At 46.2% G+C, this 288,358-nt stretch overlaps 1 protein-coding gene and 1 long non-coding RNA gene across 3 annotated transcripts; both read right to left on the reverse strand.

Annotated features, from left to right (window-relative positions):
- Positions 1 to 68,092: 68,092 nt before the first annotated feature.
- On the reverse strand, positions 68,093 to 68,491 carry LOC146049809 (uncharacterized). The gene is made up of 2 exons (XR_014466209.1): positions 68,440 to 68,491; positions 68,093 to 68,297 (listed from the first exon to the last, which is right to left on the reverse strand). It is a non-coding gene; the product is annotated as an uncharacterized LOC146049809 (long non-coding RNA).
- Positions 68,492 to 109,283: 40,792 nt separating this feature from the next.
- Positions 109,284 to 215,062, reverse strand: PRKD1 (protein kinase D1). Of its 2 annotated transcripts, XM_083166892.1 has the most exons (18): positions 214,633 to 215,062; positions 156,331 to 156,469; positions 138,732 to 138,863; positions 136,795 to 136,955; positions 136,361 to 136,384; positions 128,158 to 128,443; positions 127,865 to 128,066; positions 126,505 to 126,628; positions 126,333 to 126,410; positions 124,836 to 125,112; positions 123,493 to 123,545; positions 121,795 to 121,867; positions 121,559 to 121,665; positions 115,642 to 115,803; positions 115,467 to 115,565; positions 114,327 to 114,594; positions 112,154 to 112,239; positions 109,284 to 110,572 (listed from the first exon to the last, which is right to left on the reverse strand). In XM_083166892.1, exons 1-18 carry the CDS (start codon positions 214,792 to 214,794, stop codon positions 110,369 to 110,371), a joined length of 2,637 nt encoding a protein of 878 aa, XP_083023018.1. In that variant the 5' UTR covers positions 214,795 to 215,062; the 3' UTR covers positions 109,284 to 110,368. The 2 variants fall into 2 exon arrangements, with proteins under 2 accessions (XP_083023018.1, XP_083023019.1); XM_083166893.1 differs by lacking the exon at positions 136,361 to 136,384 and having other exon boundaries at positions 214,633 to 215,060.
- Positions 215,063 to 288,358: the final 73,296 nt, after the last annotated feature.

The following is a 288,358-nucleotide window of genomic DNA, read 5'->3' on the forward strand; positions in this document are numbered from 1 at the left end:
CTGCTCTCAAGGGGGCACCTCTCCACCACTGCCAGTTTAAATCCATTAATTGAAAGCCATCAAAATCGCTTCTGTGGCTGAGTTCTAAAAATATATGTGTTCTCTCTTTCTTTCTTTCTCTCTCTACCTGTATATATATATATATATATATATATATATATATATATATATATATATACAGTATATAATATATATTTCATAAAAGAATATATATATTTTGAATAACGTTGTGTGTGTGTGTGTGTGTGTGTGTGGGGCGCACCAATTTTCATCTTGCCTCCGGGCAACTGGGATGAACTTACGCCACTGAATATGGCACAGACACATTATAGAGTTTTCTTCCCAATTTAATATATTTCTAGCCCAGGGGTTACAAATCTGTGTGCCGTGGCATTCTGTGTTGCCTCGGGACACTTACAGAGGTGCCCTGGGTTGGTGGTCCAAGGTCAAGTCAAATTATTTATGGTCAAAGCCGGTGCTTGTGGCTGCCAATAATAAAATACTGTATGTAGCGTCTCCAGTACCTCACCAAATAACTGGGCCTTAGGATGACATATAAACACAGTTTAATTAATTAAATATTTTTTTATATATTTTCTGAACAATAAACATTTGGCTGGTTTTAGCTGTAAAAATGTACTTTGCAGAAAGAGGAAAGGTGGTTTGTCTGGAGTCAACACACCAGCCAATAGCCCCAATTTACCAGGGAAAGGGACATAAGTTTGGCTTGAAAGGGTTTGGCTGTGTGGCCTATAATATCCCAAATTTCTATCCAAGAAGGCTGACAGGTATCGTTAGCAGAAATCAAGGTAAATGGCCAATGTCCTTCATATCCCTGTGCCCAGCTCCTCACCAACCTTCACATGAACAGATGATTAATTACAAGGAAAGCAGAAGGTACAAGTCACAGTGTACTAGCAGACATGATGTCCTATTAATTATAGCAAATAGCTACTTCCTGGGCCAGATGTACTAAGCCTTGAAAAGTGATACAATGGAGAGTGATAAACCTCCAACCAATCAGCTCCTACCTGCCATTTTTCAAACCCAGCCTGTAACATGGCAGGTAGGGGCTGATTGGCTGGTGGTTTATCACACTCCATTTTATCACTTTTCAAGCTTAGTACATCTGGCCCCCTCTATGTAGCTCCTCCCACCAGGGGCAGATCCTGGTGAGCTGGGGCAATCACATTACATTACATTCTTGACTTCTCCCACAGACTGGGAGTTAGGTCTGCCCACCAGCCAATCATGAGCGGGCATCGGGAATTCTCCGCTCATTATTGGCTGGTGGGTGGGCCCAGTGTTGGTTCTGAAAATATGGGTGACCTCTCGTCATTTTGTCCCCCCCGTATTTTGGGAACGAGGAACAGCCCTACAGCCTGGTGCTAGTTGTAACAATTCAACAATCCCCTACTTGTTTGCCCCAATCATTTTTACAACCGGCGGCTGAGACCGGGGCTGGTTATGCCAATTAAAAAAAAAATTCTAGTATGCACAGATCTGGATATTTTTGCAGCAATTACCGGCCGTATATTACAAACGTCCGGTTAGTAAATTAAGAATCACCATTTGATTGAATGGTGATTTCTACTACTATAGGTACAGATGGAGCGCCTGTCATTCAGGCAGGGCCTGGCGGTGGATTCGCCAGCCAACCCGCCCCTGCCATCCGCTGGCGACCCATCTGTATAGGCGTATTTCGGGCATAGTAAATGCCCAAAATACATACATGTAGGCAGTCATATTTCTATACGACTGCCTACGAATACAAGTATTTCAGGCATATTCGCCTTAGTAAATTTCCCCAAATGTGTTTTGTTTTTCTGCGTCAGATGTGTTTGGGGCAATGTTTTTCTTTCCTGTTAGAGGTCAATGTGTTTTTTCCTGTGGGGTCAGCGAGTTTTATAATTTCCTATTGAGGCCCCTCTTAAGGCCCCCATACACTATGTCGGCCCCGACTTCCCCTGAGCTCCCCCGGCAGCTCCTGATATGATTTGCCACTTGATGTGCCATTTTTACATGTGATAAATCGGATCGATTTATCACATGTAAATCCGGGGGAGCTGTGGGAGAGCAGGGTCTGGGGGAGCTTGCAGGCGGGGGGGGGGCGTCAGGGTCCGTCTGGGGGAGCGGGGACCAGAGACCGGAGAGCAGGGTCCGGTCCATGTGTGATGAGAGAGGGTAGTCACCTAGCGGCAGGAGAGGTGGCGGGGAGCGGGGTCCAGTTCAGCTGCAGGAGGGGAGCACGTCCAGCTGAGACTAGGTAGCGGCAGCTGCAGGCGGGGAGCACGGAGCGCACGGCGCATAACAGAGTCTGGGTAGCAGCGAGCAGGAGAATAGGAAACATCCTGTTGAAAAAACCTGGGCGGGCAGGGCGGACGCTGATTGGCTGAGCTCTCGGCCAATCTGCATCCACCCAGTCTTTTGAATAGGATGTTTCCTATTCTCCCGCTTGCCGCTACCCGGACTCTGTTATTATGCGCCGTGCGCTCCGTGCTCCCCGCCTGCAGCTTCCGCTACCTAGTCTCCAGTCCACACACTAGCTCACTACCCCTCCTGCAGCTGGACCGGACCCCGCTCCCCGCCACCTCTCCTGCCGCTAGGTGACCACCCTCTCTCATCACACATGGACCGGACCCTGCTCCCGGTCCCCACGCCCACAGACCAGCTCAATGCCGGCTGCACATAAGATTTATCTTATGTGCAGACCGTCCGACATCCAGATCTGATGCCAATCAGATCAGATTGGATGTCATACCCTACACGATTTGGGCAATTTCACCCGATTTCTCAGCCCGATCCTCCAGAATTGGGTGAAATCGGGCCCAAATCGTGTAGTGTATGGGGGCCTTTAGTGGGAGCATTGAGCGCAGCGCACATGAAACCCTGGAACCAGGGGGGCCAATAACATACATTATTTACCCATATAATGTAATCACCTCTCTGGAGTCCAGCACTGATGCTGTAGACACCATTATCCCGGAGATTTGTGCTTGCGCATTAGGGAAATCCCTGGAAACGTGACATAGGCTACAGACAATTTTTACAGCAGCGGTTTTCGTGTCACCATACCACTTCCTGCTTCCTCTCATTATTGAGGCGATCCCCCTTTAGCACACAGTGCATGAGCTTAGTGCTGACGCGCTGCGTCTCCCTTCCTGGCTCTTCTGTGCATGCACAAGATCTCACTACTCACGTGAGAATTCCTGCCCAGCCTCAGAGCTGGCTTCTGCCACAAACAGAACATGGGAACATCCCTTATTTTGGGGACGTTCCCGCATCCCGCCCGGGGCCGGCAGTGTCCCGAGTGGGGGGGGGGGGGGGGGCAGTTGGGAGATTCCCCTGTCACCCGGTGAATAGACGCTATTCTCACAAGCTTACAGAGCTGCTAACCATGTCCCCACAGCAGCAAATACGGGGGCACGGCATCGCGGAATGACGCAATTTTGTAGACCGCACACCTTGACGATGGGCCACGCCCTCTCATTTTTGTTGGCGCGCGCTGATGCCCCTCCTGGCACTGCAGGTGGCGTTTGGTCGACCTGCAGTGCTGCATTGCGTGTGGACCAGATTAAGGTTCATAAATTGGTATAACACATATAAGACTTATAGATCGAGAAGTTCGACTATCAATCCGCTGGTTTTAAATGGTGAGGAGGTGGAGAGGGTTACTAATACAACATTTTTGGGCATTACGTTCTCGGGAAGATCTGCCCTGGTCCTCACATACCGCAATGGCAGTTGGAAAGGCTCAGCAACGCCTTTTTTTTTCTGCGAAGATGACGGGCAGCCAGTCTATCTAGGACTATGCTTAGGAACTTTTACTGCTGCGTAATCGAGAGTCTATTGACTTATGCCATTGCGGTATGGTATGGGAATTCTAAGTGCTCTGATCGGAGATCCCTAGACAGGATAGTTAGGGCTGCTGAAATGGTCATTAGCCAACCCCTGCCTAGGATGGCAGATATTTTTTGAGGAGGGGAAAAGCGAAGGCTAAAAAAATCATTCTAGACCCTAGTCATCCCTGCTATTCTCTTTTCTCCCTGTTGCCATCTGGAAAACGTTACAGGTGCTTGAGTTGCCGCACTAGCCGATTGCGGAACAGTTTTTTCCCCTCTGTTATTTTGTGTTTGAATTGTGGGATATTTCTTTCTTCTCTTCTTTTTTTTAATCCTTGTGAATTTCACTGTACATTTTTTTATGTTGTAGTGACAATAAATTATTATTATTATTATTATTATTATTATTATTATTATTATGGACACATAATCTGATCACATTATATATATTTTAAAAATCATACTCACCTACCCAGGGTCCAGTGATTGCTGCCGGTCGTTGGGACTACCTGCTGCACTGTGACCCCGATGCAGTAAAATGATGCTGCAAAGTGGTAGCTAACTTTACAAAACCGGGGGTCACAGAAGGAGGAAGCCCTGAAGACCAGCAGCGCTGCATGAGCTGATCCCCGGGTGGTCATTAAGATCAGCGGTAGTGGTGAGGTCACGGGGTCACAGTGCAGAAGGTAGAGAGGGGGTGCCAGCAGCGGCGGTGGAAACGGCAGCAATGTTGATGGCGGCACATGTTTAGTACAGGATCAGGCAAATTATTCCCAAAAATATCCCAATAGTGCTACAAAGACCCATCGCATGGACAGCTTTATCGCAAGCTCTGTTCCTGCATCCGATAATTTATACATCTGCAATCAGTTATCGCATTGCCAGTTGGGCTGATATTACCACAGCACATCCTCAAATGTGGATGGGGATAAATCGGCACCTTAATGAGGTTAGCGGTCACTGGGGAAGGTGACCTGAAGAGCACCAGATTTGCAAAGACAACAAGATTTGCAAAAAACAAGAATTTGCTCAACATAATTTATTGCCCATGATTTACCTTTAGAAGATAGTGGATATTACGGTTACTTAAAATGGATATGGGCAGGGCCGCCGAAAGTGCCGACGGGCCCCGGTAAAAGGGCGTGGTCAATGGGGGGTGTGGTCAATGGGAGGGGCATGGTCATTCCCCTGTAAAAAAATACAATTTAGCAGGGTATGCGGGTTGTGTACAGGTGGCCGACCAGGTAGAGAGAGAGGACAAGCTGCTGCCTCTCTCCCCCGCTCAGCACACAGTACTGAACAGTGTGTCCTGAGCTGGTGAGAGAGGTTCTGCTGTCCTCTCTACTCCACACTTCCTGGCTCCTGGCCAAGGGGAGGGGGAGTGGGACCCGGGATCCTCTGACAGACCCGGGCCTGGGTAAAGAGTACCTGCCCCCCCCCCCTCTTCTGGACTGCACTGGACATCGGTATAGGGATACACTTTATGAAACTTCCCTTGTCCCCCTCCCCAATTCCTACCCCATTCTTCCTCTCCGGGTTATGAGTGTAATTTGTTGCAATATCTGGGGACAGACATATGCGTTCTAGGTGAATTAAAATTTTAAAAAATATACTTCCTTGGTGAAACCTATAGATAGCCAACTGGCGCCTTTACTAAGCTGCAGAAACAGGACAGAGTCTACATTTGTTGTGTGTCAATTTTCACAAACGAACCTCAAGGGGAAAAGGAAGGATAATCCATAAAACTGCTGTATTTCTAATCCAGTTTCAGAGCACTTTATCCATGATTAACAAACCCTAACACCCAGTGGTATTCTGGGGAAGCCAAATCCGTGCTGGGTAACTGTCCGCTAGTTGTGTCACACAGATCTCTGGTATCTGCCTGCTCTACGCCAGACCTGATAGTGACCTGCAGTTCACATCCCAGTCTGAAAAAGAGAGAAAATGTGTTTGTAATTTATAAGGTCAGCTGAGCAGGTGGTTCATGTCCAACGCAATCCGGACCTATTAGCACAGACATGCTTTCACCAAGCAGCCATTTGTAACACGGGATCTTTCATGATCGTCTTTGCAAACAGATCCTTCTTCACTTCCGCAAATCAGATAAGAAATAAGGTGAAGTTTAAGTGGACACATAGAGACATCCCGAAGACTTAGTGTTTTGTAAATGGTCTTTAAAATGTCATACAAAATCAAAACCTGTAGATCTTAAATCCAGAAACGTAAGTAAAATACACAGATATCAAGAAGGGAAATTCAGGTTGGATCGCATAAGGGATCCGCCCCACATTATGCCAATGGAAACGTTCTGCGAATGTGCTTCTGCTTGAGTGACAGACAGAGGCATTCGCCGAAGAGGCTGGGGTTCCTAGAAATGAGGGTGTGGTATTACCGGTTACAGGAATGGCCAAGGAGGTGCAGTTTCCTTGGCCTCGCAAGCCGGACTGTGACAGGAGTTACAGTCACAGAGGGACACAACAATTGGTCACAATGGGCCTGATTCTGTTTCACTCGCAAAAGCAAATTCTCTCTCTAATGGACAAAACCATGTGCACTGCAGGTGGGGCAGATGTAACATGTGCAGAGAGAATTAGATTTGGGTGGGGGTTTGTAATTCAAACTAATATCTATATTGCAGTGTGAAAATAATGCAGCCAGGATTTACCCTGCACAGAAACAAAATAACTCACACAAATCTAACTCTCTCTGCACCTGTTACATCTGCCCCCTGCAGTGCACATGGTTTTGTCCATTGTCCATCCGAGAGAGAATTTGCTTTTGCAAGTGAACCAGAATTAGGCCCAATCTTCCTCTTTTACTGTGATCGTAAGTGCAGGCAGAGGGTGCTATGTACATCTACCAGCATTTCCATTACATAGGGATTGCATACGATAAGCTGCTACGAGAAGCTTGGTTAGCACGTATGTGTGTGTATTTGTGTGTGTGTGTATAGAGAGGCGAATGAGCAATCTATTAATATTTGCAAGATGCCCCAATATGGACTGGCATCCAATTTAGAATCATGCCAAGAATGGATCATTGCTGACTTAGTGCTTTATTGCCATATTTGTGTGGATTCCTGATCCTGGGGTTCGAATCCTCAGTGAATCTCTAGACAATTGCTAAGAATTCCCAATTTGTCCATTGGTCAGAGCTCATGTCGATGAGTGATATTATTTATGTCCGGAAGCTGCATTGGAGATGGGGCTGAATGAGGTGCGGGTACTAGGAATCTATACAAGGAACACATCCTACCTCTCCACGTTGGTTTTGTGGCTTTGTGCGACCACCCTCAGGGTTTTAGTTCTGCTCTGTAGATCATGGGAGATAAAATAAAAGATGAGGACGGGGAATAGTCCCAAACATGAGACCCCCTCATTCACTGCTCTAGGAACTTGTATTCTCCAATTGTGACCTCCAGCAGGAAGACAGCCTGGGAATAGAGGATGGAGTAACACCTGCATCGGCATTCAAAGTCATGACATGTCAGACGCGCCTGTGGAGGGGGGGGGGGGGGTGACATCACATATTGCCCAAACACAGAGTATAAATAAGCCTCTTACCTCCATGCATTCCACAAGGCAGCCCGTTAACCCTCTCACTACCAACATAGGCGGTAGTGTTCTCCAATGCCATATCATCGATAAAGACTTATAACGTTACCTTTTATGCAATAGGAATAATTGCCTTTTATTATAGTATTTCCCCCCGTTTTTTGTTGTTGTTGTTGTTGTTTTTTTGCCTTCATTATACTTTACTTATGGGTGCATGCTAAAACAAATTATGTACATGAGCGGGAAACAGATAGAGGAGATGCCCCTGCCAGTGTTCCCTCTAAGCTGTGCGCACGTGCACGCGCACACACCTCGACGAGCGTGCGCACAGACATTACAACAGAGCGCACAAAGCAGCAGTGGTCCCTTTTTGCAGTTGTGGACTCTATTAATGTGTGTTTCACCAGTTAACTACATTGTGTACTGTATTTTGAATGTTAAATGTTTAATATCATTTTGAAGTAAAGTTAACACAAATGCTGAACGTCATTTTCCAGTTATATATAAGTGACGCACAAAAATGTAAATTTCATTCCAAAGTTGCACAGGCAAAATCTTTAGCCGCACACAGCCTTCATAAAATTAGAGGGAACATTGGCCCCTGCCCATATGAGCTTGCAATCTAAAAGTTGTGGGGTACACTTGATATACTACAGGAGGTTATTATTAGCGGATTGCTAATGCATTTGCAGCGAATTCCCCATTCCAGCACATTTTCACAAGCCGCGCTAAGCAATTCGCATTTCATTCTGGCGCGGTGGCGCATACCTGATGGCAGGGACTAACAGATTAGCAGCTGTGCGGTCAGATCTGAATCAGGCCTTATGTTACTTGCTACGGTATATCAGGATATAGAGCAATGCTACATTGCTCATACTGACTACTGAAGCTAAATGAATAAAAACATTCTGCGCGTATTTTACAAGCATTAAGTAACTCATTTTGCCAGCTCCTGTCAAACAGAGGAGAAAATTGTTGCTAAATTCATTCACTTCATTGCGCAAAGAGGTGTCCCCTTTTGTTAACCTCCGATGACACATTTAAGTTGGTGCATACATTGTGTGAAAGTCAAGTGTATGATCTGCAGATGAAGATGGCTGCTCACTGGGAGCATTCTATGCAACTGTCACAGACACACAAATACCGAGCACTACAATAGCTGGAAGATCTCGCTGGAAACGAGGAACATTTTAGCTGTCTATATGAGCAGTGTTACTGGCACATCAGCCACCTGTCCCTGGATAACCTATGCGGCATACTGTCTCATATAAAGGACTGGATCTATCATTTCATTTATTATTATTTTTTATTGATTTTTGAGCATAATAATAATAGTCAACTCAGCAGGTTTACATCTACTAAGCAGCGGTTTTGCAAAGATGCCAGCAGCCATTTTGGTGGGACATTAGCATCAGATTCCATACGGGTGGCGGGATCCAATTTGGAGTCCATGCCTCCACTGCAGATCCGGCTGCCCCAAGCCACCGCTAGGGCTGCAGTGCCATTGTTAGGCTACTGGCTGGCAGTCAGCTGTTCTAGCTGTGGAATTTAAAATCCCCTACGGAAGACCGACAAACCTTGGCATCTATTGTAATTGGGGGCAGGACTTGGATACCCCCAGGGGCGCCGGCAGGTCGACCGGGCTCTGGTAAATTTGAGGAGGCGTAGCCAATGGGTGGGGCAGAGCCTCTGGGAGGGAACATGGCCACGTGAAAGAAAAAAAAACAAGAGGAGGAGAGAGAGGACAGGCTGGGTGGGACCTAGACTCGGCAGACTCGGGCCCGGGTAAAACTAGGGCCGGCGCCACCACTAGGCAGCTCTAGGCATTTCAGGAAAAAGGAGGGGGTTATGGCAGCAGTTTTTCTTTTTTTTTTACATTGAACTAACAGCTCATAACCAGCGCTCCTAAATCAACCTAGGTTGATTTTTTTAGCTCTAGGCATTTGTCTAGGGCGCCAGCCACTGGAGGACAGCAGTTTGCAGCCGATCCCCTCCCCCCCCCGGATGGAGGTGAGTTGAACCGGCAGCGGCAGCAACTCCCCCCCCCCACTCCTGAGCGACTAGGCGTCACCCGACCCCCCCCCCCCCCCCCCCGTGGAATGACGTGGCAACCTGCCGCCTCAGTTACCGGCACACCACACACCCCCCCCCCCCCGCCGGATCGGAGCTCCCACTCCCCTCCGGCCGGATCGGAGCTCCCCCCCCCGGCTGGGGCGCTCCGGTGCCTTGTACAAAACGTACCCGCCCCCATCTTATTGCCACTGGATACCCCAAAGACTATCCAACACTGAAAATTCTGTTACAGCACGCATGCCTACTCCGGGAGAAGCTGGGAACGGAGACTCTCAGCTGCATTTCAAGGGGCAGAGCTTGACGTTACCAAGTTCTGCCCCCATTACAGTAAATGCCACAATTTGTCGGTCTACCATAGGGGGCGTGGCTATAATGGCACGATTTGAGTCATTGTCGCCCTCCCTTCATGTGGAAGGTGGAACCAATTTTTTCGACAGCCTACTGGACACACTTTTTTGATAACTCGGGTGATTCTATAGGATTGGGATCCCGTCTATGGCAGAAGCATTATAAGCTGTTTATTGGCTAACATTCCTGCATCCAGACCTATACAATCATTATCCCGATGTCAGGTGATCAGTACATAGACTGTGTATCCAGCTTCAGGTTGGGTACACACATTTGTAAAAAAAAGTCCAGACCAGAACATAAAGAGGTTCTTTATTTTGACTACTATTTGAAAAAAAAATCAATTTTAATTTTTGGTCTTGTAGAAGCAATGGGCCATTCAATTGACCAAGCAGCAATAATACTTCTCACTGCAGATCCTCTGAACACGCCTACTTATTACTGTACGCGCATGGGAGGGTGTTTTGTTGCAGATTCGTTCTAATGTGCTCCCACTGCTGAGAAATTACTATTACACGTCATTTCCACTAAGGAATTTTTTTTTTTTTTGTAAAATTTTAATTTCTAGTAAATGTTTCAGGAGGTTTTCCTTTACAGGGGTTGGTATACACACCTCACCATCTATGAACTGTAACTAATATATATATATGTATAGTGGGAACACTTCTATGGGCGGTATTCAATGAGCCTGATTCGCCATGTTTTTATGGCGAATTTGTGCTGTTTGGCGAATTTCTGACTAAAACGGTGAATCACCCTATTCAATGAGCAGATGGCGAATACATTTGAAGGTTTTTTTCACCATGATTCACCGAGTAGCAATCGCTATCTTTTTATGGTGAAGTGGAATGTGAACTTTTCAAATAAAGTGTTTTGTTTTTTACATTTGGTGTAAAAAAATCAGGAATTTTCTTCTGAGGAGGGGCATGCTATTTTTATTCATGTGCTGTAAGCACATGAATATATATTTAATTTTTAAAAAAATATATATATATTTTTTTTTTAACACAGCAGCCAGCAGGGGGCGCCGGAGCCGAGCCGCTCATTACATATTCATATATTCACTGCACACGATCGTTACGTGCCTGTGCTGCCTGGCACCCGGGGAGCTCACCTAACCCCCACAAACGTTCTGGGCTAGGCAGAGAGACTTCCATCTCTCTGCCTGGCACCGTCCTCAGGCTCCCTGCGGCAATCGCCGCAGGAGCTCATATTCGCCAGTCAGGGGCAGCGAGCCCCTGACACGTTGAATACCGGAGCCCGCCGGCTCCGGAACGTGGCGAATGTGCGGCGAATGTGCAGCGAATCCTAAAAAGGATTCGCTGCACCTCGCAGGTATTCTCATTGAATACCGCCCTATTACTTGGACACATAGCCTTGGGCTGGAAAGCATTAGAGTTGTAACCGGAACTTCAGCACAGGACTCAATGCTATTTAATATACGGATGCAGTGGCAGAACTTGTGGGCGATGATCACAGGTGCAAAAATATTATTTGGGCCCCCCTCCTCCACTTCTACCCAACACAAATTCACAATATGCACCACGGCAGTGGGTGCCAGGAGAGGCAGAGGGTGACAGGGAGAGCCAGAGGGAGGCAGAGTGTGGCAAGGAAAAACAGTGGATAACAGGAAGTGGGTGACAGGGGCAGCAGTGGGCCCCTCAGGGGCCCCGGTGTACTGCACCTGCTGCATCAATAGTAGTTCCGCCTCTGTATGGATATAATTGGAAGGGGGCGTGACTGTTATTGTATATAGAATGTACCATCCCACGAAGAGCCTCTGCAGTACTGGATAGGAGGTGAGGGGAAGGTAGTCAGAATGGAATTTCGGTTGGTGAGTGGGTAATAACATATTGCTGGGCGGGGGTTGGGTTTAATTATTTAATGGAATGCAGTAATATTGATGGTTCTGTTTATATGATGGAGGGGCTGTTTCATGGTAATGTGATGCCTATTCATTTTGAAATGGGTTGATGAGATTTATTTTAACGCCTGGGTGGTTTGGGGAGGAGGAGAGTAATTTTCTTAATTGGAATGCAAATTTTAAACTAGATATATGTATGCAATATGAATAAACAACCAGCCAATCAGCTCCTGCCCTGTCACAGGCTGGGTTTGAAAAAGGACAGTAAGAAGCTGATTGGCTGGTTGTTTATCACTCTCCACTTGACCACTTTTTGTAGCTTGTGTCCCAAAGAAACATAATCACTCCCATATTGCCAACGTAACATCAGCACCTCTATATAGACCTGAATTTCAGCGTCTATGACAGTGGTATATCTGTAGTGGGTGCAGTGCAAACGGGCTCCTGGGTTACACCATGGACCCTGGACCTGGCCTTGTTCCTGGCATTTCATGCTCGTGCAGCAAGAAGATCACACCAGACACCGTGCCAATTGTTCGGAGACCTGCGCATGGTGACCCCAGTGCCCAGAGTCTGTTGCTCAGCCAGCTAGAGGGGAGGGGGTCACGCAGAATATGCTCACGGACTCCTTTCATTTGGTGCTCTGGCCATGGAACCTGTAATCCTTGTATGTCCACACATAAATGTATGCCTGGGCTTTGTAGTGCCACTAGCCAAGAGCCACAGAACCAGGCCCTTAGCTATAGAGGTTCCCTGGTCTCCTAATGTACTAATAAAGTGAAATATTTATTTCATGTGTCAGTTTCCGTTAAGGCGCCTATTGAATTATCATGATTGACATTTACCTTAACTTAACTCTAAATTACCCCTAGAAATAAACCACACGGACACCTTATTCTAAAATAATTACACGGACAACAACTGCATAAGTTAAAAGGACATGGATATTTATTAATGGTATGACCCTATTGAAAGGGATGGCCAGGAAAGCGCTTGGAGACCAGCTCAGGTCAAAAAATGTTAGTAATGGCGGCGACTGCAACGCACCAACTTATAACCAGGGCGATGAACCGCCCCCATCAGATTTAAGGCACAGCCCGCACTGTGACGGTCTTACCCCCCCTCCTATGGCATGGCGAGGACACTACAAGGAAGTGGCCAACGCCCCCCCCCCCCCCCTCTAAGGCAGGACTCACCAGCCACCCTGGCAGAGGGGGGCAATACCGCACAGTGACCACCTGTACCTCAAAATTGACCGCTAGTCGAGAGCGCCTTCCCGCCAATTATTAATTAATTTTTGTAAAGCCAAATTAGGTGAAGGCCGAAAGGCCAGGTAGCAACCGAAAAGAGCAAGGGAGGGAGGGTGGGAATCCAGACTCAAATAGGAAGCAGCATCCTCTGACCCCCCTTTATATACCCCTGCATAAGCTACCACCCCTTCTCTACCTAATTGGCTGAACTAACTATCAATCACCTGAACTTCTATGGGTAATGTACTTATTCAATCAACTTTATTAGGACAATCACAAAATTCACAGGCTCTTAAATGCCCTCGTGCCTGTACAGCCCTCGCTTAATCTTATTTTATTTCAGTGGCTTGTGCAAATGTGTAAGATGCACCGAGGTGGAGTAGAACACTTTCCATCATGAGAAATGGCCGATGCATAACCCCCTCTGTGTCAGAGACATGTAAGGGTAGTAAATAAGCCTCTGCTGGGGCCATGAGCACCTGCCTAGTATTCCGATACGTTAACATGGCCCTGCCCCAGTGGCGTAACTATAGCACCGCAGCCCCCGCCACCGCGGGGGGGGGGGGCGCTGTGCATGTGGGGGCGCCGGGGGCTGCGGTGCTATAGTTAACCCCCCCTCAATCCCCCCGCAGACTTACCTATCGCGCTGGTCCCGGCGGCTCCGTTCTTCTGCTGAGGACCACCACAAAATGGCCGCCCCCATATAGCACACAGTTCTCTGAAACTGTCTGCTGTATGGGGGCGGCCATTTTCTGGTAATCCTCAGCAGAAGAACGGAGCCGCCGGGACCAGCGCGATAGGTAAGGCTGTGGGGGATTGAGGGGGGGTTTGCATGGGCGGCGGGGCAGCGGGGTAGGGGTGCTTGGCGGGGCGGCGACGGGGGGCGCCCCCCCCTAACGGTGGGGGGGGGGGCGCCCAAAACGTAGCTACGCCACTGCCCTGCCCCCATCTCCACCCTGTCAACAGTACATAGAGGTAGGTCCCAAGGGGGCCCATACAAATATCCTTGCCATCCAAGCTTTGAGACCTGTGCACAGTGACAGCCGCCCACGGGGTATGCTGGGCGGGCATGCAGCGCTGCAGAGAGAAGCCCATAGACTTCTACAGGGATCCCCTCCGCAGCGCCGACTCGGCGTGCGTGCTTTACAGAATGCGGAAACGCAGGAAAAATCCCGATAACGGAGTTTTTACCACATTTTGGCTTTAGAGCATCTCCGCATTGACCTTCTATCTATGCCATCCGTCCCCGCGTACTGCAGGACCAGGCCAGCAGAATAAGCAGTTAATCTCAGCGTTCTGTTAACATCCGGAGCGTAGAGCTCTGTGTGTGGGTGAAAATGTGTTAAAAATCTCCAGCCTGTATTAATTTGCTGCTACTAGAATAACAGCTAAAAATAACCGGTTTATAATGACTGCATTAGAAGAAGGCGCGGAGACGCAGCAGTGTTTACCTATATGGCTTTAGCCGCTGATTGGAACAAGAAATAAAATGTCTAGAACTTGGATTAGATAAGTTGGAGGTACTTATATAAATCCTGGCATCCTCAGGAGACAGAACAGAGAGGCAGCATGCACTAGGACTGGAGGGACATGCCTAGAGAAGTATGGTGTCTTTCCAGGGAGAATGGATACGCAGTGATCGGTCCTGCGCTGAGATCACGAATATATCTCACGACAAACAATAAAAGTTACATTCCACATTAATCATCAAAAACTAATGCAACTCATCTGTACTATGTATAAGTAATGTATTGCTAAGGGAGTCACAGATAATACAGAGATGGGTCATTGATGATTGAGTATGATAAATGCAGTAAATGAAAATGACAGCTCTCGGAAACACAGGATATCTATATAATATGCTGCGCGAAGCCTCTCCTACACAATTCTGCTGAGATTCCGCTCCCAATAATACAGCAGAGCCCTGGATAATGCAGTCAGCAGGGATGTTCTGTAACACTGCTGCCCCCAGGTGGCATGTGTATGTAATTACTACAACAGAATTCAATGACTATTGCAAGAAGTAATATTTAACATTAAAAAGCGCTGGCAGATCATGTGCATGCAAGTAGTTTAGTTAACAATGAAAATACCCTTCGCTATAATTGTATGTATATAGTATTATTGCATACGTATGGTTGTTAATAATAGTATGTAATAGGTATATATATATTCTGACTTTAGGGGCTATTCAGAGACCTGATTGTCGCTGTGCGATATTGCAGAGCCCCAGGGACAGTTGGGAGGTATGTTTGTCCAGTGTGTGCAGTCTGTGAGTAACCCTGACCCTTCCACAACTCTGCGACAGACAGGATGATCGAGGCGGGATCGTCATCACAGGACCTCCCTGAAAACCTCTGCGGACATCTGATTTTGCCCTAACACTCCCAGAGAATGGCCGGATACCACCTCCAAACACCGACCTCCTATCAACCAGCAGCCGACTTGCGATGAAAGGAAATGGCAGAGTTTTGTCGCTGTTCGGCGTCACGCATGCTTTCTTTGATCCGTATGCATGTGCGGTAATTTGAAAATTGGTCGCCATGCGAATTCGCACAACAGCGATCTGGTCTGAGTTACCCCGTTTTGTCTTATCGTTACAGAATGACTATTGTTATTTAAAACAATATTTTATGGTAAAAGTGATATCTATGATGCTACCTGTCAATCAAAATGAATGGGATATTCCTAAAGTATCCTAAATATCCAAAATACAAATTGTCCGTTGAGTTTATAAATTATTCTACATCAGTTAAGATTCTGACTTGTATTTTTATGTTACTTTAATCTGATCTGAGGCTCCGCGTCCGTTTTTTTAAGGGGGCTTTATTTGATGCATAATAATAACAATTCCACCACAGAAGGGTCACATTAACTGGAACGTCTGTTAAAGTTTCTTTAAAAGTTCCCTTAAAACGTCTGCACTTAGAGGGGCCTGAGGTATCAAGCTTCAAATAGTGATAAAACGGAGAGTGATAAACAGCCAGTTAATCAGCTCCCAACTGTCATGTTACAGGCTGGGTTAGAAAAACGACAGGGGTACTTGTGAGTTATCCGAGCTGCCGATTTTGTCCTTAAGTTTAGTTAACTTAAGGACACCCAACCGACGCGATGCCCGCGATTTAGCCCGAAATCGGGGGCATCGCGTCGGTCGTGGCCGTTATAAGGAACCGCGACGCGATGCCCGCGATTTCCCATAGACAGTAATGTTAAAAGACGCGATGGACCCGATTTCCCATAGACAGCAATGTTAAAATAAAATGACAATGTGAAATTGGCCAATATGGCCATTTCACATTGGATATGTTTAAAAAAAAAAAGTTTCATGGCCCCCCACCAGCGTTAACGCCACCCCGCTATTGAGGCCAACCCGAAGCGTGGCGAGCGCAGCGAGCCCGCGAGGGGCGGCGGTACGCGTCCTCCGACCTTTTCATACCCCTACTATCCACTAGGGCGTGGAGTGAGAATAGAATAGTGTGGCGAGCGCAGCGAGCCACCGAGGGCCGAAGCGTGGCGAGCGCAGCGAGCCCCGCGAGGGGACGCGGATACCTTCACAGGTATCCGCATCCCCTTGCGGGCTTCACAGGTGTCCGCGTCCCCTCGCGGGGCTCGCTGCGCTCCACGCCCTAGTGGATAGTAGGGGTATGAAAAGGTCGGAGGACGCGTACCTCCGCCCCTCGCGGGCTCGCTGCGCTCGCCACGCTTCGGGTTGGCGTCAATAGCGGGGTGGCGTTAACGGTGGTGGGGGGCCATGAAACCTTTTTTTTTAAAACATATCCAATGTGAAATGGCCATATTGGCCAATTTCACATTGTCATTTTATTTTAACATTGCTGTCTATGGGAAATCGGGTCCATCGCGTCTTTTAACATTATTGTCTATGGGAAATCGCGGGCATCGCGTCGCGGCCCCTTATAACGGCCACGACCGACGCGATGCCCACGATTTCGGGCGCGATGAAAAAATCGGCAGCCCGGATAACTCACAAGTACCACGACAGGTAGGAGCTGATTGGCTGGCTGTTTATCACTCTCCACATTATTTCTTTTTGACGCTTGATACATCTGGCCCTCGATGAGTTAAAAATCCTAAAACAGTTTTTGAGGGTCTTTGTGAGTGTCCAGTGGTGGCAAATGTGTCACCTGCTTGTTCGCCAAGATTCAGGGTGAGATGTACTAAGCCTTGAAAAGTGATAAAATGGAGAGTGATAAACCATCAGCCGATTCGTTCCTAACTGTTATAGTTCAAACACTGCTGCTGGTGGGGAGGAGCTGATTTCTTCTGCTGCCGCTGACTGCCTGGCACTGCTGCCGCTGGGCTGGTGGGGAGACATTGGTCCCTGCTGCTGACGCTGACTGCTTAGTGCCTCTGCAGCGGAGCAGTGGTTCCCGCTACCGCAGCTTGTTGAGGAGTGGTCAGCGCTAAGCAGTCAGCGGCAGCATCAGGGCCAGTGTCTCCCCACCAGCGGAATCTGTACATCTGTCAGAATGAACTTAGGTCTACAGTCATTAGGTCGACCCCATTAGGTCGACTGGCAGGAAGGTCGACCTGATTTAAGGTCGACATGGGCCAAGGTCGACATGACTTAAGGTCGAATTTGCATAAAGGTCGACATGAGGAAGGTCGACTAGTCATAAGGTCGACATGGGTTTTTCACTGTTTTTTGATCCGAATGTCGACACAGTTGGCAATAGGAATCGGACCCTCGCATTGCTCGCTTCGCTCGCAATGCATCGGGCACGGTGGTTTGCTTCGCTCGCCACAGCTTTAATAACCTCCTCCACGCCCTAGTGGATGGTAGGGCATGAAATACCGCCTGTCGGCACATGTCGGCTCAAAAAACAGTGAAAAACCGCATGTCGACCTTATGACCAGTCGACCTTCCTCATGTCGACCTTTATGCAAATTCGACCTTAAGTCATGTCGACCTTGGCCCATGTCGACCTTAAGTCAGGTCGACCTTCCTGCCAGTCGACCTAGTGGGGTCGACCTAATGACTGTAGACCTAAGTTCATTCTAATAGATGACCGCTTCCCCCACCAGCGGGAGCAGCTGGGACCATTTATTTTAAAGAATAATGCTGAGACAAAAGAGGCAGCCCCCACCAATAAACGTAATTTAAATGTTGGGCGGAAGAGGTGCCCCCAGCGGACGGCACCATAGGCAGCAGCCTAAAACTGCCCAATGGTAGCTCCGGCCCTGTATGTATGTAATATATGTGCTGGATAGATACCCCAGGCATCACCAACGCTGTGTAGTTCAGAGTGGCGGGCTTCACAGTGCAAAATGGCTTATGGTCATTCCCTCCTGCAGCGCCCAATGCTCTTAGCGCTGGCTATCCCTGGGGTATCGATCCAGCACATATATTACATACATCATGATAACATGTATGTATATATGTGCCTAGCGATCTCCCCCTCTACTGCTTGGTGCTGCTCCCATTACCCAGTAAAGTGAAATCCCCACTTCCCCTTATGTAAGCCATGTTCCCCTCTTGCCCTGTGTAAGTGATATCATGACTCCTGTCAACATCCCCCCCCCCCCTTTGTTGGGGTACCTTTTATTTTGCAGGATCAATACGGTAGCCACCGCTGCACCCGCTGCACTCCCTCCTCCACATGCAGTGACAGCGCCATGGCGTCACCCCCCTGTCTGTACACTCAGTGTTTCTCACACGGCAGCTCCAGGCTCCTCAGTCAGGCACACTACAGCCTGCAGAGCGCCGAGCCTAGGATACAGAGGGGGAGCTGATCTGCGCTCACCCTCTGTGTTCTAGGCTCGGCGCTCTGCAGGCTGCACTGTGCAGTCACGGTTTGCCTGACTGAGGAGCCGCCGAGTGAGAAATAGCGATGTGCAGGCAGAACGAGGGTGGCGCTGTCACTGCATGCGGTGGACTCTTGGCGGATAATGAAGAAGCCAGGTGCCCCCTACAGCTATGGCACTTGGCAGCAGCAGTAGTTCAGGTGGAGGGGGGGAAGCGCCTCTCAAAGCCGGCGCCTACCTGCTTTGCAGGCTGTGCTGAGCGGGTAGTGCCGGCCCTGGGTGCACTCATTACTCACTGACACATTGTAAAATATCCACAGGTGCACTCATTACTCACTGACACAATATCCACAGGTGGAGCTAATTATTATTATTTACTTGTTTCTGTGTTGAGACATAAAACATGCACTGTGTGGGGTCCCGAGGACCGAGTTGAGAACCTGTGCTCTATGACATCAGGGTATATGTCCCCATGTCCATCATGTACGATCTTGACAATATATCTACTAAGGTGAACATGTTGACAAGACACCAACTTCAATATTAACCCCTTCAGTGAGCTTCCCGGAAAAATTTCCGCCCATGCCACAAACCTACAGGTGTGCGCCAGTGGTGCCTGCAGGTGTGCACCACTGGCGCATCACCTCACCAGCGACCCCCACCAGACAGCTCCCTTCCAACCTCCACTGTTGTAAAACACCCCCTGGGGGGTTCACAGGAGGGGAGGGGCTGGGGTTCACAGGAGGGGAGGGGTGGGACTCATCTACCCCATCAGTGGACGAGAAAAACCCACCACTGAAGGGGTTAACCCTAAATCTAAGCTACAGTAACTCTAAGTATTGCTGACAATATGACAGTGTAGACAGGTCAAAGGTTAACACTGTGCCCACATGGTGCAGGTGTCTACAGGGTAAAATTCAGTTTGGTTACAATCTTATGACTCTCTGTATAGTCCCTGATGACTTGGTGACTGCATCATTTTGTTAATATCATTATTCCTTGATTTTGTCCAGCCAATCGGAAGTCTAGGCAACAGCCCTGCTGACTTTACTCATACAGTGCACATAAATACAGTGTGTAAGTGCTGGATGCCGGAGCCAGGGCCGGACTAACTGTCTGGCAGTTTGGCATATGACAGACGGGCCGGCCTGGCCTCAAGATTTGGCCAAGAAGCTCTACTTGGAAGCACAGCCCATGTGCTTGTGCAATGCACACATGGATACGGAGATCCCACTGAAGAGGATCCTGAAGGCCGCCGTGGACATCGGGGGATGAGGTAAGGAGGTAAGTATGAAAAAGGGGTGGGGGTGGGGAAAAACACGGATAATGGAGACCCGATATGTACACACTATACAGAGAGCCTGGGCCGATAATATCTGCACAGCTACTTGCTGTAAAATAACACATTCAAGTACCATAAGTGGTATAGGGGCGTGGCCTGGTCTGGTTCAGGGCACTCAAACAGCCCTGGAATTGTCTTTCTGTTTCTATATTGAAAATCAACAGATTCTCTGCAGATCCATCCAACTAACAATCAGATTCTCTGCAGACCCATCCAACTAACAATCAGATTCTCTGCAGACCCATCCAACTAACAATCACACTCTCTGCAGATCCATCCAACTAACAATCAGATTCTCTGCAGACCCATCCAACTAACAATCAGACTCTCTGCAGACCCATCCAACTAACAATCAGATTCTCTGCAGACCCATCCAACTAACAATCAGACTCTCTGCAGATCCATCCAACTAACAATCAGATTCTCTGCAGATCCATCCAACTAACAATCAGACTCTCTGCAGATCCATCCAACTAACAATCAGATTCTCTGCAGATTCATCCAACTAACAATCAGACTCTCTGCAGACCCATCCAACTAACAATCAGACTCTCTGCAGATCCATCAAACTAACAATCAGACTCTCTGCAGATCCATCCAACTAACAATCAGACTCTCTGCAGATCCATCCAACTAACCATAAGATTCTCTGCAGATCCATCCAACTAACAATCAGATTCCCTGCAGATCCATCCAACTAACAATCAGATTCCCTGCAGATCCATCCAACTAACAATCAGACTCTCTGCAGATCCATCCAACTAACAATCAGATTCTCTGCAGATCCATCCAACTAACAATCAGACTCTCTGCAGACCCATCCAACTAATAATCAGATTCTCTGCAGACCCATCCAACTAACAATCAGATTCTCTGCAGACCCATCCAACTAACAATCACACTCTCTGCAGATCCATCCAACTAACAATCAATCAGATTCTCTGCAGACCCATCCAACTAACAATCAGACTCTCTGCAGACCCATCCAACTAACAATCAGATTCTCTGCAGACCCATCCAACTAACAATCAGACTCTCTGCAGATCCATCCAACTAACAATCAGATTCTCTGCAGATCCATCCAACTAACAATCAGACTCTCTGCAGATCCATCCAACTAACAATCAGATTCTCTGCAGATCCATCCAACTAACAATCAGACTCTCTGCAGACCCATCCAACTAACAATCAGACTCTCTGCAGATCCATCCAACTAACAATCAGACTCTCTGCAGATCCATCCAACTAACAATCAGATTCTCTGCAGATCCATCCAACTAACAATCAGATTCCCTGCAGATCCATCCAACTAACAATCAGACTCTCTGCAGATCCATCCAACTAACAATCAGATTCTCTGCAGATCCATCCAACTAACAATCAGACTCTCTGCAGACCCATCCAACTAACAATCAGATTCTCTGCAGACCCATCCAACTAACAATCAGATTCTCTGCAGATCCATCCAACTAACAATCAGACTCTCTGCAGATCCATCCAACTAACAATCAGATTCTCTGCAGATCCATCCAACTAACAATCAGTCTCTCTTCAGATCCATCCAACTAACAATCAGACTCTCTGCAGATCCATCCAACTAACAATCAGACTCTCTGCAGACCCATCCAACTAACAATCAGATTCTCTGCAGATCCATCCAACTAACAATCAGCCTCTCTTCAGATCCATCCAACTAACAATCAGACTCTCTGCAGATCCATCCAACTAACAATCATACTCTCTGCAGACCCATCCAACTAACAATCAGATTCTCTGCAGATCCATCAAACTAACAATCAGACTCTCTGCAGATCATCCAACTAACAATCAGACTCTCTGCAGATCCATCCAACTAACAATCAGATTCTCAGCATGTTTCCGCCATGTCTTTACAGCATCAGGGCAACTTGCTTATGCAGTCATTAGTCGGGGATGTTCAGGCACAAGTTTGCCTTCATTAGTAAAAACAAAAATTGCCAAACTGCATACTATACTGGGCCAACCTGTGGTCTACACTACTGGGCCCAATACAGGGCATTTCTAAGTGATCTAACGTGCTGGTACTTGTTTTCTAGCAGGGTGCCCAGTACGCATTTAGCGTACTGGACTATTCACCGTATTGAAATGACATCGCATGGTATGCCGCGTTATTGTAGCATGCGATGCGATGTCCATATAAAGTGCACAGGAGTGCTTATACAATGAAATATCGAATCCTATCTCTGTGCACCAAAAGCGATGTGATATTTCATTGTACAAGCACCAATGCCACGATATGTGATGGGTGCTTACAATGAGATGTGATGGGTGCTTACAATGAGATGTGATGCTATGTGATGTGATGGGTGCTTACAATGAGATGTGATGGTATGAGATGTGATGTGTGCATAGTATGAGATGTGATGGGTGCTTACAATTGTAAGCACCTGCACATATGCCATTGTTTAGCATCAACCCCAGTATAAACGCAACCCCGAAGCTTTGCGAGCGCAGCGAGCCCTGTGAGGGGCGGCGGAACGCGTCCTCCGACCTTTTCATACCTCCACTATCCACGTCAGCGTGGAGTTGATTTAACATAGCGTGGCGAGCGCATCAAGTGCAGCGAGGGGATGCGGAATACATGTAAAGTAATCCGCTGCGCTCGCCACGCTTCCGGCTCGGTGGCTCTCTAACAATATATAGAATCAACTCCACACCGACGTGGATTGTGGGGGTATGAAAAGGTCGGAGGACGCGTTCCGCTGCGTTCTCCACAATTCGGGGTGGCATGGATAGTGCTGCTGTTTTAGGAACACATTCATTCCTGCAAATTCATGCAGCTGACACAGTAATGACGACATGTGTTAACTAATAACTAATTTACTGAAATAATTTGATTAATGAGCATAAATAATTAAGAACAATTAAAAAAAGATAACAAGTTTAAAATCAGAAACAGAAATGATTAAAGAACAATAAAAATAACAAGAATAATAAATTTAAAACATGATTAATAGTCCTTTGGGTGGAGCTTCAGGGCCTCAATTAACAGGAGGAAAGGGTCCTCAGCTCCCAAAATTTTGCACCACATGAACTCTGTAAGATATGACTGCAATTCATGGCGCGCAGTGACTCTTTGGCGCTTATTCCGCCACTTGCATGCACCCCAAAGTCGTTCCACGTTTTGGGTGTGGACCCCTGTAGCCGGATCAATAAAACTGAACCGGTGGTTAACGGTAAAATGACGATATCCAGCCAGTTCAAGTTGGGCGGTAGAATATGCCCCCAGCAGTCTGTATACATCGTCGTGCCCGGCTCTATATTCTGCTGGATGGAGTCCATTAACGTTGTGGCATCTCTCCTGGGCACCATTTGTAGAAAGCACTGGCCTGTCTCCCGGTAGATCCCTCCGAATATCCAGGAAGAATGCGGCCAGCATTGTTCTTCCTTTTAACAAAAAGGGTATCACCCACTTCGACGATGTGGCCAGGGCCCCCAATCTTCCACTGGGGCTGCGCCATTATGTCCAGAGCACATGCCTAACGCATCCAGCGATTATTCAGCCGACACACCTTCACATGGCAGCGCCACATCGACTCCTTCAAAGAAAGGCGCATGGCGTGTCCATTTCTGCAATTCTGCGCCCCCGAAAGCAGATCGTGCACCTGGAAAAAGGCGACAGCCTCCTCCATCCGCGGCAGCGAGAACACGTTAATAACTCCAACCATCTCGATCAATAACAATGATACAGCAAATAATCACCACAAATCACCACCAGCTCTGAGATACACTTCTTGTCCCGACAGAATATCACCTCAGAGTGATTTCTGAGAGGGAACGGGAAAATCGCATCACATCCCATGCTACTACTATACGTCATGCGATGCGATGCGATTTCACTACGTCTGCGTACGTAATAAATCTGGGCGCCCTGCTAGGAAACAAGTACCAACATGCTTAGAAAATGTTCCTACATCGCTCCGTGTGTAGGGGTAATACAGGCCCTGCATGATGCTGTCGTCTGGTGATTAATACCCAGCATGCTGGATGAATCCAGTTAATCACCAATCAGGACCAGAGACTGACACAACGCTCACAATGCTCAGCAGATCTCCCCGTGTGTAGGCCCCTTAAATAGATAAAAAAATGCAAGAAGTAATCGGGACTGGCAAAAACTGTAGATTCGTAACACTATGATTAAATCTGCAAAGCTACACTTCATTTCTTAGATATCTCACAAGTTAACGGATATTTACTGTGTGAATTTCACAGTTAATTGTGCTATCCATACTTGCTTGAGGGGACTACACCTGTTCTGGGGGAAACAGAATGTAATACAAAAGTTATAGTGTAATATGTACAGGTTGAGTATCCCTTATCCAAATATCCCTTATCCAAATATCCCGTATCCAAATATCCCTTATCCATTGTTTCCAGAATGCAATATTTTTTTGGTAAAATAACTACTGTGGAAATCTATAACTGGCAATACTGGGTACATATGTAACTGGCACTACTGGGGACATGATATGTAACTGGCACTACTAGGGACATGATATGTAACTGGCACTACTGGGGACATAATATGTAACTGGCACTACTGGGGACATGATATATAACTGGCACTACTTTGGACATCTGTAACTGGCACTACTGGGGAAATCTGTAACTGGCACTACTGGGGACATATGTAACTGGCACTACTGGGGACGTGATATGTAACTGGCACTACTGGGAACATCTGTAACTGGCACTACTGGGGAAATCTGTAACTGGCACTACTGGGGACATGATATGTAACTGGCACTACTGAGGACATGATATGTAACTGGCACTACTGGGGAAATCTGTAACAGGCACTACTGGGGACATGATATGTAACTGGCACTACTGGGGACATGATATGTAACGGGCACTACTGGGAAAATCTGTAACTGGCACTACTGGGGACATCTGTAACTGGCACTACTGGGGACATCTGTAACTGGCACAACTGGGGAAATCTGTAACAGGCACTACTGGGGACATATGTAACTGGCACTACTGAGAACATCTGTAACTGGCACTCCTGGGGACATGATATGTAACTGGCACTACTGGGGACGTGATATGTAACTGGCACTACTGGGAACATCTGTAACTGGCACTACTGGGGACATGATATGTAACTGGCACTACTGAGGACATGATATGTAACTGATACTACTGGGGACATGATATGTAACTGGCACTATTGGGAACATCTGTAACTGGCACTACTGGGGACATGATATGTAACTGGCACTACTGGGGACATGATATGTAACTGGCACTATTGGGAACATCTGTAACTGGCACTACTGGGGACATCTGTAACTGGCACTACTGGGGACATCTGTAACTGGCACTACTGGGGACATCGGTAACAGGCACTACTGGGGATATATGTAACTGGCACTACTGAGAACATCTGAGAACATCTGTAGCTGGCACTACTGGGGACATCTGTAACTGGCACTACTGGGTAAATCGGTAACAGGCACTACTGGGGACATATGTAACTGGCACTACTGAGAACATCTGTAACTGGCACTACTGGGGACATGATATGTAACTGGCACTACTGGGGACATGATATGTAACTGACACTACTGGGGACATGATATGTAACTGTCACTACTGAGGACATCTGTAACTGGCACTCCTGGGGACATGATATGTAACTGGCAATACTGAGGACATCTGTAACAGCACTACTGGGGACATGGTAAGTAATGCTGCTTTCAGACCGCATAACTGGCTTTGACCCTGTATTTGGAAACGTTTCCAAAAACGGGTCTGCCAGATAAAACCCCTTTCACACCGCAGCACTTAAACGGTATATTACCGTTTAAGTGCCGATTTTTTGACACTGGCAGACCCGTTTTTGGAAACTTTCCAAATACAGGGTCAAAGCCAGTGCAGCCTTCAGCCCTCCCCTCCGTGCAGCTTCCCCCCCCCCTCGCGTGTCGACCGAGAGCATGTCGACGCCCCCCCGCGCATGTCGACGCCCCCCGCGCATGTCGACGCCCCCCGCGCGTGTCGACGCCCCCCCCACCCCACCCCGCGTGTCGGCGCCCCCCCCCCCGTGTCGACTTACCCCGTGCCGGTACCTCCGTTGTGGACTGCAGCTCAGTATGCTCGGAAAGCACTTATGAAAAAAGTGTCTTCCAGAAAATGGCTGCCCCATAGGAAACCCTGTTTAAAAAAACTGTCTTCCGTATGGGGGGCAGCCATTTTCTGAAAGACACTTTTTTCATAAGTGCTTTCCGAGCATACTGAGCTGCAGTGCCGGGAACCACAACGGAGATACCGGCACGGGGTAAGTCGACACGGGGGGGCGCCGACACGCGCGGGGGGGGTCGACACGCGGGGGGCGGCGACACGCGCGGGGGGCGTCGACACGCGCGGGGGGGCGTCGACACGCGCGCGGGGGGGCTCCAGTGCTGTGAATACTTAATGAGCGCTCATTAAGTATTCACTGTGCTGAATTTAGGACCCAGCTCATTGGCTGGGTCCTAAATACCGTTTCTGAGCCGATTTTTGCGCTAAAATACCGGTTCAGAAACGGGTAGGACCCTGCATTTTAACCGGTTAGAAAAAACGGCATTTTCTAACCGGTTAAGTGGGACTGGACCTTTCAGACCGCACACATTACCGTTTTAAAACGGTAAAAAAACGGCAATTTACCGTTTTAAAAGTGCGGTCTGAAAGGGGCATAACTGGCACTAAATATGTGCAAGAAAATGATTGTTTGGCATTCACTGTCAGTGCCTGAGATTGGACACAAACTTTGTTTCATGTTTTGAAACCTTGTTTCAGGCACAAATAAAATATATTTTGTGTCTATTTCATGTGGTTTATGTGTTTGCCCTACCATCCTCTAGGGGTTGGTGGGAGAATAAAGTAATGTACCGAACGTAAGGACGACATTCGGGATAAAAAAAGTGAAAAACTGCACGTCGACATTTGTTGACCTTGCGCAAGTCGACCTAATGCATGTGTCAACCTAATGACCCTGTCGACCTAACCGACGTTGATGCATATCAACCTTCAGTGGTCGACTCAATGCATGTCAACCTTCCTCTGGTCGACCCTATGACCATACCCGCCCGATCTGACAGATTCTACCTGCAGAACTTGCAATCTAGTTGCTCCGATCCAGTGCACACTGGACCGTGCATCAGATCGGCGTGGATCTAAATCACATGCGATTTGTCTAATTTCGCCTGATTTCTCAGCTCAATCATCAGAATCGGGTGAAATTGGGCCAAATCGCACTAGCATATGGCCACCTTTACACCAAACCTTTTTCAAGGATGTATATTGACTGGGGATCTATCTAGACTAGAGGAATGGGCAAGAGCGTCCGGCACCCGGCAAGAGCGTCCGGCACCCGGCAAGAGCGTTCGGCACCCGGCAAGAGCGTCCGGCACCCAGCAAGAGCGTCCGGCACCCAGCAAGAGCGTCCGGCACCCAGCAAGAACATCCGGCACCCGGCAAGAGAGTGTCCGGCACCCGGCAAGAGCATCCGGCACCCGGCAAGAACATCCGGCACCCGGCAAGAGCGTCCGGCACCCGGAAAGAACATGGCAACTACAGTTTAATGTAAAAAAATGCAAAATCATAAACTTTGAACTCAAATACCTAAATTCTAAAAATAGTAACAATGGCCCCATAATGTCTTGCAGATAAGAGCATAGTACTGTGTAATATCTTTTTGTAAAAGTGGACATGATAATTAACAACACTTATTAACCCGACTCAAGTCCAGCCCATTCACACTACACCTGGGTCACCCATTATACAGAGCGACCTGGGCTTAACCCTTTTTATAATCTGGGTTGAATTGCTGGGTGTTTCGATTTGACTGTCTAAACATTGTCGAACTAATGACCTGCCGAACTAACAACCTGTCGAACTAATGACCTTTCGACCTAGAACCATGTCGACCTTGTCCCGTGTCGACCTAGACCCACGTCGACATTTTCCCATGTCGACCTAATGATGTTGACCTAATGACTGTCGACCATCAGGCTGTAGACCAAATGATCCCAACCCGAATGTGAGCGGACTACATGAAAATAAACTCCACTTATATATTGGCACTATATTGCACAAATAATTTGTCATTTGATTCATTGTTTGTTTTAATCCCGCGAGTGGGAACCATTGGCAAACATAAGGGGGGTTCCAGTTACCCGGAAACACCCATCCTCTTGGCAAGTGGCATAAAATAGGACAACAATAATAATGGTATATAATACAGGTTGAGTATCCCTTATCCGTAATGCTCGGAAACACAGATGTTGGAATTTTTTTTTCATACTTACCTGGTCCCCTAGTGGTGCCCCGATGGTCCACGGCAGCCTTCGGAATCCTCTCCACGGCATCTCCGGTCTCAGGGGTGCATTGTGCGGGCACACCGATGACGTCACTCGCATCACTGTTGCGCAGAGTGGGAGGTTGAGGACTGCATTTGGAAACCCCCTACTACAAATCCTGCATTTGTCACTGGGCGCACATCTTATATCTTGTAAACAGAGGAGGGAATCTCCTATAGAAGTTTTAGGCTTCAATCTGCAGCATTGGTTAAGGGATCTGATACAGATCCCTCCCAGCATGCCCTGCAGCCGCCGCTGTCGCTCTGCGTATGCACACGTCCATTGATGGGGGACACGTCGTAAAGGACAGCTCTTATAAGAAGAACTGTCCATTGCCTTAATAATCACATACAGTATGTTAGTGCATATGCCATTATTAATAATGCGAAACCACGCAATGTGCGGCGGGAGGCACCAGAACATTCCACCATCACCTGATATCTTCCCTGATCTCTCCTGGTTCACCGTTATATGATTATTCAAGTTCAGTATGAGATCATAGGGACTTACCTTCAGACGGGCCAAGCTGCCATCTATGATGTCATCTATGATCTGGGTCATTTTAGCTGCTGTACATTATATAAATATCTGTCCCACTTTGATGTCACCATCCAGATCATCTGTGCAGGAGATAGAGCTTTGGCTTCTTTGGGTTGAGGAATAAAATCTACATACAAAGCTCCCCCATAATCCTCAGATATAGGCCTACCCCATGGGGCACATGCATGGTGAGAAGTATTTGCGTACCTTCGGTAGGCTCACACAGAGTACAGAGGGACAGATGAACTAAGCAGTTAGGAGCTAATTGGCTGGTTGTTTATCACTCTCCATGTAATCAATTTTCAATCTTAGTACATCTGGCCCTGAGAAAGAAAACAAAATATTTAATGAGTGGGTCCCTACCCCTTGCATATGTAATGAGCAGGACCCACTTATTACATATGCCAGGGTTGCCGACTTTTAAAAGCTCCTCTCCGGCAGAAGCCCGGAGAGAAGACTTTCAGCAGGAGCTTGGGGGCAGGGCTTTAATGTGACATCATTAAGCCCCGCCCCCATGAAGGAAAGTTACTTCGTTTGCCTATCTCCGTGGAGGGGGCAGGGCTAAATGACACGATTATGATGCTTTAGCCACGCCCCCTTCCCTGAGATCTGCAGACATAAGTTAATTTAAACGCCGCGGTTAGGGGGAGGGGGCCGCAATCAGAGGGGGGGAGCGGGGGTCCCCCAGAATCCGGAAGGGTTGGCCACCTTTCCGGGGGGGCCGGGAGGGTGACCCTATTTTCGGGACCCTCCCTGCCATTCCGGGAAGGTAGGCAACCCTGACATATGCAGGGGGCGGGGACCCGTTCATTAAATATTCACTGCGCTAGGTCCCACTCATTAGATGCGCACAGAGCGGGACAAGTTGCATGTAATATAAATACCAGTTTATAAGTGCGGTCTGAAAGGGTCTTGAAAGGGATTTAACCTGCTTTGACCCGTTTTAAGAAACGCTTCAAAAACCGGATCAAAGCAGGTTTTGCGGTGTGAAAGTGGCATAAGACAGGTCTCTTTAAAATAGCTTTACTCTATCCTGCATTAGAATCACAGCACCCTACAGTGTTATTAGTTTGATGGCACCCTGGTCCAAAAGTTTCTTATTGTGAAAATTGGGTTTGCATGTCTTCCTTAGGATCAGATATGTGCTGAGGAACATGATATCCTTCTGTTTGTACACATATTTTAGGATTGGAAGTTACAAATAGTAGTTTTGCCTATAACATTGGCCATAAATAATTTGAAATGGTCCTGGACTACCAACCCAATATAACCCCTGCCAATGCCAATCCAAAGAATTATATAGTGATGATATAGTGCATACACTTACAAAGTTGTCTATTCTGTTACAGCTTTAGGCCTTATGTTTCTGTTGCTGGAAGTTATGTGTGTGCAGTTATATACAGTGTGTGAGTGAGTTATATACAGTAGGCACAGACCAGCAGGTGACTTAAACTATCAGCTCAGATAATTAACCAGTTGAGTTGGTTTTTTAAAAGATATCAGGTACAGCCGTACTCACTGTTACACACGGGTTCTCATTGAGTGGAGCTTCAGAGGATTGGGGTATTGAAGAGTTCACCAGCAATGAGCGTACGCTGCAAACAGGTTGTGTTGCAGGGTGATGGAATAGCGTTTATACCAGGTCATTAACTTGGACGTCTATCTCCCACCATATCACACTACACAGTGATAGTCCTTGCACATTCTCTGTAATGTTCTCTGAAGCCATCTTGGGATAGCACATGAAGCCTTTCTGGAAAACTGGAAGACTGGAGTCTGCGCAGTAATTCCTCTTTCTTTAATAAACTTTAACAACTGGCTGAAAAGATCTTTCCTTTCAAAGTAGAGACACCAATAAACTATAATACTGAATCTATTCAATGGTCGTAAGGATTATGACAGACCTAATATTATAATATATATTGTACGGCATGCGTCTGCTTCCTAGTACACCCATTCCTTACCTCCACAAGTTTATAGGATTTGATGTGTAATGAACATGTTTTTCCATTTCTCTAGCTGTGACGTACAAGAAAGTCTGGATGTGAGTGAATCAGTAATATAACCCAGGACGATGCATTAAAGTCACTGCGGCAGGTCCAGCCTCCTGGTAATAGGCAATTTGTGCTCTCTACTGTTACGGATTATGGAAGTTTGAATATGGATCTATATGGGGACTATGTACAACATTGGATGAATAAGAAATCCCTCACACATATAAGAATACTTGTACATTTTAATTCACTGTACATTGAGGCCGATTCAGGATCGCTCAAAGGGCGGGATGTATTAACAGAATCGCCGCCACTTTGCCACGCCTCCGCCGCGATGCCAGCGCATATGTACTAACATATGCGGCTGGCATTGTGGTGCGGTGACGGAGGCCCCCCGCAATACCTGTAATGTGGTTTGCGGGGGTCTCCTTCACCTCCTGGGCTCTGCAGCGTCCCCGGCATCTCCTCCTCCCCCCTGCAGCCGGAAGGAAATCCCCAGCTGTGACATGCTGCTGGGGGAGGAGGAGCAGCACGGAGGACGGGGTGGGGGGTGCAGATGGCTGGCAGCGGGCGGCGATAGAAGCCCATAGGCTTCTTTAGGGTATACCCTGCCTGCCGAACACGGTGCGGCCGGGTTTTGGTAATTTTGAAAATGCGGTAAAATGGGGGTTTTACCGCATTTTCGTCATAGTACATCCCGCCCATAGCAATCTAAATTCTGCCACAACTTCGATGGGCGGGGTTTGTGCATATGCAAAGTTTGCAAACACCAGCACAGGACAGCTTCCGCGAGTTGCAGGGAGGGACGGGGGTGGAGCAGGGGAACGCGGGTGGGCAGATGCCTTAGACCGAAGTTATTTCGGAAGGGTAGAGAAATTATTTGATCATCTAATAATTTCTCTCGCCTTCGGCCACATGCCTGGGGGGTGGTTGCGTACATCCCTTTACATGTAACCGAGAGGATTCGGCGATGCGGGCACATTCGGTCGGGCAGTGAGTGGCATTTCAGGGCTCACTAAGCAGCGAACATCCGCTGCTTAGCCAGCCTTGCTGAATGAGGCCCAAACAGATTTTGTGGCCTATGATACTGACACGCATCAAACAGGGCTCGGTAGGGTTTACTATGCGACATCCAGCCCCGAGCAGAACAGGACCCTGAGACTCCGAAGCGGAACAAAGTGGGATTAAAATAAAAATCCTTCATTTTGTCATTGTTTAGCAACAGATACACTGTAAATATTACGCATGTGGCAACGCTCGGATGCTTGTTTACTGGCAATTTAAATGATCAGGCCGAACCCTGACAAAACGCATGAAAGCGTTACCATGACAACAGGGATAATATACGTCTTTTTATTTCACAGCAAGCCGGCGAACATATGGTTTAGTATTAATGGATGCTTGGGCTCCCCATTATCATAATAGCAATGTAAGGATACAGGCAGATAGAGAGAGAGGAAATAACATCTGATTGTACCCCAGACAGGAGGGAGCTCTAGGAATCTACAGCATCCTCCTGCTTGTAGGTCCCTGGTCCCAAATAATGCACTGGACCAGGAATCTACAACGTCCTCCTGCTTGTACTTCCCTGGTCCCAAATAATGCACAGGATCAGGAATCTACAGCGTCCTCCTGCTTGTATGTCCCTGGTCCCAAATAATGCACTGGACCAGGAATCTACAGCGTCCTCCTGCTTGTACTTCCCTGGTCCCAAATAATGCACCGGACCAGGAATCTACAGCGTCCTCCTGCTTGTACATCCCTGGTCCCAAATAATGCACTGGACCAGGAATCTACAGCGTCCTCCTGCTTGTACATCCCTGGTCCCAAATAATGCACTGGACCAGGAATCTACAGCGTCCTCCTGCTTGTACTTCCCTGGTCCCAAATAATGCACCGGATCAGGAATCTACAGCGTCTTCCTACTTGTACGTCCCTGGTCCCAAATAATGCACCGGACCAGGAATCTACAGCGTCCTCCTGCTTGTACATCCCTGGTCCCAAATAATGCACTGGATCAGGAATCTACAGTGTCCTCCTGCTTGTACTTCCCTGGTCCCAAATAATGCACCGGACCAGGAATCTACAGCGTCCTCCTACTTGTACATCCCTGGTCCCAAATAATGCACCGGACCAGGAATCTACAACGTCCTCCTGCTTGTACTTCCCTGGTCCCAAATAATGCACCGGACCAGGAATCTACAACGTCCTCCTGCTTGTACTTCCCTGGTCCCAAATAATGCACCGGACCAGGAATCTACAGCGTCCTCCTGCTTGTACTTCCCTGGTCCCAAATAATGCCCTTGATCACTGGGGTGGCTACATTTTATGCCAGAACCCAAACCCAAAATAGTCAGGGGAATAACCACTATATCTAATGTTACCGCTTATATTATCTAGACGTTTTAACGCTACAACATCCTATGTAGCCTGTACAATTTGAAAGTTTAAATGAACGGGTCGTTCCTTCGCCAGAAGCATCTAACACTTTTACAAAAACTATCTCAAAGCACTTTCACATTAAACTAATTAGGTCTAATTTATGCAGAAACCACCAGCTCATTAACATTTACTACTCTGCTGTGATTGACAATAGACCAAAGCAGTGCTATATGTGTGACTAATGCTCCCAATAAGTCATGGATTTAATTACCAACGGGTAGAAAAGTTTGAGCATGATGCACCTTACCTACAAATGAGTATACGGCGAGAGTGGAACGTACAGTACAAAGCTGGGTTATTCTAAACCAGGAATGCCAGTAGTCCTAGGGTAGGAGTGCAAATAGCTCATATGGGGCCGTAATCTGGTATGATCGGTCCCAGGCGTATTCACACTGGGGAGCGATGTTTACGCTCTGCGCGTGTGTATATTCGCATATGCGCATTTACAGGGCCGCTGTGCGGACACCTTTGATGACTTGCACAGTTGCTGAGCATATTTGCCTACCCTCCTGCATTCTGCAGGAGACTCCCTGACATAGCAGCAATCTCCCTCTCTCCCTCATTAGTCTAGCAATCTCCCTCATGTCAACTAGCACACATTACAATGTTACATCATAGTTACCTCCCCTCCTGCATTCTGCAGGAGACTCCCTGACATAGCAGCAATCTCCCTCTCTCCCTCATTAGTCTAACAATCTCCCTCATGTCACCTAGCCCACATTACACTGTTACATCATAGTTACTTCCCCTCCTGCATTCTGCAGGAGACTCTCTGACATAGCAGCAATCTCCATCTCTCCCTCATTAGTCTAGCAATCTCCCTCATGTCACCTAGACCACATTACACTGTTACATCATAGTTACCTCCCCTCCTGCATTCTGCAGGAGACTCTCTGACATAGCAGCAATCTCCCTCTCTCCCTCATTAGTCTAACAATCTCCCTCATGTCACCTAGCCCACATTACAGTGTTACATCATAGTTACCTCCCCTCCTGCATTCTGCAGGAGACTCTCTGACATAGCAGCAATCTCCCTCTCTCCCTCATTAGTCTAACAATCTCCCTCATGTCACCTAGCCCACATTACACTGTTACATCATAGTTACTTCCCCTCCTGCATTCTTCAGGAGACTCTCTGACATAGCAGCAATCTCCCTCTCTCCCTCATTAGTCTAACAATCTCCCTCATGTCACCTAGCCCACATTACACTGTTACATCATAGTTACTTCCCCTCCTGCATTCTGCAGGAGACGTCCTGACATAGCAGCAATCTCCCTCTCTCCCTCATTAGTCTAGCAATTTCCCTCATGTCACCTAGCCCACATTACAGTGTTACATCATAGTTACCTCCCCTACTGCATTCTGCAGGAGACTCCCTGACATAGCAGCAATCTCCCTCTCTCTCTCATTAGTCTAGCAATCTCCCTCATGTCAACTAGCACACATTACACTGTTATATCATTGTTACCTCCCCTCCTGCATTCTGCAGGAGACTCCCTGGCATAGCAGCAATCTCCCTCTCTCCCTCATTAGTCTAGCAATCTCCATCATGTCACCTAGCCCACATTACACTGTTACATTATAGTTACCTCCCCTCCTGCATTCTGCAGGAGACTCCCTGACATAGCAGCAATCTCCCTCTCTCCCTCATTAGTCTAGCAATCTCCCTCATGTCACCTAGCCCACATTACACTGTTACATCATAGTTACCTCCCCTCCTACATTCTGCAGGAGACGTCCTGACATAGCAGCAATCTCCCTCTCTCCCGCATTAGTCTAGCAATCTCCCTCATGTCACCTAGCCTACATTACACTGTTACATCATAGTTACCTCCCCTCCTGCATTCTGCAGGAGACGTCCTGACATAGCAGCAATCTCCCTCTCTCCCTCATTAGTCAAGAAATCTCCCTCATGTCACCTAGCCCACATTACACTGTTACATCATAGTTACCTCCCCTCCTGCATTCTGCAGGAGACTTCCTGACATAGCAGCAATCTCCCTCTCTCCCTCATTAATCTAGCAATCTCCCTCATGTCACCTAGTCCACATTACACTGTTACATTATAGTTACCTCCCCTCCTGCATTCTGCAGGAGACTCCCTGACATAGCAGCAATCTCCCTCTCTCCCTCATTAGTCTAGCAATCTCCATCATGTCACCTAGCCCACATTACACTGTTACATTATAGTTACCTCCCCTCCTGCATTCTGCAGGAGACTCCCTGACATAGCAGCAATCTCCCTCTCTTCCTCATTAGTCTAGCAATCTCCCTCATGTCACCTAGCCCACATTACACTGTTACATCATAGTTACCTCCCCTCCTACATTCTGCAGGAGACGTCCTGACATAGCAGCAATCTCCCTCTCTCCCGCATTAGTCTAGCAATCTCCCTCATGTCACCTAGCCTACATTACACTGTTACATCATAGTTACCTCCCCTCCTGCATTCTGCAGGAGACGTCCTGACATAGCAGCAATCTCCCTCTCTCCCTCATTAGTCAAGAAATCTCCCTCATGTCACCTAGCCCACATTACACTGTTACATCATCGTTACCTCCCCTCCTGCATTCTGCAGGAGACTCCCTGACATAGCAGCAATCTCCCTCTCCCCCTCATTAGCCTAGCAATCTCCCTCATGTCACCTAGCCCACATTACACTGTTACATCATAGTTACCTCCCCTCCTTCATTCTGCAGGAGACTCCCTGACATAGCAGCAATCTCCCTCTCTCCAGCATTAGTCTAGCAATCTCCCTCATGTCACCTAGCCCACATTACACTGTTACATCATAGTTACCTCCCCTCCTGCATTATGCAGGAGACTCCCTGACATAGCAGCAATCTCCCTCTCTCCCTCATTAGTCTAGCAATCTCCCTCATGTCACCTAGCCCACATTACACTGTTACATCATAGTTACCTCCCCTCCTGCATTCTGAAGGAGACTCTCTGACATAGCAGCAATCTCCCTCTCTCCCTCATTAGTCTAGCAATCTCCCTCATGTCACCTAGCCCACATTACACTTACATCATAGTTACCTCCCCTCCTGCATTCTGCAGGAGACTCCCTGACATAGCAGCGATCTCCCTCTCTCCCTCATTAGTCAAGAAATCTCCCTCATGTTACCTAGCCCACATTACACTGTTACATCATAGTTACCTCCCCTCCTGCATTCTGCAGGAGACTCCCTGACATAGCAGCAATCTCCCTCTCTCCCTCATTAGTCTAGCAATCTCCCTCATGTCATCTAGCCCACATTACACTGTTACATCATAGTTACCTCCCCTCCTGCATTCTTAAGGAGACTCTCTGACATAGCAGCAATCTCCCTCTCTCCCTCATTAGTCTAGCAATCTCCCTCATGTCACCTAGCCCACATTACACTTACATCATAGTTACCTCCCCTCCTGCATTCTGCAGGAGACTCCCTGACTTAGCAGCAATCTCCCTCTCTCCCTCATTAGTCAAGAAATCTCCCTCATGTCACCTAGCCCACATTACACTGTTACATCATAGTTACCTCCCCTCCTGCATTCTGCAGGAGACTCCCTGACATAGCAGCAATCTCCCTCTCCCCCTCATTAGTCTAGCAATCTCCCTCATGTCACCTAGCCCACATTACACTGTTACATCATAGTTACCTCCCCTCCTGCATTCTGCAGGAGACTCCCTGACATAGCAGCAATCCTTATCTCTCCCTCATTAGTCTAGCAATCTCCCTCATGTCACCTAGCCCACATTACTCTGTTACATCATAGTTACCTCCCCTCCTGCATTCTGCAGGAGACTCCCTGACATATCCGCAATCTCCCTCTCTCCCTCATTAGCCTAGCAATCTCCCTCATGTCACCTAGCTCACATTACACTGTTACATCATATTTACCTCCCCTCCTGCATTCTGCAGGAGACTCCCTGACATAGCAGCAATCTCCCTCTCTCCCTCATTAGTCAAGAAATCTCCCTCATGTCACCTAGCCCACATTACATCATAGTTACCTCCCCTCCTGCATTCTGCAGGAGACTCCCTGACATAGCAGCAATCTCCCTCTCCCCCTCATTAGTCTAGCAATCTCCCTCATGTCACCTAGCCCACATTACACTGTTACATCATAGTTACCTCCCCTCCTTACTTCCGGTGGTGGCCGGGGATGGTCGCATCACGTGGAGCTCCGATCTACCATCCACGGAGCTCCACCATCCCCGGCCACCGGAGCGGCGTGGCGGCAGCGGCGGGCAGAGAGGAGGCGGCAGCCGGTGGGAGCAGAGCAGAGGAGAGCAGAGGAGGCGGTCGGTCCTGACCTGCGGCAGGAGAGGCTCCATTACCCCCGGCCTCCGGAGCAGCGGCGGGCTGAGAAGAGGAGGCGGTCTTGGATCAGAGCGGAGGAGGCGGTCGGAGGTGACCTGCGGCGGGAGAGGGTGAGAAGGAAGCACCGCGTCCCCCGTGTCCCCTCGGCGCAGGATGCGGCGGCACCCAGCCAGAGCTGTGCTTCCGCCTGCAGCACCATCGATCGAGCAGCACTGCGGCCCCCCCCCAGCAGCACCATCGGGCAGCGCGCCCCCCCCCCCCCTCCCTCAGTACCATCTCTCCCCCCTGGCAGCAACACACCACCGGCAGCACCATCTTAACATTGTCCGGGGAACCCCCCTCCCCCCCCCAGCGGCAACATCAGGATCAAAGGAATCCCACTGCATTGGGGAATGTGGCTGAACGGGGCAGTTGGGGGCAGGGCAGGTCTCCACATCATATCAGTCTGGCAGGATCCCCCCCAGACGGGCCGCACCGGCCCCGGGTGGCTCTGCAGGACCCCCGAGCCCTCCTCCCGCCCCTTCCTGACTGACTCTCCCCCGGCCTCACTGACTCTTTCTGCCCCCTCCCCCCGCCACCACCACCCCAGGAAGATACAAGTTGGCGCCGCAAATGGCTGCCTAGGATCTGTGCACTCAGCCATATGTAACCCCGTGTCCCCTATGTGAGAACTGTACTGTCTCTGCTTTAATTGCAATGTTTGTGCTCATACTGTTACTGCTACCTTCCACAGCTACTTCAGCGACCAGTGGCGCCGCGGATGGCTGCCTAGGCGCTGTGCTGATTGGTGGGCTGCGTCCCCCACATGTAATGTCTCAATGTAATGTATGTAATGCCCCCACCCCCCTTTCATCCCTGCTGATGCTGCACTGTATATCCACAAAAAATTCCTAGTGTGCGCAAGCACACATGGCCAATAAAGTTGATTCTATTCTATTCTATTCTATTCTTCATTCTGCAGGAGACTCCCTGACATAGCAGCAATCTCCCTCTCTCCTGCATTAGTCTAGCAATCTCCCTCATGTCACCTAGCCCACATTACACTGTTACATCATAGTTACCTCCCCTCCTGCATTCTGCAGGAGACTCCCTGACATAGCAGCAATCTCCCTCTCTCCCTCATTAGTCTAGCAATCTCCCTCATGTCACCTAGCCCACATTACACTGTTACATCATAGTTACCTCCCCTCCTGCATTCTGCAGGAGACTCCCTGACATAGCAGCAATCTCCATCTCTCCCTCATTAGTCTAGCAATCTCCCTCATGTCACCTAGCCCACATTACTCTGTTACATCATAGTTACCTCCCCTCCTGCATTCTGCAGGAATCTCCCTGACATATCCGCAATCTCCCTCTCTCCCTCATTAGCCTAGCAATCTCCCTCATGTCACCTAGCTCACATTACACTGTTACATCATATTTACCTCCCCTCCTGCATTCTGCAGGAGACTCCCTGACATAGCAGCAATTTCCCTCTCTCCCTCATTAGTCTAGCAATCTCCCTCATGTCACCTAGCCCACAATACACTGTTACATCATCGTTACCTCCCCTCCTGCATTCTGCAGGAGACTCTCTGACATAGCAGCAATCTCCCTCTCTCCCTCATTAGTATAGCAATCTCCCTCATGTCACCTAGCCCACATTACACTGTTACATCATAGTTACCCCCCCCCCCCCCCTGCATTCTGCAGGAGACTCCCTGACATAGCAGCAATCTCCCTCTCTCCCTCATTAGTCTAGCAATCTCCCTCATGTCACCTAGCCCACATTACACTGTTACATCATAGTTACCTCCCCTCCTGCATTCTGAAGGAGACTCTCTGACATAGCAGCAATCTCCCTCTCTCCCTCATTAGTCTAGCAATCTCCCTCATGTCACCTAGCCCACATTACACTTACATCATAGTTACCTCCCCTCCTGCATTCTGCAGGAGACTCCCTGACATAGCAGCGATCTCCCTCTCTCCCTCATTAGTCAAGAAATCTCCCTCATGTTACCTAGCCCACATTACACTGTTACATCATAGTTACCTCCCCTCCTGCATTCTGCAGGAGACTCCCTGACATAGCAGCAATCTCCCTCTCTCCCTCATTAGTCTAGCAATCTCCCTCATGTCATCTAGCCCACATTACACTGTTACATCATAGTTACCTCCCCTCCTGCATTCTGAAGGAGACTCTCTGACATAGCAGCAATCTCCCTCTCTCCCTCATTAGTCTAGCAATCTCCCTCATGTCACCTAGCCCACATTACACTTACATCATAGTTACCTCCCCTCCTGCATTCTGCAGGAGACTCCCTGACATAGCAGCAATCTCCCTCTCTCCCTCATTAGTCAAGAAATCTCCCTCATGTCACCTAGCCCACATTACACTGTTACATCATAGTTACCTCCCCTCCTGCATTCTGCAGGAGACTCCCTGACATAGCAGCAATCTCCCTCTCCCCCTCATTAGTCTAGCAATCTCCCTCATGTCACCTAGCCCACATTACACTGTTACATCATAGTTACCTCCCCTCCTGCATTCTGCAGGAGACTCCCTGACATAGCAGCAATCTCCATCTCTCCCTCATTAGTCTAGCAATCTCCCTCATGTCACCTAGCCCACATTACTCTGTTACATCATAGTTACCTCCCCTCCTGCATTCTGCAGGAGACTCCCTGACATATCCGCAATCTCCCTCTCTCCCTCATTAGCCTAGCAATCTCCCTCATGTCACCTAGCTCACATTACACTGTTACATCATATTTACCTCCCCTCCTGCATTCTGCAGGAGACTCCCTGACATAGCAGCAATCTCCCTCTCACCCTCATTAGTCAAGAAATCTCCCTCATGTCACCTAGCCCACATTACATCATAGTTACCTCCCCTCCTGCATTCTGCAGGAGACTCCCTGACATAGCAGCAATCTCCCTCTCCCCCTAATTAGTCTAGCAATCTCCCTCATGTCACCTAGCCCACATTACACTGTTACATCATAGTTACCTCCCCTCCTTACTTCCGGTGGTGGCCGGGGATGGTCGCATCACGTGGAGCTCCGATCTACCATCCACGGAGCTCCACCATCCCCGGCCACCGGAGCGGCGTGGCGGCAGCGGCGGGCAGAGAGGAGGCGGCAGCCGGTGGGAGCAGAGCAGAGGAGAGCAGAGGAGGCGGTCGGTCCTGACCTGCGGCAGGAGAGGCTCCATTACCCCCGGCCTCCGGAGCAGCGGCGGGCTGAGAAGAGGAGGCGGTCTTGGATCAGAGCGGAGGAGGCGGTCGGAGGTGACCTGCGGCGGGAGAGGGTGAGAAGGAAGCACCGCGTCCCCCGTGTCCCCTCGGCGCAGGATGCGGCGGCACCCGGCCAGAGCTGTGCTTCCGCCTGCAGCACCATCGATCGAGCAGCACTGCGGCCCCCCCCCCCCCAGCAGCACCATCGGGCAGCGCGCCCCCCCCCCCCCCTCCCTCAGTACCATCTCTCCCCCCTGGCAGCAACACACCACCGGCAGCACCATCTTAACATTGTCCGGGGAACCCCCCTCCCCCCCCCAGCGGCAACATCAGGATCAAAGGAATCCCACTGCATTGGGGAATGTGGCTGAACGGGGCAGTTGGGGGCAGGGCAGGTCTCCACATCATATCAGTCTGGCAGGATCCCCCCCAGACGGGCCGCACCGGCCCCGGGTGGCTCTGCAGGACCCCCGAGCCCTCCTCCCGCCCCTTCCTGACTGACTCTCCCCCGGCCTCACTGACTCTTTCTGCCCCCTCCCCCCGCCACCACCACCCCAGGAAGATACAAGTTGGCGCCGCAAATGGCTGCCTAGGATCTGTGCACTCAGCCATATGTAACCCCGTGTCCCCTATGTGAGAACTGTACTGTCTCTGCTTTAATTGCAATGTTTGTGCTCATACTTTTACTGCTACCTTCCACAGCTACTTCAGCGACCAGTGGCGCCGCGGATGGCTGCCTAGGCGCTGTGCTGATTGGTGGGCTGCGTCCCCCACATGTAATGTCTCAATGTAATGTATGTAATGCCCCCACCCCCCTTTCATCCCTGCTGATGCTGCACTGTATATCCACAAAAAATTCCTAGTGTGCGCAAGCACACATGGCCAATAAAGTTGATTCTATTCTATTCTATTCTATTCTATTCTTCATTCTGCAGGAGACTCCCTGACATAGCAGCAATCTCCCTCTCTCCTGCATTAGTCTAGCAATCTCCCTCATGTCACCTAGCCCACATTACACTGTTACATCATAGTTACCTCCCCTCCTGCATTCTGCAGGAGACTCCCTGACATAGCAGCAATCTCCCTCTCTCCCTCATTAGTCTAGCAATCTCCCTCATGTCACCTAGCCCACATTACACTGTTACATCATAGTTACCTCCCCTCCTGCATTCTGCAGGAGACTCTCTGACATAGCAGCAATCTCCCTCTCTCCCTCATTAGTATAGCAATCTCCCTCATGTCACCTAGCCCACATAACACTGTTACATCATAGTTACCTCCCCTCCTGCATTCTACAGGAGACTCCCTGACATAGCAGCAATCTCCCTCTCTCCCTCATTAGTCTAGCAATCTCCCTCATGTCACCTAGCCCACATTACACTGTTACATCATAGTTACCCCCCCCCCCCCCCCCCTGCATTCTGCAGGAGACTCCCTGACATAGCAGCAATCTCCCTCTCTCCCTCATTAGTATAGCAATCTCCCTCATGTCACCTAGCCCACATTATACTGTTACATAACATCATAGTTACCTCCCCTCCTGTGCTCTGCAGGAGAGTCCCTGACATAGCAGAAATCTCCCTCTCTTCCTCATTAGTCTAGCAATCTCCCACATGTCTCCTAGCCCACATTACACTGTTACATTTTGGGGGGGAAAAGGAATGAGAGATAGATACAGTTACATTGAATCATCTGCACCATTTCCCAGCACTGGGGCTCATCTACTGCTTTGGTCTCATCTACATTTGGATATAAGTCATTTTACAAGATTACTCTTAGATGTAGCAGTAAACATCCACGCTTCTAGGTGCCACGTTCACAATCTTTGTTCACAATCTCTCCATATATATGGAACTAGACACGCCCTTTGGTTGGAGCATGACACGCCCCTTTAATGGGGCGCTGTGCAAAATTCTGCTACCAACTATAATCTCCCTGAAACTAGTTTTCAAAAGTAGGCAAGTATGTCGCTGAGGCTTTTGCACAGGATGGAGGCGGGCAGCGGGCTGTTGCAGGGGGACGCCTAGTGGTTCCCACAATAACGGTGGGTGCACCTGGGAAAATGCAGGCAGACAGCTGCCTGCCCGGGGGGGGCGGCTGAGGATAAATGTCGTCAGCCGCCCAAATCGTTCTCGGAGCCGGACCTGGGGCGGTGAATGGGACCGCATGCGAAAGTCTATTTAGCAAAACAGACAATTACTGGGAGTTACCTAGGGTGGGATTCACCATCATCCGCAGCCCCTCACTGCCGCACATCGCCCACTACCGCATAGATAATTATCGCATATGCGCTAACATATTACGCTGATTTTTGTGCGTGCCACAACCCGGACCTAGATATAGCAATAAGGACCCCCAATACACAAAGAAGCCTTGACGATGGCTTGGGGATTATTCACATATTTGTACAAATACAGTATATGTAATGGGGCCTACACAAATAGCAACTTAGGAGCATTTTCTCAGTGATCTCAATAGATCGCGGGGAAAATGCATCTACATCACTCCGTGTGTAGGGGCCATAGCAATAGCGATGTGTGTCCCCGCATGTCCCGATCGCCCGGATATTAATATCAAGCATGCTAGATATTAATTTGTCATGGCCAAGATTCTCTCCGGAGAACACTGGCCCTGACAAATCGCAAATCACTATGGGCCAGATGTACTAAGCTTCAAAAGTGATAAAATTGACAATGGTTAAAAAACCAACCAATCAGCTCCTACCTGCCATGTCACAGGCTGTGTTTAAAAAATGTCAGGCAGGAGCTGATTGGCTGGCTGTTTGTCACTCTCCATTTTATCACTTTTGAAGCTTAGTGCATCTGGCCCTGTGTGCGGAGCGATCTTGCTAAGTGTTCTGAGTGATCAGGTATCACGTAGAACCCCCAACACATCTCCTAGTGTGTGAGCCTCTTAACCAAGATCTGTGACTTCTATGACCACGTAGTGTTCTAGACAGGTTACTAATACCATTCAGTGAGCCGGGGGGACAATACGTTGTAATATTGCAGGAATAGTCCTAATTATATATTTTATAAGCAATATTGGACATTGCGCCCTGTGCGCCAGAACGCACGTGAGCTTAGTATAATCGGTGATTTACCTGAATGGTAGAAGTGATATTGTAGATCTCCGCTGTAGTACTCCTGGCATTGTGTTAGGGAATCACCGATTTAAGATCCCACTATTGTTTGCGTAAACACTTCTACATCAGAGGTCAGCAGAATGGAAGAAGCCATCACTCAGTCTTATCACCCACAGAAGCACTTCACACCTGTCCGCCTGATAGCATCAGTCTTACACAAGCCAGGTAAGAGGTTCCCATTGACGAGGCCTGCTGCTTATCTCAAGCTGAGTATTTGTTTTGCCTGAATGTCTGTACTGAAACAAAGAGGGTTTAATCACGTTAAACAAAAGGATTTAGCTGAAGCCTAGAGAGGGTGAATGGAGAATTTCTTTCCACTATGTTCCCAGTTCAAGTTTCACCTCTCCTCTTCCTTTACCTAAAGTCTGAAATCTGTGGGAGTCCCCACCTCCCCGTGTTGTGACAGGTGTGCCCTGCTGGGCTTGTTGGACTTAAGCAAGTATGAAACCCCTGCTTAGAATTGTAAGGTTTCTGCATGGGTGAACGCTTCCATTGTACCACAGCGGCAGGATAGCATGACCTGTTGGGGTTCTCAAGGACTTGAGCGCCTGGTGGCAGCAAGATTGGGGTTATCGCTGGTTAAGTTACCTAGCAACTACTCTGACTACATATATAGTATGTGTATAAGACCAGACTCAACAGTCCAATTAAAGCAGGTTGCTGGTTTGAACAGTGGTGAGTGCTGGGGAGTGATACTATGGGTCCCTCCCCCAGTACATTTTTTGCAATATGTAGCCTATAAGCTTCAATGGTTAAAACCACCTTCAGGACCAAAATACAAAAATATGTAGGGTAAAATATAATAGTCTCGGAGTTCGGCAGACATGCAGGATGACGGTCGAACTCGGAGGTCTTTTTAAAGGGGCAATCATTTTTTAAGGCAAAACCATAACCTGTAAATGACTGCCCACTTAAAAAAAAAACTTGGAGGCTTTTGGCCACTGCCGCTGGTCCTTTGCTCTTAAAACTTTCAATGCCATCAATGAAAGACTAAAGGTGCCCATACTGTACTGCGATATATGGCGGCAGTGTATGGGCCAGCAGACCCCCTTGAGCCACCTGGGACCTTGGCAAAGTTTGGAAACAGTTTAAAGTGACATAACGCTCGCAACTGAGAGATGGACATTTATAGTATGCCGACCGGTTTTCCACTCCCTTAACTATGGTAATATGCAGCTACAGACTTGGGCCCTGCTTCTGATTAGTTTGGCCCCTAGCGTGTTCGCACAGATCAGAATGAGGGCCCTTGGTCCCAATTTACATGTAAATAGAGATTGATGATGGGATGCATCAACTTAGAAAATGCGGCCAAACTTCTGAAGATGCCGTTTTAGGAGGTCTGGCTACTTACAGAATATGCGCCAAGTCCGGGTGTGATATAGAGCCTGGGGCTTGGATCCGGTCGGCCTCTTCGTAACGCCTTAAGAAAAACACCAACCACAGCAGAGAAACATTGGTTTAGCTCCACTTGTCATCTGCTGAATGAATACATTATGTCACCTGCTTCCTGCGTATGTGTTACATTGGGGGAGACACGTCACTCACCATAACAGAACCCCGCCATGTATGTATCATTTCTGGAGTGCCGCCCGAGGAGAAGGGGTGGAAGCTATAGCTAATGCAAGACAGATACACTAGATACAATAGAAATTCAATAGTTTCACTGCATGTACAAGGATTGTGAGTGCTGCCTTATACACCGCACAAATAACCCAGGTCCGTTTTGCTGGGTGGTCCCAGGTCTCTTGCAAGGATGCCTTGGATTGGTGGTCCATGCCCAATTCAAGTTATAAATGGTCAATTTCATATACAAATTCACAGATGGTGGCTGCCAATCTTGGCCCTCAACACATAACTGAATGTACGGATGACATATAAACACAATTTACTTAATTTAATATATTTTTTTCTAAATTTAGAATCAGACACTTTCGGCTTAGGGGTGCAGTAAAAAAAAATCTAATACTTTAGGATGCAGTGATTCAAAACAAATAAATCCAGGCCGGGATTTCAGCGCTGGGTGTATGTTGCTGAATACAGATGGGCGGATGTCCACATCCGGTCTTTCCGGATATTAATGGTAAGAACTGATAGCGATTTTAGGATTGATTTACTATACACAGGTGTGTTGGTTAATTTTGCCGTTTATTTGGACAAGTATTTGTTGTCTCTGAGTCTGCAGTAGTGTGTCAAGCAGCCTAGGAGGAGGGTGCAAGTGCACCAAGATGATATTCTCAACCATGACGCTAATTTACAGATATATAATATTGCCGCACTTGGAGTGTTTCTAAAATATATATATATATATATATATATATATATATATATATATATATATATATATATATAGACATATCCCCACATTATGACTGTTTTTGGATTTTTATTCACACCATTGTGCTTTGGTTCCCATACCTGTGATGTGTTAATAAATTCACACACCTGTCACGGCCCGCAACGTGTCATCAGGAACTGTGTCACCGGGGTTCCGGACGTCAGCCACGTGGGCTCTGTGCAATGTTAACAAAAGGCCGGTAGCTATTTTATTTATTCAATAAATACAAATGGTGCGTCTGAGTACTTTGATAACGCATGTAAGAAAAAATATTGTGATGCTACTATTCAAAGTGTATTATTCAAAGAAATCATAATAATTGTATTTATATAGCGCTCTTTCTCCAATAGGACTCAAGGCGCTTAACAGATAGAATGAATGTAATACAGTGCAGGAACAGTGAAGTACAGAAAAGCTTTTCATAAACAATACTTAAGGGAATTACAGAAATGCTTGAGTAAACAGGAAAGTCTTGAGTCTGTTTTTGAAGCATTCTAGATTGGGGGCCTCTAGAACTGAGTGAGTTCCATAGAGTCAGAGCTGCATTGCTAAAAGCTCGACCCCCAGATGAATTACGGAAGATCCTAGGTACTGCTAAAAGTCCTTCATCTACAGACCGCAGTAATCGGAGGGACAGTATGGAATCAGAAGCTGCTTCAGGTACCTCGGGCCTTGGTCATGTAGGGCTTTGAAACTCAGTAAGTTGATCTTGAAAATAATTTGCCATGTTATGAGTGCCAGTGAAGGGAGTAGAGAATGGGAGTTATGTGGCTTAAACAGGGCTGGTTGGGTACCAGCTGTAATCGGTGCGGTTCTTATGCTGGTAGACCGAGGTATGAGGATCAGATTGTGGCTGATACCTGATGTTTCAGTGTGAAGCCACCATCCAGCACCACGCCAAGATTCCGCACATGATCAGAGTTTTGTAATTCTGTACCCCCAAGTGTCAGTCCAGTTGGGTGGCTATGCTGCAGTCTTGTCCTTTGATGTTGAGGTCCTATCATAAGGACCTCTGTTTTATCAGGATTCAGTCTCAGCCAACTGGCACTCATCCGCTCCTGGAGCTCAGCTAGATGCCATTTAGGGATGTTATTGGGTTTTCAGTGCCCAGAGCAATGGACAAGTACAATTGTGTATGATCTGCATAGCAGACAAGGCCATGGCTCCTAATTATTTCACCCATTGGCAGCATGTACACTGCAAAAAGCATGGGGGATAATATAGAATCTTGCGGCACTGATGGTGATGATTATACTCCAGATGACTCTCTGTTACCTGCCAGCGAGAAATGATTTGAACCAGATTAAAATTCTCCACTTTTTTATCATATACAAGAGTCCAAGTGCCGCTAATATTTAAACATAACTAAATATCTATCTAATGGTAATCCACTGGAAGGGGATAAGAAAGCACTGACCATTCTCTCAAAAAATGACCAGGCTGCAAAAAAAGCGCAATTTATGTTAACATACCCAATAGTACACCATCCACCGACAGGGGCATATTTCAAAGTGCAAGTTGGTCTCAATAAATAAGTATATATATATATATATATATATATATATATATATATAGATAGATATATATATATATATAAATCTATATATATATAACCCTGGAAGTGAAAGTAGAACCAGTGGTACTGCCATCGAAATTCCTGAAAACATCCGACCAACAACATCTGTGGTTTTGGCTTTGAACAGCACCATTTACGAGGGTTATTCTATACTGTAGATAATTATGGTATATTAAAACTAATGTAGGAGTTATTTGTGGGTAATTTAGAGAGCAGTGTGCATCTTCTCCATTATAATCATTAACCATGTATTTGTAATATTCCATCCTATTCCCTGCCCATTACCATGTGGGAAATAGTATCAGACGAGGCACAGTAATATAGGTGACGATTGTTAAGGTGACCCAATGACTACTGACAAGCTACCATAGAAGGGTCCTTCTCTCTTAAAGATAATACCCTAGGGCTCCTTGCAGGTGTGCGTTCTCCTTATGCAAGAATGGGTTTAATCAGCAGGTCACTAATTACTACATCTCTCCTCTAAGTAATTGTCTTCAGTTTCCTGTGCCCAAACACCCATCCTCCCCCCTGGCTACTTATCCCAAATGCTGACTTTTTTTTTTGTTTGAGGTTAGATTCCAATTTAATCCTTAAGAATAACATCCATTTGGTTTAGTTTATTATGTCCACTTGCATAACGTACAATACATCCCTTTCCTATGTCTCTAATCATAGAAGCAGAACACAAGCCATTATAACTAAATTGCATTCAATAAATATAACCAAATCATTGACTACATTTACCTGGGTGATTAGGCGCGCGGAGCAGTGAATCACGGACGTCCGTGGACACTGGTCACTCGTGGTACTTGCAACTTAGCTAAAGAACAAACAAAACATAAGGTCACCTTTCTGTCACAGTAAAAAATCAGATGCGATGTTTCAGACACAGTACACAGAATAGTGTTATAAATCAAACATAAGATTGTCTTTGCTGGAGCCTACAGTTACACTGTAATTGACTGCTGCGGAGACAGAAATGTGTCTGATTAAGAACAAAGAAAAACAAAGACAAATTGTTTTGATTCAAGCAAATTATGCAAGCAAATTGTCGCCAAGTCTCGCTCTTCGTGCAACAATTTGAAGAGCCAACCCACATTAAACTATGGAATTTACATAATGCCTCACCAATGTTTTGTGTAGATTCTCACGATTTTTTTTGCAAAATTTATTGCAAATTTTTTATCATCAGGACAGTGGAGGATAAAGGTGCATATAGGTCTGGGGATGAAAGGTCAAGGGCCAGTAGTCATTTTCCCATTATACATATGAAGCATGTGCCTCAGAGCGTAGCTTGTTTGGGGACGGCACTTGGATACTTGTGTTGGTAGTATTGGTACTGTCAGTCTGAAATGTTCCAACAACTGCAACATTTTTCCTCTCTACTGCCCAATAGTACATCTTGAATGAAGTGTTAATGGGTAAAACATGCACATACTGCCCTTGTGAGCTGTCCTACTCAGTAAATATGTATAAATTTTAAAAGTCAAAGTAACTCTTGTTATATTGTTCTATTAAATTGGCTATATAATGAGAGCCTATGATCAATCCATAAAAAATAATAAAAACAGGGAAAGAAGGGGGGCAGCCATTACTGTTGTGGTAGGGGTGTCCTCAACCCTAAAGCTGCTCCTGTCCAGTGCCTATACTGAGCGGCTGAGGAGATGTGACCAGTGCACTGTGGGTGTGGCCAAAACCACATGTGTGTGCTCACGGTTAGATAGGACCGGTCGTTCGTCCCCAGGGGGGAGCACGGAACCTGGGAGCCCAAGTGGACCTTGTGGGAACGCATTCCTCATCACGCTTTGGGCACCGTTGGCTCGCTCTGCTTTGGTCACCATCTGGAATATAGAGGCAATAGATGGTGGCATGGTTAGTGACAGAGTGAGGCCACTGGCCTTTCTCCTCCCCCTGGGCATGAATGGTTCTTACTCCAACTAGAATTTTGCAACTACCGTGTGCTCACCCCTACATTATGCACTGCAAAGTATAGAAACATAGAAACATAGACTGTGACGGCAGATAAGAACCACTTGGCCCATCTAGGCCCTTATTCTGATCGGTGCGGCCGGATCCGAATATGCGGCCAGGACCATGCGTGCGAAACCCCGCCTTCCATGCGGATCGCCAACTCCGTCCGTACGCGGTAAGAAGCTGGCCGAACGGACCACAAGTGTATTTTACACGGAATACGCCTCCTCCATCTAAGGGAACCTCCCCCATCATTCGATGGTCGCAGACCATCGAATGCAGGACCGAGTGCTCCACCAGCTCCCGCAACCTCAGACCACACGGACATTTTTCCGTGCAAAAGCAGGGATCTGGGCGGGCAGCTGACATCCGGCGATGTCATATGTCCGCCCCCTACACGTGCGTCATGGCCGCATTACCATACGTACGCCCAGCGTTTGCATGGGAACGCTCATGAAACGCGGGGCGTATGCATATGGTAATGAGCCCAAATAGCCCTTCACGCCCCTCTCCACCCCCTGTTCGGAGTGTTCACATATCATGCGGGATTTGGCCGTACGCCCCGCTCGCACATGCGCAGAGACGCCTCTGCACATGCGCAGACACAAAACATCGGCGGCCCGAACGCACGCGGATATTTCCGCACCGACCAGAATAAGGGCCATAGTCTGCCCCTTTTTTAAATATATTACCTCAAACCATATTTGATCCTTATTTTTTTGTAAGGATATCAATATGCCTATCCCCAGCATGTTTACATTGTACTACTGTATTTGCCTCTACCACCTCTGATCGGAGGCTATTCCACTTATCTACTACCCTTTCTGTGAAGTCATTCTTCCTCACATTTCCCCTGAATCTTCCTCCCTCTAGTGTCAGTGCATGTCCTCGTGTTCTGCTGCTCCTCCTCCTGTGACTAATGTCTCCCACCTGTACCTTCCTCCCCCTAGTGTCAGTGCATGTCCTCGTGTTCTGCTGCTCCTCTTCCTGTGACTAATGTCTCCCACCTGCACCTTCCTCCCCCCCCCCCTAGTGTCAGTACATGTACTCGTGTTCTGCTGCTCCTCTTCCTGTGAAGAATGTCTCCCACCTGTACCTTCCTCCCCCTAGTGTCAGTGCATGTCCTCGTGTTCTGCTGCTCCTCTTCCTGTGACTAATGTCTCCCACCTGTACCTTCCTCCCTCTAGTGTCAGTGCATGTCCTCGTGTTCTGCTGCTCCTCTTCCTGTGACTAATGTCTCCCACCTGCACCTTCCTCCCCCTAGTGTCAGTGCATGTCCTCGTGTTCTGCTGCTCCTCTTCCTGTGACTAATGTCTCCCACCTGCACCTTCCTCCCCCTAGTGTCAGTGCATGTCCTCGTGTTCTGCTGCTCCTCTTCCTATGACTAATGTCTCCCACCTGTACCTTCCTCCCCCTAGTGTCAGTGCATGTCCTCGTGTTCTGCTGCTCCTCTTCCTGTGAGGTATGTCTCCCACCTGTACCTTCCTCCCTCTAGTCTCAGTGCATGTCCTCGTGTTCTGCTGCTCCTCTTCCTGTGACTAATGTCTCCCACCTGTACCTTCCTCCCCCTAGTGTCAGTGCATGTCCTCGTGTTCTGCTGCTCCTCTTCCTGTGAGGAATGTCTCCCACCTGTACCTTCCTCCCCTAGGCCCTTATTCTGATCGGTGCGGATATTCCCGCTTGCGTACGGGCCGCCGATGTTTATCGTCTGCGCATGTGCAGAGGTCACTCTGCGCATGTGCAGGCGATTTCGCCGCATGGATTCTTTATACGCCGCACAGGGGGCGTAGAGGGGCGTGAGGGGCTACTTAGCCTCATTACCCTATGCATACGCCCCCCGTTTCATGGGCGTTCCCATGCAAACGCGGGGCGTATGCATGGTAATGAGGCCGTGACGCGTGGGTACGGGGCGGGCATCTGACATCGCCGGATGTCAGCTGCCCGCCCCCATACTTGATTTCACACGGACAAGTGTCCGTGTGGTCTTGTGTTGCGGGACCTGGTGGAGCGTGCGGCCCTGCATTCGATGTTCGGCGACCATCGAATGCAGGGGCAGCTCCCAAGACGGAGGAGGCTTATCCCCGTCCAATTTCATGCGGATCGCCACATATCCGCGTATGGACGGCAGGTGGCGATCCGTATGGAAGGCGGGGATTCGCCTGCACGGTTGCGGCCGCATATTCTGATCGGCCCGCACCGATCAGAATAAGGGCCCTAGTGTCAGTGCATGTCCTCGTGTTCTGTTGCTCCTCTTCCTGTGAAGAATGTCTCCCACCTGTACCTTGTTATAACCTTTGATATATGTGAAAGTTTCTATCATGTCCCCCCTTTCCCTTCTCTGTTCTAAACTATACATATTAAGATATTTTAGTCTTAATATATATACTTTAGAGCAGAGTATCTCTACATAAATAAAAATAGAAAAAATGCAGAGTTCTGTGAGAAAACTAGTACAGGTTGAGTATCCCTTATCCAAATATCTGTTATCCAAATTATTCCGAAAACCATACATTCCAGAAAGTGAAATTATTCTTTTTTTTGCTAAAACCACTACTGGGGACATCTGTAACAGCACTACTGAGGACATGATATGTAACTGGCACTACTGGGGACATCTGTAACAGCATTACTGAGGACATGATATGTAACTGGCACTACTGGGGACATGATATGTAACTGGCACTACTAAGGACATGATATGTAACTGGCACTACTGGGGACTTCTGTAACATCACTACTGAGGTCATGATATGTAACTGTCACTACTGGGGACATCTGTAACAGCACTACTGAGGACATGATATGTAATTGGCACTACTGAGGCCATGATATATAACTGGCACTACTGGGGATATAATCTGTAACTGGCACTACTGGGGACATGATATGTAACTGGTACTACTGGGGACATGATATGTAACTGGCACTACTGGGGACATGATCTGTAACTGGCACTACTGAGGACATGATATTTGACTGGCACTACTGGGGACATGATATGTAACTGGCACTACTGAGGACATGATGTGTAACTTGCACTACTGGGGACATGATATGTAACTGGCCCTACTGGGGACATGATCTGTAACTGGCACTATTGGGACATCTGTAACAGCACTACTGATGACATGATATGTGACAGGCACTACTGAGGACATGATATTTGACTGGCACTACTGGGGACATCTGTAACAGCACTACTGAGGACATGATATTTGACTGGCACTACTGGGGACATCTGTAACAGCACTACTGAGGACATGATATGTAACTGGCACTACTGCGGACATGATATGTAACTGGCACTACTGGGGACATGATATGTATCTGGCACTAGTGGGGACATGATCTGTAACTGACACTACTGGGGACATGATCTGTAACTGGCACTACTGAGGACATAATATTTGACTGGCACTACTGGGGACATTATATATAACTGGCAGTACTGAGGACATGATATGTAACTGGCACTACTGGGGACATGATCTGTAACTGGCACTATTGGGGACATGATCTGTAACTAACACTACTGGGGACATGATATATAACTGGCAGTACTGGGGACATGATATGTAACTGGCACTACTGAGGACATGATGTGTAACTGGCACTACTGGGGACATGACATGGAAGTGGCACTACTGGGGACATTATCTATAACTGGCACTACTGGGGACATCCGTAACAGCACTACTGAGGACATGATCTGTAACTGGCACTACTGGGGGCATCTGTAACAGCACTACTGAGGACATGATATGTAACTGGCACTACTGGGGACATGATATGTAACTGGCACTACTGGGGACATGATCTGTAACTGGCACTACTGAGGACATGATATGTGACAGGCACTACTGAGGACATGATATTTGACTGACACTACTGGGGACATTTGTAACGGCACTACTGAGGACATGATGTGTAACTGGCACTACTGGGGACATGATATGTAACTGGCACTACTGGGCACATCATCTGTAACTGGCACTACTGGGGACATCTGTAACAGCACTACTGAGGACATGATGTGTAACTGGCACTACTGGGGACATGATATGTAACTGGCCCTACTGGGTACATGATCTGTAACTGGCACTACTGGGGACATCTGTAACAGCACTACTGATGACATGATATTTGACTGGCACTACTGGGGGCATATGTAACAGCACTACTGAGGACATGATATGTAACTGGCACTACTGGGGACATGATATGTAACTGGCACTACTGGGGACATGATATGTGACAGGCACTACTGAGGACATGATATTTGACTGGCACTACTGGGGACATCTGGCACTTAAATTCAGTACCTGAGATAGAACACAAACTTTGTTTTATGTAACCTATGTGTTATGCACACCCAATTCATGTGTTCAAGGGTGGTTTGGGATGGAAACCAGCCCAGGAAATCTTTGGAAGCAGCCCTTGGAGGTGGGGTGTTAAGGGTGTGGGGCTTGAGTTGGACACAGTTACATCCGTATTTGTCTCTTTTCATTCAGTTGTGTCTGACATTTTATACGAATTCCCTTCCCTGGTGTCATGGGCAAATTGGGAATTTAAAGTGGCCCTGAAAAAAGTCACAAAGTGTCCCCCTTACATACCCACATCTCCAGTCTGCCACCTCATACCCTCCAACATCTGAGGGGCAGAAATCGAGAAATCGGTACACAATTGGAAAGGGGGCGTGACCAAGCCACCTTTCCAATACTTTCAATGATACAGTTGCATGGTATGTTATGATGCTCACATGAAGCATATAACTGCCCGCCCCACGTCCCCTGCCCCGGCGCAGTCCCTCTCCTGCTGCCCAGTGCTTCATTGTCCCCTTCTGTCTCACCCCTGTCTGTCTAACCCTCCTCTTTAGAATGTAAGCTTCCATAAGCAGGGCCCTCTCTCCTCATGCACTTTTCTTAGAATATATATATATATATATATATATATTTCTGCCATCCTGATGATTGCTTCAGTGTCCTGTCCCCTGATGTAACTATCCTTATTTGCCATGTACTTGTCCTAAATTGTCTTGTACTGTAATTCGTTATTTGTTTTTGCTCATTTATATCTTACCTTTGTGGCACCATATAAATAAACAATGATAATAATAATAATTGTCCCTGCACAATCCCCACAGTCTGACATTCACCCCACTGCAGCCTATCCCCGCTGCGTTCCCCCGTGGGGCACCTCGGGAATTGTAGTCCTGCTTGTTGGCTCCACCTCAAGCTTTATGGGGAACAGCTGGCGATGTCGGATACTACACCTCCCAGATTCCCCGCTGCCTCCTCGGCTGAGACAGAGGGGTGAAGGCGGGAGGAGGTGCCTGTCAAGCGCTGCAGCTAAAAGGCTACAAACCAGTACAATTGGTACAGGGTTTTTTAGCCGGTACAGGTCATTAAGAAACAGTACTATACCAGCTAAATTGGTACTGTTGGTGGCTATGCCACCTTTTGTTCCAAATCATTCGATGATTGGTGTGCGAATTCCGAAAACGAGGGGGGCAGGGGTCAAATTTTGCAGCATTGCATGTGGAACAGAATAAGTTCCTATGAATCTTGCATGGTATTTTATATCTCCCCCATTATTTGTCATATCATCCAGGCATTACCCATTGTATTGTATAGATGTACAGCGTCTAAAATGGCTGCCTCGCCTGGCATGTTTAGAATGAATACGATGACACAAAATGGCTGCCACACCTTTGTTTTATGTTCTTCATGTCTACATTTCTGTATTTTCTGCAAAACCTCTGTATTATTTTCATGCGTTCTTCAAAGCGGCTTGAGCCCCATTGGAGAAAAGCAGCATATAAATAAAATTATTATTATTTTCCTAATGCTACAATTGTAACACTGTAAAATTCTATTCACTTACATTTTTCCATGTCGCCACATCTAAATTTTCACTTCAGTCGGTGGTTATTATAGAAAGTAAAAAGTAACGATTATACCACAATCTCCCTCGGCAGAGGCCTTTCCACAAGTCGGGATTGTTACTAAACATTTGCATTTTAAAATTACAGCAGCGTCTATATAATAAATAAATATGGCTTTGATAAAATGTTACAGTGAGTTTTGTTATGGAGACGCCTAGTGGAAAATAACCTTCCTAGTAATATATATTTAATGTTCTGTAATACCTTTCAATATGGTTACATTTGTATTAGTTGCAAAGTATATATATGTATAAAGGAGGCTTGTAAACTTTCTTTTGCAAAAATATCCAATATCATAATCATGGACGCAAGATGCTGCAGCTGGAGGCATCATGAAACGGTCTCATTGGAAACCCCTCACAATGAGCACGTAGTGTGGCATCATTTGTAAGTGGCATTACTGTGCAGGGCATAATATTGTGACAGGGCATAACTGTGGGGGATAATATGGTGTAAGGGACATTACTGGGTGTGGACTAATATGGTGCAAGGGTAATTACTGTGTGGGGAAAAACATGGTGCAAGTGGATCTATTGGGTGGGGCATAATAGGATGTAAGTGGCATTACAACATGAATCATAATGTGTAATGAGCATCACAGTGTTTGGCATAATGTGTAAGGAGCTTTATGATTTGTGGCATAATGTGTAATGAGCATTATGGTGTGTGGTACAATGTGTAAGGGGCATTATGGTGTGTGGCATAATATGTAATGGACATTATGGTGCTGAGCATAATGTGTATGGGCCATATATGGTGTGGTGCATAATGTATAAGGGGTATTACAGTGTGTAGTATATTGTTCAATGGCCATTATGATGTGTGGCATAATGTGTAATGGTCATTACGGTGTGGTGCACAATATGTAAGGGGCATTAAGGTAATATTCATAATGTGTAAGGGATATTATGGTGCGGTGCATAATGTGTACGGGCCATATATGGTGTGGTGCATAATGTATAAGGGATATTACAGTGTGTAGTATATTTTGCAAAGGCCATTACGATGTGTGGCATAATGTGTAATGGTCATTATGGTGTGGTGCATAATATGTAAGGGGCATTAAGGTAAGATGCATAATGTGTAACGGGCATTTTGGTGTGGTGCATATTGTGTACGGGCCATTGTAGTGTGGTGCCTAATGTGTAAGCGGCATTATAATGTGTGTGGTATATTGTGCAATGGGCAGTACTATGTGTAGCATAATGTTTAAGGGACATTACTATAAGGAAGAACATACATATAATGTAAGGGGCATGAATCAGGATTTTTTTTCCTTTGGTGACCAATGTCTGGGGTCTTTTCCTGCAAGACCACGTTCCATACAGCGAGGCCAACCCTGTTTTTGGCACATGTAAATGTTTACTTGTTACACTGTCCTTGGGGATGTGGGTGCATATTTTACTGTTTGCACTGGGAGCCAAATCATGTATGATAACCCTATGGTGGCTCTGATGGAATTCAACCAATGTTGTCAGTGAAACCGATACTGACACAATCTTAAAACGCTCACCGATGCCAGCCACCCCCTGTTCCCGCCCAGGAACACTCATCAGAATAGCATTCTGTATTTCTGATTTGCATCCACTGACAATAATCATTGACTTTGACGTATGCACAGATGTAGAAAGCGGGGCATGCTCTGGTTTAGGTATTCTGCGGGAACTGTTACTGTAAGTGGAGGGATTCAGTATTGAATCCCGGCGGTCGGGATCCCGGCGTTCAGAATCCCGACGCCGGAATCCCGACAGCCGAAATGCCGACAAGGGGGGGACGTGGATCGCCCCCCCTTGCGGGCTCGCTGCGCTCGCCACGCAGCGGGCCCGGTGCCTCGCTACGCTCGGTACGCTAATTTATTCTCCCTCCAGGGGTGTCGTGGACACCCCAGGAGGGAGAATGTGTCGGCATTTCGGCGGTCGGGATTGAGGCGTCGGGATTCTGAACGCCGGGATCCCGACCGCCGGGATTTTAACTGCATCCCAAGTGGAGATGTTATTTATTTATTACTATTACTTATTACCAGTTTCTTATATAGCGCACACATATTCCGCAGCGCTTTACAGAGTATAGGTGAACATTCACATCAGTCTCTGCTCCAGTTATTTGAATGGGCAAAGGCCCTTATTCAGATTTGATCACAGTACAAATTTGTTCTCAAAATGGACAAAATCATGTACACTTCAGGTGGGGCAGATGTAACGTGCAGAAAGAGTTAAATTTGGGTGGAGTGTGTTGAAACTGAAATCTAAATTGTGTCCTATTTCTGTCTGAGTAAGGTAGGCATCCTTACTTACACCCCATGAATGCTGACGTTAACCATTTATGTGATAAAAAAAATCAATACACCGACCAGTTACATATCTTATGTTTTCATGTATCCTCCATCAACAATATCAACGAGTACGAAAGTAGGAGGAGCCTTCACCAACACTGAAAACTACACGAATAGATAAGTATTACTTGCACTTCAAATTATTCAGCGCCATCTTTTCAAAACCCTACCCCTCTTTTCAAAAAATACTTCTGTAGAATTAATAAGGATCGATCCAAGGGGATTGAAATAAAGGTGGCAGAATTTTAGGAGCACCCCACTTTCTCAAACAAACCATAAAAAAGGAAATTAGTAGTGGTTTACTCCCATACCCCATTACTCCCATACCCCATTACTCCTATACCCCATTACTCCCATACCCCATTACATAGTTACATAGTAGGATCCCTTTAGATAGCGCCACGTTACTCTGCTCACTCCCTTTATTACATAGTAGGTGAGGCTGAATAAAGACTTGCGTCCATCTAGTTCAACCTTATTAGTAGTGGTTTACTCCCATACCCCATTACCCCATTATGCCCATACCCCATTACGCCTATACCCCATTATGCCCATACCCCATTGCTCCCATACCCCACTGCTCCCATACCCCATTACTCCCATACCCCATTGCTCCCATACCCCATTGCTCACATACCCCATTACTCCCATAACCCATTACTCCCATAACCCACACCCCACTACTACCATACCCCATTACACCTAATACCCCATTATGCCCATACCCTATACTCCCATACACCACTACTCCCATGCCCCATTACTCCCATACCCTATTACTCCCATACCCTATTACTCCCATACCCTATTGCTCCCATACCCCATTGCTCCCATACCCCATTGCTCCCATACCCCACTGCTCCCATACACCCATTACTCCCATATCCCATTGCTCCCATACCCCATTGCTCCCATACCCCATTGCTCCCATACCCCATTACTCCCATATCCCATTGCTCCCATACCCCATTGCTCCCATACCCCATTATGCAGATACCCCATTGCTCCCATACCCCATTGCTCCCATACCCCATTACTCCCATAACCCACACCCCACTACTACCAGTGTTCCCTCTAAGCTGTGCGTGTGCACATGCGCACACAACTCGACGAGTGTGCGCACAGACATTACAACAGAGCGCACAAAGCAGCAGTGGTCTCTTTTTGCAGTTGTGGACTCAATTAATGTATGTTCACCCATTAACTACATTGTGTGCTGCGTTTTGAATGTTTAAATGTTTAATATCATTTTGAACTAAAGTTAACACAAATGCTGGACGTCATTTTCCAGTTATATATAAGTGACGCACAAAAATTAAAATTTCCTCCAAAAGTTGCACAGCCAAAATCACACAGCCTTCGTGAAATTAGAGGGAACATTGACTACTACCATACCCCATTACGCCCATACCCCATTATGCCCATACTCTATACTCCCATACACCACTACAGTGGCGTAGCTTTGTTTGGGGCACCCCCCCCCCCCCCCGCCGTTAATGGGGGGGCGCCCCCCCTCTCCTCCCCCCCCCCCCCCCCCCGCGTGCCCCCCTCTCCCCCCCCCCCCACCGGCTGCCCGTGCCCCCTCCCCCCATTGCCTCAGGCTTACCTGTCCGCGCGTCCCGGCTCCCCTCCTGGCTTCAATTAATTCTATGCAGACGGACCACGATAAAATGGCCGCCCCCATACCGCAGACAGTTTCAGAGAACAGTCTGCTTTATGGGGCGGCCATTTTATCGTGGTCCGTCTCCATAGCATTGATTGAAGCCAGGAGGGGAGCCGGGACGCGCGGACAGGTAAGCCTGCGGGGGATGGGGGGTGGGGGGATTACTATAGCACCGCAGCCCCCCCCGGCGCCCCCATATGCACAGCGCCCCCCCCCCCCCCCCCCGCGACCGCGGGGGCTGCGGTGCTATAGCTACGCCACTGCACCACTACTCCCATACCACATTACTCCCATACTCTATTACTCCCATACCCCATTACTCCCATACCCCATTGCTCCCATACCCCACTACTCCCATACCCCAATACTCCCATACTCCAATACTCTTATACCCCATTACTCCCATACCCCACTACTCCCATACCCCACTACTCCCATACCCCATTACTCCCATACCCCATTACGCCCATACCCCATTACTCCCATACCTCATTACGCCCATACCCCACTACTCCCATACCCCATTACTCCCATACCCCATTACTCCCATACCCCATTTCTCCCATACCCCATTACGCCCATACCCCATTGCTCCCATACCCCATTACTCCCATACCCCATTACTCCCATACCCCATTGCTCCCATACCCCATTATGCCCATACCCCATTGCTCCCATACCCCATTGCTCCCATACCTCATTGCTCCCATACCCCATTACTCCCATAACCCACACCCCACTACTCCCATACCCCATTACGCCCATTCCCCATTCCGCCTAATACCCCATTACGCCCATACCCTATACTCCCATACCCCACTACTCCCATACCCCATTACTCCCATACCCTATTACTCCTATACCCCATTACTCCCATACCCCAATACTCCTATACCCCATTACTTCCATACCCCCTACCACTTTACCTTTGCCACAGGGCTTTGTGCGTCCTGACTAATCTCTCTCTGTGAGTGACTGGGGGAAGCTCAGCAGCGACCAGAGACCTAGGCATGCCGGTGGAGTAACGGGGAAAGTGGGCATGTGGATAGGACCCCGTGGCATGCAGCCATGCCCACATATCTACTTGCACCACTGAGTAGGGAAATCTTCCTATTTTCTGCACCCGGGCCATCCACGAGCCGCTGGGGACACAAGCCTGCTCCAAGTGTCATGGAGCTAGGCTTCACCTCTGGCTATAAGCAAGTCACGGACTATATCGCCGCTATAATTAAGTTGTTCTTCTACATAAGGAATTATTTCAGGAATGATTTCAATGTCTCCACCCACAATTATGAAGATTTATTTATTAATTTATTTATTTGATGCAATGCTAATTTATAGCAAAAATATTGGTACTTATGTATTATCTGGCCTCCCATGTTAAATGCACCCCATTTTTTCATACCCCTACTATCCAACTACGCATGGAGTTGATTTTATATAGTGTGGCGAGCGCAGCGAGCCACCGTGCCCGAGGGGACACGGTCTCATAAGAAAAAGGGGAGCCCAGATATTACATAAGTACCAAAATATTCAAACAACTTCTGATGAAGAAAGATATTACTATCATTTATTTCCAGCAAAGAGTTTTTCGGTTCCTTTTAGCCAATTTCACCCAAACTTTAATGGTTGTATACTGTATCTAATCTATTGCATAATCTATAATTGCCTTGTGAATGGCACCATCTTCTGGTAAGTGGCTGCAAGTAATTTTGGTGCCTAAAATGTTTCAATCGCACCTATTATGCACCTATTTAAGTTTTATCCCATTTAAATATAATAAAAACTTTCAATAATGAGTAAAATCCAGGAGTGAATGTATAAAATAATCTATCCTTTAATGAAACCATATATTTTATATTCTATATAGCACCAGGGCTGGAGTGCTGGTTCCTGGGGGGCCACAGCATCGAAACAATCGATTGCACTGGGATGTGAGCGCTTCCTGGTGCTGCCGGATTTGTGGCCGAGCAAGGTTTTGTGAGTTCTCCTGCAGGGACTGTGGGAGCAGCGGTGCCTGCTGGGACTGTGGGAGCAGTGGTGCCTGCTGGAATTGCTGGTGTCAGTGGCAGAACTTGTGGTTGGTTGGCTCAGGGGCAAAAATATTATTCGGCCCCTCCCTTCCACCCCAACTCAAATTCACAATATGCAACACGGCAGTGGGTGACAGGGGTAGGCAGAGGGTTACAGGGAGAAACAGTGGGTGACAGGGGCAGCAGTGGGTCCCTTAGTCCTCAGGGGTCCCGATGCACCAATGGTCATTCCGCCTCTGGCTGGTGTAACGGAGGCGCTGGAAGACGAGATCCTGTGAGAGCCACGTCTGGTTCTGCTGCCGAGGCTGTGATTTATGCCAGTGCCGCGGTTGCCAGCACTGCTAGGGCAGTAAGGGGCAATATGTATGGCGCTGAGGACCGAGCCTGTTACAGATTTTTAGCTGAATATCAGTGATATAATTGGTGGTGGGGAAGGGAAGGGAGGGGCCTTTCTGTATTAGCCTAGGGCCACTGAAACCCTTAATCAGGCCACAGCTAAAGAACAGTTTGCTAAGGAGTTTGTGGTTAAGTGCAAATAAGATAATTTCATTTAAATGATATATAATACTATATAATATACAATACATTGTCATTATGATTTGTATACGGAGAATTGCATTGTAATAAAGCACACTTTGCATCTTCCTTGGTAAATACTGTGTCAGACAAATATGGTTATTCACAAATACAAATTTACAATGTATCATGTAGTGTAATTATTTCCCCAATGCAAACGTATCCCCTGTGCAAAATATACCTAACACAGTGCACAAAAGCTCACTGTGCATCACTCCCACCCCCCCCCCACCCCCCCCCCCCCCCCCACACACACACACAAACACACTTTTCATACAGATTTCACCATGTGCAGAACAACCGCTTTGTAATACCCTCTTTATGCAGAAACTCCCTTCCCCCTCGAAGTGCATTGCAGCCCACCCCCCCCCCCTGCTGTGCAAATAAACACTCCCTAACGCAGTGACCCCCTAACCCCTCCCACTACCTGTGTATAACAGGTATTATAGTTCCAGATAGAGGCCCAGATTCTCTAAGCTTCAAAAGTGATTAAATGGAGAGTGATAAACAGCCAGCCAATCAGCTCCTACCTGCCAAGCCATAGACTGTGTTTGAAAAATGTCAGACAATAGCTGATTGGCTGGCTGTTTATCACTCTCCATTTTATCACTTTTGAAGCTTAGAGAATCTGGCCCATAATCATTTACATGGGTAGGTAGACTGATTCCTGCTCTGTGTTAGGGGTGTGTGGGGGGGGGGGGGTCCGTGCAGATTCCCGCCATGCCCTTGCAGATTGCCACTAACCTTTCCTGCTTTGCCGCTGTTGGCTCATACTGGATCCTCCCATGCAATGTGTGGGTGCACGGATGACAACATGACTTTAGCCACACATAAGGATTACCACCTTTTTGATGAGAGATTTCCGGACAGTGGGCCGCCCCTTGACCCACCCCCAGCCTTACCTCTTGTGTCAAAAGGTCAAAGGTCAAAGGTCGACACATGAAAGGGTTGACATGAGTTTTCGCGTTTTTGTGTCGGGGCTGACACCTGTCAACATGGACCCCCACTAAGAAACATTCAATCAAAGCCTTGTGCGCCTTGGGGTGTGGATTAGGTACTTGTTTAGTTTCACGGTGGCCAATATATCAAAAACGATATCGGTCGATATATCGGGCAATCCGATGCGATTTTTTTGTGTGGCGAGCGCAGTAATCCGCGTCCGCTCGCCGCGCTATATAAAATCAACTCCATGTGTAGTGGATAGTGGGGTTATGAACAGGTAAAAAATCGCATCGGATCGGCCGTGAAACTTAACAAGTACCGTGGATTATTAGATAGGTCACAGAGTTTTAAACAATTTTTGGGTCAATGTCGAAGAATGAAAACAATTGGAAAAAACATGTGTCAACCTTTTTGTGTGTCTACCTTATGCATGTCCATCTTTTGACCATATCGACCTCTTTCATACCAACCTATTACGTGTCGACGTTTTGGTGTCGACCTATTGATGGTCTATTCTAGACACTGTGGAGCAATCAACCAACCGGAATCAGAGGAAATGCTCCCCCCAACCATAAATGTTTTCCTACAAGGCTCCTTCTTATGTGTCTCCCCTGCTGCTGCCAGTGAGAGGCAATCAGGTGCAGCAGGGCTACAGCAAGACACATAGGGGGAAATGTTATAAAATGTGATGTTGCTATAGGCAACCAATCAGGAACTATTTCTTATTTATATAGCACCTTCTAGAAGAGAAGAGAAATTATCTGATTGGTTTCCCATAGCAACATCCCATCTGGAACAGAACTCCCATCTTAGTACATTTTCCCCTTTGCCTGTGGTATACAAGAAGATGGCAACTGGAAGAGCGGAGACCGGGCACCTACGGAGCCTGGTGGCCAGGGCAAAGCGGAGACTGGGGGATGATGTTAGAGAATAGAAAAAACATACTTAAAGGCAGCACAAATAACTGACTGACAGCGAAACAGCGTAAATAGCTATACATCAATAGTAATGAAATAAGCCTCAATATATAAAATGCTTTAGCCCCAATATGCTGCAGCCAGCGCCCGTTCAGCGACTGGCGGCAGCAGCTTACGTTGCAGGGCAGACGTATGGCACAGGGAACAGCAGGCATGCCATCCTTGGAGAGGGGGATCAGCTGCACTATCCAGGAGAGACGTTACCAGAGGTGAGCAGTGCACACATGGGATTAGACACTTCTGTTTGTATGTACAAAGTACCAAAAGAACAAAGCACAGTAAATACTCGCCCCATGAGCTTGCTATCTACATAGATGTCTGTTCAACATTCTGTCTGTTGTGTTCTGTGCTTTGGAGTCGGATTGCTTTGATGTTTTCCTATACTGTGATGTCCTTTATATCAGTGTTTATGTCTCAGTGTCTGTATTTCATCAGCAGTACGAGCTGTAAATGGGGGAACGCTGGAAATTGTAAAGCCGGGTACACTGTAGAACGATGTGTGCCAGCGATGGCGAGTAACAATACGTAGCCCTTCCATACACAGGGACTGACTCAGGCCTGATCCCACAGCCGCAAATTCCCCAGCGATCTGTTAAGCCACTGCCCCGCTAGAGTGAAATCCCGCCCTGCAAGTTAATGTGCACACTGGCGTATGGATGTGTAAGGCGGCTTCACATCCAATCACAGCCGCGCGAAAATGTCCGAAATCCATCGTAACAGGCTCCTTATGGAACGATGTTTACACTGGCCACAACTCATCGCAGGCGCCGCGGAACCCTGGACTTACTGATGAGGGATGTGGATTGCTCAACAATATTTAGGTCAACAGTCATTAGGTTGACCACTATTGGTTGACACATGAAAAGGTTAACATGCATTAGGTCCATGGTCAAAAGGTCAACACAAGCAATAGGTCGAGATGAAAAAAGATGACATGCATTTTTAGTTTTTTTGTGTCTGTCGACGTTGGTTGTCATGAACACAGTATAAGTGTACCGCGTCGTAATGCATGTCAACCTTTTGTATGTGTCGACCAATAGTGGTCGACCTACTGAATGAGTACGGTTGGGAGGTTTGCACATGACTGTACCCTAAAGCCCCATACACACTAGATGACACTGTGCACAATATCACTCAGAAAGGGCCTACACTCAATACCGTTACTATTGCCGGCTCCCGCGTGTCGTTAAAGACTGAACACGCAATATCGGAAGCCACGGTTAATATTGTCCACTAGATTGGCCTCGGCCCCTGACATTAAGGGCAGGTTATTCTAGTTCACTCTTTCTGACAAAATCCTTCTTAGATGGACAAAACCATGTGCACGGCAGGTGGGGCAGATGTAACTTGTGCAGAGAGAATTAGATTTGGGTCGGGTATTACTACAAAGTGAGATCTATATTGCAGTGTAAAAATAAAGCAGCCAGTATTTACCCTGCACAGAAACAAAATAACTCACCCAAATCTAATTCTCTCTGCACGTTACATCTGCCCCACCTGCAGTGCACATGGTTTTGTCCTTCTAAGAAGGATTTTGTCAGAAAGAGTGAACTAGAATAAGGCCCTAAGTGTGTATTAGGCTTAAAACAATCCATTGTAAAACAATAAATGGAGTGGAGAACTGACAGCATGAATACCGAAAACTAAAATACAAATTATGATTCATTTAGGTGTAAATTGAAAAGATTTCTCCAGCAGCCTGGGATCGAAAGGTATTTGTTTTATGATTGACATGAGTACATAGCTTTCATTTATTTATCTGTTTAATGGTTATTATAAATTAATGATAGAAGAATGGATGGGGGGAAAAAACTGTGATATACTGTAGCACACGTCTACATTACAGTACTAATGAGTGTAGATGTTAGCAGTCTATTCTCCAGACTATTGCAAGACTATGCTTATTGGACTGCTGCCTGTATTTCAAACCTACAGTATGTTGGATATATATATATAGGCCAATACTGCTCCTCGCCTCTATATGGACCATTGGAGTGTTGTGCACACTGGCAGCCACTAGATGGCACTTAACAGAGACAAAGTATTAGTCCATTTGACCACGCACAGCTGCCAGAGCTGTCATATATATATATATATATATATATATATATATATATATATATATTTTACCTGCAGTTTGGTTTGTAACCTTTACCTGTTGAGAAGTTTCTGAGGATTGTGTTCGATTTCCCTCAGAATTGGTGATTTTAAATAAGGACACCTATGGAAATTGATGCAGGTTTGCATCCCCTTACCAGGATCTTCAAAGGATCCATCTTTTGAGTCATCACACTTCATCTATACTTGTGTTCCATATGCCTTTGGAATGTTACCCCTGAGGAAGTCGTTTACGACGAAACGCGTTGGGTCTTTTCCTTGCATTTGTTGAACTGAATTTTTCGAATACTTACAGATGAAAAAGTGTTTTTATATTGTTTTTTTATGAAAAATTGTATTAAAACTGTTGAACAGTGATTTAAACATTGTAAATTCGGTTCTTCATACTGGATTTGGTGGTGGAAGTCAATCTAGGGGCGCACTTAGTTTCTTGCTATATATATATATCTCAGCAGGGGGATACAGTACTCCAGGGTGCTTCTTAAGAATAAATATACTTTAACCACAGACTGTTTCAATGCCCTTTTTATTGCAGCATTTAGGTATAAGATGAATCATGTCATTGCTATATGTAGTACTAGTAGTTTGTTTATTTATAAGGCGCCACAAAGTGTCCGCAGCGCCGTACATAGCAAACAAAAAACAAATTACAAGGTAACGTAGAGGGTGTGTTGATAAAATACAGCATAAATAGGGGTATAGCTGGTAGAACTAAAATCAGCATCAGTTCTGAAGTAGGTGTCGAGGAGACTGAAGATGAATATTATACACTCTACTAGGCGGATCATTCATGATGTATATGTGCGTTTTTCCATTATTGACTATTGCTACTTGCTCCCACTGTGTTTATCCTTGTATCTATGGTGACGGGTGCACTATGATCTCTTCTTGTGATGTCATTTCTCTGCGTCTGCAGTCCGGGCAGCGTCTTCCGCCCCCGTGCTCTGGTGCTTATAAGGTAAGATTTCTGTACATGCTACTTATACCTGATGAAAATGCTGCAATAAAAATGGGCATTGAAACGTTGTACCACAGTCTGTGGTTAAAGTGTATTTATTCTTAAGAAGCCGTCTGGAGTATTGTATCCCCAGCTGAGCTATACTATTATGCTTTACGGGCACCTGGCGCAGAAGCACCGCTATATGGAGAGCCGGATCCCACCTGTGTTTTATATATATATATATATATATATATATATATATATATATATATATATATATAACAGGGTTGGATATTCCAATAAGGGCACTCACCAGTAAATCATGAAAGGTTTATTCAGGGTACATTACCAATCAGGCATAGTAGTCGATTAGTAGTAGTAGTTGATTGGTAATGTACCCTGAATAAACCTTTCATGATTTACTGGTGAGTGCCCTTATTGGAATATCCAACCCTGTTATACATTGGGACACATTGTGTCACCTTAAAGGAGCACCGCAATTTGTTACATTGTTGGCTGGGAGTGCGGAACTACAGAATTTATTTATATATATATATATATATAGAGAGAGAAAAAGGGTTTTCAGGGTGCGCTAGGACCTTTCAATTATTTAAGACAGTATGGTTTAAAATAGGAAAAATTTAATAAACATTTGCTCACAGAGCATAGCAGTATAAACAAAGGTCGAATTGATACACTTTACAATGTATAAAATGACATAAACACAATTCAGGTCAACAGTCGAAATGCGCCCAATAGGCCCAACGCGTTTCGTCGTGAACACGACTTCCTCAGGGGCACAATACAACAGTAGGCAACGATGGTCACACTGTGAATTACAGTAAATACAAATAAATACAATGTCCATAAATTGGATAAAAAACAAATAATAAGAAGAGGGTAATAGGTTGAGCAGGTGTAAGAAAAGGGAGAAGGAAAACGATTAAATATTGGTCCTTTGGATCACATACCAGTCAATGGTTTAGGGTTTGGACACCAACCAAATATAGAAATTTCACAAAGAAGAGATGTCCTTAGGTGATTATAACATAATGTCCTAGAATTAAAGTTCAATAAAAATCCTCAGTATAACATTTCGCTTAATTCAAAACAGATTATTTTCCTTTTGAAGTATGATGAAAAAAGTACATACCACCAGCTTGTTTACAGATGGATAAACAAATAGAGAAACCATTCAAAGTTATACGGCTATAATGACCACTTTCAATTGTAGATAGATAAGGGGAATCTGGTGAAGTGAATAAGATTGACACTCTATTATAATCAATTCAGCAACCTCTGCAAGTAGGGCAGAGATTGACAGAAAAATACATAGAATTAAATAAAGTATATATCAATACATACTATTTCCGACTAAAGAAATGTACATAAAAAAAAAAAAATAATATTTTTCATAATTTTTTAACGGATTACATTCTTGAAAAAAATTAATTTTAGAGGAACAACAGCGTGTTCAACTCACATATTAAACCATGACTTCAAACAGCAAAAATTTACCAATATAGGTGAGTACTTACTAGTAGCCCAATGGAAAGATGTGTACTGCTCAGCTCCAAAAGTGAGAGTGACAGACCAGTGAGTGAGCTTGGTATATATAGGGTGTAGAAAAAACGTCACTTCCTGTAGCTGTTAATGGGATGTGAACTATCAAGTGCCTATAAATGGGCATATGGAAAAAAAAAAAAAAAAAATTCTTTTTTTTTTTTCCTCCCTCCCCCTCCCCCTTTAGGTATTAATAATTTAACTGGCGCTAGCATAATAAAGAAAAAAACATACAGTGACGGTGTATATAGCTTCAGAAAAAAGAGATAGTCGAATTTAATCCGTCATGGAACGCACGGTGGGTGTAATATGCGTTCCAATGACGTCATATCCGCCTTTAGTAGCGTGGACGAGCGGGGATTGATGATGGAGCGCATCATGCGTTCCATAGGAAAAGCCACTTCCTGGTGCTTCACACCAAACATATACGCGAGGCGCCAGCTACCCGGAAGTGCGGGAGACGGCGGAGGAACGCACTGTGCGTTCCACCATAAGAAAATCTCCTTATATTATAGGGCTATCCCTGAATAGAACTCCGCTTCCATAGTAATTACGAGTGGAACGCACCCTGCGTTCCACCTAGAGGAAATGCTGCTAATTAGCGCTACTATAGGTAAAAATAGATTGGGGAAGTTAAAAAGAAATTTTTGTTGAAAAATATAATTATATGGTGCTAATATAGATACGGGCGTGATATCACTTAAGGGAATGTGAATATTGATATTAATCGATTATAACTAATATATATCAATGGTTGATTGAATTACTAAATTAGCCTCACAATGAATATAGATGGTGAGGTGATAGTGATAAATAAATGTTACAATTCATCAAAAAAAGAATGATGATGAAAGTGATAAAAAATAGCTATGAGGTCATGGTTTAATTTACAAAAAAACTGCATATAGTACAAAACAATTTAAAGAGAAGGATTCAATTGTATATTACTGAGGTCAGAAAATTGACAATAATTAATTTTAAATTGTAAAAAAGAGAGAAGTGGAAAAAATGATAAGGAGAATGAAGAAAAAGGGGGGGGGGAGGAAGCCCCAGAATTTCTCAGAGAAAGGCCACTATGTCGACCCCTTCATTTAGACCTCTAGGAGATAATGTATCTAGAGTGTAAATCCAGTAGCTTTCTTGCTGGATGAGCTTGCGGCCTCTATCTCCACCCCTTGGATTCTCCTTGACTTTTTCGAGTATGGTAAACTTGAAATTATCTTTTGTAACTGTCGAATTGTGGTGATCAAGAAAATGTCTAGGCAGACTATGAATGCGTACTTTGTTTTTAATATTTCTCATGTGTTCCTGTATCCGTATTTTTGCTTGTCGGATGGTCTTACCAATGTACTTCAGGTTACAACTGCAAGTAATCATATATATAATATGATCCGAATTACAGGTTACAGAGTCCTTGATGGTATAGATTTTTCCATTATTCAAAGTGCAACTGAATTTGGTCTTATCAATGAATTTGCAACAAATGCATTTGTTGCATGGTAGAATGCCTGCTCTTTTTTCAAGAAAGTTGTTGGTAGCCGGTACTTTATTAATTGATGATTTCAATCTACTTGGAGCCAACATAGTTTTGAGATTGGATGCTCTCCTAAATACAAGATTGGGTTTATTCGGAAGGTGAGATCCCAGTACGGGGTCCCGCAAGAGTAAATCCCAATGGCGCTCAAGTGTCCGCTTATTTTGTTGGTTTTCACAGTTGAATTGTGTTATAAATGGTCGGCATTTAAAATCAACTTTGTCTTTCTTAGATTGTACTAGTAATGAATTTCTTTCTTGGGTAAATGCTTTATCCTTCGAAGATTCGATGAATGGCCTATCGTACCCCCTTTCAAGGAAGCGATCAGACAACAGTTGTGATTGTTGTTCGAAATCAGAGGTTTTACTACAGTTACATCTTAATTGGAGGAACTGGGCGTAGGGGACGCTCTTTTTCCAAGTGGGGTGATGACAACTGTTAGCCGGGATGTAACTGTTGGCGTCTACAGCTTTAAAATGAGTTTTTGTGGTAATTTCTTTATCTGGTATACCTTCAAGTTCAAGATCTAGGTATTCGATTACCGTTGGATGGGATTTAAAAGTAAATTTCAGATTGTACTCATTGATTTGTAGATGTGTCATGAAATCCTCAATACTTGTTTGGTCACCTCGCCATATAAAAAGCAAATCATCGATATATCTGCGGTACAAGATGATGTTTTCTTCAAGAGCAGTACCATAGATGTGGTTCTCCTCCCATGCCCGCATGTACAAGTTGGCATAGGCGGGGGCAAATTTAGTGCCCATAGCCGTGCCTTGTTGTTGGAGGAAAAATTGTCCGTCAAATTCAAAAAAATTATGGACGAGAATGAAATTCATACTTTCAGTCAAAAAAGTTAATTCAGAATCTTTCATCAAGGGGTTGTTCTTAAGGGTTTTTCCCACCGACTCGAGGCCTTTGATGTGTGGTATAGAGGTGTAAAGGCTCTGTACATCAATAGTGAGCCAACAAAACTCGGAGGACCAAATTTTCCCTTCCAATAGATTTAACACCGCGGTACTATCTTTAAGATAAGAGCGTGTTTGTAGGACATAAGGCTGGAGTTTTAAGTCCAAATAATGGGACAAATTGGCCGTAAGAGAATTGACTCCAGCAATGATCGGACGACCAGGTGGATGCATTTTGTCCTTATGCACTTTAGGAATGTGGTAAAACACTGGCATGGTGGGGAATTTGACGTTCATAAAGTCAAATTCATCTCTGCAGATGACTCCCTTTTGGAGGCCTGAATGTAAGAGAGACTCAAGATCCAGTTTGAAGTCCTCCGTCGGATTACTAGACAATTTGGCTTGGTTGGTTTGGTCACCAAGGATCTTGTTGGCTTCAATTAAATAGTTGGTTTTGTCCTGCACAACGACAGCTCCTCCTTTGTCTGCTGAACGTATAATTGTATCTTCATCTTTTTTGAGGATATTCAAAGCTTTATTTTCCCTGATGTTCAAATTGTGGGAAATGTGTTTGTTAGGTTTGATTTTCCGGAAATCCTCACGGACAGCTTCATAGAAAATTTCTATATGACTGCCCCTTGATTCTACCGGGTAAAACCGCGAGGGTAGGGAAACCAAGGGGGCATCATTTATGGGTACCGATTGAATGGAGGGATTTTTCAGAAAGTGTCTTTGTACGGTCAAGTTCCTAACATATTTATTAAGATCGATAAACAGATTGAAAGGATCAATGTGGTTATTAGGAGCAAATTTAAGCCCTTTCTAGAACCGATGTCTCGGCTGCAGATAACTCCTTCGCGGAAATGTTGATGATTCCGGAACCAACTGAGTGGATGGGGCTTTTTTCTTTTTTGGGGAGTTTTTTCCCCCCTCTAGATCCTCTACTTCTCCATCGAACCTTCTTTTCTGTCCATGGGGTGAGTCTAACCGGGTGTGTAGTTCTTCTCTGGTAACCCGTGGCGGTGGATTCGAACTGTGACCTTCCTCCAAAAAATGACGTTGGTGGGTTCTATCTACTGACGGAGATCTAAATACTTCAAATCTGTTATGGTGAGGATTTTCACGATATGAGGGGAACCGACCCCTATAGTTTCTTCTGGATTGAAAATTCTCTCTCTGGTCATTATGATCATATCTATTGGATCTATAAGTATGTCCATATTGCTCGTTGTGTCTATGGGAATTTATCCCCTGTCTACCATAATCAAATTTGTTATAAGGGGTCCTTCTGTGATTATCTCTGTAGGGGTGTTCTCTGTAGGGGTGTTCTTCCCTTTGAGGTTGGAAACGTCTGATGTTATACTGAGGGTTCTTAATTTCTTTAGGCCAATTGTGAACTTGGCCATTGGCATAATCTTTCTTGTCCCGAGTAAACTTTTTTTGTTTTCTCAAAATTATTTCTTTTTCCAGTTTACTCATTTTATTTTGTAGATCGGTTGTGTCCCTTTTGAAATCCTCATTCAGATCGAATTTCGATAGTGAGGATTCGAGTTTTCCGATTTCATTATCGATTAATATAAGTTCCTTTTTACGTTCATTGACCAATAGATTGATAAGTTTGGTGGAACAATCGTCCAAAATTGAATTCCAGTTTTTCAAGAACGAAACATTGTCGCTTCCATAGGTCGGGCTTTTTTGTATTCTTAATCCTCGCGGGATACGCCCTACTTCTAGGTACTTCTCTAGCGTGATGATGTCGTACCAGCCTTTCAACTCTTTTGTTCCCAATTTTTCCAGAGTATTAAGGTATCCATAATAATCGTTATCGTTGTCTTCCATTTCCGACACCTGCTCATCTTCTGAAAATATGCTTTTGGCATTAAAAGATCTTTTAGTTCTGTCATTGAGAAAATGCATGGCTGCAACGTGTGGAATCTAACAGCAAAGATGATATCGAGAAAAAGAAGGCCACACAATGCGCTCAGTGAATTTAGTTAAGCAGCAACCCTGAGGGGGTCCCCTGTTAGATAGGACCCAGTATAGAAATAGAGAGAAAAAGGGTTTTCAGGGTGCGCTAGGACCTTTCAATTATTTAAGACAGTATGGTTTAAAATAGGAAAAATTTAATAAACATTTGCTCACAGAGCATAGCAGTATAAACAAAGGTCGAATTGATACACTTTACAATGTATAAAATGACATAAACACAATTCAGGTCAACAGTCGAAATGCGCCCAATAGGCCCAACGCGTTTTGTCGTGAACACGACTTCCTCAGGGGCACAATACAACAGTAAGCAACGATGGTCACACTGTGAATTACAGTAAATACAAATAAATACAATGTCCATAAATTGGATAAAAACAAATAATAAGAAGAGGGTAATAGGTTGAGCAGGTGTAAGAAAAGGGAGAAGGAAAACGATTAAATATTGGTCCTTTGGATCACATACCAGTCAATGGTTTAGGGTTTGGACACCAACCAAATATAGAAATTTCACAAAGAAGAGATGTCCTTAGGTGATTATAACATAATGTCCTAGAATTAAAGTTCAATAAAAATCCTCAGTATAACATTTCGCTTAATTCAAAACAGATTATTTTCCTTTTGAAGTATGATGAAAAAAGTACATACCACCAGCTTGTTTACAGATGGATAAACAAATAGAGAAACCATTCAAAGTTATACGGCTATAATGACCACTTTCAATTGTAGATAGATAAGGGGAATCTGGTGAAGTGATTAAGATTGACACTCTATTATAATCAATTCAGCAACCTCTGCAAGTAGGGCAGAGATTGACAGAAAAATACATAGAATTAAATAAAGTATATATCAATACATACTATTTCCGACTAAAGAAATGTACATAAAAAAAAAAAAAAAATATTTTTCATAATTTTTTAACGGATTACATTCTTGAAAAAAATTAATTTTAGAGGAACAACAGCGTGTTCAACTCACATATTAAACCATGACTTCAAACAGCAAAAATTTACCAATATAGGTGAGTACTTACTAGTAGCCCAATGGAAAGATGTGTACTGCTCAGCTCCAAAAGTATATATATATATGTACAACATAGGAATTATCCTGTTAAATATAGTCATGAATATATGTAATGTCCAGAATATAAAGTCTGCAATTTAATCCAGTGAGACAATATAATCAAATCCACCTGAAACAAACTACAGGTCGAGTATCCCGTATCCGAATATCCGTTATCCGAATTATTCCGAAAACCATACATTCCAGAAAGTGAAGAAATTTTTTTTTTTTATAAAAACTCACTTGGGACATTTGTAACAGCATCACTGGGGACATGATATGTAACTGGCACTATATATGTGCAAGACAATGATTGCTTGGCATTCAAATTCAGTACCGGAGATAAGACACAAATTTTGTTTCATGTTTTGAAACCTTGTTTTTTGAACAAATAAAATATATTTGTGTGTATTTTATGTGGTAATAAAATATATATGTGTGTATTTTATGTGTTTATACAGCATAAATGCAAGATACTTCAAAAAACATCATTGAAATATTAAAATATTCCGAAATACGGAATAATCCGTTATCCAAAATTCTCCTGGTCCCGAGCATTTTGGATAAGGGATACTCAACCTGTAGTAATATAATAGACTAATCTATATGGAGAGTTTAAATACTAAAATGCGAATGGCCATCTATTAAATGGGCATTCCTTAACGTTATACTGATTTTACAAACTTCTAAGCATATTGTTACCCCATTTACATATATAAATACATTTCACTTTTTCTTGAACAGATCAACATAGGTAATTTATCTCAGAAGATTACCCATAACATCCAGAATTATCCCAAACTGGTTGACTAAATCCACAATTCCTTATTGGTAAGCAGAATTGAATCTCATCTGACTTCTTATTGGCTAGCTCCCGGTTTCCTTTTATTTTTTTTATTTTATTATAGACTAATTTTTTATTATTATTGTTCTTTTTTCCTTTCTGTACCATTCCCAGTTTTACCCCTGATGAAGTCGTAGTGACGAAACGCGTGGGATATTTCGTGCAATAAAAAGATTATTCTTCTTAAAACGGACTGTGCATAATCATTGCAAATACACCCAACATTGGACACATGGAAGTGATCTCCAGAATGTATTTTAATTTAAGTTCAACTGTGAGGTACATTTTATGTATTAGGTTGCGCACTCCAATCACTCTTTCTTTATATATACATATATATATTTATATATATATAGATGAATGTATATAGGCAGTGGCGGATTTAGGGGGGGAACCCGGGCACGTGGCCCCCCCTGTCATTCCTGTTTATATCTGCTGCGTGGGTAGTGACAGCGGTGCTGCCGTCATTTGAGCCCAATCAGCGGCTGCTGCTGTGGAGTCCTTCCCTGTTCTACCGCACCTACAGGCACTTGATGGTGCCTGTCAGTGGGACCCAACGCGCGTGCTGGGGATCTAAACACCAGTAGCTTCCGGGACCGGGGAACGGCCAGGGCCTGTCTGCAGGGGGGCACAGCGGCGTGCCTGTCAGTAGGACCCGACGCGCGTGGAGGGGATCTGTACACCAGCAGCTTCTGGAGCCGGGGAACAGCCAGGGGCTGTCTGCGGGGGGACACAGTGCCAGCAGAGATCACTGCAGCTGGAGTCTGAGATGCCAGCGCAGCACAGCGGGAGGTCAGGATCTGCAGCGGTAGGACGCACCGCTACTATTGAAGAGGGACTGGGTGGGTACTGAACAAGGTACCGGGGGGAGATGATTAGGAGGCACTTTACCAAGTTATTACTGTCGCCACCCCCCTTCTCTCTCCCACTCCATGTCTGCTCAGTCACCTCTCTCCCACCTTCCTGTATACCTAGCCCCCTACTCCCCCCTCCCTTTCTCCCTAATCCCAGCATTTTCCACCCTTTTTCCCTCTCTTAACTTCCTGTCTCACCTCTCCCACTCCCTGTCTCCCAAGCCCCCTCTAGCCCCCCTCGTCACACACCCTGTCTCCATAGCCCCCTCTCCCCACTCCCTGCCTGCTCAGTGCCTGCTCAGTGCCCCCTCTTACCTTCCTGTCTCCCCCCTCTTCCATTCCTGGTTTCCCCAGACCCCCTCAACCCCCCCCCCCCTCCCTGACATTCTCTATCTCTCACTCCTGTTAGCACCCCTCTTTCTCCTCTTTTTTGTCTCATTTCCTATTTTTCCATGAAGCTCTCTCCTTGACCTCTCTATCTCGCTCCTCTCTATCTCGCTCCTCTCTATCTCGCTCCTCTCTTTTTCTCTGATACCTCCTTTGTCACTCACTCACCTTAATTTTTCTTCTTTCCCCCAAGGGGCATTATAGTGACAATGGTAGGAAGGGGCCCTTTCAATATTTTGCTATGGGGACTCAAAGTTCTAGTTACTCCCCTGCCGCAGGGCCACTCCCGGTAACTGGGTGTGGGACAGCCACCGCTGGAAAGAACTGTAAGGTCTGACAGCCGGGCAGAGAGCCAGGGGCTGCCCGGCTGTATTCAGAGTGCTACACGTTTTGAAATCTTGCGCTTCCGCCTCCCGGGTCCGGCAGCCAATCAGGAGCCACCACTGCCGCTCCTGAGATCCAGCAGGCGGCAGCGTGAGATTTCAAATAGCCGGGATGTGCAGTGCTGTGAATACAGCCGGGCAGCCCCTGGCTCTCTGCCCAGCTGTCAGTGCTCACAGTTCTTCCCGGCGGTGGCTGTCCCCTTATTACCAGGAGTATGTATTCCTCCATGGCAACGAGCATGTAATCCCACATGGCAACGAGCATAGAACACCTGGCAACAATCATGTAATCCCACATGGCAATGAGCATGTAATCCCACATGGCAACAAGCAATGTAATGCCACATTGCAACAAGCATAGAACCCCTGGCATCAAGCATGTAATCCCACATGGCAAAGAGCATGGAACCCCTGGCAAAGAACATGGAACCCATGGCAAAGAGTATGGAACCCCTGGCAAAGAGCATGGAACCCCTGGCAAAGAGCATGTAGGTAAGCAGCATTTACAGTATGCAGCATAATTTGTAATAGGCATTACAATGTTTGGCATAATACATAATGGACATTATGGTGTGTGGCTTAATGTGTAATGGGCATTACGGTGTAAATTTTTGGCGCGCAATGTCCCTGTTTATGGAGTTTATTGTGGATTTTGGCTTAATCCGTGTGGCATTATGTGAATTTTGGCTTAATCTGTGTGGCAATATGTGAATTTTGGTTAAATCCGTGTGACATTAGGTGAATTTTGGCTCAATCTGTGTGGCAATATGTGAATTTTGGCTCAATCCGTGTGGCATTATGTGAATTTTGGCTCATTTCGTTTGGCATCATGTATAATGGGGTCTACTATTTTGTTGCATAATGTGTAGAAGTGGTACATGGTGTGGTACACTGCACTCAAGGACACACTCCTTGTAAATGGCCACACCACCTCTTTCGGAGCGCGCGCGCCTTCGCCGCGTGCACAACTATTTTACTCACGTTTGACGCCAAGGTGGGCCTGTGTACTTTAAATGCCAGGGCTCTCTCTGCTCTCCTCCTCTTCGCTGGCACACACTAACATCCCCCCCATCCCCTCCCTTATCATGGTGCCCCCCTGTCATTTTCTCCTGGATCCGCCCCTGTATATAGGTAGAAAAGGCCCGGCACTCAGGACTTGGGGTGGATGCTGGCTGTGGCTGGCTCTGGTGCCATCAATTGAGGTGTTAGCCTCCAATGTAAACGACTAGAACACAGTGGCACTCAGAGACTTGCACGCGGTAAAAACAGGAGGATTATTTTTAATCCATGTGCTAGATGAGGGGTAATGTTTCGGAGCACGGTGGCTCCGTCGTCAGACCAGTAGTGTGCATTCTACTGGTCTGACGACGGAACCGCCGTGTTACCTTGAAAAAGGGGCACATGGGTCCCTGAAACGTCGTACCATGAGATATTTTTATCCACAATAAAACTTGCATTTGGATTTACAAGTTTGTTTGTGCTGCGGCAACCCCAAAAAATCCTACCGCATACTGGTCGAGGGTACCGGAGCGACCAGACCCCCTGAAAACAGAGTGCTGGACCACCCACAAAAATATATACATATATATATATATATATATACATATATATATATATATATATATATATATATACACACATATATATATATATATATATATAATGGAGAACAAACCCTTGTTTCGCGCCACTTTCTTATTGATTATTTTACCTCGCCTGCCGGACTTACAAGAACCCCTGTTGGACTGGGGAAAGGGGAATTGTGAAGTTGATTTACTTTGAGGATTTAGCTAATTAAGTTGTAATTATAATTGTTCAAAAGTGAAGTCCTTTGATTGTTTTATCATTGTTAAAAAGATGAATGTATGAATTGTCATTATGTACCTTTAAAGTTTATATTATTATGCTTGTAGCAAACCCCTGATGAAGTCCCTTGCAGGGACGAAACACATTGGGAACGTTTGCCTACTAATCTGAAATATTTGAAATACACTATTGAAGTTTTTATGGTCTGGAACCACCATCACTGCTGAGTGGAACAAGAGACTTTTTAATAAATGTTTATAAAATTTGGACTTTACTTTGATTTACTTTGAATTTAACCAAAGGCTATTGTAGAATAAATTACCAAAGGTCTAAACAAGGGTGCCAAATAACAACTGCTATCTATCTATATATATATATATTATATTCTGCAGCTATTTGGAGTGGCAGCTTGGGAGTTACAGTATATGTTCTTGAGAGGACTGACAAGAAAAACCCCTCTCCAAACCACCCATTTTTTTGCCCCATTCCATACTGAAAGGGAGACATCTTTTTAGTCGGTTCCAGTATCCCACTGAGGAACCAGCATAACCAGCTTTTTATCAAAGAACACATGCCAATGTGAGTCATATGTAATACCCCTGATGAAGTCCATAGGACGAAACGTGTCGGGTTATTGTGATTGAGAAGACTGTGACTGCATACGGAACAAATATTATTTTATAATAAATTGTACAACTATTTTACCAGAAATGTTTATGTCCATCTGAATTTTAAGGTGGTGGTGGTGAAACAATAGGAGGCGCACGCTATATCTTTTCTGTCTATGCGTTCTTTCTCCTCCACTAACAGGGGGGACTTATAGAGGTGCTGCCGATATTTACACAGTGCAGTGAAAGGGTTATCTTTCCATCGATATATATATATATATATATTAGAGATGTGCGGGCTCGGATTCCTCAGATCCGAGCCAGCACGGACGTCATCAATCCGGGCCCGGATACGAGCAGCGCTCGGCGCTTCCCGCCTTACTCGAATCCGGGCGCACAGGCAAAACGTCATCGCCCGGCGTCGGATTCTCGCGAGATCACGGAACACTTAAATTCCGCAACCTCGCGCCGCCATCTTCACTCCAATCTCGGAGAAGGGTAGGGAAGGGTGTGCTGCTGCTGTGTGTGGTCTCTGCTGGGGCCCGTGCTGCTGTGTACTGTGTCTCTGCTCAGTGATCAAGACATCACCATTGCAAGGATGACTGGTGCTGTGTTCTGTCTCTCCTTTGTGCTGGGGCCTGCCTCTGCTGAGTCTGCTCCTGTATAGTCAGTCACAGTGTGATAGTCCACTGGTGCTGCTAGTGCCACTGCCTGCCCTGCACTGCCTAGTGTCTGCTGCAGTCTGCTCTCTGCTGTTGCCACTGGCTAGTGCCTACCAGTACCTATTGCAGTATATAATTCCAGTGTGCTGTTGCCCCTGGCTATCAGTACCTATCACAGTATATAATTCCAGTCTGCTGTTGCCGCTGGCTACCAGTATTATTTATCACAGTATATAAATCCAGTCTGCTGTTTCCACTGGCTATTAGTATTTATCGCAGTATATAATTCCAGTCTGCTGTTGCCGCTGGCTACCAGTATTATTTATCACAGTATATAAAAATCCAGTCTGCTGTTTCCACTGGCTACCAGTATTTATCGCAGTATATAATTCCTGTCTGCTGTTGCCGCTGGCTACCAGTATTATTTATCACAGTATATAAAAATCCAGTCTGCTGTTTCCACTGGCTACCAGTATTTATCGCAATATATAATTCCAGTCTGTTGCCACTGGCTACCAGTATTTATTGCAGTATATAATTCCAATCTGCTGTTTCCACTGGCTACCAGTACTATCAGTCCAGGGGTGCCCACATGTGTGCTGTATCCATCCAGGGGTGCCTACATGTGTGCTGTATTTGTCCAGGGGTGCCCCCATGTGTCCTGTATCAGTCCTGGGGTGCCCGCATGTGTGCCGTATAATTCCAGGGGTGCCCCATGTGTCCCATATCAGACCAGGGGAGCTGCCCTTTTTTTTAATGAAAATAAAATTAAGGTGTTTTTTGTTTTTTTACTGCAAGGGCTGTTAAATGCGCTGTAGTCCAGGGGTGAGCCAAGAGTGCTGTATAATTCATGGGGTGTTGCTAAGTAAGGTGTGCTGCTCTTTTTTATAATTAAAAGAATACACATTTTTATTTTTACTGCAGGAATTTGTCTGCCGTATAATTCCATGCCTGCCGCCATGTGTGCCGTAACAGTCCAGGGGTGCCGCCATCTGTGCCGTATAATTCCATGTGTGCTGTATCAGGTCAGGGGTGCCATCATCTGTGCCGTATAATTCCTGGGGTAAGCTAAGTCTGCCGTATAATTCATGGGGTGCTGCCAAGTGTGCTGTATTAGTCCAGGGGTGATGCTAAGCGTGCCATATCAGTCCAGGGGTGATGATAGGTGTGCCGTATCAGACGAGGGGGGATGCTAAGTGTGCCATATCAGTCCAGGGGTGATGCTAAATGTGCGTATCAGTCCAGGAGTGATGCTACCTGTGCCATATCAGTCCAGGGGTGATGCTAGGTGTGCCGTATCAGACTAGGGGGGATGCTAAGTGTGCCATATCAGTCCAGGGGTGATGCTAAATGTGCCGTATCAGTCCAGGCGTGATGCTACCTGTGCCATATCAGTCCAGGGGTAATTCTAGATGTGCAGTATCAGCCTAGAGGGTATGCTAAGTGTGCCATATCAGTCTAGTGTTTGTGCCGCACACTTGTGTGGCTTATCATAGTTATCCAGCTACCTCGGTGCAACCTTTTGCCCTAAAAACAATATTGTAAGGTGTGAGCTGTTCAGAATAGACTGTAAATGAGTGTAAATGAATGTTATTGAGGTTAATATAGCGTAGGAGCAAAAAAAAATAAAAAATTCTGCGATTTTAGCAGTTTTTATGCTTTTTTAACAAAAAAATCAGAACCCAAAACCCAAGAAATCCAAACACAAAACACTTAGGAGGTGTTTTGGCAAAACCCATTAGAACCCAATACCTCAAGGTAATCAGAACCCAAAACCCAAAACCCAAAACCCGAAAAGTGGCCGGTGCACATCTCTAATATATATATATATAGATAGATAGATAGATATAGATATTGGACGTTGCTGATCCCCACATTGCTACTATATTGCAGATCCCGATTCTGAAGAGCCACCTTTTAGTGTATTCACAGAAGCTGTTTTCAAGTGTGAACACAGTTCTACTTTCATCATCTAATCATCCTGCCTCATTATTATTGTTATCATCTGGAAGATATTGAGGTATTCGTTTGACCCCTAGGGGCGTTTATACAGACCGCCCTGAAGTATCATAATTTTTTCACACCCTTGTCATACGGCAATTGCCGACCTACATCTTATGCAAGACTCTTTATACCTAGAAGGGGCCGAATTTGGGACTAATAATTGTTTCATCCTGTATGGATCAGTAACCTCCAAACTCATATTTACTACTAATTAAAGATTGTGATTTCTTCCAAAAAATCGACATTTACCATTTGGTTAGAAAATTCCATCTCTCTTCATTTATTCTTTTTGTGTTTATCTTAAAAAACCCCTACCCCTGATGAAGTCTTTCTAAAGACGAAACGCGTTGGGTTGTCATCATCTTCAAAGAAATGAATTAAGATACCACACTATTTTACAACTTTTTAATAAAAATTGTTACATTTCAGAAACGTCTATATGCTGTTTTATACTTGAACAATCTGTTCATTACACATAAGGTGGTGGAAACCTTTGGCGCTCTCTATCTATCTTTGTTACCCATACTTTTTTGTCTCCCACTAACAGGGGGGTCCTTTTAGAGTAGCAGCCTCCTTTGTGGCGCGACTAGAGTCATTCTTGGTTGTATATATATATATATATATATATATATATATATATCCTGGTACACGGCGTTAACAGGTCAATGTTTTGGAATTTGCTTCATTTTCCCAAAAAAAGTGGTGCTGTAAAAACTTTATACCCAGTGGCAAACGCAGGATTTTTAGAGGGGGGGTTTCCATATGTAATCAAAATCTCCCACTCTGCAGCACATTGGAGTAAGTACAGGAGTCTGGGGGAGCGGTAACAGCCCTGATAATTGGTCTTTTATGCACTGGATACTGTATGGAATAGAGTAATAATATATATATATATATATATATATATATATATAACAGTACAGATGGTCTATATAATATTGGCTGTTTCAAACAATTAAATAAGATAAGTGGTCAGGAAAAGGTTAAACATGTCATAAATAAATACACAAACATAATGGAACCAGTACTGCACTTTTTAAGATCAAAGGTTCTAGGTTTTTTTTTTATGAATTGTTAACAGAAATATGACTAGATAAGGAATATAGAAAATAGCAAATATTACTTAATACATTTATTTATTTATTTAACAGTTTCTTATATAGCGCAGCATATTCCGTTGCGCTTTACAAAGGAGACAGTGATACAACAAACAGGGTATTTAAGACAGTCAAAGGTAGGAGGGCCCTGCTCGCAAGCTTACAATCTAGATAAATACTGCAGCTGGTGCTTGGCTGAAACACTTGTAGAAAATAAGATCAGAAAGTCAGATGTGAGTAGTGCATTGGATACGGTTGGCAGTGAATACAGTTTGTTGTTTATAGACAAGGAGGGCCTACTATTATCACAGTCAGAGGAATCCAGAAAATGTAATTCTGCGATTCACCACAAGGTGTCACACAATGCAGGCAAGTAGAGGCTGCAGCCTTATGCAAATCTCTGGCTTTGTCATGGAACGTTGCACATATTTCTAATTCCCACGCTAATTGCAGCATTTCCTTTAACCCTGTTGATGCCGGTAACGTAGTCAAACATGTTCTTTGATAACAGGAGTGTAGTAAAAAAACACTCTTTTGGCAACACTAACATAGAAATGTACACCTTTTTTTATTTGAAATGATTAATTACTAAAACAATGCTACAGTCTGCTTTTGTTTAATGGCTCAATAAAACCAAAAATCACAACCGAGGTTCCCATGAAAGTTACACCACTGTTAAACACCATAAGGCTAGTACTATAGGTGGAATGTAATGCCGCCCGGCTTTGGCAGCTGGCCAAATGCAAACATTATTTTTTAGCATGCCTTGTAAGTGGTTGCCCAATTAATAAACACCCGGGTTCAGCTGGCATGCCGCCAAACTCGGGCAGCATTACATATCTCCCCTATACCCCACTTTCGTGTGACTCGCTTAACCAGATTGTTTGTTTGTTTTTTTCATTTGCCCTGCAGGTATCCGTTTCCGGATAACTTGGTTACAACTGAAGCATTTTCAAGGAGACTGTGAGAGGGGCAGCTATAAGTGCGGACATCTGAGGAGTGTCCTAAATATGACCTACAACCAGATGTAAGAGCCCCAACCGTCCTGGAATGGCCAGTAGGCTCCTGATTTGGATGAATCGTGACATTGTGGCCCCGCCTACTTCTCTACAATGCCGGTTATCTCTGCATTGCGTAGAGGGGGAGGGTCCACAATGAAGCGGTTTGCGGACATGCCACCTGCTCCACCCCCTACCCAGGATTACTCCACCAGAATGCCTTGTTAATAAAAGGGGTGGTTATAATTGCGGCTGATGACTGGATACTGATGGAATTGTTACAGTTTGCAAATACGGATCTTCCACAACGCAACCTAGGCACCTGCCTAGGGTCCAGCAGGTCCCAAGGAGCCCCAAAAAGATATGATGGATGTCCAAAACTTTCCCAAGGGAGCATTATGCAACTACCGCATGACATTATGACATCATGACATCACATGGACCTGGCCACACCCCCAAAGTCCGGTTGATGTTCTTTGCTAGGATAAACAAATGTTTGGACACAGAAAATGGTGTCATCCATGTATGCAGGCTGTTTACGTTACACGTGACACAGGCACTAAGCCTACTTCCAAAAGGGGGTTAATTTACTAAGATGGAAGTTCGATTGAAGATGAGATGTTGCTATGGGCAACCAATCAAATAATATCTATTATCTTCTATATAAAGAAAGAAGTGGATTCTGATTGGTTGCTTTGAGGACATCCCATTTTCAATAGAACTTGCATCTTAGTAAAAAAAAAAAAAAAGAGCCTGATTAAGATTTTACGTAATGCCGTCACTCACACAGCTGAATGCATCAGGGTACGCTATAGATCCCACCTGGGCAGACCTTTAATGACCCACATTTTGGCCCCCGTATTTTGGGAACCAGGGCCGGCTCAAGAGCCTGGTACTGGTCCCTAAAATACGGGGGGACGCCTACCCACTTTGTCCCCCATATTTTGGGAACCAAGACCAGCCCAAAAGCCCAGTGCTGGTTTCTTCAATATACAGATGGAGCGCCTCTCACTATTGCTTCGCCAGCGGCCAGATTCTGGCGGAGAGGCGCCCCATCTGACTGAGACGCGCGGAGAGTTTTAGAGAATCTCCCCCTCTGTGTGTAGGGCCCTTTAGAGAGGTCATAACAGAAATTGAAAGCAATTTTTGTAGAGAGACTGATCTGTCTCAAACTTGCTGTATATGGAGTGAGGGAGCTGTGAAGACAGAGATTGGAGGTAGGAGCAGATAGGGACTCGGGGTGGGATGGGGAGTGTCTGTGTGTAACAGAAACACTGCCACCTGCTGGCAGTAGGTGAAATTTCATTTCTTTCACACATACAGAAACAGAGGCAATAGCAAGGTAGCAGACCAGTTTCAAAGCATTAGCTTTGAGTGTGCTTAGCTAGTGTATGTGTGTGTCTAGATACAGTATATATATATTTTTTTCTACCTTTTGACTGTCTGTAAATACCCTGTTTGTTGTATCACTGTCTCCTTTTGTAAAGCGCAACGGAATATGCTGCGCTATATAAGAAACAGTTAATAAATATATACATATACATACATAAATATATATACAATAAATATATATATATATATATATAGGTGGCGTTGCTGAGGAAAATTGGTATTGCTATAGTGTACTATGATTTTTCAAACCACGCCATACCAAATTTCAGATGAATTCATAGGTTCGTTTTTTTCCACCACGACAATGCGCCAGCTCCCTCATCTGGATTGTTGCCACCAAATTGCGCTATGAATTGGTGCCGCATCCACCGTACTCGCCCGACTTGGCTCCCTGCGACTTCATTCTGTTCCCGAACCTGAAAACATGGCTCGCGGGGGAAAAATTCAGCTCAAACGAGGAGGTCAGCGCAGAGACAGAAGTCTGCGTGAGTCTGACCAATTGCATTTTTTTAGAAGGTTTAAATAAATGGCAGGGACGTTGGGAAAGGGTATTGTCGTGAAAGGAGATTATGCTGAAAAAATACACAGGTACTTATTTATCCACCCTTGTGTATATTACATATATATATATATATATCATATCATCTGTTACACCAGTATTGTAGTATCTGCTTGCAAACTGCTATATTTAGGTAACTCATATCATCTGTTACACCAGTATTGTAGTATCTGCTTGCAAACTGCTATATTTAGGTAACTCATATCATCTGTTACACCAGTATTGTAGTATCTGCTTGCAAACTGCTATATTTAGGTAACTCATATCATCTGTTACACCAGTATTGTAGTATCTGCTTGCAAACTGCTATATTTAGGTAATTGTGCAAATATTTTTATAAGATTTGAAAGTGAGTGAGAATTTATTAGTGGCTGGGATGGTATGTAACCTCTTACCATTTGTTATCTTAGTTTTATTGCTAGTGGAAGAGGGGCTCTGGCTGGGTGGGGTCTCAATCAATTAACTTAGAAACAGCTTTTAGTATATATTGTGAGCACAAGGCTGACCACAGCCTGGCTGACCATTGCAAGCTGACTATTGTTAGTTTGGCATATTTTAAAGTAGGAATATTTTTAAGTAGGGCGAAAACAGTTACATAGATTAAAGCTTGGACTTATTCTGGACTTAAACTGGACAGAAACTGCCAACCAACTTAACATCTTCGTATCAAAGTGAATCAGAAAGACACCAGCAACCCAGAAAACCAAGACTGCTTTGAGTGAGCTCACTTCATTCTCACATCACACTACTCCTGGCTGCTTAATCTGCCTATTCAGCTGTGATATCACCATTTCTCCATCTGCTAAAACTTTTTGAATATCACTCTTTATGCTTGTACTTGCACTGTCCATTTTGAAAATGCCCAGTTGTACCTCTTATGACTTTACCTCTCTTGCTGTTCCATTGAGAGTAGGTGTCCCTGATTATTTTATTCTTGGCCCTCTTCTCTATCTCTACATGTCCTCTCTGGGTGAACTTATTTGTTCACTTGACTTCCATTATGCCGAAAATACTAAAATCTACCCCTCGTTTCCTGATCGCTCTCCTTCCATCCTAACTCATATCTCCAACTGTCTCTCTGCTGTCTACTCTTGGATGACCCATCGCTTTTTTAGACTTAAAATATCAAACACTAAGCTGACCTCTTCCGACCCTCCTGCATAAAACCTTACCATCTCTCATCCTAACCTGTTTATGCCCACCTCTCCCCCTTCTGTGTCACCTCAGTCTGTCTAACCCTCCCCTTTAGAATGTAAGCTCTCACGGGCAGGGCCCTCTCTCCTCATGTGCCTTTCTTAGAATATATAAACCACTGCCACCCTGATAATTGCTTCAGTGTCCTGTCCCCTGATGTAACTATCTGTATTAACCATGTACTTGTCCTAAACTGTCTTGTAATGTAATTTTGTTTTGTGTTTGCTCATAACTATGCTTTGTACAGCGCTGCGGAATTTGTATGCGCTATATAAGAAACTGTTAATAAATAAATAAATAAATATATATATATATATATATATATATATATATATATATATATATATATATATATATGCTAATACATAATGCATCCCTTTAAGACTTCATCAGATATCTCTGCGATGTTACTGACACATAGGTCCTGATTCAGTGATGCACTCAGCTGATGTTAATGACGTTGAGCAATTTCTTTTGCTTTGCATGACCTGTCTTATAGGTGTCTCATAGGTGTGTTATAGGTGTGTCCCAGGTGTGTTATAGGTGTGTCACAGGAGTGTCCCAGGTGTGTTATAGGTGTGTCACAGGTGTGTTATAGGTGTGTCCCAGGTGTGTTATAGGTGTGTCACAGGTGTGTTATAGGAGTGTCCCAGGTGTGTTATAGGTGTGTCCCAGGTGTGTTATAGGAGTGTCCCAGGTGTGTCCCAGGTGTGTTATAGGAGTGTCCCAGGTGTGTTATAGGTGTGTCACAGGAGTGTCCCAGGTGTGTTATAGGAGTGTCCCAGGTGTGTTATAGGAGTGTCCCAGGTGTGTTATAGGTGTGTCCCAGGTGTGTTATAGGAGTGTTATAGGAGTGTCCCAGGTGTGTTATAGGTGTGTCACAGGAGTGTCCCAGGTGTGTTATAGGTGTGTCACAGGTGTGTTATAGAAGTGTCCCAGGTGTGTTATAGGCGTGTCCCAGGTGTGTTATAGGCGTGTCCCAGGTGTGTTATAGGAGTGTCCCAGGTGTGTTATAGGAGTGTCCCAGGTGTGTCCCAGGTGTGTTATAGGAGTGTCCCAGGTGTGTTATAGGTGTGTCCCAGGTGTGTTATAGGAGTGTCCCAGGTGTGTTATAGGAGTGTCCCAGGTGTGTTATAGGAGTGTCCCAGGTGTGTTATAGGAGTGTCACAGGTGTGTTTCAGGAGTGTCACAGGTGTGTTTCAGGAGTGTCACAGGTGTGTTTCAGGAGTGGGTACTCTTTACCTAGCACGGCGCCCACGATCTTGATCGTGGGCATCGTGAGGTAAAAAATCGTGTCGGTCGCGTCGTATGCGGGCTAAACATGCCCGCACGCGACGCGATGCTCACGATTTCCCATTGAAACCCATGTTAAACATGGACATCGTGTCGGTCGCGTATCGGCCGGCTATAAATGTGCACACGATGGCCGCGACGCGATGCCCACGATTTGCCATAGGAATTAATGTTAAAAGACCCGATGGACACGATTTTAATGTTAAATGGCTCAATGGACCCGATTTTAGCATAGGAAACAATGTTAAATGGGCCTTAGAGCCCAAATAATTACCCTGAACTCTGAAATGGCCCCCCCCCCAATTTTGTACGCCACCCCACGATCAACGTGAACCCGAAGCGTGGCGAGCGCAGCGAGCCCGCGAGGGGCGGCGGTACGCGTCCTCCGACCTTTTCATACCCCCACTATCCACGTCGGCGTGGAGTTGAGAATAGAATAGTGTGGCGAGCGCAGCGAGCCACCGAGCCCGAAGCGTGGCGAGCGCACGCAGATACCTTCACAGGTAAACGCGTCCCCTCGCGGGCTTCACAGGTGTCCGCGTCGCCACGGACACCTGTGAAGCCCGCGAGGGGACGCGTCTAGCTGTGAAGGTATCCGCGTCCCCTCGCGGGGCTCGCTGCGCTCGCCACGCTTCGGGCTCGGTGGCTCGCTACGCTCGCCACACTATTCTATTCTCAACTCCACGCCGACGTGGATAGTGGGGGTATGAAAAGGTCGGAGGACGCGTACCGCCGCCCCTCGCAGGCTCGCTGCGCTCGCCACGCTTCGGGTTCACGTTGATCGTGGGGTGGCGTCAAAAATTGGGGGGGCCATTTCTGAGTTCAGGGTAAGTGTTTGGGCTCTAAGGCCCATTTAACATTGTTTCCTATGCTAAAATCGGGTCCATTGAGCCATTTAACATTAAAATCGTGTCCATCGGGTGTTTTAACATTAATTCCTTTGGCAAATCGTGGGCATCGCGTCGCGGCCATCGTGTGCACATTTATGTCCGGCCGCGACGCGACCGACGCGATTTCCATGTTTAACATGGGTTTCAATGGGAAATCGTGAGCATCGCGTCGGTCGCGTCGCGGGCACACATAAATGTACCCGCGATGCCCGCGATGGGCGCCGTGCTAGGTAAAGAGTACCCAGGAGTGTCCCAGGTGTGTTATAGGAGTGTCCCAGGTGTGAATACGCAGACACTCAGTCGTTCTCTCCCGGAGGCCATACTCAGATGGGAAACCTGCATCTGCCATAGAGCACGACCAGCTGGAAGAAGCATCAGGCTGTACCACATTATCTATAGAGCAGGCATGTCCAAACTATGACCCTCCAGCTGTTTTGAAACTACACATCCCAGCATGCCTTGCCATAGTTTTAGCATTCCCTAATAGCAAAACTGTGGCAAGGCATGCTGGGACTTGTAGTTTCACAACAGCTGGAGGGCCATCGTTTGGACATGCCTGGCCTAATGTGTTATTTCTAGTCTCAGTCATGTCCGCACAGCAAGCTCTATGGTGCACAGAACCTTCTCTGAGTAAGTATATGGATAATAATGGATATAATGCACCAATGCTCCTCTCCCTATCACCGGGGACATTATATTTCCTGCACTACGCCTGCTTCCAAGCGTTGGTAATGAGAAATGACGGCGTGCCCTGGCTCTGGTCTGGGTAATCCTCTATTTACCTTTCCAGAACAAAATAAATCACGGCCGGGTTGTTTGTTCTTCTAAGGATCTTATTAAGGACACGTTCCATCCAAGCAGACTGGGGCAGGATACATAAATGATGTCACTGAGCAGAACCAGTGGAACAGACCTGAGGTGCCAAAACTAATAAAGGCGCAGTCCAGGAGAGCGGTTACCGCCACCTCCTGCTGCGCTCAGTGTCAGCGGACAGTGGGGGGGACTTACTAACACTCGATAAGAGAGAGATAAAGTACCAGCCAATCAGTTCTTAGCGTGCCGTGTTACAGGCTGGGCTTAATGACAGGAGCTTACGGCTTGGCTCTTTGTCAGACCCGCTCACTGAGCAGAGAATTTGGCCTCGTCTCCGATGGTGGGGTACTGCGCATATCTCTAACCTCATCTCCGTTCATACACCCTCCCGCCCTCTACGGTCAGCTGACGACTGTCGTCTCTCCTCCACCCTGATCACTGCTTCCCATGCTAGAGTACAGGACTTTGCCCGTGCTGCACCCCTTCAGTGGAACGCACTCCCTCGCTCCATTAGACTCTCCCCGACCTTGCAAAGCTTCAAACGTGCACTGAAAACTCACCTATTCATCAAAGCGTACCCTTCCACTGCATAAACCAGCTGGTTCTCCGACCCCTTGCCTGTTTCCTGTTTACATCCTGCTATCTAACCACCACCCCCTCGCTTGCACCTCTTGTAATCTGTCTGTCTCCCCTTCCTACTAGATTGTAAGCTCCTCCGAGCAGGGCCCTCTTCCCTCCTGTTGTCAAAGCCCTCTTCTCTTCACATGTCACTCACAGCTCTCCTTTAATCCAACACTCAGTGACCATCTTCATACTCATCTCCATCATTGGCCTCAAGCCTCTAGTTGTATGTTGATTGGGTCCTCACTACTTACATTTAAGCTGTAATGTGTATTGAACTGTGGTGCTGTTTATTTGTACTGTATTTTTGCTATTTATTCAATGTTATGCCAAGTTTTGTCTCCCTGTACTGTTCCTTTGTACGGCGCTGCGAAACACTTGTGGCGCCTTATAAATAAAAATTATAATAATAATACACAAACCCCTGGAGGAAACGCCTTCGGCAACGTTTACACTCACCCTGGCGGTCACAAAATGACAAGCAGTGGTGGTCGCTGGGGGTCCACCCGGCGTTTCATGGAAATGGCCGACACCTGCAAACCTTGGCTGCTTGGGGCGGGTGGATGATGTCACATGATGCCAGCGCCAGCCCCGATTTCGCACAGGATAAAAGAAAGTCCAGGCTTACTTTTATCTATGAAGAGCGGAGAAATCATTCGATTGTGAGTTACCATCGAATGATTCGCCTCTGTACGGACGTAAGCGGATGTGTAAGCTCACACACCCGCTCGCATTGTGTCACGGTGATTCGGTTTTGGACGTGTGTTCAGCAAAGCAGCGTTTACCTTCTCGCTAGGCAGCCTAGCAAGCAGGCCTGAATTACCCCATTTATCTCGCTCTCCAAGGCTTAGTACATCTTTCCCAACGTATCTATTTCCTTTATACAGAACCTTTATCAGACAATATTCTGGCTATCAGACACTTAAACTGGAATATACTTCAATCCGTTATTCAGTAAGAAGCCAATTGGTGCTGGTGGCACCGGTGGTTATACGTCAGTCTGTTATTCAGTAAGAAGCCTATTGGTGCCGGTGGTTATACGTCAGTCCGTTATTCAGAAAGAAGCCTATTGGTGCCGGTGGTTATACGTCAGTCTGTTATTCAGTAAGAGGCCTATTGGTGCTGGTGGCGCCGGTGGTTATACGTCAGTCCGTTATTCAGTAAGAAGCCAATTGGTGCTGGTGGCGCCGGTGGTTATACGTCAGTCCATTATTCAGTAAGAAGCCTATTGGTGCCGGTGGTTATACGTCAGTCCGTTATTCAGTAAAAAGCCTATTGGTGCCGGTGGTTATACGTCAGTCTGTTATTCAGTAAGAGGCCTATTGGTGCTGGTGGCGCCGGTGGTTATACGTCAGTCCGTTATTCAGTAAGAAGCCAATTGGTGCTGGTGGCGCCGGTGGTTATACGTCAGTCCATTATTCAGTAAGAAGCCTATTGGTGCCGGTGGTTATACGTCAGTCCGTTATTCAGTAAAAAGCCTATTGGTGCCGGTGGTTATACGTCAGTCCGTTATTCAGTAAGAAGCCAATTGGTGCTGGTGGCGCCGGTGGTTATACATCAGTCCGTTATTCAGTAAGAAGCCTATTGGTGCCGGTGGTTATACGTCAGTCCGTTATTCAGTAAGAAGCCTATTGGTGCCGGTGGTTATACGTCAGTCCGTTATTCAGTAAGAAGCCTATTGGTGCTGGTGGCGCCGTTGGTTATACGTCAGTCCGTTATTCAGTAAGAGGCCTATTGGTGCTGGTAGCGCCGTTGGTTATACATCAGACCGTTATTCAGTAAGAAGCCAATTGGTGCTGGTGGCGCCGGTGGTTATACGTCAGTCCGTTATTCAGTAAGTAGCCAATTGGTGCCGGTGGTTATACGTCAGTCTGTTATTCAGTAAGAAGCATATTGGTGCTGGTGGCGCTGGTGGTTATAAGTCAGTCCGTTATTCAGTAAGAAGCCTATTGGTGCCGGTGGTTATACGTCAGTCTGTTATTCAGTAAGAGGCCTATTGGTGCTGGTGGCGCCGGTGGTTATACGTCAGTCCGTTATTCAGTAAGAAGCCAATTGGTGCCGGTTGTTATATGTCAGTCCGTTATTCAGTAAGAAGCCTATTGGTGCTGGTGGTGCCGGTGGTTATACGTCAGTCCGTTATTCAGTAAGAAGCCAATTGGTGCTGGTGGCGCCGGTGGTTATACGTCAGTCCGTCATTCAGTAAGAAGCCTATTGGTGCCGGTGGTTATACGTCAGTCCGTTATTCAGTAAGAAGCCTATTGCTGCCGGTGGTTATACGTCAGTCCGTTATTCAGTAAGAGGCCTATTGGTGCTGGTGGCGCCGTTGGTTATATGTCAGACCGTTATTCAGTAAGAAGCCAATTGATGCTGGTAGCGCCGGTGGTTATACGTCAGTCCGTTATTCAGTAAGAGGCCTATTGGTGCTGGTGGCGCCGTTGGTTATACGTCAGTCCGTTATTCAGTAAGAAGCCTATTGGTGCCGGTGGTTATACGTCAGTCCGTTATTCAGTAAGAAGCCTATTGGTGCTGGTGGCGCCGGTGGTTATACGTCAGTCCGTTATTCAGTAAGAAGCCTATTGGTGCTGGTAGCGACGGTGGTTATACGTCAGTCCGTTATTCAGTAAGAAGCCTATTGGTGCTGGTGGCGCTGGTGGTTATATGTCAGCCCACCCAGTTCTACATAATACATCCATTTCTCAATGTATTTATGGTTCAGCCCCATCCCATTGGTGTATTCCCTGACTATTCCCTTAAGACGGGAGTTCTATTTAACATGGGCTGTGGCTATGGGAAACCAATCAGAATCTACCGCTTATTTATTTAGCACCTTCTAGGAAATAATAGTTTGTCCATAGCAACATCACATGTGAAATCGAACTCCCATCTTAGTATATTTCCCCATAGAAGTGAATTAGGTGTCACACTGTATATCTGATAGAGATGCCATAGAGTATTTATTCATTGAGGGACATTATCAGGTTAATATTTGCTTATACATTTTTTATACATTAGATTTGGTAAGAATAATGACTCCTGGTGCAGTAGTATTAATAGGATTATTAGGTCCACCACTGTATCCTGCTGTGACTGAAGACACCAATATAAGGCTCCACTGGAACGTCACCAGTCTGTCTCTTTATACTGTGGTAATCCTGAGACGCAAACTACTGTATGACTCTCCTCCTTGGTACACTACTGTATGACGCTCCTCCTTGGTACACTACTGTATGACGCTCCTCCTTGGTACAATTCATCCTCTGGTTATAGACTAATCCCTTCCCTATCTCCATGTGTTCATCATGGCTTTCGTATTGGAACATGTGCGGAGAATAAACCCACTATTATGGAAGCAGTGTAAAAACATAAACTTGATCTACCAGTCACGAACTAGAACTTTTGTGATGAAAGGGAATTTGGAGATGTGGTTTTATCGCTCACACAGGAAGTAAATAATGATCCAACATCCTGTTTCATGCGCTCTTCTGGTTGATGTGGTGGCGGTTCCTCATGTTGCACTGGAGACAGAAGTTCCCATGTGACTACTCAGCTCAAAAGTAAAAGTGTGACGCTACACCTTGAATAGAACAAATGGAAACGGATAATCTCTCCACAGACAAATGCATCCTCACATTTTTGGCGCCAACTTAACCTAAACAAATGACACAGATGACTGTACTGGAGGTGAACAGGGACAGCTTTTTATTTGAGAATAGCTTAATTGAAAATTCCTCTAAACTATTGCGGCGTGGAGAAGAATGGGTCCATTAAAATGATACTTATAATAAAATATATAAATGAAAATCGTTGAAGGGCCATCTGCCCTTATAGCAGAGGATGGACCGAATGCCGCTATCCTTGACCCACACTCCACTCCGAAGGGCAGATCTTCTCACCCTGCCCTTACAAGGACCTTACTAAAAACTCAAAATGGGGCCTACTGCCCAGCTCTCCTCAACTTGTTCAACTAAGGTGACTTAGGGGCCCAACTGGTCCAGTGATGCCTCTACACTACCGGCTGTTATACATGCCTAACCACCTACTTAAAAGGAGATGCCCCTCACGGAAACTAACAAACCACAACTGAGAATATACAACCATTCTGAAACTGGCCACACCAAAAAGCCAACACAACCTTCAACATCGAAAATATTACCTACAAAATAGGGTGGGGTGGGGGGTGTTAACCGTTAGCTGAAAAGAGGCTGGACAATTCCAGAACTTTCCTTAACTATATCAAGGAGGATTACTCCCAACCAACCCTAACTGCTAACATAAAAGTAGGCCTTCAAGAGGGAAGCTTGATTACTTAAGTGAGTTGGAAACTGAAGCAGGTGAGTTAGAATACTGAAAAAGGTGAGTTTGAACACAGTCTAAATTTTCATATTCTGTTTTATTGTAATATATTCATCTTCTTTCTATCCTATTGTAACCTGTTGCTCAATTTTGACATTTAAATTCATTGTATCTATATTTTTCCAACATTGTATGTCATTTTTACTCATTCACTATTATTTTCTCTTATCTTTGCCACACATTTATCGCACCCTGTTTCCCTCTTCACGCCTGCTCACATTTGCCTCACTTCTGACCTTCTCTGTTCCCTTCATCCTCTCACTTGTTGTTGTTTCATACTTAATTGGATTACTCAATCAACCTGATTTTAGCCACTGGTCTCCTCTCTGACAGTAGTTCCTTGCCTGTTACCTTCTCTCTCACTCTGTTTTCTACCAAATTTTCTACAGACGCTGTCTGTCCTCCCAAATCCCTCTGTCTGCTTTCACTAACCTACCCTCTCACCTTCGGTTCCTCATGGCTGTTAATCTCTCAACTTCACTTTCTCCAACTGCTCCTCCCCCCTCCCATCCCATACCTATCCTGACCACTCGCCCCCGCACCCCCACCCTCCCAATGACCCCCCCTCGCTTCTGCAATCCCAAAAACCTTATCCACATAAATACACAACCCACCCCCCCTCTTTCCTGTGCACTATGGAACGCCAGATCCATCTGCAACAAACTCCCTGCCATCCATGACCTATTCATCTCTAGAGCATTCCACCTCCTTGCTATCACCGAGACCTGGCTCTCCACCTCTGATTCTGTCTCTCCAGCTGCTCTCTCCCACGGTGGCCTCTCTTTCTCTCACACTCCCAGGCCTGACGGTCGCCAAGGTGGCGGTGTGGGTTTTCTCCTCTCAGCCTCATGCACCCACAGTGTCATTCACCCTGAACCCTCTCTCCTTTTCTCCTCCTTTGAGTCTCACTCTATCCGTCTATACTACCCCTACCACCTCCGTGTCGCTGTAATCTACCGCCCCCCTGGCCCTATCTCCCAATTTCTTGACAACTTCGCCGCCTGGCTTCCACACTTCCTCTCCTCTGACCTGCCATCTGTCATTCTTGGTGACTTTAACATCCCCTTGGATAACCCCGCTGATCCTGGCACCTCCAAACTCCTCTCTCTCTGCTCCTCTCTTGGCCTATCTCAGTGGACTACCTCTCCCACCCACATCCAAGGACACTCCCTCGATCTCGTCTTCTCTCGCTCTTGTTCCCTTACTGACTACACTATCTCAGCTTTTCCTCTTTCTGACCATCACCTCATCTCCTTCTCCCTCACTGCTTCCCCCTCTCCCACCCCCCCTCCCAAGCGCATTGTCTCACGGCATAACGTCAACACACTTAATCTTGCTGCCTTCTCAAACACGCTGTGTCCTCTTCTCGCCCCAATCGCCCTCATGTCCTGCCCGAACCTCGCTGCCTCCCTCTATAATGACACCCTATCTTCGGCATTGGACTCTGCCTGCCCTCCCTCCTCTATCCCCCTTCGATGCTCCAACCCCCAACCGTGGCACTCACCTATCACCCGATTCCTTAAAAAGTGCTCTCGCACTGCTGAGCGCTTCTGGAAGAAATCACGCTCCCTTGCGGATTATCTCCATTTCAAATTCATTCTTTCCTCCTTCAGCTCTGCCCTTGCTCTGGCCAAGGAATCCTACTTTAAGTCCCTCATCCTTTCCCAATCATCCAATCCCCGCAGGCTCTTCGCCACCTTCAACTCCTTGCTCTCCCCCCCTCCTCCAGCTCTTCCGTCCTCCATCGTAGCCGCTGATTTTGCTACCTACTTTTCAACCAAAATCTCCTCTCTCAGGACTGCCATCACTGCTGCCATGACCTCACCCTCTCCCTCCTCCCCTCCTACATCTCCACTCCCCTCCTTCCAACCCCTGTCCTCATTTTACCCCACCACTGCTGCTGAAGTCCACTCTATCCTTCAATCCGCTTCTCCCTCCACCTGCCCGCTTGATCCTATCCCCTCCAATATTATACGTCGTCTCAGTCCATCAGTCTGCTCTCACCTGGCTCACCTCTTTAATCTTTCCCTATCCTCTGGGATCTTCCCTTCCTCCTTCAAACACGCTCTTGTCTCCCCAATTCTCAAAAAAACAAATCTGGACCCCAACTCTCCATCCAACTACAGGCCCATCTCCCTCCTCCCTTTTGCCTCCAAACTCCTAGAACGTCTGACCTATAATCGTCTCCTAAGCCACCTTACTGCTAACTCCATTCTAGACCCCCTCCAATCCGGGTTCCGCCCTTTACATTCCACTGAAACTGCCCTGACCAAAGTCACTAACGATCTACTATCGGCTAAATCCAAAGGCCTCTTCTCTATCCTCATCCAGCTTGATCTGTCGGCTGCCTTTGACACTGTTGACCACCCTCTCCTGCTCAACACCCTCCGCTCCTTTGGCATCACTGGCACGGTCTTCTCCTGGTTCACCTCATACCTCTCCGATCGCTCCTTCTCCGTCTCCACTCCGAGCTCCTCCTCTCCTACTACCCCCCAGCCAGTCGGTGTTCCCCAAGGGTCAGTCCTTGGCCCTCTCCTCTTCTCCCTCTACACCACCTCTCTGGGCACCCTCATCAGCTCCTATGGTTTTCATTACCACCTTTATGCTGATGATACCCTAATCTATCTCTCCTCCCCCGACTTATCCCCATCACTTCTGTCCAAGGTCTCCGAATGCCTCACGGCCATCTCAGCCTGGATGACCCAACGCTTCCTGAAACTAAACATGGCTAAAACTGAACTTCTAATCTTCCATCCCCCGAACATCCCCTCTTCTCCCACTATCTCCATCAGCATTGGTGAAACCGAGATCACGTCCACCGACCAAACGCGCTGCCTCGGTGTCATCATTGACTCCTCCCTCTCTTTCACCCCCCACATTCGTGCTCTCTCACAGTCTTGCCGCTTTCACCTACGCAACATCTCACGCATCAGACCATTCCTCTCCACTGACGCGACCAAAATTCTCATTCACTCTCTTGTCATCTCCCGCCTTGACTACTGCAACATCCTTCTCTCTGGGCTACCTCTCACCCGCCTCGCACCTCTCCAATCCATTCTTAACGCTGCTGCTAGGCTCATCTTCCTCTCCCGCCGCTCTACCTCCGCCTCCCCCCTCTGTTTATCTCTTCACTGGCTCCCCATTCCTTTCCGAGTTCTCTTTAAACTCCTCACCACCACCTACAAGGCTCTCTCCTCCTCCACAGCTCCCTACCTCTCTTCACTGATCTCTATCCACACTCCCTCCCGTCCTCTTCGCTCCATCGCTGACCGCCGACTGACCTCTCACCTAATCACCTCCTCCCACTCCCGTGTCCAAGATTTCTCTCGCGCTGCCCCCCTGCACTGGAACAACCTCCCGCCACCCATCAGGCTATCTGATTCCCTTACCTCCTTCAAGCGCTCCCTCAAAACCCACTTTTTTCGACTAGCCTATCCCTCCTCCTAACCTCTTTTGATCCTCCTATCCTGCCTCCGTTCCCCTCCGTTCCTACTTATCCTATTGTATTTCGTTCGTCCACCCACCTATTTTTAGTATGTTAACTCTTATGAGCAGGGCCCTCCTTCCTCACGTACTCACCCTACCTCATTACCTCACCTGTGCTCCTGTCCTGTTCTTCCCTTCCTCTACTTCATCTTCGGTCTCCTTGACTATTTTGACACCTACTTCTGAACTGATGCTGATTTTAGTTCTACCAGCTATACCCCTATTTATACTGTATCTTTCTACACACCCTGTACGTTACCTTGTCATTTTTTTTTTTTTTTGCTATGTACGGCGCTGCGGACACTTTGTGGCGCCTTATAAATAAACGTACTACTACTACTACTACTACTACTTCATCCTAACAAAATCTTTGACCCCCAGTTGTCCACCAAAAACATGAAGTGTCAGCACAGAGCTGAGAAGAATATGGCATTTCAGGCACGTCTCAGTGCCCTGTGTACTCTTATTATTATAATACAGGATTAAAACCATTTGGCCCATCTAGTCTGCCCCTTTTTTTACCTTTCAGGTAATCTCAACCCTTTTTAATCCTTATTTCTTTGTAAGGATATCAATATGCCTATCCCAAGCATGTTTACATTGTACTACTGTATTTGCTTCTACCACCTCTGATGGGAGGCTATTCCACCTTTCTACTACTCTTTCTGTGAAGTAATTCTTCCTCACATTTCCCCTGAATCTTCCTCCCTCTAGTGTCAGTGCATGTCCTCGTGTTCTGCTGCTCCTCTTCCTGTGACTAATGTCTCCCACCTGCACCTTCCTCCCTCTAGTGTCAGTGCACGTCCTCGTGTTCTGTTGCTCCTCTTCCTGTGAAGAATGTCTCCCACCTGTACCTTCCTCCCTCTAGTGTCAGTGCGTGTCCTTGTGTTCTGCTGCTCCTCTTCCTTTGAAGAATGTCTCCCACAGGCACCTTCCTCCCTCTAGTGTCAGTGCATGTCCTCGTGTTCTGCTGCTCCTCTTCCTGTGACTAATGTCTCCCACCTGCACCTTCCTCCCTCTAGTGTCAGTGCATGTCCTCGTGTTCTGCTGCTCCTCTTCCTGTGAAGAATGTCTCCCACCTGTACCTTCCTCCCCCTAGTGTCAGTGCATGTCCTCGTGTTCTGCTGCTCCTCTTCCTGTGAAGAATGTCTCCCACCTGTACCTTCCTCCCTCTAGTGTCAGTGTATGTCCTCGTGTTCTGCTGCTCCTCTTCCTGTGAAGAATGTCTCCCACCTGTACCTTCCTCCCTCTAGTGTCAGTGCATGTCCTCGTGTTCTGCTGCTCCTCTTCCTGTGAAGAATGTCTCCCACCTGTACCTTCCTCTCTCTAGTGTCAGTGCATGTCCTCGTGTTCTGCTGCTCCTCTTCCTGTGAAGAATGTCTCCCACCTGTACCTTCCTCTCTCTAGTGTCAGTGCATGTCCTCGTGTTCTGCTGCTCCTCTTCCTGTGAAGAATGTCTCCCACCTGTACCTTCCTCCCTCCCTCTAGTTTCAGTGCATGTCCTCGTGTTCTGCTGCTCCTCTTCATGTGAAGAATGTCTCCCACCTGTACCTTCCTCCCTCTAGTGTTAAGGCCCCCATACATTAGGCCGACTTGTTCTAGGGACAAGTCGGACCCAATTTACCTGCGAGCCGCCCGGCAGCTCCCCGGGAGGCTCACATACAATTTGGCACTTGATGTGCCATTTTTTACATGGGATAAATCGCATGCGATTTATCCCATGTAAAAAAAAAACCCGGGGAGCTGCAGGGTGGTGAGGAGTAGTGGGGGCGGGCAGCGGTGGTGGGGGGCGGGCAGCGGCGGCCAGCGGTGGTGGGGGCGGCGGGTGCGGTGAGCGCTGCTGACCTGGCCGGGCAGTGTACTTACACATAGCAGCAGCGGGGACGGGCAGCGCAGTGGCGGCTATTATATTTTTAAAATACTTGTCAAATGACCGGCCGCTCTCTGATTGGCCGGAGAGCTCTCAGCCAATCAGAGAGCGGCCGGTCATTTGACAAGTATTTTAAAAATATAATAGCCGCCACTGCGCTGCCCGTCGCCGCTGCTGCTATGTGTAAGTACACTGCCCGGCCAGGTCAGTCAGCAGCACTCGCCGGTGCTCAGGGACCCGCTGCCCGCCCCACTGCTCCCCCGGTGTCTGCATGCATATGCCTGTCAGGTGGCAGGCATATGCATACAGGGAGGTCGGACGTGATCGTATATACAGACCGTCCGACCTCCCTGATCCGGTCCGGATCGGATCAGATATCACACACCTACGATTTTGGGCCGATTTCACCCGATTATCGGCACAAAGTGCCGAAATCGGATGAAATCGTCCCAAAATCGCATAGTGTATGGGGGCCTTTAGTGCGTGTCCTCGTGTTCTGCTGCTCCTCTTCCTGTGGAGAATGTCTCCCACCTGTACCTTGTTATAACCCTTAATATATGTGAAAGTTTCTATCATGTCCCCCTTTCCCTTCTCTGCTCTAAAGTATACATATTAAGATCTTTTAGTCTTTCCTGGTATGTTTTGTGATGTAGGCCATGCACCATTTTAGTTGCCCTTCTTTGTACAGTCTCTAATGTATTTATATCCTTCTGGAGATATGGCCTCCAGAACTGAACACAATACTCTAGATGAGGTTGTACCAATATTGAAGCGGTAAATTGTGATGTCCTCACATATTGCTAGAATACCAGAAACGAAAGAGGAACAATTGCACAGAAGCTAAATTCTAAAAGTACGTTCCCAATATTTTTTGAACCACGGCACCCCTAGGCCCCCAAAAAAGTAGAACAGAATAGAAAATTAAAGTACAATGTATTTTCTATGTGATCCTTAGGTTGTAGGTAAAGGGTTCTATTTGTACACATATTCTATGATTGGTAGTCACCAGAACTGGTTTTGTCCTTGGTCCTGAACCAGCAACCTGAGGCACCCCTGCAAGTGTCCCGAGGCACCCCAGGGAGCTAAGGCACACCGTTTGGGAACCACTGGATTAGAATATATCAATATAAAAAGGGAAAATGTATTACCAATAACGTCATCGGTTCTCAAACTCCTCAGAACACCACACAGCTCATGTTTCCCAGGCGACACGTTTTAAAAGATAGATTCCACTTGTGATTCTGTAAGGAGATCTGGAAAACATGAACTGTTTGGGGTCCTAAGAAAAGTTTGAGAATCTATGATCTGTATAACAAACACATAAAACAATAACTTCATGCATTTACCGTACTGTATATAACATTACACTATAGACAGCTGCTTTATACGGCTAAACAAGTCTTAAACATAATCACATCCTCTCCCGGATCCTATAGAAAGGTTTAGATTTTTGTGGCAATCCTCCGCACCCCCAGAAGAGTGGGCATTCTTTCCACTTCCTAATGAAGTGGGCAAAATGGGAACTGACCTACGGGTCCGGTGGAGGGTGCGGAGCCTAATGACGCGATTTTGTACTAATCTGGTCATGTATCTCATCCCTGTGAAAATTTCCCACCAATGTTGGCATTTTATCCGGCAGCAGATACGGCAGTTTTGAAGGTGGTGACGTGACTATACATGGGACTGGATGCATGGAGTGAAGCAGATGGAGATGCCACCACACAAAGCTGCAATAAGGGAGCGTCTGAGGTTTCAGTCAATGTTGGGTTAGTGTGTCAGCGTCACACATAACATTGCAGCAGTAGGCTGCTTCAAGTGCTTCAGAACTCATCGGACGGTGCTTCACAGCGCAGATGGACAATGACCTGAAGCATACTGCAAACGCAACCGAAGAGGTTTTTTTAAGGAAAATAAGTGGAATGTTCTGCTCCTATGACCTGACCTGAATCCCATTGAGCATTTCACTTGATGATACAAAACTGAAGGGAAAATGCCCCAAGAACAAGCAGTAACTGGAGACATTAATACCCCTTTCACATTGCACTTTTAAAACGGTATATTGCCGATTTTTTCCCATTTTAAAACGTTTAAGGCTGCAATGTAAAAGTGCCAAAGTTGATTTACCGGTTAAAGTTAACCGGCATTTCAACCTGGTTAAAAAGCAGAGTCCTACACGTTTTAAAGCCGTTTTTTTGGCAGTTTGAACAGCTCTATTTCAATGGCTTGAAAAGTGTCCCTTGGGGGTTAAACGGGTTGAATGTTTGAATGGTATTAAATGATTTTTAAAACGGTTTTCATCTGCAATGTGAAAGGGATCAAGGCTCAGACCCGTTTTAAAGTCCCATTTAAGAATACCGTGTCATTACCCATTTCTGCAATGTGAAAGCAGTATTACAGTAGGGGCCTGGCAGAGCATCACCAGGGATGACACCCAGCGTCACGTGGTGTCTATGTGTTCCAGACTTCAGGCTGTAATTGGCTGCAAAGGAGTATTAAACAGTGAAAGTTTGATTTAGGATTGTTTAGTTTGTTCCAATACTTTTGGTCCCTTAAAAAGTGTGAGGCGCATATAGAAACCATTGTATTTCCTACACCGGTCACCTGATTCGGACATACCATTAAATTAAAGCCAAAAGTCTGCAGTTACAGCTCATCTTGTTGGTTTCATTCCAAATCCATTGTGGTGGTGTATAGAGCGCAGAATAGGAGAATTGTGTCAATGTCCCAATATTTATGGACCTGACTGTACATAACTCCTTTAAGCACTAACTAAAGAACTTGTCCGGCTTTAATTAAGGTTACATGTAGACGCCAACGTCCTCGCAGTCAATAGATGGTGAATGATTCTTTCCCTATTGCCAGCAATGGGGATCTGGCACTATTTTTACAGGCAATGCCAACTGCTGGGTGAAACCATCATGCACTCATTGGCCGTTGCACAACACAGAAGCCCATCTCTGTGTGCATTACGCTGCCAGTTAGACCGTGCTGGCAAGGCAAATAATGCCGAATACAAGTGGCATATTGGTATCACTGTGATACTGTACTATACAATATATGCCATTGGAATTACGCTTGTTGTTAAATGGTGCAATCAGTTGTCCAGTATTTTATACCCAATTATCTCTCTGACCATTTCTGCCCTCTGTCTGGTCACTCACTACACCACCAGTCTGCAAAGTTATAAATGCATCTCATTTGTTCAACAAATATATAACATATATTAAAATATGCTGTAATAATACCGAACAACCATATTCTCAACTAGGGGAGACACACCCACTCCGCCCCGAATACATCAATGGCAGTGGGTGTGGCTTCCCCATCTGAGTTTTGGACTGGGCTGTGGCTCCTCCTTTGAAGCTGCCGCCGATTCTTTCAGTTCTCTAGCAGTGGTAATTATTTATTTATTAACAGTTTCTTATATAGCGCACACAGATTCCGCAGCGCTTTACAGAGAATATTTGAGCATTCACATCAGTCCCTGCTCCAGTGGAGCTTACAATCTAAATTCCTTACCACATGTACACGCACAGACAGACATTCTAGTGTTAATTTTGTTGGGAGCCAATTAGCCTACCAGTATATTTTTGGATTGTGGGAGGAAACCGGAGTACCCGGAGGAAACCCACGCAAGTACGGGGAGAATATACAAACTCAGCAGAGTTAGGGCCATGGTGGGAATTGAACCTATGACCTCAGAGCTGTGAGGCAGTAATGCTAACCATTACACCGTCCGTACTGCCCCCAGTAAAACCATAAACGCTGACTTGTTGCTATCCATCTTTTTACCCGATTCCCATGAATCCATAGCCAGAAAAGTTAAAAAGTTGCTGAAATAATCATAAAAGCATTAACATATTTAAAATAAAAAATCTTTATATAAAACCAGTGTTGTGACATGGCGGACATATCTTAGAGACACACTATTATCTGTGGTGTTGAATATTACTAAGCTCCTCTCATGACATCCACATGTTACATGGTTTACTGCCAGGGCCGGCGCCACCACTAGGCAGCTCTAGGCATTTGCCTAGGGCGCCGGCACCTGGAGGGCGGCAGTTCGCCCCTGACCCCCAGTGAACTGTGTCAAAAACTTGCGCCCCGGCATCCCTGCAGTGCTGCTGGAGCGGTCAGAGGTGTCCGTGCCGTAGGGGTACCTGCGGCGCTGTCATGTGTATAAAGCTGGCTGCGGCCGGGTCCCTGTAGTGAGTAGAAAATAACTAGCGCTATGCGCGTGGCGGCGCTAGTTATTTTCTATTCACTGCAGGGACCCCGCCGGCCGCAGCCAGCTTTATACACATGACGGCGCCGCAGGTACCCCTACGGCACGGACACCCCTGACCGCCCCAGCACTGCAGGGACGCCGGGGCGCAAGTTTTTTACACAGGTACCACCCCCCCTCCCCTCGGCACCGGGGCGCCCCCACCCCGACTCGCCTGGGGCGCTCCAGTGCCTTGCACCGGCCCTGTTTACTGCAGACTTCCATGTGCGGTACTTGGCACGCAGATTTGTTTAAGCTAGAAACTCCCAGAAAAGCTACAGTATTTGCTGTAAGACATTTAAAGCTGGATTACATTGAGCTATTGGGGGTATTCCTATCCTGGTGTAGTTTTCACCCCTCCAAAAAATATCTGCAAAGATTTGCCTATCAGTATTCTATGACGGTGTTTCACCCGGTTTTTAGTACATTTTCACTTATGTCATTTCACTCTTTTGGGTGTTTAATCGGCAAGGGCAAAAAACCCCCACAAAAAACAGCCACAAATTCACCAAAACCTTGTTGAGTCCTGGCAAATTCGCCAATCCAGGCCGTTTTTTGCTAGGATTTTGCCCAGGAGAGAAATTGACATGCGGGTTGAATAGGGGGACTCAAATTCACCTTAAAAAAAAAAAAAAAAATGAGAAAAGGTTTAGAATTTTTACCAGGCAAAAAAAGGGATTGAATACCCCTTATTTTGGCCCACATTTCTTAACAGATCTTTCTAAATAAGCTGGCTCTAGATTTTACTATCACAGATCCTGTTCCTACTTGGGGAAATACCAATTTTCTTTCTTCTCTGCACCGTGCCTGGAATATTCAATGGAGATAAAAAGGAAATAATGGACTGTAAATAATAATGACCCGGACAGTTTTCATATGTCGTTCAAACGAGAGAAAAATTTGGTCTTTTGACTAAACATTTCTGCAAGTTCAATTGTGGTTCACAATTTTTTTTAATCATGGCTATCACCGTATCAGATTTTTTTTCACGTATCAGATTTTTTTTCAGTTTCTTTTTTTCTACATTTCTCAATAAGAAAATGGTGTTTATAAGTCATCCTTAGGTAGTGTTCATTCTAGCACCCGCCATATTTGAAAGCCCATGCAGTTCCTCTTCCCTGCCTGGGGTGTCGCTGTCTGCTGTAGTGCTTGTAGCACAGTGTGGTCTGTATATCAGCACTGATATGCAAACTAGACCTGTGCTAGAAACACCACAGCAGACAGCGACACCCCAGGCAGGGAAGAGGAACTGCATGGGTTTTCAAATATGGAGGGTGCTTGAATGAACACTACTTAGGGTTAGTTATGTGGTGAGACGCCAGATTTGCTTCTGTTTGTCCACATATTTTAGGATGGGAAGCCATAAGCACTAGCTCTGTTCCAAGGTACCCCCACGTGCCATGACACATGGGAACCACTGATTTACAGGTTTGCCATCATTTAACATTAGAACAGAATACAATCTTTACAAGGCTTCATTCACTGCTGCACTTTTACACCAGGACAACCCGCTCACGGAGACGCGGGGGGGGCACGACCCGCTCACGATGTGCACCGTGAGCGGGTCCGATCCGATGGCGACCCGCACCCGGCTGTATGGTCGTCATTGAGATCCTACCTGCAGCAGGTAGGATCTCAATAACGACCGACCGACCCGCGGGACCGCGCATCGGATCGGTATCGGTCCACACCAGGTCAGAAAAGGGCCCAATCAGCACACAATCTACATCCAATTGATCGGAATTGGATCTAGATTGTGGGGATCGGGCCCTAGTCGTCCTGGTGTGTACCCAGCATTACTGTATTCGCTATTTACATCCACACCCCTTAATAGAGGATCCAGTGAAGTTGTGCTTGGATTTACTATATAGACAGTCCTGTTATCTACCTGGCAATGAAGATTTTTAATAGATACTTCTGATATTGGTAATATATTAAAATCACTGCAGTCTTCTAGTTTACAAGAGATTCACACCAAATTAGTATATGCCTCCAGGTCACTGGAACATATGGTACCAGGATCCACCGGCCACTGCTGAAATGTAGATCAGGCTCCTTGTGTACATGTATCTTAGTCACGTTCAATAATAATGCTGGTGTAAAGTGCATTTATATCCGACCTTCCCCCATTGCTTATCCTTTCATTGTTCGCTCATTCTGATATTTGGAAAGAAATGGCTGATACTGGACATCTACAGCCAATTATACTTGGTACTTTACAAAAAAAAATTAGATAACTTTCTCTATTGGGGAATTGCAGTCTTACGAGATTAGGTTGCTTGACATAGACAGTGGGGCGAAGTGATTTTTACAACAGATGGAACCTTTCCTTCTCCCCCTCCCCCTGACATCACAGAATACTAATGATACTCTGGAACACGACATGGTATCTTCTTCAATGTGTTCGTTTGTTACGGTGCCAATACAGTAGTCCGACATGTGCTTAGGACAAGTCTGACTTAATTCCCCTTGGGCTCTCCCGGCAGTTCCCCGGGAGGGCTCACTTACAATTCGCCATTTTTACATATAATAAATGTCAGGTGATTTATCGCACATAAAGACTCCTGAGGAACAGCAGCGGTGGTGGCGTGGGGCAGGTCAATGGAAAAAAAAAATGGTCTAAAGACTGGGCTAATTTATTTATTTTTTTTATTCTGCGGCTCACCTCTGACCACCTGACACACCTACGGAATCGGACCCAATACATTGTGGGTGCTAAAATGCCCCTGCAATGTGCTACTGATGGGTCAGATCCGATAGATTTTATGTGCAGGAGGTTCAATCTGTAGGGTCCAATCTGATGTGCTCAGGAGTGCGCATCAGATCGGATGTGCTGTCAACACATGCAATTTGGTCCGATGTATCGACTCGATACATCGGGCACCATTTCTTATACAACAGTGACTCAGACTCCTCTCCCGGGATCTTTCTGATCACTATATTACTGCTGGCTGACAAGTTACGGTCTTTAATGTACCCAATTCCTTCTTAAGTCCTTTTATTATTTTTATTTTCCTTCCTCTATTTTTTTGGGATGTTTCTCTAATATTTTGCTGTTATAAGATTTATTGAATAATGAACTACATTTATTAAGAGACCTGTATACATTCCTGCTTACTTTCAGATTTTGTTTTTATAGGTCTATTGAAATGTTTTACCCTTTGTATAACCGTCTGATTTACCACATTTAAAATTCGAGATGTGCAGTTTCGGTTTTATTTGAATCTCAAAGCGGGATCTTACGGGCTAAAACACGTGACAGCCGCTAGCAAATGGGAAAAATCCGAAATTGCAATAGTTTGGCGAGAAGAACCATCCATCTGATCCGCAAATATACCAATGACCTGGACATCACTAACCTTTACAGAGAATAGTTCAAAGCATTGATTAGTTTAGTCCAAGCAGGACTTCATTGACCATCAAAAGCCGGGTACTCGCTGAAGCAATGAGGAGTTCTTCTGACACTTCCTTCGGCCCAGATCACCCATACACCCTAGAGCGATAGTAATGAAGGACAGAAAGCTAACTTCCATCCTTCATGCATGATGTCGCTAGGCTTGATGTGCAGCACACACTGAGCAATGTGCCGGATTAATCTGTGTGACTGGACGGCTTATCCCCCAGTGTGTAATTGTTCAAATAGCCAATATAACAAAGACTACTGGGTATTACAGATGGATCCCGCCTCATTCAGCTGGCAATGTCCCGCCTCCCCACACCCCTCCTAGCCATGCCCGTCTCCCTGAAGTGGAGATGGGCAGGGTTCCGCTCCCCGCCGCCGAGTGACTGGGACGCGATTGTGTGTGTGTGAGACGATTGCGCGTCCCAGTCAGATGGCGCGCCTCTAAGCCAGCACGGGCATTCTGGCGAGCCCTGGAGCCGCTCCAACTGTACTTACCAATTGAACACCACTACCATCTCTGTGACATCATTGAATTTCTAGCTTTTGATTGGCCACCCTATTTCCCTTCATCCTATATTAATGGTAAAAACAAATCATTACCAAATCTATTGAAAAGTGTACTATAAAACTAGGGTCAATAATAGGATTCTGCAGCACTGTGTAGTGTATGAAATATAGTGGCTGGCAAAGGGCTCGGATGAGAGTGTAGATAGGAATTTTTGTTTTCAGCCGCCTGTCATCTATAAAATTACTTCTTGTTTTCAAGACACCAGTGGTTTTATGCCGTTGCCTGGCCATTTACAAACAGAGCGGACAGGAGATTTTATAGCCTACAGATATTTTCCTTATACCCAGCTAGTGGCAGATACATTTCCCTTGTCCACTCGCACAGGCCAGACTCACGACGGTGGCAGCTGACACACCAGCAGTCCGGTAACACTTAAAATACCTCGCCTAAGAAACGCACATAAAAAAGTAAAGTAATAACACAGTATTTTGGTTTTATTCAGGATAGAAATGTAAGAATATAGTCTAAAATCTGCTAGAGGAGTATAATATGGAACATACTGACAAAAGTTTCTAAATACACTGTATTTGACCTTTAGAAAAAAATATTAGTAACTTTGATACAATTAAGCAAAATTGAGAACAAAACCAAATCAGGGTCTATGTGAGGAGAAACCAGGGGAACAATCGCATTTCATTGCCCACAGAGCACACTGTTCCTTGGTGAATGTTACTTCTGCCCGCACAGGACATTGTGTACGATACATAACACAAAGGATTCCTGCGCGCCTACGCTACACGGAGCCTCAATATACGCATTTCAATATCTCTGTCCGGCCTGATGCCCATGGTGCAATTCCTGTGATCCGCTGGCCTGTGCATCTCACCTCACAGATAACAACTCCGTTACCTTCCAGGCGAAGTATTAAATAAAATCCAACACAAAGCTTCCTCTGGAGACAAAAAACAAAACAAAACACCCAAATCTGTGACCAACGGGGCTTAATCCCAGCGATACATGGCGGAGTGATTACTAAGTCATTCCATTCATCTGTCAGACAGGATCTGTTCCCTTTTGACCTTGTGAGATTAAATATTTTTCACATGTTTTGCACTGTGGGGATTTTAGATTTGATACATAATGGTTTTGTGTGTGTGTGTGCAAATAGATCTATCTATACCCAAGTCCCTCATTCTGTAACAACGGACTGTTAGAGAAGAGCCAGCTATGGCTGCAACCACAATGCATTGCGGGCCTTACAGAACTTACAATGTAATGGAGGACGATACGAACAGAGATGGAACAACGCGCAATCGGTCAGCTGTCCTCATAACATAAAGGAATGGCCTCTTGCACAATGCTCCGATGGAGTGTCTTCATCAGGCTGGCGTTAGGGATAAAGCCCAGAGGTATCAGAAAGACTTGGAGTGATGCACACAGCCAGATTGATGAATACTGTACATTCAACATCTAAAATCTGCCTTTCGCCTTCTGTCCGTATTGTTCATCTGTTTGAGCAGAGGGCACTAGACATGGCGTGTGACACAGCGCTGCGCTGTCAGAGGATGCTGATTCTCTCGCCCAGAGCCCTCATTTCTGCGTCTTCGGGTTCCATGGATGGAAGGGACAGGAGATGCTCAGGGTACTGGAGACAGTGATCCCCAGCATACATCTCCCAGCGGGGGTCATCGCTTTCGTGGGTGATGTAGCGCTCCCCTATCTTACACTCCAGCTCGCGGAGATCCAACCAGGTCTGGTAATCCTACAGAAGGCAAGAACATAATGAAGTCAACCAAAAAGAACTCATAATACAGGATACATGCGACATCACGGTTACCTATAGTAACGTCTGATATCAAGTTCTAGTGTTTATACTAAATGCAGCATGAGTGGTTCCATTGGTACGGTATAATTACAGGCCTGATACTGACTGTATGCTATGCACATGGTGTCTGAGGGGAAAAGCTCTATAATATAAGTGGGACATTTCTCTCAGACATAAAGCCGTCCACACTGTGGGTCTGGTTCGGAGGTGACCGATTGATGCAGCTTTCATGGTAATGCTGCAGGATGACTCCTGCCAAGATCTCAGATCCAAGTTCTGCTTCCGAAACCACAGCACTGGATTACCCGGTGGCAGCAGAATCGGCTATCGGAGTAAGAATCCATTTACCCAGAAATCCCGCCACCAGCCCCGTGTGAGGCCGGTATCTATGTGTCAGAAGATACAGACCTTGCCATCTGCAGAAAACTGAGCACATTCCCCACCACCGCACACGGCCACAGCCTGCCAATCATGCGGTGGCTTGAGGACACGGTCAGTGACCAGTTAGGAGACCTGCACATGAGCCAGGGGAACCCCTGGAAGCCCATTTGCATGATTTGCAATATTTGTAAGTAAAATATTTATAATAAATAGAATTTCTATATAAAATATTAAGTTACCACTATATATACACACACTGCTATCTATCATCAGCTAGCTCCCCCTCCCTCTCTAGCCCGCTTCCCCTCCCGCTTTTTCTCTATTCAGATCCCCCTCCCTCTCTATTCAGTCCCCCTCCCTCTCTCTAGTCCGCTCCCTCTCTCTTCAGTCCCCCTCCCTCTCTCTAGCCCACTCCCCCTCCTGATTTCTCTCTATTCAGTCCCCCTTCCCTCTCTCTAGCCCGCTGCCCCTCCCGCTTTCTCTCTATTCAGTCCCCCTCCCTCTCTATTCAGTCCCCCTCCCTCTCACTAGTCCGCTCCCTCTCTATTCAGTCCCCCTCCCTCTCTCTAGCCCGCTCCCTCAGATCCCCCTCCCTCTCTATTCAGGTCCGACCCCCCCTCCCTCTAGCCCGTTCCTCCTCCCGCTCTCTCTCTCTCTATTCAGATCCCCCTCCTAGCCAGACCCACCTATATCTACCTACCTAACTAATGTGCTGTAAACAAGTTTAAAGAAAAAAAAAAGACAAAGCAAAATAAATGACAGATACATTTCTTCGATATTACAACCTATAGTTCTCATGTTTTCTTTTGCTGGGGTATAGGGGTCAATCTAATTTGGTGAGAGTTGGCTTGCATGAGCCATTTTCAAGCCCCCCCCCCCCCTCCCCGCCCGGAAGGTGAATAGGCACTGTATGTAAAAATGCAGGGACTTGTTTCAGAACCCCTTGCTTTAGAATTACGTATTGATGGGAAGCCATTACTAAAGACATTCATGGGCAAATCTCCAGAAAAAACTTTCTTTCAATAACATTTTTGAACTTTTTCTTATTCCTCTTTGTCCTATTTGCAATTTGCTGAACAGAAATGTAAAACCGGCCAGAAAGCGATCCCAGCAGCTGATGCGTTGCTTAATGCTCACCTGTAACCAGGGGTGATTGAGGGTTTTGTCCACACTGTAGCGTTTCCTCATCTTCACTTGCAGGAGGTTGTTAATGAGGTCAATGGCTGGAAAACAGGACAGAGCAGAAAGCTGGAGTTATGGAAACAGAGATCTCCGTCATTTCCACATCTACTCTATCCCCAGCGTGTTGTTATCATTGCAGTATAGATGTACCAATGTACCACACCAATTATACGGAGCAGAACTGGAAGCTTGTGTCTTACTAACACTTGGTACATTAGGCTTGTTTCCAGGTGGAAAGTTATGTAATATTATTTAAAGCGCTTTTAAAAAATTAGAAAACAAATTTAGATTGGGGGATTCATCACAAACATCAATACAGAGATCCAGTAACATACTATACGGCGACAAAGTGGCAGTTGTTATCAGAAAGAGATGTACAGTAATACCCCTTTTCAACTAGCCTAAATATCCTGGGGTTTTGCATGGCAGTGTAAACGGATAACTCATCGATGTGACCCGGGTCTCACTCACTGCAATGCAATAGCCGGCGCTGGAAGATGCTCTCTTCTCCCCGAGCCGGCTCAGGACTCGCCTCAGGTGACGTCACCCGCACAGCATTATGCCGGCTGGGGGACGCTAGTGTAAAAGAATTTACAAGACCTGGCCTGTTAGCGGAAAAGGGGTAATAGTGTTTTACAAAAATCTTAAAAATTCAAGTTACCCTCACAGCATAAGTGGGTGTTGTGCAATGGAATATACCCAATTTCAGATTAGACCAATTGGTATTTTAAAGCCAGACATGCTACATAAAATGATCCTTTACAATTTATGAAAACTTTTAGATGTACAGTACATACCGATGTGTGGGAGTATGTATTAAATAGAGCACTTTGATAAGCTGTTCCTTATTCTTAGTATGCCTCTGGCAGAAAGGACTCACCATCAGATGTACAGTACATACCAACGTGTGGGAGTATGTATTAAATAGAGCACTTTGATATGCTGTTCCTTATTCTTAGTATGCCTCTAACAGAAAGGACTCACCGTTAGATGTACAGTATATACCGATGTGTGGGAGTATGTATTAAATAGAGCACTGTGATAAGCTGTTCCTTATTCTTAGTATACCTCTGGCAGAAAGGACTCACCAGAAGATATACAGTACATACCGATGTGTGGGAGTATGTATTAAATAGAGCACTTCGATAAGCTGTTCCTTATTCTTAGTATGCCTCTGACAGAAAGGACTCACCATCAGGTGTACAGTACATACCGATGTGTGGGAGTATGTATTAAATAGAGCACTTCGATTAGCTGTTCCTTATTCTTAGTATGCCTCTGACAGAAAGGACTCACCATCAGATGTACAGTATATACCGATGTGTGGGAGTATGTATTAAATAGAGCACTTTGATTAGCTGTTCCTTATTCTTAGTATGCCTCTGACAGAAAGGACTCACCATCAAATTTACAGTACATACCGATGTGTGGGAGTATGTATTAAATAGAGCACTTTGATTAGCTGTTCCTTATTCTTAGTATGCCTCTGACAGAAAGGACTCACCATCAAATATACAGTACATACCGATGTGTGGGAGTATGTATTAAATAGAGCACTTTGATTAGCTGTTCCTTATTCTTAGTATGCCTCTGACAGAAAGGACTCACCATCAAATTTACAGTACATACCGATGTGTGGGAGTATGTATTAAATAGAGCACTTCGATTAGCTGTTCCTTATTCTTAGTATGCCTCTGACAGAAAGGACTCACCATCAGATGTACAGTACATACCGATGTGTGGGAGTATGTATTAAATAGAGCACTTTGATTAGCTGTTCCTTATTCTTAGTATGCCTCTGACAGAAAGGACTCACCATCAAATATACAGTACATACCGATGTGTGGGAGTATGTATTAAATAGAGCACTTCGATTAGCTGTTCCTTATTCTTAGTATGCCTCTGACAGAAAGGACTCACCGTCAGATATACAGTACATACCGATGTGTGGGAGTATGTATTAAATAGAGCACTTTGATAAGCTGTTCCTTATTCTTAGTATGCCTCTGGTAGAAAGGACTCACCGTCAGATATACAGTACATACCGATGTGTTGGAGTATGTATTAAATAGAGCACTTTGATTAGCTGTTCCTTATTCTTAGTATACCTCTGGCAGAAAGGACTCACCATCAGAGGAGGTCTCTCTCCAAGGGTTTGGTGGGTACATAAAGGCTGCATTCTGGATCTGGTCATGAATGTCTTCATCCTCATTGAAAGGGAAAGTTCCACTCAAGCTGACATAGATGATCACGCCCACCGACCACATGTCCAGAGATCGATTGTAGCCACGATTTCTCAACACCTCTGGGGCCAAGTAGGCAGGAGTCCCAACTACTGAACGGCGAAATGATTTCTCGCCAATGATACGTGCAAAGCCAAAATCACACAGCTTAACCTGAAGTACAGAGAGATGTGTAACAGTGTCAGTTCCAATATATGTCATTCTTACCCTGTACCCACATTCTATGCTCTGCTGTGTTACTGGGCTGAGCATGGTGTCTCCCCCTACTGTCCATTACAGATGACTGCATCTAAGCTAGCCACTGCACCGTGCATACACAGAGGTGACCCACATGGACCAAGAATTTTGGGTAAGCAGCCAGATAATACAACCCATGTAATATTACCAGTTATTACAGACACCAATATGCCTAATAACTGTACAGTTATCCAGTATCTGATTAAATATATCCGTATTTGTGAAATGGTTTTGTCCTTATACCCCTTTCACATCGCAAAATGCAGGGTCGCACCTGGACTTTAAAGCCGTTCAGTTCCGGTGCAACCCTGCATTTTGGTCTGTTCACATCCCTTAGCGAAACAACAATATTGACATCCTTAGTCTCACGGTTATTAAACTAGATAAAAGGAAGCTTTTTGACATACATTTTACGTTTTGGTGTAAGTAAATACGAGATCTTAGGAAAAAATCAATGCAAAGTCTTATACTAATCACTTTCTTGCAGATATCAGCACACCTGCTGCTGCACGGAACAATGTGGTCGGGGCAAATAAACGTATATATCTCCCCATGCAGTCGCACAATAACTAAACTGTGGTGAAAAACAAGAAGTGAGGGGTCTTAACTACAGCTACGTTGAAGTTTGCCAACGTTGTTTTACATTAAAAAAAATACAGACAAGTGAAAAACCTGCCTTGGTTATAATGACCCGACCTGACTGATGCCGGGGTAACAGAAGGTGTGCATAATTCCGCACAATACACAGTTCCTTAATTAACATGGAGCCCCCCATTACGGTGCGTTACCTGAGGAAAGGGATCGGCCGACGCCAGCAGTACATTTTCTGGTTTCAGGTCACAGTGGACAATATTTTTGAAGTGAAGGTGTCGCAGAGCCACCAAGATCTTAAACGGAACAAACATCAGTTTAGACTCTAACACGGCCAGTTCGCTGCCCCGGTTCTCCTTTTCCCACACTCACCTGCGTGACCAGGAATTTGGTGATGCGCTCAGGTAACCTTCCCTTCTCACTGGACAAGATCATCTCCAGCATGTCCCCATGTAACTTCTCCATCACCACGAACACTCGTTCCGGAGTTTCAAACATGCATTCCAAGTTCACCACTCCGCGGTGGTGGAGGTTCTGGAGAGAAAAGTTTGAAACCCATGTATGAAATTCAGGTGCCGAGCACCAAAAAATCTTTTAATTCCCGTTATCTTTGCCACACGGTCACATTTTATTGCACATTTTTACTTTTATTTGTAAATTACAAACTTTTGCTGAGGGGAGTTCGTAGAAAAATACATCTTCGAAATCATACAAAAAACACACCCAAACCACTTGGGGCATCACTGTTCCACGGGCGATGTGTGTCAGCAATATCATATTAGACATGTTGATTGATGTTGATGTTAAAATTTATAATGCACACACAATAGGAAATGTGCCTAGCGGGGGATGGGGGTACTCCGACTAGCCAGACACCCTCTTCCCTTATACTTAGAAACCCCCTCCAGAAATCCTATATTTGGCGTTGGATAAACTGTGTTATAACGGTACCTACATCATGGTCCGGGCATTCTACAACAGATAAAAACATTACAACCGTGTCTTCATTACAGCGCCGAATAATTAGAGGTGGCGCAACTGCACACTGGTAATTATAAGTCTACAAGCCAGAACAAATGGTCAGGGGGCGGTCCGTCCACACAGATCAGTACAACGACAACGAAAAGTAGGAGACTCCATCTCTGTGTTAGCTCCTTAATCAGGACCTCAAGTATCTCCCATTAGATAATAAATTATTCATAGCACATTTATACCCTAAAGCAGGGTCTGACCCAGGTAACTGAACATGGTTTTAAGTCGTGTCACAGCTGTTTGACACCCCATTCGTACTGCAGGCTGGACCCGGGTTAGTGGCAGGTCTTCCCTCTGTCGGCACCTGACTTTTCCAAGTGTCAGTGATTGGGTCTCCATAGGTATAGAGCTGGGTCAGATGGCCTAAGTCACCCGCGTAAATTTGTTCAGGACCGTCTCCCAGTGACATAAGATCTGAGTATTGCGGAAAGCATTTCATACACTTGTTAAGTATGCAGAGTGCACCTATGACAATAACAGAGCTGTAACATAACAATCAGACACAGGCTCGCTGCATAAACTATAGATGACCGTTATTATGCCACAAATGAAGCTATCACATAACACAGGGCAGGTGGGGAAGCTGGTTTTCCAGATCGCCTCGTTAGCTGTGGACAAACTGTGACTGTAGCGGGTACTCAGATGCCAGAGTCTCGCTGGAAAACGAGGAACCGCACAGATGTAGTCTTTGTTCTGCTAGAACATTACACTTCATGCACATAAATAAAAGGAGCTGGAGGACGGTATCAAGTTAAAACATGTCCATTACGATGCAACAGCCATAAAGTCCAGCACTAGAAAGGTTTCACCTTTTTAAAGAGATACACCAAGGTACGCTAGTTTTAAAACCACATTAATACATATAAATCCTCTTGCTGTGAAAAGACGTAAAGAAAGAGGTTTGCAAATGTCACATCTTATTATTTTCCGTTGCCTGAAGGGAATTTGGAGGGAATGAATGTTTGTCCATCACCTACACATGCTGAAGGCAGCCATTTTGTAGTCTAATCATTCACTAGAAACAACTGACACTGCTAACGCATGAAGCGCTACCCCTGAAGTTCAGAACAAAATGGCCACCTCCACTGACTAGACGGTGGTTAGATTCTTAAATTTACATTGAAGAATGCCTATATATACACAACTAAAGTAAAATAAATCCTACCAAATAACAATACTAAAAGAAGAAATCTCTTTTTTCTTTCCATGGGGACATTATGTGCACGCATTATCTGACTCAACCAAATTTCTCCTGTACTAGCGCTAAAGTCTAGCCCAATGGTTCCAAAATACAATACTCAAGGCACCTCAACAGCCAGAGGGGGGGAATTTCTAAGAATCAACTTTAGCAGAGCTTATAAATCGCACATTTACCAACAAACATTTTGTCTTGCTTTTCCTCTTTCATAGTATATGTTGCCGAATTTTGGCGTGTGTGATTTGTGCAGTTTGCGGGTTTTGTATGGGAAGTTGCACTTGAAAGCTCTATAACACGTAGCAGAATGCAGCAGAAGTCACATGCCAAATTATTTAATTATAATTGAATAATTAAATGATTAAATTGTTGTCTGTGCCAGCAGCCAGTAGATGGGGCACACAGACACTGATATTACGGTTATGTTGTTCCGTCATATTGATGGGCTGGGGAACTAGTCTTTCAATATAAGTATTTTTGCAGCTTATTATTCCCTTTACATCTAAATATATATGTAGACTAAACATTCATACATCCAAAGTATCCTCAGCGATAGATGGGATTGAGAAAAAGTTGATGTGAAATATTATTCTTACTTATTATAATTGAATTAATCTGAATAGTGATACAAAAGCGCACACACAAAGGGGGAGTTGGGTATTAGCACTGGGCAGGCCACGGCATTCACCATTTACAATAAAAACACAAAGGTGGTTTTTTTTTTTTTTTTAAGTATTAATAGGAACTTTTTAAAGAATTCACAGCAGTTTTTTTTTATTTATTTAAACTAGTAAAGGACCCCATACACTGGTCTGGGGAACAAGTCAGACAGGATTTCCCTAGAACTTCCGCGGCAGCTCCACGGTACGGCTTCATTGACCTGGCACTCCATTTGTGGCATGTAAACGGACTCCAGGGGAACTGCCAGTTAAGGGAAGGGAAGTCAGATGCGATACATTGCGGGTGCTAAAAAGCACCCAAGAGGAGCACCTGACGGTTGCGCATGCAACTTATCTTACGGGACTGCGTGTCGAGTCGATTCGGAAGTCAAACACATGGGATTTGGCCCAATTTCTCAGCCCGACACATAGGAATCTATTGGAAACCGGACAAATCGCACTAGTTCGAGGGGGCGAAAGGTTTCCCACACTCTGTATTATAGAAGTGAATTTATAGGAAGCCACAAAAAAAGCAGAACTGTAAATAAAAACACATCGCTAGAGAGCAAATCACTGTTCGGTAATAAGATTTCACGTGCTGCGGTTGAGCTTTGTCGCTGTGATCAGGGAAATGCCTGCTGACACTCGTTTCAAGCAATCATGCAGATAATTATACAGGTACAGGACCAACTCTGTACCTGGCACAACCAAGTTACCACCCAGTATTGATTGGAAATAAGCAGCAAACAAACAACACTGTACATAAATTTCCTAAACCTAATAAACTTTATCAGCTACCGATCAGCACTGCGAATGCTCCTCGCTGGCGCTTTGTCAGCTGCAATTACAGAGGGAGCCTTAATATAAAAGTTACACATGTTCCATAGAGTTGTAGAAGATAGGAAGAGTCTCTCTAGGGATATCATGTGCAGTGCTATAAGACGCACACATCGCACAATCTCAATCTTGCTTTAAATGTGTCCTTCTGAATAATGTGTGTATTTATGTATATAAACATCAACATTGTATGATTTTTATGTACATTAACGCCGTGGCCTTTGTTGCTGGTTTCCAGTTTATATTATTTTGCTATTTAAATGTACATGAGATTGTAAGCTTGCGAGCAGGGCCCTCCTACCTCCATGTCAGTTTGTATCTACCCAGTTTGTTTAATCACTGTTGTTTCCAATTGTAAAGCGCAACGGAATCTGCTGCTCTATATAAGTCACTGTAACGGAATCTGCTGCGCTATATAAGACACTGTAACGGAATCTGCTGTGCTATATAAGAACCTGTAACGGAATCTGCTGCGCTATATAAGACGCTGTAACGGAATCTGCTGCTCTATATAAGAAACTGTAACGGAATCTGCTGCGCTATATAAGACACTGTAATGGAATCTGCTGCGCTATATAAGACGCTGTAACAGAATCTGCTGCGCTATATAAGACACTGTAACGGAATCTGCTGCGCTATATAAGACACTGTAACGGAATCTGCTGCGCTATATAAGACACTGTAACGGAATCTGCTGAGCTTTATAAGTCACTGTAACGGAATCTGCTGCGCTATATAAGACACTAACGGAATCTGCTGCGCTATATAAGACACTAACGGAATCTGCTGCGCTATATAAGACACTAACGGAATCTGCTGCGCTATATAAGACACTAACGAAATCTGCTGCGCTATATAAGACACTAACGGAATCTGCTGCGCTATATAAGACACTAACGGAATCTGCTGCGCTATATAAGACACTAACTGAATCTGCTGCGCTATATAAGATGCTGTAACGGAATCTGCTGCGCTATATAAGACGCTGTAACGGAATCTGCTGCGCTATATAAGACGCTGTAACGGAATCTGCTGCGCTATATAAGATACTGTAACGGGATCCGCTGCTCTATATAAGACACTAACGGAATCTGCTGCGCTATATAGTACGCTGTAACGGAATCTGCTGTGCTATATAGGACACTGTAACGGAATCTGCTGTGCTATATAAGACACTGTAACGGAATCTGCTGCGCTATATAAGACACTGTAACGGAATCTGCTGAGCTATATAAGACACTGTAACGGAATCTGCTGCGCTATATAAGACACTGTAACGGAATCTGCTGCGCTATATAAGAAACTGTAAATAAATACATTAAGAAATAATGACCTATATGGCCAGTGCCTTAACTATAAATATTTGTTCCCCCCCATACTTAATCAGTCCTAGAGCGTGCACCAAAAATAAAGGGATGCAGCTTTGTTGAGAAGGGGCGTGATCACAGAAAAGAACCAATTCACATTACACCATACAATAGTGTCCATTACTTATAATACACCACACAGTAGTACCCCTTATACACAATACACAGCACAGTACTGTCCCTTAATCAAATTGCACTGCACAGTAGCACCCCTTATACACATTATAGTGTCCATTAGTCATATTACACTGCAGAGCCGCTTACACACATTACCCCGCACAATAGAGCCACTTATACACATTATGCCACAGCACAGCCTGTCCTCATCATTCGCCCTCCTCTACTTTCCTCTGTCTGCTCCCGGCCATTGCTGCCGCCAACTTGTTGGAGCAAGTTCTGACTCTCTTCCTGCCTCCTAAGCACGCAGGTCTGTGGCACACCAACAAACACCATTATATGTATTATATTTTAAGAAATAACTGCTTATATGTTAAATTAATTTATTTGCATATGTATAGTTGTGGTTAGCCAATGGTTGTGTGGGTCTCCACACAGAGGTAAAAAGATGAGGATCAGTCATCTGTTACTGAAGTTTTACTGTGGCTCAAGGCAAAGGACTCTCCCATGGGACTCCAAAAGGGCGATCCCTGCAGTCATGGAGTTTTATAGGGCAGTTCGTGCTAAAATCACCGGCACAGAACAACATTTTTAAAAAACAGTGACGTTATGGGGACAGCTGCGATTGTGGGAGGAGAAGCTGTGCGGGCTGATAGTTTATCTCAGGAGGGCAAGATGTGCCAAATGCTGCTGCTGCCTGCCAGCCTGGGTGAGAAAGCCAATGGCAAGGTCCGATGGAATCCAAATCCGGCACTTCCTCATTAGTGATGGGAGGCTGTGCTAGAGGCAGGTGCCAGAGCAACCCTCAAATCCTCCCCCTTCATGTGCACTGGAAGACCTACCGCATTGTTCAGCAGGAGGTAGACCCTTGACTGACGCGCCACAATGGTGAATGCGGGCTTGCGGCCAGTTTTCCACGCACAGAGCATATGCGCTGTGTGTCGAGCCTGTCTATGGTAATCAGGAAGCCACACCCCAAAATATATAATATGATGCAACAAAAACACAAAAAGTGTGGCTTTGTGTAAAGATGGAGAGAAGAAGTAAATGAGTATCGATGACCAAAAGAGCACAACTGGTACCTGCAAAATGGCAACCTCGTTCCGCAGCTGGCTCTCCTGCTTGGTAGGAAAACGCAACTTATCAATAATTTTTATGGCCACATCTCGGCCGGTCTTCCTGTGCTTCCCTAGAATAATAAAACAATAATTACACGTAGAACGAGGTGGGAGGAGCCAATGAAAGTAAAGGATGAGAGTTATAGGAAACACTTGATGCCATAGGACACTGCAGATTTACTAAAGGGTGCAACACTTACCTCCGTATACAATTCCAAATTGTCCGGAGCCAAGAACCTCGTCTGGGAAAATCTGATACACAGAGCTAATGTCCTGTTGACAAAACAAACCAGGTTTGCTGTAATGCTAACTGTAAAGCACACAAAAAGTTGCACACAGGTTGGAAGCACTTGCAATCACAATGCCGTCATATAAATGCGGTTATTCACCTGTAGGTGTCAGTATAGGAATCTCCTTCCAGGAATTCCCCAAAGCAGGGTGGGCGGGTAAAGGGGGCCAACATGCACACTTGTAGCCTACGTGCAAACTCGCCATTAGAGACCCCCTTCACCCATCCAACCGAGTGCACTTAGAGGACTATGGGGGGGGTACTCAATCTGAGCCGGCGGAAATACCGGAACTCGCCTTTCAGATTCTGCTTATTTTAAAGTCGAATCTGGTTTGCAGGAAACGGGCGCCAATTGTTGAATTTGTGGCCAAAAAATCAGACAATCGAAGATGGCCATGAATCCAACTGTCGGGAATGTCTCCACAATCTGATTTGGGATTGAATACCACCACCCTATGGCTCAATCACCCACAGATGCATGAAACACTACAAACTCATCTTAACATCCCTTGCACCCAGCAGGAAAACAAGTGTGAAAGCAATCTTAGATTAAACATTCTTGAAACATGTAGTCACATTATCTATGAAATAAGCCCTTAATGATTAGGGTTTATTTGAAAAATCTTCTAATTAAAGCAGAAGATGATCGTACGCTTTCTCTTATGGACACAATTCTTTGTCGTTTTCGCACATCTGTTTCACTTGCTGCAAGTAAACGATTATAATAATATAATCAGTTTTCATATAGAGAACCAGGAGTTTAAGTTATTATTTTTATCATCCTTTGTAGTGATCTTTTAATAAAACATTTTTTTATTGCTCAAGCAGAAACTTTTGGGCATTAATTGGATCACTGATCAGTCCAATGTAAGAGGCCACAAGTCCAAGCAGTCAGTAATGCTCTTAGGGGGTTATTCAGAGCTGGTTACAGATCCGCGCAGCCTAGCTTAGCTGCGAAGCCAGTCGCAGGACAGCCATTTTTAGTGTTGCAGTGTGATAGTGTGACATAGCAGGCCGATCAGAAAAGATGCTGCACCCCAGCAACACAGCGTTGCTGTCCACTGTCGGAAATTAAACTGCGATCACCAGACAATCACAGTTTTAGTGTTTGTGCGTGTGCACTTGCGCACATACACAGTTGTCCAAACATCACAATCTGCCTATGGGTCTGAATCAGGAACTTCGTCCTATTCGTGTAACCAAGCTGCTATCAAGTAATTGTTACAGAAACTAATTTTAGTGCTCAATAAATCTAGTGGCCTTGGACAAAAAAGATACTGAGCACACTTCTATCACGGATACCTTTTGTCAATGAGCACGAGATACACATCAATGATGTACAGTCCACATGACTTAAGAGGCCCATATATAAGACAGGTATTGGAGCATTCGATTCGCCGATACAGACCAAATAATGACCAGATTTGTCGATGCCATATTGGATCGGCAGAGCAGAGGACAGGGCGATAGAGGTCTCCTACATTATACACTGCAGACAATCTACCTATACCAACATAGGCAGCTTGTGATCGGCCTGAAATATCTAGCATAACGAGAATGTGATCTATTTATTATTAATGCCGAGGGACCAACATAGATAAGTACATACCACATTTTCCTGCACCTGGCAATTGGATACAGAGATACTGATGGATACGTCCCCTGAAATAAGAGTAGAGAGACAAACGGATTAGATACCTCTTTGGTTTACATCCATATTCCAGATGAGTTCCGTAGCTGTAGTGAGAGCCAACGACTCGCTAATATGAGCAGATTAATTGCTGTATATGCACAGGTGGTAATCGATGTAATGATATTAGTGCTGGGAACACCGTTATAATCAGCTGCATTGTATTAAAAGCTCTATTATCCAGACCGCAGCCATCTTTGCCAATATAATGGAGACCTGAAGCCTGATTGCAACCTAGAAGGGATTAGATTTACACAAATATCTAGAATGTAACAAAAGCAAGCCCTTGTTAATCATCATGCATGCTCGCCATATGTACAGACTATATAGGACACCTCTCAGTGGTCCCCATACAGTGGTCCGACTAATCTGAGGCACCTCCCCGGCAGTCCTTCCTCCGACTCGGCACTCGATGTACCATTTTTTACATGTGATAAATCGCATGTCATTTATCGCATTTAAAAGAAATCCCGGGGAGCTGTCAGGGGAGTTAAAGGGAAATCAGATTGGATAAATCGCAGGGGCTAAAAAGCACCCCCCAATGTGCACCTTATGTGTAGCACGTCCGACCTCCGACCTGATGCGCACGGAAGGATGACATGTCAATTTGTATGTCAAACACATGTGATTTCACGGCCCAATCCATCAGCCAAATCGCACAAGTGTATGGGGGCCTTCAGCATGGCCTATGTATGGGGGTCTATGTATAGGCAAACTTGGTATTTAGTGTTCCTTATGGAAAATAAATGTAATCTGTGAGGATTGGGTCAGAACCCCAAATAGATTATTTCAGTGCAGACCCAACATTTCAGGGTCTAAGCAACTGTCATTGCCCCTTCCTGTAGATCAGGCAATGTCCAAACTGTGGCCCCCAGCTGTTGTGAAACTACACATCCCAGCATGCCTTGCCATAGTTTTAGCATTCCCTAATAGTAAAACTGTGGCAAGGCATGCTGGGACTTGTAGTTTCACAACAGCTGGAGGGCCATCGTTTGGACATGCCTGTTATATATTATGGGCCTGGTATTCAGGTGGTTTTGGATATAATTACAGACCATACAGTGACCTGTCCTGTCATAGGATTGTATTACTGAGGACAAGGCTCCACGTGACGTCCTGATATGATGTAGTATATGGAGATCAAACAGAAGTGGGACGATCCCTTGAAATCCCAGACAATGTACACAACTAAGCGGTTCTCAGATGGTAGATTAATGATAATACGTCAATAGAATATAAATGAGCAGCGAAAGAGAACGTACTGTGCAGGCCGCTCCCGCCATTCGCTCCCTTGGGGTTCACCGGCATCAGAGCATGCTGTATGGCCACCTCCCACATACAGGCCACGTCCATCCCCACGCCGCTGTTCACAATGCCGTTATTTCCAATCTCGGGTGCTATCTGGACCGGCAGGCTCTCCCCAACATAATACACCATATTGGCAGTGGTGATCTCAAAACAGTGAGGATTAGCACCGGGGGGCAGCAGGGTCAGGTTTTTAGCAGGTTCCAGGCATAGGATCTCAGAAAGAGGGATTTCCTGGAGAGAAGATAGATCAGTGTAAGTACAGATGCAGCAAGGGACGCTATACGACTCGGGCCTCAGACCTAATCTATCACCGACGGCAGTGAGAAATATGGCTGACGAACGGTTGTGAATTCATTAAGATAAGAAATTACCTCACATAAATCTCAATGACTTATTTCACCGAAAATAAGATAAGACAGATCTAAAGCTGCATACACACCTAAAGATTTGTCTGTCCAATCTGTGGGACGGAAACAAAAATCTGGTAATGACAAATGACAATCTGCTCCCAAACGCTGAAAAATGTAAAAAGGCGATTACTGCCTCATGGTGCTGGTCATGGGTACGATTCCCACCATGGCCCTAACTGTGTGGAGTTTGTATATTCTCACCACGCTTGCGTGGGTTTCCTCTGGGTACTGTTTTCCTCCCACAAACCAAAACTAAATACTTATAGTTTAATTGGCTCCCAACAAAAACGTGCATGTACATGAAAGAGAGAGAATATAGATTGTAAGCTCCACTGGGGGAGGGACTGATAGGACTGGGCAAGTATTCTCTGTACAGCACTGCGGAATAAGTGTGTGCTAAATAAATAACGTAATAATATTCTCTGTACATCGCTGCAGAATATGTGTGCGCTATGGTAATAAACTCTTCAATAGAGCTATATGGGTCCCCTTATTTGTAACACAAGGGATCACAAATTACTAAAAGGGGTACGAAGTAGGAAGTTTAGGGCCTTCAGCCTTCCACTAGATGAGTGTGTCTCAACCTCCACAGGTCATGTTTTGGAATTTGTCTCTATGGAAACAAGAGCATTACTGACCCAGCAAAATAAAATGCCTCACCTGTGCATGATTAAAAAAAAATCCAGAAAACATGACCTGTTGTTGATAAATGAGAACAAGAGCCTAGAACCCCTGTACTAGACAATGAACTAATTATCTGCACCCAGAGGAATCTGCTCATGTTACCAAGAGTGTATTCCATCAGATAACGAGTACCCCAGTGACCGTGCTGATCACTGATGTTCTTAGCTCAGCATCACTGGATAGCTCGCAGTCCCATAAATTGCTAGTGAAGCCAATATAATGACTGCACCCACTGTGGGTGACATGGGACCCCCATATCCCCATGGTGCAGAGTGTAGTGCTTCCTGTTAGTAGTATACAGCTAAAGGTGCCTGGTCCTATATATATAGCACCATTGCTGTCGGTTGCCTTATTTACCTTATAGTACTTGCTTCCAGTATCATTCTGAAATAAGGTTATACACTTGCTGTCCAGTCTCCAGTAATGCCTCTTCCTCTGCCATTGGTAAGAACAAAGGGCACAGCATTAGTAAGACCGATGATGCCCTCCCAGTACAGAGACCACACACGACCATGCTGTCCATCCTTACCATGGAATCCTTGCTGGTATAATGCACCATCCAGCCTTCCTTCATAACACTGCTGCTTTTCCGCTTTGTGTGTTTCACAGACTGAACCACTCTCATCAAGGGAATGTTATTACTGGCTGAGGGGCTGAAAGAAACACAATCACCCAATTCAACTTCAACACCAAGACTGTGGTCCCCTAAAGAACAATATGGCCTCTGAAAAAGAAATCGTGGGCTCAGTTACCGGGAATCCGACCCTGGTAGCCACCTGGCTACCAGGACTGAAACCGGGAAGGTCCAGGGCTAGGATGTGGTGTAAACGGTGTGACCCAGGTTGCTGCTGATTAGCTGCGCATGAAGAGGCAGTTTGGGATTAGGTTCTAAAAGCCAAGTTGGGGCCAGCATTTTGGTGGAAAAGGGGTGTTCCTGCAGTGACTGGGTCTGATCACATTTAGTCCTCAGCCACTCTACCTCATCATTGACCCTCAGATTAATCACAATCAGGTGGTTATTGGGACGTTACTCATTTTGGGTCCAATTTGTGGCCAATTTTGTTTAACGTAATCCAACTATCCACACAGATGTGTGTATGGGCAGCTACACGTGTGAAAGCCTCTAATACCCCTTTCACACCGCAAATCCTGGGTCGTACCTGGTATTTAGACATGCCTCGATCCCGGGAGCGGCAAGGAATTTGTGATATTTTAGCTACGACAGCGACCTGCCAATAAGCCGGTCAATGGCGTCAGACAGGGGCAGAGGTGCATCATTGGGGGTGGGGGCGTAGGCAGCACTTGGAGCTGACACTGTCTCCAAGCACTGCCTCCTCCATGGTGTGAACGGGACCCGGGTGGCTTGACCCAGGTTACCATTCACACTGAACAGCAACCCGGGTTAGAGCAGTGTTCAACCTTGCCAAGTTGCTCGACCTGGGAATTTTGTCAGCGGTGCTTTTACACCGCAGATCAACCCGGGTGGACATGGCAATGACCTGGGTTGCTTTGGCAGTCTGAGGGGTACGAATGGTTCCTTGACACTGGCCAAGCAATCTTGAGATGAATTAAAATGCACTGTATACGTTTGTAAACCATTTCCAGGTGTGTTCAGATAGATTGTGTAGGCACCAAATGTTCTTGGTTAAGTTTTATAAACCTATAGGGGGAAGTATTTACTAAAGTACAGGTTATCAGTGTAGATGTTCACCGGAGCTACTATATTCTAGAAGATGCTAAAAACATTTTAAGTAAAACTTGACTGGTTGCTATGGGCAACTCCCGCACTTCAGTAAATGTACACTAGGACTTTAAGCAGGACTGTTGCACAGACACACAAATGATATGGTTCCTTATTTGCGTTTCCTACCTCAGCTGTTCTTCCATACCTGATCATACGGTCCGATGTGTCTTGATCTTGGTCTGGGTCCTGCATGTCTCCATTTTCACTCCGATAACCGGTCATGATGCTGTCGGAGTCAGGAGTTAGGGGTTCATCGATGTCTTCCATCAGCCGGCTGCTTGGATCGCTCTCGTTGTCGCTTTCCTCCTCCATCACCACATCAGACTCTGGTCCGGGGCTCAGCAAGTCTAGAACATGGGGGAAAGATAAATATCGGTACGATTGCGAGCCAGGCCTCAGTTCGAGGAACCGCATTAATAATTCATCCAAACGGAATACCTCCATTGATGGCTACCTCCCCGAGGCAGTTGTGAGGCACTTTAGTTGCACAACGCTTGTGACAGTTGAATTTGCAGTCCTTGCACTGCAGCCCTTGTCGGAAGAGACCTTTTAGCAGCTTTTTGCAGTACTGGCATACTGTCGGCCGGGTGTAGGAGTGGATGACAAATGTGTGAGGCACTTTGACCTTGGTGAGGAGAATCTTGTCAAGGTGTATGGGGCGACCTATGTAAGGCTGCGAGCTCGACCTCTTCTCTCGCACAAAGGACTCGGATGGAGACTTTTGCTGCAGGCAGAGCGGACAGAGTCATTATAGCGCCAAAAGACTAAACCGGAATAACATCACCTAAATCTCTATATGGCCTCTCTCCCCTCCCCCCGGCACAAGCAAACTCATTACACCTTCCCTAGCATAAAGTAGGTATATAGGTGGCTGACGTCACTTTGCACTGCCACCTACTGTACTGCGAGATGTAGACTCCAGGTGTAGACGAGATGTAGACGAGGTGTGACTGCAGCGCTACCTACTGTACTGTACTGCGAGGTGTAGACTCCAGGTGTAGACGAGATGTAGACGAGGTGTGACTACAGCGCTACCTACTGTACTGTACTGAGAGATGTAGACTCTGCACTGCCCGAGGTGTGACTGCAGTGCTACCTACTGTACTGTACTGAGAGATGTAGACTCTGCACTGCCCGAGGTGTGACTGCAGTGCTACCTACTGTACTGCGAGATGTAGACTCTGCACTGCCCGAGGTGTGACTGCAGCGCTACCTACTGTACTGTACTGCGAGATGTAGACTCTGCACTGCCCGAGGTGTGACTGCAGTGCTACCTACTGTACTGTACTGCGAGATGTAGACTCTGCACTGCCCGAGGTGTGACTGCAGTGCTACCTACTGTACTGCGAGATGTAGACTCTGCACTGCCCGAGGTGTGACTGCAGTGCTACCTACTGTACTGTACTGCGAGATGTAGACTCTGCACTGCCCGAGGTGTGACTGCAGTGCTACCTACTGTACTGCGAGATGTAGACTCTGCACTGCCCGAAGTGTGACTGCAGTGCTACCTACTGTACTGCGAGATGTAGACTCTGCACTGCCCGAGGTGTGACTGCAGTGCTACCTACTGCACTGTACTGCGAGATGTAGACTCTGCACTGCCCGAGGTGTGACTGCAGTGCTACCTACTGCACTGTACTGCGAGATGTAGACTCTGCACTGCCTGAGGTGTGACTGCAGTGCTACCTACTGTACTGCGAGATGTAGACACTGCACTGCCTAAGGTGTGACTGCAGTGCTACCTACTGTACTGCATGATGTAGACTCTGCACTGCCCGAGGTGTGACTGCAGTGCTACCTACTGCACTGTACTGCGAGATGTAGACTCTGCACTGCCCGAGGTGTGACTGCAGTGCTACCTACTGTACTGTGAGATGTAGACTCTGCACTGCCCGAGGTGTGACTGCATTGCTACCTACTGTACTGCGAGATGTAGACTCTGCACTGCCCCAGGTGTGACTGCAGTGCTACCAACTGTACTGCGAGATGTAGACTCTGCACTGCCCGAGGTGTGACTGCATTGCTACCTACTGTACTGTACTGCGAGATGTAGACTCTGCACTGCCCCAGGTGTGACTGCAGTGCTACCTACTGTACTGCAAGATGTAGACTCTGCTCTGCCCGAGGTGTGACTGCAGTGCTACCTACTGTACTGTGAGATGTAGACTCTGCACTGCCCGAGGTGTGACTGCAATGCTACCTACTGTACTGTACTGCGAGATGTAGACTCTGCACTGCCCGAGGTGTGACTGCAGTGCTACCTATTGTACTGCGAGATGTAGACTCTGCACTGCCCGAGGTGTGACTGCAGTGCTACCTATTGTACTGCGAGATGTAGACTCTGCTCTGCCCGAGGTGTGACTGCAGTGCGTTATTGTGTACTGTTGCTGTAACACTAAAGCACACACTATAACATGATAGCATACTGGTGAAGTTATGCAAGTGAAAATGCTTTGAGCCTGTACAGTACAGTGCAGAGTACAGCAGCAGACTCATGCTGGAATGCAGTATCTAGGTAAGTAACAGTAGAAATGCTTAAAATGTAAAATATGGGGAGTGGTACGTTAAAATATATATATATATATATTCTTAGTTAATATTCTGTACATGGCAGGAGACTTGCATTCCTGGCTCTCTAAGACAGACAAAGCCAATCAGTTATCACTCGAGCTGAATGAATTCGCTTTGTCTGCCCAGGGAACTAGGCGCTTAAGTCTCTTTAACAAGGATGGGTTTCGCCAGCCATAGGGGATGGCAGAGTCCTGTGCGACATTACAGAATACAAGTAACAATGGGGATTACAAGGTGGACATCCAGGCAACATGCAATGGGCGTGAGAGGTTAATGACAGGCAGTACAGAAGAGGCAATCCCTTTCCATAGTTAATCAGAGCAGTATGATAATCGCACGTCACTGCGGAGACCTAATGTAGAACTCAGCTTCATACAAACGCTGACAACTTGTTCACCATGAAGGCAAGCACAGAAGCTGCCGGACTCAGCCAACCAGATCATGGCTACCATTATACAGACTGTATGAGGTAAATGATAGCCAGAATCTGCATTGGTTTGCCCCAACTATATCTCCTGATTGCTACGGAATCTGCGATAGGCCACATATGAATAAATGCATTGTGGGTAATTGCCGTTGGTTTAGGAGAACTCTGGAGACAAACTGATAACAGGATTAGAAAGTGGAAACTTTCATTACCTGCTGCCATATAACAGTACCTATTATGGACTCCAGGCAACCTCGTAGCCCAGGAGAGCAACTTGTTATTATAATACATAGTTACAGCTACAATTTACAGAGAGTCCAAATACTGACACATTCAAAATGTCGACATTCATTATGCCGGCATGTTCAAAAAGAATTGTTCTTGCTTCATGATCCAAGTGGGCATAGCTAGATTCTAAGTGTGTCGAGTGCAGCAAGGCACTGTGACCGAAGCACACATACGGTGCCCATATCGCCATGGGCACACACAAAAATGTCGACTTTTTGACAATTTAAATGTCGTCATTTTGAACATGGCTATCTGCCAGTAATATCGGAATATTTTGAATGCCGGGAAACCGTACTAACCCCGTTACAGCTGCTTGTAAGCTTATTACACAGAGATTGCATGGGTGAAATATCCACCAACATTACATTTAAATCTAATCCTCCAAAAAGGATTCACTACTTTACTGTGAAAGTGAAAATGTGTGTGTATGTGTGTGTGCGCGTGTGTGTCCCCGTGTCCTTCGGAGAAATAATTACTATATCTATCTCTCTATCTATATGTATATACACACCGTTGAGTTGGGTAAAGCTATTACTGTAACAATATTTAATCAACTGAATCTCAATATTTAAAGGCCCCCGTCCCCATCCATAAGTGAGATCACACTCAGCAGTTGGTTCCATGCAATTCATCATCAGGTGGGATGGGCTATCCACTATTCTCCCAGTAACTGCATCGCAGGTGTCCCCAATGCACAGCGATGTGCACCGAATCAGGTGGAATGGGCTATCCACTATTCTCCCAGTAACTGCATCGCAGGTGTCCCCAATGCACAGCGATGTGCACCGAATCAGGTGGGATGGGCTATCCACTATTCTCCCAGTAACTGCATCGCAGGTGTCCCCAATGCACAGCGATGTGCACCGAATCAGGTGGGATGGGCTACTCACTATTCTCCCAGTAACTGCATCGCAGGTGTCCCCACTGCACAGCGGTGTGCACCGATTCAGGTGGGATGGGCTACTCACTATTCTCCAAGTAATCGCATGCGATCGCATCGCAGGTGTCCCCAATGCACAGCGGTGTGCACCGATTCAGGTGGGATGGGCTACTCACTATTCTCCAAGTAATCGCATGCGATCGCATCGCAGGTGTCCCCAATGCACAGCGGTGTGCACCGATTCAGGTGGGATGGGCTATTCACTATTCTCCCAGTAACCGCATCGCAGGTGTCCCCAATGCACAGCGATGTGCACCAATTCAGGTGGGATGGGCTATTCACTATTCTCCCAGTAACCGCATCGCAGGTGTCCCCAATGCACAGCGATGTGCACCGATTCAGGTGGGATGGGCTATTCACTATTCTCCCAGTAACTGCATCGCAGGTGTCAATCAATGCACAGCGATGTGCACCGATTCAGGTGGGATGGGCTACTCACTATTCTCCCAGTAACTGCATCGCAGGTGTCCCCACTGCACAGCGATGTGCACCGATTCAGGTGGGATGGGCTACTCACTATTCTCCCAGTAACTGCATCGCAGGTGTCCCCACTGCACAGCGATGTGCACCGATTCAGGTGGGATGGGCTATCCACTATTCTCCCAGTAATCGCATGCGATCGCATCGCAGGTGTCCCCACCGATTCAGGTTCGATTGCGATATATATATTCATGGCAGCCAGTGAGATCTGTCATTGAGATGCCAGGCAATCGGGAGCGTGCCTGGTATCGCAACCACACAAAAAGCATCTGCGATGTGCCAGTTTTCAAAGTGTCGCATTAGCATGAAAACTGGCCATACAGTATCACACTAGCTGATGGGGGGCATTAAGGGTTACGTATGAAAGCACGGAGAGATCAGCTACACAATTAAATTTTTCAAACACAGGGCCAGATGCACTAAGCTTCATAAAGTGATAAAATGAAGAGTGAGAAACAGCCAGCCAATCAGCACCTACCTGCCTGCCACAGACTGTTTGAAAAATGTAAGGCAGGAGCTGATTGGTTGGTTATCATTCTCCATTTTATCACTTTTGAAGCTTAGGGCATCTGCCCCACAGCCTGTAAAATAAGGAAGCTGATTGGTTAGGACTTTCTATCCCGCTGCTTTTTATAAATGCCCCCCTCAAACTTGCAAACTACCAACTTTCCCACTGACGTGCCCCCGTTATACCCTCGCTACACTAACTAGGATAAATGCCACTGTCCCTGACCAGGCGCCCACAGCCTGCCTCTGCTGAGAGAAGAGGGCCCAGCAGCCTCGCAAGCCTGATCTGTGGGCTATTTCCAAAGGATTTCTGTTCCAGGCTGAGCTCTGGCTGGAATTGCTCCAGGAAATGATTGCTAAAACCAGATTACATGATGGAAACTGCAGCTGATGGGGAGGTGCCATAACCCATTCATTTCCAAGGGGAAGCCATAACCATTTATTAACCAGCAGAGTATTGGGGGAGGAAGCTGTGGCTTGGACAGAAATCTGATTGGTCAGCTGCTTGCTCTCTGGACATCTGGAAATGTGCTCTCCGGTACCTGCTAACCTCCTGTCATTCACTATGCACTGCGCCGTCAGAGGGTTAATACGCTGCAGCAGGGCTACAAGCATATCTGTCTACACATCGCTCTGACAGCTCAGGATTAGCAGACTTTGGTGCAGCCGGGGAGCACAGAAAGGGAGGCAGTGTGGAGATGCAAGAGGTGCCACCGTGAGGTGCCAACAGCAGGAACTCCACCTGAGCCAAACCAAACAGCGCCTGATGCTAGAACAAGCTTAGCCTCCCTTCCCACACACACACAGCCTCCTCTACTTATCTCAGGGTCTCTGTCCATGCAAAACCCCTGACCCAAACGGTGTCCCTGCACACACGCGCCATGCTCAGAGCAGAGCGGGTTATCTGGAAGCACGCAGGTTCTGTTACACACCAGCACATTATCTTCATCTAAGCAGGGACATGTCAGGGCTGGTGAGGCAGATCCCCTACGTGACGCACTTGTGTCTTATGTAAATAATGGCATTTTATAGGCTTCATTTTAATGAACATTGCCTAAAAAACAAATAGGAAAAAAAAACGCAATTAAAAAACAGGAATGGCGATTAATAGCTACGGAAAAAAACTTCCAGGCACCAACTTAAAGGAATGTTTATATACGTAATAGTCCCTCCCACCTGATGATCACATGTGTACATTGCAGGTGTCATGTCAGAAGCCAGCATGGACAGTATAAGGGTTAGCATTACTGCCTCAAAGCACTGTGGTCATGGGTTCCATTCCCCCCATGGCCCTAACTGTGTGGAGTTTGCATGTTCTTCACAAGTTTCCTCTCACCATACAAAAATATACTGGTAGAGTAATTGGATCCCCCCCCAAAAAAACTACAATGTGTGTGTGTGTGTACATGTGGTAGGCAATATAGATTGTAAGTTCCACTGAGGCAGGGACCACCGGCCTATACTGTATGGAAGTCGGGCAATAAGGATTTTAGTGAATCAAGTTGATCATTGACGCGTACTCGTAGATCAGTTCACGCCACAGTATATAAAGCGTGGAGGAATACGCTGCTTGGCCTTGTACCCATGTGAAGCAGGGCCGGGTCGCCAGTTTTGGATATAATGCATCCCCTACTTAACCTATTCAATGCGCATTTGTTTTGCAAAGTAAAAATGGGTCTACACCAAGGGTAAGTCAGCAATTGCCGACAGCGCTGTGTACAGAGATGATGGTGCGCTTCCGTGGTCACTAGCAACAAATGCTAGTGCTACAGATCAAACCTACCGATATCGCTAGAGACCTTGTTTATGTATACAAAAACACATATGTATACAAAATTGGGGCGCAAGGGTATCACTGGCCGTCACCCAGCTAAATGCAGAATTTGTGTGGGTATTGCATAAAAACAATATTGGTATCAATGCTTGAATAGGACTCCCCAAAAAAAGGCAAAATACACAGTGGTGAGAAAGACTCTGGTGAATGAAAGACTTGAGACAATATACAGAGCAAATGACTATTTTCTTCAATTGGATGGATGGTTCCAACTGTTATGTGCCCAGAACAATAACAGGTCTCTTGTCTCAGTGATTTCACCGACACTACTGTGTGTGCAAAACATTATCACTACACACCGAAGAGGGGTGCAAATAAGAACAAATTTCTATACTGTATGGCTAGTATGGCAACAAAACCTCAATCGCACAATTGAAATGTATTTCTTATGTACCGCAGATCGCATTAAACATAAACTGTCCCGTGTCCTACCCAGAATATTTTTCCAGCCAGGTGGCATGAAGTAGTAACTGGTTCGGGGCACAGCAATCTGGCTGAATTCCAGATACCTGTGCCGCTATCTCCGCCGGCAGAAATAGCGGCACTCCCCTATTCACTGCCGCTGTTTCCGACAGCATTGAAGGCAGCCAGATCCGACTTTATATTTTTAAGTCGGATCTGTTTTGTCAGAAACGGCTGCAGATTGTCGAATTAGCGGACGTTTTCCGCTGATCCCCGGACTTTCCGTCACTATGAACATCGAAATGCGACTGTAGAGTTACGGTTGGATCGGGCGAAAATGGCCCAGAATTCCGACTGCTGGGACGTTCCAACACCCATTAGCCAGATGTAACTGTGCCCAGCAATGAACACTGAGATCGTACACATCTGCAATCTTCATCTTCCCTCTTTCCAATGTTCGTACAGTTCAACTGAACTCTGCCTCCTAAAGACAGAGGAGGAATTTCTAATGGGTGGAACCTCTGTTTCGACGCGTCACATTAATGTAAGCGCAGACCCGAGGAGCCGGTTAGTACCAGCCTGCACATAGAAGAGCCAAGATGGACCCAGTGTGAAACGGATCCTGGGGAGAATGCAGTCACTATTGCCAAGCGTCTTACTGAAACCTCGCAGCGCTCAACACAATGCGCAGCGCTGAACACAATGCGCAGCGCTGAACACAATGCGCAGCGCTGAACACAATGCGCAGCGCTGAACACAATGCGCAGCGCTGAACACAATGCGCAGCGCTGAACACAATGCGCAGCGCTGAACACAATGCGCAGCGCTGAACACAATGCGCAGCGCTGAACACAATGCGCAGCGCTGAACACAATGCGCAGCGCTGAACACAATGCGCAGCGCTGAACACAATGCGCAGCGCTGAACACAATGCGCAGCGCTGAACACAATGCGCAGCGCTGAACACAATGCGCAGCGCTGAACACAATGCGCAGCGCTGAACACAATGCGCAGCGCTGAACACGTCCCACTCACAGCACACAGTTCCCCCCCATATTCCCCATTCCAGAGTCCATGCACTAACACTGATCCCATGTCTAGTAGTGCACTAACCAGCTAGAGCCCGAATCCCCTGCCAGACAGATAGAAGGATGAAGCTGGTTGGTGAATAAGAGTCAAAGACATCACATACCTCATACCTGGGGCTGAGAGGAGACTGACAGAGGAAGGAGGAGGCAGCACCAGGGGACAGAAGAAAGGCCAATGGATAAAATAAAATAAAAAAGGCAGACAAAAAGAATGAAAGATTCGGTTAGGATGACAGAAAAAGTAACAGAGGAATGACAGATAGGGCAAGATGATCCATTCTACCTGCAGGGAGTAAACCAACGAACGTTCTAATGAGGGAACCTGGAATAAGTCTACCCTTCGGCTGAACTCAGTAGAGGCAGCCAGTTACGGGGATGAATTATTAGTCTGTAAACTAGGTTTATGTGTTTCATTATCAATGTGAGATTATGATGGGTCATATAACAGATGAACAGTGACTAAAAGGACCTTATACACGAAGATTTTATCCCCCCCCCCCCCCCCCCCCCAGGTCAGCTGTGCTGTGGCCAAACATACCAGCAATGGCTCCTCTAACGAGCAGGCGACCGGTTCTGCAGACACTGTGCGTATGCTGGATAACCCAGTAAGTGACACGTTTGACAATCTGCGTTTCCGGACCCCGCTGCAGTTGTTCGGAATCTTGAATGCACAGCGCTTGTGGTAGTTGAGGCCACATCCTGCGGAAAAAAGGAATAGACATGGAAAGTTAATAAAAAGATAATGCTGACCCTAACCTCTATGGGAGGAATTCAAGTGTTTTGCACACAGACAGCCACCAGCTTGACGCTCTATTGAGCAATTCAAGTATTGCTCTATTCCGCTACATACAACCGTCGTGCTGACATTACGGTTGTATTGTTCCGTCATTTTGGCAGGCTGGTAACTAATATACTTAAAAACAATGTATTGGAACAAGTCTTCTCTATAACCTACCGCACCCTCTTCTGGGACTTTACCCTCTACCGACCACAGCCACCACGTATCAAAGCTCTGACAAAGTATTAACCAATCAGCTTCTGCATTTTACAGGCTATGGGAGGTATAAAACCGGAACACTATTTCCTACTGTGAGAAACAAGCCGGATCTGTTTGGTCGGAAACGGCCACAGATTGTCGAATTCGCAGACGTTTTTCAACAATCCGCTTCTGTTTTTGCCGTTCCGACCAGTTCCAGTTCCTGACACTCGACAATGAATTCTGGCCATCGAGTTATAGTTGAACTGAGCGAAAAAGGCTTCCGACAGTCGGAATAACAGATCGAGTACCCCTCTATGATTGAGGAATGAAAGCAGCTGATTGGTTGGGACTTTATCTCTCTATTACTTTGATAACTCTCCCCCCGTTGTCTCTTCTTTACCCCGATGCTCTAGACTGTATTTTTTAATGAGTTTGCTCTACTTCCTGTCTCAGGCCTAGATATCATTGTGCCCCCTTTTAATTTACAGGATCCAAGTGTATACATGCCAATTCCAAATTCTGTTCTGGAGATTTGGACTGCCATGATGAAACTAGAGAAGGCAGTACTTCATTATAGGGAGGTAACCAAATGCCAAAACTATATGAGGAAAACCAGATTTCCCCCAACAGCAATTTATTGATCCCGGAATGTGCAGCGGGAAGAGGCCAATATCACAACTGTCCTGACATTTACAAGTTATTTTGGGGAGCCTTAGGCCCACGTTAAGTAATTAATTGCACATTATCTGCCTAAAATGTTTCTCTGTTATATAGAAATAGGTATTTTTTTGCCCCCGACCCCCCCCCCCCCCCCCCTTCCCCCCTCTCATGCAACAAACATCCAAATACATGATCTGGGAGGGCTCTTTCCGTGACGGTTCATAAAAAAGATATTACAGAGTTTTTGACATCGTCCAGACCTAACAAGTTTTTGTTAAGTCTGGACTGCATGGCAAAAACTAGCCGGTTCTCATGCAAGAAAATGATTGCTGTTAGCATATACTGTATAGTATGACTGTATGTAGCAGTGAGACGCCACAGAACTATTACTACCGGCTGAAGCTAGTTAATAATGCTCATAAGAAAGGTTTCTATTCTGGCGAATGGCATTTTAATAGTACTTTACCCACAAGGCCCTGTGTGTGTCACAGTCTACACTATTTACCAGCAACGTAGCCACAGTCCATAAATCAACCGAAATTCTTGTGACTGAATGTTTAAGCCAAGCTAACTGAAATAAAAATAAAATCATATATGTACGTGCTGTTGCTTGATATTGATGGACCACTATCTGTACACTACCATTAGCCTCACCACCTATGGAATGGGAACTGCCCTGAAATCGAGATTCTATGAAAAATGGAGGGGATTTAATTAGCTGCTTAACCCTTTGAGTGCCAAAGTTGTGGTGACAGATTCTCTCTCTAGTTCTACAGAAGGTAATGATTTCTGTGTATTGGGAGGTCGATATAAATATCCTCTTATAACAGACTCACCCTCACATTTGAGGCCCTGCCTCACCAGACCCCACAGCATCTCTCCGCAGTGGTCGCAGAAAGCCGGCGCGCGGTACGAGTGGACATACAGCGTGTGTGGGCGTATCTGGAAATCTTCGAACGTTGCAGAGGCTGTGAATAAAAAGAGTTCCCACATGAATCTTAGCACATACTATATACACATCTACATGCACGCACAGATCGTAAGACATAGAAGCAATAAAACAGTGGCCGAGAGCTTGCGCAGCGCCGAGAACACAGCGATTACTTGGTTAGTTGCCTTTTATAAGAGTGTGAATGTTCAGGTGTCAAATGGATGATTCATATGAAATTGCAAACAGCTGCAAATGGAAGAACTGTTCACTGTAATGACAGCACCATACTGATCGGCGGGATGGAATGGTCCTATTTCCATGTTGGAGACAGAGTTAAAGGTCTGTAGCAGACGCACAAACATACTCGGTGTTATATTGGAGAGTTCCAAAGTGCTAAACCCTTCTGCCTGCCTCGGAGCGCGACAGGCTGCGCGGAGATTTCCCCTCGCACTTGGACCAGCTCTCAGGATTATGGCCGCTAACCATCTATTTGGTGAAAATAATAATTAGACCGAATGCTACAATATTTAAACCGTTTTGATCACAAATGGGCAAATACGATCACAGCTACATTAACCATTTCTACAAAGCGACAGTAATATGCAGTCACCGTAGGTCATAACTGAAGAGATTTCCATGGTCAAATGCACGGTTATTATCCCCCCGGTGAGCCTTCCCGGAACTGAAATGAAAATGATTTCCTAAAGGGCGTTGATTAAAAGATGGCCAATAAATACATCGGCACCATATGGTCATTATGTCTACAGGGCCAAAAGGCCGATCATTTTGTTCGTGATTTTGGCGTCATCTTGTATGTTTTACCATATGTTCACCAAATTAGTGGAAACGTGTACCCTCGCGGGCTTAATTCACTAGGCTTCAGGCTAGGTGCCTCATTATGCTTGGCGCAGGTCACTACTCCTAATCGTAGTCCGCGTGGAGGGTAATGGTCACAAGGCAGAAAACAAAAACAAAAGAAAAAATCCTTGAGACAAACTACTGATCTATCAGCCAGAATCAATAAGTGACCAACAGTCTGCAAACATTCCAGGGGTCAGATGTACTGAGACATGGAGAGAGGGAACGTGGAGAAAGCACCAACCAATCAGCTTGTGTCATTATTTTACCAGCCTGATACATTACAGTTAGGAGCTGATTGGCTGGTCCTTTCCCAGAATGGGCTGGGATGGATCAGCAGAAGATGCTTTCAAACTCAGAGGACGTTTGACAAATATTGCACATGATCCACGAGAAATATACAATTGCATAAACTCATGAGTAATGGAGCCTACTGTACTCACAGGGAGACTGCTCAGCAATATCGCACAGCACCCAGCGCTGCACAGCGATGTGCCGCAAAACAATCTGTCAGGCCCAATGATCCCCGGTGAGAACACCGGCCCGGACCGGTGGTTAAAAACATTTATCCAGCATGCTAGACATTAATCGCCGGGTGATAGCGATGCAAGGGACTGCGCATAACTACGGCCCCTACACACAGAGCGATGTATGAGCATTTTTTAAGCAGTCGCTTAGAAAATGCCCTCAAATCACCCCATGTGTAGGTCCCTTAAGATCTCCACATAAACAACTTCCATCAGTCTCTAGACAGCACAGAATTTCCAGTAACAGTCCCCTTGGAAGGTACGGTCCCTGCTTGTTCCTATGAAGTCTGTCTCTCGGGAAACGTATGGATGACCGGCGGATGGGACGCCAGCAGTCAGAATACTGATGCCTGGATCCCAAAGGAAGTACTCCCAACAGGGGTCCAGTCAGTACACTTACCTTCCACCTGAATATCCATTCACTAGCCTTGTATTGAGGCACAATATTTGCAGGGGGTTACAGTACAGACCAGCACATGGTGATGGAGACTGGCCGGGGTGTGCAGCAGGGTCACATGCATCACGTGAATCCCTGCCGTCCGGGACCCCGGGCGGCCTGCTGGGTATCCGTACCCAGCGGGCCGTACACTGGCTGACCGAGACATCGCAGCAGTGTACGGCCACCTTTACATTCTCCATTGGACCTGTTCTGCGATATGAAGTTTTGTATGAACATTTTTGTGTTTTAAGCCCGAGTTTCTCAAGTCTCTCTCTGTGCTAAACAGTAATGTGGACTAATATCGGCAACCCCATTGGTCCTGCCTACACAATCTATACAGTGGCGTTCCCCCCACATGATATGTATCTTTACTATCACCATGAGAACTTACTATTTCTATTGATAAAGGTACAATTGCAATTGTGCTACATACAGCATTTCAAGTTGGGACCATAGCGTCTATGATTGTAGTTATTTTAAGGTGTTTGCATGGGGTGACTGCATTGTTTGTGGTACTTTGTGTTTATATAGTTATTTAGCAGTAGTGCATTTTTTTCTTAAGGAAACCAGGTCAATTTCAGTTGTTAACGATCATGGCATCATTAAAGGAACGCCAGTGATCCTTATCTTTATATTAGTAATGTGACTCACAAGTCACAGAATGCTTATGCTGAATACGCCTCATGCATGTGCAATAGGATTCGGAGTACGTGACTAGAGTAGAAATGGCCGGCGAGAATGTATATATGCCTTGAGGACACCACATTGTTCTTTAAAAGCCAAAATGTGATGCATAACTTAGGGTTTGCAGATAAAGTGTTCATTTAAGTCTAGATGCATGTCTATGTACATTGTATATACATACAAGTACAAATGGATCCATCAAAATAGATATTTGACAGAGAATTAAGCAAAAAAATGTCCCACCAGTTTGGTCTGCACACGTGTTGGTATGCGGTCTAGATGTATAACCAGAGCACCCAACAAATGTCCCACCAGTATGGTCTGCACACGTGTTGGTATGTGGTCTAAGATGTACAAACAGAGAACCCAACAAATGTCCCACCAGTATGGTCTGCACACGTGTTGGTATGTGGTCTACATGTATAACCAGAGCACCCAACAAATGTCCCACCAGTATGGTCTGCACACGTGTTGGTATGTGGTCTAGATGTATAACCAGAGCACCCAACAAATGTCCCACCAGTATGGTCTGCACACGTGTTGGTATGTGGTCTAGATGTATCACCAGAGCACCCAACAAATGTCCCACCAGTATGGTCTGCACACGTGTTGGTATGTGGTCTAAGATGTACAAACAGAGAACCCAACAAATGTCCCACCAGTATGGTCTGCACACGTGTTGGTATGTGGTCTAGATGTATAACCAGAGCACCCAACAAAAGTCCCACCAGTATGGCCTGCACACGTGTTGGTATGTGGTCTACATGTATAACCAGAGCACCCAACAAATGTCCCACCAGTATGGTCTGCACACGTGTTGGTATGTGGTCTAAGATGTACAAACAGAGAACCCAACAAATGTCCCACCAGTATGGTCTGCACACGTGTTGGTATGTGGTCTAGATGTATAACCAGAGCACCCAACAAAAGTCCCACCAGTATGGCCTGCACACGTGTTGGTATGTGGTCTACATGTATAACCAGAGCACCCAACAAATGTCCCACCAGTATGGTCTGCACACGTGTTGGTATGTGGTCTAAGATGTATCACCAGAGCACCCAACAAATGTCCCACCAGTATGGTCTGCACACATGTTGGTATGTGGTCTAAGATGTATAACCAGAGCACCCAACAAAAGTCCCACCAGTATGGCCTGCACACATGTTGGTAAGTGGTCTAAGATGTATAACCAGAGCACCCAACAAATGTCCCACCAGTATGGTCTGCACACGTGTTGGTATGTGGTCTAAGATGTATCACCAGAGCACCCAACAAATGTCCCAACAGTATGGTCTGCACACGTGTTGGTATGTGGTCTAGATGTATAACCAGAGCACCCAACAAATATCCCACCAGTATGGTCTGCACACATGTTGGTATGTGGTCTAGATGTATAACCAGAGCACCCAACAAATGTCCCACCAGTATGGTCTGCACACATGTTGGTATGTGGTCTAAGATGTATCACCAGAGAACCCAACAAATGTCCCACCAGTATGGTCTGAGGTCTAGATGTATAACCAGAGCACCCAACAAATGTCCCACCAGTATGGCCTGTACACATGTTGGTATGTGGTCTAGATGTATAACCAGAGCACCCAACATATGTCCCACCAGTATGGTCTGCACACGTGTTGGTATGTGGTCTAGATGTATCACCAGAGCACCCAACAAATGTCCCACCAGTATGGTCTGCACACGTGTTGGTATGTGGTCTAGATGTATAACCAAAGCACCCAACAAATGTCCCACCAGTATGGTCTGCGGTCTAGATGTATAACCAGAGCACCCAACAAAAGTCCCACCATTATGGCCTGCACACGTGTTGGTATGTGGTCTAGATGTATAACCAGAGTACCCAACAAATGTCCCAACAGTATGGTCTGCACACATGTTGGTATGTGGTCTAGATGTATAACCAGAGCACCCAACAAATGTCCCACCAGTATGGTCTGCACACGTTGGTATATGGTCTAGATGTATAACCAGAGCACCCAACAAATGTCCCACCAGTATGGTCTGCACACGTGTTGGTATGTGGTCTAGATGTATAACCAAAGCACCCAACAAATGGTCACAGAGGAAGCCGTAACATAAACGGAACATCTGCGTTTTGCTTAGCAAATCATGGGGCAACCCTGCACATACCCTATATGTTGATAAACTCAGTACGATTTTGGCTTACACATTTGACTATATATAGCATACCTTCTATTCCCATAGACAGAGGGGCTGGGGGCATGGCCAGCAGCTCTCAGAGCCATTGACCATGCCCCATAGTGGCAAAAATGGGGGCGAGGCCTCACGGAAGCACCGCTAGCACAGGCCATGCACACTGACAGATAGACCACGCCCCCTAATTTCAGGTGTGTGTGTGTGTGTGTTTTACACAAGTGGGAAGGTATGATATTTTCAAAATCGTGAGAGAAGTTAGCCAAAAATTGCACAGTGTTTGTACTGCCTGCATTACATCGCAACTCAGACGCGCGTTGACCAACCCGGCGATTCTACCAGAGTTATAAAAAGGGTTATACCCAGGTAGCCCTGTGTATAACGGGCGGCCCAGGTTTAGTGTGAATGCACCTGACCTGGCTTTGACTCAGCTTAGTGATGTTACGGGGTATTATTATCCAGCCATGTCCATTAACGAATGTATATGTGGTGGTATGACGGGATGATGATGATTGAAGGTGGGCTGGTATATTTCATTACGCATGGCGGAGGGGAAGGCAAAAGGTCTTTTGTGTTAATAAATTGATACTGTAGCTTCTTATATACAGCATAGGCATACAAATGTATTTAATTTTAGGACACCAGTGGGGGCCACAGCACTGTACAGTGATACATCACATGGGTAGGAAACCATCCAAAGCAACGACTGTCAGCCGGCGGCCCTCCAAACGCTTCCCTGCACCCCGCAGCTTCTTCTTTTTGTGGTCACATTGGGGCAGATGTATTGAGCCTTAACAAGAGATAAATGCATGGGTGATAAGGAGAGATAAACGTTCAGCCAATCACCTCCTTACTGACTTTTTTCAAACACAGCCTGTAACATGGCAGTTAGGAGCCGATTGGCTGGATGTTTATCTCTCCTGATCACCCTTGGATTTTTCTCTTGTTAAAGCTGAATACATCTGCCCCATTGTGTTTTCCTAGAACTAGTAATAGCTGATTACAGAGCTACCGATATGTTACTGCAAATAGCCGCCGTTCATCGATTGTACGTATTAATCTAAATGTTACTGAGATTAGGAGCAAGGTGCGGCCAATCTGACAGGAAGAGACAAGTGAAGGAGTTGCCCATAGCAACTAATCTGATTCTACCTATCATTTTATACAAGGTAGTTTATGAATGCTAGCTGGAAATGGAGGTTGCTACGGGCAACTTCACCACTCAAGAAATTGTTTTGCACTTCCCAAGAGCGTAAAAGAAGACCGCTCTAAAGGCCCCCTTACACTTGTCAACTTATTGTCTCAACAAATTGAACCTGATTGACTCGAGATTTATCCTATGTGCAGGAGGTTCAATCTCTTCCAATCTCTTGGTTATACTCAATGGCACAGGATTGTGGATTGTGTCCTACACATCAGGCACATAAGATTTTGTCAGACGGCACATCAGATCTCCTCAGATAAATTGACTCAAATTGGATGAAATCTCACAAAATCTCACAAGTGTAAGGGGCCCTTAACTGAAGCTGGGGACACACGGACGATATATCGGGCGTTCAACTCAACGGACAATATTTGTAGGCACATTGGTGGTTATATTCCCCCAATATTGTCTGTGAACATAATCGGTGAAGGAACCTGCAGCAAATCATGCAGTGTGTACGGGTGGTTGGTAAACTGCTGCAGAGTACACCAATGTCTAAACGTCACGACTGTCCCCAGGTGTGGCAGGCGAGCGCTGATATAAACTCCCGCATCATCGCCTGCCGCCGCCGCCAGCAGATGGGCGATGGGGTGGATATTTTTCCATAGCTCCCGTCATGGGAAAAAAAAATCGCTGAGAAGGGCGAAAAAGCATACATTGAGCGATTTTCCCCATCATCTTTGTCCATACACGCTGGGCAAAATGGCCCTGTGTGTATGGACATTTAAATCTGTGGGTCAGAACCCCAACTGCAGGTCAGACATTCTGAACATTCTATACTGTGAATCTCACAAGAGAACAGATCCAGAACCCCTGATGGGACTCCGGTTTTGTGAAATGTTGTAGCAGGCATTGTTTTGTTTAAACTGTAGCATAGCAATCATTTTAATAGAATAAAGATATGCGCTCAGCTATTTATCATTACTGACAGTACCGCCATGTTTATGAGATCACGTCATAGTTCCGGTCAAGTAAAAACACAACCGCTTGGAAACTAAACTATAAACCATTGCACGGCCCAGTCATTCCCACACTGTTTATTAACGTTCTCTACCATCCTGTCACCACACAGAAATGAATTTGGGTCTCACTATATAACTCAGTAAGAGAATCAGTGCTGCAGTATTGCACTCTGTGCACTTTATCGCAGAACATGGACACTGTCAAACCAGCAGCGTTATACACAGAGTGACAATTGGGTTCCAGTGTGTAGGTCAAACGTTAATCGGTCAATGTGGTCAAAATGTCGGATTGTGCTTATGGATAAATACGCAAAACGAAAACCCCCCTTCTCTCACTAAAACCGTTTTAGTGCGGACCATCACCATGACGACCAATTCACCCTCTAGACCATGTACATCTTTTATAGCAAATCAGCAACAATCGTGTGTTTGTGACACCCTACCAGCACTTCTTACACCCCAATAAATATGTTTAGACCACCACTGCTGTGTAGAAGTGCTTATTTTATCCTCTCCAGGGATTCGGTATGAAATCCCGACGGTCAAAATACCGACAAGGACAAAATACCGACATTTAAAATACCGACATATAGAATGTACAGGTGAAACAGTCAACATGCCTTTCGGTCAACATGGGTTTTTTTACCCGAATGTCGACACAGATGGAAGTCAACCGCAGCCCCTCGCGATGCTTCGGGCACGGAGCCTTGCTGTGCTCGGCACACTATTTTAGTCCTCCACCACGCCCTAATGGATGGTAGGGCATGAAATACCGTTTGTCGGCACATGTCGGGTCAAAAAACTGTGAAAAAACCCATGTCGACCTCGCGACCTGTCGACCAAAAGTCATGTTGACTTTCACCTGTACACTCTATATGTCGGTATTTTGACCTTGTCGGGATTGTAAATGTCGGTATTTTGACCTTGTCAGGATTATAAATGTCGGTATTTTGACCATGTCGGGATTGTAAATGTCGGTATTTTGACCATGTCGGGATTGTAAATGTCGGTATTTTGACCATGTCGGGATTGTAAATGTCGGTATTTTGACCTTGTCAGGATTGTAAATGTCGGTATTTTGACCATGTCGGGATTGTAAATGTCGGTATTTTGACCTTGTCGGGATTGTAAATGTCGGTATTTTGACCTGGTCGGGATTGTAAATGTCGGTATTTTGACCTTGTCGGGATTGTAAATGTCGGTATTTTGACCTTGTCAGGATTGTAAATGTCGGTATTTTGACCATGTCGGGATTGTAAATGTCGGTATTTTGACCATGTCGGGATTGTAAATGTCGGTATTTTGACCTTGTCGGGATTGTAAATGTCGGTATTTTGACCATGTCGGGATTGTAAATGTCGGTATTTTGACCTTGTCGGGATTGTAAATGTCGGTATTTTGACCTGGTCGGGATTGTAAATGTCGGTATTTTGACCTGGTCGGGATTGTAAATGTCGGTATTTTGACCTTGTCGGGATTGTAAATGTCGGTATTTTGACCTTGTCAGGATTGTAAATGTCGGTATTTTGACCTTGTCGGGATTGTAAATGTCGGTATTTTGACCTTGTCAAGATTTTGACTGCATCCCCTCTCCAGTTATTATTGCACAAACATGGATGGCACCTGGGGCCCCTGCGCTGGAGCAAACGTAAGGCGCTTGTTACTGAACACTTGCTGATGCCAGCAGCGACAGAGCGGGTATCTGCAAAATCTGGTCTAGTGTGCACATTGTGGCTGCAAAATGGCTGAAATACACAGGACAGTCAATGTTTTCTTACTGCACATGCGTTGGAGTCGCACTGCGCAAATGCAGCGATTGAAATGTGAGGACTCTACCAACAAGGAATTAGTTACAAAGCGAATGTGAGTAGACCGTGATTGGGGGCAGATAGAGTGAGTGGTGGAGGTGAATGCCGGAGCGCCATGAATTTACAGATGGCATTCACAAATTAGCAGGCACAATATCATATACAGATGTAGCTGCACTCGTCATTGCAGCGATCCAGCCCGCCACAGGTGCCAGTTTGACACGCTAAATTTGCACTCGCAGCTTGGAACTGCTGCAGTATCACCGCTCAATGCATTTCTACGAGCCGCGGGGCCAAATTAGATGCACACACGCCAATCACCACTGGAGTCGCAACGATGAGCGCGGCTAATCTGTATACTCGCAACTGCAGACAGTAAAATACTGCACCGGCAATTTCAATGGGGTGCGGTATAGGGTTCCGACAGTCGGGATCCCGACAGTAGTTAGCCTGATGTCAGGATCCCGACTGGCCGGACTCAGACAGCATGGCGAGCGCAACAAAGCCACTCTTTAAATGAGGCGCACTGTGAGCACACCCAGTGTCAGATTGCCCCGAAGAAGTCTTTCGCCTCCAATGTGTCAGGGACATAGCTTGCAAGGACAGCTATTACCCCTGTACCTGTGAGTTACATATAGAACATACTGTAGCAAAATTATAAATTTAAAAAAATCCATCGCGATAAAGATTTACAAATGGCCGTGGCGTTGCAATTAGAGACCTCGTAGACTGACCGTCATAGCAAACCATATCTCCTCAACATAAATATTTGTGATTTACAATTAAAGAGATCCATTAACCCTTTGAGTGCCAAGTGACTGTCAAATAGGTGTGAAAATTGCCCAGCAAACATTTGTATTCATCATAACGTGTATATAGGGCGTGCATTCTAAGATCCCCCCCCCCCTCCATATTCATCATAACGACCTGTAATGTTACCTCATATAGGAAATATATATTTATTTTCACATATTTTTTATTTGAATTTATATAACAAATGTGACCCGATGCTGGACATTCAGATATTTTGCACATCTGCAAATATTTTGGTGCTGCTGGTCCGACTTATAATAAACACTTAGAACAAATATATAAAATATTGTGGTGGTTTAATATTACCAGTATTTAAAAATGAGCTAGGGACACCTCTACGCTGTGCCACTACAGCAAATACAGTAGAGCAATATAAACATGCTTGGGATAGACATAAGGAAGTCCTTATAAAACCTCAAATGGGGTTTGATTTAACATGTTTAAAAGGGAAACAGTCATTAGGTCTACAAAAACTAGGTCGACAACACTAGGTCGACAGGCAACAAGGTCGACATGGGTGACCTATTGGGGGAAATTGAGGGCTGGCAATGAGAACCACTATTGTTTAAGATGAAACCGGTCAAAATATAAAAAATAAAAAATACATCGCCACAAAGTACAACATTAGTTCAGTACACAACCCGCCACAAAGTACAACATTAGTTCAGTACACAACCCGCCACAAAGTACAACATTAGTTCAGTACACAACCCGCCACAAAGTACAACATTAGTTCAGTACACAACCCGCCACAAAGTACAACATTAGTTCAGTACACAACCGTATATAAATAGGTCATTACAATACAGAGGTGAATGTGCCCTTGGCTGGCAGCGAGATTCTTTTGTTTTACAGGCTATGGGGATACACTTAAAACAGCAGAGTAATTAAACACTGGCCAGTTCTTGTCTTTAATTAGCAGGGAGGCCGTGACTGGAGCGAGTTCCAGCATAAAGTCACTGACCCACTTCATTGAAGCTGCTTTTGAACGGACTGTGTGTTGTGACCCCATTACTTGGCCACAGAGCTTGCAGCACTTTATCATTAGAGCATGTGCTGAATTAGAAGGCTGCTCAAATATTTATAGATGTGAGCACACAAAGCTGTAAGCAAATAATATTGCAGGTGATCTGAAGGTGGGTACACACTATACAATTTTAGTTAATATGTACGATCATGTTATCCTCGTGCATTTCGTTCAGTGTGTACCACTATATCGTTGGCGATAACCCCAAATTATCTGAATATGCAGTCAAGTCTGCCGATATTGACAGTGCATGTTCGGCGGTGGTCCCGGTGATGGCACTATCGTTAAAAATATCCTTCAGTGTTTTACCTGCAGATCGTTTGTTTTGCAGTTTGTTTCATTAACAACCCCCCCCCAAAAAAAAAAAAAACTAAAAACGTTTGGATATTAACAGGCCAGTTAATGGCCAATGAAACGCCTTGGGGAATTCCTGCCGTGGCATAAAATTAACTCTTGCCACTGCACAGTTGTTATTTCGGTACTCAAATAAGGTACCAGCTAACCAATATCAATGAAGCGAGTGAAAAGGAACTCAAGTAAACTTAAGTTTGTTTAAAACGGAACGGCTCAAGGTGTCGCACTACAAAAACAGCTTATAAACCATTGGGTCAATTATCAAAAATATATAATTTGCCTCCTAGCGCAGTTTGTGACACCGTTTAATGTAGCAGGAGAGTTACCTTTAATTTCACTGTAATTTGTGCATGAACATTAACGGCCCAGCGAAGAAGTAATCCCTGTATGACCTCCGCTGGCTTTCAGGATTTATATTTACCTGCAACTGCCTGAGCCATTGATCACAAAACCTAACTTTACTGTTTTAGCCGGGTGCGTAGCTAGCCGATTTTTTAAAGGGTAAAATGCGCCTGCCCCTCTAGCAGCCTGCTGCCTGTCTCTGCCAGTGTGCACAGGGAAGACCGGCGTCCCCACAGATGCCCGGTGCTTCCCTGGCAGTGACTTTGGCAGGGGCTGGTCCATCCCCAATGATGACATTGGCCTGCTTGAGCCGCCCCCTTTGGTGATGCTGGCTGCTGGGTACGCCCCATTTGGTGACATCGGAGGCCCGGGTCCGCCCGCTTTGGTGAAATTAGCGGGTCGTGACCACCCACAACAGTGACATCAGCGGCCCAAGTCCGCCCCTTTCATGCTGCCCTCATACAGCACCGGCCAGCCCGGGACAGTTCCTAGAAGGAACACTTTACAGCGGTAAAGGAAAGAGGGAATACATCACTATGTTCATCATAGATCTTACAATAGAAAGGAGTATGAAGTGAAATACGGATGTGGCGAACTTCACTAAAAAAAAAAAAAGAGGATTTGCTCAGATATATACAATGCATTTAATTTTTGCTGCTTAATGTTCCATGTTCAAATGAGCAACAAAATAACAGAACAATAGTTAAAATGTAACATGCAAATATACTTTAGGATCTCACATTATAAAAAGTTATTGTAGAATAAAGCCGTTTCCCAGTCCGTCATCTGCTGGGACTGTGTACTTAGGTGGAGCACACTGAGGCGCCGGCGTCCTGGCGGAGAGGTTTTATATTAAGATGTACTGCAGAAGTGTCCTGTGCCCTAAAGGTAATTAAAAGAACCTCTCTCTGGGCATCATTTTGAACAAAGGGGAGCAAATTGTCAGCATTAGTAATGTGGAGCTTAATATTCACTATACAGCGGGTCCCGTTGAGAGACCAAGTACCACAGAGCTCTGCAGAGTGAGAGCTTGGCGTCTCTCACTCCGCTTGATTCCTAGGTCATACCACATCCCATATGATCTGAGGAAGATCCGTGGGCTAAGTTGGAGCGGTGGCCAAGTGTAGGAGCTGGATCAGTGGCAGCTCTAGGATGCAGGGACAAACAGCGGCTCTATTCACACTGAGCAGTGGTGCAGCTGGGACCGAAGGGAAAGCTGCGTGCTGCACTACATCTCCACAGGCATGAGGAGTCAGCGTGGAAGGCATGCTGACAGATAGAGGCAATCCCAGCAAGGAGGACGCAAAGACAGGGGTCAAAGGAGAAGAGAGCGGTGCTCGTCAACGCGTTTCGTCCCTCTACAGCAGGGCATTTTCAAGATTTGAACAAGTATGAAAAAAGCCCCGCTGTAGAGTGACGAAACGCGTTGCGTTGACGTCACAAATGTAGTGGTGACCAGGGTGTATTACCCTATTTCACCTGTACTTCCAGAGCATGGGTCATGGGCAGACACACAATGGGCCTTATTCTGGTTCACTCTCAGAGGCAAATTTATTCTCCAATGGATAAAACCATGTGCACTGCAGGTGGGGCAGATGTAACATGTGCAGAGTGTGTTAGATTTGGGTGGGGCTTTACTTCAAAGTGAGATCTATATTGCAGTGTAAAAATAAAATCAGCCAGTATTTTCCCTGCACAGAAACAAAATAACTCACCCAAATCTAACTCTCTCTGCACATGTTACATCTGCCCCACCTGCAGTGCACATGGTTTTGTCCATTTAAGAAGGAATTTGCCTCTGAAAGTGAACCAGAATAAGGCCCAATATGCGCTTACAATCCAGTAAGCTACTTCTAAAATGATCTAAACTAAGTATGTATAATTTATTCTCCATTTTTGGAGATCACATCGTGTGTGGTGACAGGGAGTCTGGGGGAACGTTGGGCTTTGGGAAGGACAAGTGCATCTTGGCAAAGATCTGTCATGCACCTGCCTAAGCAGCCAGTCATCAGATAATGATATTCCACTCCGCTCATCCAACAGGATCTTTCCAGGAATTCTATATGTACAAGAAAAGTGGATGTGACATTTTGACAGAGCCTCCCATAATAAAGACATAATCACAAGGGACAATGTGTAGAATTACTCTTACAGGGCACGGTAATCATTTTTAAAGTGAAACTGGGCGGAACATACACAATCTCCATGACCATGTACTGTTAGACTAGATGTCGATCGCAACTTAGTTGTCCAAGTTTATTGTATTGCGGAAAATAAAATAATGTAGGTTCAAACACCGAATGCTGCAAAACCAGGTACATAATCCAGCGGTCAACATATCGGTATGGTCTGGGGAGGATCTAGAAGGGATCAGCTAGACTTGCTTGACTTAACTGCCGATAGCGCCGGTAGGGTAACCTTGCCGGCACCATGACAGGCAGTGAATCCTTAATAATCGCTCTCCATTGGGATTGGCTTAGGGTGGCTCGCTTAGCATCATCAATCTGGAAATGCAATGGTCGAAGATCTAGGTCAATCTGCTTTAGCCATGTTTCCTTTGGCCCATGATGTGCTATTTGCCACCCATGCGTTTAATCACTGGTATAGGATTATTGTAGACTCCATTCTGCAGATATGTCCAAACCACTTTAAATGTGAGCTTTTGATGATTCAATTGTGGTTTGGTCTTGGTATCATTATCAGATGTTTTCATTTTTGCGCGGCCTTTAAGTTTTACTAGTAGGTTGTATCGTATGCACCTCATTATTATTATTATTATTATTATTATCCTTTATTTATATGGCGCCACAAGGGTTACGCAGCGTCCAATTACAGAGTACACATAATCAACCTCATTTGGACATGTTACAGCCATGTTAGTTATTTTTAAGGATTGTCCAGGATCCTGAACCATAAAGTAATAAATATTGCATTGAATACTTTCATTTTTGTGTCAATGTTAACGCCCTGTTGGACAAAGGCAACCGCACTTTCAGGATTTATAATCCAGGATTGGCCATTAAAAAAAACAAAAAACAATTAAATACATAAGGGCCAGCAGGTGAGGGAAATGTCCTGATGTTTAGCATCCTTAGCAAAATTATATGAATAGGACGCACAAGCATCTTCTGTTGACTAAAATGCCGGTACCTTTTGTGTGACTGCAGCTGAATCTGCATAGAATATGCAGTGTTTTACTGGAAAACACTAACTCAGCATTTCATACGCAGATACGGTCACACAGAATATAGCATGACGTATATATTTTAATTAGCAGACGCTGCTTGTGCATCCTATTTGTATCGCTTTGCAAATAAGCATTTTAATGGGAAAAAAGTTGCATGCACCGTGTCACATCGTAGCATCGCGAGTCTAGAAAGGCTGTTTAATGGCAAAGAGGCTAGATGTATGTGGACAGGACTGTGAATCAAAAGCTGCTTGATCTCAATTTCAAACTTTCCACTTCTATCAAAGGCTTCGCTCTTTAAAGAACCAGAAACACAGAGAAGATCATTGTGTCTCCCTGCTTTCATAGAGCTTAGGATAGGAAATGTACACATTACAGTGGTCTCCGAACCATGCAGTGTCAGCGCTGTAACAAAGCCCCGAGGCTACATAATTGATCTTATTCTGACAGCATCAAAACAAACCTAAAAAGAGCCTTTATAAATCAATGTAAACACGCATGCCAGTTGGTAGCAGAATATTAATGTACCAGTTATATCCACACTTTACATGAAGTTTGTTTTTTGTTTTTTAATTTGCAATCTATTAATGCTAGCGGTACACTGAAAGGGGAAAAAAAGGATACGTTTCAGCAGGGGTTAAAACTGACATAAAGTGGGGCAAAAAAGTATTTGGACAGCCACCGATTGTGCAAGTTGACCCACTTAAAAAACATGAGCGGTCTGTACTTTCCATCATAGGTACACTTCAGCTGTGAGACAGAATGTGGGGAAAACAGGAAATCACATTGTATGATTATTAAACAAATTATTTGCATCTTCTTGTGGAAAATAAATATTTGGACACCGACCAACCAGTGAGATTTCGGGCTCTCACAGACCTGTTACTATCTGTAAGAAGCTCTTCTATCCTCCACTCGTTACCTGTATTAATGGCGCCTGTTTGAACTGGTTATCTGTATAATAGACACCTGTCACAGTCAGACTGCAACTTCTCCACCATGGCCAAGACCAGAGAGCTGTGTAAGGACACCAGGGACAGAATTGTAGAGCTGCACAAGGCTGGGACAATATGCAGCAGCTTGGTGAGAAGAGATCAACTGCTGGCGCAATTATTAAAAAATATCGCAGAAATACAAGATCACTGACAATCTCCCTCGACCTGGGGCTCCATGCAAGATCTCACTTCGTGGGGCATCAATGATCTTGAGGACGGTGAGGAATCAGCCTAGAACTACATGGGGGGAGGTGGTCAATTACCTCAAGAGCTGGGACCACAGTTGTTACCATTAGTAACACACTACGTCGTCATGGATTCAAATCCTGCAGCGCCCAAAAGGTTCCACTGCTAAAGCAGTGACCATCTGGATGATCCAGAGGAGGATTGGGAGAATGTCATGTGGTCAGATGAGAGTAAAATAGAAGTTTATTGTCTAAACTCCACTCGCAGAGTTTGGAGGGAGAAGGATGGTGAGTGGCATCCCAAAAACACCATACCCACTGTAAAACATGGGGGTGGAAACATCATGCGTTGGGGCTGCTTTTCTGCAAAGGGGACAGGACGACTGATCCGTATTAAGGAGAGGATGAATGAGACCATGTATCGTGAGATTTTGGCCAAAAACCACCTTCCCTGAGTAAGAGGACTGAAGATGGAACGTTCCAGCATGACAATGACCCCAAACACACCGGCCGGGCAACTAAGGAGCGGCTTCATAAGAAGCATTTCACGGTCCTGGAGTGGCCTAGCCGGTCTCCAGACCTCACCCAATCTGTGGAGGTAGGTGAAAGATCTGCATGGAAGAGTGGGATAAAATACCTGTTACAGTGGGGCAGATGTATGAAGCCTGGAGAAGAGATAAACTGGAGATAAAGTGGTAGGAGATAACGCGCCAGACAATAAACTCCTAACTGTCATATTTCAAACACAGCTGATTGGCTGGTGCGTTATCTCCTTCCACTTTATCTCTTCGCCAAGCTTAATACATCTGCCCCTGTGTGTGTAAAGTCAAGAACTCGAGGAAACATTTGACCTCTGTAATTGCCAAAGTATTATTGAGTTTAACTTTTTGATTGTCCAAATATTTATTTTCTGCAAGAGGATACAAACAGATTGTTTAAAAATCATACAATGCGATTACCAGTTTTGTTTTTTTCCCACAATCTGTCTCTCACAAGTGAACTGTACCTATGATGGAAATTACAGACCTCTCATCTTTAAGTGGGTCAACTTGCACAAACGGTGGCTGTCCAAATACTTTTTTGCCCCACTGTAGGTGTCGGAATGTTGGCTCATTCTCCCCCAAATATTTTAGAGTTGAAAGGCAATGTACCGAGTCGCAGGGCACCATATAGATGTCAGAATGGAGATAACCGCCTTTCCGGCTGCTCCACCTCCTTCCTGTGGCAGGTGGCGTGGCAGGCAAATCCTGTTGCCCTAGAGGGGGCGTCAATCAGCTGTTTAGAGATACCAAACTGAAAGTATATCCTCACCCTCCACGACCTAAATATATTGTGTACCCCCAGCATACAGAATTCAAAAAATATCAAGTAAAAGCGTAAAACAAAAAAGAAACGTGTTTCATCTAAATGAATAGAACATTACACCCCTTTTCCAGCTGCAGTGGTCCAACCTAGGCAGTTGAAGAAGGGTTACAAGTGCTTGATATCCCCATTGACACTGCGGGTTGGATCCAGGTTCCTGACAGATACTGTTTATGAACTGGGCCGCAATCAGGGTAGACCTGACAATAATCAGTGTTACAGTGGACAAGGGATATAAGATGCCGTAGCCACGTCTCATTGGTAACCTAGTGCACCAATGAATATCATTGGTTTTAGTGCTTGGGCGCCTGCAAGAGACGGAAGAGGCAAATCTGTAGTTTGCAGCCCTTTTTTGGAATGTATTTGAAAATGCCCCCCTTCGTTCCAAACACGATCTCAGCATTGCCATCCTCACTTAAATGTCATAAAGTGAGACTTTAAAAGAGGGTACTTGCTGGTCCAATGTATAGTAACAGCGGTAATGAACCCAGTATTTCCTTCCATCGTACTTTTAGAACCTTCTGGGCAATCGGTTTCCGGACATGCATACACCGCTGCAAAGACCACGTAAGAGGGTATCCTACCTGAAAGCACCACTTCTATGAGGTCTCCCTCTTGTATGTCTGCCTCAGATTTCACCAGCTGCAGGATGTTCTCTGACGTTGGGTCATGACGGAACAAGAGGATCTTGTCGTACATCCCATAGAATCCGCATTCTGGAAACTGAACGAGAGAGAAGACATGAGGAAAAACGGAGCACAGGAGGATACAAAACCTAATGACAGTAAATGCAGATTGTCAGATATAGCATCCATACAGTATGTGCTGAGCTTGTTAGATCATACAGCCCCAGATTATGTGGTGTGGGAAAAACTCAGTCTCAATACAGTCACATCTGTTACGGTATTAATATGTACAGTATACCTATAGGTGATCACTGCGCAGACACACATCCTGGCCTAAGGAAGATGTTCACAAACACAGTCTCCAAGGCACCCCAACGGTCCAGGTATTAAGTATATCCTTTAATATTTGGGACAGTTAAGCGCTAATAGAAATAAGTATAAACAATCATAAAAACTTACTTTTGATTTATTTCTTACCAGTTTCTTATATAGCGCACACATATTTCGCAGCGCTGTACAGAGAATATTTGAACATTCACATCAGTCCCTGCCCCAGTGGAGCTTACAATCTATATTCCCTACCACGTGTACACGCACACACACAGACATTCTATCTAGGGCTAATATTGTTGGAAGCCAATTAGCCTACCAGTATATTTAAGTGTGGGAGGAAACCGGAGTACCCGGAGGAAACCCATGCAAGTACGGGGATAACATACAAACTCCGCACAGTTAGGGCCATGGTGGGAATGGAACCCATGACCTCAGCGTACTGTTAGGCAGCAATGCTAACCACTATACCATCCATGCTGCCCTTTATAAATAAATATAAAATGAGAAATAGCTGCAGAGATCCAAACGTGTCAGTGTGGGCACATCTAACCCAGAACTTCGCCTGTGGCAAAGAAACACAGCACCAGAAATTCAGAAAACAGTGGTCCGGTGCCCGGTAAATAAAGTGTACAAATGGGTCTACCTGCTACAATGAATCACAGGACATATTTGTATACTATATGAAGTTTTAATACAACATATATTAAATCATATATTAAAACATATGCAACAATGATAGACTAGGCAGCCACCTATATTATATCCTAAAGCATGAATTTATACTGGGACATCATGAGCAAACATATTATCTAATGTCTCTTTAATTAGTATAATTCTGCCCATACACTTGTGAGATATTGTATACAATCATTCGGTTTCGACCAATTCTGGCCGATCAATCGAATGATTGTATGCATTTTTAAGGGACTTTTCGACGCAATGCGCGGGCACGCCGTTGACTGTCACATCGACAGATATTATGTGCTGCACATATCTATCGAATTGTAGGAGCAGTCACATGTGGTTTTTAACCAGATGCGATCGCTCAAATACAATCCGTGGGTGAGGGCCGGACGCATTCAGCGGTGTGGAGTTTGGGGAGAGGGGGCCCTAGGGACCACTGGCGGCATACCTGCGTCTCTAATCAGGGGGGCGGCGGCGTAGTGTAGCGCTTGCGGGCGGCGGAAAACAGTGGTGGCGAGAGAATTGTGTAAAACACTGGGCTGCCCTGTGAATGATTGAGAGAGCTCAGCCAATCACAGGGCAGCCCAGTGTTTTAAACAAATCTGCCGCCACCGATGACTCCCGCCGCCGGCAAGCGCTACTGCTAGCATACACTACTCCGCCGCCCCCTGTCCTCCCTCTTCCAGCACCCGAAGTGCCATCGGAAGATGGCATGCGACTTCGGGTGCTGACTTTTGCACATTAAAAAATGTGATCGGATTCGATGGACATCGTACTTCGATGTCGCATCAAATCCCATCGTATAAGTGTAGGGGCACCATAAGACCGACAGGATTGGACACATGTATGAATGCAGTGAATGGTTACACACTAGAGAGGTCCCCTAAATATTGTTTGCGGAGTTACTATCTTATAATATGGGACTATCCTCATCCAGCTTGACTACCCCGCAGCCAGTCGGTGTTCCCCAAGGGTCAGTCCTTGGCCCTCTCCTCTTCTCCCTCTACACCACCTCTCTGGGCACCCTCATCAGCTCCTATGGTTTTCATTACCACCTTGCTGATGATACCCTAATCTATCTCTCCTTCCCCGACCTATCCCCATCACTCCTGTCCAAGGTCTCCGAATGCCTCACGGCCATCTTAGCCTGGATGACCCAACGCTTCCTGAAACTAAACATGGCTAAAACTGAACTTCTAATCTTCCATCCCCCGAACATCCCCTCTTCTCCCACTATCTTCATCAGCATTGGTGAAACCGAGATCACCTCCACCGACCAAACGCGCTGCCTCAGTGTCATCATTGACTCCTCCCTCTCTTTCACCCCCCCACATTCGTGCTCTCTCACAGTCTTGCCGCTTTCACCTACGCAACATCTCACGCATCAGACCATTCCTCTCCACTGACGCGACCAAAATTCTCATTCATTCTCTTGTCATCTTTCGCCTTGACTACTGCAACATCCTTCTCTCTGGGCTACCTCTCACCCACCTCGCACCTCTCCAATCCATTCTTAACGCTGCTGCTAGGCTCATCTTCCTCTCCCGCCACTCTACCTCCGCTTCCCCCCTCTGTCTATCTCTTCACTGGCTCCCCATTCCTTTCCGGGTTCTATTTAAACTCCTCACCACCACCTACAAGGCTCTATCCTCCTCCACAGCTCCTTACCTCTCTTCACTGATCTCTATCCACGCTCCCTCCCGTCCTCTTCGCTCCATCGCCGACTGACCTCTCACCTAATCACCTCCTCCCACTCCCGTGTCCAAGACTTCTCTCGCGCTGCCCCCCTGCACTGGAACAACCTCCCGCCACCCATCAAGCTTTCTGATTCCCTTACCTCCTTTAAACGCTCCCTCAAAATCCACTTTTTTCGACTAGCCTATCCCTCCTCCTAACCTATTTTGATCCTCCTATCCTGCATCCGTTCCTACTTATCCTATTGTTTTTCGTTCGTCCACCCACCTATTTTTAGTATGTTAACTCTTATGAGTAGGGTCCTCCTTCCTCACGTACTCACCCTACCTCTTTACCTCACCTGTCCTCCGGTCCTGTTCTTCCCTTCCTCTACTTCATCTTTAGTCTCCTCGACAATTTTGACACCTACTTCTTAACTGATGCTGATTTTAGTTCTACCAGCTGTACCCCTATTCATACTGTATTTTTCAACACACCCTGTACGTTACCTTGTAATTTGTTTGCTATGTACGGCGCTGCGGAAACTTTGCGGCGCCTTATAAATAAACGTACTACTACTACTACAAAGGAACACCTTGTTTGCAGACAACAACCTAATGCAAAAGGGGGTACCCAGGAACCTTACCGTGAACATTCCAAGCTCGGTGACATGAGCCAGGGCTCCATGTAAAGCATAGATCAAGATTTCGTGTTTTCACAGGTTATTAAAGCTCTTACTGGAACTTTGGGAGTGGTCGGGACAATTGAATATATTATTTTCCTAATAGTTATTTCATAAGCATTATATTATCATATACGATAACTGTATTTGGGATGCGAGTTACAGAAACGTGTCCGCACACAATGGTCTTTATAAATTACAAACAACTTAAAAAAAACCCCACCAAAAACAAATAATAGAGAAATCAAATCTAAGAATGTGTTACTATCACACAGTGGTTCCCAATCTTCTATCACCTTTAATATAAGAATCTAGGGTTGATTCTAGCACCCTGCATTTTTCCAAACCGATGCAGTTCCTCTTCCCTGCCTGGGGTGTCGCTCTCTGCTGTGGTGTCACATCCGTATATATAATATATTTACCATGGTTTGCCATTTGTAGCAGGAGCCTGAGGGTTAATGTGATCTTATTTTTGGCTAAAGAAAGGGTTACTGCCTCTTCTTGACAAGGGCTCTCGATGCAATTTAATAGCCCTTGAGTTGCATCCTTCGGACAGAAAAGGGTCTCCATGACAGCGGGCCGGCATCTAGGATGTGTCGCCATGGCTGCAGGAACAAGGTATGTATAGTGGTAAATGCCACTTCATCACATGAAAGGATGATATGATCTGCTGCATAATGTTTAGGCAGGGGAACCAACTTCCAAGTCAATAAGGAAAATGACAGCAGCAATTCACTTAATTGTGGTAATATTTAGCAACAGATATAAACAAAAAAAAGGTATACAAAAAAAGGGCAGCAGTAACAATCGCAATAGAAAAGCACAAACCGCTGGAGAAGCAGTATCCACACACAGGGATGGCGAACCTACTACACATCCCAGCATGCCCTGCAACAGTTTCAGCATGGCCAAAAAGTAAAACTATAGCAAGGCATGCTGGGATGTGTAGTTCAACAACAGCTGGAGAGCCGAAGGTTCCCCCATCCCTGCTCTAACACAAAATTAATCAGCAATCACTAGTACAGTATACTGCCTGGCACAGGTGAGGGATTTGTAGCTATGCTTTATATTTTAATCCCCTTTTATTCTGATTAAAGTGCTGCACACAGAACTTTTCTGTCCGTCCCAGAAGGGCGACGCGGATTCTCCTGAGCTTCCTATGAACCCAGCAGCACCAACATCTGCATGCGAGGATTTGCACATCATTAATCTCAGCAACCAGTCTGCCAGACACAGGGAGGCACCAGGATGCGGAATGTAGGTTAGCAAAGGACAATGCTGAATTAATTACGCCACCTTCCAGTCATAATGGAGGCACCCTTGCCAAGTAGCAATGTTTGTATAACTGATCATAAAGAATGGTGAAAGGAAATAAACAAAAACCTCACACGTTATACACAAAAAAAAAAAAGACCTTAATAAAATTACACTATATTCACAAAGAGCTAAGAGTCCATGACATGGGACAAATACACAGATCAAGGTAAAACCTGTTGTATACTGTAGGAGCCTATTTATCTCACCAATTACAGTGTCTCAATCACGTTAAAACATAAATCTATCTCCTGTGTAATGCTGGAGATTGTTGCACCCTCCCTCTCTTTTTTGTATTTATATAGGGGCTGTGATCATCTTTAATGTAACCAGCGCTACTAGTCCTATACAGTTGTGAGGACAGTCTTTCCTAAACTCAGCCATAGTCACACTAGCTGATGGGGACCGCAGCTGATATAGTTACCCTGCGTCCACAATGAATGATATCGGCTGCTGAGATTGTTCTTTGATGTCACCGGGGAGCACTAAACACACAGGTGAATGGGCTACATTGCCGAATTGACCTGCATGTTTAGTAGATATCAATCATCGTTAATGACGCGTGAGAGTGGGCATCGTTAACGATATTGAGTGAACACACAAGACAATAGCCCTTTCTGAACGATAGCTTTCACTTTATGTTCTAGTGTGTATGGGGCTTCAAACTGTCCCAGTTTTTGGGATATCCATACGCTTGAGCATACACGGCTACACACAGTCCAATTTTTTTTTTGCAATTCAAACAGTCTGGTTTAAATTAATTGTCATTTTTTATATAAAAAAATGGTCTACACTCAAAGTCTCTCACCGTTGGATCTGCTAATAGCGCTAGAACTGTTGAGCCTGACTACATGTAGGACCTGAAAGGGTTAAAACCTGGATAGTTGCTGGGAATTCCTGGGATACAATTAAGCATTTTTTTATACGGTAAACTAATACCACTTTCACACCACACTTGTTAAACGGTATATTGACGTTTTTTTTCCCCATTTCAAAACATTTAAGGCTGCAGTGGGAAAGCGCCAGAGTTGATTTACCGGTTAAAGATAACCGGTATTTAAAAACGTTTAAAAAGCAGAGTCCTACACGTTTCAGAGCCGTTTGTTTTATACAGTGAGAATGGCTCTGAAACGGTATTTAGTAAAAACAACAGATTACAGACCTGTGATAGGCTGTCCCCTGCGTTCTGCCTTGAAACGTGTTCAGGGGATTAAATGGGTTGACTGATGTGAATGGTACTTAAATGGTATTTAAAACGGTAATCTACTGCAAGGTGAAGGCTCAGACCCGTTTTAAATACCGTTTTAAAATACCGGTTTTTCAAACATTTTTGGCAGTGTGAAAGCGGTATAAGTATAGATGGTGTGCAGTATATAGGTCCACAGTTGTTCCTTTTTCGGTGGCTTTTTTTCGTACTTTAACATTTTAAAAACTCCTGTTGTCTTCTTCCTGTGCTGACAATTTGGCTAGGTCGACCTATTGACCTTTCCGTATAGACTGTAACCTTATAGTTCCAGTGACCACTTATGTGTGGAAGGTCAGCCTACCAAAAAGATATTACTTACACGGTCACTTTACTATTAACTCCTTGTTGGTTCGGGCTGTTACCGAAGTCACTGTCCCGTAAGAGAAGACTGATAAACAACCAGCTATATACAGTCCGTACTGTATGGCCACAATATAACAAAAACATCTTGAGGCGTACATTACATGAACATCTTAGGAACGTCCCGGAAGATACAACTTTCACAGACACTGGATGGGATTTCATGACACCCAAGCACTAAAGGTGCCCATATACGGTACAATTGCTGGGTGCAATGAGAAGCGAGGGATCGCGCACATCCCATTGCACAGCTCAAAAAATGTGCTGCAAATACTTATGGTTCTAGATTGCAGCTTATTGCATTACAAAATGTATGCGATGTGATCTAGTCCAAATTGCATGCAATAATTGTACCCTGTAGGGGCACCTTAACATATATAATAGTGGCTTGGAAACATTTTGATCTGTAGAAAACAAGACATTTATACACAACGGATATTTAATATTTCCAAAATAAATGTAATACCACTTTTACACCAAAACCGGCGGTTGCTCCCTTTTACACCAAAACCGGCGGTTGCTCCCTTTTACACAACCGGCGGTTGCTCCCTTTTACACCAAAACCGGCGGTTGCTCCCTTTTACACCAAAACCGGCGGTTGCTCCCTTTTACACCAAAACCGGCGGTTGCTCCCTTTTACACCAAAACCGGCGGTTGCTCCCTTTTACACCAAAACCGGCGGTTGCTCCCTTTTACACCAAAAACCGGCGGTTGCTCCCTTTTACACCAAAACCGGCGGTTGCTCCCTTTTACACCAAAACCGGCGGTTGCTCCCTTTTACACCAAAACCGGCGGTTGCTCCCTTTTACACCAAAACCGGCGGTTGCTCCCTTTTACACCAAAACCGGCGGTTGCTCCCTTTTACACCAAAAACTGGCGATTGCTCCCTTTTACACCAAAACCGGCGGTTGCTCCCTTTTACATCAGCATTTGGAGATGACATCATCTCCAAGCACCAGGAAACACACCAGCCGGGACCCCCGCAACGCCGACTGACACGGTGGGGGCAAGCCCAGCACCCAGGAAAGCTGCTGTGCTGCACCCAGCCTCCGTCCATGAGGTGAATGGATACCGCACACAAGCATCCATTCACCTCCTCCCAGCCTCCGCTACTGTCTGCATAGTACCGCCTACAGCAACGGAGGCTGTACGCGGCCCCTACCCAACCTCCGTACTGTCCGCAGAGCGCTGCATAGTACTGCAGACAGCAGCGGAGGCTGTACACGGCAGACTGTCAGCAGAGAGCTTCGGTCCGGAGGCTGGGGCTCCCCTATTGGTGGAAATGGGTTCCTGGGTTGGATGACCCAGGTTACCCATTTACATGGCCCCTGACTCCAGGGAAGCCCCGTGTCCGACCCTGAACATTTTCCCGGTCGGACACCCGGGGAACAGGACACCGGTTATTTTTTTAACCCCTTTTACAGCAAGCCCCGGCCCGGACTGGAACGGCAATAACCCGGGTCGAGGCTTTGGTGTACAAGGGGTATATAGGTATTTATAGTAAAATGAAACAAAAAAGGCAAAGTTAGGGAGGGTAAAGCTCTTCCACAAATATTGCCTTCATTGTACTGCTATCTATAACGGTATTCATTACTCTGGACGTCCACAGCTATAAATGAATAACTGTAGGGGATCTAAGCTTAGCTACAATACGCAGCTGTGAACTTCGGTGACATTTGTCAAACCCGGACACTAGCAGGGAAGGGTACAGAGAACAGGTAATATGTAATCTCCTGTGTGCACCACAAGTCCACAGACTCCTGCTCGCCGTCATGCGGAACCTATTCCTTTGCCAGCTGGGATTGTTTGTCAATGGCTAACAGAAAGTAAGGAGAAGCAAAATAGATTAAAACAAAACATTTCCGTAGATGTGACCGTTCTAAGGAAGACTAGGATTTCTGACCATTCGATTGGTCCTTAACTAGTGTGGGAGCCATATTGCCCATCTCTGCAAAGTTATCTCCTCTCGCTGTGTCTCTCCAGGCCCATGCCACCATGTATTTCATATACTTGGTCACCCCTTTCTTCATCTAGCTTATCTGTGCGCTCCTCTATGTCATTGGTCCTCTGATCGGTCTCTTGTCACTCTTTAATCATTTGCTTATTTGTGTATGGGAGATATGTGGGGGTACAACGTATGTATTTGCTACTCCCGTCTATAGTGCACCAACCGCCGAGGACACCGAACGGATCTCCATTCAGGTGCACTGCTGCGGCGTCCCGGCATTGCCTATTATTGCGTGGATTTACAGAATGGGAATCTCTTACTCCTCCAGCAACAGCCGATGTGTCTACACTACCCGCCTAGCAAGCCACAATAACAGGGCATACAATGGTGTCCCTGTGACATTGGTTAATAAAGATCAACACAACTTGATCCTGGTCTTTTCATGTTAAACAATATGGTGTATGTAAGCAGCGGGGAACGTAGACTGCAGTAACTATAGCAGCAGTACGCAGGCACATCTAACCAGCTCTATACCGTATACGGAGGTTTAGCCTCTCTTGGTTACTATATAATTCAAGGTTATAAAGGGACAACAATATTTGCTTAGAAAGTTGCTGTACTGCGGTGCTCAGGGAAGTATCCACAGAAGGGATCATTTGCGCAGCATGTAAGCGAGACAGAGCAGGTGCTATAGCAACAGTGTACATGCCTAAGGTCCATCACTCACTACCCAGAGAGACAATGGAGGGGGAGGGCTGCGGGAACAACGGGGGTTCACATACAGCAATAATAAGAGACTTGTTTTATGCAAAACACTGCAATCCCACTGATACCTTGGTGTTGGGCTTCCAAGCAAACAAGGTCAGATTACCTGAACAAGGTGGCAGGAAAGTGTGCGCAGAGGGGTGGGGGGCGCATTTATTATTATTACCAGTTATTTATATAGCGCACACATATTCCGCAGTGCTGTACAGAGAATATTACCAGTTATTATATAGCGCACACATATTCCACAGTACTGTAAAGAGAATATTACCAGTTATTATATAGCGCACACATATTCCGCAGCGCTGTACAGAGAATATTATTACAAGTTATTATATAGCGCACACATATTCCGCAGCGCTGTACAGAAAATATGATTACCAGTTATTTATATAGCGCACACATATTCCGCAGTGCTGTACAGAGATTATTATTACCAGTTTCTTATATATAGCGCTCACATATTCTGCAGCGCTGTACAGAGAATATTTGAACATTCACATCAGTCCCTGCCCCAGTGGACCACATGTACACACGGATCATTAGAATCTGGCTTTGGACAGGAGAAGAAACCAATAAATGAGAACTTTAGGCTGTGCTAAGTAAATAAAATAGTGAGATGAGCAAGAGGGGCGAAGTAGCGTACAGTGGTGTAGCGTACACATGGTTAGACAACAATGAGACATTGTGGTTAACGTGTACGTTTCACTACCTATAGAAATATAAACTGGCCCCATACAAAAGATGATATCACACTGAAGCCCTTCTTAGGGATACCTTAAAAAAAAAAAAAAGTGATGTGTACACTCAATATCGTTAACACACCCATGCATCATTACCGACTCTCCACCCCTTGACTGAATATGCAGGTCGATTTTGGCTACATAGCCAGCGTATGCATGTTCAGTGGGTCCCGGTGACGTCACTAAACAACATAGTTTACCGATATTATTCAGACACTCAATATCATTGGACCAGTGGCACCTACCATATAGTTATTATATAAGCGGTGCCCCTAATCATTTAGTGCAGCGGTTGCCAAATCACGGAACCCCTGAATATTGTAATTTAATTCACAGCACCCCTAGGCCAAGAGTATCTCATTAAACAAAAATCGGAAAAAAATACAAAATTAAGTAAATTGTGTAGTATATCGCAGCCTTAGTGTCAGTTGTGTGGTAATAGACACCATTCTCTTCTCTGTGTCCACAGATTGTCCATAACATTGGTCATAAACCTCCAATTCTGTGCACACCTGCAAGTCCCCTAAGGCACCCCAGGGTGCCACAGCACACAGGTCCTTATTCTAGTTCACTCTGACAAAATCCTTCTTAGATGGACAGAACCATGTGTACTGCAGGGGGGCAGATGTAAAATGTGCAGAGAGAATTAGATTTGGGTGAGTTATTTTGTTTCTGTGCAGGGTAAATACTGGCTGCTTCATTTTTACACTGCAATATAGATCTCACTTTGCAGTAAAACCCCACCCAAATCTAACTCTCTGCACAAGTAACATCTGCCCTGACCTGCAGTGCACATGGTTTTGTCCATCTAAGAAGGATTTTGTCAGAAAGAGTGAACCAGAATAAGGCCCACAGTCTGGGAAACACTGGTTTAGTGTATATGGGGATTTAGAATGAAATAATCCAGAGCGGGAGTATGGAAACTATGAAAGGCCGGTCAGAGAACATAGTGGGGTTCATATAGTAATGCCAGGATGTGAGACTGCCAGTATAACCCTCATGGGCCACATATCGATCATTATTTATATAAACAGATACAGTGATCCTGGATAACAGGCTGATATAAAGGATAATAATGGAAGATCTGGAATTTCAGAACAATTAGTAGGAAGTCAACATACTTCCAAACCAACTCAATGTTCAGCATATGTTACAGAGCAGATGGAGCAGCCAAGAACCATATGTGTTTCTTGTTATTTGTTAACTACACGTAATTGCAGGGCGCAACAGAATATGTGTATATGCTGATAAATAAATGATGTTTGCCTGCTGAAAGGGATACTGCTGGAGAAGTGGAGGCTTCTGACATCCAAAGGGATTGTAGGCAATTACCTGCCCGCCTTCCGACAGGCTAATATGTCAAAGGAGACGTAATCAGAGCAAAACTATATATCGCAGGAATATAAGTAATATCAGTAATAGTGTGAGAAGTCTGGAATCAGCCCTCTGGTGAGAACACGATGCGGAGGGTAATGGTGATTCTGCCTGATCTCTGCTTACTACACCTCTGGAGAAGTTCTGGGTCTCTTCTCTGGAGTGCACGAATACCCCTTTTACACCAAAATCCCTGGTCGGACCCTGGTCTTTGAACAATGGAGTTTCCAGGATCGGACCCAGCTTTATACCCCATTTATACCAAAACACTGGGTCGCACCCGGGTTTTTGGACCCAGCTTCAAGACCCTTTTACACCAGCGCTCCCCCCACCTGGCGCAGGTGGTTCGTGAGCCGCCGTTTGGAGATTACATCATCTCCAAGTGCCGATCGCCACCGCTGGTGCCCGGACCGCTGCGCTGGGGGCAAGCCCAGCACGAATTTAATCTGCTAAGCTACCACCAGCCCCCGTACACCCCCCCAGTCCTCGTCCGGGAGGTGAATGGATGCCGCACACAGGCATCCATTCATCTCCTCCATTGCTGCTGCCTGCAGAGTACAGCAGATAGCAGCGGAGGCGGTGTGTGCCCCCTCCCATCCAACCTGTGGACGCTGCGGTCTGCAGGTTGTACGTCCCCCATTGATGTAAACGGGAGCCGGGTCAGATGACCCGGTGTACCCATTTACACCGCCCTCTACCCAGGTCAGGACCTTGTTATCAGTCCCATTTAAAGGGACACGGCATGACCCATTTACACCGCCGCTGACCCGGGTCTGACCCGCCGATGACCTGGGTTTTTGCGGCGGTGTAAAAGGGGTCAGCACACTGAACCTGGGTCAGCCCTCTGATGAGTACCCATCGTAATGGTGATTAGGACACCTTTGGAGAAGTTCTGAGTCTCTTTTCTGGAGTCCACTAACCTAACGCAGGGTTATGTTAGGAGATTATATTGTTTTATAGGTTTTCCCCTATCTATCCTGACAAGTCTGGATTTAAATGGAGCTCCGTAAAAAACGTCATAGTTTAGGGAAATGTGGTGAAACCTTTATGGCCTCCATACGCTATTTGGGCGGATTTAACCAAATTCTGACAGATCGGGCAGAGAAATTGTCCAAAATCACATGTTTGAGTCGGAGGTCAGTTCCGCCTGCACGTCCTACCTCCGACTCTGACCCCCTCCTGGCGGCAGGGAAAGGGGTCGTATGCGATACAGCACATGCAATGTTTGGTATGCGATCCGGTCACCTGGGGCCCGTGGGCATCATATGGCCATACACTGCTACGAGATATTGCGGTAGTGTATGGCCACCTTTATGTTTCCTGACTGCTTGCTGTTCCTACCTTTACCCCTCTGAATGCCAACATTGCTGTGATAGATGCGCAAAATATCCGCTAAAAACGGCCGCGTCGCTCACAGCGCAATGTTTAACAAAACTTCAATTTATAGACTTAATATCATTTGCCGGCAATAACGGACGTGATTCATGTTCCTCGACTTCGACCTTGGCATTCTTAGCGGATATTTTGCACATTTATCAAATGGTGAATTCTTGCACTTTTTAATGCGCACTTATTCCTTTGTTGTTTAAATAGGCAGCCAGATGCGGTTAGCTCTACTGTCGACAGGTTCAAATGGTTGACACAAAAGTTTTTAGGATTTTACCAAACAATACTAGTAAAAACGTAAGGTCACTGTTACAATCGGACAGGAATAAGGTCCTTAGTCAGCACACAAACTAAAGGCCCCCATACACAATATGCAGCTTTTCCACACAAGTTTGACCCATCGGGCCGATAAATCGTGTGAAGAGTGTCATATCGTAAGATGTTAACGTCAGATTCCGATCCGAGGCCTAAAGAACACGACCAGTCTGCTATTATATAGTATATAACCACCAGAGCGCAGCGTCCTGATGCACACATACTGTATGCTGGCAAATGCCTGTCTGCTATTATATAGTATATAACCAGCAGAGCGGAGCGTCCTGATGCACACATACTGTATGCTGGCAAATGCCTGTCTGCTATTATATAGACCAGATGTCTCTGTACTCGCCTATTGCAGTGTGCTGAGGGAAATGTGCTCATCTGTAATAGTCTAGATCAGCCACGGCCAACCTGCGGCTCTCCAGCTGTTGTGAAAATACAAGTCCCAGCATGCCTTGCCACAGTTTTACTGTTATGTGGTGCTAAAACATTGGCAAGGCATGCTGGGATGAGTAGTTTCACAACAGATGGAGGGCCATAGATTCCCCTCCCCCCCTCCCCCCTCTCACACTGATGGATAGGCTTGTAAATCACTCTGAATTTTTATATAATTGAGCAGCAATGCTGTCATCACGCACACACACACACAAAAGTGAACACGACAATGAAACATGACAGTAATTACCTTAATAAGTAAGATTAACAACAGCATTTTAAAAAGATTAAATTTCCAAGCAACAATATATGTGATTATAAACCTGTGAAAATATACTGCCAAATATACACTTATTTGACCACTAATGTGAATGCAGTGGAGCCGCAACTGAATTAACTGCATTTGTCATGTCAGTCTCCCAACGCCAAGTGGTGGATAAACAGTCTTTCAAAATCTTCATCAACAGGGGCCGCGGAGATTGTAATAACCATCTGTATTCTGTCTATGAGCTCACTCATATACCATTATTATATATATATACACACACACACATGCACATACATACATATACACAAGGGGGGGGGGGGGGGGAGACCCGAGCTAGCCTAAATCAAGTGTACCTATCACTCACATAATTATAATGCAAAGAAACACACTGTACCTGTGAAATAAATGCATACAGTATATACACAAACACGAACTGATGCACTCTAGTGAACAAATGTAATGAGAATATATATATATATATATATATATATATATATATATATATATATATATATATATATATATATATATATATATATATATATATATATAGTGCAAGTAATATATTTGCATAATATTCTCAAAACTGGTCACAGTGCCAGAACCCAGTGGAGTCCGTATATACAAAACGTATGCAGATTTAGAAATATAGAGAAAAGACCTAGTGTGGCCCAGAAATGGGGCAGGCAACTGGCGTGCTGTCTCAATTTGAGCATAAAAAAGTTCATGCAGAAAATGGGCTACTGATTAAGCTTGGTGGTTGGCTTGGGGTATGGGCAGAGTTAGGGGTGCTGGTCGGTACACAAAAATTTGCAGTAGAAAGACACACACACACACATCTGTCATAAATATGTCAAAACCCTCATCCTGATTCACTTCTCTGCAGTCCTGTCTGATTTGCATAAATTGGTGCCGATACCTAGTTTCCATTACAGAACTTCCTGTCACTAATCTTACAGTTGTGCAGCAAGTACAGTAGCAGCAAGTTGCAGAGTCTGAGGGTAACAGTTGTGCCAGACAGGCGCTGAAGGCCAGCACTTCTCAGCTAGAGCAGTTCTAGCATTTATAAAGGACAATTCAATTGTTGCTCCGATGGGGAGTGGGCGGAGTCTGGATTCTGGAGACCCGTAACAGGCACATTACACATTGCGATCTTTAGTTTAGACAGGTTTAGCAGATCTGGATGTCTAACGGTGGTGCTTTTTTGGAATGACAACCGCAATGTTTAATGGCCATGCAAAGAAAAAAAAAAAACTATTGAATTGACACTCAAAAAAGGCAATAATCAATGCAATAATCTTGCTACAAAAACTGCATTCACGTTTCTATATTGGCTGGAGAAAGCTGATGCTGCTTTGCAAGGAATACGGTACAGTGCCAAAACCTTCCACTCAGCCTGTGCAGAACTGTCACCGTGCCCAGCAAAACCTCTGCAGTTTGTCACAAGTCTAGGTGAGCTGTCCAAAACGAGACACCCGTCACAACCACAGCGGACCTCGCAAGACAAATCAGAAATGTTGAGCTTTGCACTGTAAATGACCTTCTCCGTGTGCACAATAGTTACCATTCGTGTTACAAGTCACAAATTCCATCCCCGTTTTCTCCTAGAATTCTAGAAGAATGTGCAATAAAGGCATACTAATACAATTGACATAGGCACGTAAGACTTTCTGCGATGCCATCTTTATGTTCTAGGAAAAGTGAATTACCCAATTTTTTCTGGGAGCAGCCATTAATCCACTAAGTTTGGGTGAAATTGGGGACGCTTTGCTAAAATTTCAGAATCAAACAAATCCTTTCACCTTCTAAAATGTATGATTTGTAGCAATATGGAGATGGTACCCTGTAGCGCCCTTCAGGTTATTTGGCATTCTCTCATTACATACAGAGAATATGTTGGCTTCCTTTGCAAGTAGCCCAAACCCATAGTTCCAGACTTTCTCACAGGGGGCAACCAGGTTGGCACAACTGGCATAAGAGGACATTGATTATGGCCTCACTGCTTGCTAGAAAAGGTTGAGCCTGCTGGCATTGTAAAGTGGGATACGTAGGTACAATGGAAAGATTCTGCATAAATTGTGCGGTCAGCCACCTGGCTCGTCCACTTTACTTGGAAAGGGGGCAAGTAAACAGAACAGAAATGTTCTCCAGTGCATTTCCAGATGATGGGGGGAGAGCCAACAGAGAATCAGTAGCCTCCCAGCCATTTTCGGAGAATAGGCAAGTGGGCACTGAACCAGCTTTAGCAACCTGGTTGCCCCCTGCCAGAAAGTCTCGAAATCTGGTTTTGGGCTTCTTGCGAAGGGAGCCAATTCAATTTAGAGTGGAGCTTTTTTTTTTTTTTTTAACGAAATCGTGTTTGATATGTAAAAATCTCTTGCAGATAACCGCAAGTGTTTACGTTTTTCAGCCACACAGCCTATTTTGTTATACAATCCTCCTGTGAAACTGTTTTGGAAAAAGCGAGGGGGGAAAAAATGTAAGTGAACTAAGTTTTTCCATTGCTCAAATGAACGCCAGGGTTAAATCTCTCCAGTATTAGTCAGGCTTCTCCGTTCCATCTTCCACATGGGCCTAGAACGAAAGCTGTATGCGTTCTCTATTCCCAGGTATTCAGCTCTGTTCTTTATGAAATCGACACTGTGACGCTGTCAAATCCTGGCTTTGTGTGCCTAAATAATATGTTGCGGCCATAAAAACATAACTAGGCTCGCGGAGTGTGAACTTCGGGGTAATTTATAGCTAGGATCTAATAGCTGCTGCCTGGCACGTTAACGCTGACTTTTATAGGGTTTGTAAAGATTTCAGGGAGAAAAAAAAGAAAAATACAATTAGCGACGCACAGAAACATCATACAAACCGGCCCGGGCTTAAATCCCAAGGTTATAATCTAAAGCACGTCAAATCCATCTGTACAGCCATTATCAGAGAAGGCCACAAACAATAACATTTGCATATAAAAAGAATCCCGAAGCCAGAGACGGTACTTTCCGTCTATAAAGCGCTATGGTTACAGGAAGGTGTTCTTCCACAAACGTTCATGTAAATACAAATACACAACAGCGGCCTCCGTGTTCATGCTCCACCTTACTGCAGTGCGGTATCATTTTTAATCCTTGCACAAATCTGAAAATGATTTATGCTAATGCACATGATCAGCCCTGCAAGTTTACAGACACTGTGAGAATTGTATGTGGAAAGAGCACTTTAACACATCGCATAGCGTTTTATAGTACATGGGGAGCGCCAAAAAAATGACGCGATCGTAATCTTTCGGAATTTGCAAGCAGATATTATTTGCATGCTCGGGAAATTGGGTTTCTTCCATGACCTGATCACTAGAAATCATGATATTATTATGCGCAAGCTCTAGCAGAGGATTGGGGTACAGCAAGTACTCTAGTCCAGGGGTATTGTCCAATCATTGTAAAGTCAGAGGCAAGGGGAATAGGAGCAGTCCGATCAGACGATTCAGTGGTACTGTATGTGAATGGCTAATCTGTACTACTGTAGTATAACAAACTGATTGGAACATGGAAATGCTTTATCAGGCAATGGAAATACCATCATGAGCACACAACTGGATAACACCATTAGGGGCCAGATGCACTAAGCTTCAAAAGTGATAAAATGGAGAGTGATAAACAGCCAGCCAATCAGCTCCTACCTGCCATGTCACAGACTGTGTTTGAAAAATGTCATGCAGGAGCCGATTGGTTGGTTATCACTCTCCATTTTATCACCTTTGAAGCTTATACCCCTTTCACACCAGCCTAAATTCCCAGGTTGGGTCCGGGAACAACCTGGGACTAGCTCTGGTGTGAAAGGTTCCAGGGACAAATTCCCGGGTTAATTGGCCGGCAATTCAACCCTGCTAGGTAGCAGGGTTGCTCCCGGGTCCTTCCAGGGTTACTGGCTGGTGTGAAAGGTGCAGGGACATGTCCCTGCTTCCCGTGTTGCCTCTGCTAGTGCTGATTTGCTAGCAGGGCAACTTCCTGTTGTGGTGGACACTCACAGACACGCCCAGAAACAGCATACAGCGTGCAGGGAGACAGTGTGCATGTTCTGTAGCACCACAGACCCCAGAAGTGCATTTTAACCCCTGAAAGCCTGCAATGTGAGGAGGTGAGAGAGCTATTAACCATTAGAGGGGAAGATGCTTTCCTATGCCTTTTATTTGGTTTTATAAAAGTAAACAAAGGCTGAAACACTACAAATGTTTTGTGTCTTAATTATTAATAATCAATAATCTAATGTGAGCCTAAAAAAGGCCATTTTCAATGCTATTCTCATAGAAATGCAGGGTCATCCCGGGTTCAGTGTGAAAGGTGCCGACCCGGGTTGTCCCTGCTTCAAAAGCATGTGTGAATGGGTCCCAACCCGGGAATACCCCTGCTTGTCCCTGGAATTAAATTCCCGGGTTTCTGGTGTGAAAGGGGTATGAGTGCATCTGGCCTTAAACTGCTAAATACATGTTTGTAATAGGGATATATTGTTCGCCTGGGAGTTCTAGCAATATTGATCACTGACGTATAACCTTGCTTATAACCAGCTTTAGCCTCAATACACCATACAGTGCAAGATGGCCGGTGTGAGTGGGCTGCCAGGTCCGTGGAAACTCTAACAACAAGTGTCTTTCTTTGGCAAAATTGCCCCAAATTCATAACACAATGTTCCTAGAAGGCACAAGGAGACTGCGCTGCTTAATAGGATATACGACACTGGTCTATTGTGTGCGACTGAGTCCGTCTATGAAGCAGAACACAGCTACATTGTAGCACTTTATGTACAGATTCAGAGACTCAGTCGCACACAGATATACAAGTGTCATATCACATTAATCAGCACAGTCTTCTCGTGTAACCTAGCCCCATCATGTTGTGACCAAGATGCATTTTCCGTGAAAAGAAATGTTTTTAAAAAGATGATTCAGGAGCAGCTTGGCGTGCCAAGAGGGGATGTCTGACATGAATGTACGAGGACACATCTGTATTTGCACAGTCTAAAACAAATCCATGGTAAAACGTGCTCCATAGGAATTACTGACCAGTGACGGCTCCAGAGATGGGGTTACGGCACAGTCCAATGTTCACATAGAGGATCCACTCCAACTACCAAACATCTCCATCTGGGTGTGGCTAATGTATCTGCACTCTGATCTGTACTGCAGGCCTAGCTCTGGAGCCACAAGTGCTTTACAGGGAAATGTATCAATCCTTGGAATGAGTAATATAATACAAGTCAGTCAGCTTCTGTCATTATTCCAACACAGCCTGGAATGTCAGGAGCTGATTGGTCGGTACTTCCCGCTCTCTCTCCAAGTTTGATACAGCTCATTCTAGGTCTCCCACTTCCATCACTCTCCATTCCGTGATGCCACAATGTCCAGTTGCTCTCATGGTTGTACAGTAAACCAAAATTATCCTCTAAGGACTTTGGTGGTGACCAATTGCTGGTGCGACCTTCCCCTCTATTATCCCTTTCACACCGCACCTTAAACCCGAGCTATTGCTGGGTTGACCCGGATCGAGGTGTGGTGTAAAAGCACTGAACATATAACCCGGGGTTGACTAATCCTGCAAATCCTTCCCGGCAATGCAATGTTTGCGCGTTCAGTTTAAACCCAGGTCTCCCATTATACAAGGAGTGACCCGGGTTTAACCCTTCTTATTACCCTGGTCAAATTGTTGGATTGCTCAACCCAGGTTATAAGGTTTGTGCTTTCACACTGCACCTCAACCCGTGTCCTTAATCAGCGACCGGCGTTATCTTGGTGATGTGAAAGGGGTATAAATCATCCCCTTAGAACTTACCATCCATGTGATGTCACTGGTGATCAAAGTTCTTGATGGAGTTCTATCATGATTCTCAGGTCTTTTATATTTTATGCCTTAAAACCGTTTTCCAACGAAGGAATCAGATTAAAACGTTTCTCCTCAGTTCCACTCATGTGGAATAACGGTTTAGTGCCACAATGTTTCTACAATTGCCGCCTCGTACGTGTCGTGTTCCGCTCACTTGTGTAGCAAGCCATTCCACTAATGCAATAGACAACACCATCAATTAGTTAGTGATAACCCCAAGTACATATTGTGCTCAGCAACGTGGAAAATGACGGTCACAGAGAAGCAGCAGGAAAGTACAGATATCTTTCGGCAAATGTTTTAGGCTTGTCCTAATGCAAAATTTATCCTCTTATGTTCTACGGAAACATTTCTACAGAGGCTGCGCACCAACGCTGTACAAGTGGGCCTCATCTTAAGTAACCTTTCCCCCGGAACAGACTAGGAGCAAATGCAAGGTATGTATTATATTTGCATGAAAGATAAGTTGGGCGAGATTTAATGCCGCCCCAGTCCAGCGACAGTACCAGATGTCCACCGAATTCGGACGTATTTTTAAAGGGGAATTAACTTACAAGGCAAAACCATGCCTAGCAATGGTTAACTAACGGGGCAACGTTAACTAACCATTGTGTTGGATGCAATAGAGACATGATAGATTGGTTGCTATGGGCAACAATGCCACTTCTCATTCTTCTTATTCAATTGTTTGTGGCAATGGGAGCTAATTACAGAGGCACCACCTGCGGATGAACTTTTGGGCACTACGCCTACGCAGGGCATCTAATAATTTGCACAGGTTTAGTTGCTTTATGCCACGGTCCTCAAAGTCGGTCCTCAGGACCCCACACGGTGCATGTTTTCCAGGTCTCCTCACCGAATCAAGTGAAATAATTAGCTCCACCTGTGGATATTTTAAAATGTGTGGGGTCCTGAGGACCGAGTTTGATAACCACTGCTTTATCACTCAGCGGTGTGGTCCCGTGCGTAGGCCTCTGCTATGGCTGCTCACAATATCTTTTTTTGTGCTATTAGTGCCCAATATGAGACAAGAAGGTAACAATATCTGGGCGGCAGCACAACCAATCTCTGAATCTGCCTGTTAGAGACGCTGCACTGTTACTAATGTCAATTCCCAACACCAGAGAACCATGAGAGAAGCAGCGAGTTGTAAAAGCATTGAAAGCGTGCAGAATCCCATGGTCCTCTACTGTACTGTACTAAATGCTACTGCAAAGGTAAACATAGGCGGCTCCTGTTTACTGACAGATCTCCATTGAACCTGGAATCTCAGCAAAGACGACAAACTAGAACAGAACTATCCGGAACCTCGTATAATGAGAGGACATCCAAACGGCTTGGCCAGAAACACAGCGAGTAATTCAGGACTTTAAGGTGCATTTGTTTGCTTTGAAAATGAACACTGACACGGTGCATACATGTTGTATTAAATCTCCGTATAATACTGGAACGATTACTAGGGATGTTCCCTCCCTGGTCTGAGCGAAGTCTTCATTCTCTACATCACCATAACTATGTTTAACACAGAAGTATAATATTAACTGGCTTTAAAATACGGATATTATAGACAGACAGACAGACAGACAGACAGACACAGACAGACAGACAGACAGACAGACAGAGATGTGCCTTTTAAAGCGATTGTGATGAAGAATTTGATTCTTTAAAAAGACAGACGTATGTGTGGGTGTGTATCTGGACTTATGATCGATTAACTCTAAGATGATGTTCGACGGTGGGTAGGTCGACACCTTTAAATGGTCGACATCCTGAAGGTAGGCCGTGACAGGTTGACACATGCAAAAGATCGACGTAGACATGGTCAACGCAGATTTTTCATGTCTTTTTTTTTTTTTAGACCAACTTGGTTCATTCTTTACCATCCAAGTGGACACAGAGTGAGAAAGTAACAGTGCGCCGAAGCATGGCGAGCGCAGTGAGCCGTGCGAGGGGACGCAGTGAGCCGTGCGCGGGGACGCAGTACATTTATACGGTGTCCATGTCGACAGACACCAGCGCACATAAAAAACTTGTGAACCTTTCAGTGTTGACCATGTCTATGTTGACTTTTTGCTTGTGTCGACTTTGAGTATGTCGACCATTATAGGTGTCGACCTATGACACTAAGTTCTGCACAAGATATTAAGGACAACTCAGAAAGGGGATGCGGTCATTAGGTCAACCCCATTAGGTCGACATGGGAAAATGTCAACATGGGTCTAGGTCAACATAGGAAAAGGTCGACATGGTTCTAGGTCGAAAGGACACTAGTTCGACAGTGTCTAGGTCGACGATCAAAAGGTCGACATGGGGATTTTCACTGTTTTTTGAGCCGACATGTGCCGACAGGCGGTATTTCATGCCCTACCATCCACTAGGGCGTGGTGGGAGAATAAAATAGTGTGCCGAGTGCAGCGAGGGGATGAGGTGCACTTTAAACTGTGTCCATGTCGACTGTGTTACCATTCAGGTAAAAAAAATGTGAAAAACCATATGTCGACCTTTTGACTGTCAACCTAGACATTGTCAAACTAATGACCTGTCGACCTAACGAACTGTTGAACTAACGACCTTTCGACCTAGAACCATGTCAACCTAGACACATGTCAACCTTTTCCCAGGTCGACCTAATGGTGTCGAACTAATGACTGTCGACCATCATGCTGTAGACCAAATGATCCTAACCCCTCAGAAAGATATTGTGCAGTTTGTGTAACTCCAGCCAGTCACTAGAGGGAGAGCAGCCGCTGCCACATGAGCCAGCCTCGGCACACAGAACAGACCCAAGTGGCATGGCTAATGGTGGGAATATTTACCAGCTAGGACCAGTACGTGACTTCCAGACTTAAACTACGACCTTAATCTTTTACAATGAAAAGAGCAATTTGTATCTGCAGTTACAGAGAGAGCACAACACCAGAAGTCACTATGAACTCTATAATCCACCATCTTCCTCTACCTCTGTCGGTTAGAATTATGTTGTAACATATTTATTAGAATAAAACCCGCTATTATTAACCATACAAACCCCAACTAGATTCCAGCCAGTGCAGTGACAGCAAATGCCGACCCCTGACTACAGAATATGTGATCCTGCAATGTGGCGACACCCAGGGGGCTAAGCTCCATATGAAGTCCTTTATTTATGGACCATACACACTGGGCGATTTTACCCAGCGTGTACGGACAGCGATGATGGGGAAAATCGCTCGCTGCATCCACACTGGGCGTTTTTCTCCCCTTCAAGCGATTGTCCGGAGGGTGGATGACTTTCCATAGTAGGAGGACGTTATGGAAAGCCTGTCCACCCAATCCTTCATCATCCGTGGTGGCCGGCGATGATGCGGCAGCGCGCATTAGCGCTAACCGCTGGCCCGTACACACTGGGCAGCAATTGAGCTGACCGCAGCACAACCGACAAACTGCTTTCATCACCCAATGTGTATGAGCCTCACTCTATAAAGAACATCTCCTTAACATTTCAGGTTATGAAGACCATCGATAATCTAATGACACTAATAATGTAGAATGTTTTGTGTATTGTATTGTGAAGACCTCAGAATATCGCTGAGCAAGCACCGAGTGTCCGGAAGCGGAGGACAAGGACGTGATCCTGCATGGAACCCATTCGGGATTGAAATTAAGGGCTGAAGAAGCTCAGCCCAGGAGAACACAATACACAATACATTAATACTAAGTACTCGGCCTCCTCCTTAACCAAACATGTGTGTGTGTGGACCTTAAGGGCTGAAGAAGCTCAGCACAGGAGAACACAATACACATTACATTAATACTAAGTACTCGGCCTCCTCCTTACCCAACCATGTGTGTGCGGACACTGATATACGACTGCCGACTGATTACTGTATACAGTGTAATGATTACAGATACAATGAACTACTGACTGTACTGTATTTATCTCGATACTGATGGTCATAATAATCTGTCTTTCCCGCCATAATGATTGTGTGTTACTAACCTATCTGCATGATCTCAAGTACAATGTTTTTGGTTGTTCATCTTGATCTTTATTACAACCTTTCAATAAAATATGTACATTAAAAAAATTAAAAAAAGGTATTTGTTTAGTTTCACGGTGGCAGCTGTACGCTACGCTGACAACGTAGCCATCGCCGTGAAACTAGACTGGGAGGGGGAGCAGGGTGGTGGGTGGCAGAGGGAGCAGGGTGGGGGTTGTTTTGTTTTATACTTACTGTCCTCCTACGTAATTCAGCGTATTGCATCACATGGTTTCCCTGCTCCTCCAGCGGCACTATGCTAATTGCGTACATTGTCCGCTGCCAGTGCTGGAGGAGGGGGACTGAACAATGGCACCGGGGAGTGACTGCCGGAGGAGGGGGAATTATCGGTAGATTTGATGGAAGCGGTGGCCGGGCCGGAGAAGGGTAAGTATAATGCACAACACACATATACACACACATTTCACCCACTATCCACGTCGGCATGAAGTTGATTTTATAAAGTGTGGCAAGCGCAGCGAGAGTGCGCTCGCCACACTTTATAAAATCAACTCCACGCCGACGTGGATAGTGGGGGTATGACGTGGATCGTGGGGATATTAACCATTGTCTAGTTTCAGGGCTATAGAAGCAGTTACATAGTTTACGTAGGCAGCATAGCGCATAGTGCTGTATTGGTATTCTCAAACGTAAACTACGTAACTGCAGCCCTGAAACTAAACAAGAAAACAAAGAAAGAGGTCGACTGCGCTAAGGATAATGTTTTTTTGAAAATAGCAATTTAAAAGGTCAGGTGTATGGTGAAAAAAACGTTACAATTTATTATTAAAATATTCTTGGATATAAAATCTAAAATAAAAACAAGAACAAAAAAGGACACATATTGATATAGTCACCCTTAGTCTCATTTATCAATATAAGTGTCCTTTTTTGTTCTTGTTTTTATTTTATATCCAAGAATATTTTAATAATAAATTGTAACGTTTTTTTCACCATACACCTGACCTTTTAAATGGTTATTTTCAAAAAAACATTATCCTTAGCGCAGTCGACCTCTTTGTTTTCTGCATATTGTATTGGGGCTGACTCCCCCTTTTTAGATTGCTGCTTATTAGCCAAGCACACCCATACATGAGCGCCTTTTGTGGATATTTTATATCCCTTCCTCTTCTGAAACTAAACAAGTACATATACCTTTTTATTTTAATGAACTGAAACCATTTACAGAGAGTGCGTGTGGGCCGGACCCGTTCCACCTTTCTCTTGTACTGAATCGTCATACTAAAACGGCTGATCACGAGCTTTCTATAAATCAGATCTACTCATCACTGAACAAGAACAGGGGAATAAAACCAGTTACTCCACAATAAATCAGGTCTTTCCTACCGAGAAGGCATCCGAGGCATTACAGTGAAATCCAGCTGGTGAGCTGTGAGAGGCTCGCACGTGTGGCACACCTGATTGCTTTCAGTATGATTCACTGGCTGGGAGACGCTCCCTGTTTTTCAGGCTTGCAGGTCAGTTATTAACTTCAAGAGGACACCACCTCACACTCCTGGCCTAGTACACCGACGGTCGCGTCAGAACACACAGGATATGTGGAGCAAACGAACGCAATAAAATAGAAAAAGAGGTCACTGACAGGAAATCACCAACAGCAAGAACAGTCGGAAAAGGAGTAAGATGATACAGGCGGACGAGGGCCACAGCGAAATAGGAGGATAAGAAGCTCCTCAGTAACCAATATTCTGAGTATTAACCACTTAACTTACTGAAACCAATCAGATTATACTTCTTATTTATTAAGCACCTTCCAGAACAGTGATGGCTAACCTTGACACTCCAGCTGCTGTTGAACTACACATCCCAGCATGCCCTGCATCACTTTTAGCATGGCCCAATAGTAAAACTGTAGCAGGGCATGCTGGGATGTGTAGTTCAACAACAGCTGGAGTGTCAAGGTTAACCATCGCTCTCTTAGAAGATAAGAGGCCATTGTCTCTATAGCCAAAGACCCGCATGTTCAGCGGGAAGCGCTGACATCACGGAAAGATCTCGTTCAGTGTGTACACTCAATATCGTTCGCCCGGGAGTTCACACTGCCGATATTGCTCATAGGGCAGATTGCCTAGTGTGTATGGGACTTTACTCACATCTCCAGTCATATAGGGCTAGCGAGAAAGAAAAAAGTCTCCAGGCTTCATTGGCTCCTACTTTTCCTTTTAAACATCCTTACTTGACGTAGGGCCTCATTCAGAGGTACATGTAGTTGAGCGTACACATATCACACACATGTTGCTCACATATACGGTCAGACCACGGAACCTCTGAGTAACCCTTTGTTGCATCAGACAGAGCGACTCTCGTTACCGTCTCTGAACAAAGCCACAGAGGCCGACTAGGGGTAAGACCAAAAACCGGTCCAGCCACCCCCCACAATACCTCCACCAAATGGGGACTACTTGTTACCCACTTTAGAAAAAGTTCCTCCATATGTGCGCTATCACTAAATACTGGCAGTGTGGCTTTGGCGCATGCACTATACTGTGTACATAATCAACGATGCGTACATGAATGAGGCCCACGGGTACGCTGATCAGATCTATAGTTTACCTCCGATGTCACCACTATGTAGTGAGAGGCGAAGGAAGGACATAGTATGCTAAATATTATACAGCTGACTCTATGCGCACTACCCAGACAGCAGCAAAGTGCTTGGAGACGAACACGGAAGAATCTGTCTATATTTGCTTTTCCCAACCAAGTGTGGGCACAGTCATCCTGCTTTCCTGGCAGACGTGAGAGGGCATCACTCAGAATACAGATGCACGGTGCCCTCAGTGGTCGGAATCTTAGGAGCAGATGTTAACAATTCTGTTTACCATGTAACAGTAAACAGATAACCCATGTGGAAGTGTGTAAGCACAATGGGGCTCATTCACAGATGGCAGGAGGGGATAGGGGGCGGTGGAGGAACAGCATATTTACATACCATACCATTTATTCCAGATGTACGTCAAACAGCAAGGTAGATGTCAACGTTACATTATCCTATTCGTACAATATGATTACGTGATGAAGCGTGTTATATACAAACAAGAGAAGTGTCCTGACCGTTAATAATGAATGGCGTCCCAATCTCCTATATATTTGGCTACATCTGTCACTCAAAGTGGGTGTCTGTGTCTAGAACGCTCTGTTCCTGGACTTTCCTCTTAATGTGTGATTGCCTTCATCTGTGCTGAACACCTTTCTGAGAAATTAACCTGTTTAAAACAGGTGATGGCAATCATACATTAAGGGGAAGTCTAGAAACAGAGCATTGTGTCCCTCCTGGAGAGGGTCATGTTGGGAGGTATGTGCCAGAGAACCAGCCCAGTGAGCCCACAGACAGTGCCAGACACCCACTGCCTTCCCATGTTGCCCAGCACTGCTACTCCACAGCCACCAGGTGAGCGCCCCCCTCCCGCGATTTGCGGCAAAACCTCCCCCCCTGCGCGCCCCCCCTCCTCCCGCGATTCGCGGCAAAAACACCCGCTCCCCCGCGACCCCCCCTACCGCGATTCGCAGCAAAAACACCCCCGCGACCCCCCCTCCCGCGATTCGCTGCAAAAAGAACCCCCCCACGACCCCTCCCGCAATTCGCGGCATAACCACCACCCCGCGACCCCCCCCTCCCGCGAATCGCGACAAACTCTTCCCTGTGACCCCCCCCCCCGATTCGCGGAAAAAACACCCCCCCCCGCGACCTCCCTCCCGCGATTCGCGGCAAAAATAACCCCCCCGCGACCCCCCCTTGCACGATTGGCGGCACCTCCCCTGCGACCACCCCTCCCGCGATTCGCGGCACCCCCCCCCCCCCCCGCAATTCGCAGCAGCCCCAGGATTAAATGGCACATGCAAAACACTGACATGGCTATGGTCGACAATGAAAAAGGTTGACATGAGTTTTTGAAGATTTATTTTAAATTTTTTCATATTCATTGTCATGTGTCGATATGGACACCAATGAAGTGGCACACTTTGTCAACATTTACATGACCTTTCTGTGTTGATTTTTTCTTGTGGCGATTCGCGTCACACCCCCCCGCAACCCCCCCTCCCGTGATTCGCAGCACCCCCCGTGACCCCCCACCTCCCGCAATTCGTGGCAACCCCCCACCGGAACCCCTGTGAACCCCGCCCTCCCGCGATTCGCGGCACCCACCCCCGCGACCCCCCCTCCCGCAATTCGCGGCACCCCCCCGTGATTCGCGGCAGCTCCAGAATTAAATTGCACATGGAAAACACTGACATGGCTATGGTCGACAATGAAACAGGTTGACATGAGTTTTTGAAATTTTTTTGACGTTTGACATTTTTTTGAATATTTTCATATTCATTCTCATGTGTCGACATGGACACCAATGAAGTGCCACACTTATGTCAACATTTACATGTGTTGACCTTTCTGTGTTGATTTTTTTCTTGTGGCGTTTCGCGTCACACCCCCCGCAACCCCCCCTCCGGCGATTCGCGGCACCCCCCCGCGACCCCCCCCCCTCCCGCAATTCGCGGCAACCCCCCACCGGAACCCCCATGAACCCCGCTCTCCCGCGATTCGCGGCACCCACCCCCCGCAACCCCCCCCTCCCGCAAATCGCGGCACCCCCCGCGATTCGCGGCAGCCCCAGGATTAAATGGCACATGCAAAACACTGGCACGGCTATGGTCGACAATGAAAAAGGTTGACATGAGTTTTTGAAGATTTATTTCATTTTTTGAATGTTTTCATATTCATTCTCATGTGTCGACATGGACACCAATGAAGTGCCACACTTATGTCAACATTTACATGTGTTGACCTTTCTGTGTTGATTTTTTCTTGTGGCGATTCGCGTCACACCCCCCCCCCACCCCCCACCCCCCCCCCCCGCAACCCCCACTCCTGCGATTCACGGCACACACACACACCCCCCGCGATTCTCGGCACCCCACCCCGTGACCCCCCCTCCTGTGATTCACGGCACAACCCCCGCGACCCCCCCTACCATGATTCGCCGCAACCCCCGCCCCCGTAACCCCCCTCCCGCGATTTGCGGCAACAAACCCCGCGACCCCCCTCCCGCGATTCTCTGCAATCTCTCCCCTCCCGCGATTCGCAGCATCCACCCCCCCACAACCCCCCCTCCTGCAATTCGTGGCACCCCCCTCGACCCCCCCCTCCTGCAATTCGCGGCACCCTCCGCGACCCCCCCTCCCGCGATTCGCGGACACCTAAGTTGCAATACAGGGCATCTTTCATACAATTCTAACCATATTTCTCATATACAAATGTTCACAAATTAAGGGGGCGCAGCCCCTTACGACGGTGTGAAGAGCGCCCGTAGGGCGCGATGAATCACCTAGTTACAATATAAAATGGGATTTTTTTATTTCCAATTATTTTATTAGGACATCAAAATTGGAATCTGTGTTTGCAGTAGAAATGTCCCTTTGTTTATCTGTCATTAAGTGCCATCAGTAGGATTAGGCAAGACCCAATCAGCAGCCGCCACAGTCCTGCAGTACCGCTAACCATACACCTTCTAACAGCCCTATCTGTGGCTATTTCCTCACCTAATCCTTTATAATGAAAGCTTATTCTGCACCTCACCTCTATGGAGTGAATTCTACGGTTCTGCACATTGGTGGCCACTAGATCACAGGTTCTCAAAGTCGGTCCTCAGGACCCCACACAGTGCATGTTTTGCCGGTCTCCTTCCAGAATCCAGTGAAATAACTATCTCCACCTGTGGATCTTTTAAAATGTGCCAGTCAGTAATGAGTACACCTGTCCGGTGAGCTGTAAAACGTGAATCGTGTGGGTCCCTGAAAACCGACTTTGAGAACCACTGCACTAGAGTGTGTCCAAATGGAGCATTTCAAGGTTTCGCTTTGTGCCAGTGACTCCAACATCACAAATGTGTTGTCATTTTGACGGGCAAGTATCTAGTTCGGTTATAATTACCGAACTAGATACTTGCCCATCAAAATGGTGTGTCAACCAATCAGTTCTAGGTATTAAACTTCCCACACTGTCCCACAGGACAAAGCACAACGGTACTACAGTATACACTCGTTCATTCTAGACCAACATTCCAGCAAGCTGACATCACCCAACATTGGAGCGCTAAACTAGATTAAAATGTTCAATCATTAAACAGTAACAGAAGAACACGTGACATCTTAGTGATGCCAAATATAGTGCACATTCTCCGCTATTAATATAGTTAACAGCAATGATTACGCCAGATTTCTATTCAAGTCACTACCCTATTATCGGTAAATAAACATGGCCCTTTTAGGGAAAGCAGTCCCTCACATAAGCCGTTTCCCAAAACTGTTCCAAATCATATTCCCATCCAAGTCCTCGCAGCGTCTGTCAGCGTCTCCCCATCTATCTATCATAGCCGTCTGTATAATGCCTGGTCCCTTCCTGCTATCTGTGTTCTTCAGCGCGCTGCTGTCATCGTGTAGCCCTCTCTCAGTTCCCAGCTGAGCGGCACGCATGTGTTATGAGGTCATGTCTGGCTGCTGTGTATGTGGGGATATTCATTTATATGCAGACCATTGTCCTCTGGACCACAAAGACACAACTGCGTACAGTGTACAACACATCGGTATCCAATGTTTTTAGTCAGTAGGTTTGCTTTCCTACAGTGCATATATTTGTACACCGTATTGTATGCGCCCTTTTTAGGTGGTTATTCTGTCTGAAAGTGCCAGCGGTGGTTGATCATCTAAGGTCAGTCTGGGGTTAGAACTTGGATACACTTTGCAAAAATGTAAAAAGTATTACATGGCGAGCTGGATGATCTACAAAGGCTGCTATTGTCTTGTCTTTAAGTTCAGTTGTCTCCCAATTGAACTAAAGGCCCATACACACTGGGTGACAATGAGCTGAGAGCCGCCTAGTGTGTACGAGGCAGCGATGAGCGATTTTGCGCTCTCCAGCATCATCCCCAGTAGATGTGTGACGGAATGGAGGGGTTTTCCATAGGGTCCTGCTATGGAAAGCTGTCCACCCTCTGGAAAATTGATGTTATGCAACATCTGCCGTAAGTGGCGGTTGTCCATGGCAACCACAACTCGGATTGGAACTATGGCCGTGTCAAACAACTAAATTCCCGCAAGTTCACCAAAATCATTGAATATCCCTCTGAATGATGTACACATACATTAAAAAAAGGAGAAAAAAAAACGTTGCCAGTTTAAGAGGACGTTTGTTTATAGAATCCTATGGGACGTTATAACACGCATTTTTATGGAGAGGAATCCACAGACAGCCCCCCGTTCCGATTACTCGCCTTAGCCCTGAACCCGGAACGCAGAGTAATAGTGTAAGCTCATTAATACCCGCAATACAGTGTCCTGACGTTCTACAGGATTCCCATCACCCTCTGCACTCTGGGCCCAATTCATGCTTGTAAGGAAATGCACAGCTGCAAGGAATTAAACTGAATACGCAAAGAGATATGAATGCTTCGTCTGAGGACTCAGCACCGACTCAGCATCGGACGTGAATAGCAATGTTCTAAGGAAACGGTCAGCCTGCGCAAGCTGAACCTACTCAGACTCGTCCTCTGTTTCGGACACACTAGTTTGGTAAGGCTGCGTACAACACGGACTATGTACTCAACATACCCCCATTTTGAAGAACGGTGGCGGATGCAGTCCCCACCACCAAATGCCATGCAAAATCCATTCTGACATTCATGGTGCAGCTGACAGCTGGCTATCAAGCGATATTGTAAAATGGGTCTTATGCAGCCCCAAAAGCTTATATGTAAATACAATGATTTATGATTTAGGCCCTCCCGCCCCACCATCCATATATCTCCCAGTCTCTAAATCCCCATACACACGGGGCAACCTGGCTATTTACTGTAGCTTCGAGATTTGTTTCAGCAAGATCGCTCAGCAGGCATCCCAGGTGTCCCGCGATGCTGTGTGCTGAGCGATAATGCTGAGTGGGGCTTTGCCTATTTTTAACAGGCAAAGCCCTGCAATCTAGGGAAAGCCAATGCAGGGCATACACACGGAGCATTCTTTGCTGGTTTTCTAAGCAACCTAGTCAGATACCTTAGAAAAGGGGCTGAAATAACCCCATGTGTATGCACCGTAAGTATAAATATAAAATATGTTTATTACAATTTTGTTAATATTTAACATGTTATTTAAAAGTATTTTGCTAGTCCAAATAAACACAGTCTGGAAGATAGATTGACAATACTAGAAAATCGATATTTATAAAGTGATATGGACTACTATGCATTCCATTTAAAAAGTGGTGTATTACGGTACTTATTTTGGAGCAGATAGAGAAAATATATGCTCTGTAGGGAACTGTCTTATCACCAAAGAACTAAATAGCCTCTAGATAGTGGCTATCCCTGCAGGAGAAAGAGGCCCCATAAGGAGACTAGATAGTGGCGATCCCTGCAGGAAAAAGAGGCCCCATAAGGAGATTAGATAGTGGCTATCCCTGCAGGAGAAAAAGGTCCCAAAAGGTTTCTAGATAGTGGCTATCCCTGCAGGAGAAAGGAGCCTAGATAGTGGCTATCCCTGCAGGAGAAAGAGGTCCCAAAAGGAGACTAGATAGTGGCTATCCCTGCAGGAGAAAAAGGTCCCAAAAGGTTTCTAGATAGTGGCTATCCCTGCAGGAGAAAGGAGCCCCAAAAGGAGACTAGATAGTGGCTATCCCTGCAGGAGAAAGAGGTCCCAAAAGGAGACTAGATAGTGGCTATCCCTGCAGGAGAAAGAGGTCCCAAAAGGAGACTAGATAGTGGCTATCCCTGCAGGACAAAGAGGCCCCAAAAGGAGACTAGATAGTAGCTATCCCTGCAGGACAAAGAGGCCCCAAAAGGAGACTAGATAGTGGCTATCCCTGCAGGAGAAAGAGGCCCCAAAAGGAGACTAGATAGTGGCAATCCCTGCAGGAGAAAGAGGCCCCAAAAGGAGACTAGATAGTGGCTATCCCTGCAGGAGAAAGAGGCCCCAAAACGAGACTAAATAGTGGCTATCCCTGAGGGACAAAGAGGCCCCAAAAGGAGACTAGATAGTGGCCATCCCTGCAGGACAAAGAGGTCCCAAAAGGAGACTAGATAGTGGCCATCCCTGCAGGACAAAGAGGCCCCAAAAGGAGACTAGATAGTGGCTATCCCTGCAGGACAAAGAGGTCCCAAAAGGAGACTAGATAGTGGCCATCCCTGCAGGACAAAGAGGCCCCAAAAGGAGACTAGATAGTGGCTATCCCTGCAGGACAAAGAGGTCCCAAAAGGAGACTAGATAATGGCTATCCATGCAGGACAAAGAGGCCCCAAAAGGAGACTAGATAATGGCTATCCATGCAGGACAAAGAGGCCCCAAAAGGAGACTAGATAGTTTCTATCCCTGCAGGACAAAGAGGTCCCAAAAGGAGACTAGATAGTGGCTTTCCCTGCAGGACAAAGAGGCCCCAAAAGGAGACTAGATAGTGGCTATCCCTGCAGGAGAAAGAGGTCCCAAAAGGAGACTAGATAGTGGCTATCCCTGCAGGAGAAAGAGGCCCCATAAGGAGATTAGATAGTGGCCATCCCTGCAGGAGAAAGAGGTCCCAAAAGGAGACTAGATAGTGGCTATCCCTGCAGGAGAAAGAGGCCCCAAAAGGAGCTTTAATTAGCTGGCACCCATTCAAGAAAGTTTTTATACTCGTCTCTTAAAGTTGGTCCAGTTCTGGATCTACAGGACAGCCAATAGAAATAACTTTGCATGTAGCCTCCTAGGTTTTTTTTTTAACAAAAACAATAATTTAATAGTTCCTGGTACAGATGAAATATTTGCCAGGAATTCTCTATTGATCACAGGTTGATATTCATTTAGGAATTATAGCATTGGCTATTTTACATCAATATAGTCGTTTAGGTATACTACAATAAATCACTAGAATTGTGGAAAATGATAAAGATTGTAGACTTGCTCCCCTGATGAAGACTGTGTAAGACGAAACGCGTTGGACGCTTTATTTATACTACAATTGAAGAAACTAATAAATACATTCTTGGAAAAGTATCTTTATTTATTTTGTTGATCTGTATGGAACTTGTGGACAGTTTAGAGTAACAGGCACTATACCGCTATTGGGGATATATATATATATATATTTATTTCATTTATTGATATAAACACACATGATTTTATTAGAATGCAGCTATTATTACATTAGGCATTTGAAAGAAACTAAAGTGTCATTTTGGTAGTACCCAAACTTGTCAATGAGCCTCCTCAGCCCCATGTCATGCTGACCTATATTCTGTATTGCGTTCTGCAGATTAGAGGCTTTTCGCTTAGAAGCTGATGTTTGCTTTTCCACACTCTGTAACCAGTGATAAAAACTAAAGCAAATACATGTTCAGAGATAGGAACCTGATTGGATCTATTTATGAGTTTACTTTAATCACTAAATAATTGAGATGTCTTTCCAAGATTATAGGAGCAGATTAAATGATGACATTATATTTTGTTGCACCAACATATAATGCACAGCACTTTACACAACCTCTAATCACTGCATCAATCTCACCGGAGCCGGTAAATGCCAAGAAACCAGAACTAACCGACCATTATGAACAACGTTTTATGAATTTCTTCAGAAGGTGCGTCACAGACATCAGGTACATAATACAGAGGTGATACTTCTGGACTGTGGGAGGACACCCCTATTAACAGGAGCAGATAGGTTCCTTGTCTGAGAACCTATGGCAGTGCGAGGCAGAAATGCCAACTCCTGTGCCACCATATCGAATATAGGGCCTGATTCCCATATGGATGTAGCTACTCTGTTCGATGTACAAAACATGCGAATGCCAGCATCTGCAATCCGAGTAACGGTGTGTACACACGGTAAGATATGGCTTCCGATGTTGCCGATATAGTGAACATCAGAAGCCATATCGCATGCTTTTTTAGGGTTTGTGAGCCCGATGCGCTGCCGATGCGCGCTCCCGTGTGAGTGCAAATCGGCAGCCAGATAGAGAGGGCAGCCAAGACTATATAGATCTGCACTATATAGTCTAAATTGTGCCCCTCCATGCATGCCCGTGCGATACGAGTACCGATGAGATCTGATCGCATCGGGACTCGCATAGCACGGAATATCGCCCCCGTGTGTACACACCACTAGACTAACTCCACTCAGAATGACCATCGGCATTGCTGTGGCAGAAAACCATCAGAGGCTAATCAACACTCCTGTGCTTTCAGAAACATTGACAAGCCCCGCCCATAAATGCTTACAGCCTATTAGGGACCGGATTAGAGGCAGGCACTACAACTCCAGCACACCCACTGTCGGAAGATGTACCCAAACCTTCGGATTGTATACATCCCTAATCCAGGCCGTTAGGGTTGCCAAACTCGGTCATGAAGACACTGAAGATGCATACACACTGAGCGATTTTCGCGGTGGTGGATAAAAGCCGTCCACCCCATTGCTCATCTGCTGGTAATGGCGATGATGCGGACTGGGCGTACGCGCTGGCCGGCTTTTAAGATGATAGGAACTCAAACGGCAAAACTGAGCTGCTTTCAGCTCAAAATCGCCCAGTGCGTATGGGCTGTAACAGTACAGGGCTTAAGGAAAGCCAAGTTTGAGACCAGGTGACTTCATAGGTACCTCATTCATTTGAATTAATCTGTGCAAAACCATGGATATCTATAAAACCTTGACTGTTAGGGTGCGCCTGGAGGACCGAGTTTGGGAACTACGTCCAGGACACTATGCAAGAACAATGTATAAGGTATTTTTTCCAATTTTTTTTTTTTGGGGGGGGGGGGGGGAATTAATCACATATAAGGTATTTAAGCTGCATTATTTCTATGGCTGTAGAGTGTCAGATCCAGCACATGACCGTGTGCATGAAGCCAGTGCTGAGCGTCCACTGAAGCCTGTGCTGATTGCATGCTCTGTGTAGAGGGGTATAGAATAGCCACTGCTAATAATACATCACGCCGTTGCTATGCTACCCTATGGTCTGCATACAAAAGATGCATCTCTATAGACGTACACCTGATCTTCTCCTGCACAGTCCAAGGCTCTTTGCTTGGCCTCCAGCTCTTTCCATCACACTCGCTTTATTCTCAAAATCTCATTAGTAATTTCACAAAGATCCTATATAGCGGGGATCAAATGAAAGCAGCGCGGCTGCGGCAAACTAGTATTCATCGTACATGTACTCTATAAGGAGGAAAACACATATTGCAGTAGTCTTTATTTGGGGTGTTATTTGGGTGGGTGAGAAAACTTAACTTAATAAAGAATATAAAATGTAACTAGTCAGTATTCAGTATTATATACATTATATACATGCCAGACAGACACATGAAAGCACCTGTGGGAGGATAGTCATCAAATGACATGTATAAGAGGTGCGCTGACATCACACACAGATGGGGTAAGACAGATACAGGTTGAGTCTCCCCTATCCAAATATCAGTTTTCCAGACTATGAATGTACTTTTTTTTTTTTTTGGGGGGGGGGGGGTTTTAATAACCTACATCTGTAACTGGCACTACTGGGGCCAAGGCATGTAACTGGCACTACTGGGGCCAAGGCATGTAACTGGCACTACTGGGGGCACGACCTGTAAGTGGCACTACTGGGGGCACGACCTGTAAGTGGCACTACTGGGGGGCACAACCTGTAAGTGGCACTACTGGGGGGCACGACCTGTAAGTGGCACTACTGGGGGGCACGACATGTAACTGGCACTACTGGGGGGCACGACATGTAACTGGCACTACTGGGGGGCACGACATGTAACTGGCACTACTGGGGGGTACGACATGTAACTGGCACTACATGTAACTGGCACTACTGGGGGGCACGACATGTAACTGGCACTACTGGGGGGCATGACATGTAACTGGCACTACTGGGGGGCACGACATGTAACTGGCACTAAATATATAGAAAATAATTGCTTGACATTGAATGTCAGTGCCCGGGATAGGACACAAACTTTGTTTCAGGTTTTAAAACCTTCTTTCATGCACAAATAACATATATCTGTGTGCATTTCATGTGTTTGGTGTGTATACAACATAAATGCAAGACACCCAAAGATACCTCAATGGTGTCGGTGACGTCAATAATCATAGCAGTGGCATTCGCATGGAATAACTGGCTCTAATGCTGACAGCTTATGGAAGGCCAGTTAACAAAGTTATAGTCATGCGGAGACCCAAAAGGATACACAAAATAATAAGGCCTTGGCTGGAGCATTTTACACCAGAATTAGTGATATTATAAAGTTATTGCACCAAGACGTTGGGGATATGAATCCATGGTGGAGCAGAGGAGCATCACACGGATACATTACAACAGGCATGTCCAAACTGTGGCCCTCCAGCTGTTGTGAAACTACACATCCCAGCATGCCTTGCCATAGTTTTAGCATTCCATAATAGAAAAACTGTAGCAAGGCATAATGGGATTTGTAGTTTCACAACAGCTGGAGGTCCATAGTTTGGACATGCCTGCATTACAACAAATGACATAAAGTAGGTCAGCTGTATAATATCCGCCACATTAGCAGAGTAGTAATTGAGTAACACACATCACACACAAACACAAGACCTGTGAAAGGCAAAAACAGGCCACAAACAAGACCAGGGAATAAAACACCTGTCCCATTCCACATTGTATAACACCAGAAATGATTGTACGAGACGGCTGCAGTGATGGGAAAGATACTGCGCCCTCTTGCAGACCTCTGTAATCCATTGAAGGTTAGTAAAGGCCCCCATACACTTATGTGGTTCAGGCCAATGTCACCGGATTCCGACGGATCGGGCCAAGAAATTGGGTAAAATCGGTCAAAAGTTTCGGGAGTGACGGCAACTGGTGGGGCACGGCGGTATCGGAAGTGACGGCAACTGGTGGGGCACGGCGGTATCGGGAGTGATGGCAACTGGTGGGGCACGGCGGTATCGGGAGTGACAGCAACTGGTGGGGCACGGCGGTATCGGGAGTGACGGCAACTGGTGGGGCACGGCGGTATCGGGAGTGACGGCAACTGGTGGGGCACGGCGGTATCGGGAGTGACGGCAACTGGTGGGGCACGGCGGTATCGGGAGTGACGGCAACTGGTGGGGCACGGCGGTATCGGGAGTGACGGCAACTGGTGGGGCACGGCGGTATCGGGAGTGACGGCAACTGGTGGGGCACGGCGGTATCAGGGGTGACGGCAACTGTTGGGGCACGCCGGTATCGGGAGTGACGGCAACTGTTGGGGCACGCCGGTATCGGGAGTGACGGCAACTGGTGGGGCATGCCGGTATCGGGAGTGACGGCAACTGGTGGGGCATGCCGGTATCGACCTGCTTGGGGTGGGGCTGGCAAGAGGGGGCCATACTGCATTGCTCTACATGGCTGTCGCTAGCGAGATCCTCCATCATGCTGCATGTACATTCGATAAAGGACATCAGTAACAGTAGCTGTAAAGGTGCATACACAGCGACAATGGTGAAAATCGCTCAGTGCATACACACAGAGTGATTTTTCACAAGGGGTGGATGGCTTTCCATAGCAAAATCGCATCGAATCGCATCCAATATCGCATGATTTCTTAAAAAGTATTCTGTGTACGCTCGCCACAGGTTTATATCCAACTCCATGCCCACTTGGATAGTGGGGAAAGGAAAAGGACCCCTTTTTCCCATTGAATTTTATGTTAAAATGGACCATTTTAACATTGAATCCTATGGAAAAATTGGGACCATCGCATACGATTTGGTCGCATGCGATGCTACCGATCCGACCCATTTCTAAATCGGACGCCCAGATACTACATAAGTACCGTATTCTTTCTTTATGCAATTTACCCACCTACACAGGTGGCTACTTAGAGCAAGTTATAAACTGGGAGGTGTAATACGTTTGGCTGGAACACAGATTATGCGAGTGACTAAACTGTGAAACCCATTGTTTAGTGGTAATAACGCACTTCCTTTAATCATTTAATGTTCTATGTAAATTACTATAAATACATATTACATTTAGAGCAGCTATAAATCTAGCTAAATTAAAATAGGAGTTGTACGATGGCTGGGAGAGATCATTCTTAAAGTGACCAGTGCTTCATTTTATTTTTCGTGGATAAAAGAGAATCTCTATTCAAAACACTGAAGGCCCATCCGACGGACAAAGGGAAAGTTTATGCTTATGCAATTCTTGTTCCACTTACCCTTTCCAACCACAGCAGGTGAGAAGCAGCTGCATCAGCTAGAGCAAGTCTGCAACTATCCACCTACCATAGCCAACCATAGCAGGGCAGAAGCTGCTGCATCAGCCAGAGCAAGTCTCCAACTACCCACCTTCCCAACCACAGCAGAGCAAAAGCTGCTGCAGCAGCCAGAGCAGGTCTCCAACTACCCACCTTTCCAACCACAGCAGAGCAAAAGCTGCTGCAGCAGCCAGAGCAGGTCTCCAACTATCCACCTACCCAACCACAGCAGGGCAGAAGCTTGGTGAAGACATCAGTTGGATATTTTTAGATATTGGTCCTAAGATGATGATACTGAGACAGTCCATATCTTCCCTGTGGTGTTGACCCTCCTTTTTGGTTTGTCTACCATTGGCGATAGAATTTACTGTTGATTGATACCTTGTTACTCCTGAAGAAGTCCCTCCGGGACGAAACGCGTAGGATTTTCAGGAAAACACTAGTTTAAAGTGGTATCAGACACCGGACTAATTGTGATGGGAATATTGTGTGAACATCAATTGTTTTTATATTGTTGTATAAAATAAAATAAAAATGTATATATATTGTTTTACAAACACGTAAATACTTTAGGTGAAACTTCTACCTACCGCAACTCTATATCCTTTTTTTTTTCCATCTATTTCTGTTTCATACCTCTATTAACAGCGAGGTATATAGAAGTGCAGCTACCCTTACAGCGCAGGAAAGGTCACAACCCCCTATCTCCTGATATCTATCTATATATATATCTATATAGATATATATATCAGCGTGCTACGAGTGCAAATCTGTGTAGAAAGTCCTACGATGCCGCGCACTCTGCGTTTAGTCGCAGCAAGTTCTGTTGTGCTTCATATATATATATATATAGATATAGATAGACAGAGAGATTCAAACACACACAGATACAGAAGTGATGCAAATCAAATGAATCCGTGATTCTGTTTTCTCAGATTGCATTGCCATGGATTACGTACATTGATGCATAAAAGAGACCGTGAAGAGAGTCAGAGGGGATCTGGTGGCTCACTCGTGCCAGGCTTCTCGCGCTGCATGGTGTATTGAGGCTAGGAGTATGAGGACACATCTGAATTTCGATTAGTACATTAGTACTGCGATTGAGAACCACTGTTTTAGGCACTTTCACTAAATCATACATTAAAACTGATAGAAGTTTAATCAAGACTTAGGGGCAGATTTATTAAGCTCTGTGAAGTGATAAAGTGCCTGGTTTTTATCACCGGCCAATCAGCTCCTACCTGTCATTTTTCGAACCAAGCCGGTAAGTTAACAGGTAGAAACTGATTGGCCGGTGATAAAAACCAGACACTTTATCACTTCACCGAGCTCAATAAATCTGCCCCACAGTCACTTACAGAGATAGAAGATTTTTTTTTTCCAAAAAATGTATCTGTATCTTCGCCAAGGACAGGAAGGAGACAGGGGAAGGTTTGGGGCGTTATTTATATACTACCTGGTGTGGGGTTTTCTTTTACACACTGTAATGGGGGTATACGGCCGTAAGGTCGACATGCATGTCAACCACTGAAAGTTGACATAGGCATAGGTCGACACCTCAGGTCAACATGGGTTTTAAACTTTTTTTTTCTTGAGCCGCCATGTGCCGACAGGCGGTATTTCATGCCCAGCCATCCACTAGGGTGCGGAGGGAGAATAGAATAGTGTGCTGAGGGTAGCGAGGGGACGCGGTGCACTGATACGGTGTCCAAATAATCCTGAAAAACCCATGTCGACCAACTGACTGTCAACCTAGCCCATGTTGACCTAATGATCCTGTCGGCACTAACCCCAATGCCGACATTCTGAGAGAGACACTGTTCTCAATGCGCAGCTAGAGCAGAGTATACTGAAGGCAGCGTTATATCTTACGATAACATGGAGATGCACAATGGATGTTGGCCCGGTGTGCTTTAGCACTGTAAGAAGGGGCGTGTGGAGGTGGAGGTGGGGTGCCACCGCCGCCACCACCCAATCTAACTGACAGTTAATGAACAAAAAAAAGCTGAACAGAAATCAGAAAAAGTGAATCTTCTATTTTAGTACCGTGACCACATAACGAGGAGATTCCATGCCAATATCTAGAGCCGCAGACAAGAGAAATGGACGCTTGCCAACTGAACTTCCATAGACGGAGAGTCCTGCTACATCACAGGAAAGATAATTCCGATGTGTCAGAGAGGAAGAGTTACAGAAACAGGCATTTATTAGACGCGACAATAATGTGGAACAATGCGATATTAAACTTATGGCTTTAGGATCACGCTGCCGGGAAAGGGATTGTGAAGAAAAAAAAGGAAGAGATTAAAGCCAGAGAGGAGAAAGGAGGAACGAGCCAGGCCAGACAGAGTACTGCATATGGGGGAAGAGAAAGGAAGAAGCCAGCAGTGGTGGAGAATGGGGGGGGGGGGTAATATCCCCAGTGTTGGCTTCTTCTCTTCTGTTCTACCCCTGTAAAAGTCTTCACACTTGGTGACACAGCATTAAGATCTCCATGTTAACGATGCGTAAAAGCATCAACCAAAACCATTTACACAGAAAAGCAACGAGATAGTGAATTTGCCGCATGTATTCCGGCCATAGAGACTTCAAGCTCGACAACTAGAAATTGGCACAATCCATCGGGAAAATTCAGCAGGAACTAAAGAGTTTAATGTTGGCTTTATAAACAATGAGGTCTCCTCTGTTCCAAATGAAACACTCAAAGCAGGATATGTAACAGTACAAAAAGCGGAATTCACAGGTATCCATGGTGGTCAAACGTTGTATTATGTCGGTATGGGCCATTGGGTCGTCAGTATGTACGTCAACATACATTAAGTCAACCACTAAAGGTTGACAGGCCTAAGGACGACAGTCAGGTGGCCGACACAAACATTGTCATCAACAATGAGAAGGTTGACAATCAAAAAGTTGACATGAGATTTTTTATTTTTCTGCCGAATGTTGATGTCGACATGGATACCGTATCAGTATAACGCTGCGCTCGCCATGCTTCGGGCACAGTGCCTCACTGTGCTTGGCGCAATATCATATTCTCCCTCCACCCCCGAGTGGATGGTAGAGTATGAAACACCACCTGTTATTTAAAAAAAAAAAAAATGAAAAACTAATTTGGTCAACCTTCCAATCCTGTCAACTTTAGGCCTGTCGACCCATTTCATGCATCGACTTTAACCCTGTTGACATTTAGTGTATGTCGACCTGGCGACCGTAAGCCTTTATCTTCAGGTTGCAGTAGAAAAGTTGGAAAACTTATTCAAAAAGAAAAAACAAACCGGATTAAGGTGTATAGTCATGGAAATGAAGCAGGCAGATTCTACAGTACATTCCACTACAACACAGTAGGGCCCTCCGGCAGCATGAGGATTAAATCCCCGGATGGAGAGGGAGGAGTGTAAAATGAGCTAAATTCCCGGAGATTCAGGAGGAGAGGAGGGGTGGGGCGCATCTGGAAGCAGGGCCTGACATCAGACACTCGTATGGCACAAGTGGAAAAGTTCTAAAGAAGAAAAAAAAAAACATCTAGTAGCACAAACACAAAAGAAAATACAAAATGTGTAACAGGAACGAGAAGCGTTCTTAGAACCCGTCCTTATACCTAACAAGCTATCTAAACATTAGAGAACACTGTGCGGCTTCACGCGGCAAACGCCAACAATACATTACGGTATGTTCCAGAAGTTTTGCCAAAACATTAACAATAGTAAATTTAAAGAAATCGGCCTACACACTATTTACAATGCTCTCAATCGGAGAACAGAGGGGAAAATAAAAATACGCTACACTCTTAAAATGATGCAGTGATTTGGTCGACACTTGAAAAAGACCGACATGATTTATTTTTTTCTTAAATTGTTGTTTGGAGGCACGTAATTAGAGAGTTCCCGTCGGCAGCTATTCAATTGCTCTGTCATTTGGGCACAGGTGCTGCTGGCACGGACACTTCCGCTCACAGCCTCCAGAGGAGATGAGCAGAAATGTATGAAGTGTTTTTTATGGTACAAACAGGACTATTAGGGGCCAATTCAATTGTGACAAGCGCTCGCTGGTGGGCATCTACATGACTACGACTATCTATGCTATTCAATTGCTGCATTGATAAGCTACAGCAGTCACATTTATTCTTGCAGCGTGAGAACATAAATGTGTGAAAGAGTCCTCAGTTTGGGCACCCAAAGCACACAAACAGGTACTAGATGCCCAAGTAAGATCTTCAGACAGGTGTTGTCGCATTGCGCAGTTTAACACGGAGCTGTCAGGCGCATTAACTACTAATGAGCAGTTGAACATGCGGGCTGCACAACCGAATTGAGTCCTTAGTCACTGCAAGGACTTTAGTCCATTACTTTGGCCACACGATAAAACAATTATCAGGCATTATTAGGGGTAAAAAGCATGACTCGGAATTCTGTGCGTACCACTGACATGTATGTGTGCACCGTTGTCACTCCCCACACACATCGCTTACCCTGTTAATTGCACGGCCATCACCTGGGAGCCTGAACACTAGAACTCACCCAAGCCATGTGCCCGAACATGCCAGTACACGCCCAAGCGCCCCAACTCCCAAATGCCGGACTGCACAAGAACACCTGAGCGCCCAAGCACCTGAGTCCCACAAATCTTCAGCTGCATTTTCTGATCTTTCCTGCAGAGCAGAAGATGCAGCTAAAGACGCATTGGATTGCGATCACAAATGATTTGCGGTAAAAACGTCCGATTTACAGTCAAAGTTAGACCCCAAAAAATAGTAAATTGCTGTAGTGTGTGCGCACCAGAGACCCAGGAAAAGACGCTGCAAGTACAGAAGTGCTACTTTGGCCGATTTTATACGATTCCAATGGATCGGCCTGGAAAATCGGGTAAAAAGTAGTCAAGTCGCATGTGTTTGACATCGGATCCGATCCATTGCCACATGCAATAGTAATTCAGGACCAGAACAACATCATCTATGCTTGTAGCTCAATATTAAATGCATGTATGAAGCAGGGGGGACAGATATCATTACCAAAACCAGTATCGGTCATATCGTTTATGTAGTTTGCAGCTACATAAACGCAACATCTGTATCCAGCAGGAGCAGTGTACACCCGGAATGCAGAGTACATACTCCTAGCTGCTCTTCATACGACACATCGGTGAATACATCCGAACCCCACAAACTAGCTGACTATTTATACCCCTTTTTCATTCAAATCCCAGGTCACTGCCTATTTCCACTGCACCTTTGAACTGGGTTATTCCCAGGTCAGCGCCTTTCACACTGCACCTTGTATAGAGTTTCTGTTCTGCTGGTGTTTGGAGAGGACACCTGAATACTTGGACCAGCAATCCACCTATCCTTAAGCTTTTAATGGGACCCAATCACTGCCAAGGTACTCCGATACCAATGTCAAATTCCCAGGTGACTGGACCCAAGCGTCTCGTGGAATGTGAGTAATCTCCTAGCGTCGAGTGTCCTTATTCGCTGAAAATCTGTCTTAGTTGTAACACAATGCGACTAGGACACACAAAAAACTGTGCCAATTACTCCGATATGTGAAACTTGTATTGTAAAAAAGCTGCAGGTTCACAGACTCAGTTGTACATAGATATACAAGTTCTGTTCAGTTTATAGCCGTCACACACAATATACAAATGTCATACCAAAATTAATCAGCACAGTCTCCTCGTGCGTCCTACTCGCATTGCGACAAACACTCTTTTTTCACAAAAAGCAGAGTAGCACGTGACCTGGCAGCATCTCGTGCTGCAGGGCGTACGGAGGACGCATATGTATTTTGCTAAATAAGTTGTAAATGACGCTGTGGCAGTAACACAATTTACAAACTAGTGAACTACTGCAACACATCAGAGACCATAAAGGCTGTAAAAAAAAAAGTGCATTAAAACCTAGTTCAATAAAAGCATTCGTATACCTGTGTCACCACACTGGGTAAATGTGTAACAGGGGAGAGGGCTACAGGCCCTGAGATTCAGCACTGAGCTGACAATTGCTCTGAAGAAGCCATAAACTCTCACAATTGCTTGGTAAACAACTAAAGGACGGGACGTAACCTACTGTGACACTAGGGCAGGGAAAGTCTAGAAAGGGAAAGTAATGGCGCTAGATTTAGAAATAAGCAATCGGTAAATTCTTAACATTGCACAAAATTATATTTGCAGTTAAAACGTCCGTAACAATTAGCTCAGGAAATGACAGGGCTGAACAGCACACCGGAGAAACCAAGGGCCACACGTCACATGACGGGACACTAATCAGCATGGCGGCAACGTATGGGGATTCAGGTTATCTGGTGCAGTAGCTTCCAGACCCAAGATTTTGTTATGGGGTGCAACCCTTTCCCTCATTTAGTTATCCTTCTAGGATCGGGGCAGGACAAGCGCTGGGGGCTGTTCGAGCTTGTCGTCATCGTCACTGTTGGGGGCCGGCCCGGTAACATTAGAGCAGGCAGCGGACCTGGCATCTACAGCGGTGCTGGGCATCCCCCAAGTGCACCGGTGGGGGTCGGGCGGCAGGCTGTTCTAGCAATGTGCTGCTAAAGGGGCATGAACACTAACCTTCTTCTAACCCAGGTTGAATTGCCGGGGCTGGTCGACCTGGGTTATTCAGTTTGGTGCTTTCACACCGCACTCTGACCCGGCAACAATTATTGCTGCAGTATGATAGGGGTATACTATTGTAAATGATGGGCCCGAAGCCCGACAATGTCACCACCCTGTACCCCTTATGGACAGCACTTCTTACAGCCCCCTGTAAACGTGTCCCTTCATTTGTGCAATGCGTAAATGGAGACAATAGTGGAGATTAAAACCAACCACATTTGAGTCGTGCGTTTGGCATTTGACCCAGAACAGTGAAATAAACAATATAACAAAACATGTAAAGCTGCATTTAAGGTCAAGATTGTTCCTATGGTAACAAGAACCAGTTATGCATCGGCTACAAAGTAACTTAGCAGACCAATCGGTGAGCTGTGCATCAGCCTTGGCAAGTAATATCCAAGACAATACTGGAATACAGAAAAGCACAAACACTTTATAACGCTCTCCTGAAAGTTCAATGCCAAAAATAGCTTTAACAGAAATACAGGGCTATTCAATTGGCAGCGCTGTAAACCCCCTCCCTCCCTCCTGAGGGTCATGCAGAATTCCTACTTTACTAGATCGGAGAGACTAGTTCCCGACTCACCGCGTGCACAAATATCACCGCACCGGCTGGAGCAGCCCAGGGCAAGTCACAGTGAACCGCATCCTCTGACGTAAGTGCTAGATGGGTGATGGGTGGTATTCAGTAGACCAACAACGGATTGGCGACTGTTAAAAGACCGACAGTCAGGATCCTGACTGTGGGGGGAGTATGGAACCTGTAAGGAGCCTGCAAGAAGCTTCGTTGTGCTTCCTCCCCCATCGGAATTCCAACGCCTGTCTAACGCCTTCCAGGATCCCGCCTGTCGGCAGGTAATACCACACCCATTAAACATTGGAGAACTTTTATTACCAGGAATGTAACACATGGTTGCTGAACTATTAAGAGGGAACATGCCCCTAATTGAAAGCGGTATCAGTAAAGGTGCGTACACACGGGGGAGATATATTGCTCAGTTTCTCCTTTTCATCAGCGACCAGAGATGGTCACTGATGAAAAAGAAACTGCCGGGGGAGGCCGGCAGTGGTAATCAGCTGGTCGCAGGAGCATGTTCCTGCGACCAGCGATCACTGCAGGGGTAAAAACGGGAGCGCGCACCCGGCGATATATCGCCGGTGCACACTCCCATCGTGGGCAATATGGTCGCTTAGCGACCATATTTCCCGCGATAGTGTACAAAATCGCCCCCCCCCCCCCGTGTACGCACCTTTGGGGTACATTTACTAAAGCTTCTAAAAATTAACCAACCCATCAGATTCTGTCCATCACGTTCTAGGATGCAATAGAGAAATGATAGACAATCGAACTGGTTGCTACGGGCAACAGCATCTCTTTTCCATTTCAGAAGCTGTAGTGATCAGCCACTGACTATTTTTCGGATTGTCCTTACGGATCCCATGGAGACAGACTTCCAAGAATCTATACGTAGTGATTCCTAACCTGTCCACTTCCCAGGTGACGTGCCACTTGCAGCAGATAGGTTAGGCATGTCAGTACAGCGAGGCTCTGTGGTTACACTTCAGACATATTAGTGTGACTGCAAGACAACGCCGAAGTGTCAGCAACAGGAATCGCTGAGCGATGACGCATTTCTCTACATGTTCTACATGCACTCACAGGTTCCCCTTATACCACATCCAGCAACCAATGGAGGAAACCAGTGCGAGTGGACAGAAGATTTGTGGGACTGCAGCCTAGTCCTCGTATCTACGGATATTACGTGGGAATGACACAAGAGACCCTACTATTGTTGTGGTAGCCTAGTATCTGGATTCTGGAACCCATCCTGTACCATCCACACACATATGTACAGTGGTAAATGTATTGTTAAAGCTGGAGCTGAAAATGCTGGTGAAGGTTTGCCTATCTAAAGGTCCAAGATAATGCCGGAGGTTCCCTAGACCAGCGGTTCCCAACCTTTTTTGTCTCCCGTACCCCTTGATTAGGCTTTTCATTTAGGAGTACCCCCTCGTGAAATTTTTATGGGGGCGTGGACTAAAAAGGGGTGTGGCTTAACAGGGGCAAGTCATACTGGCAATGACGAGAAAAAAAAAAAGTGCAACCACTTGACCACAATATAAGCCCAGCCCATTCTGCGGACAGCATATAAAATAACAGAACCTTGTCAAATCTCTATTACTGAAGCAACAGACATTCCAACGGATCACGTTAGCCTTCCAGTAGTGCCAGATACACATATGCCCCCAAAAGTGCCAGATACACATATGCTCCAATGGTGCCAGGTATGCCCCCACAGTGCCAGAAAAAGGGAATGCCACCACGGTGCCAGGTATGACCCCATGGTACTGGGCATGCGCCCACAGTGCCAACAATGCCCCTACAGTGCCAGCAACAAGTATGCCCCCATAGTGCCAGCAACAAGTATGCCCCACAGTGCCAGCAACAAGTATGCCCCTATAGTGCCAGCAACAAGTATGCCCCACAGTGCCAGGATTGCCCCACAGTGCCAGCAACAAGTATGCCCCACAGTGCCAGCAACAAGTATGCCCCACAGTGCCAGCAACAAGTATGCCCCACAGTGCCAGCAACAAGTATGCCCCTATAGTGCCAGCAATGCCCCACAGTGCCAGCAATGCCCCACAGTGCCAGCAATGCCCCACAGTGCCAGCAATGCCCCACAGTGCCAGCAACAAGTATGCCCCACAGTGCCAGCAACAAGTATGCCCCACAGTGCCAGCAACAAGTATGCCCCACAGTGCCAGCAACAAGTATGCCCCACAGTGCCAGCAACAAGTATGCCCCACAGTGCCAGCAATGCCTCAGTGCCAGCAATGCCCCACAGTGCCAGTAACATGTATGCCCCACAGTGCCAGCAATGCCCCACAGTGCCAGTAACAAGTATGCCCCACAGTGCCAGCAATGCCCCACAGTGCCAGTAACAAGTATGCCCCACAGTGCCAGTAACAAGTATGCCCCACAGTGCCAGCAATGCCCCACAGTGCCAGTAACAAGTATGCCCCACAGTGCCAGCAATGCCCCACAGTGCCAGTAACAAGTATGCCCCACAGTGCCAGCAATGCCCCCATAGTACTTCCCAGCAGCAGCACACTCCCCATTGACGCTGCTGCTGGGGAGAGGACAGTCCAGTGTCCCCCTGCCGTGTAGCTGTCGCCGCTGCTTCCCTCAGGGAAGGAGAGTACAGCACACTGCGTATCTCTCCTTCCCTTCACTGTGACTGGGCTGCCCGCCAATCAAAGTTCGCGGGCCGGCTCCTGATTGGCTGCCGGCCCGCAAGCTCTGATTGATTGGCGGATGGGCGGCCAGTCACAGGGAAGCACACTGAGGGGTAGGAGAGATGTGCAATGCACTCTCCTCCCCTCCAGCAACCTATCTGACTGCCGCAGCCGCCATTACAGGCCGGGCCGCCGCGTACCCCCGAGCAGGTGGACGCGTACCCCCAGGGGTACGCGTACAACAGGTTGGGAACCACTGCCCTAGACAATGGCTGGTGCTTCACGCAAACTGTGAATCAGATTTGTATGTATAGGACCAAAGTGGATGTGTCCCCTTCAGAGACAAGTAAACACGAATTGAAATACATTCTTACAGGGGCTCACTAGCAACATACAGTATAGTGTCCATGTTAGCACCCGCTATCTTTGAAAACCCATGCAGTTCCTCTTTCCTGCCTGGGGTGTCGCTGTCTGCTGTAGTGCTTCTAGCACAGTGTGGTCTGTATATCAGCACTGATATGCAAACCAGACCTGTGCTAAAAACACCACAGCAGACAGCGACACCCCAGGCAGGGAACAGGAACTGCATGGGTTTTTCAAAGATAGCGGGTGCTAGAATGAACACTACAGTATATATCCAGCAGAACTGAGGCCGTACAGCATGTAGTCAGTACAACAAAGCACACACTGGCCTAAACCTAGCTTTAATCCTAGCACACACACACACCTGGATTTACTGTTGTTTTTTAAGCAGAGCGTCACTTGGAATGGTGAAATTATATATATATATATATATATATATATATATATATATATATATATATATATATATATATATATATATATATATATATATATATATATATATAGTTATATCTATCTATCTCAGGTTAATGGTTTGCACAATGCTTAATTCCTTCAAGTGTCCGTGCCAGTCCAATTATTTCTATAGGACAGGTTAATCCACACATCCATGGCCATACAACTGGCACCAAAATTCTAAATAAATGCTATTTAATGCTTAAGAAATCCAGTTCATAAAGCAGCAGAAGTCTAATGGTATAAACGTGCAGCAGAACACCTCTCAGGAAACACAATATATTACAGCTCCTGGGTACGTCTCTCCCCCCCCCCCCCCCCCCCCCCGGAGGCGATGCGCAGTCCCGTGTGTTGCTAGTGTCTGACTGGATCTTGACAGCATTGACACTCAAAATCTAGTCAACGCCCGCACAGCACACATTGCAGGTGCGTCGCTAGTGTGCGGCAATATGTGCTGAGCGATCCGTCCTTAAGCACAGCGCTCAGCATATGCTCCCCCATCGCAGAGTGTGTATGCTCCTTAATGGGGCATACACACAGGGAGATTTGAGCAAGAGACTTGTTCTGACCAATTTAGACTCTCTCTCTCTCTCTCTCTCTCTCTCTCTCTCTCTCCCCGACACCGCAGGCCAGAAAGAGGAACTGGAAGGGCTATGATAGGTGCAGGAATGAACACTACCGATCGACACCGCAGGCCAGAAAGAGGAACTAGAAGGGCCATGATAGGTGCAGGGTGCAGGAATGAACACTACCGATCGACACCGCAGGCCAGAAAGAGGAACTAGAAGGGCCATGATAGGTGCAGGAATGAACACTACCGATCGACACCGCAGGCCGGAAAGAGGAACTGGAAGGGCCATGATAGGTGCAGGAATGAACACTACAGATCGACACCGCAGGCCAGAAAAAGGAACTGGAAGGGCCATGATAGGTGCAGGAATGAACACTACAGATCGACACCGCAGGCCAGAAAGAGGAACTGGAAGGGCCATGAGAGGTGCAGGAATGAACACTACATAGAACGTTCAACAAAAGCAGAAAAAAATGCACAATTTTTTCAGTCGCAATCATTGCACTGGACAGAAGCTTCTTCAAAGCATTGTACTGTACCAGTGGCCCCCCTCAGCTGCACCCCTTGCACCTATGGCAGTTATGCCCTTGACCAGAAGTGCATGTTGAGTGCTCACAGCAGTGTGTATGGAATTGTGCCTAAAGTGGAATTCCACACAAATAGTTTTCCAGGTTTTTCCCGTAAATAAGCAGCTTGTGCAGACTACACCAATCCAATCGCTTTAATGACTCTTTCCCCAAATGGCTCCGCAGCTAGCCAATCCCCCACTTCCACGGAGGAGTCCGTCACCGGTCACATGACAACCAGAAGCCAATTTATAATCAGGGCATTTCAACATGGAAACGACTTAAAATAAATACATAGAAAACACTAATAGATATATAACTAACGTCTAGGGATTATCATGATTTTTAAACTGTTCACCAGAATATTTAGGGGCATCGACCCCTGGACTGGCCTGTAACAGGACGTTTGGTCAAACCTATCTGGTTGGTAACATTACCTCTCTCCAAGCTTTGATAAATCTGCCCGTATTCTACATTTAGCAGTAGACGGTCGACACGCGATAAAGGTCAAAGGCCGGGAAAAGGCAGATGTGCGGTTTTCACTTTTTTATGTGTATGTCAACATGGACACTGTATTAGTGTAATGCATGTCGACCAATAGTGGACCTAATGACCGGACGCGATTAGATCTAACATGTTTGCTTGGACTGTTGTAAGCCACATGCAGCCCATTGGACAATGCATTGCCCCCCTAATGAATAATGCAGTAGATGAGGCATGTTTGTTTGCCAGAACAAAGGAACGCTGGCTCACACCAGGTGGGTGGTATTTGGAGCATATCCACCCCCATGTGCTGACTGGACTGAGGGGGAACACTTTCTTTCCCTTTTACATAGGAGTGCTCTAGGTGTGACTCTGTATGACAGAGGGCGGCACTTGACATGTGATATCAAAGATCACTACAGGAACAGCTGTCATACTGGATAGCGCGTTACCATTGCCTTCAAGATGACACAAACCTGAAAAAAGCGTTTGTGTCGTGTAACTACATAGTATTGGTTTCCATAGTATTAGAACAAAGAAATAGGGTTCAAATCCCCATCAATTCCATACATTGGTTTATTTTTAGCTCCTATCAGATTCAGTATCAGATGTACGTAATACGGGCTCCCGCACCCATGGAGACTTTCCCAATGTTACCAATCCTGCGATCACGGGGGTATGCCCACACCACACACAATCACTTTCAGAGCCGTGTACAACGTTCTGGTGACCACGGGTTGTGAGTAATGCAGAGTACACACTACACAATGTGTCACCGTTTTACCTTGACTCTCAAGACACATTATACAGTGCGTACACACTGTGCAAACTTCCTACTGACCAACAATGTAATGGTCAGCGGCCACATCCAGGAGGATTATACATGAGAGTGAGCGCTGTAGGGAAAAGTTCTGTAAATGTTGGAATTATAATTAATAAGAGGGGGGGGGAGAAGACGGAAGAGAAAGCAGAACGATAGTAATGGAATAAAGCTCACACACACGGAGCACAGGATATTCCACACCGATCAATAGCACAAACAGAACCTGCTGCCAACTAAACAAATCATTGTGACGTATTAAAAGCTCGATAAACCCCACATATGGCAAAAAAAGACCTGAAAACACTGCCTCATGGTCTGCCACCAAGAACATGTGCGGGGAACAGGACTTGTCACTGCTGTGCCCTATACATTAGACATAAAGGTCCTATCAGTCAGAGGCATGCCCGGGAGGACCAATCAGCACTGCACACACTTCCTCTGAGTACTACATTGCAGTCTGTTTGGGAGAGAAACGTCTGCTGTTCCGTTTCCTTGTTTCCTTTACACACAGACCGTCCTTCCTACAAGTCGCTCTGTCGCACATTCTATGTACAGAGAGTTCAGCCTTCCGTCTGCTCCCTCCCCTGGAACTATATATACAAGCGATACCGGCTTATCAATGCAATATGCTTTCTTCTAAAAGGCTGCGTTCTATGGGGGTTATTCTGGTTCACTCGCAAAAAGCAAATTCACTCTCAGATGGGCAAAACCATGTGCACTGCAGGTGTGGCAGATGTAACATGTGCAGAGAGAGTTAGATTTGGGTGTTTTATTGTTTCTGTGCAGGGTAAATACTGGCTGCTTTATTCTTACACTGCAATATAAACATCAGTTTGAAGTACAAACCTCACCCAAATCTAACTCTCTCTGCATATGTTACATCTGCCCGGTCTGCAGTGCACATGGTGTGTCGCTAAGAGTGAATTTGTCTTTAGCGAGTGAACCAGAATAAGCCCCTATGACTGCCCCATGGGAGTTACAATGTGATCTGACTGTACGGTGCTTAGAGTCATTTCAGTGACATCAGTGAGAAGTACAACACCCAGAACAGGCACTAGCCAGACCAAATTGGTGAAATTACTTTCATTAACAGACATCACAGCACTTTAAAATAAAGTCCCATACACACTAGGCGATTTTGTGAGCTGAAAGGGGCTTCTGAGCTATATTGTTCTCAATATCGCCCAGTGTGTACACTCAGTATTGATGTGCACTCCCGCGTGTCGTAACGATGATTGGGGTTTTCCAAACAGGCAGGTCAACTCGGCAATATAGCCAAGCAACCAACATGCATGTTTAGCGGCTACGGGTGACGTCACTGAAAGATATCGGCAGCCGACATCATTTAGTGCGTACGGACAATATGGTGGGCCCGCAGAAGATATGGTTAACTACGTTGGCTGCAGCCCCCATCTTCTATTGGTATGCCCATGAAACGGCAGGGGGGGGGGGGGGGGCGCCCAAACCGGATCCCCCCCCCAAGCGGAGACAACCTTTTGCATGGCCCATACGCAAGGAAACCCCGTGCATGCACACAGGATACCAGACACATGCTCGGTTTATCAATGTTCAGATGGGCTGCAAATTTCCAGAGCCCCCTGAGCGGGGCTGAATTAGGCCTGATTTTCGCAAGTCAGGAATTGTAAATTAATAACTTTCCTTAAAAAAAAAAAAACTTTATGAAAACCACCAAATTGCTAAACAGTATTTTAAACAGTTAATTGATAAAGATTTAAGATGACTTGAATTGATGTGAATAAAAATGAGCACAACGAAAGTAGGAGATAAAAGTTTACCAATAAGTGTATACAAAACAAAAGATGAAATAAGTCACCAATAGGCCCCCTAGAAACGGAGAATGCCTGAATGACATGGTCTCTGGTGACCGACTATTTACATCAGCTCATGTTTATTCAGTTCCCATTCACTTATAAGCCACATTTGATTCACTGTGACATCTCAATGAGTCATTACAACAACATACTGTAGGTGCTTATTAGCATTTATCAATTAACTCAACTTATACTTATGAAATTGTACTTTAGGATTTATTTATTTATTGGAAAAAGTTTATTGTTTCTGATCTTTTCAAAATATTCAACACTCACTGATAATAACAGACAGAGGGGTAGATGTATGAAGAAGTGATAAGGGAGGAGAAGTGATACATTTCCTGCTACTTTGGGCCTTATTCTAGTTCACTCTTTCTGACATAATCCTTCTTAGATGGACAAAACCATGTGCACTGCAGGGAGGCAGATGTAAAATGTGCAGAGAGAATTAGATTTGGGTGAGTTATTTTGTTTCTGTGCAGGGTAAATACTGGCTGCTTTATTTTTACACTGCAATATAGATCTCACTTTAAAGTAAAACCCCACCCACATCTAATTCTCTCTGCACATGTTACATCTGCCCCACCTGCAGTGCACAAGGATTTTGTCAGAAAGAGTGAACTAGAATAAGGCCCTTTATCACTGGCCAAACTGTCTTGAAAGCCGCTCATCTGCTGGTATATGGGAGCACCCAGCAGCGTTCACCGCTCATCGCTGGGTCATACACACTGGGCAGCTTTGAGCTGAAAGCCGCTCAAACCTTTCAGCTCAAAGTCGCCCAGTGTGTATGGGCCTTAACTCACTGTCAGACCATATCAATGCTTTTCTTAAATGACCAAGAACTAGGATTGTGCTCTCTTTTCATTGGTTTTGTAGCACAATAAACCAGTAGTGGAAGCTTAACATCTCCCACTGCAAGGGACAGACCGAGCAGAAGGGGACCGGCTGCAGGAAATAGGGCGATGTATGGGTGCTGGTGGAGGGCCTTATAGGTTTGTAGTTTATTTACCATAGGGTGAATATGTAATTGCGGAAATGCTCATATGTATACATTTGTTAGTGCATGTCCAGTATGTGCCATAAGGATTTTAATGAATTCACTGTAATGTGCTGGCTGAAACTTCTAGTATCAGGTCTCTCTAGGTGGAAATATATTCTAATAAAAAACTTCCCAAAGCCACGATTACCGGGAGAATTGACATCACCAATACTACTCAGTGCAATATCCGGCATGATTTCCCTTAATATCAGTGCGATATCCGACATGATTTCCCTTAATATCAGTGCAATATCCGGCATGATTTCCCTTAATATCAGTGCAATATCCGGCATGATTTCCCTTAATATCAGTGCAATATCCGGCATGATTTCCCTTAATATCAGTGCAATTTCCGGCATGATTTCCCTTAATATCAGTGCAATATCCGGCATGATTTCCCGTAATATCAGTGCAATTTCGGGCATGATTTCCCTTAATATCAGTGCAATATCCGGCATGATTTCCCTTAATATCAGTGCAATATCCGGCATGATTTCCCTTAATATCAGCGCAATTCCGGACTGTGTTGACAAATACCATGATAACCAACAGCATTAAAACACGGTATATGGTTGACAGTCAATAGGTAAAAATGCACAAGGCCGACAGGTCAATGGTGGACGCATGGTTTTATTTGTAGAGTTATTCTCTTAGGACAGTTTCATATTTTACCATCCACAGTCCGATTGGGAACGGTAAAGTGTGCGAAGCACCGCGGTAATCTGGCCAGTAGCCATGAAAAGCTCATGTCTACCGTACCTCTTCATGCGTCTACCATTTCAATGTCGGCATTTTGCTTGTGTCAACCTATTGACTGTCTACCATTTGGACTGTAATGATGCATTTTGGTAAATAAGCCGATTGGAATCATCACATTTCCCTTACATTCCAGTGCAGAGAACAACAGCATTTGTACATCAGAATCATTAATACAAGGACATACACTGTATATTCCGTGGGGTGAGAAGTAGTGCAACTATACAGAGGAACGACACACAGTACCAGGGCTAGATGTAGTGCTAGTTTATAACACAGTGACTGGGACTATATACACACAGTGCCTGGTGCTAGGTGCAGTGCTGGGATATATACACACACACAGTGACCGGTGCTAGGTGCAGTGCTGGGATATATATACACACACACACACAGTGACCGGTGCTAGGTGCAGTGCTGGGATATATACACACAGTGACCGGTGCTATGAGCAGTGCTGGGATATATACACACAGTGACCGGTGCTAGGTGTAGTGCTTGGATATATACACACAGTGACCGGTGCTAGGTGCAGTGCTGGGATATATACACACACAGTGACTGGTGCTAGGTGCAGTGCTGGGATATATACACACAGTGACCGGTGCTATGAGCAGTGCTGGGATATATACACACAGTGACCGGTGCTAGGTGCAGTGCTGGGATATAGACACACAGTGACCGGTGCTAGGTGCAGTGCTGGGATATAGACACACAGTGACCGGTGCTAGGTGCAGTGCTGGGATATAGACACACAGTGACCGGTGCTAGGTGCAGTGCTGGGATATACACACACACAGTGACCGGTGCTAGGTGCAGTGGTAGGATATATACACACACACAGTGACCGGTGCTAGGTGCAGTGCTGGGATATATACACACAGTGACCGGTGCTAGGTGCAGTGCTGGGATATATACACACAGTGACCGGTGTTAGGTGTAGTGCTGGGATATATACACAAAGTGACCGGTGCTAGGTGCAGTGCTGGGATATAGACACACAGTGACCGGTGCTAGGTGCAGTGCTGGGATATATACACACAGTGACCGGTGCTAGGTGCAGTGCTAGGATATATACACACACACAGTGACCGGTGCTAGGTGCAGTGCTGGGATACATACACACACACACAGTGACCGGTGCTAGGTGCAGTGCTGGGATATATACACACAGTGACCGGTGCTAGGTGCAGTGCTGGGATATATACACACAGTGACCGGTGTTAGGTGTAGTGCTGGGATATATACACAAAGTGACCGGTGCTAGGTGCAGTGCTGGGATATAGACACACAGTGACCGGTGCTAGGTGCAGTGCTGGGATATATACACACAGTGACCGGTGCTAGGTGCAGTGCTAGGATATATACACACACACAGTGACCGGTGCTAGGTGCAGTGCTGGGATACATACACACACACACAGTGACCGGTGCAGTGCTGGGATATAGACACACACACAGTGACCGGTGCAGTGCTGGGATATATACACACACACAGTGACCGGTGCTAGGTGCAGTGCTGGGATATACACACACAGTGACCGGTGCTAGGTGCAGTGCTGGGATATACACACACAGTGACCGGTGCTAGGTGCAGTGCTGGGATATACACACACAGTGACCGGTGCTAGGTGCAGTGCTGGGATATACACACACAGTGACCGGTGCTAGGTGCAGTGCTGGGATATACACACACAGTGACCGGTGCTAGGTGCAGTGCTGGGATATATACACAGTGACCGGTGCTAGGTGCAGTGCTGGGATATATACACAGTGACCGGTGCTAGGTGCAGTGCTGGGATATATACACACAGTGACCGGTGCTAGGTGCAGTGCTGGGATATATACACACAGTGACCGGTGCTAGGTGTAGTGCTGGGATATATACACAGTGACCGGTGCTAGGTGCAGTGCTGGGATATATACACACAGTGACCGGTGCTAGGTGCAGTGCTGGGATATATACACACAGTGCCTGGTGCTAGGTGTAGTGCTGGGATATATACACACAGTAACCGGTGCTAGGTGCAGTGCTGGGATATACACACACAGTGACCGGTGCTAGGTGCAGTGCTGGGATATACACACACAGTGACCGGTGCTAGGTGCAGTGCTGGGATATATACACAGTGACCGGTGCTAGGTGCAGTGCTGGGATATATACACAGTGACCGGTGCTAGGTGCAGTGCTGGGATATATACACACAGTAACCGGTGCTAGGTGCAGTGCTGGGATATACACACACAGTGACCGGTGCTAGGTGCAGTGCTGGGATATACACACACAGTGACCGGTGCTAGGTGCAGTGCTGGGATATATACACAGTGACCGGTGCTAGGTGCAGTGCTGGGATATATACACAGTGACCGGTGCTAGGTGCAGTGCTGAGATATATACACACAGTGACCGGTGCTAGGTGCAGTGCTGGGATATATACACACAGTGACCGGTGCTAGGTGCAGTGCTGGGATATATACACACAGTGACCGGTGCTAGGTGTAGTGCTGGGATATATACACAGTGACCGGTGCTAGGTGTAGTGCTGGGATATATACACACAGTGACCGGTGCTAGGTGCAGTGCTGGGATATATACACACAGTGCCTGGTGCTAGGTGTAGTGCTGGGATATATACACACAGTGCCTGGTGCTAGGTGTAGTGCTGGGATATATACACACAGTGATCTATATACACATAATGACCGGGCTATATACACACAGTGGGTTATATACACAGTGACCGGGCTATATAATATATATATATATATATATATATATATATATATATATATATATACACACACACATACACACACACACAGTGGGCTATACACACACAGAGCACAGCAGCAGAGGCCTCACCTTCTGGTCCACGATGGAGCAGGCCATCTCTCGCACGGCCCCCAGGCTCAGCTCCCCGGGCTCGGGCAGTAGGACGGGCTCCCGGCTCAGGCCGATCTGGATCTGCAGGGAGAGGCCGGGGCCCGCGGGGCTGGGCGGCCGGATCACCGGGGGGGCGCTCATAGACAGCTGGGCCCGCCAGCGGGAGACACCAGGGGGGACACGGGTCAATCACACAGCCGCACCCCGCAGCACAGCACCCGGCTACACACTACCCGCACAGCCACTCTCCTGGCGCCGGCATGCCCATCACCGCTGCCCCCGGGACTCACTCCGTGCCGCGGCCGCCGCTGCTTCCCTTCCTGCAAAACTTTCACCATCAACAAGTCCGTGCGGCGCCCACACACTCACACACTCACACACGTACGTGCACACACACTGCCTGACAACGCGGGCCCCCTGCTGGACACACTGCGACATAGCAACAGGGGGCCCCCTGCTGGACACACACACACGTACGTGCACACACACTGCCTGACAACGCGGGCCCCCTGCTGGACACACAGCAACATGGCAACACGGGGCCCCCTGCCGGACACTCACACACACTCACACACGTCCGTGCACACACACTGCCTGACAACGCGGGCCCCCTGCCGGCCACACTGCGACATGGCAACAGGGGGCCCCCTGCCGAACACTCACACACGTACGTGCACACACACTGCCTGACAACGCGGGCCCCCTGCTGGACACACTGCGACATAGCAACAGGGGGCCCCTGCCGGACACTCACACACACTCACACACGTACGTGCACACACACTGCCTGACAACGCGGGCCCCCTACTGGACACACAGCAACATGGCAACAGGGGGCCCCCTGCCGGACACTCACACACACACGTTCGTGCACACACACTGCCTGACTACGCGGGCCCCCTGCTAGCCACACTGCTACATGGCAACAGGGGGCCCCCTGCCGGACACTTACACACACACGTACGTGCACACACACTGCCTAACAACGCGGGCCCCCTGCCGGACACACAGCGACATGGCAACACGGGGCCCCCTGCCGGACACACACACTCACACACGTACGTGCACACACACTGCCTGACAACGCGGGCCCCCTGCTGGACACACTGCGACATGGCAACACGGGGCCCCCTGCCGGACACACACTCAGACACGTACGTGCACACTTACTGCCTGACAACGCTGGCCCCCTGCCGGACACACTTTGACATGGCTACAGGGGGCCCCCTGTCGGACACACACTCACACACTCACGTATGTGCACACACACTGCGCCCCCAGCTGGACACACACTCACACACGCACACACATTGCCTGACAACACGGCGCCCCCTGCCGGCCGCCCACTCACACATACACGTACGTGCACACACACTGCCTGAAAACGTGGGCCCCCTGCCGGTCGCACACACACACTCACACACACACACACTGTGCCCCCTGCTGGCCGCACTGCAACATGGCACACACTCACACACGTACGTGCACACACACTGCCTGACAACACGGGGCCCCCTGCTGGCCACACTGTGACATGACAACACTGCCCCTGCCAGCCGCACCCTCACACACACACTACCTGGGAACACGGCGCCCCCTGCCAGCCGCACACTCACACACGTACGTTCACACACACTGCCTGACAACACGGCGCCCACACACTCACTCACACACACACTGCCTGACAACATGGCGCCCCCTGCCGGCCACACACACACTGCCTGACAACACGGCGCCCCCTGCCGGCCGCACTGCGACATGGCAACACGGGCCCCCTGCCGGCCACACACACACACTGCCTGACAACGCGGTTCCCCCTGCCGGCCACACACACACAAACTGCCTGACAACACGGCGCCCCCTGCCGGCCACACTGCGACATGACAACACGGGCCCCCCTGCTGGCCGCACAGCGACATGGCAGCGCTACAGCCCCCTGCCGGCTGCACACTCACACACGTACGTGCACACACACTGCCTGACAACACGGCACCCCCTGCCGGCCACACTGCGACATGGCAACAGGGGGCCCCCTGCTGGACACACACACGTACATGCACACACACTGCCTGACAACTCAGGCCCCCTGCTGGACACACAGCGACATGGCAACAGGGGGCCCCCTGCCGGACACTCACACACTCACACACGTACGTGCACACACACTGCCTGACAACGCGGGCCCCCTGCTGGCCACACTGCGACATGGCAACAGGGGGCCCCCTGCTGGACACACACTCACACACGTACGTGCAAACACACTGCCTGACAACGCGGGCCCCCTGCTGGACACACAGCGACATGGCAACACGGGGCCCCCTGCCGGACACTCACACACGTACGTGCACACACACTGCCTGACAACGCGGGCCCCCTGCCGGACACACAGCGACATGGCAACAGGGGGCCCCCTGCCGGACACTCACACACACACACACACACACGTACGTGCACACACACTGCCTAACAACGCGGGCCCCCTGCCGGACACACAGCGACATGGCAACACGGGGCCCCCTGCCAGACACACACACTCACACACGTACGTGCACACACACTGCCTGACAACGCGGGCCCCCTGCTGGACACACTGCGACATGGCAACACGGGGCCCCCTGCCGGACACACACTCAGACACGTACGTGCACACTTACTGCCTGACAACGCGGGCCCCCTGCCGGACACACTGCGGCATGGCTACAGGGGGCCCCCTGTCGGACACACACTCACACACACACGTATGTGCACACACACTGCGCCCCCAGCTGGACACACACTCACACACGCACACACATTGCCTGACAACACGGCGCCCCCTGCCGGCCGCCCACTCACACATACACGTACGTGCACACACTGCCTGAAAACGTGGGCCCCCTGCCGGTCGCACACACACACACACTGTGCCCCCTGCTGGCCGCACTGCAACATGGCAACAGGGGGCCCCCTGCCGGACACACACTCACACACGTACGTGCACACACACTGCCTGACAACACGGGGCCCCCTGCTGGCCACACTGTGACATGACAACACTGCCCCTGCCGGCCGCACCCTCACACACACACTACCTGGGAACACGGCGCCCCCTGCCAGCCGCACACTCACACACGTACGTTCACACACACTGCCTGACAACACGGCGCCCACACACTCACTCACTCACTCACACACACACTGCCTGACAACATGGTGCCCCCTGCCGGCCACACACACACTGCCTGACAACACGGCGCCCCCTGCCGGCCGCACTGCGACATGGCAACACGGGCCCCCTGCCGGCCACACACACACACTGCCTGACAACACGGTTCCCCCTGCCGGCCACACACACACACAAACTGCCTGACAACACGGCACCCCCTGCCGGCCACACTGCGACGTGACAACACGGGCCCCCCTGCTGGCCGCACAGCGACATGGCAGCGCTACAGCCCCCTGCCGGCCGCACACTCACACACGTACGTGCACACACACTGCCTGACAACACGGCGCCCCCTGCCGGCCACACTGCGACATGGCAACAGGGGGCCCCCTGCTGGACACACACACGTACGTGCACACACACTGCCTGACAACGCAGGCCCCCTGCTGGACACTCAGCGACATTGTAACAGGGGGCCCCCTGCCGGACACTCACACACGTACGTGCACACACACTGCCTGACAACTCGGGCCCCCTGCTGGCCACACTGCGACATGGCAACAGGGGGGCCCCTGCTGGACACACACTCACACACGTACGTGCACACACACTGCCTGACAACACGGGCCCCCTGCTGGACACACAGCGACATGGCAACACGGGGCCCCCTGCCGGACACTCACACACTCACACACGTACGTGCACACACACTGCCTGACAACGCGGGCCCCCTGCTGGACACACAGCGACATGGCAACAGGGGGCCCCCTGCCGGACACTCACACACTCACACACGTACGTGCACACACACTGCCTGACAACGCGGGCCCCCTGCCGGCCACACTGCGACATGGCAACAGGGGGCCCCCTGCTGGACACACACTCACACACGTACGTGCACACACACTGCCTGACAATGCGGGCCCCCTGCTGGACACACAGCGACATGGCAACACGGGGTCCCCTGCCGGACACTCACACACGTACGTGCACACACACTGCCTGACAACGGGGGCCCCCTGCTGGACACACAGCGACATGGCAACACGGGTCCCCCTGCCGGACACTCACACACGTACGTGCACACACACTGCCTGACAACGCGGGCCCCCTGCCGGCCACACTGCGACATGGCAACAGGGGGCCCCCTGCCACTCACACACACACGTACGTGCACACACACTGCCTGACAACGCAGGCCCCCTGCTGGACACACAGCGACATGGCAACAAGGGGCCCCCTGCCGAACACTCACACACTCACACACGTACATGCACACACACTGCCTGACAACGCGGGCCCACTGCCGGCCACACTGCGACATGGCAACAGGGTGCCCCCTGCCGGACACTCACACACACACGTACGTGCACACACACTGCCTGACAACGCGGGCCCCCTGCTGGACACACAGCGACATGGCAACACAGGGCCCCCTGCCGGACACACACTCACACACGTACGTGCACACTCACTGCCTGACAACATGGGCCCCCTGCCGGACACACTGCGACATGGCTACAGGGGGCCCCCTGCTGGACACACACTCACACACTCACAAACGTACGTGCACACACACTGCCTGACAATGCGGGCCCCCTGCTGGACACACAGCGACATGGCAACACGGGGCCCCCTGCCGGACACTCACACACGTACGTGCACACACACTGCCTGACAACGGGGGCCCCCTGCTGGACACACAGCGACATGGCAACAGGGGGCACCCTGCCGGACACTCACACACGTACGTGCACACACACTGCCTGACAACGCGGGCCCCCTGCTGGACACACAGCGACATGGCAACACGGGTCCCCCTGCCGGACACTCACACACGTACGTGCACACACACTGCCTGACAACGCGGGCCCCCTGCCGGCCACACTGCGACATGGCAACAGGGGGCCCCCTGCCACTCACACACACACGTACGTGCACACACACTGCCTGACAACGCGGGCCCCCTGCTGGACACACAGCGACATGGCAACAAGGGGCCCCCTGCCGAACACTCACACACTCACACACGTACGTGCACACACACTGCCTGACAACGCGGGCCCACTGCCGGCCACACTGCGACATGGCAACAGGGGGCCCCCTGCCGGACACTCACACACACACGTACGTGCACACACACTGCCTGACAACGCGGGCCCCCTGCTGGACACACAGCGACATGGCAACACAGGGCCCCCTGCCGGACACACACTCACATAGGTACGTGCACACTTACTGCCTGACAACATGGGCCCCCTGCCGGACACACTGCGACATGGCTACAGGGGGCCCCCTGCCGGACACACACTCACACACACACGTATGTGCACACACACACTGCGCCCCCTGCCGGACACACACTCACACATACACGTACGTGCACACACACTGCCTAAAAACACAGGCCCCCTGCCGGTCGCACACACACACTCACACACACTGTGCCCCCTGCTGGCCGCACTGCAACATGGCAACAGGGGGCCCCCTGCCGTACACACACTCACACACGTACGTGCACACACACTGTGACATGACAACACTGCCCCTGCTGGCTGCACCCTCACACACACACTACCTGGGAACACGGCGCCCCCTGCTAGCCGCACACTCACACACACACTGACAACACGGCGCCCACACACTCACTCACACACACACACACACTGCCTGACAACATGGCGCCCCCTGCCGGCCACACACTCACACACACACACTGCCTGACAACACGGCGCCCCCTTCCGGCCGCACTGCGACATGGCAACACGGGCCCCCTGCCGGCCACACTGCGGCATGACAACACGGGGCCCCCTGCTGGCCACACACTCACACACGTACGTGCACACACACTGCCTGGGAACACGGCCCCCCCTGCCGGCCACACATGTACATCCACACACTGCCTGGCAACACGGTGCCCCCTGCCGGCCAAACTGCATCATGACAACACGGGGCCCCCTGCTGGCCACACACTCACACACACTGCCTTTCAAGACAGCGCCCCCTGCCGGCCACACATGTACATGAAAACTCTGCCTGGCAACACGGCGCCCCTGCCGGCCAAACTGCGTCATGACAACACGGGGCCCCCTGCCTGCCACACACACACACTGCCTGACAACACGGTTCCCCCTGCCGGCCACACACACACACAAACTGCCTGACAACACGGCACCCCCTGCCGGCCACACTGCGACATGACAACACGGGCCCCCCTGCTGGCCGCACAGCGACATGGCAGCGCTACAGCCCCCTGCCGGCCGCACACTCACACACGTACGTGCACACACACTGCCTAACAACACGGTGCCCCCTGCCGGCCAAACTGCATCATGACAACACGGGGCCCCCTGCTGGCCACACACTCACACACACTGCCTTTCAACACAGCGCCCCCTGCCGGCCACACATGTACATGCACACTCTGCCTGGTAACACGGCGCCGCCTGCCGGCCAAACTGCATCAAGACAACACGGGGCCCCCTGCCGGCCACACACTGCCTTTCAACACAGCGCCCCCTGCCGGCCACACACACACACACAAACTGCCTGACAACACAGCGCCCCCTGCTGGACACACTGCGACATGGCAACACGGGGCCCCCTTCCGGCCACACTGCGACATGACAACACGGGGCCCCCTGCCGGCCACACAGCGACACGGCAGCACTACGGCCACCTGCCGGCCACACAGCGACATGGCAGCACTGCCCCTTCCGGCCACACATTGACATGGCAGCGCAACGGCCACCTGCCGGCCACACAGCGACACGGCAGCGCTACAGCCCCCTGCCGGCCACACCGCGACATGACAACACGGGACCCACTGCAGGCCACACAGCGACACGGCAGCACTGCCTTTGCCGGCCACACAGCGACACAGCAGCCTGGTGTTAGACGCCGTCTTTTTTGCTGTCTACACAAATCCAAGTGAGTGCCACCTCCACCTCTACATATATATATATATATATATATATATATATATATATATATGTCTAGTGTCTGTGTGTCTCTGAAACACCGCCATCTGCTAGCAGCGCGTTAAACTACATCTCTTTCTCTCTCACACATGCACAAACACAGGGGCAATCGCACTTACACAAACACAGAGGCAATCACACGGTAGCAGACTAGCTTTCAAAACATTTTCTTTGAGCTGGCTTTGTCCTGCTCTGACCACTGGAAGCAGTGCTGACATTCTGATATACTAAGGGTTATGGGTCATAGGGCACTAAGGTTGACATGCATTGGGTCAACTACTAAAGGTCAACATGGGCCAAGGTCGACAACTCAGAAGGCCTACATGGGTTTAGGTCGACAGGGTCATTGGGTCGACACATGCATTCGGACTACATGGGCAAGGTTGACATGGGGGTTTTTCACTTTTTTGTCCCGAATGTCGACACAGTCATCATGGACACCGTATTGGTGCACAGCATCCCCTTGCATGGCTTGCGCTTCTCACATGGTGCCTCGCTGCGCTCAGCAAAGTATTTTTTTTTCCTTCCACACACTAGTGGATGGTAGGGCATGACATCCTGCCTGTCGGCACATGTCGGCTCAAAAATAGTGAAAAACCCCATGTCGACCTTTTGACTGTCGACCTTGCACTTATTTTGAAACCATTTAATATGATATTAGGGTACTTGTGGAGTATCACGGCTCCCATCGCATGCCATCGCATGCCATATATAGTGGCATGCGATTGGATGCGATTTTTGCAGTTTTTTACCAATTTTTTTTTTACAAAATCGCATGCGATTTGATCGAATGCGATCGCATGCGTTTTTTAACAGAAAAGCATCCAAATGCATTGAAATTAGTATCAAACATGTTCAATGGCCCCCAAATGTCATTTTTGAGGCTGTACCACCCCCACTATCAACGCGAACCCGATGCGTGGTGAGCGCAGCGAGCCCGCGAGGGGCGGCGTTACACGTCCTACGACCTTTTCATACCCCCACTATCCACGTCGGCGTGGAGTTGAGAATAGAAAGTGTGGCGAGCGCAGCGAGCCACCGAGCCCAAAGCGTGGCGAGCGGACACGGACACCTGTGAAGCCCGCGAGGGGACGCGGATACCTGTAAAGGTATCCGTGTCCCCTCGCGGGGCGCGCTGCGCTCGCCACGCTTCGGGCTCGGTGGCTCGCTGCGCTCGCCACACTTTCTATTCTCATCTCCACGCCGACGTGGATAGTGGGGGTATGAAAAGGTCGTAGGACGCGTAACGACACCCCTCGCGGGCTCGCTGCGCTCACCACGCTTCGGGTTCGCGTTGATAGTGGGGGTGGTACAGCCTCAAAAATTACATTTGGGGGCCATTGAACATGTTTGATACTAATTTCAATGCATTTGGATGCTTTTCTGTTAAAAAACGCATGCGATCGCATGCGATTGCATGCGATGCGATTTTTTTGCTATGCGATGCACATCGTGGGAGCCGTGATTGTCCACAAGTACCGATATTAGTATTTGGTTTTGGCTATGTGGGAACTCTTTTATACATGTAATCAAATAAATATGTGGACAACATAGGGACTCACACTCCATCATCAGCACCCAGAACACCGCAGGTTTTCCAGATCTCCTCATAAAAAGGTTCTGTTCATGAAGCAGTGAAAAGATAGGAAACCAATCAGCTGCTACGTATAGTTTTATAGAATGTACTTTATAGATTATTGGTTGCCATAGGCAACTTTTCCACCTTGAAAAAGACTACCCAAAGGTTGAAACACGTTGGTGGGGTGCCACTATTTTTGATGTCCTTGTGTTACAGAGTTGCCGTATATGCCAGCAAACTGTGAGTGTGCTCCCCGGGTTTTTTCATCTGGCCGCTTCTGTGTTTTTGGTTCTGTATTCCATCTGGCACCGGTTTTTATGTCATTTTTTACAATAAAAAGAAATTGTTTTACTGAATGAAGTTGGAGACATGTTTTGTGCAAAGAAACCTTGATGCGAGTTCCATCATCCCCTTACATGTAAGCTACAAGTAAGCACCCCTTAACTGATTGGCATAAAGAGATTCAATCAAAGAAACCTTTATATAAGGGGTCTTAACCCTTTTCATGTAAGCAGAGTGTAAGCTGTTGCAATATCCTATCGAGGCACGAGGTGATCCCCTAAAAAAGCCCACTAATTCTCACGCTGGTGACATAGAAGAATCCATCAATTCATCTAGCCCCTATATATATATATAGACTATATGTTTGTGGACTACTACACAATTTGTGTGTTTTTCTGTTACCGTATGAAATAATTCTGGAAAAGAAACAGTCCGGGATTTCCAGCTGGTAAAACATACCCTTTTTTTCATTTGTCGATATTACCCACAGTAGAGCGCTGTCCTCCCAAAATATTCTATGTTATATAAACTTTTCCACTGGCTCACCTCACTCTTTTTTCTGCTTCATGAATAGATCCCCAAATGTATTATTATTATTATTACTACCCTTTATACGGTGTCACAAGGATTCTACAGCGCCTGGCAAATATAGATAAGCAAAAAACAAGAAAATAATGAATGACAGCACAAGGCACATTGGTACAAATACATGGTAAGTACAGACAGTTGCAGCAGGAGACAGGATACTGATGCAATTATCAGGCTGTCAGAGACATGAGGAGAGAGGGCCCTGCTTGTGAGAGCTCATACCCCTTTCACACTGCAGACTCTTAAACGGTTTATTGCCGTTTTTTTGCCTTTTAAAACGGGTAAAGCTGCAGTGTGAAAGCTCCAAATACAGATATTTGTTAAACAGTTAAAAAGCTGGTCCTACCCGCTTCGGAGCAGTTTTTTGAGCAGTGTGAAGGGCTCTATTTTTATGGCTTGAAACATGTTCCTTGAGGGTTAAACGGGTTGAATGTGTGAATGGTACTTACATGGTATTTAAAACGGTTTTCACCTGCAATGTGAAAGGGGTTTAGTGGCTCAGACCCGTTTTAAATACTGTTTTGAAATACTGGGTCTTAAACATTTAGGCAATGTGAAAGCAGCATTACATTCTAAAGGAGGAGGGTGGGGGGGTGGAGCAAACAGACTGGGGTGACACAGAATCACAAATGAAATAATTAGCGGCACTTGTGTCAGAGAGTAATGAGTACACCTGTGCACCTGCTGGGTGACCTGGAAAAGGTGAGCTGTTTGGTAACCTGAGGACCAAGTTTGAGAATAACTGACAGATACCATTTCTGGGACAAAACAGGCCACACATCTGTCCCACCAAATATGTCACACACACACTTTGCCATAGGTCATGACCCTCCCCTCGCCGCAGTCACACAATGCCACAAAACCATTTTGGGGTCGTGGAATACACCCGTTAAAGTACATTAGGATATCTAACATTTAATCATTTAAAAAATCATGAAGTCTAGAATGTTGGCTAATACAGCTGCTAACTACAGTGACTCCACCTTCACAAAAATGTCCAAAAAGTACCCCTGCTCCTAACAGTGGCGTAACTATTAATTTTGCCCCCCTCCCCCCCTGCGGCCGTTATCTCCTGCCGCATCCGTCTGCGGGTCCCGGCTCTCCTGGCTACTGCTGCTAATGAAAAGTGACACTCGGAAAATGGCTGCCCCCATACAGCAGACCGTTTTTAGGGTTGCTAGAGGAGGCCGTCGCCTCTTCTAGCATCCTCAAAAACTGTCTGCAGTATGGCGGCAGCCATTTTCAGAGTGTCACTTTTTTGTTAGTAGCAGCAGTAGCCGGGAGAGCCGGGACCGGGCGCAGACACATGCGCCGGCAGCATGGGCAGACAGCATTGGGTAACAATAGCCCCGCAGACCCCCCAACGCCCACACTCTCTCAGCGCCACTGCGGGGGCTGCAGGGCTATAGTTACACCACTGGCTCCTAAGGTGTTCACCATTGTCAGCTAATAATATTTCCAAAATATATATAAAGGTTCTATCAGCAAAGATGTATTCGAGAGAGTTGTGTTTGTTACGGAAGATTATTTCATATACGTAACACACACACTGGGGGCCACATGTACTAAGTCTCAACAAGTGATAAAGTGGAGAGTGATAAACAACCAACCACCCAGCCCCTAACTGTCAATTTTCAAAAACATCCTGTAACGGGTGTGGTTCAGTTGGTCACCAGCAAGTGTTAGACAGTCATTAGGTCAACACCATTAGGTCGACATGCATTTAGGTCGACATGTGTCTAGGTCGACATGCAGGAAGTTCGACGTGGGTTAGGTCGACAGGGTCATTAGTTCCACAGGGGAAAGGTTGACAGGGTCATTAGGTCAACAGTAAAAAAGTTGACATTTTTTTTTTACCCTTATGTCGACCCCGTACCACCGCATCCCCTCGCATGGCTCACTGCGCTCGGCATGCTTCGGGCACGCTCGGCACACTATTCCGTTCTCCCACCACGCCCTAGAGGATGGTAGAGCATCAAATACCGCCTGTCGGCACATGTCGGCTCAAAAAACAGTAAAAAAATCTCTATGTCGATCTAATGACCCATGTTGACCTAATGACCCTGTCGACCTAAAGTCTTGTCGACCTCACTTCATGTCGGCCTAAACTCATGTCGACCTAATGCTTGTCGACCTACTTGGTGGTGACCCAATGACAGTGTCCCCCTGTAACACGGCAGTTTCAGGGGTTACAGCTGGTTGGCTGGTTGTTTATCACTCTTTGTACATCTGCCCCAATCTCTTTATAGTGGGGCTGTCATATACAATGGGCCTCAATAGGAATGTAACAGTAGTAAAGTAATAAGGAGCAGGCCAAGAACCACGGGTGGTGCCCAAATACTCATTTAACAAACGTTCCACAAAGTACTTGTCATAGTTGCCTACCCTCCTGCATTCTGCAGGAGACTCCCTGACATAGCAGCAATCTCCCTCTCTCCCTCATTAGTCTAGCAATATCCCTCATGTCACCTAGCCCACATTACACTGTTACATCATAGTTACCTCCCCTCCTGCATTCTGCAGGAGACTCCCTGATATAGCAGCAATCTCCCTCTCTCCCTGATTAGTCTAGCAATCTCCCTCATGTCACCTAGCCCACATTACACTGTTACATCATAGTTACCTCCCCGGTACTTGTGTATTTTGGCGGCGCCCATCGCATCGCATACCATAACGCATACGATGGTATGCGATGCGACGTGATATCGTACGATAGTGCACGATGGCATACAATTTTGAAATTGTATGCCATTGTACATGGCATACGATGCCATACGATGCGATGCGATTAAACATTGTATAAGCACCCTAATGGGTGCTTATACAATGTTAAGCACCCAAATGGGTGCTTACAATGTTAAATGCACCCCCACGCCACCCCCCCACTATAAACGTGAACCCGAAGCGTGGCGAGCGCAGCGAGCCCGCAAGGGGCGGCGGTACGCGTCCTACGACCTTTTCATACCCCCACTATCTACGTCGGCGTGGAGTTGAGAATAGAATAGTGTGGCGAGCGCAGCGAGCCACCGAGCCCGAAGCGTGGCGAGCGCAGCGAGCCCCGCGTGGGGACGCGGATACCTGTGAAGCCCGCGAAGGGACGCGTTTACCTGTGAAGGTATCCGCGTCCCCTCGCCACACTATTCTATTCTCAACTCCACGCCGACGTGGATAGTGGGGGTATGAAAAGGTCGTAGGACGCGTACCGACGCCCCTCGCGGGCTCGCTGCGCTCGCCACGCTTCGGGTTCACGTTTATAGTGGGGGGTGGCGTGGGGGTGCATTTAACATTGTAAGCACCCATTTGGGTGCTCAAAAGCACCCTTTAGGGTGCTTATACGATTTTTGGTCGTATAGGGGGTCAAAATCGCGTCGCATCGCATGCCATCGGGTGCATGGCATGCGATGCGATCTGTTCATCGTACGACGGACATCGGGGGCACCGCCAAAATACACAAGTACCACCTCCCCTCCTGCATTCTGAATGAGACTCCCTGACATAGCAGCAATCTCCCTCTCTCCCTCATTAGTCTAGCAATCTCCCTCATGTCACCTAGCCCACATTACACTGTTACATCATAGTTACCTCCCCTCCTGCATTCTGCAGGAGACTCCCTGAAATAACAGCAATCTCCCTCTCTCCCTCATTAGTCTAGCGATCTCCCTCATGTCACCTAGCCCACATTACACTGTTACATGACAGTTACCTCCCCTCCTGCATTCTGCAGGAGACTCCCTGACATAGCAGCAATCTCCCTCTCTCCCTCATTAGTCTAGCAATCTCCCTCATGTCACCTAGCCCACATTAGAGACAGATACATTTACATTGAATCATCAGCACCATTTCCCAGCACGCTTCTAGGTGCCACATTCACAATCTCTTTTCACAGTCTCTCCATATATGGAACTAGACACGCCCCTTGGATGGAGCATAACACGCCCCCTCAATGGGGCGCTGTGGATAATTCTACTACCGACTATAATCTCCCTGAAACTAATTTTTTAAAAGTAGGCAAGTATATTATATACAAAATGTAAGGCTTCCAACACTTTACACTGCGATATCAGTATGTGGTTGGTATTGTCATCACAGGCATACTGCAGCTTTATTTGCAGAGTATTTAGCAGCACCCCCTCGATCTGTGCGTGTGACAATATGCCAATCACACATGATGTGTAACAGGGAGCAGAATTCAGCCGCAGGAACTGCTGGTAGCATTTGATAAGCCTTCATCTGTGACTGTTCTTTATACAAATGCTGCTAAACAGCTGTTCCAATCTATTGTACATTATAACCAGGTTAGGCCAACATTGAAATAACAGTCGGTGGACAACATACCCTTTAATTAAATACTATTTTTTAGCATTATTATTATTATTATTCCATTTATTTATATAGTACTTTCTTATCATGCAATGTTTTATAGAGAAAGTGTAACCATTCACATCAGTGCCTGTCCCGTGGAGCTTACAGTCTAATATTTATTTATACTGTAATACCCCTATCAGATTGCAAAAATAAAAGGGGCTATTCCCTAGTTACTAACAGGTGGGTCCGGGGTCGAGGGGCGTGAGAAAACACCACTCATAATTGGCGGGATGCTCTTAACCAGAAATGCGGTAAAAACCCTGTTATTGGGGTATTTACCGCATTTCTCTATTCTCTAACCCCCCACCGCAGTGTCAGCGCTGCGGAGGGAATCGCCAGCAAAGCAAAGCTGGGGATTACCTGCATAAGCCTATGGGCTTCTTACCGCAGCGCTGTGTGAGGGATCCGTCTCATACCCGGAAGTCCAGCGCCGGCGCCACATCGCAAGGGACAGATCTTATCGCAAGACCTGTCCCTTGCATTACTGATCGCATGTGTTAGAGCGTCTGCGGTTATTCACAGTGCGGTACCCGGCGAAGGGGGGGCGTTAGAGGGCAGCGGATGTTAGAACATCCCACCCAAAATCCTAGGTCAGGATACGGTCATTTGATCAACAGTGTCTAGGTCAGGCATTCCCAACCACGGTCCTCAAGGCACACCAACAGTGCAGGTTTTGTAGATATCCAGGCTTGAGCACAGGTGACTTAATTAGTATCTGATGGATTCTGATTAAACCATCTGTGCTGAAGCCTGGATATCACTACAACCTGCACTGTTGGTGTGCCTTGAGGACCGTGGTTGGGAATGCCTGGTCTAGGTCAACAGTCAAAAGGTCGACCCATTGGAAAAGGTTGATGTGGTCAAAAAGTTGACGCAAGCAAAAAGTCAACATGAAAAACGCACAAATCGTAGAGATTATGAGTTCGGGTCCAATGTCGTTCTGATGTATGGGGACCTTAAGACTGGTGGATCAGCCGAGTAATTTCGCAGATCCACATGTCATGTGACTTCAGCCAAACGCGACGCCCCCCTCCCCCCCCCCAGCAGGCATCAGCCCGTCTGTGTACACATGGGAACGCCCTCCCTCCGAATGTTCCGGCGACTGTGCAACTCACCGTGGCCATTCCCAGTTGGGGTTTGCACGTGCGCAGAAGTGCGCGCTAATGAGAGCAGCTCCGTCTGTACATCCAAAACTAGCTGCTGCTGTGTGAGTATCTACACCTGAATCCGGCCCAATGTCACCTCTCATGGCTAAATGACGCCACCATTGCGGCTAAGCCCGGCAGTATTTTAGGAGAATAATGGAAAGTTAATCATTTGTTTTACTCCTAAACTTGATAGAAAAAAACGCTAATTGGTTCTGTAAATAGAAGCCGTTTTCAGCCTATGACTAATTAATTGACATCAAGCAGCTATAATTTGGACTTAGACTGTTCCTCGGGATCACTGAGCACTATGGGGGTGAGTCAGACGAGCGGAATTCTGCGGCACCTCACCACGCTCCGGGATGGCATGGATACTGGGAGTTACATCTCATTGTAAGCACCCATCACATCTCATGGCTGGTACTACTGGGGACATGATCTGTAACTGGCACTGCTAGGGACATGAAATGTAACTGGCACTACTGGGGACATGATATGTAACTGGCACTACTGAGGATATGATATGTAACTGGCACTACTGGGGACATGATATGTAACTGCCACAGCACTACTGGGGACATGATATGTACTGTAACTGCCACTACTGGGGACATGATATGTAACTGCCACTACTGGGGACATGATATGTAACTGGCACTACTGGGGACATGATATGTAACTGGCACTACTGGGGACATGATCTGTAACTGGCACTGCTAGGGACATGAAATGTAACTGGCACTACTGGGGACATGATATGTAACTGGCACTACTAAGGACATGATATGTAACTGGCACTACTGGGTACATGATATGTAACTGCCACAGCACTCCTGGGGACATGATATGTACTGTAACTGCCACTACTGGGGACATGATATGTAACTGCCACTACTGGGGACATGATATGTAACTGCCACTACTGGGGACATGATCTGTAACTGGCACTACTGGGAACATGATCTGTAACTGGCACTGCTAGGGACATGAAATGTAACTGGCACTACTGGGGACATGATATGTAACTGGCACTACTGAGGACATGATATGTAACTGGCACTACTGGGACATGATATGTTACTGGCACTACTGGGGACATGATATGTAACTGCCACAGCACTACTGGGGACATGATATGTACTGTAACTGCCACTACTGGGGACATGATATGTAACTGCCACTACTGGGGACATGATATGTAACTGGCACTACTGGGGACATGATATGTAACTGGCACTACTGGGGACATGATATGTACTGTAACTGCCACTACTGGGGACATGATATGTAACTGGCACTACTGGGGACATTATATGTAAGTGACCCTAAATATGTGCAAAAAAATTATTGCATTCAAACTCAGTGCCCGACATAGTACACAAACATTGTTTCATGTTTTGATAACTTGTTTCATGCACAAATAAAATATATTTGTGTGCACAGTTCGTTTTTGTGTTATTAATATTTTGAACAATTGAAACATTTTCTCTATGTCTCTATAAATGTTGGGAATTTTTCTTCTCTTTGAGTCACATATATTCTCATGTATACCCATTTGATTACTATGTTGGTCTCTTTTTTTATGACATTTCCTTGCGTATATGTAAAGTATATCATGTATGAGAATTTCATAAAAAAAATATATATATATATATTTGTGTGCATTTCATGTGTTTAATGTTTTTATATTATATAAATGCATTTTGTTTTCACACATGGGTCCCGTCCTCAACAGACCTCATTGAAATTCAGAAATATGGAATAATCTGTTATCCAATATGCTTCTGGTCCTGCACATGTTTGATAAGGAATCCTCACCTGTAGGGGGAAATTTACTAAGCTAAATTCGTAAAAAAAAAAGGTGCATTCGTAGGCATAAATACACCTTTTTTTTTACACATTCGTATTTTCGGAATTTACTATCCCGAAAATACGTCAATTCCTATTCCTATGGATGGGACATTCGTATTTGTATTTACAAATACGAATGTCTACACATTGATAGGAATCACCATTCAAAAGAATGGTGGTTCCTGATTTACTAAGCGGCCGTATAGAAAATACGGCCGCTAATGGCCACGAAAATACGGCAGAAAAATACACCTTATTTTTCTGTCGTATTTGGCTTTAAGCCTGCACGGATCAGTCAGATCCGTGCAGGCTTCAGTGTAAAAAAAATAAAATAAAATTAAAAAAATAAAAAAAAACAGCATGGGGTCCCCAGTTACAAAAATAGTTAAATAAACACACACTGACACACCAGAAAAATAAAAGTTTAGTACATACATAACACACACATAATTATACTTACCTATCTTGATCCCATCGGTAGGTCCCTGGGTCCCGGGTCCCTGGCTCCGGTGTCCGGTCCGAAGAAATCCATGGTGGACCTGTGGAAGGAAATCCTACTCACCCAGGTCCTCCATGGAAGTTCTTCAGTCTTGATCCGTCGTAGTCCAGTTCTTCTTCCAGGTTCTTCAAGCTGCCGGCGACTCTGGCATCTCCCCGCAGCGGACTGAGAGGCGCAGAGATGTTTCATCTTCCGCGCCTCTCATCAGAATGATTCTATTGGCTGCTCAGCAGCCAATCAGAAGCGCCACTGAGTGGCTTCTGAGATGCACAACTTCCCCAAGAAAGTCATATAATTGCCTTCTCTTTATAATCCTCCTCTTCTTCCCAATCCCTTTATCCGCTCCGATCCCACTGTCTCCTCCTTTATCTGCACACACTGGTGTATTTATAATGGGTGCAGTGTGTGGATTGCACACAGGTCCCCGCGGCGCCCACACACACTGCACACTTTGCACCTATTGATTGCACTGGAGTTGTGTATCAGCAGCACTGCAGAAAGCACCAGGAAAGTGGCCGCTGCACTATTTTCCTGAAATACTGTGCAGGTGCAGTAGACTTTAGTTGCTACATTACGATCTGGACAAGGATGAATAAATTCTACCTTGAGTTGATGAAGTTGATTAACGCAAAGGATAAGATCATCAAATTCACATGAGAAATCAGGGACAAGTCCATGCATTGCCTAGACGCCCTGATTGCTATATCATCAGACGATGGTTTACATCGATTTATAACAAACCCACGGACAGAAATACAATATGAACAGCTAGTATACAGCATCCAGGAATCCGGAGACGATGCTGACCCTCCCCCCTGCTGGCAATTACATTTGGTTAACTTTAAAAAAAAAAAACAGTGGGAATCGGATCACTTATAGAACAGGGGTACGGATCAGTAGGTTGACCAAATCAAGGTCTACATACATAGGTCGACCATTGAAGGTTGACATAGACAATAGGTCGACTTGCCTAAGGTTGACAGGGTCAAAAGGTCAACATAAGCATTAGGTCAACATTGGGAAGGTCGACAGTCAAATGATTGACATGGGTTTTTCACGTTTTTGTCCTGAATGTCGACATAGTTGACATGGACAACATATCGGTGCACCGCGTCCCCTCGCTTGGCTCGCTGCGTTCGCCATGTTTCAGGCACAGAGCCTCGCTGTGCTCTGCACACCATTATATTCTCCCTGAATGCCCTAGTGGATGGCAGGGCCTGAAATACCGCATGTCGGCACATGTCAACGCAACAAAAGTGAAAAATGTCTACCTAATGCTTGTGTCGACCTTTTTCACCATGTCGGCCTAAGACATGTCAACCTTTTGTCTGTGTCGACCTAAGGCCTGTCGACCTTCAGTGGTCGACCTACTGTATGTCAACCTGAATAGTGTCGACCTACCGACCTATTCCCATAAAACAGGACTGGCAGACCCCATTAATAAAGCTTGGTGATCTAGCGGACACGAGGATGAGGGGGAGGGGAAAGGGGAAAATGCTACAGTCTATTAGAAAGTGGCAGTGTCGTTCTTCCCCTCCCCCAAGCAGCACATTGCACAGAACACCAGCCCCAATTCCAAACGTATCGGGAATGCAATTTTCTATAGAAATTAGCGGCCTAGATTAAAACTCAAGGCAGAGTTTTCCCTTTGATTGTGAATGAGTCAGGGGGAGTAATCTGCGCTCAGGAGACTGTTGTGAAGCTGGAGAATAAATAATGGCACTGACTAATACTGCATTCCAAAATAGTTACTCATTAGGTATAGAGAAAAGAAAGTTCACAAAAAGCAGCAATCCGAACGTGTGATGGGGCTCCGTGACCTTTGCCCACTTCCTAAAATCCGTATTTCTGTAAGTCCCAAACAAATGCATCCGATAACAAACAATAAAGCGCCATATTAATGTTTCTACAAGATTTTTGTAAATGTTGACATTGCAGACAGCTCGCAAGGTTCATAATTGCACTTAAAGCATATGTGCAGATTGGCTCTTGCGATGCCGCTCGCAGCCCCGTCAGCCGCAGCATTGACATGCTGCAGCGTGGCGCAATTCTTCAAAACTATTGTCACCACTGCTTTGAAGGTGTGAACTGTCCAGGGTCTGCACTGTCTGACACAGACTTTCCGGATCGAGACAAAAGATCACAGTCTATGTGAATCAGACCCCAATGGTCCACTGGGACCAGAGATGAGTCTTAGGATCGTCTGGAGCTGAAGGAAGTACTAGAATTCGTTGGAACCAAAGGATATGCTTGAATCGGCTGGAACCGAAGTAGAAGCTGGAATTGGCTGGAACTGAAGTAGTAGCTGGAATCGTAAATGCTGAGATCGCTGGGACTGCAGAAGGTGAGTTATCGGCTGGAACTGACCATCGATGATAGGAGCAGTGTCTCTTTCTATAGGTAGTACTGTGGTGAAGGAGCACTGAAGGAGACAGAAGGTGCCACTGTGTACTGTTGCTGAATCCTAGGATAACTGGTATCGATGCTAGGAACCCATGTTGAGGAGATACAAGTGATGAACACCAAGGGTAGCAGGTACTGAGGTGGTACACCAATCTAGCAGGCACTGTCAGAAGCTACTGATGATAACAGGTACTGATGGTGGATACTGATGATGGAGCTCCTATTGTAACTGGTAGTGATGATGAAACACTGATGGTTTAGAAGTCAATGGTGGACCACTTATGGTGGTTGTTATTGATAGTAAACTACAGAAAGTGACAAGTATCAACGATGGACCATTGATGGTGGCTCAGGAATCGATGGTGGAACATCAATATAGATTGATATCTATACTTAAGGCAAAGGGAATACTTTAATAAATAATGGAGCCTAGGACTTGATCAGGATATTGGACCAGACTAGGAGAACACCACTGGAGACAGACTTGTAGAATACAGCAGACTGTGGGATGAAGCAGGTACTGGAGTATGGGTGACTTGAACCGGAGAAATACCAGAGGACTGGGCAGGAGAAAATAGAGTAATACAGCAAACTGTAAGATGAAGCAGGTACTGGAGTATGGGTGACTTGAACCGGAGAAATACCAGAGGACTGGGCAGGAGACAATGGAGTAATACAGCAAACTTTAGGATGAAGCAGGTACTGGAGTCTGGACACAGCCGGGAGCAGGAACAGATGAGACTTGTAGGCTGGAAGGTTCTGGAGTCCTGGAAGCAAGCTCAAACAGCATCAGAGCTGCGACGATGCACAAGCCAGTGACTGCTAGTCTGAGCTGGGCATTTATACCCCTTGGGTTGCACTGATTGGAGGGCAAGGAAAATGCAAGAACTGGAAAGGATTCAGAATGGAGCAATCAGTGTGAAATAGGAAATTTGCATGATTCCACCTAGCAGGTATTTGAAAAATGAATGGCAGCAGCTAGGAATTCCACAGGTGTTAATTATTAGCAATGCACACTGGAGAGCAGACAAGACAGGACAGGTATGCAGGATTTAGGCAGGATAGTACCCCTTCCGTCCAGGTGGACTCTAGACACCTAAGGAAACTTTATAAATAGTCACAATTCAGGCCTCATCGTCAGAACAGGTGGACCATCCATCATTGACATAAACAGAATTTCCATTCCATTGGATAAGATTGTGAGAATGACTAGAAGTAAGACTGGTACTATACATTGAACTTCCCTCCTGAGGGAAACCTTAGCTAGGTCGAATAGGACCACTAGGAAAAGGGATAGCGTTGTAATCCTCCATGTAATCAGAGCTGGAATCCATATCTAGTACTAAGGCCTCCTTCCCTTGGTTGGAGTTTTCTGAGGATTCAGTGGGATGAGGTATTGTAGAGGGTTCCACTTGTGAATGAAACAGAGACATACTCTTCTGTTCATGGGTTTGGATCTTGGAGGATTGTAATATTCAGCAGAAGACTCAAGTGATACTGTAGAATTTGAAGTATAGGAGTAATGGCAAGCAGAGATCTGAGGACCGGAGTACTTGGAGAAAACTTTGGAAGCAGGAGACAAAGCTATATAATTCAGTTTTGTATCCATGGATACAGGTTTGTAGAGAGTTGCTAAAAGACGAAGACAAAGGGGTGTGTGCCATTTTTACATCCACAGACTGATACTCTTGCTATGACTTTGAACCACCTTGTTATTGTGAACCACTTGGCATTGTTCAGGAAGTATTGTCTCAGAGGACTGAGCTGCTGAGAAACTCCTCATTGATTGAGTAAAATATTTGGATGACCCTAATTGAGCTGGGTTTGAAGCAACTTCTTTCTGAACTGATTTTAAGAGTCCATCTCAGCGAGGAGTTGGCATATGATAACGCGTTACTGAGTTAGATCTCCATCAAACTAATTAGTTTCTGGAGTAGCAGAGTAAACTGTTTAGAAGACTGGATGTCAATGGAATTTTTGGAAGACAGGGCAGAATTATCAGGATCAGTCAACATTGCAGAAGTCTCTGGTTTGCTGGATGGTACTGGGTTTAATTCAGACACACTTGCTGGAACCTGTAGGGTCTTTAAACCAAAGGATTATACTGTTTTTTCTTCAGAGATAGGTGAACCAGCTAGAACTGGAGGAGCCTTCAGTTGGATGCGTAGAATCCCCTCTTGAGACTAGATAGACAGGACCCCCTCCAGAGGCTGGATGGGCAGGACCCCCTCCTGGGGCTGGACAGGCAGGACCCTCTTCTGGGGATGGATGGGCAGGACCCCCTTCTGGGGCTGGACGGGCAGGACCCCCTCCTGGGGCTGGACAGGCAAAAACTTTGGACCGATGGATAGGACTGAACGAGGAGCAAAATCTTTAGAATTGGCTGAAACCGACATGGAATCTGGACTGATGGGTGATACGGAGAAGGTGCAGGGATGACAGAATTGGCTGGAACCAGGTGAGCCTCCTGACTTATGGCTGGGTCGAGTAAGCCTCCTGACTGACGGCTGGGACTGAATGAGCCTTCTGGGACCGAATGAGCCTCCTGACTGATGGCTGGAACTGGATTACGTCTGGAGGTGTTTGAACCAGCTGCGACCGGCTGGGACTCTGGTCTGACAGGTTGAACTGGATAAGGTACAGAGATGTCAGGATTGTCTGGAACCAAATGAGCCTTCTGACTGATGGCTGGAACAGGATTACATCTGTAGGTGCTTGAACTTACTGGGACCGGCAGGGACTCTGGACTGACAGAGATGTCAAAATTGACTGGGACCAAATAAGCCTCCTGACTGATGGCTGGGACCGGATTATGCCCGGAGATGCTAGAACCGACTGGAACCCACATGGACTCTGGACTGATGGGTAGAACCTGATGAGGTCCATAGCTGTGTGAGTCGGCTGGAATGGATGAATCTTTGGGTCTCCTTCAGAGTGGACATTGTCAGAGTCACATTGTCCTTAGCCTTGTGGAGGGAACAGTCCTCAATGAAATGGTCAGGATTACTGCAGTAAAAGCATAAATGTAGTAATGTGCACCATTGGCGTTCAATTTCTGAAAGCTTGAACCATGGCTTGCCTTTTAACCGGACCTCGTTCTGGAGGTTGGAGGATCCTCCAGATCCCAAGGACACAGTTACTGAGGCTCCTTTCACTTTGGACCTATAAGTGGTCGGCACCACAACATCAGGAGTACAATTTAGTAACTTGGAAATTACCAGAGAAATTTTAGACAAATGTTCTTGTAACTGGACAAGCGAGTGCCAGTAAGTTTCCATTGGTATTGGTTCCAGTTTTTGCATAACCACCTTAAAGTCACAGGGGCTTGTACATACGGTTGCTCCTGATGCCATTAATACTCAATCCATTTCAAATGTCTCCTCCAGAAGTTCAGAGAGTATATACCCATATAGAGTTTGAAGTAGACAAGATTGTTGATTCCCGCCAGAGGTATGGACGTGTCCAGTACGTCATTGACTAGAATGGATATGGACCCGAAGAGAGAAGTTGGATAGACTTCACTGATGTCCAAGCTTCCTGGTTAATTGCAGCCTTCCAAAGGCTAGGACAGTGTTTCCCAAAACAGGTGCACTCATTACTCACCCCCTTTCGCACTTACCGAAATTCCATTTTTTTGAACGTTCGTGTCCAATAACCAGGGATTTTAGGAAAAGGTGAATCAGTTAAGTGACAGTTTGTCGTGATTAACCATTTAACTGCATAACAACTTTCAGCAATCTAAAAGCTTATGGATACGATTTACTATCCATGACCACTGACACATGTTATATAAATTATAATGAAGCTACAGATAACCCAGTCTGACCCATCTTCTGTTAAGGCTTTATACATATAAGTCATTTAATGCAATTTACTTTTGCTTTATCCTGTTAAAAACAAATAAACATACATATATAGGGTGACCATGGGGGATATTCGATCTTAATTCAGACTGTTGGAATATAATCCATTTGCAACGTCAATTCGGTAGTTGTAATTCAATCTTCTGACCGATGGAACTGATTGTCAAAAACCGGCTGAGGGTTCTTCAATGTAGTGGCCATTTTCGACAATGCAGATTCAACATTTTAAAAAGTCAATTCAGCATGCTTTCAATGTTCTGATATTTATGAAAGTCAGAAATATCGGCACACATTGAATTTAGACAAATGATCTGCAAACCATTTCACAATCTGATCATTTTATGGTTGAAAATTATATCCTAAAGCAATTGGCTTAAAGCTGATTAAAGCGTATTTATTTATTGCAGTCTGAAAGGGGCCTACACACGTAGATATTTGTGCCAGTTATTTAGCATGAGAGATTCCCCTTCCCAGTATCTAGATCGCTCAGAAAGTGCCAGAGAGGTGCACCAATGGCCGGCGCCACCACTAGGCAGCTTTAGGCATTTGCATAGGGCACCGGCCACTGGAGGGCGGTACTGAGCCGCCGAGGAGAGCAGGTACCATAGAAAGCTGCAGCAGCGGTACCAATCCAGGAACTCATCCCAGCAGGGAGCGGGGAGCTGGTGAGTCAGTGAGCATCCCCCTGCCCAGATCCCACCCGTGAATCAACGCTAAAATCACTGCCCCACCCCACTGGTCATCGCCGGGAATCAAGTGCCCGAACCCACACCATGGAGCATGCATGCCTAACTATAAAACCTCAATAAGGTCCAATGTCATGTTTCAGGTCAATAGTGATACATACAGCCATCAGTAATGATGCAGAATGAACACAATCAGTGGCGTAACTATAATATCTGCGCTCCCCCGCCGAAATTTTGTCCGGCAGCCCACCCCCGGGAATTTCGTCCTGCAGCCCCCACAGCCCTGCCTTACCCCTCCGCCTGCCCCCGCTACCGGGTCTGTGGCCGGGACCCACAGATCTACAGTCTGCGGTCCCGTTGCTTCTCCTAATCAAAAACTACCTTCATAAAAATGGCTGCCCCTAACAGCAGACCATAAGGTGTCTGTGGTAAGGGGGCGGACATTTTGTTAAGGTTATTTTTCATTAGGCAGAGCAGAAGACACTAGCAGCATGCCAGGACCGGCGCAGACAAGCAGATCTCCAGGTCCCGGCAGTGACGGCGGTGAGTAGGGGGGGTGGGAGGTAAGGCAGGTCCCAGTGGCAGTGCTGCACAGCAATAGCTCCGCAGACCCCCAGTGCCCTCACCAGTGGCGTAACTACTGTGGGTGCAGGGGATGCAGCTGCTATGGGGCCCGGGCCTTTGGGGGGCCCGAAGGCCCTGCAGGCTATCCCCTGCACCCATTTGTCTTCCTCCATATACTGCTGCAGCGCGGCCGCGGTCTACCTTCAGTGGCGGGACCCAGCGCACAAGAAATCAGCGGCTTCCTGATTCCCTTGCAGGAGCCCGTGCCACATGACATCCGGCGCGCACGGAAACGGAGGCTGGATGCTTGCAGGAGGCTGGAGCCCCTGCGCACAGCACACCTGGAGAGCAGAGATCGGCGGCACAGACACCCAGCACACGGGAGTCACTTGCAGGCACGCCGCACACAGTAGAGCGGCAGCTGCCTGTGCATCAGTGAGACTCGGTGCGCTGAAGAGCAAGCCAGGCGCCGGGCTAAGGATGCGCAAGAGAAGTGCCGGTGTTAGTGAATGGTGAGACCCGGTGCTGATGGCTTTCATGCCATCCACTCTGTCTCCCCCTGCTCTTTCCCCTCCTCACCTCACTCCCAGCGCACACTTCAGGAGCCCCTGCACACAGGAGACACTGCACACCTCACCCCTCACTCTCTCTTACTCTCCCCCACCCTGTCTTTTCCTCTCACCATCCCATTTTCTTTCCTTTTTTTTTTCCCTGCTCTCTCTCCCCTCCCCCCTCTCCTTCCCATGCTCTCTCCTCTCTTTCTCTTTTCACTGCCTTTCTTTCTCTCCACTCTCTCTTACTCCCTCTCCTTCTCCCCTTTCTCTTTATATATCTCTGCCAAGTCTCTCACTTTCTCCTCTCTCTCTTCCCCTCTTCTCTTCCCAGACTTCCCTTCTTTCTTTCCTTCTGCTCCTTCTCTCTTCTCTGTCTCTCTGGTGTGTGTGTGTGTGTGGGGGGGCCCTTACGAAAGTTTGCTATGGGGCCCACACAGTTCTAGTTACGCCTCTGGCCCTCACGCAGGGTCTGCGGGACTATAGTTACGCCACTGAACACACTCTCTATTTGGCACAGAAAGGGTGGTTGTCTTAATATTGCAAATCTGTGCAGTGCAGCTGTTACTAATACACCAGTGGGCAGGAAGAACATAGTAAGTGCTGTCATGTCAAGCATACTATAGGTGGCCAAATTGTGGTGTGACCTCATTTTTTCTCTCTGTAAATTTACATCGAATTAATCCATTACAATCAGAAATGTGTAGTGCAATTATTAGACAATTATTTAAATTATTCATATTGCAATCCCCTATTTTCTAGCACTGGTGTAGTTCTTCCAATTAATATGTAACCTAAAAAGAACCCAGTTATAGAGTTTTATTAGCCAAATGTAATAAAGTGTGAGAATCACAAAGTGAGAGATTTTAGGAGTTTTTTTTTAAAAGCGGCAATCAATTACGTGGAAAAATCAATCTGTTTATTTTTCAGTGTAAATGATTGCCGCTTTTAAAAAAAAACAGGAATTCTCCCAAAATCTCACACTTTCTTATTCTCACACCATATTGTATTTGGTCCATTGTTTGTACATACACGCATGTGCTATACTTTGTTACTAATGACCACAATACAATATACTACACAACATTACACAATGGCACTCTTATTACACTACAGTATATACTTTTAATACTTTCATTGGTGAGTTTGTAGTTAGCAGCTGTGATCAAACAGGGGTCAAATAAAAAAAATATATATATATATATATATATACACACACACACACACACACACACACATATATATATATATATATATATATATATATATATATATATATATATATATGTGTGTGTGTGTTAATCTGTCTTCTTTGTGGCCACCAAGAGCCGTATCTGAGGAATGTCCTGCTATAGCTTATCTGTTCCACCCTCTCCTTTCATCCGCCACACTCCCTCTCACATGGATAATACATACAGACATTCCCCACTAGTCGCACCTGCCTCGCACACTCGTACACCCTCACCTTCAGCACTGGTTTCATCATCCTTCCCAAAGCACTGAGCTGTTCCTGCTCTCTACCCGTTCCTTCCTCTGTGCTGGTCCCTCCCTTTATTCACAGACATGTCATTCTCAAGCGCTTGCGAAGGAGTTGATAGACATTGATTAGCACAGGTAGTATTTAACGAAAGAAAAAAGACGCCATTGTTATTATGTTGCAAGACTATATTTAATAACCATTAAAAAAAATCCATCGGTTGAATCTGTGATCGACGAAAATAGATTCCAATTTCTACGTTAATCATTTTAAACCTCTTGGTCGTTATATTATTTTGGGCTGCCTACAGTGGCATAGCCGGAACTTTCTGGGCCCCATAGCAACAGTTGGAAGGGGCCCTGTCCCAATGCTTCAAGAGAAACTTCACATGATATCATATTGTTGGGGTGATAGTACACATTATGCAACACAGTGCCCCCAATTCACTTTATGACATACATTGACCCACACCTCATATTGTGCCAAATTACACTTCCCCCAATTCATATTATACCACACTGTGGTGCCTCCATTTCATATTGTACCACATTACAATGCCCCAGATGTTTTTATGTATCATAGTTCTGTGCGCATCAGATCGGATCTAAAGATGGTCACCTCTGCGCTCCTAACCACTGGCGGCTCTCCGGCCAGCAGTTGATGAGGTATTGCATGCGAGGCTGCATGTGAAACCTCAGCTAAATGTATGACCACCTTTAGAGGGGGCTGTACCAAGCTCTAGGGATGCAACCCATTTTGGTGCTGGAACCCTGTTGGTAATGCCATCTTTAAATGGTGTTACCCATTAGAAGCATATTGGCTCAGGGCCGTCTTTTCATATGGGCTTAAGGGGCACTTGCCCAGGGGCCCCAGGTGTATAGGGCCCTATGCTGATAGCTGAAGATTCCCTTTTTCCAGGGATACCAGAATTTTGAAAATCAGCCCTGGGGAACTGGAGATATCCAGCTTCAAAGCAGCAGTCCACATCCAACCTGTTAATTGCAATTCCCAGTCATATTTCTCAGGTTGTCTCTGACCTAGAATTTTTCTGAGAGTATATTCCAAAAGTTGGGACTCTCCCCTTTCTGTCGACACTAGCGGCTTGTCTCTATCATACCCAGAACCAGAGATATCAGCCTTCCAGCAGCCGGTCCCTGCTCCAGCTCCAAACGTCTGGTGTACAGTTTTATATTTTTGTCAATGGATTGCTCTGGCTCCTGATCTCTGATCCCCAAGTTCCCAGAACCTCCTGAAAGTTGGGACTCCAGGTTCTTATACTATTGAAGGCTAAGAAATCTATTTCCAGATAATGGCGATATCTGCAGTCAAACAAGCTGCCCTTCCACCGGAAAATGACGAATATTAAGCCCACGCCATTATCCAACCCTCCCCGCGTATAAAGCACCCCCTACCTCCCTGGCAGTCATTTACAAGGGACCCTTCATTCAGCTCAGTGCCCCCTTCCACACGTTAGTGTTCTCCCTCCCACCACCTGTGCAGTAAAGGAGTAATTAGCAGAAGTTACGGCTCCAGGTCCTACATGTTGAATGGAAGATAGAGCACCCCCTGCCACCCCCTGAGACATCAAAGCTGCTGCTGATAGCACCCCCCACCCCTAGGAGGGGAGAATGTGTAAGGGCCCCAGTGCATTGCTTTGCCCAGGGGCCCACACTGCTGTTAAGACGGCCCTGTATTGGCTTCTTTACATATTTTCCGTGAGAGGGATCAAATCAAATTCCCCTCAGCAACCCCCAGCCACGTGTCACAGGTACAAAGGCTACTGGGTCCTAAACCTGGCAGTCCGGGACAGTACTTATCGGGAGAGATGTCCTTCGCGATTCTAATGACATATCTATAATTCAGCCTTAATATAAGCTCACAACTGTGCCCGTATTTTATATATTTGAATAAAATGTGAACAATTCTACCTGTTCAAATTGCAGGTATTTCCATTTCAGTGGGATAAAGGCTGCAGCTGAGTGAGTCTCTTTCTGTTATTTTCCGCGTAGACCCTGTCTGTGGCAACACAATAGCCCCTGAAGTAAAGTCCTATGGATAATAGCAGTGTAGGGCTGTAAATCTTTTTTGGGAGCAGCAAGGCAGGCAAACTGCTAAATGAAAATTGCCATCAGAGACATATACATGTATTGTGCCGGTAAACCCTGCTATGTCCTACCATGTAATTTCCCCCTGGGATAATAGCACGAGCAGGAACTTTACTTGATACAAATATTTCTCTTCCTTCCACATCAGACCTCACAGAGAAACCAAGGACTCGGTTTTTTTCCAGCTTCATCGGTAAATCTCGAAATCAACTACAGTTTATTAACTCTTTTTGCTGCAGCAAAACTCCCATATTGCAGCTGGCTTCCCGTTAGTTTATTTTTGCACAATCACCTGTTTTAGAGTTTCTGATTAAATGTATGGATGTAGTTTCATTATACCAAAAAAAAACAATAAACAATTAAATGTGAAAATGTGTAAGCAAACATTTTTATTCATCACAATGACCTGTAATTTTTACCTTTTATAGGAAATATAGGACCTTATTCAAGTCCGTTCATTGGCATGCGTTCGCACGGGGCCATCATTTCCAGAATTATGCAATTTCTGGTGCTTCCCGAGGCTCCCCAGGTGAGTTCCTCTACAGTAGGACGATCCTTGTTAGCAGCCAGTCCAGATTACAGGGGCAGATTTATTAAGATTGGAGAAGAGATAAACTAGAGATAAAGCGGAGAAAGGGTAAAAGGAGATAAAGCACCAGCCAATCAACTCCCAACTGTCTTTTTCAAACACAGCTGATTGGCTGGTGCTTTATCTCCTTTTACCTTTTCTCCGCATTATCTCCAGTTTATCTCTTCTCCAAGCTTAATAAATCTGCCCCACAGTGTCTTAACGCATTTCAAACCAGAAAGGTTCTTCATCAGAAGTAATTTTGCACTGTAACCTTGTCTTATATTTACACCAGAAGATGATTAAATCATCCCACCCACAGCGGATGGTGTTCATGGTGCCAAAAAGCATGCTGTCACCGCCACTGAATCTGCGGCGGTGACGTCCACTTCCGACGGAAGTCGTCAGACCGGAAGTGTCCCTTGCCGGAAGGTGACGCAACCGGGACACGCGGCCGACTGCCACATGCGCTCCAGATGCGTTCCAGATGGTCCAGGAGCGTGCTTTTGGCCAGAAAACATAGTAATAGTAATTTGAGGAATCCAACATTAGTTTTTACTAATATTGAACTTAGAATTTGGTATCATCCACTTGGGTGTTGTTTTTTTACGAAAAAACAAACACAAAAGAAGGTACTTGTGTACTAGCACGGCGCCCACGATATTTGGTCGCACTGCTGAAAGAGAGGGGAAGGGGCCACAATTAAGTTGCAAGTATAGTCAGAAAACTGAGGGAGAAACAAGTACATTTACAGAGGAGAAAGTCCTCACAGAACTCTCAAAACTGAAAGTGGATAAATCAATGGGGCCAGATGGGATACATCCAAGGATACTAAAAGAGCTCAAAGGGGAGTTGGTAATACCAATAACAGAATTATTCAACCAGTCAATAGCTACTGGAGTAATCCCAGAGGACTGGAAAACAGCGAATATAGTCCCACTGCACAAAAGTGGAAGCAAAGAAGAGGTAAGCAACTATCGACCAGTGATCCTTACATCAGTAGTAGGGAAATTGATGGAAACACTCTTAAAAGAAAGAGTTGTAGAATATCTCAAAACCAGCAATTTACAGGATCCAAAACAGCATGGGTTTACTGGGGGAAGATCATGTCAAACAAATCTTATTGACTTTTTTGACTGGGTGACTAAAGTAATAGATCAAGGTGGGGCTGTAGATGTAGCTTATCTAGACTTTAGTAAGGCTTTTGACACTGTCCCACATCGCAGACTGTTAAATAAACTTGAAAGCTTGGGATTGGATTCTAAGATAGTTGAATGGATAAGAGCATAGTTGCAGGACAGAAAACAGAGAGTTGTAGTAAACGGAGTACAGTCAAAGGAGGGAAAAGTTACAAGTGGAGTACCCCAGGGATCTGTACTTGGACCAGTGCTTTTTAATATCTTTATTGGTGATATTGCAAATGGAATTGAGGGTAAAATGTGCCTTTTTGCAGATGACACAAAGGTATGCAACAGGGTAGACACACCAGGAGGGGTAAAACAAATGATTGATGATCTAGGTAGATTAGAGGAATGGTCAAGAGCATGGCAACTACAGTTTAATGCCAAAAAATGCAAAATCATGCACTTGGGTTGCAAAAATCCAAAGACTAAATATAGTATAAATGGCACTATAATAGAAACTACTGAGGAAGAGAGGGATCTAGGTGTCACTATTTCAGGGGACTTAAAGGCAGGTAGGCAATGTAACAAAGCAATGAAGAAGGCAAGTCAGATGCTTGGTTGCATAGGGAGAGGTATCAGCAGTAGAAAGAAGTAATAATGCCACTGTATAGGTCATTGGTACGACCTCATCTAGAGTATTGTGTTCAGTTCTGGAGGCCATATCTCCAGAAGGATATAAATACATTAGAGACTGTACAAAGAAGAGCAACTAAAATGGTGCATGGCCTACATCACAAAACGTACCAGGAAAGACTAAAAGATCTTAATATGTATACTTTAGAGCAGAGAAGGGAAAGGGGGGACATGATAGAAACTTTCAAATATATCAAGGGTTTTAACAAGGTACAGGTGGGAGACATTCTTCACAGGAAGAGGAGCAGCAGAACACGAGGACATGCACTGAAACTAGAGGGAGGAAGATTCAGGGGAAATTTGAGGAAGAATTACTTCACAGAAAGAGTAGTAGATAAGTGGAATAGCCTCCCATCAGAGGTGGTAGAGGCAAATACAGTAGTACAATTTAAACATGCTTGGGATAGGCATATTGATATCCTTACAAAAAAATAAGGATCAAATATGGTTAGAGGTAACATGTTTAAAAAAGGGGCAGACTAGATGGGCCAAGTGGTTCTTATCTGCCGTCAAATTCTATGTTTCTATGTTTACATATCATCGCATCGCATCGCATGCCAGACACCCGATGCACTGCCATGTGATGCGATTTAAAATTGTATAAGCCCCCTATACGATGTTTAATTGTATAAGCACCCTAATGGGGGCTTACAATGTTAAATGCACCCCCACGCCACCCGCACTATGAACGTGAACCCGAAGCGTGGCGAGCGTAGCGAGCCCGCGAGGGGCGGCGGTACGCATCCTACAACCTTTTCATACCCCCACTATCCACGTCGGCGTGGAGTTGATTTTATATAGTGTGCCGAGCGCAGCGAGCCACCGAGCCCGAAGTGTGGCGAGCGCAGTGAGCCCCGTGTGGGGACGCGTATTAATTTACATGTATTCCGCGTCCCCTCGCGGGGCTCGCTGTGCTCGCCACGCTTAGGGCTTGGTGGCTCGCTGCGCTAGCCACACTATATAAAGTCAACTCCACGCCGACTTGGATAGTGGGGGTATGAAAAGGTCGTAGGACGCGTACCGCCGCCCCTCGCCACACTTCGGGTTTACGTTCATAGTGGGGGTGGTGTTGGGGGGCATTTAACATTGTAAGCCCCCATTAGGGTGCTTATACAATTTTAAATCGCATACCATTGTATTTGCGATACAATGGCATACAATGCCATACAATTCGATGGTATACAATTTAAAATTGTATCACATCACATCGTATACCATCGCATGCCTTATGGTCTGCGATTCGATGGGCGCCGTGCTAGTACACAAGTACCCAAAAGAAAAACTTTATTAGTGATACAAATATTACATAGTAAAAACATTTTTATGACACCATTTGCAATTAAAAATACACAGAAGATAAAATTATGATTTCCTAAACAACAAATAATTTACTTTAAAAAACACTTGAGTTCAAAATCCTCATTAAGGCTGATCGGAGATACTGTAGGGTTTGTATAAATCCCTCTCATCTCTGCTTGAGACAGTTTTGTTTCTACATCCCTATCTCTCCAAGTTGCAGTTATTTGTTGTAGCCCTCAGAAAGTTGCAGTGCCGACTTCTTTACACTGATGTGTTTTTTTGAAATGTGAGGATACTGAGTGTGTGTCAGAAAACTGAGGGCTGCTTAAGCAAGAGGTGACATAAACCGCCGAAGGAATCTGAGCTGCCTGCACTTTAGGTAGTGAGTTGCTAGGGTGTTATGACAAGATCAATGATAGCCAATTAGGGATCAGGGGAGGAGCTAGGAATAGGCAGGAAGTCAGGTGATCTTCCTCTCTGGTCGGATTTCTCCACCCTCCCTCCCTAACTTTCTATTTCTTGGCGGTGGTAAAGAACGGTCCTTGTTTAAATGAATATCATATGAAGATAGTGGGGTGCACTCTCCCGACATTGATATGTCGCTAACCCATGCTACTGGACAGGGGGTGAGCTGCACCATCTGTATGAATGGTGTGTTGTGATCTTACCCCCTCTCTTTTCTATGACCGTTCTTTAGGGCCGCCACCCTTTATAGTCAAGTTATAGCTGTCAAGTAATAAATTTGACATCATATTTTGAAACGCCAGCACTTGTGTCTGTCTCATTATTTTAGTGTTAAGTTATGTTTAAGGTTTAAATAAGTTTATTAAAGTGTGGGGCATAAGGATTACCGATGGTGAGTTTATAAACCTTTTTTTATATTGTACACATGCTCTGCCATCCATACTTTTACATTTCTACTTGTCTTTCCTATATAAAGGAGGTCACATTTACACTGTATTGCATATAAGAAATTTTTTGAGTCACAAGTGATACAATTATTTATTTGATAGGTTTTTGCATTTACAGTAAAGTCTTGTTTTTTCCTGGTTGTTCTTAGTATTTCTACACATAATACACATTCCACATCGGTGGAAATCAGCACTTCCATTGCTACATTTTTCTCTTTCGATGCTGCTTCCCACTAATTTATCCTTAAAAAAAGGGGCCTTTCTGTAAATAAATAGGGGTTTCTCTGGTATTAAGCTCCTAAATACAGGATATTTTTTCAAGATGGCCAATGACATCGGAAGATAGACTTCATTCCTTTAAAATTTGCATTATATTGACTTATAAAAGCCCATTCAGTTTTTTTTAATGTTAGAAATTTGCTCTTTCGGTTTCAATAATTATTTTATTTTCTTTCTTTCATCCTACTTTTTTCTAACAACTGCTTATTATAGCTTTTTTTTTAAGTGAGTTGTTATTTCATCTAGTTGGTGATTACAGATGTTAGGTTCTGAGCAGTTCCTCTTGACCCTTCTATATTGACCAAAAGGTATGCCCTCTAACCAATTCTTATGATGCTGGCTATTGCCCTGTATATACGAATTAGTATTTGTACTTTTTGTATAGGTTTTAGTACATATTGTCAATAAAATAAACCCACACTACAAGATTTTCTCAGTATGACATAAACAAGTTGGCATAACTGGGGGCAAATCTTGTGCCCATTGCAGTCCCTCTCATTTGCAGATATTAAACCCCATTAAAGTAGAAATAATTATTAAGAAAAATAAATACTTTTTAAGATAAAATCTTTAAGATGTTCACTATAATCAGTAAAGTCAAAAAAGTGCTTTAAAGCCTGGAGACTTTTTTCTATTTCTATCACTGTATACAAGTTGCTTATATCAGTGCTTACTATAAATTGGTCTATATCCCATTAATATTGTTCTTACTTAATAAGTACATCTTTAGTATCTTCTAAGTATGCTTTAGTAGTTTTTACCATTGGCTGTAGGTAAAAATCCACAAGGGCTGAAAGATTAGCTGTTACACTATTTGTCTAAAAATAAAATAAAATAAAACTATCGGGCAGCCAGGAGGATTCTTTGAATACTTTTTGATTTTTGGAAGCACGCATATTGTGGGAATGGAAGATTGTGCTATGTTGATGAATTCATACTCTGATTTTGTAAAAACATTTTTAGACAGCCTATTCTCTGCTAATATCTTAAGATCTTTCATAAATCTACTGTATGTGTTGGGTCACTCTTTAACCTTTTGTAAGTGATCCCATCTATAAGTTGCCTATCAATCTCTTTAATGTAATCTTCCTTATTTAAGAGGACGACACCCCGCCTTTATCAGCGGACTTAATAATTACATCAGGGTCATCCTTTAAAGATTCAATGGCTTCATACTCTTTTTGCCAAAAGTTTGTCAGAGTCCTCACTTTTTCCTAAAACACTCTATATAGCTTCCCTTTTGATGAACTGGATAAAATGTTGATTTATTTTTAAAGAGTGATCTGGATGGACCTCCAGTCTCACTGCTGGCGGTTATACTATTTTCCTTATTACAGAAAAATTTCTTTACCGTAACCTTCTGCACGAATTTCTGTATATCTATGTACATTTGAAAGGGATCTACAGTACTGGTCGGTGCATATTTAAGACCTTCAAATAGCACTGATTTGTCTACCTCATTGAGTGCTCTTTTACTCATGTTGAATAATTTTATCTTCAACCGGGTTGGAACTAGCAATCATTTCTGTCTCATTTATACCATTTAATAGTAAGTCAAGTGTTCTATCTTGAGGATTTGTTTTTTTTTCCCTCTTTAACCATTTTTGTTCCCCCTCTCTTTCCCCTTTTTGTCTTCATGCTTGACTTTTTTGAAATCTCCTTTGGGGAAATCTGTCCCATTCTAAAAAAGTAGGTGAAATGGCATTATCTGACAAAGACTCATGCCGGTACTTATATGTTAGTTGGGCGCCCACTAAGCTATTTGCTTAGTTTTCCGCGTCCCCTTGCGGCGCTCACTACGCTCGCCAAACTATATAAAATCAACGTTTGAGCGTACTAACTATAGTGGGCGCCCAACTAACATATAACCTGCCTATTTTGAGTCTCAGGGTACCACCTGTCCCTTCTATCTTTAATTATTCCCCTTTTCCTATAAGCGTTATATGGTAAGGGAGTAGAGAAATTATCATTCTCTCTGGATGGATGTCTCCTCCTCTTATCACTTGAGCCCTTTATAAGGCGTTTTGCCCTGAACAACCCTGTTATAGTTCTGTCCTAGCTGCCTGATAGCTTGCAGAGAGTTCCTAGTGGAGTTCTCCTTAGCCTTGTCCTGAGCCTTGTCTAGTCCTGTCAGAGCCTGGATACTGCCCTGTGTACCCCAGCAAGTACTCCTGTTGAGCGTCCTGAACCCCAAATCTGACTTGAGCTATGGTGTCCATGCTCCTGTTCCCGGTCAGCATTCCTGCCTGTCTGTGCTGCAGTCTCCTGATTCCCAATTGATAAAGCCGCCTGAGCGCGGCGAAACGCGTTTTTTGAGAGGAATTCTGTGCTAGCTACGACCGAGGACCTAAGGAGTTATTTGCCATATAGAGCTCCGAGTTGCCCCATTGTTGGTCCCCGGCAGAGTTGATCGACGATGGCACAGTGTGACTCCTGCCACTGTACGTTCACACAGAGGATTAACCTTCCATCCGGTGGCTTGTTGGAGGAGCGTGTTACCATCTTACACTGAAAGGCGCACGGCGGGTATGCACCCACGCACCTCACCTGGCACCCGCTCAAAGTTCAACTAACAGGATCGGGGAGACTTTTGCCAGTTGCTCCGGACAGCAAGGCAAGGTAATCACTCAAGTGCCCCCTGCATTTACAATTCAGCGTCCTAGGAAACTCACCTGCCAATTGACTTGTTCTATTTGGGAGGACCAATCCCTTTCCTTCCACCATTTAAGCGCTAGGAACTGTATCCCCTTATTCAGGACGGTAAATATCTATCTAATTGTGCGCATCAGGACTTGGTAATTACCGGTCATTTTTAAATGTAATTGCATTGATGTTTTGGTTTTAAATTGGTATTGCATGCATGCAAGTTATTATTTATGTTATGTATCTCATTTATTAATTAAATTGTAAGTTTTGTGTACATAAGGCGCCTATTGGTTTATTTTTCCATTTTTTCTCTTGCTGAGGGCGGCATCCCTCTACCACAGGGCAGCCACTTGTACACAACACATAAAACACTTGCCCCCAGCGCTCAAAAACTCTGTTGTTCAGCTGTCACAGTCTCCCGGACCGCGGGAGTCTCTTACCGGGGACGTGGTTACTGCGGGCGGCAGGCTGGGCATGGCGGGCGGCAGCTTGGGCACGTCAGGCGGCGGTCCGGGCAGCAGGCGGGTCAGTCCAGGCATCGCTGGTCTGATGCGGGGGGTAGCCGCCAGGTTAACAGGCTGGCGGCGTCTCCCTCTGTCGGAGCTCCTGCAGCGTGTGTCCGGCTTCCAGGTACACGGGCGCGCGCCGCATGCTCCAGGATTTAAAGTGACAGGCAGGAAGCTGACGTAGTCAGCCACAGTATAAAGGAAGTCTCTGGCAGGCAATCCCTGCCAGAGTATAGGCTCACACCTACTCCAGCGTTCCTGTGCCTTGTACTATTACACTTGCTATTGTTTTGACCCGGCTAGTTCCTGACAACTCTCTTGCTTAACCCCTGGTACTCCATTTGACCTCTCCGTGTATGACCTCAGCTTGCTCCCGACCATCCCTCCGTCTCTTCCCAGTGTACCGCTACTGTGTCTCCCGTGTATGACCCGGCTTGTCTTGGACCTTCTTTGCCTCTCCCCTGGGCTCCTAACTGACCACACTGATACCGACCCGGCTAGACGACCGCCTCTCCATATTAACTACTCCCGGCCTCCAGCTCATAAAGGGAAACCTAACCAGAGGACCGCGACCGACGTGTCGAGTGCCGCAGAAGCCCAAATCCCAATTGGAGGGGTCACTGGCAGAAAACCCTCGGCACGGTTAGACTCCGCACCTCTGCGTTAGGTCTAGCCAATTCCCGAGCTGAATAGGCAGGTAGTCCAACTGTATTTGTGACATCAGCCTCCTGAGTTCTGTCTGCTGTAATACCATCATTCCAGATAAGTCAGGGGGCGAGATGTACTAAAGGGAAAATGCGGTAAAACCCCCGTTTTACCACATTTTCCTATGTACTATTACCCGGCCGCACCATTATCACAGGGCAGGGTATCGCCACCTTTGGGTGGCGATACCCTATAGAAGCCTATGGGCTTCTTTTCGCCGCCCGCTGCGTCGCCGCAACCCCGCCGCCTCACTGACCCCCCTTTCCCCCTCCCTTGGGCTTACCTTCTTGCAGGTCCTCCTGGACCCCGGAAGGTAAGCCCTTCCTCCCCCTATTTATTAGTACATATGCGCTGGCATCGCGGCGCAAAGGGGCGAAGGGCGGCGATGTATTTTAATACATCTCGCCTAGGGGCTTCTCCCTGCAGCTGCTTCTGTTATTATTACATTGAACTGTTCCATCTCTGCATTGTTGCAGCAGCTTGCACTGGGGGTCTGGTTTGTCCTCTGGGGGTCACTCGTTCCTTGTGTAGTTATCTGGGTGTGTTTTGTGTATTTACCACCTTAGTGCCATGTTGCACCCACATTTGTGTAGACTCTGGGTGCTGAAAACTGTATACAGCACATGATACTTTGACAGGCAAAGTGGGCCCCTCTCATCTCTGGGCCCCATAGCAGCTGCACTCCCTGCACCTATGGTAGTTACGCCCTTGTATCTGCGTCTTTGATGTAACCATCGGGACACATTTGAGTACAGCGTCTTCTTAGGTCCTATAGCCCTTGTTCTAATCTGCTCAGTCCTTGGCGTACTCACACCGAGGATCATTGTTTGAGCTCTGCGCATGTGCAGGGCTACTATGCAGATAGCATTCACAGTCACACAGGGGGGCTATATCGATGCAGGCAGGGGGGCGTTCACATGGGGACGCCCAGCATTTCCTGGGTGAACCCACGAAAATGCTTGGCATCCCCATCCCCATCCCCATGATTTTGCCCCTGTGGAGCTGGTTATGGTTAAAAAACGTAAATCTAAATGATACAAATTAGATAGGTGTGGTTCGGATTTTCTAACATGAGCACCTGATCTAAATTCTGAGTTGAATGGAGTCTTACGTTAGAATTGCTTTGGGATTCCAAGTGGAACTGGGATTTCAAAACCGAACATGGGTGTTGGATCCCAATGACATGTTTTAGCTGTGTTTATCTTCTTTTTTTTTTATTACTATTATCTTTTGTAAATATTTTTTAATCATTTTAAAAGGAATCCAAAATTGAAACCACAATCAAATCTGAACGAAATCACAATGAAGAATTACAATCAAACCAAAACACAGGGTTTGACACACATCTATAATATAAATATAAATCTTAAGCAATTATAATCTCGCCATTTCATTTAGAAAGCATAAGGGGAAGAGATTCGGCTATGTGTTTTATTCCTTCCATTAACTAACTTGTAGGCTGATATCCTGCTGGTTTAGTTGCCTTCAATCAAATTCAAGTTTTCAGTCATTTCAAGTTTCGCTGCAATTTACATTTCAAGCACTGATTTTCTCTGCGTCTGCTGCCTGATTTCTGATTGACCATCTGTTATTGATTCTGCTGGCACCTGATCACCTCCGTCTACTCAACAGCCACCTTGGATGTATACAGCACTGTACACATAATCATGGGTGGATTTGGGGGGAACAGGGGTGGGGACACCCAGTCGTTTAGTAATTAAATTTTTTGGGGCAATTTTATTTAAAAAAATAAAATTACTATGAAGCTCTGGCTTCTAGTGGGGGCTAGAGCTGGAGGTCACACAACCCGGGGGGGGGGGGGGGGGGCGGACGCAGCAGCAGCCACGGAGTGCTGCTGCCTAGGCCTAATATGACATCACCGAACCCGGCCGCCGTGTTTTTCAACTCCTTCCCAGTGACGCCGTCCTGTGTGGGTGACGTCATGATGCTGCGCAGCCCACCCATGCGTCTGACACGGAGAGAAGAGCCGACTGCACCGGGTTGAGATCAAGGCAGGCAGACACCTGCGGCGCTGGAAAGGGAAGAACTGGGAGTCGGCCCACTGGCCAGCAATGCATGCTGACACTGGTCAATATGGATGAGGACTTGGCAACTTTATGACTTATGTTGGGGGTGAGCTCAGCTGCAAGTTTTATTTGTAGGGCAGAGATCCCTGCCTGCAATCATTCATGTGACATGTGTGTCTGCAACCTTGAGTACTAGGATGTGTAGTGGGCATTGCAGAGTGTGCCATAATGTGTAGGGGCATTACGGCATCTGGCATAATGTGTAATTGGAATAATGGTGTGTGGTATAATGTGTAATGGGCATTACAGCATGTGGCATAATGTGTAATGGGCATAATGATGTGTGGTATAATGTGTAATGGGCATTACAGCATGTGGCATAATGTGTAATGGGCATAATGATGTGTGGTATAAAGTGTAATGGGCATTACAGCATGTGGCATAATGTGTAATGGGCATAATGATGTGAGGTATAATGTGTAATGGGTATTACGGATTGCGGCATAATGTGCCCATGCCCCTATTATCATGTAGCCACTCCTCTAGTTTTATACGACCATGCCCCCTCATAACACGTGACCACACCCACTTTAAGTACCACGTTAGAAAATATTTATACTTGCCCCAATAGGTACAGAATTCCCTTTTGAGGCCGCAGCCATGTTTTATTAGGCCATACACCTGTTTCTAGAAACCTGCTCACACAACGACACCTCCTTTGTTAATTGACGTGGGATCTGGAATCTCAGAAGTGACACCGTATACTCAGGGTCACATTTTCTAGCCGGGAAACCTGGATGACACCTTTTAAAATTCTTGTGCTCATTTAAATTAACAAAAGTAAAAACATATTTAAACATTTTACCTTTTAAAAGTGATATAAACGGTTTCTTTATTACCTTATACATAGTCATTATATTTTCCCTGAGTAAGGAAGGCCTGATGCCAATTCAATGTTTAATTCCCAAGGCAAACCCGCTAATAAGGAAATGGCTGTAAGTGCTCCTGAGTCTTCTGACACTGTACAGAAGGGGAAGAAAGACAGGTCTTTAGGTCCTAATAAAACATGGGATCTCCAGTACAAACGGCGTGTTTTTCTCACAGTCTAATTGGCACCAGATAGAGTGCTTCCCTCTGAGAAATGTACAAAGATTAATTACTACAGTTAGAAGATAATGGAATTTAACAATTACAGCCTAATGCGTGAAATTAAAAATAAGCAGACACTGAGGGGAAAACTGCACTGTTACCTTTTGATTAACACTTAGTAATGGGCTTTTGCTGAGCTCGTAGCTGTGCCTGCAGCTCAATGAAGTCTTTATTGTGCCATTTAGGGATCAGATACCAGGTTATAGTGGTCCTGAATAAAGGGGCATACAGACCAAGAACATCTTAATGCCATGGTCTTACTGGGCAGCTGCATAGGGCCCCACAATTCTAGGGGTCTCCGAGCAGTGCTTTGCTGGTGCCTCTGGAGTTTCCTGTGAGGCTAGTAGAAATTCGGGAAACAATGGGTGAGATTTAATAGCATGAGAGATTCAAAAAGTAATATTTTGTAAGAAATCTCCAGTTTTTTTAAAGCGGCAATCATTTACACTGCAAAATCAAACTGGTTTTGCAGTGTAAATGATTGACACTTTAAAAAAACTGGAGATTTCTTACAAAATCTCTCACTTTCTGAATCTCACCCAGTGTATCTTGCCACTGGAGTGTTGCCCTGAATTTGTAACAGTGTCCTGATTTAGTCAGTGTATCCACTCAAATGTTCCACCAGTCTGCCTTTGATGATTTCTATTTGGAACAACCAATTGTAATAGTATAGGCTGACGTAATATCAGGTGGCTAGATGTATTAGTCCGTACTGCCACTGTTAGATATGACTGTCAGTCAAAGTACAGGAATGGTGGAAAAAGGAGAGAACAAGGAACAAATGTTTATTCAATATAGATCATAGATTCATAGTTTATCAATAATGTTTATAATATCCGGCCATCATTGTTAGTATATAAATGTCAGATCAATAACATTCTCATATAAATGTGCAACTTCGGCAACTAATTGTGTTTGATTTCTCTGTCTTATTAGTAAATCCAAATATATTGGTTTATCTGCAGAGTTAACAAAAGATTTTCAGATGGCTGGGTAAATGAATTATATTCTGCTGACATCCACATGAAGAACTTGTCTATAATGATCTTATGTCACAGCAATTATATACATCCATATTGTCACCACAGATGCGGCTACCTTCTGTCCCTTCGGGGTCCCATTACCGCCGTCAGACGTGGTACCGAGCTAGTGTTGCAGGTTTAACAAGTGGGTTTAAATACACGCGTGTTCTTATGTGAATGCCGCTAAACATGGATACTACTGTACAAGAACAAAAAGAAATATGCAGCGCTCTTTTAATGATGCAATCAAACTGATAATACAAAACACATTTATTGCTAAAAATCACAAGAAATATATAATGGTAAAATTATATTATAAAAACTGTACAGATTAATTTACCAAGAATGGGTTAAAGTGCAATGAAATTATGGCATATGGACCTGTCAAGAGAATAATAATTGGATATAACCTGCTCTGGTCAATCAAAGTTCTGGCACAAGTGGAGAATAAACTGTGTGGAGTCCAATAATTTGTAATACCAATCTGCTGCTGGAGGTGTCCTAGTCCTTGGGAGGACTATATGGTGTAAGGGGATCCTCTCTAGATTGCGGCTGTACTTGTTTAGGGATGGGTACTCCAATAGGGTGTCTCCATATGGTACCCATCCCTAAACAAGTACAGCCGCAATCTAGGGGGTGTCCTGTCCGGGGGGCTGCCTGTGACAGCTGTCACCAAGGAGAGGAGGAGGGGGAGAATAAAGCCTCCCTGTATGGTCTGGGCATGTAGCAAAAACCGGACGGTCCGGACCACACAGGGAAGCTGTAATTTCCCCTCCCGCATGTCCCTGGTGAAAGCTATCACAGGAACCCCCCCGGACGGGACACTACAAGCTCCGGACCCCCCCCCCCCCCCCCCCCCGGACGGGACACTACAAGCTCCACTGTTAGCGGTGGTAATACAGGGACCAGTGTATGCTTTTATAGGGACTATGTAAAAACCGGACCCAGACTAGACCCCAGTCCGGCGGTCCGGGGTTTAGTCTGGGTCCGGTTTTTACATAGTCCCTATAAAAGCATACACGGGTCCCTGTATTACCACCGCTAACAGTGGCTACCTTTTATCCCTGCCTAATACTATGCACACACAGTGCACAATAACAATGAGGTCAGGCCGGTCACATATGCTGTGTGATGTGCTCCTTACTCTCCCCCCCCCCCCCCCATTTTTTGAACGAGGAGTTTTCCATTTCATATGGTCTGATGATGCTAGCTGCTCCTGTCCTGCAAGTATACTAATGAGGATGTAGTGGATAGATGGAGGATGATACAAATACGCTACATTAAAATCTTGAGGCAGGACGTTCAGGTGGAGTACCGCCGCTGACCACTAAAGGCCACTTGACAGACAAAATTACTCCTTTGTGTGCTCAAAGATATAACAGAAGGTGAAAGTATTTTTTGCAGGGACGCTGATCTGTTACAAACTCCCTGGAGATGGAGAGAAGGCGATGTGAAGACAGAGATTGGAGGTAGGTATTGGGGGTAGAGTGGGGACATAAGCTGACCCACCATTTGCTATGTGAAGGCGGTATGAGTCTATAAGCTGCACCTGCAGGACATCCGGACAAGCGTCAGGGCTGTGTACAAACATGCACAAGTCCGGGCTCCCTCCCTGGCGTTTCCACACTATAGCAGCAGCAATCCTCCTCCTTCGTATCTAATGGGATTCAGCCGAACAGTCCAAGTTTTTAGGATCTCTTTCAGGTGCTTTGGTTTGCTCCCACACAGGGCCGGCGCCACCACTAGGCAAATCTAGGCATTTGCCTAGGGCGCCGGCCACTGGAGGGCAGTATTTCGCCCCCCTTGCCGCCCGGGTACCTGTCCTGCGGCGCTGTGCGTATATAAAGCTGGCGGCGGCGGCAGCGGGGGGTCCCTGCAGTCAATAAGAAATAACGAGCGCTATCCGCCGGGCTATGCGGAAGCGCTTCTGTTTTGGAAATGCTTCCGCATAGCCCGGCGGATAGCGCTCATTATTTCTTATTGACTGCAGGGACCACCCGCTGCCGCTGCCAGCTTTATATACGCACAGCGCCGCAGGACAGGTACCCGGGCGGCAGACACCGGGGCGCCCCCACCCCGACTTGCCTGGGGCGCTCCGGTGCCTTGCACCGGCCCTGCTCCTACAGCCTGCTTATCTCCTGGGCCAGATTCAGGCCTGCGTGTGTTCGGAGCCCAGTGAGCAGGTTAACGCCCTGCCACCGAAGCCGGCCCTCTCCGGCCTTACCCACCCCTGTGCAGGGACACGTACGGATGTGTACAAATACACACACACACAGAGGAGAAATCATTTGATAGTTACTTACTGATTTCTCATGTCCCTGCCGCTCGCAGCTGCCACATGACCCCGGCTGCAAGGATTTTTGCGTTTTCCAGTCGGGCACCAGCGTCATGCACTCGCTCATAGCAGGTCATTGAATACTTGCATTGTGCCGGGCACTCCCAGTGTTGTGGCTACGCCCACCATTTTTGTGGGCACAACCCATGAAATGCTGGGGGTCAATTTGCATGCACAGAGCCCACCATCAGCGAGCAGGTCTGAACCGGCCCCCCAGAGAATTTAGATAAGTTACCCCAACAATACAACAGAAGTGACATCTCTGGCTCAGTGCAGATCAGGCGTCTTATCCAATAAGCCCTTCTGGGTCCTTTGCCTCTGAGGCACAGGGATACTGTGCAGCAGCTCCGCCTGAGCTGTACTTCTGCTTCCCTAATTGCAGCTGAAGCTGCGCTCATTAACTCCTCTCATCTGGCTCACTGCTTAGCTAAATATTCTGCAAATGAGCTGACAATTATGGCAGCATTACCACCACTAGCTCTGCTCCCAGCGACAAAGCTGCCTCCAATTCGGCAACTGACGATATTATCAGGTTAGGAGTTTTGTAAACATATTGAAGCACTTAATTGGAGAACTATTAAAACGTAAAATAGTTCAGCAGCAAATAGCAGTTAGTTTGTTACTTTAATGTACAAGACGAGGCACGTCTTGGTTACCGGATTAGGAGGAGCAGTGCAGCCAATGACAGTGCGGTATGGTCAGCAGTGCAGCCAATGACAGTGTGGTACAGTCAGTAGTGCAGCCAATGACAGTGCGGTATGGTCAGCAGTGCAGCCACAGACAGTGCGGTACAGTCAGCACTGCAGCCAATGACAGTGCGGTACGGTCAGCAGTGCAACCAATGACAGTGCGGTACAGTCAGCACTGCAGCCAATGACAGTGCGGTACGGTCAGCACTGCAGCCAATGACAGTGCGGTACGGTCAGCACTGCAGCCAATGACAGTGCGGTATGGTCAGCTGTGCAGTCAATGACAGTGCGGTACGGTCAGCACTGCAGCCAATGACAGTGCGGTATGGTCAGCACTGCAGCCAATGACAGTGCGGTACGGTCAGCACTGCAGCCAATGACAGTGCGGTATGGTCAGCACTGCAGCCAATGACAGTGCAGTATGGTCAGCACTGCAGCCAATGACAGCGCGGTACGGTCAGCACTGCTTACACAGGGCGGCTATGCTTGTGGTTACTGAACATAAGATGCATTATGGAATGTGGCCACTTCCTCTTAGATACAACAATCCCCATGGAAATTCAGAGGTACGGGGTGGTGAGGTGGAACTAGTTCAGCCTCCACTTTGGTCCTTCACAGTAATTCTAGCAGATTATAATTGGTAATGGTTCTGTCTGCGGAAGAGGAGGGGGTGGAACTAGGTGGCAGATGGAAATGCGTTCCACCCCCTCTCCAGGAACACTTTAAGCCCTGACTATAATATACTAGTTGGGAAAACTTGCTACAACTAAGGATGCCTCGTGTGTTTGGCTTTCTGAAAGTAATACACTCTTCCTTCGGTATGGCCGGAGCTATATTAGGTATAGGTGTGAGTGTAGGCCAGTGGTACCCCCCCCCCCCCCCCCCCACCCCCCTCCTTCCCTTCGCTCCCACAAACTTCCTATATATATAAGCTAACCTACCTTGTTCTCCAAGGATATACGTTCACTTCCAATTATTTCCTGGACATTTTCTACATGCCCTACCCCTCCCAACATTTCATTTCCGGGACGTGTACTACCTGCCCTACCGACACACTCACGCTACATGGTTCACCTGGCCCAGGTGGCAGAAACTGTTGTCTCCTCCTCCCCGCTGGCTCACAGGGAAGAGGCAGCCTTGCTTTCAAAGATATCTGATGTTCAAATCCTCAAATTGGTCATCGTGGACTGAAACGTGCAATTGCAGAGATAACACATTTTAGGTAGGGCCTGAGGCTGCGTAGGTGTGCATGCATGAAAGAACTTAAACTGTATTTTCAAACCAGAAACCCATTTATTTAAAAATCTCAGTCTCTGCTGTGGTGACAAGTGAAAGGGAGAGTGTAACTCCCTGACTATGATAAGCGACACAAGTGTGGGGCACAAACACGTGGCCCATATAGGAGTGGCACTGCAGCGGCAGACAGGATGACAGTTTAAAAAAGTAGGCCCAAAGATCACATAATGCAAAAAAAAAAGCAAGATGGAATTGTCCTTGGCCCTCTTAACCACCCTTATGTTGTGCAAATAGAAAATGCACACTTTGACATAGTAATCATTTCAGCAACAGGGTCTGCCACACGACTGTGGCTGCATTGATTGATTTGTTTGGGCCCCCCACAAAAAAAAAGAAGCAATTCATCCCTCCCAGTATAAGCTGTCTTTACATAGGCAAGATATCGTCCTCATCCTTAAGTGTGTACATCCTCATCCTCACACATTATCAATTCGTCCCCCCTGGACTCCACAATCACAGGTCCCTTTGTAGTCTCTGGAGGCAATTCCTGGTCTTCGTTGTAGAATTGATCATTCATTTTTATAAACATCATCTTCTCCACATTTTGCGGAAGCAACCTTCTACGCCGCTCACTGACCAGGTTGCCCGCTGCACTAAAAACTCCTTTGGAGTACACACTGGAGGGGGGACAATAGAGCCAGTTTGTACAGGGGCCTCCAAACTGCCTTTTTTCCTGCCAGTACAGGTAAGGACTGTCTGATAGGTCTACTTGGATGATGTCACCAAAGTAATTCTCCACCATTTTTTCAATGCAGCAACAGTAGACACATTGGAAATCGTTGCCAGGTCCTTTAGTCCAGACCAGATGTCCAAACTCCCTCCTGCCTGCCCTGCATCCCCGCCAGCGGGTTGTGTGGCAAATCGCAGCTGTTTCCTCACAGCCACAGGTGTGGGAGAAAATGAAGGAGGAGCTGGGGCCGTGTCACGGTCCCCTTCAGATGACAATCTCCTGACCAGCAGGTCTTTGCACCTTTGTAGACTTGTGTCTGCCAGAAACAGAGACACAACATACGCTTTAAACCGAGGATCGAGCACTGTGGCCAAAATGTATTCCTCTGACTGTAACAGACTGACCACCCTCGTATCCTGGCAAAGCGTATGGAGGGCTTCATCCACAAGAGCAACATGCTTTGCAGAATCGCAATGCTTTAGTCCAAGCTGGCAGTGTCAGAACTAACTTCCACTGCGCTTGAGTCAGGTGCAGCCCCGCTCCTCTGCTTATGTCGTAGGTGGCTGTATAGGTTTAATGGCCTTTTGCTGCTCCTCCATCCTCTGCAGCATATAGAGGGTGGAGTTCCAGCGCATCACAACCTCTTGTTTAAGGTGATGGCAGGGCAGGTTCAGGAGGGTTTGCCGATGCTCCAGACTTTGGCAGGCTGTGGCAGAATGGCAAAGGTATCCCGCAATTTTGCGGGCCACCGCAAGAATCTCCGGCACGCCCCTGTCACTTTTTAGTGAATTTGCCCATATATAATGCCCGCACAATGATATTGGAATTGTCCAATACCACAAATCCACTGGAGAGTCTAAGAGGGGTAAGCCATTACGCAATGATTTCCCTCAGTTTCTCTAAGAGGTTGTCGGCGTTGTGCCTCTTAGTGAAACCGGTGATACACAGCGTAGCCTGCCTTGGAAGGAGCTGGCGTGCAGGAGATGCTGCTGCTGTGGAAGGTGATGCATCTACTCAGTGGGTTGTCACAGTCATATAGTCCTTAGTTTTCCCTGTACCACTTGTTCACATGTCTGTGGTTAAGTGGAGTTTTTCAGGGACACTTTTTCGGACGTCTCTGTACATCCTGTGTATCGCCTGCCTAGTGAAGTGGAATCTAGGAGGGATTTGGTTCCGGGGACACAATACCTCCATCAATCATCTAAATCCCACTCCACTGATGGCGGACACAAGACGCACATCTAACACCAACATAGCTGTCAAGGCCGCAGTTATCTGCTTTGCCATAAGATTACTGCTGTCATGCTTCGTCCTCATCGCAGAAGACTGTTGGTCAATTGCTTAGTGAAAGAAGTAGTGGTGTCCAGACTTCCCTTCTGGGACGATGAACTACTCCAGGCAGCAGCAGTAGGCGTAGCACTTTAGGATCATACGGAGGAATCCAGGATAGAAGAGGAGTCAGTGATGCCAGTGACATGGCTTGCATGGCAACCTCTGATCCGGATCGAGGAGGAAATTGCCGAGAAGGGACTTGCTGGTGTGGTTTTCAGGTGCTTGGATACAACAGGATCAAGGGATTTAGGTGTCCCTGGACTGTTTACGGTCCTAGCCACAGTTTCTGAAATAAACAGTGAACCTGCTTCAGGTGACACACAAGGGAGGATGTCTCTAGTTGGCCAACGTCCTTACCCCTGCTTATTGCAGCTTTATATAAGCTATATATATATATATATGGATAAAAAAAATTCAAGACCGTAGAGGTAGATTTTTTGGTCTTCTGCCCAGGCATGGTGATGGGCTTTTCTCATGGACAACAAGTGTCTTGTCCAGTGCCTCATTAAACGAACCACATCACCATCAGCATTCTCCTCGTCAACTTCCTCCTCAGTGCCAACTACATCAATATTCTCCTCCTGGTGTACTTCAACAGTGACACCTTCAATCTCAAATTTAGGAACTAGACTGTGGGTAATCCTTCCAGCATATGTAGAGGGTGTACTGCAAATGGTGGAAGGAACCACATCTTCACGTAAAGTGATGGGAAGGTCAGGCATCGCAACCACCAACACTCTTGGACTCTCCTTGGGGATTTGTGATACTATGTCTTTAGAAGGCTGAGTTGTTTGTTGTGTTTTTGATGACAGCTTATACTGCTGCCAATGTTCGTGTTACTGAACATTGGCATTTTGGATTTTACATGCCCTCTACAATGACATTGGGTATCGGCCTTAGCAGATGACTTTGATGGCATTTCATGTTCTATGTCATGACTAGTGGCAGCAGCTTCAGCACTAGGGGGAAGTGGTTCTTGTTCTTTCAGTATTTTATCCACCAAATTTTGGATTTCCATTATGTTTCTGGAGTATCACTGGACTGGACCTATACAGCAGTATCACTCGACTGGACCTATGCAGCAGTATCATTGGACTGGACTTATACAGCAGTATCATTGGACTGGACCTATACAGCAGTATCACTGGACTGAACCTATACAGCGGTATCACTCGACTGGACCTATGCAGCAGTATCATTGGACTGGACTTATACAGCAGTATCACTCGACTGGATTATTGCAGCAGAACCAATGGACTGGACTTCTACAGCATTATTTGAGGCAAGAAAAGGTAAGTATGGTATAGGTGCACTAAAAGTCTAATAATAACTCATAAAATATAACTTTTAATGATATTAAAATTGGTGAAATATTAAAAAAAGATAGAAAGAAATGAAGATCAGAAAAATGTAGTTTCAAATTAAAATGACCGCTGCTCCACTCAGTCCTAACTTTGCAGGGTTAAAGTGTCCCTGTATGCTTCAAATGTGTCATAATATACCACTCTTTCCCTGTATTTTATATCAGAAAGAGTTATCACTTTTTCGTGCTGTTTGATGTTGCAAAAAACTTGTGTGCTTTATTGATACAATTTGTGTCCAAGTATATGTTACAGTGTTGATATTCTGCTGGTTACATTTATTACAAATTGTCCCCAGAGCTGTAGATACTGTTTTTATTTTTGTAAACAGTTAATACTCTCTTGTCTGATAATCTCACTTCTGGCACAAATGTATATAGGGTTTACATTTATCATAGATTAATTATAATGTGCTCCAACAGTGATAGTTATTTTATTCTGGCAGTCCAAAAAATGTTAATATGCAAAATTAAGTCTTCCCTATATGGGGGTGATAATTTTTGCTGGCTATTCAAAACTGCTGATTATCAAAAGCTAAATCCATGCTGTGTTAGTGTATTAGCCCTGTAACACGTACTGTATAGTTCCCCACTATAGTAATATGGTTTACAGACACATTGCACTCCTTTCAGCTGAACTCAGTCTGATTCATTCCGGACTGTCTATCTAAATATATGGCTGCTGAGCTTACATCAGGTAATGTGTGGTTGTTCTATAACATGGGTCTTCAACCTGTGGCCCTCCAGATGTTGTGAAACTACATGTTCCAACATGCATTGCCACATTATTTCCTATAAGAGCATGCCAAACTGTCAGGGCATGCTGGGACATGTAGTTCCACAACATCTGGAGGGCCACAGGTTGAAGACCTGTGTTCTATATGTTTATCATTTGTAACCAATTTCCCAGCTCATATCACCATATACAGTAGATAGTATTATGGCGCTGAAGCCGCTGCCCGGCTCCTGCTGCCCGATTTTCCCTCCATGAGGGTTCAGATTACCTTTACTATCACTACCTTTACTATCACTACCTTTACCATCACTACCTTTACCATCACTACCTTTACCATCACTACCTTTACTATCACTACCTTTACTATCACTACCTTTACCATTACTACCTTTACTATCACTACCTTTACTATCACTACCTTTACCATCACTACCTTTACTATCACTACCTTTACCATCACTACCTTTACTATCACTACCTTTACCATTACTACCTTTACTATCACTACCTTTACCATCACTACCTTTACTATCACTACCTTTACCATCACTACCTTTACTATCACTACCTTTACCATCACTACCTTTACTATCACTACCTTTACCATCACTACCTTTACTATCACTACCTTTACCATCACTACCTTTACTATCACTACCTTTACCATCACTACCTTTACTATCACTACCTTTACCATCACTACCTTTACCATCACTACCTTTACCATCACTACCTTTACTATCACTACCTTTACCATCACTACCTTTACCATCACTACCTTTACTATCACTACCTTTACTATCACTACCTTTACCATTACTACCTTTACTATTACTACCTTTACTATCACTACCTTTACCATCACTACATTTACCATCACTACCTTTACTATCACTACCTTTACTATCACTACCTTTACCATCACTACCTTTACTATCACTTTAAGTTGACACCAATGTGATGCCGTGGGCTGGTTTGGAGGGTCTTGTAACCTGGACTTGTCCCATAGTAATGTTATGGACCTGCCTGATAAAGGTCACCTGGGCGCGGTGGGCAGGCCCATAATAATGGCCATCATTATGCTAGGAACCTCTGAATTGCAATATAGCAATGTTATTTACTATTAAGCCCGCTCGAAGCAAAAGCTTTGAAAGCTAGTCTGCTACCTTCTGTGTTTGTGCATGTGTGAAAAAGCGATGTGAAACTACTCTCTGCCAGCAGATGGCAGTGTGTCGGAGACTCGCGGACACTAGACCTATATATAGATGATAGGTTTAGCATTTGTATTTAGGGGTTTATTCTGAATCACTCGGAAAGGCACAATCACTCTCTAATGGACAAAACCATATGCACTGCAGGTGGGGCAGATGTAACATGTGCAGAGAGAGTTAGATTTGGGTGGGGGTGTACTTCAAAGTTATATCTACCTGTACATTGCAGTGTAAAAATAAAGCAGCCAGTATTTACCCTGCACAGAAACAATAAAACACTCAAATCTAACTCTCTCTGCACATATTACATCTGCCCCACCTGCAGTGCATATCGTTTTGTCCATTAGAGAGTGATTGTGCCTTTCTGAGTGATCAGAATAACCTCCTTAGAGTGTGCACGCTCCTTCAGCTTGCTGCACTACAAGTCTCAGGAGCTAGCACCTAGCATCGTGTTGAGGATGAGCAATCTAGGGCCCCTCCCCATAAGAACTTTATTTTGCCGGGATGCACAGTTGCACTTTCCAGCCGCATTTACGCCGAACTCTAAAAGAAGCGTTTTATCTTTACCTGGAGTGCAGCTTCCTTCATTGCGAACAGTTTGCCTCCCAAAGTACATTCCTCAATGACAAATTCCACAGCAGGACCACGGTTTTCTGCGTTTGTAACCCAGTAACAAAAATGTCACATCTTTGTCTACAAATGTCATGTAACTTGGCAACACTTCCCATCAGTATGCAACTTTTTCAGAAACTACCTCAAATAACACTTTTTCTAAATGCCCCTCATTGTTCTGTATGTGTGAAAATAAGCCCCTCATCTTCTGCTTACTGACTAAGAATGGTGTTAAGTAGCATTCACTTGTGGGGAAATAACAGTAGTGGCAAAATGTAAAAATAAATCATTTTCTGTAGCTGCGTAAATGGCAACTAGGGTACAGCATATAAACAATGCAGCCAAATGATAGCAGCAATTAAAGTAATTTCTACACAAATGGAAGTCCATTTAAAGAGCAATGTGCATTGCACTTGTGAATAGGGATTATACATGCCGGCAAATGCTACTATAGGCCCTTTTTTGCCTTTTTTTTTTTAAACTGTCTGTTTTTTATTAATCAAATAATGCATAGACATACACAGTATAAAAGCATACCTCCCAATTGTCACCATTTTCACGGGACAATCCTGTTTTTTTGGGACTATCCTGCGTCACAACTAGGGCCGGCAGTGTCCCACGATGGGGGGTGGGCAGTTGGCAGTCCCCCTGTCCAACTCAGAGCGCTGGCCGTACCCCCACAATGGCAAAATGGGAGCGTGGCTTTGCAATCGTGGATATTTTGCTTAGCCATGCCCCATTTTTGCCAGAGGTCACGTCCCCTTTTCGGGACACACATGCAGTCCAGATTCGGGGCACTACAAAGATGGAAGGTTTGTAACAATAAAAAGAAAGATAAATCTATGCAAGGACGGTAAAAATGAAACTCTGAAGAGCAGACACATGGAAAAGCGTAACACAGTTAAGGTGTCGATACCGGGGGCAATGCGCACCGTGCGTTTTACACTAGATCGCATCTCATCTCATCACACATTGCATGCTGTTGAACCAGAGGCTATGTGATCTAGTTTAAAAACTGGCCCGTATTCAATGCGGCTGCCGAGGGGGTTAAATGATGGGGATTGCCGAAAACAAGTGTCCCCCAGGTTGGCCGCTCAGCCTATTCAACGTTCTGGGGGAACCCTCGATGTCAGAGGACAGCGAGGATTCCCCCAAACAGCGAGGCTCGCGGCTAATGCATGGAGCCCGCAGCATTAAGCCACGAGCCTCGCTGTTTTAGCAGGCGCACATGCCGTTTCATCGTCGCTGCAAAAACCTAGCGACAGGGAAACGGTGTGTGCAGGGGGGTCAGTTAAATACTGACCGTGCGAGCTGTGATAGTGAGCAGTCTGCACTGTTCGCTGTCGCAGCTCGCAAAAACCATTGAATATACCCCTCTGTGTGCTCTGCGATGAGGTGTGCGCAGGAGCATCGCACCCGTAAATCGCACCGTGTATGGCTACCATTAGCCAGCAGATTTATATATAGAGAAAGAGAGAGAGAGACGTAAAAAGGACTAATTTATCATAGTAGAAAGCAGGCAAACCACCTAGCTCTGCCTGTGAGCAGGGCCGTGACTAGGGGGGGGCTCTGGGGGGTCACGCGCTCCAGGCACTGCATGGGGGGGGCGCTGTCAGGTCCAGGCAGCGGTGGTCCGTGGACATGCAGCAGGGGTCCGCGGACGGGCGTAGCGGCAGTTGGAAGCAAGCTACGCTAATTTCCGGGTGGGAAACAGATGTTGAAAAGACTTGCCGGACGCTGATTGGCTAAATTCTCTCAGCCAATCAGCGTCCGGCAAGTCTTTTCAAAATCAGCAGCGCTTCCCTCTGCCAGGCAAATAGCGCAGCTTGCTACAAGTGAAAGCCGCCGTGGCGCTGCCCGACCCCCCTGATGCCCGTACCGGAACCGCTGCTGCCCAGACCGGAACCCTGCTGCCCATCCCCGGACCCCCGCTGCCCGTCCCCGGACCCTGCTGCACATAGGTACAGTATGTGGGCACGGGGGGTCTCTCAGCCTCCGGCACCAGGGGCAAGGCAGTCATTTGCCCCCCCCCCCCCCTCAATTGACTGCTTTGCTCCGGGCGCCGGAAACCCTAGTTTCGGCCCTGCTGTGAGCTGACTTGCTTCACTAAACTCATCATTGCTCGGCTCCCTTTTGTCATAGATTAATGTATTATTAATCTATGACAACAAAATCCCCTTCAACAAAATCTGCACTGGCTTCCATTCCCCTACAGAATCCTCTTCAAACACCTCACACTCAAATACAGGGCCATCTCTAATTCCATTGCTCCATTTATCTCTAACCTCATCTTCATTCATACAGCCTCCTGCCCTCTATGGTCGGCCAACGACTGTCGTCTCTCCTCCACCCTGATCACTGCTTCCCATGCTAGAGTACAGGACTTTGCCCGTGCTGCACCCCTTCAGTGGAACGCACTCCCTCGCTCCATTAGTCTCTCCCCGACCTTGCAAAGCTTCAAACGGGCACTGAAAACTCACCTATTCATCAAAGCATACCCTTCCACTGCATAAACCAGATGGTTCTCCAACCCCTTGCCTGTTTACATCCTGCTATCTAACCACCACCCACTTGCTTGCACCTCTTGTAATCTGTCTGTCTCCCCTTCCTACTAGATTGTAAGCTCCCCCGAGCAGGACCCTCTTCCCTCCTGTTGTCAAAGCCCTCTTCTCTTCACATTTCACTCACAGCTCTCCTAAACTCCAAAACTCAGTGACCATCTTTGTCCGCATACTCATCTCCATCATTGGCATCTAGCCCCTAGTTGTATGTTGATCGAGTCCTCACTACTTATATCCAAGCTGTAATGTGTATTGAACTGTGGCGCTCTTTATTTGTACTGTATTTTTGTTATTTATTCAATGTTATGCCAAGCTTTGTCTCCCTGTATTGTTCCTTTGTACGGCGCTGCGAAACACTTGTGGCGCCTTATAAATAAAATTATAATAATAATAATTATGCACTGTGATCTAAACCTTAGTTGGTAAATATTCTATAGAAATGTGAAAACAGCATCAAAAGCCATCCAATGGTTCCTGAGATTAGCCCGAAGAGACACACAGATGCTTATCAGAGGCTGTTTATATATACAGAGATGACAACTTCTGGCTGCAATACTACAATGTTAGTTATATATCCATATTAATTCATTGCTTATAAAAAACATCAACAATAAATATTCAAGAACACAGAAGAGTGCAGAGGGGATTAGGGTTCTCCAGGCAGGTACCTTCATACTATACCTCCAAACTTTCATTCATTAGCAGCTAAAGGCGCAAAGGATCTTTTGGGGGGGTGTGGCCTAACAAAAGGGGGCACGGTCTATACTCACGGATTCTATAGGGGGTCTGTACTCATCCACCATCCACCGCGGTGAGATACAACTGTGGAGACTTGGAAAACAGGGGAATTTGCAATTTGGTGATGAGATCTTGGGATATTAAATTTCCTGCTGACCCTGAGTTTGCTAGAGCAGGTACATACTGGGTCATGAGAGACACTGACATCAGTAGTGGGGGGAGATACTTTATCACCCATTGCTGAGTGGCTTCTTGCCTCTCCATTCGGCGGTGACATCTTGGAGAACCGCTGGTCCCCCGCTTTGTTTGCTGTGTTCCCTGTTGTGACTGTGGTGGATGAGTGGAAGGCGCTGGGAACCGGAAGAATGGTGGTTTAATGTATGGTGAGGGTATACACTGGGATACCAGGGAACAGCTGGACCAGAGGGTTGGCGGAGACCAGGAATAGGGGCACGGAGTCTAACTTGCTGGTGGGCTTAGCTGCGCCCGGCGAGCCCCCTGCCCTGGTCCTCTGGTACAAGCTGACAGGTACAGAGGATAAAGGATGGGAAACTTGGTCTGGGAGCCAATATAGGGGACTAGCCTGTGAGCTAGCAGGGATAGCTAGCCAGGACCAGCGGTGACCTCTGCTGGGGATGGCTGGGCGCATTCTACCGCAGGGATGGAATAAGTGACTGGCAGGTGAAGGGTTAACCAGATCAGCAGCAGCAGCAGGACACAAGAGATGGTAATGCTGGGAGCACTGGGTAGCCTGGAGCCTAGGAACTTTTGACACAGGAGCAGGAACTCAAGGAACAGAATGATAATTGTTCAAGGCAGGGAGGCAGGGCCAGAACCCTGAACTATATCCCCCTTGCCTGTCCGTGATTGGCTGCAAGGCGCAGCATCAATCAGAACCTGAGAATACCTTTGTTCAGACACAAGTGTATAGGTCAGAGTTCAGGCCAGCAGACAGCAGGATTGGCCCACACTGTCAGCTGACCCCAGGTGTCATGTGGCACCCATGCAGCATGGGCCCAGCGTGGAACTGGCAAGGGATGCCGCGGAAGGCCCAAGGGGGTGCAGGGGAACACAGGGGACATCACGCCATGATCCACAGCCAGAGATGACACAAGCAGTGGGCCTGCAATGCAGCGTGGACCAGCGTGAAGGTAATGGGCGAAGCCGTAAATGGGACACTCTGTCTTCAAAGCTCTCGCTCTCCATATCCATCAAGTTTGAAACAGATCAGTTTCCCTGCAAAAATTGCTTTCACTCTAGTGGTTACTGGCGGTACTTCACCTCATAGAGGTGAGGAGTAGTTAGCCTTTGATGTATGTATAGAGAAATCTTTACAAATCAAGTTTATGTTTGAACTGAGCGCAACCCCCTTAAGAAGATGTTAGATGCACAAATACATTTTTTTATGATTTATTGTGACATGACAGGTAACGTAAAATGATGACATAAAAATTGGCATAAAAAATTGACATACATATGAAGCAAATTTACAATTTTTCACCAGGCTGTAGATGGACTGAAATATTTTCTGCACAAATAAATGGGCTTTTTCTCACCATAGATGGGAATTGCGGTGGGCTATGCTTCCAGTGAAGTTCTGCGGCACCAATGCAGATGGCTTTCTATGGAGGAGTCTGATGCGTCCATAAAGTGTCCTGGTGTCCAAAGTGCAAAGTGTAAGGTGCATTGGGTTTGGCAGTCCGTACGGATACGGACTGCCAAACCTCCTGTCCTGGTCCCAGACATAAATGGGGCCCAGGATGGGAGGTTATAAATTAGATAATTTGAGGGTTTTTTGTTCCTATAGTATTATTAACCTCAATAACATTAATTTCCAGTCTATTCTGAACACCTCACAATATTGATTTAGGCCAAAAGGTTGCACCAAGGTAACTGGAAGTGACACGAGTGGGCGGCACCAACACTGGTCTGATACTGCACCCATAGCCACACCCTTGGACTGATACTGCACACTTAGCCGCACCTTGGACTGATATTGCACACTTAGCCGCACCCATGGACTAATATTGCACACTTAGCCGCACCTTGGACTGATATTGCACACTTAGCCGCACCCATGGACTAATATTGCACACTTAGCCGCACCCTTGGACTGATACTGCACCCATAGCAGCACCCTTGGAATGATACTGCACACATAGCAGCACCCTTGGACTGATACTGCACACATAGCAGCACCCTTGGACTGATATTGCACACTTAGCTGCACCCTTGGACTGATATTGCACACATAGCCGCACGCTTGGACTGATATTGAACCCATAGCAGCCCCTTGGACTGATACTGAACACTTAGCAGTACCCCAGAGATTATACAGCATAGATGGTTTCACTCTTGGATTGATACGGCACACATGGTGGCTCCCCTGCATAATAAAAAGCACCCCCGGAATTATACGGTTGATTAAGCAGCACCCCATGAATTATACAACACACTTGGATCACCCCAGGAATTATACGGCACACATGGCACACCCCTATCATTTTACATGACACATTATATAGAATCTGGGTCTCACGCGAATTCGTCAGCATGATGACGATGTTCGGACTCGTCCTGGACTAGAAAAAATGACATAACAGATCGAACTTCATCGAACCGGCTTCGGATGAGGTAAATTCAGGAGGGTTCTGTTCTCTGGTTTAGGGGCCCATCTATCATTTAATATTTGTGGTTCATTCCCTGAAAACACTTGTTTTTACGAGTAAGCCGCAAATACTAAGTACCGACAGACAGAGAGACGGTGGCAGGAATCTCCGATAACTGCTGCGATTCCTCCTGTCCCGCCAGCAGTCCCATCCCCATAGGTTTCCGATGTACTAATATCAGGAAGCATTGCTGCGATTCCTCCTGTCCCGTAGCTACCGCCATTCTCTGGCTGTAATCCATTGTAGCCTATGGGCTAATTACCACACTGCTGGCGAGGCAGTGCAGTCAGAGCAGGCCAGCTGGGGGTCAGCACAGGTCAACCAGGGGTCAGCGCTGACCACACATGCGCAGAACCCCCATCACCTAGCCGAGCAGTTTACAGAGCTCCTGTCCCTGCATCTGCCAGAACATAGATCACGCTGACGGGTGTGGTATGGGGCTCCGACAGTCGGGATCCCGACAGTCATTAGCCCGACGTCGGGATCCTGACTGCCCATACTCAGACAGCGTGGCGAGTGCAAAAAAGCCCCTTGCGTTCTCGCTGCGCTCGCTACACGAGCCACCTATTCTATTCTCCCTCTATGGGGGACCCCCACGAGGGAAAATAGCGTGTGGCCGTCGGGCACCCGGCTGTTGGCGTTTTGACAGGCGGGATCCCGACGTTGGGTAAATGACTGTCGGGATCCCGACTGTCGGAAACGCGACCGGGACCCCCGCTGACATTACTGCACATTGTGATCCTGGGCAGTAGATTCCACCCCGATCGCATTGTGTATGCGCTCCTATAGTAAATGGGCCCCTTTCTCATCTCAGGATGGGGTCAGCATTAACTATTCGTGGGAACCTTCTCATGGCCATGAAATACAACAAAGTGGCCGGAGCTAGCTAACACCCTACGTTTTATGGGCGTCCCCTGGGAACGCAAGCGGGAAGTGTGAAGAAGCTCACTAGGCAGTGACCGACCGCTGCGTAGCAAGCGGTAATGAATCAAGCCCTTAGTAACATAGTAAGTACGGTTGAATAAAGAGGTTCCTCCATCAAGTTCGACCTGTTTAAAATAAGCTTAGAACGAGCCCGACTTCACAAGCAGTCAGACTTGTTCTGCTGAGAACAGCCGGGAATTGATGAGCTCTCGGGCGCAGCTCGCGATTCCCGGCCGCTTCTTGTGGCCACGCCTTCTTCTCGACCTGCGCCAGGTGGGACATTGAATCCCGCCTGCAAAATCTCGGTGGAGATTGACATTGTGTTGCACACTGCTCTCCCTACTTACCATCAGGGGCGTAACTATAGCACCGCAGCCCCCGCGGTCGCGGGGGGCGCTGTGCATGTGGGGGCGCCGGGGGGCTGCGGTGCTATAGTAATGCCCCCGCCCCCCATCCCCTGCAGGCTTACCTGTCTGCGCGTCCCAGCTCCCCTCCTGGCTTCAATCAATCCTATGGAGACGGACCACGATAAAATGGCCACCCCATAAAGCAGACAGTTCTCTGAAATTGACTGCGGTATGGGGGCGGCCATTTTATCGTGGTCCGTCTGCAAAGAATTAATTGAAGCCAGGAGGGGAGCCGGGACGCACAGAATGGTAAGCCTGCGGCGATGGAAGGGGGGCACGGGAGGCCGGGGGGGGGAGGCGCCCCCCCATTAACGGCGGGGGGGGCCCAAACCAAGCTACGCCACTGCTTACCATAACCAGATGGTTCTAACCCTGGATCTGTTTATCCACTAGGTATTTGTCCAACCCTTTTTTAAATATATTAATTGTGTCAGCAAATACTACATCCTCTGTCAGAGAGTTCCAAGCCTTGATAATAATGGGGACTGCGATCTGTAACGCTAATTAGCATTACTGTCCGCTGAGCAATCTGTCAGTGAGAATGTTGTCTGTGACCGGTGGCTAATTTCATTCATCCAGAATGCTGGATATTAATTGCCAAGCATTAGCAACGCGCGGGCCTGTGCATTACACACAGAGCAATGTACGGGCATTTTCGAAGCAATCTAGTTAGATCGCTTAAAAAATGCCCAGAAATCACCCGGTGTGTAGGCCCCATCAATCTGGGTGTATAGAGGGAATTGTCCTTACATCTATTACTTAAGGAAACATCAATGTGATAAGGTCGGAATGTTTCCAGGCAGCTGTGTTTTAAACTACAGTGTCGCTCGCTTGTTCTCCATAATTATAGGTATAACCTAGGAAGATCTACTGAAGCATGTTAGTAAGGATACGGAGTCTTGATTTAGACCCTTATTCTGGTTGACTTGCAGCCTTGTGAGTCACCAGAGGCCGCCCGCATGGCCGTCCGCCCCCCCTCCCACCCTTGATCCCCACATTCGCACTGGGGACAGATTCAATCAGAATCACCCCCTTAGTCCTAATAAATGCGCAAAACGATTTTTGGTAGAGACGTCATCGGATGTTCATTGATAGAACTACATTTACTAACTGGCTTATGGGATTACCCTGTGGACACTCTAGGAGTTTAGGGATAATCTGTACATACCAGGATGAGCCATTTTGCAATGGTTCCGGATTTCCCAATTATATTTTTACAGAATTATCCTGGGCTTAGTGAATTTATGTAAAAAAACAGGTTGCATCTAAGGTGTCCATCGATGGGTCAACAATGTCTACATCCGCAGTGACTAGGTAGACCACTATAGTTCGACAGTCCGACATCTGAAAAGGGTTGACATAGGGGTCGCAGTAGACACTGTCAATCATTTATACCAGAACTGTATCTATTAGTTCACCGCCAGATCTATTAGTTCACCGCCAGATCTATTAGTTCACCGCCAGCGGCCGGCTACCGCCAGGGCCGCGCGCTCACGAGATGCTCGAGCGCCCTGTGGCAACAGAGCTTGTCCCGGGTCCCTGCTGCGTCGCCCGCCATCGCCGCCCGTCCCCCTCGCCGACCCCTCCCTAACCCAGCCGCCGTGATACTGGAACGCATGTAAGATGCACGCGCGTCCCAGTCCCTATCACCGGCGCTCGCCAGAGGAGAGGATCTGGTGGGTGCCGGCATTGAATGAGGGCTGCTACACTTTTGTATATGTAAAAGTCTAAATTAATGTTTTAAACTTTGATGGTACTTATATGTTAGTTGGGCGCCCACTAAGCTATTTTCTTAGTTTTCTGCGTCCCCTCGCGGGCTTTGCTACGCTCGCCACACTATATAAAATCAACTCCAGTGTGGGGTATGAGCGTACTAACTATAGTGGGCGCCCAACTAACATATAAGTACCGCTGATTAATTAAAAGATCCTGCTGGCACCAAGGTTTCATTATCTATTTCCCATATTCTACAATTATCTCTAAGCCATGGACCCTGTCGACCTTGGGGCCAGTTGACCTTCCGGGGTCGACCTAATGACTGTCGACCTGAAGAAGTCTGATCTGACAGATGACCGTTTCCCCATATAGAAGGTACAACAGTGTCACTTACTCAGCCGCTGCCACTCACAGACAGACAAAGCACATCTTCTGCGTCTAACAGGCAAGCCTCATAATAACTAGCTGAGCCTAGTTAATCCATTCAAAAAGTAAAAGGTAAATCCTAAATTAGACAGATGCCATTAAAGTGGGCTAAATTGGCTTGCCTGGATAATCAGGTTACATACAGTAGCAGATATTAGGACTAAAGGCGTGTACACAAGAGCTGCAGGCATGGTGACTGTAATGTAGTCAGCTGTCGGAGATGGAAAGCGAACTACATCTTGTCATCCGCAGCTGCTGCTTGGGCTGAGGCACCGCGCCAGATGCATGGCAAGTTGTCCTTGTCGACTGTGTTGACATTCGGGTAAAAAGAAAAGGGAAAAACCCCATGTTGACCTTTTGACTGTCGACCTGGCCAATGTCAACCTAATGATTGTGTTGACCTTGGCTCATGTCGACCCAATGCATGTTGACCTTAGTGCTGTCGACCCTACGACACATATCCAGGACTGGAGCAGTCTCACAGACTGCATCTGGCTTCACTTAGGCTGAGCACAGTGGCGGATTTTACCTGGGGGGGGGGGGGGGGGCTGCAGCCCACAGGTAAAAACCACCACTGATTTTATATAAGATTTATTGTGGCCAGTGGCGGATTCAGGGGGGGGGCACCCGGGCACGTGCCCCCCCTGTCATTCATTTTGTAGATGAGGACCAGAGCTTTCCAACGAGCCCAGCCCCATGTCTCTAGCCCCCCGGGAACCAGAGATATCGCCTGGCAAATCTGTAACCTTTTTTCCCCATAGGATAATATGGGACCCGTCAATTCCGACCCCCACCCGGTTCCGACGGCTGCCAGTTCCCTCCCTGGCATCACAGGAGCTTGTGGTTGATGTCATTCAATTCCAAATCGCTGGGCCTTCAATATGGTACCAGGACGGTCCATATAGGTCAATCGGTTCCAGAGATATAGCGTGTAAATCGATTTTTTTTTTTTAAATGTAATTTCATGGCTGTTCATGTTCTTTGAGGGCAAATTACTCTGGAACCAAACTCACTGGACCAAAATCATTCAAAGCCCACTCAAAAGTTCTTCAATATGATACTTGTCTCATGTAAATGGGTCAGTTAGTTCCGAAGATATATAAATGAGATAACTGGTTAAAGGGGGGGAGGGGTGGTTTTCTCTCCCCCTCACACCAGAAAATGCAGGGACTAGGCTGGTGTAAAAGGGGCCAACCTGGGAATGCATTTTCTGGTGTGAAATGGGTATTATTTCAAATAGCTGGGACCTGCAGTGCTCGAAATTCAGCCAGGCTCTGCCACAGTCAGTGGCTATCACTTCTGCCTGGCGGCGGCTGTCCCCCATTTACCACGAGCATGTATTCCCCATTGGCAATGAGCATGTAATCCCACATGGCAACGAGCATGGAACCTCTAGCAATGAGCATGGAACCCTTGGCAATGAGCATGTAGATAAGCAGCACTTACTGTATGTAGCATAATTTTTAATAGGCATTATGGTGTTTGGCATAATACATAATGGACATCATGCCGTGTAACTTAACGTGCAATGGACATTATGGTGTCAATGTTTAATGCGCGCCTTTGGTGGACAATGTCCCTGTTTTTGAAGCGTATTGTGAATTTTGTCTTAATCTGTGTGGCATTATGTGAATTCTGGCTCAATCCGTGTGGCATTATGTGAATTTTGTCTCAATCCGTGTGGCATTATGTGAATTTTGGCTCAATACGTGTGGCATTATGTGAATTTTGGCTCAATCCATGTGGCATTATGTGAATTTTGGCTCAATCTATATGGCATCTTATGAATTTGGCTCAATCCGTGTGGCATTATGTGAATTTTGACACAATCCATGTGGCATTATGTGAATTTTGGCTCAATCCATTTGGCATTATGTGAATTTTGGCTCATTCCATGTGGCATTATGTGAATTTTGACACAATCCATGTGGCATTTTGTGAATTTGTGCTCAATCCATTTGGCATTATGTGAATTTTGGCTTAATCCATTTGGCATTTTGTGAATTTTGGCTCAATCTGTGTGTTTTTATGTAAATTTTGGCACAATCCATGTGGCATTGTTTGAATTTTGGCTCATTCCATTTGGCATCATGTGTAAGGGGCAAGTATAATGGGGTCTAGTATTTTGTAGCATAATGTGTAGAAGTTGTATATGGTGTTGTACACTCCACTCAAGGACATGCCCCCTGTTGAGTGGCCACACCCCCTTTTCCAGAGCGCGCCTTCGGCGCACGCACAACTACATCCTTCACTTTTGTTGCCATGGTGGGCCTGCGTACTTTAAATGCCAGAGCCTATTTTTAATCCCATTGCCACCCTCTCTCTGCCGCTCTCTTAGCATGTACACTGGCACCACTAACACTGGCCCTCACTCACCTAAACCCTCTTTTATCATGGTGCCCCCCCTGTCATTTTATCCTGGATCCGCCCCTGATTGTGGCCACTTACTGTATATGGAACCACGTGTAAAACAGAACACATGAAACAGCCCTGGCACGTCTACATGTCCACGCTCCTGGTTGGGATCATTTGGTCTACAGCATGATGGTCGACAGTCATTATGTCGAGACCATTAGGTCGACATGGGAAAAGGTCAGCATGGGTCTAGGTCGACATGGGAAAAGGTCGAAATGTTTTAGATCGAAAGGTCATTAGTTCGACAGGTCGTTAGTTCGACAGGTCATTAGTTCGACAATGTTTAGGTCGACAGTCAAAAGGTCGACATGGGGTTTTTCAATGTTTTTTACATGAATGTCAACACAGTCAACATGGACACAGTTTAAAGTGCACCGCATCCCCTTGCATCGCTCGCTGCGCTCGCAATGCGTCGGGCATGGTGCCTTGCTTCGCTCGGCACACAATTTTATTCTCCCACCACGCCCCATTGGATGGTAGAGCATGAAATACCGCCTGTCGGCACATGTCGGCTCAAAAAACAGTGAAAAACCCCATGTCGACCTTTTGACTGTCGACCTATACAATGTCGAACTAATGACCTGTCGAACTAACAACCTGTCGAACTAATGACCTTTCCACCTAGAACCATGTCGACCTTTTCCTATGTCGACCTAATGGTGTCAACCAAATGACTGTAGACCATCATGCTATAGACCAAATGACTGCATCCCCACGCTCCTATGTGTCACCTTCACAATCTCCCTGACATACTTCTTCAACAGTAGGCAAGCATGAGTCTATAAATCAGAAAACAAATTAACTAAAAATAATGACCGGGATCATTTAGGAAAAATAAAATAAAAAATGTAGTCATTGAAATGTAATAGAAAATCAGTGCACATCGATACTACACGATTATTTGAATAACTAAGCAGTAAATAGAATGTTGTTTACTAATCCAGCATTGCAGGTGTGTTTGCCATACTGACTGTACGTGAATCAGTCGGGATACGGTCGTATTGTCGACACCACTTAGGTCGACACCGTTGGGTCGACAGGTGGGAAGGTCGACAGGTGTATTTGCCATACTGACTGTACGTGAATCAGTCAGGTTCTCAGCTTAAAAGGCAAACCATTCCTGGTAATTCCTGTAAAAACAAACCAAGAGCTCTTTTCTTTTACCTATCGATTATTATATATCCTAAAACAACTGAATTCTCTTACTCCCTCAGTCAGAACAAGAGTTAAAATACATTTATTTGGACCTACCTGGGAGCACCACATCACACGCGCCCTCAGGACCGACAGCAGCATTCTGTCTCGTCACACAGATGGCCAGAGACCACCGGTCACTGCTGCAGACTGTCCATTACTGATCCCTGCCTGGGCACAGAGGACTCGGTAAGAATAAAATACTCCGTTCTGATAAACTCACCTGTGACGTAGTGAAAAAAACTATAATGATATATTTCCAGAGCCTGATGACTATAGCAACTGTTACTTCTATCATTAAACTAAATGAAAGTTAGTGAAATATTTGCCTGTTAGCAATGAAAACATGTCAATAAAAATGATAATGGTACCTTTTACAGTATTACATGTGCTGGCATATATTAATAAAGCCATTATGTTCAGTGTCGGGACCCCATTTGTATTTCTAGATACCACAATTTGTACTTTTTAAAAAATATTTTAGAATTACATAAAAAAAATGTCAGTAAGCAAAGTTTTTATTTAAACTGCCAGTAAAGATTATTTACAAGGTTTGCACATAAGTGTAGAAAGCGTTTTCCGCTTAAGGGCGGTATTCAATGGTTGTCGATATTTGCAATACTCGGAAATATCATCCAAGACCTACTCAATACAGGTAGTATTCTGCCGGGACTTCTCGTTGCAGATTCAGGTCTTTCAAAACCGAATCTGCATTTGCGAAAACGGGGACTAAATTTGTGAATTAGCTCCCGTTTCCCGGGAAAAAGACTTGGATTCGCCGATCCACGTCTTTTACGACTTTTAGGATGCTACCGAAAATTATAATACAAGAACATTGAATAGATCGAAAGTGAATCTGATCTATTCTACGTAAAACCAGGAGGATAGCTCCGGTGGCTGTGGTACTACAGGACAAAGCAAAAAATGTGAAGAATGTCTTCCCCAATTCTACCCATATATTTTTTTTATTTGCCAGATGCTGTAAGTCTTACCAATATTATCAGTATCACCAAATCCTCTTTCACATTGCACAAATAACCCAGGTCGAGCAATGTAAATTTTCATCCCAGGTTTAACCCTTTGAGTGACAACACCTCGGTGAGAGATGTTCAAAAATATCCACTACAAATGACAGCGTTGTTCACATGTGTAATAAAAAATTCAAATAAAAAATGTTGTGTAAAATGATATTTTCTATATAAGGCAACATTACAGGTCATTACGATGAATAAAAATGTTTGTTGGCAATTTTCACACCTGTTTTCACAAAACCACTTGACACTCAAAGGGTTAAAAAAGAAGGGTTAAAACTGGGTCGCAGTGTGTATATGGGTGACCCGGTTTCAGTGGCAAAAGGTCTGACCCAGGTTCAAAATCCCAGGTTGGACCCAGGTTTGCAATCTGAATGCGGTATAAGTTGGTTTATCAAATTAAACTGGAGTACTAATGAATTATTTGGAAGAGGGGGGGGGTGGATCGTCACAGGCAAGAACAATGAGATTATAGATAGATAGATAGATAGATAGATAGATAGATAGATAGATAGATAGATAGATAGATAGAAGGCAGTAGAAAGTTAACCAACATATGACCGTTAATGACAATAATTGTAAGGGGTACTAGGATGGCGGAGCTCCCAAAGAAGTTCAGCATCCAAACTGATTAAAGAGGGTGGGTGTCAAAAGACGGACAAAGGAAGAACGATACAGGTTTTTGGGGCACGCTTGTAAAGATGATGAGATGGATGTAACAATGAGTGGTCCTCTTTCACTTTTGGAAAGCAGAAGTGACACTTAGTTCAGATTGTTAGTCCCGTGTCTTTCCACCCATCGGAACTTACGACCATACGTTACTGTACCGCCTGATCTCGTCCGATCTCAGCAGCTAAGCAGTAATTGGCCGGATTAGTACCCATCAGGCGACTAGTAGGGAATATCCGGTGCCGTACATACTGAGGTGAATATAAAATACCGGGCATCACATGACGGACTACTCCTTGCTCCTAAATCCTTCAAATCACTCTTTCTTCTCATCCACATCATCAGGTAGGGGGTGGTCCCCAAAGGTGAAACATTTTCGCCTGTTTACTGTGATTATTATGTATATGAGTTATGTACTCTAAATTATACCCTATTAAATGTAATTTTTCTGATGCCTATAATTTGATGCATATTTTTTAAGTGCAGCCTAATAAAAATTATTTCTTAACTCACTCATTGTTACATCCATCACATCATCTTTACAAGCGTGCCCCAAAAACCTGTATCGTTCTTCCTTTGTCCATCTTTGGACACCCACCCCCGTTTTAATGAATTACACAGGTTCTGTGGCTGGATGAAGTCAAGTCTGAATTTCATCTGGTTTTAATCAGCTAAAGAACCTGTGTAATTCATAAGTGACCCAGTTTAAAGGGCTAGTATGGTATGCACTATATAACATGCATTGGAATAACTGTTAAAGTATCCTCTGCACAAATCTTCTCCATCAGTTTTATTAGCATTTCCCTTAATTTGTCTTCTTTTCCCATTTTCTCTATATGTACAAACACCGCACTAAGGTTTACACACAAAACCGCAGGTAACATTTTAAAAGTGTCAAAACTTCCCCTAAGGGCATACAGGAAGTGTAAAAGCCGAGTGAAGCCGATCCCTGGGGTTATACTGCCTCTCTGTGGTCATTGAGTGAAAAGAGTTTTACCTTCTCGAAATCCGGATGACATTTCCTTGTAATGCAGGGGACATTGATACACCGGTCAACATGAATTTTGAGCCTGGGTTCTGCAGATCTGATTTTTATTACTTCCAAATTACTAATTAAAGAAAAATAGTTTTATCTGAAAAAAGTTTGCTTTTGTTGCTATAGGATTTAAAAAAAAAATCCCTATTTTCATATCTTTATTGTATGTAAAAATAAAACAAACTTTTGTTATGAATTCAAATTACTTATATTTACAAAAAAACTATTTATAGAAAATAACTACTGTAATAGAATATATTTTAAAAAAAGTTTAGAATTTTTTTTTGTATTTCTTCGGTGACTGTAATTTTTAAGTTTCTTACGGAGCGCACACATATTCCGCAACACTGTACAGAGAGAATATTTGAACATTCACATCAGTCCCTGCCCCAGTGGAGCTTACAATCTATATTCCCTACCACATGTAAACACACATTCATTCTAGTCCTAATTTTGTTAGCAGCCAATTAACCTACCAGTATATTTTTGGATTGTGAGAGGAAACCAGTTTAACTGGTGGAAACCCACACAAGTACGGAAGAACATACAAACTCCACACAGTTAGAGCCATGATGGAAATCGAACCCATGACCTCAGTGCTGTGAGGCAGTAATGTTAACCATTACACCGTCCGTGCTGCCCCGATTGATTGATTCCAGTATACAAAAGAAAATAAAAAGATCTCGTAAAGCCGAATATTGCGTCGATTTCAAGGGCAAGATGTCTTCGTCTAGATAGAAATCCATAGTAAACTGATCGGACAATCTTGGGCTTCCAGCTCGATTCTAAGCGATTATCGGCTCTTCGTGTGATGCGGACACTGTCAGGAGAAAGTATTAGTGGACATATATGTGACTTTTCCTTTTTCTGGTGTGTAATCCGGATCAGTGTCGCTTATTCCAGTGTCAGATCCTCTGTGTCACAATTTATTCTTCACTTCCTGTAAATACAGCACCTATGCTGTGATCATTAACATCTCCACTGAGCAGAGCAATTAGGGAATTAACAGTGATGATAAAATTGCACCAAATGTGTTGGCAAACCCCAGGGTGGGGTCTCTGTAACGTCTCCCTCCCACTTCTCTCATTCACCTCATTTGCAAACTGTTGCTTCCTCGGTCCTTGTGCATTTTCCATATCTTCAGTTATGGATCCTCCCAGGTCTCACACTGTTTTATTACTTCAGGCTTCCTTGCAGCCACTTGAGCACATAGTATCCTGTTGTAACTCTCCATTTCCTCCTGTCTCAATATTAGTTACTTGTGTAACTTTTTGCAGTAACTCCACCTCAAGCACCTACCTTGCAGTTTTATTTATCCCACTTTAGTCCAACTGTCTCCATCCTTCTCACTGTCTCTTAGCAGAGTCTCCTGGTGGTTATTTTTACACCCTATCCCTCTGAGTGTTCCCCTCTCTATCTGTGGTCCGCACTGCTGCCTCCTATAGTCTCACTGCTGTTCAGTGAAGCAGAGACAAGAGGCTCTGACTTTTCCTGCTCTACTGATAGTAAAGTGCTGTGACTAGGAGGATGCGATGTGTGTCTCCAGCGTCTCTACAGACACACACACCCTGTCACTCATCCAGGCCTGCTGCCCCTCCCTGCCCTGTGGGCACATGCTTCTCCCCTGCAGCTGCCAGCTCAGCTAGACACTGGCACGCAAAGCGAACAGCTGCGCTCACCTCCAACCAGTCACTCAGTCCCACTTCCTCTCTCTCTCTCTCTCTCTGTATATATAGCTGCACAAGATCTATGTACAATCGGTACATTTATCAGATCAGCCGCAGGTTTGAAAAAATGCTAATGATGTCCAAGGTCAATACAATGAATTGTGTAATGACCTTGTCATGCAAGGGAGAGGGGTTCACCAATTGCAAGTGGAAGACAGGGATAGGCGTAGCAGTGGCGTAACTTGAAATATTGTGCCCCCCAAGCCAAAAAGTCTCTGGTGTACCCCCCCCCCCAGCATTCCCCCCCCCCCGCCACATATATACCCACATACACACACGGTTGCTGGTAGGAGTCATGGCGGCTTGTCAGCTTTGCACGCGGGAGCTGGGCTGCCTGTCAGCGCTGTGGGCGGGAGCCGCGATGTCAGCGTTGAGGGCAGGGCAGCCAAGAGGGGTGGGAGCAGGTACTACTTAACCGGGCCCGTGCTTGCTGGAGGGGCCCGGCAGGGGCCCTGGTCTGACCCTTCCCGGACAGCAACAGCAGCACACACCTACAGCATGTGCTGTGCTGACAGCAGGCTCAGCATGAGTGTCTCACTGACAGCGTGAGAGCTCATGCTGAGCCTGCTGTCAGCACAGCACATGCTGTAGGTGTGTGCTGCTGCTGCTGCTCCTGAGTTTAGAGTTTTTAGCGTTTTCTTGCACCCCCCTGTAAACATTTTGGGGACGTGGCCTAAGCGCGGGAGGTGGCCACACCTCCCACACTTAGGCCACACCCCCAAATTTTACCAGGGCCCGGCATTCCTCTCGGCTGCCCTGGCTGCGGGTGGTAGCCCCCGCCACCCCTTTGACTGAGCTGCTCATAACTATACTGCAGCTTGTATATTTTACGCTGCGCCTTGCAGACTCCGCCGGCGCTGGCTCCTCCAAGCCACGGTGGGGTCTGCGGCACCATTGTTACGCCATTGCGGCAGAGGAAGGGTTCCTTACTGTAAGGGCAGTTATGCTGCTGAATTTCTTAACACATATAAAATATTACATTTGTCGCTCTCAATTTGAAACGGTTTTATTTAACTAAAATGGGAGATTGATTGAAGATGTGATGTTGCTATAGGCAACCAATCAGATTCTATTATCTTTTAGAAGGTGCTAAACAAACAAGAAGTAGATTCTGATTGGTTGCTATGGGAACCAATAGAACGCCCATCTTTGTAAATAAACCCCGCGGAATATGACAGAGGGAGATCTGCTGGCAGATTTAACAACTATTTTTTCAAGTATGCACTTTTTTTTTAATTTTAAAATGAATGGAAGCAACAAGCTCCAGCAAGAGGCCAGTGACCAATCATAATGAAGGCATAGTAAAACAAAACACCAGTTTCCTGGGGATGCAGTCAAAATCCCGACGGTCAAAATCCCGATGTTCAAAATCCCGACGGTCAAAATCCAGATGGTCAAAATACCAACAACCATTGACCGACGGTCAAAATCCCGATAAGGTCAAAATCCCGATAAGGTCAAAATCCCGATAAGGTCAAAATCTCGACAAGGTCAAAATCCCGACAAGGTCAAAATACCGACATGGTCAAAATACCGACAAGGTCAAAATCCCGACAAGGTCAAAATACCGACAAGGTCAAAATACCGACATGGTCAAAATACCAACATTTCAAATTCTGACAAGGTCAAAATACCGACATGGTCAAAATACCGACATGGTCAAAATCCCGACAAGGTCAAAATCCTGACATTTAAAATCCCGACAAGGTCAAAATCCCGACAAGGTCAAAATTCCAACATGGTCAAAATAGCGACATTTAAAATTTTGACAAGGTCAAAATACCGACATATAGAATGTAGAAAAAGTCAACATGACTTTCAATCGACAAGTCGCGAGGTCGACATGGTTTTTTTCACAGTTGTTTGACCCGGCATGTGCCGACAGGCGGTATTTCATGCCCTACCATCCACTAGGGCGTGGTGGGAGAATAAAATAGTGTGCCGAGCGCAGCATGGCACCGTGTTTGAAGCATTGCGAGCGATGCGAGGGGCTGCGATTGACTTCCAACTGTGTCCATTTCGACTGTGTCGACATTCGAGTAAAAAAAACAGTGAAAAAAACCACGTCGACCTCGCGACCTGTCGACCGAAAGTCATGTTGACTTTTTCTCCTGCCTACATTTTATATGTCGGTATTTTGACCTTGTCGGGATTTTGACCTTGTCAGGATTTTAAATGTCGGGATTTTGACCATGTCGGGATTTTGACCTTGTCTGGATTTTGACCGTCGGTCTATAGCTGTCAGTATTTTGACCGTCGGGATTTTGACCATCCGGGTATCATACCAAATCCGTTTCCTGACACAACAACAACAACATTTCAGCATGTTTACCACCCTGCACTTTTGGATAGGCACCTGGATTTCAGTTGGTATTCCCAGACTCCCGATCCTGAGTAGGCTCAGGCTGAGGAAGTGAAAGGGAGGCGAATTTTTGGGTTGGGAAATAGCACTGATCAGTCAGAATTTTTTTTTTTAAATGAATAAATCATTTAAACTCGACTCCTGATTGGACTCTAGACAGCCAATAGCTCACTTCGGGGTCAGAAGCGCCGAATGTAAACAACTACATTCAGCGCTTCTCACAGTTCGTGATGGTACGAATACTTGTTTTTTTCTAAGAACGGGGTGCAACATTGGAAAGTAGAGGACTGATCCACGCCATAGGACCTTGTAAGTATAAGTTCTTCCTGCAGGTACCCAAAATAGGATTCTACTGGAGAAGGGGACAGATGCTTCGGGTCAAGATACTGTAGGTATGTATCACTATGACTGATGGGTGTGTGTAATAAAGTTATACTATTCTGCTGTGTGTGTCTTTTTATTTGGCTATTGGTTCTGTTGTGGAGTCCCAGCATGGCAATTATTACTCTGCATGCTGGGACTTGTGATTTTCCAAGTCCCAGTATGCAGGGGAGGCTTCCTGGTACTCATAGTTCCACAGCAGAACCCAATAGATAATTCTATTTTGACACAAATTCAGTCATCAAGGTGCTCACAGCCCTGAGGCTTCAGTCTGGAAAGGGTTAATCCTGGAGGGGGGAACCCCTTTATTGAAGGGGTCCCCACTCCCCCCAGGGTCACTGCCCAGGCTGACCAGTCAGGGGGATAATGCTTTGGCCGGAGCTCTGTCACTGATGCCACGAAATCTCCCTGGTTTCAACACTCCCAAAAAACTTTGGCAACGTGGAAGCAAACTGTTAATCAGCATTGGTCAACTTCTCAAAGCACATGAGCCACCGGCATAAGTTCTCCAGGACTTTCCATTATCAATTCTCAATGACAACTGTCAAGAAATCTGAACTAATTTGTTGCCAAGTAAATATTGTTGCTGATAATGATCACATTAATGATGATGACAAGGACATTGACTATGGCTTCGTCCTGCTGTTGGGTGTTGTAGCTGCTGCCCCTTTCGCTAATCAACTCACTTTGCAGCCAAGACTTTGTACCCAGCTACTGTCCTATAGTGGCCACCGCTATTCCAACTAGGTCACATGTTAGTATTTAAGAGGATGTTATGTTACATAGATGTACGGAAGACTTGTCCAACAACGTTGACAATGTTCTACACAACCCACTGATAGATCTACAGTAAGTGTAGAATTGATCATGCTGACCACATTTTCTATAGACTTACATGTCCCTTTAAGATGCCTTAATGAAAACAGAATTTATTCTCAAGTTTAAAAGATGATTTCATTGTAGTTCCTTAGTGTGGGAATGTTTAGATAAGGTAGAGCTGAAGCGTGAAGGCTATGACCTTCGTGCACACACAGAAACAGTGAGTACATTTGGGGTGGATGTAGTACAATGTACTCCTCATGCCCATCTCAGACACAGCCAAGATAAGAAACAATGAAAGGTTCAGAGAAATGTTACTTCTTGTATGAAATGTCATGTTATGTATATGCACCTGTTTGGACAAGGACGAGAGTCCG

The sequence above is a fragment of the Crinia signifera genome, chromosome 12, assembly GCF_055691185.1.
Source record: "Crinia signifera chromosome 12, ASM5569118v1, whole genome shotgun sequence".
In the NCBI taxonomy this organism is placed as follows: Eukaryota; Metazoa; Chordata; class Amphibia; order Anura; family Myobatrachidae; genus Crinia; species Crinia signifera.

Coding starts and splice junctions, on each gene's coding strand:
- PRKD1 (XM_083166892.1), bottom strand. CDS start 214,794: ATGAGCGCCCCCCCGGTGATCCGGCCGCCCAGCCCCGCGGGCCCCGGC. Junction 138,864..156,330: donor CATAGAAGTGGTGCTTTCAG/GTAGGATACCCT, acceptor TTTTATTCACAG/CCTCTGCAACGTTCGAAGAT. Junction 121,666..121,794: donor ATTTGGAATTGTATACGGAG/GTAAGTGTTGCA, acceptor TTATTATTCTAG/GGAAGCACAGGAAGACCGGC.